Genomic DNA, 288,358 nt, shown 5'->3' on the forward strand with positions numbered 1-288,358 from the left:
CATGGACCCAGAGTAAGCGATCGGAGTGTACCTAAGCTCGCAGCCAATCAAATCGAGCAGTTTGTGTTGCTCAACATTTTTTGGGATGAGAGAGACATTTCATGAGGCCCCTATGTTATGCACAAACCAACTTGAGTTCGTGTTTCTTGAGTCAACCACTTGCAGATATCAAGAAATGGGAAGAGAGAGAGAGAGAGAGAGAGATGGAAACCTACAAGACCTTGCAGGTGCAGATTGTTGTTGTCATTTTTTGACATTTTCAAGTGGATGACTTGAAGAGAGAGAGAGAGAGAGAGAGAGAGAGAGAGAGAGAGAGAGAGAGAGAGAGAGAGAGAGAGAGAGAGAGAGAAGAGAGAGTCACACAGAGAGAGAGAGAGAAGAGAGAGTCAGCCACTTGAAGATGTCAAAAAATGGCAACAACAATCTTCACCTGCAAGGTCTTGTAGGTTTCCATCTCTCTCTCTCTCTCTCTCTCTCTCTCTCTCTCTCTCTCTCTCTCTCTCTCTCTCTCTCTCTCTCTCAATGAAGTTGGAAGGAAATGCAGTGTGCCACATAGTGTGTCCTTGAGGCTTTTTTTGAGCGGGAGCTGGCTTCGATTAAAGAGCCAATGAGGTGGGTATAGAGAATGTAAAATAAGAGAAAGGAATGAGAAGTTGTGCAATGAGGTTGAGGTTGGGATCTTTCTAGAGAACATGCAATTTTGTGACACATGTAAAGGGAAAACACTTTTACTATAGTATAGATATAGATTTATTTTTAACTATCAGGTCTCTTGGAAATGTTTCTACAACATTCAAGAGTCTCTACAAATCTCTCTCTCTCTCTCTCTCTCTCTCTCTCTCTCTCTCTCTCTCTCTCTCTCTCACACTCACACACACACACACACACACACACACACACACACACACACACACACCTTGGTGGATATAATCCGATGGTGGCTAATTTTGAATGGGGGAGGGGGGGGGGGGGGGGCACAATGTTTTGACCACATGCAGGAATTGAAAATAGTTAGGCTCCAAAGAGCTAGGAGACCAACTTTCATCAAAGATTGAAGGTGCATGGCTCGCACATGCGCACGTGCACACACACACACATAGAGAGAGAGAGAGAGAGTCCTTTTGTTACCTGCTTTGGCAACTCGAGGAAGGGAATATGGCATGAAGGAGCAAGGGGTCCTATAGAGAGTGCTAGAGTGTAGCAATGGTGTTGTCCATTTAACAATAGGCCGCTATCCATATAACAACACGCCGTTGGAGCACAAACCAAGAGCTGTGATTGCATGGCCCACAAAAAATGCAAACATTAGCAGTCCAAATGTAGCTTTTAATTTTCAATACCCTTACAAAAATAGAAAGCACAACGTGTAGGGGTAGTGGAAGTGCGTTGGTGATTGCAGTACTTCGTCAAAGCAATAGCCACTGCTGCACAAACTTGACGTATCATGGATCTAGATCATAGGTATGTTGTGTATTGATGCCAACACATGACTTGGAGCAGGTTGGAGAAGCCATGGTTGGAAGAGCACCATGCAGGATTATAGTGTGTGCCCTCAAGGAAACTACAAAGCGAATGTGCGCTTGTGCCCAAGCTGGAGTTGTGGGCTACAGTGAATGACTCAACGACCATTTTGTAGCAACATGTGTGCAAGGCTCATAATGCCAAGAGGAGTGCTACATATTATAAGGCAAGGCACTAGAATGGGTACTTGAAACGGGGGACTAGCTTCTCAAAGGGAGTGAGATGTGGACCCTAGCAGCACAGGAGTGAGAAAAGTACAGTAATTTGGAAGTGCCCATTGAAGGCATTCTTGAGTCATCCATTGATGAGAGAGAGAGAGAGAGAGAGAGAGAGAGAGAGAGAGAGAGAGAGAGCTACATGTAGATTTTAGATTGGACTCTCGAGTTGCATGGCACAAGAGAGAGAGAAAATCTTAGATATTGATACTTTTTCATCTACCTAAAAGGTGCCAGACCACGCATTTGTGGACACATGTAAAGGGCAAGCACTTTGCCATTATACTATAGTATAGAATGTATAGATGGATCACCCTTTACACCCTTCCCATAGGACCATGTTTTGTTACTTTGTACTTTTGTCCTTTCTCGATAGATGGAGGACATACACATTTATATGTGGTTTTTCTATAGGCCAAATTAGCCTATAGACATAAAAAGATCATTCTCTCTCTCTCTCTCTCTCTCTCTCTCTCTCTCTCTCTCTCTCTCTCTCTCTCTCTCTTTGTGTGTGTGTGTGTGTGTGTGTGTGTGTGTGTGTGTGTGTCTCAGTCTCTCTCTCTCAAGCACATGTGGACGTGGAAGTTAAGCACCCACCTTCACAAGTGCTTCACTAATAGATAGATAGATAGATGTTATTATCATCCTCGGAAGTCAAATATGACCTATGGGACCAAAGTTACATGTGATGTGGTATGTGTGTGGCTGATGAGTGACTCTCGATGCTCCGAATTTGTGGTGATAATAGTGGCAATGGAGAGCCCACCGTTGTGACTGGGAGAGGAAAGTGTGCAGGTCTAAGTCGTGATTAGTGTTGGTAATTCCGTAGAAATAAATGAATGCATGGAGTTCATTCTAACGCCGTAGACACTGAGAGTTTAATTGGTTGAGCCCTGAAGTGCCGAAGGGCAATCCCAACGCAAACCATAGACATTGATAGTTTCTCATACAAGCCTTGTTTCTAAATTAGCATGTTATCGCCATGACGGGTTTTGTAACCTCATCGTGTACTCGAAGGGACATTGAATTAAAATGTAAGGGAAGCAAGTTTAGATGTGATCAAAAGCGGAGCACTCTAGTAGTGTGTGGTACTCATACTCTCGAACTTGCAGTGAGCATAATGTGCATTATCGATTTAACTCTTCTCCATTTCCCCAACACCCTATTTTGCATCAAAGGGGCGCACGCATTGCTCTCTGTGCAAGCTAGCATCATCTATTTGATGGGCATTTTACCTTTCTTGAGGTTTGTATTTTCCCAAAAAAAAATCAAGAATTAATAAACGTAATGTTATGTATACCATAACATTTACAAGAGGCTTGAACAAGCATGAAGACACCATGTCGGAGTGTGGTTGTAAGTAGGTTTGGGATGCATCAATGAGTGTGTGTGCATCCAAATTCATGGGTAGTTGGTTAGGACAATGTGGGCAAGTAGCCACCAAATGAACATCTTACAGTGAAGAAGGTGTGTGAGATAGTTGGATCTTTGTCTCGCACGTGGGTGGTTTATTTGAAGTGATGGGCATTGTAGCACTAACATTGTGGTACACATGAGCATATACATGCCAATTGCCACAGTATGTACAATTCAAGTCATTAGAATGCATAGCAGAGTGAACCATTCATATTGTAGAGAGAAAACCATAACTTGCATTCTTGAGAGTACAAAGAGGCTATTTTATAGAGGAGAAAAGTTTTTTTTTAATGAATTTTTTAAAAAATGTATTGCCAATAACGAAAAAATTTTATAAAGTAAAATGTATAAGGTGGAAAAGAGGGGCAAAGTACTTAAACAATAAATTTCTTCACATTTGAAAAGCATGAAATGTAGAGATGAGTAGCTGCATGGAACAACAAATATATTGCAAAAATCAATCAGGAATTGATAGTTGAGAAGAATTCCACAGTTGTATATATCATGAACAAGATGCCTCCTATAGCCAAACATGATGTGACACTTAAGGAGAAGTATATATGTAAGAAACATGATTGTTATAATTAAACATCCTTAAACATGTAGTTTGTACACATGTGCATGATAAGTTTACACTAAGGTGAATGTACAGAAATGGATATCTATTTCTTACTTGCTTGAGCAAAAGGCACACGTGTCATATTCTTGCTATGAGCCAAGTGAGAGTAAGCAACAATGTTATAGATAGAGTGACCCAATTGCCATGACGCAAAATAAAAAGGTTGACTTGAATGAGAATGTGGTTTTTGAGGATGTATGCCTAGTGAGTGGTCAAGATCCGTCCTCATGTAAAAGTCCATGGAGAAACGATGAAATGTTTAATTGTGTGTGCATCTTCCAAACTTTTAAATGTGTGTGTGTATATATTTAGCGTTGGGTAAGGAAAGAAGGAAGTTTTTGATGAGCCCACATTTTTCAAGTGGCTCAAGGATGAGTCCTAAGGGTGAGCTTAGAATTATTCTATGAGAATGATTGGTTACACTAGTATGCCTTGATTGGTTAGGTTAGGAAGAGGAAACAAATTTAGTGAGCGTAGTGAATGGCGAGAAGAAGGTGAAGGAGGGAGGAACTCACTGTTGTGGAAATGTGGGGTGGAAGCAGAAGGTGGAAGGAAGTTGTTACTGTGGTAGTGCGAGTTGGAACTTAGAGTGGAAAAATTTACTGACGTTTACAAGAAATGGAAGGGATATGGATGGTAGACAAGACAGTGACTTAGCCTCGAACTCACGGGTTGGCAGTCCATTGTATTGAAAAGTGATTGTCCACTCACTCGGCTGAGAGGTAGACACATACAGTTACCAAATAATTATTGCCCTTGTCTTAGCAATCTGAAACCCTTGGAAGATTTCAAATGATACAACGATTACCCCTTGCTAGATGAGAAGATCTTTCCTTGAAAGTACAATTGTGAAGGTTCCAAGATTTGACCATCAACCTGTAGTGAGTGATTTAGTAATCATAAGCTGGGTCTTATCCCAAAATTATGCTCTCATAGACACTCACAGTGCTATAGACAAAGTAGGAGATCCATTGAAGTTGGAATCGTATTCACAACTAGATCTTTGGTAGACTGGAAAGTCCATAATCTTGGGTTTTTTATGGACATCCATGCTGTTTGAAATGTTGGATTCATGCACCTTGGTAGAGATAAGCCTTTACGAGTTTAAGACTTTCAAAAACTCAACTTGATCCTCACACTAAAAGTATATAGTGCTAAAATAACACCCAAAAAATCACTAATGGCAAGACTCTTGCTTGTCCATTAGAATTGATTGGTACTCCATTGGATAGAATTGTTCGATCTTGATAGCAGTCACTGATAGATTACAAGCAGATGGCTTTTAGCCCTTCTAAAACAGATGGCTCGTAGCCCTTCTAAAACAAATGTCTCTTAACCCTTCCTTATCATACCGACTTAGAAATGTTTTGATAAAATCATTCCTGATTTCACTATCCCTTCAGAGAATTAGTAAAGAGATAGAAAGAGAGAATGTTGGAAAGAGGAAAATCCCTTAATCTATATGTAAATAGTGGTCAGCCATGCTAAACACCCTTGCCACCTTCGTGAAGTAAAGGTAGGCGAGAAGAAATGTGCATGACAAGTCACAGGTTGTGTGCCTTGACTTGCCTTACTGCAATTGAATGACTTACCAACCAATGAGGCCTTGTCTTTGCATCATATTTTTTATGTCTCTAGTGTGAAGGAGTACGAGGGGAAGTGCGACGCGAGAGAGAGTGCGAGAAGAAGAGCACGACGTATGGTGAACTCGCTCTACTGTAATGTGTAGAGCAAAGTGAGTTCTTATAAGTTATTAGGTTTTACAAAAGAATATGTGTACATACCTGGCGACCCGCCCACTTACCTGGGCGACCACATTGGGCTTTATACCCCAACAACCTCCCACTTAAAGTCCAAGGTGGTACTTTAAGTGTGAGAGAAGCTACTATACAAGCTAATATACAAGAGATGTAGAGAAGTGATGTACTACCCTACACCTAACTGCTTGCGAAAATGCACAAAGCTCTATGAGGGAAGTCCTTTTGTAAGTAGATCAGCATGATTTTCTGTGGTGTGAACTTTGACAAGCTGAAGTTTCTTATCCTCGAGCATTTCCCTGATGAAATGATACTTCACATCCACATGCTTTGTCTTTGAGTGATAAACTGGATTGCGAGCCAATTGTATAGCACTTTGACTATCACAATATAACACAGGCATCTCTTCTTTGATTCCCAAATCTGTTACTAGTCGATTAAGCCAAATTGATTCTTTGCATGCCTCTGATGTTGCAACATATTCAGCCTCTGTAGTAGACTGAGTAACACAATCTTGTAATCTAGAACGCCATGATACTGCTCCACCAGCCAATGTAAAGACATACCCTGACGTAGACCTTCGGTTGTCTAAGTCACCTGCATAATCTGAGTCTGTAAAACCCTTTACACTTAGCTCCTGACTCCCATAGCATATACGCATACTCTTTGTAGCTTTCAGGTATCTCAATATTCCTTTCACTGCCTCCCAATGTTTCTTGCCTGGGTTTGACATGTATCGACTTACTACTCCCACTGCAAATGCAATGTCTGGGCGAGTAGCAATCATTGCATACATCAAACTACCCACTGCAGACGCATATGGAATCTTATCCATTTCAGCCTGTTCTTCCTCAGACACAGGACAATCTTGTTTGCTAAGTTTCACATATGGTGGCAATGGAACACTCAGTGCCTTTCCCTTCTCCATATTGAAACATTGCAAAACCTTCTCAATATACTCTGTTTGAGATAACCAAATCAACTTCTTTGATCTGTCTCTATCAATGCGCATACCAAGAATATGACTTGCCTCACCCATATCTTTCATGTCAAACGATTTTGCCATCTTTGACTTCAAAGCTGAAATTTCTTCCAAGTGCTTGCTAGCAATCAACATGTCATCCACATACAAAATAAGGATCAGCCAACTGCCATCCTTAGCCTTCTTTGTATATAGACAATGATCGAACTCACTACGTTTGTAGACTTGAGAAAGCATAAACTTGTGGAACTTATGGTACCATGCCCTCGGTGATTGTTTTAATCCATAAAGACTCTTTAACAACTGGCATACCAAATCTTCCTTGCCTTTCTCAACAAACCCTTCTGGCTGCTGCATGTAAATTTCCACATCTAAATCACCATGCAAGAACGTTGTCTTAACATCCATTTGGTGCAACACCAAATCTAATATGGCAACCAATGCAAGAAAGCATCTCAATGTAGTCATCTAGACCACCGGAGAGAAGACTTCATCAAAGTCAATGCCTTGTTCTTGCTTAAAGCCCTTGGCAACAAGCCTTGCTTTGTACTTTTGTACTTTGGCTGACTATCATGAGTGGTGATCTTATACTTGTAAACCCATTTACAAGGTAGAGCCTTTTTGCCCTATGGTAATTTAACTAGCTTCCATGTCTGGTTTTTATGCAGAGTTGTCATCTCTGACTGCATGGCCAATTGCCAATTCCCGGAGTCCTTCATTTGCACTGCTTCCTTGTAACATGAAGGCTCATTGCAATCAGTCAACATGACATAGTTCATAGATGGAACAAACCGATCAGGAGGTCGTGAGATACGTCCCGATTTACGCAAAATAGGTGGCTGAGGCTCACAACCACAACCTGTGGTTCCACTCTATCCTGTCCTTGCTCCTCTTGAGCCCTGACATTTTGTCTTGCACGTGCAGGTCCATCTTCTTGGAAGACAACTCTTCTAATCTCCTCAACCCTCTCTGGTTTAGAATGATATTTGGCTTCATTAAAGTGAACATCATTGCTGCGGATAACCTTTCTGGATTCGGGATCCCAAAGTCTGTACCCCATCTCACCAGAATTACCATAGCCTAGAAAGATGCACTTTCTACTCTTTGGCTCAAGTTTGTTCCTAAATGCCTTTGGAACATGAGTATATGCCTCATAGCCAAAGACTCTGAGATGCTTGTATGAGGGCATTTTGCCTGACCATACCATCTCTGCCCACTGAATCCTTCTGCAAAACCTTGCTAGGGGATCTATTTATAAGATGAACAGCTGTTGATACAGCTTCAGCCCAAAACCCATTTGGCAATTGTGCATTAGACAACATACTTCTGACCTTCTCTTGTATGGTCCTATTCATCCTCTCAGCAACACCATTTTGAGGAGGATTGTAAGGAGCAGTAAGTTCATGTTTTATACCTTTTGACTCACAAAAGTCCTGAAAGGCCTTTATAACATACTCTCCACCATTGTCAGTGTGTAAGCATTTAAGCTTCTTGCCACTCTGATTCTCCACAAGTGTCACAAACATTTTGAAAACAGTAAACGCTTCATCCTTGTGTTGGGGTATAGGCGCCTGTGCCTTGCCCGGCCGCCCAGAGTCTGGGCGCCCACTGACTTGTATACCTTATACATAGCATAAGTGTATAGGGGGCTGCTCACGCTTTTGTGTCTCCCCACCCATATCTGTGTTTCGTGTGTCTCCTTCTCTCTCTCACTCTCCATCTGTGGTAAAGAAATCTGTTGGATTTTATCCAGGTTCTCGCCATAGCTTCTACGTATCCGTAGGTTGCTCTTTGACAGTTTAGTGGTTGAGTTTACTCCCACTTTGACAGGTGATTTTCAGTCATCATTTGGTTGGAGTTTGGAGTCACTTGTGTATGCCCTTGTGTGCCGTATTTCGTATTGCGCATAGCGACAGATCTTGCAAGGTTTTGCGAAATGTTGCTATAGTTATCTGGCAGACATTTGCTCATCGATTGAAAGGTATTTTGGCAGCAATCATCACTCACATGTATGTCATTTGAGGTGCCGTTGAGTGGTACTCCGGCAAGAGCGAGTATGCTCATATGTATGACTTTGTGAGGTGATTCCGGTCGAGTTTATTCCCGGATTGGCCATTGTGGCATATATTATTGTCTCTTTGAGGTTTACTGTTGAGATTTTGCTCCAGTTACAAAGGAGACTCTGCCAAAATTTTGTCAAATATTTATGCGCGATTAAGTCATATTGACTTGTGATTTTTGGTGCAACTTTGCATCAGGTTTTGAGCCATATTTGCAGACTTTTGTTGATGCGATTCGAGCCAGTTTAGGGCTGATTTGGTTGACATTTGCTACTCATTGTTGGTTGCTCTTTTGCGAGCATTATGGCTGATTTTTCATTTGACTTCCAGCGTTATGGTCTGACACAGTTTGATAGTGTAGATTTTGTTGCTTGGAAGGAGCATATGCTTGTTGCATTGGCGGATTTGGGGCAAGATAAACCCTTGCGTGGTTTATCGGCGAAGCCCAAGTCTATGCGTGATGATGATTGGCAGGATCTTGATGAGTTAGCAATGTCTACGATTTGTTTGCATCTGATTGAGTCTGTTGACTGGCAGGTCTCGAGGGAGACTACAACTCATGCTTTATGGCAGAGTTTACATGCTATGTACGCAACATCCATGTCTACGGGGGAGTCTAGTCCCACTTCTATGTCCATGGGAGAGATTGGTCCCACACGCAAGTCTCGACGGCATAGAGACTTGACATGTTGGCATTGTGGACATAGAGGGCACATTAGGCGTCGATGTTTCAGGCATTTGAGACAACGGAGGCGACAGATGTGTGATGCAGATTTGGGCATGACAGATGCTAGTGAGATCAGTACGGTGGTTACTGAGTATGCTTGTGATGGCGATGTCACATTTACATCTAGCTTGTCTTCAGACGATCTTATGTCTATGGATTGCATATCGGATTGCACATTGTCTTCACATTGGTTACTAGATTCAAATGCTACTTTCCATGTCACGTCGCATCGTAGTGGTTTAGCACGTTTTCTAGTGGGAGACTTGGTTGTGTGCACATGGCTGATGGTGTTGTGTATGACATTGAGGGTGCAGGAGACGTATGTTTGTCCTTGCCCATTGGTATGAGATATTTACCCTGCGTCATGTGCGTTATGTGCCAGATGTGAGACGGGATTTGATCTCAGTCAGACAGTTACGGTACAGTGGATGTCGGGTATCGCTGCTTGAGCGATCTTTTGCGTTGCATTTGGGTTCGCTAGTGATTGCGAGAGGTGCCAGGAGTGGTACAGGTTACCCATTGCATGTGGATCTCCCGAGAGACGGTGTTGTCTCTGTGATCATGCAGCCAGGTAGACAGCGAGAGAGCAGGTGAGTCTCTTTTGCTTGTGGGTTGCAGGATATCCGCTTTGCATGGAGTGCAGAGTAGTGAGCTCGTTGTGCACACAGTTGGGGCACGACTTGAGCAGTCACACAGAGAGGTGACAGAGTCAGACATGCATGCTTTGCTAGTGACTGAGCAAAGCAGAGAGTCAGTTGTGCGAGATACTTCTATGCAGGATAGACAGGTAGAGCGGTCTTGCTCTAGTGAGTCACGACAGGAGGACGTTGTGCAAGAGTCTATGCATACGGAGTTAAAGCATGAGAGCTCTAGTGAGTCACAACAGATTAAGTGGTCATGTTTGCAGTGGATGATTGCAGAGGAGACTGAGATGTCAGTGATTATGCAATCATTCCTTTCTATGCTCGACAGTGAGCATGGGGATATAGTTGTGCAGGATATGTCTTCCAGCAGACACCTAGAGCAGCTGGTTTGCTCTGAGGTTGCACGACAGGTTGATGCGTCTTTTGCAGACACTCAGGAGATGCATGTGGCTGACACGCCTTGTCAGTCAGAGATGCCTATTGCCAGGGATATATATGTTGATGCATGCTCCGTAGAGCTAGCAGGGCCCACTAGCATTGCATCGGCATTCGGTGGTCTCATGTATGAGATGTTGATCTTGAGACCGGATATCACAGCTGCAGTGGGAGCATTTGCAGTTGGGGTTGTCAGTCGTTTGTTGACTGATGATGGCATAGTGCACGAGGGAGATATGCAGGTATTGCGTACATACTTGCAGTACGTGTGTGGTATGTCTGGTGGTGTATGGACTTACACGCGAGCAGGACAGCCGGATGCACACGATCGCAGCCAGCCAGTGGGCATCGGTTGAGAGCGGTTTTCTCTCGCCTTTTGTAGTCTTTAGACTAGGTTCTCTTGCTTAAAGGCACAGTCGCCTTTAAGTGGGAGGTTGTTGGGGTATAGGTGCCTGTGCCTTGCCCGGCCGCCCAGAGTCTGGGCGCCCACTGACTTGTATACCTTATACATAGCATAAGTGTATAGGGGGCTGCTCACTCTTTGAGTCTCCCCACCCATATCTGTGTGTCGTGTGTCTCCTTCTCTCTCTCACTCTCCGTCTGTGGTGCTCCCCGATCCCCTTCACCTTCTGCTTGAGAAAGTAAACCCATACTTTCCTCGAGTAATCATCTATAAATGTCATAAAGTAAGAAGCTCCCCCTAGAGATAGGTTAGGCATAGGTCCACACAAATCACTATGAACAAGTGCCAACTGTGTATCTCTTCTACTGCTTCTATGCTTATGTGGCTGTTGTGTTTGCTTACCATACAGACAATGTTCATAGAATTCAAAATCATTAAATGAAAAGCCAGGCAAATAACCAGAATGAGACAAGATTTCCATTCCCTTCTTGGACATATGTCCTAACCGGCTATGCCACAAAGAAACGTTCAGCTGCTCGGTTACATTGATTACATTTTTAGAGACATTTGATATATAAATCATGTAAAGTCCTCCAGACTTTACTCCATGTGCTACTGTCATAGAACCCTTGGATATCTTCCACATGTTCTGTCCAAAAGTGGTGACGTAGCCAGCATCATCAAGTAAACCTGTGCTAATCAAGCTCTTTGTAATTGCGGGAACATGTCTCACATTTTTCAGCGTGAAAGAAGAGCCATTCTGAAACTTCAATTGAACATCTCCACACCTAAGATCTCACATGTCTGCCCATTGCCTAGCCGAACATGATCTTTAGTGGTCACATAAGAGGTAAACCACTCCTTGTTTGGAGACACATGAAGTGATGCCCTTGAGTCTATAATCCAGTCACTCAGTGCATTTCCATCAGATGCTGTAAGAAGAGCTGAGTCCATTGTATTCTTCAAGAAGTAGATGTCTCATGACACTAGAGTGTCATCCTCTGCAACAGTGTTTGTCACATTTATTTCTTGAATCTTCACTGAGGACTTGTTCTTCTCACCATGGTCTTCAGATTTCTCTTTGCCTTTTTCTGCTTTCCATTCTCTGCAGTCTCTTTTCATGTGACCCTTCTTGCCACAATGGTAGCATTCTATGTCACTCTTGCCTTTAGCACTGCGGGACTTGCTACGAGACTGATTCCTCTTTCCAGCTTTGTCCTTTTCTTTGGTCCTTCCCCTGACAACTAAGGCTGTTCCTTTGCCTTTGTCCATTGTCTTTCTGTTGGTTTCTTCAGTAAGCAGACTACCTTCTACACCTGCTATGGTCAAACCATCTGGAGGTGCAAAATTACTCAAAGCTGTGCAAAAAGTGTCCCAACTTTCCGGCAATGTGATCAACAGAAACATAGCTCTAACAGGTTCATCAAACTTGACACCTTGAGCTGACAACTGACTGTAGATGGTGTTGAATTCATTCAGATGATTGGACATAGGTGTCCCTTCTTTCATCTTCAAGTCAACAAGCTTCTTAAGCCAGTATACCTGTGAAGCTGCACTCTACTTCTCATAAAGATCACTCAACTTTGTCCATGCTTCATAAGCCGACATCTCGTCTGCTACATTGAAGTAAACGCTTTCTGCCAAAGTCAGCATAATGGTAGAAAGTGCCAATTCATCCATTTCGCTCCATTCATCTTCGTCCATATCTTCTGGTTTTATCCCCTTGAGCTTTATAGGTTTTATCTGCTTCTTTTGTACCAACACGTGCCAAAACTGCTTCTTCCACAATGGAAAATTGGTTCCATCTAGCTTCTTGATATTGTAAAGAGGAGTGTCCTGTGATCCAGCCATAGCTACGCTTCACAGTAGTTTACTTTCCTGGGAAAAATTCGGCAGAGTTTCCCCTGTAAACTGACCTCTGAACCAATATCAACCTGTCAAATGAACCAAGAAAGCTTTAGATTCTGCAGAAATTTCGGCAGAGTCTCCTTTGTAAAATGGCTCTGGTGTACTAAAAAACAGACCAAAAACAGCTCAAAAAACATTGTCTCTCTAATGCTGTAAGCTATGGGTAAATCTGACAGTACATAGACTTCCCACAAAGTCATATATCCACAAATTTCCCATTGTATGCAGTAACCATTGCGGCGGTTGTTTGCTGCGTGACTCACAGCCAGCAAACCCTCAACAGACATACATAATCTTTGACAATACATCCCATGTGGAAGTACCTGCAATGTCAGGATGAGATCTAGATATCAAGCAGCAAACACAAGCTACCTGATGAACTCGTGGATGTCGCCTACAGTCTGTGTGTAGGTGCGCCCGTGTCATATGTGACACGCCTCCAAGAACTGTGAGCCATCCTTCGTTGTGCAGACAGCCACAAACCAGCACTCTAGAAGTGCAGATATCCTCAGCACTTGCAGTCGTAAGCCGAAACCCCAAATTTGCAGAGTCGGATCTGCACCCGCGAAGACCACGTAGTCGAAACTGGCCTGCGTAGAGCTTTGTCGAAGCCGAACGGTGGCCGAGATGACCTCAGAATGAAATTGAGAACATCAAGCCCTTTGGGTTCTCCCACAAGATTTGGGGCCGTGTCTTCGCCTGTCGAATCTCACTCCAATCTGAGCATGTGAATCTGGCTACCTGCAAATGCTGCGCCGAGCCTCGATCTGAGCTCTGATACTAGTTGAAGGAGTACGAGCGGAAGTGCGACGTGAGAGAGAGTGTGAGAAGAAGAGCACGACGATATGGTGAACTCGCTCTACTGTAATGTGTAGAGCATAGTGAGTTCTTATTAGGTTTTAACAAAAGAATGTGTGTACATACCCGACGGCCCGCCCACTTACCTGGGCGACCACATTGGGCTTTATACCCCAACATAGTGCAGTTTGTAGCCCCTTTTGCATCTGCTATTGTGCAATCTATGCCTGGATTATAACTTATCCCCACCTACCTTGTATGTGGTCGTGGCTGTATTAGATGGACGTACTTATGGCACTTTGCCCATTAATGAAGTTCGTTAGATTAAATCATTACAAGGATTTGGTAGCTTGTTATGTCCTTGATATAGTAGCTAGTGTTGTAGAAAAGGCATAAACAATGATGACATGGAATTGATTCCACCGTACCTGCACGTTATGTATGCAAAGCAGAAAGAAAATGAAAAGCCCTTGGCTAGAGTGATGGTCTCAACAGAGTGAGCCGATACATAAGTGTTGTGCACAATCTCGAATGGCATGGATACATCACAATTCAACGTTGCCAAACATAAAATGTGAGCTTATATCCCTATTTTGCAAAATCCCCGAACCAGTGTGCCAATGCCCTTGATCCCAACTCAATCAGTGTTAGGGGTTAGAAGCCTTGCTTCTCGTAAATTATGTCAAAGCATGTTGATCTAAGTGATAGGCAATCCTTTCCACATTAAAGGTTTAAACATAGAAAAACATTATATTTTTTGACCTTGTCACCTGGCCATGGACAGTTGTCTCCAAAATTTTTTGAGGAAAAATTCTTTTTGAGAGTGAATTTCAGCCTGATTTTGTTGTCTGTGATGGAATCTAGCTCATAGCCATATCCTCTGCTAGAGGGAGAGTTGTCATATATACCATGTATGCCCTCTTGGTTTGTGTCAGACTGACACCTAGTAAATTTGTAGACACATTGCAAAGTCCCCCAAGTTTGTATGCTGATAGCATATTCCAAATTTTGGAAGCCGCTATGCAATATGCCCCAACCGAAAATCCTTGCTTCACATACATGTTGTTGTGCTCATACCCAAAAGATGTTCCTACCGTGATACAACTATTATGGGAAATTTTATTTAACCTTGTCAAGCAGTTACAGCTAATCGATCGTGTCAAATAGTATGCCGTATTGAGAATCATAAAATATTGCACTCACAAAGCATGCCTTAGATTATCCAATGGTGCCTCAAAGCAAGTGTTCTTTTTCCACTTTGATGAGTGGTGATAAAGAGTCATCCATATTGAGCACCTTGGCACCACCATCAAGTCGAGCAACAAGTTGTGCCGATCTCCGTGATATTCTAAAACATTGCCAGTTGGCCTTACTGTTGTAGCAAAATTTAACCGTTGAGGAGATTACTTTGTCGAGGTACTTGTAGAACCATCATGCTTCTAATAATAAAAAATTCATAGGCAAGCCATACTTGACTGTGGTCTTCAAACCAACCTTTGGCCTTTGCTAATAATGTATTTATCAATATGTGATGCTCATGATAAATGCCTCAAGTTGTACTTGCACTTCGAGTGTGTAGAGTGCACACACACATTTCCGTTGCATGCCAGATTATCAACGAGAAATGAAGAAAATTAACTAGGTACCTTATGAAGCCCTTATGCCGACTTACCTTGCCATCGGAATAACACTTCTTTGGCTTGACACCCTCCGGGTGCATGGCTCTTGTTTGGAGACTTGAGTGCTGCTAATTTGTTTCAAGAAGCCCCTTGGCATATGGAGGCGATAATATTTTCCTTCCATGATCTTGATGGTATGCAAACAACCATCCTCAAGCTTCCATGCAGTGAGATCTGTCTACCTCACATGCCTTTGAATTATCATGCCTTCGAACCTTGCATGCCTTCAAACTCGTCTGATAATAATGATTGTCCACAACGATGTCCTTTCCATGCTTGGAATCCCCTAGTTGTAGCCAATCTCGATGAATTCCTGCCTCTTATTGATCTTGATGAGGGCTTTGCCTTAGGCCATCGAAATTAGGCCCATGTCCCTCCTTGTGGACTCTATTGTGGGTCTCGGCCCTTAAGAGGAGAGAATGCCCAAAATTGGGGCCCCTTTTTTTTCCAAAAAAAAACCATGAAATTTTTTATATCAATAGCACTGAAGGGGCTGCAACTCTGGGCTGGATTTTGCCTAGAGATGGCTCACAAGAGGTCGCCTGTCTCACTGCCGCGTAGAGACGTTTCTTCATCCTCATGTCGGCGCACATCTCCCAATCCAACTTGTGGGTGATTTTATGATGGTCGACCTCGGCTCTACCTTCCCTTGCATGCGATCGATCCGGTCAACGCTTCTCTACTTCCCATCAAGCCGACCTAAGGGTGCTTTCTCGTAGGCACGACATCGTGAGTACGAGAAAGAGAGAATCATTGCAAGATATTTACCCACGAGCCCTAGCTTGCCACACACACACACACACACACACACACACACACACACACACACACACACACACACACACATATATATATATATATATATATATATATATATATATATATATATATATATATATATATATATATATATATATATATATATATATATATAGAGAGAGAGAGAGAGAGAGAGAGAGAGAGAGAGAGAGAGAGAGAGAGATCATGCATAGCCATGCAAGGCCACCTTTCCCCCTCCTCCATAGCTCTCCTCTCCCCTGAACTTCGATACCAATCTAAGATCGAACAACAACTGGACCATGCAACTCTCCACCAAACCATGCCATATAGAGGCTTTTAGATGTCTAAATATAGCACCCCTTGACCACATGCCCATCCTAGCCCTTTGTACTTTTTATTGGCCTGATAGCTAGTCATGTTGCTTTGGGTAGAGGATCCCTTTTTATTCGTTGACATTATTCCACAATGGTGACTAGCTTGGAAGGCTTAGTTGTTGCAATCATGTCTTTACTTAACCCTAATCATCCTTCCTAGTAGATTGGCAAGGTATACTAGGTGCTTGAGAGACTAAGCTGCCGCCGCAAGCTTGATTCATGGTATGCATACACTTAAAACTTATAAACATTTAAAAGAAATCTTAGAGTCAAAACAAGACAAAATTCTTTATAAAATATACTTGTTCATACCCGATTCTTATACAGGAGTCATTGTAAGTGTTTACAAGCTTTACATGATCCTTTAGCTAGATGTTTTACATCTACCGTGCATCTTCAAAGTAATAGTTCTTAAATTTGACAAGATATCGTCAGATAGGCTTACTACTTCTTAAAACCTTGTCTTCATGTTGTCGGATGCTCTCCGACTGCAAAATCTCATCTTAACCCTCAAACTTAGGTGGTTCTTCAATTTCTGGTTCTTTGGGTGGCTCACCCTTAGAAGGTTTCAATAGGCTCACATGGAAGGCATTATAAATGAGCCAAGTACTTGGTGACCTTTTCATTGATAGGCTTAAGAATCTGAAAATGGGCCATAATATCTTTTTACTAACTTACCATAATATTTATGGTGACCCGTTGGGTGTCCTTGTGTTCCCTTGCCCATAGTGTGGCTTAGGCATGCTTTCGGAAACTTGAGCATTACCCAATCATTTTCTTTGAAGGTCAATGCTCATCTATGATTATTAGTAACAATATTTTTCTTATGTTGCATGATGAATATAGTTTCTTTGATCTTTTGAAAAGATTCTTCAAGATCTCTACTATACTCATTAATAGCAAATATGTTCCCAAGGGTCTTGGCTATCAATGTGAGATTGGGTCTTCCTTCAATTACCTTGAAGGGTGCCTTTCCTGTAGAAGTATAGATAGTTTTATCGTATGTATACTCTACTAAGGGTAAGTACTTTTTCCATTGATTTATTTGATCTACTTCCATCACATAGGCTTTAAGTAGATCAATGATAGTTGAATTTGCTATCTCACTTCAACTTAGTACCCATATTCTCAAAGAGATCCTTTCAAAAATTGATGGTCATTGTTGGATCTCTATCGGATACTATAGATGTTAGGAAGACATGGTACTTAAAGACCTGTGAGATAAAGAAGGTTGCCATGTGGTGTGGTTTAATAGTCTTTTTGATCAGTATAAAATGAACTTGCTTGTTAAACCCATCTATTATTGTCCATACTCCCGTATTTCCATGTATAGACTTGGGTAATCCAAAAATGAGATCGATGGTGTTTGCCCACCTCATTTGCTTATCACTTAATTTAGTTTGCATCAAAAATTATATATAAGACTTGATGATTCATGTGCAAAATAAATGGAGTGCCTATGAGATAATGCTTCCGTGAATCTAGGGCACATAAAATAGCTAACATCTCTTTTCGATTTATGCCTATATTCTTTTTTTGGTTATCCAATCTCTTCCTTTTGTATGCTATGCATAGCATGACCTTTTTGAAGCAAAACAACTCCAAGGCATTGTCCACAAGCATCACATTGGACTTCAAAAGGCTTTGAAAGTTCTGGCAATATTAGAATACGTTGAGAGGTAAGCTTTGCCTTTAAATTTCAAAAGCTTCATTCTCTTTTGCAGTCCATACAACTTAACATTATTTTTAGTCAAATCATACAATGTGCCTACTATGAATGATAATTTTTCTATGAAGCATCTATAGTATGCACACATTCCTATTAAGGTTCTTAATTCATGTAGGTTTGTTGGTATAGGCCATCTTCTTATTACTTCCAACTTTTCAGGGTCCATTCAAATCCTTGATTGAGAGATAAAATGACCTAAATACTGAATCTCTTTTAAGAAAAACTCTCTTTTCTTTCTATTAATGTAAAGCATATTGTCTCTCAAAACTTAAAATATTACGTGAAGATGTTGCTTATGTTCCTCAATAGACTTTGAGTAGATAATAGTGTCATCAAAAGACACTCCCGTGAAGCTTTGTGAGATCTAAAGAGCCTTTTCATCATTCAATTAAAGTTAGCTAACACATTGGTAAGTCCAAAAGGGAGTACCAAGAATTCATAGAGGCCAAAGGTTGTTCGAAAGGCCGTCTTATGAATACCTTCAGGCACTATCCTTATATGATGATAACCACTTTTAAGATCTGTTCTACTAAAGTAGGTAGACCCTTGTAGCTTATCAAATAGATCTTCTATAGAGGGAACATAAAATCTATTCTTTATGGTTATCAAATTAAGCACTTGATAGGCCACACACATTCTCTACGTACCATCTTTCTTTTGTACTAGTAGAACAGATGAGTAAAATGGAGATGAACCCCTGACCATCCCTTTTTCCACAAGATTTTTCACTTGCCTCATAATCTCCTCTTGTTGAGACGATGAGACTCGAGAGAGGATTATTAGGTGGTGAACTACCAGATACAAGCTCTATGAAATGACCATCTTGTCCCCCTTTGGGAGGTAATTCCCTGGGAATGTCATTTGTAAACACATCTTGAAACTAATTTAGGAAACTAGAGAACTCTAACTCCTCTTTTCATTTTTATCTTCATTAAGAACACATGCATCTTTGTTAGACTCCTTGAAAAAACCATGTAACAAGAAAGAGAGCTTCTCATTACTTTGTCTGAATTTTGAGTCTATAGAAGTGGTATAGTGTTGCCCACACTATTTACATCAAGTGCATCATCCTTGCCTCGATAGAAAAAGAGGACTTTTCTCTCAGGAAACTTCATAGTGGCATCCATGTGATCAAACCGTGGTGTTCCTAGGGCTGTCCTAGGGTAACATCTTCATGCTTGAGTGGAGAGATGAAGAAGTCTTTTCTATTGACATAGATTTGTACACGGAGCCGTAGCTTCCACTGGAGTGACTGATACCTCTTGCCCTTTGAAAGATCCATTGGCTTGTACCACTTCTCCCATCTCAAAGTCACAAATTCCTAGCTTGGTAGCTAGCTCATCAGAAATGAAGTTGTGGGTAGAGCTAGGGTCAAACAAAATGAAAGCATCATGCCGTCTTACTTTTCCCCAAGCATAAGGGAGTGATGCTCCTTTGCAATGGCCTTCCTCTTTTAGAGCTTCCACCATGGTGGCTCTAGCAGGTTCATTACATTCATTTCTCTTGGGACATGCCTAGGAAACATGGCCTTGGTCTCCACACTTGAAACACTTGTTATCTTTATGATAACGTTCGACCTCTCCAGGAGAAATTTTATTTTTACCTTTGTAGCCCTTTTCTTTTGCCTTTCCTTTGTTGTTGTTGTTGTTGTTGTTGTTGTTGTTAGCCGCCAGAGAATTCTGCATCGCATTGTCCCCCCCTTTGGTGTAGTTGATTTCTTGACTTTCATTGGCTTGGAGCCCATCTAAGTCCCTTGTTGGAAATGAATCTTTGAAGAGACCATAGTATGAGGTATTACCTTAGAAATAGTTTTAGGTCTTTGTGAGTTGACACACTCACTCACCTCCTCACATAGAACATCACAAAATTGTTGTTGTTGCTCACAAAGTCTATCTCTTTGTAGACAATGCCTTTGACATATAACTCAAAACTTATCCACATACTTTTGAACAAATCGTATGGGGCCATCTTCAAGCTTTTTTATTTTGAAGGAGGCTTTCCAGGTCTTTGAAGATTCACTTGACTGCATAGGCTTGCCCACCATTGATGGGTTGAGTTTTGGAAATGCACAAAAAAAATTCGAAGCTTTGAAGATTCCAAGAAATCTTCATCTCCAAAATCCATGTCAAATTGTTTGAGAAAGACCAATACTTTATCAGTTGCTCGGAAGGTTCCATCATAGGTAAGGAAACTGATGTTCTTTCCTTCTGCTTTGAATTTCTTCAACTTATGTGACCTCTTCCATGCTGCATAGTTCCTATGTTTACCCCTTCTCCTCTCTCTTGGGTGCAAGTTGGTGGATGGTGATGATGATGCAGAGGAAGAGGAGGAAGAAGGTGAGGATGGTGACCGCTTTCTTTGCTTCCTCTTGCTTGGATTTACTTTTCTCTTCTTTGGATTGGCATGGGAGAGAGTATTTGATGAACTTCTCTTTTTTTTGGAAGGATTACGTGTTCGTCATGCCCGTGTCTTCTCGGGGAAGCATCTCTTTCAGAGGTTGGAGGGGTGTGCTTTCATACCTCTCCCTTGAAAGTTCAGGACGCACTTCTTCTTCTCGAACAGATTTCCTTGGAGATTCCTCTTTTGGAGGTCTCACTAGGAGGTCTCGCAGGAATTCTCTCTTCTTGGACACTCGGGGGAACTTGGGTTTGAAGTGATTGACTTTGGCTTTGAACTTTCGTTTGCAAAATAGGGTTTTCCATTGCTTCTTGTAACTTCAACAAGGTAGTTGACGACTCTGTAACCATCATCAAGTGTTATACCATGAACCAAATTTAAGTTTTCAATATTACTTACGTTCTCTTGATTATGTTGGGCCATGATTGAATTTCCTTATATGTCTATGCTAGCTCTTTCCTTGGAATTTCCAAAACTTTTGCTACTACTCCTCTTATCCCTTGAAAATTAGCACTCGGTAACTACACCTGTGGTTTAGAATATTGTTACTTGCAAAGAGTAGTAAAGTGGGTTTAATATTGCGAAGTTGGTACCGATTCCTATCGGACGACTAATAGCTCAATAATGGTTAAGCCAAAGGCAAGTCCCAAAAGACTCCATTATTAAGACCATATATCCCGATGGTGTCCCCCACACCCTGGGAAACAAGCATACCAACAAAGACAATAAATCCCAATCCCACTTATTCTATTGCAATGAACAAATCCAACCTTTCATAGATTACTCAAGGACCTTTCTTCTTAGGCAAGAAAAGAGAAACCTCAACTCTAGCACCAATGTCAAAGAATCTAATGCTTACTTTTCGATTTGGAGGAATTTAAAAAATGCGAGAGTTTTCCTAAAGAGAAAGATAGCAAGGAGATTATAGGTTGTGGCGAGCTGATTTCTTTACACAATTACACACAAAAAACACGATGATCATGCACATAATTCCAAAAGAATACCCAATTAAGATTTACAACTCAATGAAGACCGGATTTTCTTAGAGCCGCAGTCTCCCCTCCAAAAGGACTTGTATTATTATCCTCTCAAATGAGAGCTTTGTTACAATACATGTTTGTGCTCTTGCAAAGCCTTTCTTGAATGAAGAAGATGGCGTTCTTCAAGATTCCATGGTATAACCCTTCTTTTTAGACCCTAAACACCCAAGTGGGGAGAAAGGAACTGCGGGGAAAGAGGAAGATGAGGATAAAAAGAAGTATTTTTCAAGCAAGCAAATTGATATTCCATATATCTCTTGCTCATAGGCAAGATCTCATATAGCTTAGTGATATAATAATAGAGATGGAGAAGAAGAGACTTTCATTGGCTTGGATTTGCATCCGTAGCCAAGAGCTTGAGCATAGAGTCCACCGTCTCTAGAGCTCCCATGAGAGAGAGAGAGAGAGAGAGAGAGAGAGAGAGAGAGAGAGAGAGAGAGAGAGAGAGAGAGAGATAGAGAGAGAGAGAGAGAGAGCACCTGCTTTGCTAACTTGGGCACTTGAGTGAGAGTGTGTCAGAGGAGCAAGAGAGAAAAAATCCCGACGAGACCCTCCTTATATGCTTGTGCAAGTGTGCAACTAGTCTTCAATTAGAATGCTTAACACTTGGCCAATGAGGTGGGAACACCCTATAATGCAACTCATGATTATCCTGCACTTGTCCTAGCTTGCCTTGCATAAAGACCCCCCCCCCCCTCTTAGCAAGTGGAGAACCACACACTTGTTAAGTTCACAGAAAGTAAGTGTGTGCTACTTTGGACATGTGGCCTAGCCAAGCTTAGTAAACAAAGACTAGAGTCAACTTACTAAATGAGGAAGGGATGATCTAACCTTAGTCTTTAGCTTTTCCCTTTCATTTAATATAAACAAACTTATCCTTTTATTTAATTAAGGACCTGCTAAATTAGGATAAAGTTTGGTAAAAAAAACTCTCACCCTTTGGAATTTAAAACTTTCACCTCTTATGAGAAACCTTAGCACAATGCCTCGGAGGTGCTGCCAAGTTGTTCCCAAAACTTGCTAAATTTAGATAATTTGTGACAAGTTAGAATTTCACCTTAAATCTTTCCATGCTTGGACTCTAAAGAGTTATTCTAATGACTTGACCTTAGCACAATCACTTTCTATTTTTAAACTATTATAATTACTCTCGATCATCTCCTTTGTCCTGTACATTTGATCAAGGTTGCTTGAGATACATTTATTCTTCCTTGACCTGTACTTATGACTGAGATAACTAGTTAGCCATTACCCTTGCTCTTTTCTGGACTTTTTTCCTTTTGGTCCCAAGCCTTGACCGGTTGGTCCATCAGCAAATCTATTTCACTTGTTCTCTTTTTATTTTCCTAAATTCTAAGTACCAATTAAGATGGAAAATACTTTGAGAAGGTTAGAAGTTAATATTCATGACAACTGGAAAGTACTCAAAATGGAAAGATTATACCACTTAAAATGCTACATGGGAGGATGAAGTCGCTCTTTGTAAAGACTTCTCTAACGTTAGTTAAGATAAGAATATCTCAAGTTTTTGAAGTTGGGATGAATGTAAGGTCTTCACCTCTACATAATAAGGATAATGTGGTATGTTCTTATTTAAAAATATCAGGTTCAAAATTGATAAATCCTTATCGTAAAAGTAGCGATTCTTTGTATTTTTAGAATCATAATCACAACATCACTTGTAGAAATTTTTGGGATCAAAATTGGACGTAAACCCAACCTTTGAATCACCTCCAAAAGTTTACACGATTATTGTAAATGAATAAATAATTGGAGACCTCGGTGATATTATACCATATGGCCAAAACAAGGTGTCACATGGCCCCGATAACATGGGTTGATATTTCTAGTTAAAGCAAGGAATGTTGCCATGGTAGCATGGCTTTGTTCTCAAGATGGCACGTACTGGGGGGGGAGGGGGGGTGATAACAAGCCATGTGCATGACAAAAATAGTAGTAGGGGGCGCCTGTGAAGCTTGGGGACTACTTAAACTCGATCGATAAAAAACTATAAAAGGCCCTCGACTCTCACAAATTCACTTGAATCAGGAGATCATATCAAAATCCTCTCTAACTTTAGAGAGTTTACTCAAACTCACTACAAGAGCAAGGTAGTTAACCTTAAATCGCTTAGATTATAGAAAGCAATGAATTTGAGATTATTTTCTATACATTCATATTCTACATTAAGAAGGAATAAGCCATTCAATTCGTAAATCATATTTATTCTATCTATTTAGAATGTTGAAATATAATTTTTGATTAAAATATTAATTACATGATTATTAGATTATATTATGTTAAAAATTTACATTTTTGATATAAAAATATAAGATTGTTAAATCAATGTAGAAAATAGTTATGAGAGCTATAATTATTATAGGAACTTTGGATTTTTAATTGGTTTTTTTATAATTTCATAAACTATTAGAATACCTTAAATTAAACAAGAAATATACTAAACCAATTTGGAAACTTATGAGAGTTGACCACGCACTGTTAGCAAATTATGGTAATTATATCAAAATTATACTTATAATCTTGATATTTATTAAAGCTAAAATTGTTTGATTTTAATTTAAAATTAAAGGGTGTATATTCTAAATCAACTTGAAAAAATATTATGAAGTAATTTTTCGGAGCTGAAACACACTATTAAAAGATGATATAAAGAAAATGAAAGCATTTCTTTATAGATGGAAGAACTTCTCCATGGTTTAGGTCATCCCCAATGCTTCTCACTAAGTAATAGTGTAACCTTTCTCAACATTAGAGAAGCATCTAGTGATGTATAGATTGGAAATCTTAGATCACCATCATGTTGCCCTACAACATTCTAAATCTAGGGAATTATAGTTTTATGAATCAAAACACGATAAAGGATTTATGATCAAATTTTGGAGTACATTGTCACAATTGAAAAGACCTAGATCAAACAATGAGCTTTTCTTATAGTGAGCAATGCTATTGAGCATGCTTATTGGAGAAGGATTGGCAAGTAATGAAAATATCACAATTATTGTTTTTGTTTAAACATTTATTAAAGCCAAAACTCTCTAACTTTAATAGTAAATTTAAAAAACCAAAATAGATTAAAAAATATGGGATAATTTAAAGAGTTAAATGAACCATTAAAAAGCTAAAATAAAAATATAATAATAAAAATTTTAGTTTAAAAATTTATTAAATCTAAAAATTCTTGATTTTGATAGTAAATTGAAAGGAAAAAATAAACAAAATAACCTAGAAAAATATGGGATAGTTTTCAAAGTTCAAACACATTTTTAAGAAGCTAGAATATAAATATCATAATTAAATTTTTATTTTAAATATTTTTAAAATTTAAAAAGGTAAAAACCAAAATAACTTAGAAAGATATGGGGTAATTTTGAGAGTTCAAACACACTATAGAAAGTTGAAATAAAAATTCAATGATCAAATTTTTAGTTCAAATATTTATTAAAGCTAAAATTCTCTGATTTTGTTAGTAAACTAAAAGAAAAGAATACCAAATTAACTTGAAAAGATATGAGGCAGTTTTAGAGTTCAAACACACTATTTGAAAGATGAGATAAAAATATCATAGTGAGATTCTTAGTTAAAATATTTATCAAGGTCAAAATTGTTTGATTTGAGTAGTGAATAAAAGAGAAAAAATTGTTAAATAGCTTAGAAAATTATAGCATAGATACTAGAGCTAAAATAAAGTATTGAGAAACCATGATAAATATATCATAGACTATATATAGAACTATAATCAAATAAAAAAAGTAGATTTTTGAATTTTTGAAAAAATAAAAGGTTATATGAACATGAAAACTTATTCACTTATCCTCCCATCATAATTTTTATAAATTTTTACATTTTACTTAATGATTAAGTAACTTTTTAAAAGAAGATAGTAGATATGGTTCCAAAAAAGACATGTTCGAGCTTCCATTTGGAGGAGGAGGTCGCTTCGAAGCCACACATGATCACAAGGCCGGTTCCAATAGTATCTGTCAATGAGAGCATTCTTGTATCAACGCCGCAACAAATTCCAACTCCAGATCAACCCCAAATTATTAGTCTTCATAAATTACATTTTTATTTTTCTTTTCAAGTGAAGAGTGACAATTGGCTAGAGGCCACTGTTAAGTCTATGTTTCTACATAAGTTAAGATACCAGTTTCTACATTGAGGAAGCTGCCCGATTGTATAGACAACTAGTTAGGATGTATGAATACCCGAACTTTTTGGGCGATATCTTATTCGAGCAAAATTTTTGAATAAAGGAATGGGTGCCGTTTTTCACCCATGTATAAGTGTCTTGAAACAGGTTAAGCACTGACCACAATTACTTTTATTGATAGTACTTTGTTTAAAGTTTAAAGATGCTTCAGAAAAATTGATTTGCAATGTTGTTTTCAATAGCTTCTTTAAAGAAACTCTGTTATGGAAATAAGAAACGTACCATTGTTTTACTTGTTAAAAGTGTGTGGTAGTAATTAGAAAATTAATGTTCATGTGTGAGTGTTGGAATTTGATTCGAATTGTCGATTATGGACAGGTGGATTCGATCAGTCAGGTAACTATCCATTCTCGTCGCATAAGCTTTCCCATTGGAAGGGGAGTCCACCAACCATTGTACTCTCACATACATAGAGAGAAAAAAAGCATTGGAAGATGATTCTTTGTCCCTTGTGCAAAGGTCATAGGGCCGAAAAAGTTTTAGTTTTTGCTCCATTTTCGCAAAGCAAAACCAAGCTAGGACTTTTTTTTTTGTAGGGTTTTAAACTCAAGACATTGTTAATAGAAAGAGCGTGTTCCATGGATTTTTTCTTTGAGACCCTGTTTTTCATTAGGCCTAAGAACGTGTCAAAGACTCCAACGCGGCTTTTGAGTCGGTGGGTTGGGAATCTCATAGTTATAAACAACAAGTGCAAAATTATCTAGTAGTGAAATTTGAACCTTTAAGACCATATATATCCAACCAGGACGCTTTCCAATAAGTATATTGAAAGGAATACATGCATAAAGAAAGGTAAAGTGAGTAATGTCAAAGTTGGTTTAATTGCATGACAAAGAGATTTAACTTGATATATGAGTAGTTGCTAACTTCGAAAATGTCTTAGAGGAGGCTTGTTGGATGAGTAGTCTTCATTTACATAGATTCTCTCGTGCTGATGCGGAAATCAACTTTTTTGAAACACCAGTGCCCGTCGAGTCGCTTCCAAAAAGCATTTGAACCCATTGTTTCAAAAAATGAGTAGTCTTCATTTACATAGATTCTCTCGTGCTGATGCGGAAATTTTTGAAACACCAGTGCCCGTCGAGTCGCTTCCAAAAAGCATTTGAACCCATTGTTTCAAGTGAGCCTTGTATTGCTTGGTAGTGAGAAATCCTTTCGTTCTCAACATGTTGCTTGCGAAAATGGGTTCACCCTACATTTAACTTTGGGAATGTGATCCTAGAATGACACAAAAGCAAAGTAACTCGCTCTTATTAGAGACTCAGAGTTGGGAAGCGTCGAAAATGTGCCACGACTTCTCGTGAGTGCGAGTCAAACTGTTAGGCCCGACCTTGTAAATACATCATCTGAGTGTGGAAGAAGAAAGACTTTCAACTCTACTTACGCCTAATTTTCTCGTGACCGGTTCTCTTCGTCGATCTCGTGCACCCACAAATTATTTGGGCTCGTTTTCTGCGTCTCTGTTTCAACTTGAAGATCTTAGTAGTTGATGGGCGATTTGACTACCCACTTGCGTTGCTGAGCTACATTCTATTGTGGGTCTTTTCCTCTGGGTTTTTTTTTTCCCGAACCACGCGCACAAGCTGTTTTAATTGGATTTGGAGGATTGCAACTCATCAAACGACAATCCTCAAGAAATCTGAGCATCTGTCGAGAGCTGAAAACGCATCAGAAACTCCATTCGTCAAGAGTGATCAAACTATCAACACGTTCCAGACGTTTAAGAAACAGATATCTCAGCATATAAGCAAGATTACGCAGAAGAAGTTGCCAGAAGAACCATGTTAGGTTGCCAGAGACTTGTTGATCAAGATATTTTAGCTTAGCTAATAAATATTTTCGGAAACTGGACCGGATTGTATGGGAGACAATGCTCCTACCGGCCTCTTGCCTGGAGGATCTGCATCTTTATGTCTTTACTCTGAACCACAATTTGATGAGAAATGGTCAAAGTGTGAGCTCATAACTGCAGGTCTCATTCAAGGCATCCAGCCTTCCAGGCAGTCAGAAGGGAAAAGGAGGGCTATCATTGACTATGTGGAACGCTTAATTCAAAGGCATTTTAATTGTCAGGTACATATCTACCCCTTACATTGTAAAAGGAAGCTAGCTTGCAGGTCAAGGATGTGTTATTTTACATTTGAGAAACTGGGCTGATTGCTGTTTCACAAAAACATTCAATATGATGCATTACCTGTTCATGTTATTGTCTGTGTGCTATGATCAAGTTCAGCTCCAAGGGAGGGTTTTGACCGTAATTTGCCAGATATGTTACCATTTGCATATAATCGCATCAATGAGCTTAGCGAGATGACAGTATTCACTGACATTGTTATAATACGATGTTTGGAGCTTGACTAAGTACATAGATTTTCTCGTAGAGCTCCTTGAGATGGTTCTTTTTGCTAATACCCCTGCAGTCCAATTACCTACTGGGGCTTATTGCCATTCTCCTACTTCTCGCATGTGCAGGTGTCAACTTATGGCTCTGTACCTCTCAAAACCTATCTTCCAGATGGGGACATAGATTTGTCAACTTTCAGTTGGCTACCACATTCAAGCGAAATTTGGGCCAATGAATTATGCCATCTACTCAAGCGTGAAGAGCATAACAAACATGCCAAGTTTTGCGTTAAAGAGGTTCAAATTATCAATGCAGAGGTGATTTTTTGGGTTTCCTGTCCTTTGTATTTCCACAGTCAAGTCAGAAATTTGTCAAGACTTTTAAGATTCGCTTAAAAAATACCGATGATTGGTTAAATTTACTATTCAGAAAGAGGTATCCACTGATCAGTGCTTTTGTTTTTTACTACTTGTTCTGTGTGATCTTCCTTTACACGATGTCATTTGAAAATGCTTGCTTTTAAGTGTTAGCTATGGTATTCCATCAGCAGTTTGAAAAGAGGAGGACTTTTGGGAAGAATTGGCATCATGAAGTGCTTGATAAAAAAAGTTTAGTTTGTGGGCAGGCATACAGCTCTTAAGCCCTATAAGTATCTTTTAAAATAGATTGTGTTACGTAATCTTTGTGTTAGTTTGGCAGATATATGAAAAAATTTGGCATCTTATGTCAGATGCATATAAATATGGGACCTTAAATGGAAACTTTTCTCAATTGTTACCTTGTCGAAGGACTGATAATCTACGTTCCAGAATTCTTCGTAAGAACCTAGAGCACTAGAGCAAAAGGGAGTAATATATATTCTTCTCCAAAAGCTCCTGATAATCTTCTTTGAAGGCTGAGGTTATTTGCATAGTCACAAGGGACGCATTCCGGGACGGGGAATGGGGGACGGGGCTCAAATGGAATTTTTAGTGTAAAAAAGAGGGCAGGATGGCAAGTGGGGACGAAGCCCGAAAATGGGCGTCCCCTGTTACTATGGTTATTTGAGCTTATTGGGACTTTATTTCCCTTGATTGCTCCCAAACCTGAAGGATACTAATTTTTGATTGCTCCTATTATCTTCTATAATATTTGGGACCGAGCCAAAGGATTTTGATGCCTTACTTTCCTTAAAGCATAGCAAACTTGCAGTCCTTCTTCTCTTGTTTCTTTAAAGCATAAGACATTCATGAGTCGTGTCCTCCTTGTGAAAGCTGATAGTGTACACTCAATGCCCTCCTTTCATCTTAGCTACCGTTGTTATGTGCTGCACACTTTGTAAGAGGAAGCCATTTGTGCATTTGGTGCCAAGACACATCTTAGGTCAGGAGGGTGATAAAGCTAAGGTGATGAGGATGATTTGGGTTTGTATAATTCAGGATGGCTTAGAAGGTAGACTTATCGCATTGCCAAATAGGATTTGGGTCATTGAAGGATAAGATGCAATTTTATCTTGCGGTCTGTGTTTGTGGGGGACATAGTTTTGGGTGGTTTTCTAATAGACTTGAACACCCCAAGCTGAAGATCTACAGCAACACACGTGAGAGAAACTGGAAACAAGTGAACAGAATTGAAAATAGAGGGAGAGAGAAGGAGACAACACGGCACAACGGAGTTGCGCACCCATATGCTCTAGCACTTGGTATTTCTTTATTATCATGCTTCTCAAAGTCCAATGTTTGAGGGTCCTTCTCTTAGCGCTCCCACACAAAACTGAGCAGAAGTGAGGCCTTGGGCACACTTATAAAGGCCCTTGGCCAAACTCAAAAGCAGTTACATGAAAAGCTGTAGTTCTAAACGTGTATGATGTCCAAAAGCAAGCGCCTCGTGGGCTGTTTGTAAAACGTGGAAATGTGTACACTGTCACGTCAGCAGTCAGTGTAAAATGCGGAGCATCCATACAAGAGTGCCACGTCCTCAACTCTACACAAATTTGGGTCCCTTGCTTTACTTTTAGAGGTTTTAGGTTCCTCAACCATGTTCCATAAGTTGGGATGGGTTAGGTCTTTAAATCTAGCCCGTTTTGGGCCACACGGCTATGATGTGCATGTTGGTAAAACCTGCCTCTTTCGTTAGGGCTTTGGTGTTACAGGCTTGGGCACTCTAAGCGATAAATCAATAGCAACACGACCAGAAACTGCCAAATCACTGAACTCGATGAGAGAGAGATAGAGAAGGAGAGTCGAGTCTCGACATGGCATGGTGGAGTTCCGAGCCAAGACGCACTGGCCCCAAAGATTGGCGCCCTTTTTGATATTTCTTTATTATTATGCTCGCAAAGTACAACTCCCGAGGGTTCAACTCTCTTCGAGACTCTGCGTCCAGACCCAAGGGCACTTATAAAGAGTACAAGGGATGCTTTTGTTATAAAGAGTCTAGGGATGCCCATAGGCAAAGCCCTAAAAGAAAAGAATTAGATAAAAAAGCAGAACCTCCAAAAGCCTCTGTTGCCAAAAGCTCTCGCGAAAAGCTGCCAACAGGTAGCAGCATAAAACGCGAAAATCCGTACAGCCGGCCACATCATCACAATAGTGCAAAAGGTGGAATTCTGTGCGACCTGTCACGTCAGCATATTAGTGCGATTTACGGAACCAACAACTAGAGTCCAAGCTTTTGATAAATTGGGTTTAGGCCCCTCGACAAGTGCTCTATAAGTTCTTTAAGTTGTAGGGGGTTAGGTTTTTAAAACCCTAACCCCATCGGCCCCATCGGCCATCTTTTGGGTTCAGTTTCTCTTGTCCACTCGGCCATTTCTCTTCAATTGGCCACGCCACATCATTGCTTTGTGACATTCTCCCCTCTTGAAAGAATTGTAATCGCCCTCGATTACGCCTGCAAAAGTAGTTGGGTAGAAACTTGCTTCAGTAGACACTGACTCTATGTACTAATGCACCAAACTCCACCAATCGAGCATTTTCACAAAGACATCAGTCATTGATCAATCATATTTCTGTCGAGGGTCTTAGATACAAGTCATGCTCATTATAACTATTTAGCAATCACATCCAGATCGCGCTGATCTTTTCACAGATGTCTTGATCTACTAAATTTTGTTACTATTAGATTCCTATCCTTTCTTTTCACATTTTAATCACACAAACCATGCCCATGACCATCCCCACAAGACAATACATCCACATAGCATGCGGTTCACAAAATCACACACTTAGTTCACATAGAACACTTGTGTTTCAATATTCAATTTAGCTTTCTCATTCCATCCAGAACTCTTGATGCACCTATTACACGGTGCAACCATCTCATCCTTCCGGAGCTCTTGATGCACTCACAACAATACCTAGTCATCTCATCCAGATGCTCTAGGATCTCTCATTCACTTAGCCATCACATATGGACTTGCTGATCTCTAATTGATGTCTAGCTGCACTAAGTTCAAATCATTCATCAAACAAAATGCTGCAGACATGTCATCTTTCTTTGCATGTCTCTAACGACACACATGAAAGAGCACATGTTTTCAGTTCAATTAAGGAAATTTCCAATTCAATGCACATCTGTTCATAAAGTCATTCCGCAAAATACTGTAAGTATCTCTAAAATCTCAAAGAGAAATTAGTGACTCTATTCAATCTAGGCAATTTGTGACAAAGGAGTGGATTGGCTCCCCCCATGTGCATTCCGCACCACACCAGATTCAACCTAGTGATTCATCGTTAACTTTTGGCATAGACATTGCTAATAATCCAAAAGCTTCAAGGTACAACTCTCTTTGAAGAAAATTTGCGAGGTTCCCCCCATCTACTTTGCATCGAGGGCCAAAAAGTACCATTGACCGAATTATTCGGTGGACCTAGCTTACCTTTGTGTCCTTTTTTTTGTGCCCTATGACCTGTTGGTAGCTGTGCTGGTCTCCCGTTTCCTTGGCACCTCGATTTGGATCTTTGGAATTCTTTGAACTACCAGTTGATTCCCTTTATGTTCTTTTCTTGTGCCCTGGGACCTGTTGGTAGCCTCGCTGGCCTCTCCTGTCTGCTTGCAATTCAATCTTAGTCGTTGGTAGCCTCTCCTGTCTGCTTGCAATTCAGTCTTAGTCCCGTAATTCTCTGATAAACTATCAACTGATTCCCCTGCTTCATTGAAACCCTCAGATGCACTATCACCTATTCCCTTTCTTCTTCGGAACCCTCGGATGAACCTGCATTTGGTTTCCTTAGTTCGTCGAAACCCTCGGATGCACATTCTGGTTCCCCTGGTTCATTCTCTTCACTGGAAAACTCTTGCCTTGTTGAGGTGGACACTAGCTTGCTGGTAGGATAAGTTAATAAGCCGTCATGCATTCCAAAACCTTGTTTGGCATGTCCCATAAGTCTCTGAATAGAATCGGGTTTCTGTTTTGCAGACAATCCTGTTGAATCTCTTTTGGCAAACCACAACCATAGTTACCCGGAACGGGAACGGGGAACGGGAAAGGGAGGGTCCGGAACGGGACGGGAACGGGGAGGAGGAGGGGATGTCGGAATGGGAATGGGGTTGGAACGGTCCACCTAAAGTAAGGATTGAATTACCTCCATTCAACTTAGTCTCAAATAAACTCCTAAACAACCCCAAAACTGCCCCCAAATCTGCTTCCTAACCTGCCCTCAAACTGCACCAAATATGTTCCCCGAACAACCCTAAATCTGCCCCCAAAAGCCCACTTTTTCCCCCCCAAATGCCTACTTTTGCCCGTTTCTCCCCGCGTTTCGCCGTTCCGCCTCATGTTTCGCCCATTCCGGAACACCGTTCCGGAACGGCATTCCGTTCCCATCTTTGTTTCGGGAACGGGACTTGTCCGGAACGCCGTTTCGGAACGTTTGGGCTGTGTTCCGCCCATTCCGTGTTATAGTGACCACAAAAAAACCGCTCAATGTGGTCTCTCAAAGTGACTCTCCAGAAAGAGGACATTGGCAAGAAGGAATCCCAAAACCTTTGGCAGTAGTCATCCAACGTGCCTTTCTTAGTCATTCTCAAATAATGCCAAGCCGTGATGACATCTTCTTTATATTCTTTAGACATCCAAGTTGACGTGAAAATTCTCTTGAATTTTACCCACGTCCTAGGTGCTTCCTGTGTAACAACAAAGTAGACCACTGGGTTTGTGCATTTTCTTTCAGGTAAGACGCTGCCCTTTGCACCTTGGAGCGTTCCGAAAACCGACTCCCGAGAAGGCGATGTCAAAGTGTTGTATAAACTCAAGGGCTCGATTGGTGTCCTGGTTGCTCGAAAATGTGTCAAACCTGACTGCTTGATCCTCCTTGGTCTTCTTGCCTATGTGTTCACCGTCAAAAGGACGAGCTCTCCTCCTCTGAACTCATGCCTTCTAGACTTTTTCAGATATGTTCTTTTCTTGCTTTTGTGGCTTTCTCTCCGCTTCTTCCGCCTTTTCTCATCCTTTTGGAACTAGAGAACGACGAGCTGTCGGAACTCTCTGAAGACGAAGAAAAATCTGGGTCATCCTCGAAACGAACACGCTTCTTGGATGTGCTTGCCATCGCGAAAGTCGACTTCCGGCCCAAATAGCTGGGGAAATCCACCGATTTCTTCTTTGTCCGAGAGTGCTTTAAGCTTTTCTTAACTTGTTCATCTTCTTTTCAAGAGCTTTGTCAAACTCTTTCCGTGAGTACAATTTCCGATTTTCTGCACTCGGCTTTTCTTTCAGCTTCCTCCTCTCGCCATCTCATCAATCGGGTAATCCTTCAAATGCTTTGCACATTTCGGGTTTCGGGATTACTTGATCAGTCTTTTTACACACATGTCAACCTGCAACTGACGTTTGTACTGTGCTCTAGCAAAATTCCCCGTCGAAACATAAATCTCCGTTGGTTTCTTCAGTTCCCAATCTGGAACTCAGCTTTTCTTTATCTCCCCGCAAAGGGATGTCGTGATTCTCCGCGAGAACCCATGTGTGCTGAGGAAAGGATCGGATTCTTCGTAGAAGAAGGATCGTTTTGTGCTCTGATACCATTGTTATAGGCTTGGACACTCCAAGCGAGAAATCAATAGCAACACACAAACAGAAAAAAAATCACTGAACTTGACGAGAGAGAGAGAGAGAGAGAGAGAGAGAGAGAGAGAGAGAGAGAGAGAGAGAGAGGGCATGGCGGAGTTCCGAGCCAAGACGCACCGGCCCCAAAAACTAGTGCCCCTTCCTGTATTTCTTTATTATTATGCTCGCAAAGTACAACTCTTGAGGGTCCAACTCTCTCTGAGACTTTGCGTCCAGACGCTCGCTAGAGAGTGACCCCAAGGGCACTTATAAAGAGTACAAGGGATGCCCAAAAGTAGAGCCCTAAAGCATCATACCAAAAAGCACAACCCCCAAAAACATATGCTGTCAAAAGCTCTCGCGAAAGCTGCCAACAGCCAATATCGTAAAATGCAACAGCCTGCCACGTCATCACAACAACGCAAAACGCGGAATTCCGCATGTCAATGCAAACGGAATTAGCAGTGTGTTCACTCGGCCATTTCAATTCCACCAGCTCGGCACGCCACGTCATCACTTGCTGACATTTGGCCCTTCTGTCTTGGCTCTGTCCTTTAGGCCATGCCACGTCATCTCTTTGTGACATACCCCCCTCTTGAAAGGACAAAAAGTAGTTCAATAGATACCGACTCTAAGTACTGACGTACCAGACCATACATCCAACACTTGCACAAAGACGACAGTCCCTGAACATTCACATCACTATCCCCGTCGAGACCTTAGATGAGCAATCGCATCTAGATCGCATTGATCTTTTCATAGATGTCTTGGTTTGCTAAATCTCGTTACTATCACATCCAATCACCTCTTAGGTGACCAAGACAAAATGCTGCAGTCATTTCGTCTTTCTGACACGCATTTGAAAACACACACATGAGACTCGAGAGAGCACATGTAACAGATAAATTCTCATTTAAAGTACTTCTTTACATAAAGTCATTCAACAGAATATTGTCAGCTTGTCAATATCCTTGGAATCTTAAAAGAAATCAGTGACTTTATTCCATCAAGGTAACCTGTGACAAAGGAGCAGAGTAACTCTCCTCTTGTGCAGTCCTTACCGGACCAGATTCAATCTGCTGATTCATCGGTAACTCTTGGAATAGTTGGTGTTAAACCAAAAGCTTCAATGTCATGGGGACGGGCACTATGCGCAACGGAAAAGAACAAATTGAACATACTTTTGGTTTGTGTGTGTGTTGATTCCATTTAGTTTAATCTCTCTAGGTCACTTGGGCCCCATCGGATGGGGTCCCATAAGTTGGTGGGAACTCTTCTTTGAAAATATGCCACTCGACAAGACTTTATAAGTTGGTAAAAACTTCTTCTGCTGCTTCTGCTTCTGCTTCTTCTACTACTTCTGCTTCTTCTACTCCTTCTAGGGTTTAGGCCCCTCAGTCGGGATGTGCATGTTGGCTCCGTTCAGTGGCTTGACACGTCAGTAGTTGTGACATTGGAGGCAATGCCACGTGGCAGCATAGACGCCAACGCATTTTGCAGCGCTTTTCACTGCGATGACGTGGCAGTGTTTTGCTTTTGGGCTACTGTTGTCTACGCAGGAGAAAGAAACCCACGCAAAAAGCTTTAATAGCTTTTGGGCATTGCTTTATTTTCCTACGTAGATTGCTGAGAGAGACAGAAACCTTATTGCTTTATTTTTAAAGCCTTTTGAGGCAGGTTGTTTTATGGGAAGCTTCATGACAGCTCTTAGTGTCACAAAGTGATGACGTGGCGGACAACAAAAACCCTAATTTCTGCCAGAAACCCTAAAATTCCTGCAAACCCTAATTTTTGCCAAAAACCCTAAATTCCGGAAATCGCGGAGGCGGATTATTAAAAAAAAAAATAAAAAAAAATAAATTTTTTTGGGAAAATGATGAGCGACGCGAATTTTGCTTTTGCTTTTAAAAAAAAAAAAAAAGAGAAAAGACTCTCTAAGAGAGAGAGAGAACTGATGCTTTTGATTTTAAAAGCTTTTGGGGCTCTGCTTTTGGGCATCCCTTGTAACCTTTAAATTAGTGGTGAGGGCCTCACTTCTCAGAGCATCTGGACGCAGAGTCTGAGAGTGAAACCCTAACCGCTCTCTTGTACTTTGATGATTGATTAATACAAAAAGAAATACCGAAAGGGGCGCCAGTCTTTGGGGCCAATATCTCTAGGTACGGAACTCCGCCGGGCCAGTGCAAATCTATTGTGATCTGTGAATTGTTTTGAAGTGGTTATTTGGTGCTGTCGCGGTTGATTCTTGACTTGGAGTGTCCAAGTTTGTTACAGTGGTATCAGAGCACGGCCGATTTCTCTTCTACGGGAAATGCGATCCCCGATTTTTTTTTTTTTCCGCGGCACCTATGGCTTCAGGCAATGATCAGTCGACTCCCTCTGCATCTGGAGATGCGGGCTGGGATCACAACGAAGATTCAGACAGAGAGTATGGCCCGCCTCGGCCTACTCAGGCGGAGCAAACAGAGATGGAGCGTCGTCAATTGATTGGCGATGCAACAAAGATGATGCTCTATTTTGCCAAGGACCCGAAGATGGTAAAATATATGAACCAGACCTCTTTGAAAGAGGTACAGATGGAGTGGCAGAGAACCACAACACCACTCCCGAAACCCGCTCTCAAGAAACCTTCTACCTCCAAGAAATATACGGAGAAGGAACTGGAGAACGTGGTTGATGCACGGATTGCTCAGCTTTTCGACGTGCAAAAGAAAGGCAAAAAGCACGGCAAAAAGCAGAACAAAGGTACTGACTTCCCGGGATATTTGGGTCGTCAGTCGACATTCGACAAAGCAAAGAAACGGAAGAAGCGTGTTCGATTTGAAGGAGTACCCAGTTCTTCTTCTTCTTCTTCTGACAGTTCTTCTAGCTCCTCGGATTAGAGCGAAGAAGACAGAAAAAAAGCAAAAAGCGAAGCAAGACACAAAGCTTCGGAACGGGCAAGAAAAAGGCAAAGAAGGCTACATCTCGCCCAGAGACTGACAGTTCTACTGAGGACTCGTCTACAGACAGCTCAGATTCCGATGACGGAAAGTTTTATGCGAACAAGAAGAATTTTTACAAAGCCAACCAGTATGACTTTCTCGAAGATAACAACAAGAAAGTCCGAGAGTTTAAGGAAGGTGGCCACTCGATCAAGTTTGATACTTTTCAGGATACTCAGATGCTTCGAAGGCTTTGTCTCTTATACAGCAGTTTGACATCGCTTTCGCGGGAGGACTCTATTCAGAGCACTCCAAGATTCGGAGAGCTGCCTCTTACTCTGAGGGGAATGCTCGTACTTGGTGGTCCACGCTTCTATTAAGCAAGACTGTGCCAGTTACATGGCTGAAATTCAAGAGGCTTTTTATTTCTTCTTGGTTGACTCAAGAGTTTGAGCGAGATATACGAGCTGCTTGGAACCATCTCCGGATGACCAAGAGCGATACAGTGAATTCTTATTGTGAAAGATTCTGGAGCTCTTTTCTACCCGCCTCTTCATTCAAGAAGATCTCGTTCAGAGAACAAATTGAGCGGTTTACCTTGGGTCTACCTACAGAGATCCGAGATCACTGCTTGGAACAGAAGTCAGCTTCTATTCAGGAGTTGATGAGTCATGCGAAGCGGGGCTTTGCCATTCACTCTGGCAGTCTGACCTACCCCACAGATGAGGCCATGACACAACGAGCCAAACAGACTTCTGGGAATGAAAGTAGAATGAAAAAGAGCAACCCAGAGGAAAAAAAAAAGGATGCACGACCCAAGCTTACTCCTTAGGAGAGAGCTCGCTTCATCAGAGAGGGGAAGTGCTTTGGATGCGGGAAACATGGACATATTTCCGCAACGTGCCCTGATAAGGCACAGAAAGAACAGAATGATAAAGACGACGACAGGTCTGAGAGTTCGAGAGCAGCTGAGGAATGTGGCAGAAAAGGCAGATAGAAAAGCAAAACTGGTACCACATGGCGTGGGACTTGCACCGAATCAAATGAATGAAAGTACAAACTTTGCCGTTTTTTTTTGGGGCAAAGTGAAGGATCAAGAAGCTCTTTTGAAGGAGCCAAGGCCAACTTCTTTTCACTTGGAATTGGCGGCTCGATTTGGAACTGCGCCCGACAGACTGACGCCACTGGCGGTGGTAGTTCGACTGGCACCCGGATGGGATGTTGCCATTACACTGAGCATTGGCAAACTTCGTTTGCAATGACAGGGGTGTTCAGGGCACGTGAGTGACGTTCTACTCGGGATCCCTTGGTACCACAAGAACTACGCCGTGGTTGACTACCGGGCCGAGAAAGCGACTTTGATAAATGAAGGGCTTAGAGATTGTACTTGATGAACTTCAGGTTTCTTACTCATTCTTTTGGGAGAACTGAACCATGGATAAAAGTTGAATATGTTTTGACCTGAAGAAAAGAACGCCAAGATTTTTTTCTCCACGCTCATGCCGATTGCTTTTGAGAGGGCCTGAAGATCATACCATTGATCTGATATCTGGAAGCACACCACCGAATCGGCCACCTTATTGTGTGAGCCGAGTACAGAATGAAAAGATTATGAACTCAGTGAAAGACCTCTTGGAAAAGGGTCTTGTCCAGCTTAGTACTTCACCGTATTGCTCTCCAGTGTTGTTGATTTTGAAGAAAGACAGATCTTGGAGAATGTGCATCGATTATAGTACTCTCAACGAAATCACCATCAAGAACAGATTTCCGATTCCTAGGATCGATGATATACTCGACAGGTTACAGGGATCCTCGTGCTTTAGCAGGATTGACTTGAAGAGTGGATATCATCAGATCAGGATAGCGCCAGGAGATGTCTACAAGACAGCTTTTCGGACGACTTTTGGGTTATTTGAGTTTTTGGTGATGCCTTTTGGTTTAACCAATGCTCCTGCGACATTTAACCGGATGATGGACAGGATTTTTCGAGAGTACAGGCTATTTGTTGGCACTTTCTTTGACGACATCATTGTTTTCTCGAAGAATGAGGCAGAACACAGAGATCATCTGCTTCAAGTCTTTTAGGCATTACGAGATCACACGCTAGTGATTAATGCAAAGAAAAGTGAATTTTTTCCTACCATGGATACACTTTTTGGGACACATTGTGTCAGCAACACAACAGGAGTGCAAATGGACCCGGCCAAGATAGAGACTATCCGTGATTGGCCCGATTTGAGGAATGTCCATGAAGTTAGAAGCTTCTTGGGACTATGTTCATACTACAGGCGGTTCATACGAAAGTTTGCAGAGGTTGCTTCCCCTTTGCATATCTTGACACAGAAAGGAGTACCTTTTTCGTGGGGACCCACCGAGGTGACTGCCTTTCAGACATTGAAAGAGAAATTGACTACGGGACCTATTTTGACTTTGCCGGACTTGCAGAAGTCATTCGAAGTATATTGTGATGCTTGTGGTCGTAGTCTGGGTGCGGTCTTGATGCAAGAAGGCCATGTCATAGCTTACGAGAGCCGTTTGTTCTCTAGGCCGGAGATGACAGCACAGATTTATGAGAAAGAGCTTTTGGCGGTTATCCATGCTCTTACTCAGTGGCGGCATTACCTACTCGGAGCGGATTTTATTGTCTTTACAGACCATCAGAGTTTGCGCTACTTCTTGTCACAGAAGCAGCTTTCGGAAAAGCAGATGCGGTGGGCGAACATCTTGTCACAGTTTCACTTCCAGATTGTCCATGTGCAGGGACAGAAGAATGTGGTGGCAGATGCTTTGTCTCGGAAACCGTTGGTTCTGGCTATTTCCGCGATACATCATAGGAGCTTCGAGGATATGGTCGATCAGTGTGCCACAGATACAGATTTTGCAGATATTTTCACACGGATACGGGATGGGGAGACAGTAGCTGGATACTCCCTTCGGGAAGGCTACTTGATGAAAAAGACTATGTTGTGCGTTACACAGCCGTTGAGGGAAAAGGTTATGACTGATTGCCACTGTCCACCTTTTACGGGTCACCGCAGCATTGCTACCACCATGAAAGGGGTAGAGAGAGATTTCTTTTGGCGGAGACTGAAGAAGGATGTGGAAGAGTTTGTGCGCAGTTGCTTGGTATGCTAGAAGGTCAAGTTTGACAGGCATAAGGCACAGGGATTGTTACAGCCTTTACCCATACCCACCCACCCGCCCCTGGGAAAATATTGAAATGGATTTCATTTTTTTTTATCTCCCGAGAATACAGAATGATCACGATGATTTTCCGATTACATGGCACGCCTGAGACGATTGTCTCCGACAGAGACCCCAGATTTATGAGTTTGTTTTGGAAGGCAATTTGGGAGAACATTGGGACGCGGTTGCAGTTCTCGTCATCGTTCCACTTGCAGACTGACGGGCAATTTGAGATTGCCAATTCAGTGATTTTAGATTTATTGAAGTCTTGTATCTCGCATCAGAAGACTCAATGGGAAAAGAACTTACCTTTGGTGGAATTTGCCTACAATAACACGATACACTCTTCGACGGGGAAGACGCCATGAGAGATTGTTGAAACTGCTGCGAAGGTTCCATCCTTCCTGAGCACGAAAGATTAGAAATTTGAAGCGGATGAATATTCGCGAGATTTGGATACGGCTTTTGCCAAGGTTCACGAGACTTTACAGAAGTCTCAAGAACGACAGAAAAAGGCAGCGGATCGCCATCGTCGCGACTGGAAACTGAAGGAGGATGATTGGGTGCTCTTACTTTTGAGAAGGCACGCCTAAGAAAAAAAAAAGGGAAAGGAGAGGCTTTTTCCAAAGCTTAGTATGTGATACTACGGACCTTTCCAGATTACTGACAAGATAAATGATGTCTCCTTCCGATTGGACCTGCCAGATACTTGGAGGATTCATAATGCATTGCATGTGAGTCTCTTGAACCCTGTTAAGGGTGATGTGCCTGATGATGGGGAGCCTGATGAGCAACCCGAAGTGGAAGAAAACGAGGAGATCCTTGTTCCTGAACAGATTTTGGCACATAATGATACGAAGAAAGGTAAAGTCCGAAGGCGGTTCTTGGTTAAGTTCAAGAACTTTCCTGCATTTGATGCGAAGTGGATGGAGGAGGAGGACCTAGCAGATACTCCTCGGATTGTGAAACTTTACCTCGATGTTTTGGTTTAGCATAGTCTACTCCAAACGGAACCCAGAAACTCAGCTTGGCCGAAGATCTGGTGCAGTGGGATGCACAAGAGGGGAGTCGCTCCACTCCTTTGTCAACAGATGCCTCGATTTTGATACTTAAGTCACTGATGTCTCTTTGAGCTTCAGGGATACTGAGAGCTGACAGTATTCTGCTGGATGACTTTATGAAATGGAATTCCTGATTATGATACTGATTTGTTCTTGACTTCTTGTGAGTACAGGAACTGATAGACGAAATGACTGCAGCATTTTGGTCTGATTGATCTCGAATAGACATGGTTGCAATAGGGGTTAGTCAATCGGACATCGATGAGGTCCCGATTGGACCTAGATGTGATTGCTAGCTACATTGCCGATAAATCATGGTCTAAGATCCGAATGAATGTTGAATGTCATGTGATGTCCTGTGATGTCTGGTGATGTCCTGTGATGTCGTGTGATGTGACTGTCGATTTTGTACATGTGCTAGATGTGTGTTCCTAGTACGTAGGTACTAACAGTCAGTGTCTGCTAAGACGGTTTATGGCTTTTGTCGGTTTTGCAGGCGTAATCGCGGTCGATTACAATGCTTTCAAGAGGGGGGTATGTCACGAAGTGATGACGTGGCGGACAACAGAAACCCTAATTTCTGCCAGAAACCCTAAAATTCCTGCAAACCCTAATTTTTGCCAAAAACCCTAAATTCCGGAAATCGCGGAGGCGGATTATTAATTTTTTTTTTTTTTTTTTTTTTTTTTTTTGGAAAATGATGAGCGACGCGAATTTTGCTTTTGCTTTTTTATAAAAAAAAAAGAGAAAAGACTCTCTAAGAGAGAGAGAGAACTGATGCTTTTGATTTTAAAAGCTTTTGGGGCTCTGCTTTTGGGCATCCCTTGTAACCTTTAAATTAGTGGTGAGGGCCTCACTTCTCAGAGCATCTGGACGCAGAGTCTGAGAGTGAAACCCTTACCGCTCTCTTGTACTTTGATGATTGATTAATACAAAAAGAAATACCGAAAGGGGCGCCAGTCTTTGGGGCCAATATCTCTAGGCACGGAACTCCGCCGGGCCAGTGCAAATCTATTGTGATCTGTGAATTGTTTTGAAGTGGTTATTTGGTGCTGTCGCGGTTGATTCTTGACTTGGAGTGTCCAAGTTTGTTACACTTAGGGCTCTGCTTTTGGCAACCCTTGTACTTTAAATAAGCGGGCTTCCCTCTCACAACTCAGAGCATCTGGACGTAGAGTCTGAGTGTGAGCGCTTGACTACACTCTTGTACTTTGAACTCAGATTAATACCAAAAAAAATACCGAAAGGGGCGCCACTCATTGGGGCCAATATCTCTAAGCACGGAACTCGGCCGGGCCTGTGTAAATCAATTGTGAACTGCGAACTGTTTTGAAGTGGTTATTTGGTGCTGTCGCGGTAGATTCTTGACTTGGAGTGTCCAAGTCTGTTACACGGTGTTAATGCAAGAGGGCCATGTTGTAGCTTACAAGAGTAGAATGTTCTTGCGACCAGAGAAGGTTGCACAGATCTACAAGAATAACTATTGGCAGACATACATGCTCTTACTCAGTGGCACCATTTTCTACTAGGAGCAAATTTTACAATGTTCACCGATCACTAGAGTTTGAGATACTTCTTGTCCCAAAAGCAGCTTTCAGATAAGCAGATGAGATCCGCAAACATTTTGTCGAAGTTTCATTTTTCTATCGTCCATGTCGAGGGAAAGAAGAACTTGGTGGCAGATGCATTGTCTCGAAAGCCACAATTATCGGCTATTTCGGCGATCCACCATCAGAACTTTGAGGTGATCAGTACGCCACAAATCTAGATTTTGCAAAATCTTTGGTCGGTTGCAAAATGGGGAGGCAGTTACAGGCTATGCTCTAAAGGAAGGTTTTTAATGCAAAGGACAATGTCGTGTGTTACTTAGGGGTTGAGAAACAAAGTTTTGACAAAGTGCCATAGTCCACCTTTTGCCGGGCATCGAAACCACATTGAAAGGTGTGGAGAAATATTTCTATTGGCCCAAGGCTCAAAAAGGATGGTGACGAATTTGTTCGTAGTTGTTTGGTGTGTCAGAAGGTCAAGTTTGATAGACACAAGGTACCTGGTCTTCTACAACCTTTACCCATTCCTAGCTGACCTTAGGAGAGTACAACAATGGACTTCATTTTTGCTCTTCCAAAGACTCGGTGTGAGCATGGTGGCATTTGGACAGTCATCGACCAATTTAGTTAACATGCTCACTTTATTCCGGCAAAAAAGATAGTGAAAGCCGACCATCTAATTAAGTTGTTTGTCTTGCAGATTTTCACATAACATCGTATGCCTGAATCTATAGTATCAAATAGAGATCATCGTTTCACGAGTTTGTTTGGTGTCACAAAGTGATGACGTGGCTGTCCCGACTGTTGAAACCCTAACCCTAATTTTCAGAAACCCTAACCCTGCAGGCTGAAAATGCTGACGTGGCATGGCTGTACGGCAGCCCCTGGAAAACGCGGAAAATCTGCTAGTTGTTTGGAAACCCGCTTTTTGCGGCGCTGCGCTGATTACGGCAAGGCAACAACGATGCTCTTTCCTACGCAAAGGATGGGAGAGAGAGAGAGAAGCTTTTGCTTTATTTTTGATTGGCTCAAGAGAGAGCTTGTAAGAGAAAGAGCCTTTGCTTTAGTTTTAGGCTTTTGATTTTTAGTTTTTGGGGCTCTGCTTTTGGCATCCCTTGTAAACAAATAAATACTCTGCAGGGCATCTGGACGCAGAGTCTGAGAGTGAGACCCAACCACTCTTGTACTTTGAACTCAGATTAATACAAAAAGAAATACCGGAAGGGGTGCCAGTCTTTGGGGCCAATATCTCTAGGCATGGAACTTCGCCGGGCCAGTATAAATCAATTGTGAATTGTGAACTGTTTTGAAGTGGTTATTTGGGCTGTCGCGGTCGATTCTTGACTTGGAACGTCCAAGTCTGTTACATTTGGAGAGCAATCTAAGAGAATATACGCAAACTGCTTACATTCTCGACCTCATTTCATTCACAGATAGATGGGCAGTCGAAGATAGCCAATACAAGGGTCTTAGACTTGTTAAAGTCTTAAATGATATATCTTTGATCAGAAGACTCAGTGGGAGAAGTTTTTGCCCTTGGTGGATTTTGCTTACGATAACGGCATGCGTCTACAAGGAAGGTACCATTTGAGATTATCAAGGGTTTCAAGAAGGTTCCACCCATTTTGAGCACCAAAGATAAGACGTGCAAGGGTTTATGACCGCCCAGGAAGTGTTCTGACACCCTTGTGAGCCTATACGTTGGACGTGCATGTCCAAGCACTCTAAAGTAGCTGCATACCCTCTAATTGCTTAAGAGCACAACCAGTGTTCGCTTGGTGTAGGCATTGGAGAGTGTTCCCATTAGTACCAAGCCTAGGTAACTACCACATACGAAGCACCTCTTATTAATGGGTCACTAACTTATTAATAAGTGCATTATTGGGTTAAAATCATGGGGTCATTCCTGGCACTACTCGACCTAGCCAATAATTTCTATATAAGTGACCTGGAGGGATCACCTCTCAAGCAAGTCAGGACCAAGAAGAAGTACCCACACAAGGACCAATTGAGACCAGCGATTTGTTGGAATTAGGGTTGCAGCGAAACACACACAACTTGGAGAAGGTGAAGGAAGCTCAAGGCACACAACAAAGTGTATTACTTAGCGTGCAATAGAAGATAAGTTAGCCCTAGAGTGATGGGCGTATATACAATGCACTGGGGGAAAACCTCCTAGTGAGGGAAAAAATGCCCCGATGGTCCTAAGTGTGTTTACACACATCACTACCACATGTATATGGTAACAAATCCCCCCTGATAGTGATGCGATGAACGAGAGCTCGCACATAGAGTATAGGGAAGTGCCATGCTCTGAGGATATGAGTAGTCCACAAAAGGGAGTAAGCCCAAAGCTTTGCGGAAAGCTTCGAACTTCTCATGAGAAATGCCTTTGTAAAAAGATCTGCAAGGTTGTCCTATGTTGGCACATAAGCCAAGCTGATCTCTCCTGCTGAGAGCCGCTCCCTAATATAGTGGTAATGCACCTCAATGTGCTATGTGCGAGCATGAAAAACTGAGTTCCTCGCAATTGCCAACACGCTCTGATTGTCAGTGTAGATAGTGCTGGCAGTGTCCTGTCCAACACCCAAATCAACCATAAGGTGTCTGAGCCATACACACTCAAGCGTAGTTGTGAAGACTGCCCTGTACTCAACCTCAACTAGAAGTGGCCACAATAGGTAGTAGAGCCTTATAGCGATCAATCTCACCATCCAGCTTGTGTTTCAACTTGTAAACCCACTTCGTACCAATGGCCTTTTTGCCTGGAGGCAAATCACATAATAAAGTCCATGTATCATTTTCTATAAGTGCATCATAATCTGATTGCATGGTAGCCATCCAATTTTCTGAATTTTGTGCTTTATCAAAAGACAGAGGTTCCTCAACATCACATAAGCTAGACACAGCCAAAGCAAAACAATCTGATGCATGGCGAGAACCTGAACGAGTACGACTAGACAAAGGTGCATCGAATTTACTATCACGCAAAGTATGCACCAGCCATTTTGGCATACCTCTCGCTTGCTCATTCTCAACCTTTTCCTCATCAAGTACATCATGTACATCTGCATCAGTAATAGTCCGCTCTGTAACATTTTCAGAAACTCCCATAGGCTATACATTTGCCTCATTGGAATTTACATTCGAACTTCCACCACTGAAAAGAGGCAACAAAGTGTCATAAATGTCCCGTGAGCTTACATTACTGTCTCTAGTACATGAGAGCTAGGGCTGAACATAATCTTCCACAAACACAACATCCCGTGAAACCAAGATACGCTTCGTTTGTGGATGATACAACCTATAACCTTTGCTTTCAGAACTATCACCAACAAAAATACCAATTTTTTGCGCTGCGTTTGTGGCACCAAAGCATATGCCAAACAACCAAAAACATGCATGTGCTCAATAGAAGGCTTTCTATCGTGCCATGCTTCGCATGGAGTCATAGATTGCAAACCTTTTTAGGACACCTATTAAGTACATAAGTGGCACACATGATGGCCTCAAGCCAAAACGAATGTGGCAAAGCTTGACTTTTGACCATAGATTGTGCCATTTCCGTAAGTGACTTGTTTTTCCTCTCAACAACGCCATTTTGTTGAGGTGTGTATACGGCACTGTACATTGGTGTTAGGTGCAGTGGAATGAATGTTGTTTTTTCTCAAGATTAGTGATCTTTATTGGTCAAGGTTCCTTTTAGTTCTTAGGGAAAGAGAGAGCTTTCCGTCTTGTAGAGTGCTATGATCACGAACAAAGTGAATGGATTGTGCGTGCAAGTGAATGAGACCGAGAGAAGGAGTGGGAAGAAATACGACACCCGAGAGGTTGTAAAACCCTCCTCCGAAGGCCCCACTCTCGTCGGCGAGAGTGGTCTATTCTTTGATTGCACAAAGGTATACAATGCGTATGCAATGGACTATGCAACTTGGTCTATGCCGCCGCCGCCGACGACAACAATGACGACGACGACGACGACGACGATGGCTGAAATCTGAGATCTTCTTATCGCTGAATTTTGGGACTGTTTCGGTGGTTGAAAATGACTGTTTTGGTTGCGTTTTCTTGGCTGAAAAATGAGGTTTCTTAGGGCTGAAAACTGATGGTCTTTACGGGCTGAATCTGCTACACTTTAGGTGAATAATGCCGGTCTTAATTTGCTGCTGAAATCCAAAAACGCCAGGGGCTGAAATTGGTCCTTTTGTCGCCGGGGTTCTGCAAATGCAAAAACGCTAGGCTGATCTGCTGTGTCGTGATGACGTTGGGGCTGATCTGCTGTGCACAAATCTCCAAGGCTGATCTGATACAAAAACGCTAGGTCTTCTGTGGAGAAAACGCCAGAGTAGTCGCGGGGGTTGGTCTTGCTGAGAAGTTGCTTGTTGAGCAAGGTGCTCCTGTTGCCTCTTCTGCCCTTTAGTGCTAACTTGGGTTTGCTTATATAGAAACTTAGCAAAATTGCCCTACCTACTTTTGTTGGTGTAGCTTGTCCACGGACACATAGGGTTGGGATGTGTCACGTGACATCCCCTCCTTTTCAAAGTGAGGTACTGGTACCGAACTGTATGGCGTCGAGGGAGATCGCCAACAGCATCCGGAATCCTGGAAGGGACTCTACGCCGGCCCACTCTGATGTGTGGGTCGTGCGGTACTTGAACTTCATAAAGGTCTGCAACGCTTGCTTCTTTGGGCCGCGCCGAAAGCGACACAAAGTCTTCTGAATCTCCTTTCTTGCTTCAACTTCGTCTAGAGTCCTGCTTTTTTCGTCTTCAAGAATCTCCATGGCTAAAAATTCCTGAAACCATCTCCAATACAAAACCATGAACATACCTATTCCATGTAAAGTGAAGGAAAAAAATCGTGTCTTCTCTAAAGATTGTGTATGCAATGTAGATGAACATAGAGACGGAGTCACAACCTGTTCATCAAACACATGCAAACAATGCGATCGAATCTTTTCTGTTTGATCGAAATCAATCAACTGTGGCAAAGCACAATGGCAATGCCTATGCTTGGTGTGCATACTATCATGTGATCTTTCGGAAACTGTGTCATGCCAAGGAAGAGACATGGAATGTGACTTCCTGACATGCAAACTTTTCAGCTTTTTATGAACAATCCGCATACATTCGTGCTCATCCATGAGAGAAACGTGCTCAACATACAATATGTCATGCCTAGGAAAAGGGATCACATAACGATGCTGACTAAAATACAGGAAACCTCACGAATGAAACACTCGAACAATGCGTGCATATCAATCATGCGAACACATAATACTTCCTGTGATGGTTCTTTGGACAAAGGCTCGAGAGCCAAGATCGCTTCTTCGGGTTCTATCGAATCTTCGTATGGGGGATCTGTGGACCTTGACTCGAAAGCCAAGATCCATTCTTCCTGAATAATCGAATCGTCCTGTGGGGGTTCTTTAGACCTCGACTCGAAAGCCAAGATCGGATCTTTGTGATTGATCGAATCTACAACGAGGTTAGCTTCGCTAGGAAAAGCATCCACTAACACATCATCCTTGTGAACAATTACATTATCTTCATGCAACTCATTATGCTTGTGAGAAATCACATCTTGATCATGTAAATCATCGGCATCCAAATCATCATGCTTATCATTGTCATTCAAAACATCATCATGCTTCACACAATCATGCAAATCCTGTGTATTCTGCTTTGGAGAAAGAGAGACTGAGAGAATCTCCTTATCCCAAATCCTTTCAATCTTGTCCTGCATATTAGCAATGAGAGATGGAGAAGGAGAAGTATCCACTCCATGAAAGACAGTAGGAGAATCACTTTTGGCATTGAGAGTTAAAGTGCTAGCCTCCCAATCAACAAGAGGGTTGATTTCACGAAACCATTTCATGCCTAAAATCATATCACATCATGAGAGAGGAGAAACAACAAATCTTCTAGTGAAGGCAGTCTGTTGAATTGCAAACAACACATCAAGGCACTCCTTCGTGATGAGAGCGTCCATACCAGGGCGAAAGAGAGAGACCTCGATAGGAGATCTCGGACTAACTTCAAGGCGGGCTCTCTCAACAAGAGAGGGGCTGATCACATCATGCATACTACCTGGGTCAAACAATATGACAAAACGATGCCCCGACGTACGACCATAACATTTAATGAGAGAATCATCAATGGGAGGGTCCTGAGAAACTTTGGGCACAATCGTGTTATCATTCATTGCATTGACAGATGTAGTGGGTTCTTTAGATTCACTCGATTCAAGCTTAGGACATGTTCTTTTTATGTGACCCTTAATGTGACAATGAAAACAACGACCTTCTTTAGAATACGTGCTTTGTTCTTCCGAAGTGATGTAACCTCCTACAATTCCTTGTGCTACCTTTTCATCTGGAGTAAGCTTAGGTTTAGCAATTTTGTTAGCCTTACCCTTAGATTCATTGGAAGAATTCTTTGATGAGAGACTGTTGGTAGAGTAGTTAGAAGAGTTATCATTCTTACCATTCTTACCGTTCTTACCGTTCTGAGGAGTCTGCGAGGTACTTGTGGAAGTCTTTTTCTCCTTAGGCTTTCCCTTGTTGTGCTTCATCTCCTGTGCGAGAGCAATCGCTACCGCCTTGTTGAGATCGATTGGATCGAATACCTCGACATCGTACTTGATATACTCGTCCAATCCAAAGAGAAAAGCCTCTTTGCGCTCATCATCCGACATGCGTAATTGGGTACCTAGCTGCAAAACACGATTAGAAAAAGACATAACCGGCATACCATTTTGCTTGAGAGCGCGCCAATCGTCTTTCAATCGTGCGAGGTACCGAGGTGGCATAAACCGCGCCTTGAGCTTGTCTTGGAAATCAGCCCAACTAAAAGAGGGGCGTGAAATCGTCGGCTGCCTCTAGGTGCGCGGCTAGCTGTGCCTCTTGCCATGCGTGGTACCTATTAATGGCATCACCGGCAAGGTACATAGCTGCCGTCAAAACTTTGCTATTGCTTGTCTTCTTAGTTGTCGCAAAATAAACATTAAATTGATGCAACCAAGAATGAATCACCGTAGTATCCATCTTACCATCATACTTACTAAAAGTTAACTTTTCTGTAACTGGATGGTTGGAATCCGTGTCGTGGCTTGCACCACTTGACGAACTTCCACGATCTTTGGGTGGTTCGGTCTTCGAGGCTAGGATGTGGGAAATAAACTCTTGATGTCGAATTTCCCTTTGAGCCTCGCGTTCATCACGCTCGCGTTCGAAAGCAAGTCGATTTTCTTCTTGTTTTGCGGCAAGAGCAATGCGCTCACGCTCCTGAGCAAGGCGCTTGTCGTCCTGTCGATCCATCATGGCCATCATTTGCTTCATCATTGCCTCCATAAGGTCTGGCGTAGATGGCGAAGGGGGAGGGTTGGAAAAACCTCCTGGTGGGGAGAATCCTTCGTCGCCTCTCTCATGCTCATCACCTGAAGGCAAAGTATCCATGCCGCTTCGGGTGACGACCATGCACTATGATCTTGGGGTCTTAAGCTCGCGAGGAAGTTGGTTCTTGAGGGTCTTGAGGTTCTTGAGGTCCTTGATTCGTGAGAATCTAGGGTTCTTGAGGTTCTTGAGTCTTGAGGGTCTTGGGGTTCTTGAGGTTTTCTTTCGCTTGCAAATCGCGTTGGAGAAGGATCTTCTCTTCACCCGAGTTCTACTCTTTTCTGCGGGCGCACCCCTTGGCGGCCTTGCGCTCACACCAAGGTTGCTTTTTCCCACCTCACGTCGATTGGCCGGCCGCTAAGTGCACGGTCCGCTCTCAATGAGTGAAAAGAGACACAAGGGGAGGCTGGACAAGCCCTTCTTTCTTGGGATTCTTGTCACTCTTCAACAAAACACGATTAGGAATCGCCACGCCCAAGTAAACTTGGGTTCGTGCGATCGCAACAAGCAAAAAAAAAATTCTTGTGGTTCTTTCCTTGAGTAATGCAGAACACGTCCAAAGCTCTGATACCAATGTTAGGTGCAGCGGAATGAATGTTGTTTTTTCTCAAGATTAGTGATCTTTATTGCTCAAGGTTCCTTTTAGTTCTTAGGGAAAGAGAGAGCTTTCCGTCTTGTAGAGTGCTATGATCACGAACAAAGTGAATGGATTGTGCGTGCAAGTGAATGAGACCGAGAGAAGGAGAGAGAAGAAATACGACACCCGAGAGGTTGTAAAACCCTCCTCCGAAGGCCCCACTCTCGTCGGCGAGAGTGGTCTATTCTTTGATTGCACAAAGGTATACAATGCGTATGCAATGGACTATGCAACTTGGTCTATGCCGATGACGACGACAACAATGACGACGACGACGACGACGACGATGGCTGAAATCTGAGATCTTCTAATCGCTGAATTTTGGGATTGTTTCGGTGGCTGAAAATGACTGTTTTGGCTGCGTTTTCTTGGCTGAAAAATGAGGTTTCTTAGGGCTGAAAACTGATGGTCTTTACAGGCTGAATCTGCTACACTTTAGGTGAATAATGCCTGTCTTAATTTGCTGCTGAAATCCAAAAACGCCAGGGGCTGAAATTGATCCTTCTGTCGCCGGGGTTCTGCAAATTCAAAAACGCTAGGCTGATCTGCTGTGTCGTGATGACGCCGGGGCTGATCTGCTGTGCACAAATCGCCAAGGCTGATCTGATGCAAAAACGCTAGGTCTTCTGTGGAGAAAACACCAGAGTAGTCGCGGGGGTTGGTCTTGTTGAGAAGTTGCCTGCTGAGCAAGGTGCTCCTGCTGCCTCTGCTGCCCTTTAGTGCTAACTTGGGTTTGCTTATATAGAAACTTAGCAAAATTGCCCTACCTACTTTTGTTGGAAAGTCACTTAAAAATAATAAGTGAAAATCCCAATAAATAGGATTTAGGCTAAATGCACTGGAAAATTCCCCTAACTGATGCGAATGGATTCTGATGGAAATTCCGATGATCATGTTGTGTGCAAGCGGAGGATATGCATCTATGCTAAGTGACTGGACTGACTGAACCCTGCTGTGGTGTAGCTTGTCCACGGACACATAGGGTTGGGATGTGTCACGTGACAATTGGTGTTTTATCCCACGACTATCCAAAATGCATTAAATTCATGAGACATATACTCCCCCCTTCGATCGGAAAGGAGGGTGCCCATAGTACATTTTGAGACATTTTCAACCATAGCCAGAAATTGTTTGAAGCACATAAACACTTTGAGCTTCGCTTTAAGCGGATACACCCATGCATGCCTGGAGTAATCATCAATGAAAGTCACGAAGTAAAGGTAATTGCCCAAGGACGGAGTTTGCATGGGCCCACAAACATCACTATGCACAAGCTGCAACCTGCATGTGGCCCTAACTGAACCATCCTTTGGAAACTTTGAACGCTGCATCTTACCCAAAATACAGCGTTCACAAACATGTTTGACAGGTGCTTCAAGAGGCTACAAAGAAGCAACTATATCAGATTTCAGCAAATGTAGCAAATTGGCAAAATTCAAATGTCCAAAACGTGCATGCCAAAGTTTTGCATCTGAAATAGCGTTAGAATCCACAACTGCATTCGCAAAATTCTGCCCACACTTGTCGTACAAAGTGAGCTTATACAGCCCACGTCATAAAATGCCAGATGCAACAACTTCATCACCAAAACTCAGATCATGTACGGTAGGTCTGTCATCCACAAATTTGACTACAAGACCAAGTCTAGCAAGTGTAGATATAGACAAAAGATTCTTCTTGAACCCAGGTACATACAATGCATCAACAAGTGTAAATGTAAGGTGCAACGGAAGTGAATGTTGAACTTTGCTCAAGATGAGTGCTTCGAATTGTGCTCAAGGGTTCCTTTTACTTACGGAAGGGAGAGCCTTCCGTTCCTTTAGTGAGAGTGTAATGGACACAAACAAAGTGGTGACACTGTGAATGAAGGTGCATGAGACTGAGAGATAGAGAGAGAAGAATACGACACCAAAATGTTGTCAAAACCCTCCTCCGAAGGCCCCACTCTCTATGGCGAGAGCGGTCTACTATTGATTGCACAACTCTCTACAATGCTGTGGACTTGCCGGCGATGTCGATGACAATGAGGACGATGTCGAGAAGGGCTGAAATCTGAAAACGCTAAGGGCTGAAATCAGCAAATCTTTATCTGCTGAATTATGAGTCTATGTCAATGACGACAGCGATGACGATGATGCAACGATGACACGCTGAAAACGCAGATGCTGAAATCTGCGTTTTCCGGGCTGAAACTGCAAACTACACTGGATCTGACCGTGCGGCGAGGATTTGCTGCAGGAAGGTGAGATCTGTGAGGTTCGGGACTTGCTCTGCGGTGTCTATGTGCTGAAAACTGAAAATGCTGGTCTAGATTTGAGTTTTGTCGTGGTGAATCTGCTAAACGCTAAGCTTGCTTGTTGATCCAGAAACGCTAGGGCTGGCTATGAGTTCTTGATGCAAAAACGCTAGGTCCTGCTGTGTTCTGTTGTCGCCAGGTGGATCTGCAATGCAAAAACGCTAGAGGCTCTGCAAGGCTGAAAACCAAAGTTACTTGGAACGGGAACGGGGGGCTTCGAAATGGTACCGGAACGTTAGGCGGGGACCGGAACGGGAACGCCGGAACGGTCCACCAAAAAACGCTGAAACTAGCCTCAAAACAGCCTATAAGTTAGGAAACAACTATAAGCCAAGCTTCTAACACCTACTTGGACAATTAGAATCATGTTCAAGCATGTTTTAAGTTTCAACACGTCGCTTGTGCGCGATGCGCGTTAGTGGTTGCGGATGTAAATTCAATTTACCGGGGTTGTAGACACCTCATAACATACTAAGTGCATCACAAATAACATTATCTAGGAAGTGCAAAGATTGAAGAGCTCAATAAAGTTGAATAGACAGAAAGACGGATTAAAAACTTAAAAGACTATGACTATATAGTATAAATTCAAGTGTGGCTTATAAGGCCAGCCAAGGCACTACAAAAAGGTAAGCACTGAGAAAAGATAAGAGTGGAGGCTCAAGAGTAAAGACTAGCCACTATGGACTCAAGAGCTCAATACATAGATGCCAAAATGCCATAATGGAAACATGTCAAGGGCCAAGGCTCAAGGACCAGTGGCAGAAGAGCCAGCCTGCCAATCTGTAGTGGTGTCATGGAGATCATGGATGTCATCCCAATCCTCATCCCCAACAGGCTCGTCCGCATCATCCACTTCATGTAAAACCTTTGTAGATCCACCCTCCCCAAGTATCTCTGCCTCTGCCTCCATCTCCCACTGTAGAAAGGGATCTGATACTTTGGATGCCGACTTGCAAAGCATGCGCAAGTTTGCACTCACAAATACAAGATCATTTGCTTTCTCCACTGCAAGTCGGTTTCTCTTCCTGGATGCAACGTGGCTATAAACACTCCACAATTGCTCCAAGCAAGAGGAGCTAACCGCTTGGTTGAGGATGCGGATAGCTAGTCTCTGAAGCTCTGGCCCATCTGAGCCATAGTCCTGCCACCACAAAACTGAGGAGATCTTGGTGCAATCAACTTGGGCATCGGCAAGCCCAAATGATCCTCGCATATCCCTGTACATAGCAAGTTGATCCTTGATTTTGCGGCGCTCTTCTCGATCAAGGTGAAACATGGTCAAGATCTCGTTCCATTGCTTGGTCACCTCCCCATCATGCTCCTGTCCTACACCTTGAAACTCTGGATCCAGCACAAAAGCCGCACCATGGAAAGGGGAAGCATAGGCGTCCCATCTGCTCTGACAAAGCAAGCTAATCTCCTCAAACCTATCTGCATTTGGCTCAAGTGTTTGGAGGGCCTCCACCATGCGATCCATGGCCTCATAAACCTTGCCAATGCAAGGTTGCATGCCATCAACTACTCGAAGCAAGTGGAGTACCGGCTGTACCATTTGGTCTATAGTCTTCAGTGACTCCCAAAACTGGGGATCCTCTGACTTGCTTGCACATAAGATCCCTGCGACTGAACCTGCGTAGGATGAGGAAGTATACTCCGTACTGATGAGGGTCTGCCGCACTGCACTCTGACATTCGCATAGGCGATGAACCATTAGGTAGTTGTAGGCAAAGCGGGTCTCGCAATACTTCAAGAGAACCTTACCCCCTGACCGCTTCAAGAATGCAGCACGAAGGAGATTGTGATTGTTGATGAAGGACACTATCTTGGACGCACTTGTAATGAGAGGCTCAATCCAAGGTAGGCGCCCTATATCCTTTAAAAGGTTATTGAGACAATGTGCCATACAAAATGACACTTCGATGCGGGGATACATGCCCTCCAAAATGGCGCCGGCTGCCCTGTTTGATGCCTCCCCATCCGTGACAAGCTGCAACACCATCTCTGGGCCAATGATCTCTATGGCAGATGCCCACTCTCCAGCAAGCACATCGGCGGATTTCCGTGTTTCTGTGGCGTCATGTGAGTGGGCAAAGTACATCTCTCCCTTGCAATAAGCCACAAGCCCATGAATGGATCTCCTCCTTGTGTCGCTCCATCCATCTGCAATGAGTGTCACTCCATACTTGGCCCATTGTCGCTTCATGTTTACGGCTGCCATCTCCACAACGGCCTTCTCTCTATCAAGAAGAGTAGTACGGAGGGCCTCTGAAGTGGGTGGCACATAGCGTGGCCCGTAATCCCCAATCCTTGTGCACATTGCCTTGAAGTAGTCCGACCTATACAATGTACATGTCACAAAGGTCAAAAGAGAAGACAATGTAGATTGAAAAACAAACATACTAGTTATGGTCATGATATGAAAGAGCATTGAGAACTTGGACCTTACCGAGCCTTTATGAAAGGGATATGATCGTGATAAAAAAAGCGGGCAACGGCGGCATCCACATCCTCCTTCTTTTTGGGATCCCATGACGAATCTAGAGTTTGTTGACGATGGGTGGGATGAGAGGGAGTGCTCGTTTGAAATGATGATTGAGACGCCGCACTACTACCTCCAACGGAAGCGTGCGAATGAGTGGTAGAAGAAGGAAAAACCAAGTGATTGGGGTCAATGGCTCTCCGCTTGGGTCGATCATTTGCTTTGGCTCTTATGATGGCATCCTTGATCTCAAGCTCCTTCTTCTTCTTGGCCGTCACATTAATGCAAAGTTTCACTTGCTCCCCCACTATGTGAAGGAGATGTGCTCGAACCTTGCTTGTCCCGGATTTGCGTTGAAATCCACATAGTTTGCACGTCCATGATCTTGCACCGCCTTCTTTGCCCAAGACTTCGGAGTGCACCTCATCCCACCATGAAGGCTCATTCTTCTTTCCTCTCTTACCAACCGAGGGACCTTCATTTGATGCGGAAGCTTGTGCCATGTTGATGGCGCTTGAGACTTGAGGCTTGAAACTCAAGAGAGAGATGGAGGGATGGAGCTTGAAAGTTGAGAGAGGGATGGAGCTTGAGAGAGGGATGCAATGAAGGAAATTGGAATGGAGCTTGCAAGTTGCGAGAGGGATGAAGCTTCAACCTTGAGAGCTTGTGGCTTCGAGCTTGAGAGAGAGGGTGAGAGAGTCTTGAAGCTTCAAGCTTGAGAGAGGGTGTGAGAGAGTGGCTTCAAGCTTCAAGCTTGAGAGGGAGGGTGAGAGGGAGAGAGTGGCGCTTCAAGACTCAAGTAGCAATGCGGGAGAGTGAGGGCTATGAAATTGTGAGGGGTGTGCATTAGCTTTTATAGGAGAAAATAGTGAAGACCCCCCCCCCCCCCCCCCCCCCCCCCCCCCCCCCCAAACACACACACACCTCTAGTGTGAACCATCCCATGAGTGGGCGCTCCAAAAACTGCCGCCTGTTTTTGAAATTTAAAAACTGCCACCCAAATTTGAATTTTAAAAACTGCCGCCAGACGTTCCGTTCGGCCGTTCCGGACCGTTCCGTCCCGTTCCGCCCGGCTGGAACGCCGTTCCGCTGTTACGTTCCGGAACCGGAACGTCCGCCCGTTCCCGTAGCCGTTTCTCCGGCTGGCCTTGCTCGGAACGCCGTTATGGAACGAAATGCCCCCGTTCCGCCCGTTTCGTGTTACTGTGCTGAAAACAATGGTTGTTCTTGTGGCTGAAAACGCTGATTGTTTTGCCCGGGGGGTTCTTGCTGAGAAGGTGCCTGATGAACCCAAGGTTCTTGCTGCCTCTTCTACCAGAAATGCTAGCGCTAGGTTTCTTTATATACTTGCTTGCTAAAATTGCCCTACCTAGTCACTTAAAAATAATAAGCGAAAAATTTCAAAAATAGGGAAAATAGGTCTATGCACTGTAAAAATGCTCTTGATGGGTTCTGATATGAAATCTAATGGTCATGTTGTGTGCAACCAGAGGATATGCATCTACTCTAAGTGCCTGGACATGCACGGTCTACGAACAGACTCACAAAAGTGCCAGATCACTTCCTAAGCTAGGCTAACTGATTGAACTGAACCCATGTCATGAAGTAGCTTGTCCACGTACACATAGGGTTAGATGTGCACGTGACAGTAAAAGAACTGCCATTTGCAGTAGTAAGCACAATCTTTCCAACTCCCTGAACCGGATAAGAGGCATTGTTGGCACAAGGGACTGAATTCCCATGAGGGACAGACTCAAGAAAGGTAAACAAATCACGACGTGAGGTAATGTGCTTTGTAGCACCACTGTCAGAATACTACACATGTGAATTTGCAGCAACTGGCATGTATGCATCATGGACAGAAGGATCATAAGTGCACTTTGTACTAAAAGCCCATTCTGCATCAACATCACCATCACTGTCTTCTTTCACAGAAGACTCAACAATAGCTGCACATAATGTTCATTTTGCTACCTTTAATCAGGTGTTCTCCTTATGCTATTCTCTTAAAGGAAATGCTCACCATTTCTATTTTAATTCCGTTACAATTAATGTTATAATTATATTTTGTTACACCAATGCTACTATAACAACAATGATGAAATTTGGGTACCTAAATGTAAGCTATGCTCCTTATCACCTGCAGAACCATGTAAGATTCAAACCAGGACGCACATCAATGCCCTGCACAATATTCCAGACACCCTTCGACACAAGGACATGTTGCATCATATAAGCCCACAAAGGGTAATTGTCCCCATCCAATCTATCCTCAGCAGCAAACATCTTGAACACATGTGTGTTGTTGTCAGCCATGGCGAATGTTGTACCTGATGTGAAAACTGCCCGAAAAGAGGAGAAACGAAGCGGGAACAACACGTGCTATACAACACAAACCGTACAAGGTTGTAAGGGACGTGCTATGCAAAAAACGACACTGACAAAAATTCTGCATAAAATGACGAAATAGCATGCACAGTACTGCCTGTAGTGGAAACGGAGGACGAAATGAGCCCATATCAGAAATCTGAGCAAACTTAGCTCTTTGAGGCTACCCAAAGTATTTTTCGACCTACTGACGCTCGCCAAAGCTCACAGAAATCGGAGAAAGTGAGCAGGCGTGTGTTGGAGCTGCTTCCTGCTCTGATACCAATTGTTGGAATTAGGGTTGCAGGGAAACACACACAGCTTGGAGAAGACGAAGGAAGCTCAAGACATACAATAGAGTGTGTTACATAGTGTGCAATAGAAAGATAATTTAGCCCTGGAGTGATGGGCGTATATACAATGCACGGGGGGAAAAACCTCCTAGTGAGGGAAAAAATGCCCCGGTGGTCCTAAGTGTGTTCACACACATCACTACCACAAGTATATGGTAACACGATTTCAGCCCAATGTAGACCAGCATTTTTCAGTCAAGCATCAGCCTAATTCAGCCAGCGTTTTCCAGATTCAGCATCGTTGCAGATCAAGACCAGTAGTAGCGTTTTTAGCCTCATCTTCGTCTAGTGTTTTCAAGCCTCAGTTCCAGCATTTTCAGCACACTAGCATTAGCAATTTTCAGCCAGCAGATCAGCGTTTTGAGCCATGAAGGTTTTAGCCTTATCGCCATCAAGTCTCAGATTTTAGTCTCGGAACCTTTAGCGTTTTCGATATCTAGTCCTTACAGTCACAGTACCAAGCATCTCTAACAAGTACCCATCAACATTAGCATCTAGGATCATTGTAACAACATTGTGCAAGTAATAAAGCACGTACTTGCTCTGGCAACAGAGCAAGGGGGTCCTTGAGGGTGGTTGGGACCCGACATGCAGTGTTGTCTCTCTTTTCTCTCTCTCTCTTTCTCTCTGTGGCTCTCTCTCCTTCATTGTGTTCGGTTCACTTTCTCTTTTCAAGTGAAGTAAAGTAACCTTGTGTTTGTGCCGACTAGATCCGAGCTAAATTGAAACGAACGAGGAGATAGGATCTCCCGGCCACACAGACCGCCTACAGACGCGCGTCGGACGAACCACCCGACCATAGCCACCATCCGGCAGCTCCCCCGTGCTGGGGCGGCGGTCCTTGACTTTCTCTAAGCCAATAGCAATCGGGGATTTAGGCTCAAATCCATACATCAGCATGAACGGGCTAAATCCAGTAGCAGAATGCTTGCTACTATTATAGGCAAACTCTAACTGTGGAAAAATACCTTTCCCAATCAGACTGCCTGTGAGAGACATAGGCTCTCAACATGTCTTCCAATGTCTGATTCATCCTCTCAGTTTGTCCGTCGGACTCAGGATGGTCAGACGACGACATACTCAACTTCGTCTGAAGATGAGCAAACACATCTTGCCAAAATCGGCCAGTGAACTTACTATCTCGATCACTGACGATATCGTCTGGGAGACCTTACAGCTTATAAAGCTGATCGACAAATAAAACCGCCAACTCATGGCTTTTTACTGTTGACTTCGTTGGTATAAACTTCGCCATTTTTGTGAGTCTATCGACCACAACCCAAATAGCGTCATTGCCCGACTAGTATTAGGCAAACCAACGATGAAATCCATGGAAATACTCTGCCACTTGGCATCTGGGATTTCCAATGGGTGTAGCAGGCCAGCTTTCCTAAGGCGCTCTGCCTTATTGACCTGACACTGAGCGCATCTCTTCACATAGCTCTCTATGTAAGAGCGCATTCTTGGCCAATAGAAATATCGCTTGACCAAAGTCAAAGTTCTTTGGATGCCTTGGTGCCCAGCGCTAGGAACATCGTGGCATTCGCACAAAATCCTTTGTCGAATCTCATCGATTTCCGGCACGCAGACTTTACCATTTTTGAACAATAGTCCACCTCTAATGGAATATTGTCGCTGTCTCCTCTCTCCAACACGACTCACTTGGGCCTCCGGACCACCCAAGCCTGTACGCGAGTCATGCCCCGCTTCGACCTCGTTCCATATCTTGCCAAAATGGCCATCGGAACGACATGGCCCTCGGAGAGAGAGATAGAAATCCGTTGAGATTTCAGCCATAGGCAAAGCATTGACCTCAGGAATCCTGCTGAGCGCATCGGCAACTCGATTGTTGGACCCTTTTCTATAACGGATCTCAAAGTCAAACTCTTGCATAAGCTCAACCCATCTAGCCTTCCGGCCTCTGAGATCACCTTGATCACAGATATAGCGCAAGGAATGATGATCTGTCCATGCAACAAACGTAGAGCCATACAAGTAGTGCCGCCATTCCCTCAGGGCGTGGACTACAGCGTAAAGCTCTTTCTCATACGTTGGGTAACGCATCTCGGCGTCAGAAAGTTTCTTACTTTCAAACGCAACAGGACATCCATCCTGATATAATGCCGCACCAATAGCATAATCACTAGCAACCGTCTCAACCACAAATGGTTTGCTAGGTCCACAATGTGCAATATTGGCGCAGTAGTCACCAAGTGCTTCAGTGTCCGAAAGCTCTCGTCGAGACGCTCATTCTAGACAACAGGGGGATTACGTTTACGACGAGGACCCGAAGTCTTCGGCCCTTTCCTTTTAAAAGTTGCGTAAGCGGAGCAGCAACTTTAGAGTAATCCTTGATAAACTTGCGAAAGAATCCAGTAAAGCCTAAAAAGGACTTTACTTGGCGTACATTCTTCAGAATGGCCAATTTCTCACTTTATCCAACTTTTCAGGGTTGACGCGAATTCCATCGCGAGTAATGATGTGACCCAAGTACAAAAGCTCTTTCTTAAAGAATTCACATTTAGAAGCCTTAGCGTAAAGCTTTTCAGTTCTCAGTACGTCGAGAACAGTGCGTATATGCACTAGGTGCTCAGATAAACTTCGGCTGTAGATCAAAATATCATCGAGAAATACAACAACGAAGTTGCCTAAAAATGGTCTTAGCAGATCATTCATCATCTGCTGGAACATAGTTGGAGCATTGGTCAAACCAAATGGCAAGACCAAAAACTCGAAGTGACCATAATGCGTATGGAAGCCTGTCTTAGGAACATCTTCGAGTTTGATCCGTATCTGATGATAGCTTGATCGCAGGTCTATCTTCGTAAAATACAACGCTCATGGAGCCGATCTATCAGATCGTCCATGCACGGGAGCGGATACTTGTTCTTGATAGTGAGTTTATTTAACCCCTTCTAATCCACGCAGAAGCGCATAGTGTTATCCTTCTTCGAGAAAGTAGCAATGGCGCTCCCCACGGGGATTTGCTAGGCTGAACAAAACCCTTGTCAAGATAATCCTTCAGCTGTCGCTGAATCTCGTCCTCCTCGGTTTTACTAAACCGATAGGGTTGCTTTGAAAAGGGCTGACTACCAGCCACCAACTCAATGCCATGATCTACTCCTCTCGAAGGCGGCAAGTCAAGAGGTAGATCATCAAGAAAAACATCCTTGAAATCAGTCATGATTTCTCGGATAACGTTGAATTCGTCGGAATCCCCAAGTTCAACAGAAGAACATGAAACATTTTTACGAAATTCAGTGACAGAAGTACCGAGTACTAATGAATCAAACCAAGCAGATGTACACATTGATAAAAGTCAACACAGAAGACTTTATTTCTTTATACATTTCCAAAGCAGTAACAACTGGTATTGCAAAACCATTATTTACAGATTTCTGATTACAAAGCGACACAGATACATGAGGCATGTTCTGCTTAACAAAAACAAGAGAGTGAAGTACATAGTCTATATACAATGAGTCTTGTTTATCATAAAACCATGGAATTCCTAAAATAACATCTGCTTTGTCCAGGCGCATGATGTGGAAGTCCAGGTTCTCTTTGTAATCAGCCAGCTCGAGCGACAAGTTTGGAACCATCCGATTCCATACATCCGTATCCACTCCACGAGCCATCTTCACGCGATACTCATGGTCACTGTCCTGCGTCCGCAGGTTCAGTTTCTGCACCAATTTTGCATCACAAAATTGTGTGAGCTTCCATTATCAAGGAGTACGGTCACGTCGTGACCATTGATCTTCCCGGGGAAACGGAGAAGATCGTGCTTACCAAACACTTTGGTGCTAAAAGTACAATTTGTGCATGAACTGTGCGCTAAATGACGGATTTCAATTTGAACAACATCAGAGTTACCTGAGATCTCGTAAATACACTGCTTTTCATCGAAAACCAGTAAATTCATCGGAAATCTTTCAATTTCCAGCACTCCCATCTGTCAATTTGCTGATTTTTGATTTTTATCAAAAATCAGCAGTTGAAGTTTATTATTTACCTGCAAACAAGCTTCCGAGAAGAAAAGTAAGCAATTTCAGCAATTTAATCACTAAAAAATTACGCGAACACGAGGTTTTCCGACCCTAACTGTTCCGTAGGTGTGCACACGGTCCTTCATGCAGCCAAGCCGGCTCTGATACCATGAAATGAACAAGGAGATAGGATCTCCCAGCCACACATGCCGCCTACAGACGCGCGTCGGACGAACCACTTGACCATAGCCACCATCCGGCAGCTCCCCCGTGCTGGGGCCAGCGTTCGAGGACGTAGGTGTGCACCTGTAAGACCGGGCGTCCCATACCACCCGGCCTCACCTCCTCGAGGTGACCTCGCGTACTCCTAGCCTCTGGGCTAACCATTAGCACTCTGCCAGTGGGGGTCGATAAGTGCAAATGAGGCCTTGGCCTCCCTTTTATAATAATGGCCGACCACACTGGCTGGGTTCACACTACGTCCGCCCGGACACTGGACACCCATCTCGACGGCATTTGGGCTAGATCCCCTCTTCTGTGAGCGGGACATAACATAAATCCTTAAACACTTCCGCTATACCTAACAAGATTAGTATATACAGGATGTGGACACTGCTTTTGCCAAGGTACAAGAGGCTTTGGATAAACAAGCAAGGCATAAGAAGGTAGCAGACAAGCATCGGTGTGACTTGGGGCTGAAGGAAGATGATTGGGTGCTACTCCGGTTTGAGAAGGCACGATTACAAAAATGGAAGGGTAAGGAGGGGCTTTTTCCAAAGCTAAGTATGTGATACTATGGACCTTTCCAGATACAACTTCAAACTGAAATTACCAAATACTTGGAAAATTCACAATGCATTTCATGTGAGTCTATTGAGACCTTTCAAAGGTGAAGTGCTAGTGGACAGGGAGCCAGACGAGCAACCCATAGTGGTAGAGACGGAAGAGATACTCATTCCCGAACATGTCTTGGCTCACAAGGAAAGGAAAGTGAAAGCTCAGCTCACACGACGGTATTTGGTCAAGTTTAGAATTATCCGGCTCTTGATACCAAGTGGATACACGAAGAGGACTTAGCAGATTCTCCTGAGATACTACAACTTTCGATTTCCGGAACTGGCAACCACGTCAGCATATTTCCTGTACAAGGTGTGGGCAGCCATGTCATCAATTTGTGACTTACCCCCCTCTTGAAAGCATTGTAATCGCCCTCGAATACGCCTGCAAAACAGATAGAGGCCATAAACCGTCTTAGCAGACACTGACCGTCAGAACCTACGTACTAGGAACACACATCTAGCACATGTAGCAATCGACATTCACATCACACGACATCACATGACATTCAACATTCATTCGGATCTTAGACCATGATTTATCGGCAATGTAGCTAGCAATCGCATCTAGATCTAGTTGGGACCTCATCGATGCCCGATTGACTAACCCCTATTGCAACCATGTCTATTCGAGATCAATTAGACCAAAATGCTGCAGTCATTTCGTCAGTTCCTGCACTGAAAAACAAGTCAAGAATCAGTTTCATATTCAGGAATTCCATTTCATAAAGTCGTACAACAGAATACTGTCAGCTCTTATTATTCCTCAAGCTCAAAGAGACATTGGTGACTCTAGTATCAAAATCGAGGCATCTGATTTGTTGACAAAGGAGCGGAGCAACTCTCCTCTTGTGCATCCCACTGCACCAGATCTCCGGCCAAGCTGAATTCTGGGTTTCATTTGGAGTAGACTATGCTAAACAAAAAGTTTTGAGGTAAAGTTTCACAATCTGAGGAGTATCTGCTAGGTCCTCCTCCTCCATCCACTTCGCATCCAATGCAGGATAGTTCTTGAATTTAACCAAGAACCACCTTCGGACTTTACCTTTATTCTTTGTGTCCTTATGTGCCAAAATCTGTTCAGAAACAAGGATCTCCTCGTTTTCTTCCACCTCGGGTTGCTCATCAGGCTCCCCATCATCAGGCACATCACCTTTAAAAGGTTTCAAGAGACTCACATGGAATGCATTGTGAATCCTCCAAGTGTCAGGCAGTTTCAATTGAAAGGAGACGTCATTGATCTTTTCAGAGATTTGGAAAGGTTCGTAGCATTGCATACTAAGCTTTGGAAAAAGCCTCTTCTTTCCCATCTTCTTTCTCAGGCGTGCCTTCTCAAAACGTAACAGCACCCAACCATCCTCGTTCAATTTCAAATCACGACGATATCGCTGCCTTTTTCTGTCGTTCTTGAGATTTCTGCAAAGCCTCACGGACCTTGGCAAAAGCCGTGTCTTAAGTCGCGCGTATACTCATCCGCTTCAAAAATCTTATCTTTCGTGCTTAGGAAGGGTGGAACCTTTGCAGCACCTTCAACAATCTCAAATGGCACCTTCCCCGTCGAAGAGTGTATCGTGTTATTGTAGGCAAATTCCACCAAAGGTAGATACTTTTCCCATTGAGTCTTCTGATTCGAGATATAAGACTTCAATAAATCTAAAACCATTGAATTGGCAATCTCAGATTGCCCGTCAATCTGTGGGTGGAAAGATGACGAGAAATGCAACCGCATGCCAATGTTCTCCCAAATTGCCTTCCAAAACAAACTCGTAAATCTGGAGTCCCTGTCGGAGACAATCGTCTCAGGCATGCCATGTAATCTGAAGATCTGGGCCACAAACAGTCTCGCTAAGTAATCCAGCTTGACTGTTTTCTTCACTGGAATGAAATGAGCCTGCTTGCTAAATCTGTCAATAACAGTCCAGATACCATCGTGACCACTCTGTGTTCTCGAGAGATCAAAAATGAAATCCATTGCAATACTTTCCTAGGGGCGGGTGGGTATGGGCAAAGGCTGTAACAATCCGTGTGCTTTATGCCTGTCAAACTTGACCTTCTGGCATACCAAGCAACTGCGCACAAACTCTTTCACAGGCTTAAAAAATAAAGCAATAAGTTTTCTCTCTCTCTCTCAGCAATCTACGTAGGAAAATAAAGCAATGCCCAAAAGCTATTAAAGCTTTTTGCGTGGGTTTCTTTCTCCCGCGTAGACAACAGCAGCCCAAAAGCAAAACACTGCCACGTCATCGCTGTGAAAAGCGTCGCAAAATGCGCTGGCGTGCGTACTGCCACGTGGCATTGCCTCCGCAATTTTCGGAACTGGCAGCCACGTCAGCATATTTCTGTACAAGGTGTGGGCAGCCACATTATCAATTTGTGACACACCGCCTCTAGATTGCCTCTACATGCATCACAATAAACCTCAAAGTGTTTCTGCAAATCTAGTAGAATCAACACTTGACCAATTGTCAACTTCTCCTTGAGAGTCTTGAATGGGGCAATTTTTGATGGTCCCAAGTAAAGGGTACTCCTTTCTGAGTCAAAATATGTAGGGGAGAAGCAATCTACACGAACTTTCGAATGAACCGCTTGTAGTACAAACATAAGCCCAAAAAGCTGCAAACTTCATGTACATTCTTCAAATCTGGCTAGTCTCTAATAGTTTAGACTTTGGCCTGGTCCATCTTTACATCCTTTGAAGAGACGTGTCCCAAAAAGTGTATCTCTAGCAAGAAAAACTCGCTCTTTTTCCCATTAGCCACCAATCTATATTGCCATAAAGCTTGGAAAACCTGTAGTAGATGGCGTCTGTGCTTTGCCTCACTCATGGAGAATACGATGATGTCGTCGAAAAAGGTGCCCACAAATGACCAGCACTCTCAAAAAATCTTGTCCATCATCCTATTGAACGTTGTAGGAGCATTTGTGAGACCAAAAGGCATCACCAAATACGTGTACAATCCAAAGATCTTCCTGAACGTGTTCTTGTATACATCTCAAAGAGCGATCCTGATTTGATAATAGCCACTTTTTAGGTTTATTCTGCTAAAGCATGTAGAACCCTGGAACCTGTCCAATATATCGTCAACCCAAGTTCCAATATATCGTCAACCTTGGGTATTGGAAAAATGTCCTTGATGGTGATTTTGTCGAGAGCTCTCTAGGCAATGCGCATTCTCCAAGATCCATCTTTCATTAATTCGAGCAACAATGGCAAACAATAAGGTGATGTACTGGGCTGAATTAGACCCTTCTCTAGAAGCTCTTTCACTTGGTTCATAATTTCCTCATTTTGGGCTGTGCTTACTCTGTAAGGTAGCCGGTGCCACCTATCGGGAATCAAATCAATTGTGTGATCTTCAGGTCGTTGAGGAGGTAACTCTCTAGGCAAACTATCAAAGAAACAATCGGCTTGAGCTTGCAGAAAGTCTTGTCGTTCCTTCTCTAGGTTGGACATATTTGTTTTAATGTCATTCAATTCATTCAAGTAGATCGAGTAAACAAAAAGAGTGGATTCCATTAATTTTAGACCAGCCAAGCCCATACAAGTGGGACGGACTCGCTCTTCAATTTTACATCAAGAATAATATCTCTACCCTTCTCATTCTTCAATGTCGCCTTCTTGGTCCTGTAGTCGACCACAACGCCATTCTTATGGTACGAGAGGATTCCCACCAGGTTGTCACACCCTTTCAAAGGCATGATGTAAAAGTCCTCGTGCCGTACATACCCTTGACAATGCTACCGAAGTTAGCCTATGACAGGTGTAATGGCAACATCTCGTCGTGGTGCCACTAGAATTACATCTGCCACCCATTCTCTCAGGCGTGATTCTAAGTCGAGCTGCCAATTCAGTCGAGATGAAGTTGGCCTTGGCTCCTCGATCAAAGAGGATAAGGGCTTCTTGATCTCGTACTTTGCCCCACGCTCTGCAGAGCTCCATACTTTCATCCATCTGTTCTGGGTCCGTCCCTACTGTCAAAGTCGACAATGCGGAAGTGTAGAGACCAAGGGGAGTGAGCACGAGAGAGAGAGAGAGAGAGAGAGAGAGAGAGAGAGAGAGAGAGAGAGAGAGAGAGAGAGAGAGAGAGAGTCTCTTGAACCAAGCAACCTTTGCAATGAATAACTGATGTGTATACAATGGAGGCAAGGGGTTGCTTATATAGCAATCCCAGTAAATTGCCCTACCCAAGACTCTGACAAATAAGTAAAATAAATACTTAAAAGCCAAACTTAATAATGGGATCACATTGGGCCATTCACTTGAGATGCCTAAACTTTAACACCCTCTTTGCAGCTCATAGTGGACATTAATAGTGAGACCAAGTCGATGAAGAAGCTACCATGGACACCCCAACACCGGCCGAGATATTGGATACACCTCGGTGTTGCTCTCCTCAACTTTGTACTTGAAAGTAATGTCATCTAGAGCATCGGTTGCCTTTGTAGAAACTTTGAATTGTAGATTATACTATGTCCAAATAATCCCCATTCGTGAACTGTGAACACATCACGTCCAAAATATAAAACTCCAAGATAATGAACCGTTGAACACATCCTGTCCATAATCTGACCAACAACAATGAATTGGCGCACTCATCCACAGTGTTTTAGACGTCTAATTGGTTCCCTGCTAGGTGCATCTGCATTGAACTTCGACCTATGGGTCCAAACACCAATCACTGGAACTCCAACACAAGGGTCCAAATTAAATATAGGGAGTGCCCCTCTCTGCCACTCACAAGCCTGTCTCTAGCTGAAGCTAGTGGTGACACCTGTCATTTGACTAGAAATCTGACGTCGAGGCCATTGTGGCCACCACCACGTGTGCCATGTCGATCTCCTCTGTCAAATCTTTATTACCGTAATCTCTGTCTAGCTTGCCTTTGACTTTGTCTTCAAGTGAATTCCTGCTTTTGCCTCTGGCTTCCAACTTTCGAGCCAAACAAAGCGTCGAATCACAATCATAACTGTGGTCGTACCTCTCGGGTACCGCGGCAGCTAACTGAGTACTCGTATTTCCATCCTTGTCCAACTGACCTTTGCTGCTGTCCTCTAGCAAACTCCTCCATTTGCTTTTGACTTCACAAACTCGAGCCAAACAATTTGTTGGGTTTCTTGAAAACTGTGCCGTTGCATAGGCCGTCAAATGGATGGTTGTCAATCCGTTATCCATAGCTTTTGGTTGTCTTTGGTTGATGTCGTCGATCGTGCTTGAGCAAGGGAAGACCATGATGAAGCTGCAAAGAACTGGTAATCTGGTACCTTTTTGCACTTCAAAGGTGGCCGCACGAATCCCAAGCCGCAAGAATAACCAAGCTGATGCCGATCCACTCCTTTGCACTAATCCCAAGATGCTCCGCACCCTTTGCAATCCCTCTCTTCAACTCCAATTTCCCCGCTCCGCAAGGCTTTGCTCCCAAGGCGCAAAATCTCCAACTCTTAACACCCTTGCTTAATTTTCTCGCTCAAGCCACGTGACCTCTCCCTCTTTGAGAGCTGCCCTCCAGTGTTGGTCCACTTGCATTTCAAAATGCCAGGTGCGTGGCTGTCGTTGCACAAGGGAAATGGGGGAGGCGCTGTCCCAAGACACACACATCGTTTCAACACGCTTTTCACAATGGGGGGTTGTCGCCGTCGCTCCAAAAGCCTCACACTTTGTGCGTTTTAAATGCAAGGGGAGGGGCCCTGTGTATTATCGATAGCAGGCTGCAGCGTCTCAAAATGCAGAGACAAACCGCTGCCCTTGCCCGTTGCCAAGGCGTTGCCAGTACAGCATTTTGAAACGCTAGTAGGCAAAATAGGGAGGGGTTTCGATGCCACTACACAGCAGCGTTTTAAAACGCTGGGAGCAGAAGAGGGGATTTTTGCCGGCGACGAGGTTCTCCTCTATGCTCAGAACCGCTCCTCCACCAAGGGCTTCGAGCGACAAGGAGCTCCACCAAGGGGCTCTGATACCATGTCAAAGTCGACTATGCGGAAGCGTAGAGACCAAGGGGAGAGAGAGAGAGAGAGAGAGAGAGAGAGAGAGAGAGAGAGAGAGTTCTGAACCAATCAACCTTGGCAATGAATAACTGAATGTGTATACAATGGAGGCAAGGGGTTGCTTATATAGCAATCCCAGTAAATTGCCCCACCCAAGACTTTGACAAATAAGTAAAATAAATAGCTAAAAGCGAAACTAAATAATGGGATCACATTGGCAGTTCACTTGAGATGTCTAAACTTTAACACCTACAACGTTCGGTACCAGTCTTGCCTTGGTCTTTCCTTTCTTTGCTCGCTCCTCCCCCGCTTTGGAACTCTCTTTTATCTGATTATTGGATGCTTTGTTAGGGCACTTGGCAAGAAGGTGGCCTTGCTCCCTGCATCCATAACATTTGCCCTCTTTGTAGTATTCAGCTCGTTGTACGGCGGACAATCTAGGGCCTGATGGTTTCTTCTTCTGTTGCTTCCCCTTCTTCTTGTTACCATTTGGATGGTTTGGCCCGTTTGTCGTTTGGGTACGTCAGTGTATCGGCATGCATTTCAAATCCTTGCTTCGTGTGACCTACGAGTCGCAGAATGGAGTCCTTCTTTTGCAAACAATATCACTGTATCTCCTTGTTCAAACCACAACGAAACCGCTCAACTTGCTGCTTAAAGGTAATTTACTTGAAGGATGAAGCTAGTAGAAAAGTATCACAAAATCTCTAGCAATAGTCATCAAGAGTATCTTCTTTGGGAATCCGAAGATGGTTCCATGCTGTGATAACATCCTCTTCGGTGAGCCATGCGAAAGGTGAAAACTCATTCGAACTTTAGCCATTGGTTGGTGCTTCCTTTTGCAAAAGCAAGGTAGACCACCACATTTGGGCGTTGCCTTTCAAATAGGAAGACGCTCATTTTACTTTAGACTGTTCGAAAAAGCGCCCTCATGAGAAAACAATGTCGAAGTCTTGAATAGAGGCAAGAGCTTCGTGGGTGTCTTTATAGCCCGAAAAAGTGTCAAATTTAAGTGCTTGCCCTCCCTCTTTAAAATCTTTGGTCTTCCCAGGCTTCTGCTCAAGACGGTCAAACTGGCTCAATCTGAAACCTCGTCTCCGCCTTGCTTTAAACATTGATTCGTCCAAATCAGAATTGTTCGAGGATGAGGTATCCTTGTCGGAACTGTTAAAATGCTTTCGATGTTTTTGAGATCCTTTCTGGGATGTGTTCATCTTGGATAGTTTGTGTAATGGGGAGGGGCACCATGTGCCGACGGAAAAGAACAGACCGAACAACTTTAAGCACTTCAAATGACAATTGAAGTGAAAGAGATGCATGACACAAGCGACGGGGAGTGGTAGAGTTTCACCCCGAGAGAGAGCACTGGCCCCAAACCTTGGCGCCCCTTTGGATATTTCTTTATATTTCTTGAACTCAGTACAATGCCGGTACTTGCGCTCTGCACCTTCACCCGGAAGAGTGCCAGAGACTAAGCCCTCTGCACATAATTCAAGGCCCTTGGCCTATGAAAAGCAGTTTACCCTTCAAACTCAAAAGCATTTGGTCCCAAATGCAACCAGCGCAAAAACATCAAATCCGTACGGCCTGCCATATCAACAGCTACCAGCGTGAAACGCGGAATCCCGTACACTTGCCACGGCAGCATGTCAACGCAAATTGCGGGTTGTCCGTAGAGCTGCTACCACTTCATGAGTTCTTCACGCAAGAGATTGAGAGTGTGTGTGTGCGGTCGTGCTTTATTTTAATGCCTTTAGGTCTCCTGGGCCCCATCGGACGGGGTCCCATAAGTTGGTGGGAGCTCTTCTTTAAAATTAGGACAATACTCGAAAGAAGTCCAACTCCGTGTAGATCCTCCGTTGGTTTTCTCACTCAAGTGAGTAGGAATAATGGTCTCCTCCTTGCCAGATTCACTATCGAAATCCATGTCTGTTGCGGGAAAAGGGATCGGATCCTTCGTAGAAGAAGAATCGTCTGAGCTTTGATATCAGTGTAATAGACTTGCTCACTCCAAGCTGAAGATCTACAACAACACCCGTGAGAGAAATTGGAAACAACTGCATAGAACTAAAGATAAGAGGAAGAGAGAAGAGGAGAGACAACACGACACAACGGAGTTGCACACCTGGCCCCAAAGACTGGCGCCCCTTCTCGGTATTTCTTTATTATCATGCTTCTCAAAGTACAATGCTCGAGGGTCCTCCTCTTAGCCGCTTGAGCCCACACAAAATTGAGTAGAAATGAGGCCTTGGGCACAATTATAAAGGCCCTTGGCCAAACTCAAAAGTAGTTACATGAATATAGTGCCATGCCAGCAGTTAGCGTAAAACGCGGAGTGTCCGTATAGCAGTGCCACATCATAAGCTCTGGGCAAATTTGGGTCCCTTGCTTTATTTTTAGAGGTTTACGGTCCCTCGGCAAGGTTTCATAAGTTGGGATGGGTTAGGTTTTTAAACCTAACCCCTTTTGGGCCACTCGGTCATGATCTGCAAGTTGGTAAACTTCTTCTGCCTCTTTCATTAGGGTTGTGGCCCCTTTTGTCCGGGCTCTGTGTTTTAGGCCTTGCCATGTCATCACTTTGTGACAAGTCTACTCAAGTTTGTCTTGAGTGATGGCATCTTCTTGCATAAACGACACGCTAAAATGTTCGAGACCTCTGTGATTTTGCATTCTTATGAGCTAATGGATGCAGTCAGCGGGCCAACAAGTGCAAAACCTAGAGTGGGAACTATCGATCTAACAGATGCTGAAAAGTATGGTATGGTGCTAGGGCCATAGAAACATGAAATGTGAGGGAATGGGAATGGTAAAAGGAACGCGGAACCGGGATGGGAATGGACAAAGGGGGAAGGGATATGGAGAATCAAAAGAGGAAAGAGGTCCGAGGGTAGGAGGGGTAGATAGTCTAGAGGGGATTGAAAAACAGGAGGTTCCATTGAAGAGCTAGGCTTTCTAGCATAAGCCCCCCAAAAATGCCCAAAAAGGGAAAGCAAGAGCTTTTATTTTTGCCTCCCCGTTCCCATTCCAACTTCTTGTTCCAAATCACCGTTCCGTGTTTCAAACGTGAGTATCCGTAATGGGGAATGGAATTCCTTCCCCGTCGTTGTTCCCCGTTCTCGGTAACTATGTGAATATTACTTATAGACCCTTATCTTAAAAGGGGGCTTCAACAATTGGAATGATTCTGGAATGGGGCTAGCCTACATTCCTTGTTTGAAACACATATTGAAGCCCACATGGCTAGAACGGCATTTTTGGAATGACACCGGAGGGGGCTTTTCCTATTTCTATGGCTAGGGCAAGTTTAGTGGATTTATGAGCTCTACAATTGTTTAAGTGGAAGAATGAGAGCACCATCTACCATGCAACGGGTCTTTACACATCAATAATAAGCGATGGTGGAGGGAGTGTCTCTAAGGGATTGCGTAACTTTGAAAGTAGTGGATTTATGAGCTCTACAATTGTCTAGGTGGAAGAATGAGAGCACCATCTACCATGCAACGGGTCTTTACACATCAATAATAAGTGATGGTGGAGGGAGTGTGTCTCTAAGGGATTGCTCAACTTTGAAAGTGAGACTAACTTATGAAAAGCACAACTTGACTGGTGACTTAATTCAAACATCTCATATTTATTGAATGCAGCTGAGTGAAACTGATGTATTACAATAATATATTGAATGAAGCTTGTGAAATTGATGTATCATAATAACAATACAACCAGAGATTTCTGAAAAATGTTATGCACAAGAATTTGAACAGACATTCAACTCTTTGCACGGTGAAGATCATCACTTACTCACATGTGTAAGGTTTACGCTCTCCCGCATCTTGTGGGAATGAGGAAAGAAGGTTTGATCATGTCAGATAGTGTTTCATATAGAGATTAGAGCTGAAAAATATAAGACTTCATTCTGTAAGATTTTTGATTTCTGCAGATGGTATGGCACTTGTCAGCTTATCATAAAATTGAGTATGTGCAGGTGCAGATTGTTAAATGCTTAGTGGACAATGTAATTGTGGACATCTCCTTCAATCAGCTTGGGGGCATCTGCACTCTCTGTTTTCTGGAGGAGGTATTTGTTGAAGTCACCTTGTTTTAAGGTTCACGTTGGCTTTTTTAACTTTTTTGGTTTCACTTTAAGGAGGAAAAAATAAAAGCTCTTTCTCAAAGTCTTTTACAAGGACCGAACTTCGGTTTTTATATCCGCACATCTTCCCAAAATAAAGTGGCTTTATTCAGCTTGCTTTATCTTCTCATAGGATTGGCTCAACTAGAAGTTTTAAAGTTACTTAATACTGCAAGATGTGCCGATGTGTTGCATTGCTGCTTCACATAGCCTCACTACCCTACTAGTTGTAACTTTGTTGGAGTGCTCGAGCACCTTTTAAGAGCTTCCACGACATGGATCTGCCTGCACTTTTAGAAGCATTGATATTGCCAGGAAAATGTTTTGAATCAAGGGGTAGGGTGCTTCACATGCAATGTTGAAACGGAATCTATTCCAGGAGTATCCCTTTCTAGGTATGTTGGTAGGTATTCACGTGATCCTGGGGCGCACATTTTGAGTGTCAATTGCCATACTGACTAGAAGCTGTTTATCTCAACTGTTACAAGCTTGGTGACTTGGCAATTTGTGAGAGAGAGAAAGTGGAGCAGCAGAAGGTGCATGTGAAAGAGCTAAACTAGGAGCAGATGGGGGCCGAATCAAAGGACCCAAATCTGACATTAGTAGCCTGTGAAATCCTCCACAAATCACAGCACATTTGCGCCGGGAAACATGAGACGGATGTTAACGTGACACTTTTTGACGCTAAGCTAATTTTTTGGCGCGGAACTTTTGGTTCAGTTCTTGAAAGCCGATGCTTTTTGGGCATTGTTTTAAGCTGTGATTTTAAAGTTGCTTTTGTGAGGGCCAAGTGACTAGAAATTCAAGGCTATGCCTCAGTTGTAAAACAGATCTTGAGTGTGTTGGGCTCAAGCCCGTGGGAATAGTGTCTTAAGTCAGAACACACAAACCACTCCTTTGTGTGGTAAATGCATGCAAGTTGTAGTAGTTTTTTCTGGTAAAAAATATATCATGTAAATGGCTTATCAAGGTAATAATATAGCGTTTAATTTTTTTTTGCTGTCAACATCTCTCTCTCTCTCTCTCTCTCTCTCTCTCTCTCTCTCTCTCTCTCTCTCTCTCTCTCGTCTCTTGGGATAGTTTCCTACGACGTTAAATTCTCTTCTTCTTCTTCTTCCTGTGTGTGTGTGCGCGCGCGCGCTGCTGCTCGCTGGCACCCTCTACCATGGAGTCCTTCGCTTGCACTGCCATAGCTGGTTGATCCTAACAAGTGGTATTAGAGCTCTAGGTGGTGGCTTATCGGCAAGGAGTTCTGCGCACAGTGCAGCATTTTAAAATGCTGTCCTTCTTAGGTGTAGTCACGGAGCAGCAGAGCCTTGGGCGGTGGCGAAGGAGGAGCACATGCAGGAACTGCGTCTCAAGACGCTGCAATTTCTCAAAGCATTGCTAATCGACAAGCCTCCCTGCGCGTAGCGTTTCAATGCGCTGTCCAACAGTGTGCTGCATGTGCTAAGCGGCAGTTGCTTTTCAAGACGTTGTCTAGGTGGTGCATCAAAGTCAGCAAGGTTTTGAAGTCCCAAGCGGTGGTGTTAGGCAAGCATCGACGAGTTGCAATTTAGGCTGTGGGCACAATGTTTTAAAACGCCCGTGTTCCCCCAATTGTGCAGAGTTTTGTGCTTGCATGATTGGTTGCCTTGTCATCGGATAGCTCATTTGGTGTTGGATATGTGAAGGATGCCATAGATGAGAAGTTTCAGGACTTGCTGACGTCTACCTACTCTGAGGCGGGGATAATAGCTGGTGTTATTGTTGGTTATCTCATTCTTGAACACTCAGGATACACACTTTTGACAATTCTATTCTTGGTCGCTTTGGGCGTGCTATTTATCCGGTCAAATGCTGCAGTTTTCTTGAACAGGTCTCTGCCTCCTTTGCCCGACCTTTATGTTTCCGAGGAGGTAGCAAAATCTCTTGCCCTTGCCTTGGGAGGGCAAGTGTAAAGGACATAGCTTTAGGGAAGGATTTGTCACAATTGCAGACTGCTGTTAAAGAAGGTTCACTTCGAGAACGTGGTACTTTAACATATGCAGATTTCAAAGATTGTTTTTCATAAGCACCTGTTCCATGTCAATAGTTTTGTTAGTTGTCAGTTGTTGTCGTGTCACAATTGTACAGGTGTGTACACACTGCCACATAGATAAGTGGTAAGACCTCCCTGTTTTGTCGGTTTGGTTGAGTTCTTGTTGTCCCATCTTGATTGTTGTCCGAGGGAAGTACACACACACCCCGATGTTGTTGTCAAGGGGGGGGCTTCTACTCATGTTTTAGGTGGTTTGTTAGACTCTTCCATATGTCTGTCATCACAAGCCCTTTGTCAGTGGTTTGGGCTTGAGGGGGGGATTGTTCGGTTCAAGCCTGTGGGAATAGTGTCACCACTCCTTTTTTTGGTACATGCATGCAAGCGTTAGTAGTCTTTTTTGATGTATATATATCATGTTAATGGCATATCAAGGTAATAATATAGTGTTGCTTTATGGTTGAAGCATATGCTTCTCCATGAGTAGGTCGAGTAATATTAGCATACTGCTAGAATGAGCATGAACTATTATGTTCGTGAGTGGATGATTTGCCAACCGTTACAAGAAGGAAAGAACTACCTTAATCACATATGGGAGAACATCTTTGAGATCCAAAGCGGGTTCGGTCTTATGTGAACCGAGCTCAAGCATACATTTAGAGGATGCTATGGCTAGAAGTTTCTCTACCTAATATTTTTCAAGACATCATTGATGCTTGCGACATGAAAGTTCTTGATGAGATTCAACCAATTTTGGTGAGATGGAAGACTTTGTTTGCCAAAGAACGACATGCTCACCCAAGATGTATACTCCATGATTTGGACATGCCCTATGCGGCTGGACACAAGAGGTTTTATATCCTCAAGAATGATAGAGCAAGATTACCAGCACCATAGATACTTGGATTGAGTTCTAGGAAGCTTATTTTTCTCGAGGTTGAGAAGGCGTAACTAAGTGAACAGATTTTCGGATAAGAAAACTTCCGATCTGTACAAACGGCTTGAATGACGAGTGGCCTATGCAACTCTCAGATTAATGACTTTCTTGGGACTTTAACATAGTCCGATTGCAAGTGACACGTTGCAATTCCTTCCTAATTGAAAGGCTCAAGGAGGACGTTAGCGGACTATTGGAAATTTCTCCTAATAGAGTCAAGTACCAAATCTTGTTTCGAACGAGTGAGATAAGTATTGAATTCATGTTGCTCGCAGGTGCGGCAGAAAGGTTTAAGGATTTTAACTCAAATCTAGTACTTTGCACAAACACAAGGTTACTTTACTTCACTTGGGAGAAATTGATTGAACAAAGAGAGAGAGAGAGAGAGAGAGAGAGAGAGAGAGAGAGAGAGAGAGAGAGAGAGAGAGAGAGAGAGAGAGAGAGAGAGAGAGAGAGAGAGAGAGAGAGAGAGAGAGAGAGAGAGAGAGAGAGAGAGAGAGAGAGAGAGAGAGAGAGAGAGAGAGAGGACACCGCATGTCGGGTGTAACAGACGAGGGCACCCCAAGTCGGGAATCTGACGTGACACAGGAGAGAATCACTTTAAAATACTACACACTTTAATCTCAGTTCAATTGAGTCGACACGGCTTGGCGTAGTTCCGTGCCTAGAGAGATTTGCCCCAAAGACTGGCACCCCTTTCGATATTTATTTTTATATTAATTCTTGAGCAAAAGTTACAATGCTCGCGGGTCCTCTCTGCTCTGAAGCTCGTCAGCAATCTGAGCCAGAAAGTGGCCCTGCGGTTCAATTGAAAGGCCGTGAGGGCTCTCAAAAGCAGTTACATGAAAAGCTTCAAACTCAAAAGCACTGTACAACGGTCTGACGTAAAACATGGAGCGTCCATACCACCTGGCATGTCAGCCAACTAGCGCAATTTGCGAAGGAACCCATTGGGCCCTAGCGGATGGGACCCTATAAGTTGAAGTTGGAACAACTTATAACTTTAGGTCCTGTCAATTGGTCATGCCACGTCATAATTTTGTGACATACTGTACGGATTCAGGATCCTATGTACTAATCCTTAATTAAGTACTTAAACTCATGATTAAGACTTACGAAACTTGAACTTCACTCTTAGATAAGACTTAGAAGACTTTGTGTTTGATTCATTCATTCATTAAAATGTGTTACAAAGTTCTTATATAGACACGATGAAGAGACACGACCATAGGTAAAGAAACATGACTCTAGGCCAATAGTCATGTCCTTTTGTTGTAGAGTCGTGTAACCCTTCGGCGTAAAAGTGCAGCCATTCACTGAAGAGGCATGGCTATTTGCCGAACAGGTGCAACTCTTGGGCGAAGAGACACATCCTTTCGAGAACAGGGGTCTCTGATCTGGTACGTCTTTGTATTTGCAAGACAATCAAGTGAAGAAGGTAATACAAAGATAAAGAATACGTCACAATTGTGACGTTCCCTCCCATTTATATAAAACCCAGGGGTAGTTGTAGAAACTCCGGGAGAAGGAAAATGTATTCTGCTTGCTTCTGCATCCAAAGCTCTAACTGTCAAGTCCCATGTCATGGCACTGTTATTGACCATAACTATTTGCCAAACTGAAAACTGATCATATCTGCAACTTGATTAGTGCCTTTGTCAAATTCATTTGTAACTTCGAGCTTTGTCCAAGAAAAGATTGAATCTGAATTATTGTCTGCTTCAAGTGAAACCATTGGTAAACTGGCTTGAGTTTTCTATTGAGTGATGATCATTGGTTGAAAATCTGCAAGGTATTCCATTGGTTTGTCTGGAAGAGTAAGATCCTTTTGAAGGGATGTCGTAGACTGAGACAGAGTAGTATTTGGAGGTACATCCATCTATAAAGGTTTATTAGTGGAACAAGTTATGTCCAAAGATTCAATTGCAGCGACTGAATTCGTGCTGCAAGAGTCTATATCTGTTTTATCCTTTGCACCGTTGAAGGTAAGGATTGGTATCTTCAAGTTTAAAATATTATCATTCACCATAGCATCTGGTATCTATTCAGAGAGAGAGACTTTATTCTGCAAGGGCGGCGACCAGGGGAGTTTTCTTGCCTGAATCATGACCAAAGAAGGGGTTATGGGTTATGTGCTTGTCCGTTGTCACAGAAGAACTGGAATTTTTTGAATCCTCAACTGTTTTAGTGGGTATTAAGGCTTGCAAATGAGAAGGGGGAAGTCAAGGAAGCTGTTGCCTCTTAGACCTTTGAAGGATCCTCTTGCACAAGGAAAGGATCAATAAATCTTCAACTTTACCACCATCGGATAAGAAAGACTTTAATGTAGGGCATGGCTCGTGAGGGGGAACTTGTCCAACGTCGCGGCATTCACGACCGAGTACTCGACTAGGGTTGGATATATGTGCCACTAAGTAAGCCCATCTTGATACTGTTGATGATCCTTTAGAAGCTTCATGTTGCTGCCTGAGAGAAGAAGCTTGTGTAGTCCGAGAAGCAGTTGGGTAACTTCGAGAAGAAGTTTGCATTTGCATCTGATCCAAGCGATTGTGAATCGATGCGAGGCTTGTTGAAATTGCTGCCATTTGCTCCTCGATAATAGCGGAGGCATCCTTTGATTGACCTTCTCCGTCTTGAGAATTCGGCATGGTTACGCCTCAAAGGGAAAAATGAACAGGTTTTGGAATGGGTACTGCAAGAGCAGGGATGGCTTTGAGAGCGCGTTCCAGCTCTGACAAATCGGGAATCTCAATAACTTCGGGTTTTGGAGTATCCAGAATAATTATGACTTTGGGTAGTAGAAATTTCTGAGAGAACATGTTTGGAATCTCCTCTTATGTATGAAAAATAAGGAATGGGCACCCAGAACTTGTCGTTTGCGTGCAAAAGGAGCCCATTGAGCCAGCGCTAACGGAAAAGGGGGGAGGGCCAGCGTGAGATTTTGACATCGCTGGGGGTTGTTTTTTTTTAATTTGTACGTTGTAGGTTATTAACCCATAAGGTCCAGGAGAGGTGATTATTTATGTTATTTTGGGCAGTGTAACAGGGAACGGGGGGAACACAACCCAAACGTTCCGAAACGGCGTTCCGTACGAGTCCCGTTCCCAAAACGGAGATTGGAATGGAACACCGTTCCGGAACGGGGTGTCACTGGAACGGTGTTTCGGAATGGGGGGAACGAGGCGGAACATGAGGCGGAACGGCGAAACGCGGGGCGGAACGGGCAAAAATTAGGCATTTGGGGGAAAAAAAGTGGGCTTTTGGAGGCAGATTTGGGACTGTTCGGGGAACATATTTGGTGCAGTTTGAGGGCAGGTTAGGGCGCAGATTTGGGGGCAGTTTTGGGGTTGTTTAGGAGTTTATCTGGGACTAAGCTGAATGGAGGTAATTCAAGCCTTACTTGAGGTGGACCATTCCGGCCCCGTTCTCATTCCGCCCCCCGCTCCTCCTCCCCGTTCCTATCCCGTTCCGGACCCTCCCGTTCCCGTTCCCCGTTCCCGTTTCGGGTAACTATTATTTTGGGGCAGGCCGGTCAAGTGTGGCCGGCCACTTAAAACATTAAGAGTGGGGTTTTCTTTTTAATAAGTTAAGTGACTTGCGTTGCTGGCCCTTTGACGTGAAACACTCCAGCGTTTCAGCCCAGCGATTGATTCAGCCAGCGCTTCAGTGTTTGTCAGGGTGTTGTGTCCACACTTTATGAAATTTGGGGCGGCTGGGCAATTTGGGGTTGGCCGGCCACTTAACTTAAAACCTTTGGCTGAGTTTAATAATGCTGCACTGCTTATTTGCTTACGTAAAAACAAAAGACCAACGAAGAGATAGTCCAGCACTTCAGCCAGCATGTAGCGTCTGGGGAAGGGGTGCGCAAAACAGCTAGCGCAAGCAAATTCAGCACCAGCGTGGAGAATTGTACTGCCAAGGGGTGTGTGGAAAGGGTGTGGGAAGGGGTACACTCTATGTTGCAACTCTTGGGGAAAGGGTGCCACCAAAGTGAAGGGATGCCGTCATGCCATGTCTCTTGGTGAAGGGGTGCCGCCACTGTGTAGGGTACCTACATGGTTGAACTACAGACCATTCGCGTGAAGGGGTGCGAGAGCGAGCACGAATACGTGGCACGCCGCACACACACATCTGCGTCTTTGTCTGTTATTTATGTAATTGAAATAGAAGGATTCATGTTACCTTATACGTGTATGCGTGTGTGCACCACCTTTCTTTTGCTTCCATGCAACTCCAAGAAGTGGGGAGAGAGGGTAGCGGCTAGGGTAAGAGGCTCACAACCTTCGGGTCCTGGGAAAACAATTTGCTCTGATACCAATATAAGGATTCTAGGTACTAATCCTTAATTAAGTACTTAAACTCATGATTAAGACTTAAGAAACTTGAACTTGACTCTAAGATAAGACTTACAAGACTCTGTGTTTGATTCATTCATTCATTGAAATGTGTTACAAAGGCGTTCTTATATAGAAACTAAAGAGACACGATAAAGAGACACGACCATAGGTCAAGAGACATGACTCTAGGCCAATAGTCATGTCCTCCTGCTGTAGAGTCATAATCCTTCAGCGTAAAGGTGCAGCCATTCACTAAAAAGGCATGGCTATTCGCTAAACAGGTGCGACTCTTGGGTGAAGAGACACATCCTTTCGAGAACAGGAGTTTGATCTAGTACGTCTTTGTATTTGTAAGAGAACCAAGCGAGGAAGGTAACACAAAGATAAAGAATACGTCACAATCGTGACACATACCCCCCTCATGAAAGAATTGTAATCGCCCTCGATTATGCCTGCAAAAATAGAAATACGCCATAAACCAGTTCAGTAGACACTGACTCTAAGCACCAACGCACTAGACGACACAAATGTAGTACTTGCACAAAGACGACTCATTCAGTGCACATTCCGATCATATTCAAATCAAATCTCTAAGACCATGATTCTTGGCAACGTATTTAACAATCACATCTAGATCCACACTGGACCTCACTGATGTGGGACTAACCAATTCTTATTGCGATCATGTCCATAAAATCTCAAGACCGAAATGCTGAAGTCATTTCGCCTTTCAATCCTGCACTCAAACAAAATCACATGAGAGAGATCGGTTTGATTCAATTTCAGGAATTCCCATTTCCATGTTCCTTATTCATAAAGTTATACATCAAAATACTGTCAGCACATCAATATCCCTGAAATCCAAAGGAAAATCAGTGACTTTATTCCATCTAGGTGATTTGTGACAAAGGAGCGGAGTAACTCCCCTCCTGTGCAGTCCCTTCTGCACCAGATTCAACCTTGCTGATCTGCAGGATATCTTGGAATAGACGCTGCTAGACTGAAAGCCTCAAGGTAAAGTTCCAATATTTGAGGAGTATCTCCTAGGTTCTCTTGCTCCATCCCCAATGCCGGATAGTTCTTGAATTTCACTAAGAATCGCCGAATCACTTTACCTTTCACTTTCCTTTCTTTGTGAATCACTATTTGTTTTGGAACGAGTATCTCCTCGCTCTCTTCCACTTCAGGTTGCTCATTAGGCTCCCAGTCATTGGCACCTCACCCTTAAAAGGTTTCAAGAGACTCACATGAAAAGCATTGTGAATCTTCCAAGTGTTTGGCAACTTGAGTGTGAAGGATACATCATTTATCTTTTCTTGAATCTAGAAAGGGCCATAATACCTCATGCTGAGCTTTGGAAAAAGCCATTCCTTTCCCTTTCGTTTCCTTAGGTGTGCCTTCTCAAAGCGTAAGAGCACCCAGTCATCTTCCTTCAACTTCAAGTCGCGTCTATGTTTATCTGTTGCTTTCTTATGCCGTTCTTGAGACTTATCTAGAGCCTTGCGAACCTTGGCAAAAGCAGTGTCCAAATCCCTCGTGTACTGATCTCCTTCAAAAATCTTGTCTTTGGTGCTTAGAAATGGATGGACCTTCTTAGCACCTTCGATTACCTCAAATGGCGCCTGCCACGTCGAAGAGTGAACGGTGTTGTTGTATGCGAATTCCACCAAAGGAAAATACTTTTCCCATTGATTCGTTTGACCCGAACTATAATGTCAGGTGTGCACTTCACTTGCGCCACATGGACACGCTTCTGCCATAGTCTAGCATCAGTCATAGCCTAGCTTAGACTGAGCTTGGCACTTTGTGAGCCTCTAGCAGGACATGCATGTCGAGGCCGGTTAGAGTTGCATACCCTCTCTTGCACAGTACGGTCATTTCAGCATAAGCATTTTCCAGAGCATAGAACCCTTTTTTCCAAAGTACACATTTTCACTTGTTTATTAATAAGTGACTTTTGTTGGCAAAGTAGGTAGGGAAAATTGCTAAATAAACTATAAAAGAAAACCATTGGGCACTCGGTAGAAGCAGAAGAAGCAGGACATAGAAGGTCAGGCACCCGCAGCAGCAGAGCAGGCAGGCACCCACAGGTCCTAGGGTTTTCTCAAGATCAGCCTAGCGTTTTCAGCCACTACCACTAGTGTTTTCAGTTCCCAGCCTTAGCCTCGCGAGAACCCGCATCCTCTGGTGGCAGATCCTCGCCAGATTCCCCATCTAGTACCAGATCAGCCTAGCGTTTTCAGATTTAGCAGACCTCAGCTAGCGTTTTGCAATTTCAGCCCAGATCAGTCACTACGTATTTGCATTTCAGCCCTAGTCCGGCGAAGCGGTTGCAGATCCAGGCCGTAGTGCCGCCACAGTAGCAGATCCCCAACAGAGCATCTAGCGTTTTCAATTTTCACCCTTGACGCCGCCGTCGTCGTCGACATGGCCATCGTCATCGTTGACATCGCCATCGTCATCGTTGACATCGCCATCGTCATCACAGATCCCTATCTTGACGACAACACCTTCGTCATCGTCATCGCAGTCCCGGACTTGACGACGACACCTAGACCAGCAGTACCGGTCATCAACTTCACCGTCTTTGACACAGAACCGTCGTCGACTTCACCGTCTTCGACACAGTACCGTCGTCGACTTCATCGTCATCGACTTCATCGTCATCGACAAAGACCCTTAGTACCTCGTTGTCGACTTCATTATCTTCGACATAGACCTCGTCGTCGACCTCCCCGTCTTCGACATAGAACCCGCAGTACCCGTTGTTGACATCATCGTCATCGACACAGACCCATCAGTTCCTCGTCGTTGACATCACCGTCGTCGGCATAGAACCTCTCAGTTTCTTAGTACCGAGTAGTTCCCAACACCGATAGCATTAGTTCAATACCTAGCATCTGTAGCGTTAGTACCCATTAGCATCAACATCTCCGCATTTAGTCATTGTAGTAGCATTTGTGCAAGAATAAAGAAAGTACTTACTCTGGCAACAGAGCAAGGGGGCCCGTGAGGGTTGGGACACGACATCCTTGTGTTGTCTCTTCTCTCTCTCTCTGTCTTGTGTCTCTCTCTTTCTTTCAGTTTGATTCAGTTCTTTCAAGTGAAGTAAAGCAACCCTTGTGTTTATGTGCGGAGTACTAGATTTGAGCTAAGTCCTAAACACTTCTGCTGCACCTGACATATAAGACTTCAATAAATCCAAAACTACTGAATTGGCTATCTGAGATTGCCCATTGTCTGTGATGAGCGCGCGGCGGTGTGTGCAAGTGAAAGAGCACGCGAGGAAGTGCAGTGTGTGCAGAGAGGGGAGGCGAAGAGCAGTAGGAGAGGAAGCGCTAGCAGAAGAAGAGGGAGAGAGAGAGAGCTCACGTTTTTGGGGAAAACTCAATAAGTGAGTTTTGGGTTTTCCCACTTTTATTATAAGTGACCTTTAAAAAATGTGTCCAGGTTCAATATGAACCTGGACAAAGTATAAAAATGTACAAAAAGGGGTTATTTAGGCCTTTAACCCAACAACCTCCCACTTAAAGGCATAAATGGCGTCTTTAAGCTACGTGACTCCCACCATCTCTATGCATAGATGATGATGTGCTTTGGGTAAGCACTTAGTGAGAGCATCGGTTGGATTTTGTGATTTATGGACCTTAACCAATCTAATAAGGCCATCCTTAGCACTTCTCGTATGAAGTGATACCGCACATCAATATGCTTTGTGCGTGCATGAAACATGGCGTTCTTTGCCAGACATATGGCACTCTGGCTATCACAACCAAGCATAGGTGCCTTGGCAGGCAAACCAAACTCACTGCATAGGCGTGCTAACCAAATAGCTTCTTTGGAAGCCTCAATGGCTGAAATATATTCATCCTTTGTCGTAGACAATGCAACAATCTTTTGCAATCTAGAACACCATGAAACAGCACCTCCCGCAAGAGTAAATACATAGCCACTTGTGGATTTCCGTGTATCCACATCACCAGCCATGTCAGAGTCACAAAATCCCTTTAACTCCATTGGTCCTTTACCATAGCAGAGGCATTTGTTTTTAGTCCCTTTCAAGTACCTCATAATGGACTTCACTGCATCCCAATGCAACCTGCGTGGATTAGCCATAAACCGGCTCACAACTCCCATTGCATGGGCTATGTCAGGCCTAGTAGCAACCATAGCATACATAAGTGAACCACAAGCTGAAGCATAAGGCACACTTTGCATGTCATTGGCTTCTTCCTTTGACTTGGGACAATCATCCTTGGAGATTTTAACATATGGCTGTAATGGCACACCAAGAGGCTTTGCTTCAGCCATGTTAAATCTGTCCAGCACCTTTTCAATGTACTTTTCTTGCGACAAATACAATAGGCGCTTGTCTCTTTGCCGTGTAACACGCACTCCAAGTATATGTTCAGCTGCCCCAAGGTCTTTCATTGAAAACGCAGATTTCAACTGACCTTTAAGAGCATCTACAGTGCTTCTTTTCTTTGCAGCTATCAACATATCGTCTACATAGAGCACAAGAATGATCGGGCTGCCATCCTCATCACGTTTGGTATACAAACAATGGTCTGCATGGCTTCTTTTGTAACCATGTTTAAGCATGAAGCGATCAAACTTCTTGTACCACTGTCTACATGATTGTTTCAGCCCATACAAGCTTCTATTGAGCATACATACCAAATGTTCCTTGCCAGGGATGACAAAACCCTCGGGTTGCTTCATGTAAAGCTCTTCTTTTTTTTTTTTCCGAGAAAAAGATCCTTCTATTATTTAATGAAAATTGCGCATAGGGCTACAACCACCTCTGCAAGAGAGGGCTACAACAAGCATGATGGGGAGACTCTCCCAATGAAAAAACAACATATATACAATGGGGCTAAATCAAGAGATGGGAGAAGGGAAAAGCCACACAGGTGGACAGTAGTGCCATCTGAGCACCCCCTGGACTATGGTGTAGAAAGGCCCAGGGCGCCAGAGTCGAAGGAAAGCCTCGTGGCATGCAGTCAGAGCTGCCCTGTAGTCCCTCAAGCTGTCCTCTGAGAGTATGGATAAGCTCTAGCCAAAAGTCACGAACAGTCTCTGCTGGTGGCACAGGGTGAGCCTCAAAGATGCGGAAACAGCGGGCCCGCCAAATGAACCAGAGTGTCAGGCCACTGATGAGCTCCCAACACTCCTCTCTCTCATTGCACCACTCCAGTGGAGTAAGCTCTGTAGCAGGCTGGAGTGTAGGTCGTCCCCCCTGTATCACTATCATCCTGCTGGTGGAAGATAGCTCAAACTGAAGTGCCGGGCCCGTGAGGGTGGACCAAGCCGCTGCCCCCCAAGTGTACTGGTGAGCCGTGGAGAGAGCAGGCATCAACCGAAGAACTCGTAGCCACACCTGCTGGGCCGAGGGACAGTCCCAAAGACAGTGACGCTGACTCTCCACCAAATGGTCACAAGCTGCACATGTGGCCGAGAGACCACTATGCACAAGCCAGCTCCCTATTGCTGTGGCTCTATGTGCGACCAGCCACTGAAACAAGGTGACTCGCCTCGGCTGTCTGGAGTCCCATAGCCTCTGCCAAAAAGCTGCCAAGAACTCGACTGTGAGGCCCTCCTCCTGCCAATGACGTGCTGCAGCGGGGGGGACCTCTCTCTGTGCTGCAAGTATATGACGTCCAAGCCGAAGAGTGTACTGAAAGAAGGGGACTCCTGGGAGGTCTGCAGAAGAGAAGGGGTCCCTCCATAGCCACTCACCAGGATCCCACTGTACTCGTGCTAGTGGACAGCACTCCCAAGCCCATAGCCTCCAGTGTCCTGTCTCAAGAGATGCTGGGTCAGGGTCTATGACGCAAGTCCTCCCACAGATGCCCACAACTCGGATCCTCTGGAAACAACACTCTGCTACCTGCGGGGCCTCTACTGCAACTCGTTGTAATCGTCCCCCACGCTGAAGCTCGAAGAACAGGGCTGGGACAGTCTCTGAGCAAGCCCTGACTGAAATGAGAACCTCCAGTCGTGTGAAGGCTCCCATCCACCGGGGTGCTACTGGCTCGAGAGGCGTGAGCCACTCAGCTGGAACTGACTCTGAGATGTCCTGACACATGCTCTGCACCCCTCTCATGCCCTGTAGCTGGACAGCCTGCACCTCCTCTGACAAACCTGTGAACTCTAGCCAGTCACCTAGAGAGCGCGCTGGACGAGGTGCCATGGGACCCAAGAAACATGAGGCCGACTCCCAACCAAGTGGCCTCTCTGAGTGCTAACCATGGGGTTCCAGACGAGGGGCTGCCGTAGGCGCTCCTCCGTGCACGTCGGCTGTCTCTGCTCTAGGCCACGCCGTAAGAGCTCCCAAGATCGAAGCAAACTCACAGCAAATCGGTCCTCCAGTCTCCTGCTCAAACCAACTCGGCGCAGCTTTGTAAAGATCCATCTGATCGAAGGTTGCCAAGGGCCTCATGAGTGAGGCACCTTGGCACAAAGCCTCTGCAGCAAGAACTCCTTCCAGGGCTCCTCGCCTGGAAGAAGTCCTCTGACGACGAACTTCCCAAGAAGGGCTCTGCTGTGCTGTGCTGGATCAATGATCCCAAGCCCTCCTTGAGAACAAGGAAGTGTGATGCCCGACCAAGCCACCTTGGCTCGGGCAATCTGAGTGTCGCGACCTGACCAAAGGAAGTTCCTGATCAGCCTCTCTACCTGGCTGATACAAGAACTCGAGAAGATCCAGCAAGAAGTGATGTACCACATAGTCGCCAACAACACGTGGTTGGCAACTACTACTCTACTAGCCAGCGAAAGTCGTGCTGAGCTCCAATGTAACAGCTTTCTCCTGGTGGACAGGAGAAGAGGAGCAATCTGCTGCTCGGGGGACAAGTCCAAACCAACCTGACAACCCAATTACCGAATTGCAGTCCCTGGAGGAATCCACCTGAAACCCTCTCCTGGCATCCAATCTGGCAGAGGAGCACTGCCAACCGAGAAAGCCACTGTCTTTCTCCAGTTGATCAGTGCGCTCGATGCACAGCAGAAGGTCTCCAAAGCCTGCTCACATCTGTGTAAATTGGCCTCCTGGCCCTCTAGGTACAAGGCCGAGTCGTCGGCAAACTCAGCGTTCAGAAGCTCATCTCACCGTATAGGGAGTGCTAAGCCCCTCAGACCAACGTGCTGTGACACCAAAAATCTGCTCATCGCCTCCGCATAGAACAGAAAGAGAAAGGGGGCAAGAGGACAACCCTGTCTGACCAATTGTGTGAGCATGAAGCGCTCACCTCTACCTCCTGCCAAAAGCACCTGACTGTGAGCCCGTCTGTACAAAGCTGACACCCCTCTGATCCAAGCCCTCTAGAAAGTCCCAGTCAACTCTGTCGAATGCCTTCTCACAATCGAGAAGAAGAATCACAAGGTCCTCCCCACGGAGTCGTGCCAGGGCAGAAGCCTCCCAGAAGGTGAAGATGTTGTCAAGGATACTGCGTTCCTTGACAAAACCTGTTTGAGTCCCATGTATAAGGCTCTCCAAAAGTGGCTGAATCCTCAAACTCAGAGCCTTGGCAAGAATTTTGTAGGCTGAGTTTAGGATGGTGATGGGGCGCCACTGTTGAATCTTATCCACTCCTTTGGAATGAGGTAAATCAGGCCCTCACTCATGCTATCCGGCATCACTCCTGTGTGCAGAATGTACTAAAAGGCACTACAAAGATCTGGGCCAAGCAGGTCCCAGTACTCCAAGAAAAAGCTGGGAGTCACATCCTCACCTGGACAGCTACCACGAGGGAGGGTCCTAAGAGCCGTGTGCAGCTCCTCAAGCTGAAGAGGTATCTCTAGCCTCTGGCGCATCTCCTCAGTCACAAGACAAGGCATCTGTGCCCAAACCTGCTCCCTGCATGCATCCTGTCTCTGTGAGTGGGGCTCAATCGACAGTAACTCACGGTAAAAGTCAGTAGCAACTGCACGCATATCCTCGGGCTCACAAACAATTGACCCATCGGGTCTCCTCTACTGATTGACCTTGGCATGCTAGTGTCGAGGTCCCACTGTCTCAAAAAAAGCACGTGTCACTCTGTCACCCACCTGAGTCCACGGAGATGCCTGTCGGTGAAAGGCAAACTCATGGCGCCTCTCCTCTGTGCAAGCAAGCTCCTGTCGAGCCTGTTGTAACTGCTCCTCCAACCATGGACTGTTTGGATGCGGCTCCTGCATCCTCTGTAGTGAAGCAATGCCTCGTCTGAGACGCTGCTCCTCTTCTCTTGCTGCAGCCCGTCGAGCCAGAGACTCCTGGAGAAAAAAGTGGCTAAGATGAGCTAGGCCTAAGGCCACTCTGTCTGCAGATAGAGCCTGGCTGTCCATGTCCTCTGTCCAGAGAGCCTCTACCCTCTCTCTGAGTGCTGAGTCCAACAAGACCCGCTCTGGGATGCGAAGCATCGTGCTCCCACTCCTTTGCCTGTTTGCCACTGTGAGGATCACTGGTGCATGGTCCGAGAAGGATGTCCCTGCCAGGATGCCCACCGAGCCCCCCAAGTCACTGAAGTGATCACTAGTGTAGAAGCGATCTATCCGCGATAGATTCACTCCTCCCACTCTGCGGTCCAATCTAGAGAAGGCAAGACTCTCTGGAGGCCTCAGAAAGCCAGAATGCTGCCATGTATCCGAGACCCTCAAAGTCATACACAACCTCTCCCAAGCTGCTAACTCGACTCCATGCACAGTAGCATGACTGCCTCCGATCCTATCAGAAGGGTCCTCCAACATGTTGAAGTCCCCTCCTACACACCAATGGTCAACCTGTGGCAAAGACTCAACAATTTGTGACCAAAACTCTGCACGAGCACTCGCCACATTGGGCGCATAGATGTTCAGGAAGCCCACAAGGCCACCCTGAAGCTGCATAGTAATCCACTAAGCTCTGCCTGACACAATAATCCCTCTGCCCACAATGGCCTGCTGCAATGAGTCCGCAATAGTCATACATACCCCACCCTGGATGCCTCCAGGTCCAAAAGCAACTGACCAAAAGGTATCATAACGTCCACGCAAAATCTGACCACATCGCCGAATGCGGCTCTCAGACAAATGGTGCTCCTGAAGCATAAGGAGATCAATCTCTCCTCCCACAAGGCAACGCTGAAGCTCGTGGCGCAATCGGCCCCGCTGTCGTTGAAATTGGGGCCCACCTAGTCCTTGCACGTTCCACGAGACGATCCTCATGGGGAGCGAGAGAGAACAGATGCTGCCGCAGCAGCAAGACGGGCTATCTTCGAGGCTGGCTTGGATGGGGAGTAATCCGCATCCGAGCGTCCTCTAGATAGGCGAGACTACAGTGAGTGCCTGGCCCAAGCCCAAGCAGAGCGAGCCGTGCGTAAAGCAACCTCCTCTGTCCAGGAGTCCTCATGAATGTATACATAGTAAGGCAAACACTGTGTATCAGCAAAAAAGTACACCACAATGTGTCTACATCCTGCTGAGTCTGGGGGTGTCACCGCAAACTTGGCTAGTGGCCACAAAGTCTGCAGCAAATCTGTAACTCCAAGTTCTCCCATGTGGTGAGAGAACTCGAGAACCTGTGTATGCAACCATCCCACCACTGAGTCGAGGGACCACTCTGTCTCGGTCCTACCACAGAGGGGGAAGGAGAAACCAACTGCTGAGTCCAAGGCCTCTGTTCCCCTAGCGACGAGGAACAAAGCGTGGACCCTGAAGCAGGCTGCCTCGTGGTCTGCTGCGGAATCGCCGAGGAAGCGAGTGAACCCGTAGTCGAAGAAATCCCAGCGGCGTCGGAGGTCAATGCTCGTCAGACCACGAGGGATAGCTGTGAGGGAAGATGTCTGAATCTGTAGAGGGGGCCGCAAGAAGGGTTGACCCTCTCTCGCTAGGCGACTCGTGGAAAAGGCGCTGCCAAGAGATCTCCTAGCCGCTGGCGAGGGACCAGTCTCCTGAGTCGACTGTGGTACTGGAACAGGAGGAGGGGGAGAAGGAGCTGGGGGGGGGGGGGGGGGGGGGAGGAGGAGAAGAGAAGTGGGGTGGGGCGACAGAGACAGGGGGGCGAGGAGGGGAGTAGGTGGGAGCAGAGGACGGGGGAGGGGATGAGGAGGAGGAGGGGAAATCTGAAGGTGGGGTGGATGGCGAAGGTGAAGCTGAGGTGGAGGCTGGCGTAGGGGGCTCCTCCTGCTCGAGAGGACAAAAGCGGTTCCCCGTGGGAACCCACTGCTGCTGAGTAGGCACCTGAGGGCCACTCTGAGTGCCAGGCTGTCGTTGTGGCCCCTGGCGTCGACGGCCACGGGCCTGCTGCCACCCCTCCTCCGTTGGAGCCCCAGGCTCAGAGGGTGGCTCTGAATCTATGCGCTGTGCGGTTGGTTGTGGTTGCGGCCCAGCCTTGGCAGGTTGGGGCTGAGGCTGAGGTGCAGGTCGTGGCCTCCTCCGTGGACAGGCCTTCGCTAGGTGGCCCATCTGTCTGCAAATGAAGCACTGGTTCTGGAGACCCGAGCACTCCACACTCTGTCTAAACCAACCCCCACTCACCCGAGGCAGAAGGATGACCTTCGGGAGCGTGTGGGTATCTCTGACCAAAACTCGAACTCAAGGGATGCCAGCCGCCTTGGCAGCTACTGATGTTGCCGTACGAGGTGTCTCCAAGACAGTCCTGATGGCGCAGCCAATCGTGGAGAGAAGTGGAAGGTACTCCCTCCGTAAACCCGGAAAGCAGACTGAGATGGGGATGTCTGCCTCCTCTACTAGCGCATCCGAGGTCGGGTCAAAACCATGTCGCCACTGACGAAAGTGGGCGCGTGATGCTCGGATGGCCAGTGGACTCATAGCTATGACCTTGGAGGCCATCTCGGAAGTCTCGAACTCAATTTGGTAGTACCCCCGTCCGAGAATCTGGACATCCAAGATCTTGCCCACCTCTGCGAGAAGGCGGGCCTGGAGAAGGCCTGGAGATGGCGCAACAGGGGCGGGGGGGGGGGGGGAGCGTGCAGCAACAGCGAGCACTATGTAAAGCTCTTCTTCCACATCACCATGCAAGAAAGCGGTATGTACATCCATTTGATCCATTTCCAAATCAAGAGCAGCCACAATGGCAAACAATACACGCAAAGTGGTCATCTTCACAACAGGAGAGAACACCTTCTGAAAGTCTATGCCCTTGGTTTGAACATATCCCTTTGCCACAAGCCTTGCCTTATACTTGGGTTTTGTATGAACAGTTTTGATTTTATACACCCATTTGTTAGGAATAGCCTTCCTTCCTTTGGGCAATTCAACCAAATCCCAAGTATGATTAGCATGCAAAGCTTTAATCTCTTCCTGCATAGCAAGCTCCCACTTGTCGCTGTGCTCACATGTCTTTGCCTCTTTATACGTAAGAGGCTCTTCCTCATCTGTCAACATAATGTAATGCAAAGAGGGGTCATATCGACTCACAGGCCGTCTTTGACGAGTAGACCGCCTCACCCAATGATCCACATTATCCGGCAATGGGTTTACATCAGGTGGCAGTACAAAATCATCAACAATGGGCTGCTGTACATCATTTTCAGTACCATTTTCAGCATTGTTTCTTGGCTGCAAATGCCCTTCAGGAGCCTCAATTTGCTGTCCAACATCATCTGGCTCAAACACCAGTGGATCATCCACATTTTCAGCCATTTGTGGTGCATCGTGAGGGTCAAAAATAGGCCTAAGAGGTGGTTGGTCATGCTGAAATTTCACCCTTTTATGGTCATGCTTTGAGGCACAATTGTTTTGAAGCAGCCTTGTCTCATTAAAAACAACATCCCGGCTGCGTATAACCCTTTTGAGCTGCGGTAACCAAATCTTGTAACCCATTCGCCTTCTTCACCATATCCCATGAAGAGGCCTTTAATGAACTTCGCATCTAGTTTACTCAACTCAGGTCTAACATGCACAAAAGATTCGCAACCAAAAATTCGTAAGTGATCATATGAAGCAGGCTTGCCAGACCAACCTCTTCAGGGATGTCACCTTTCAAAGACACGTGAGGGGATCGATTGCATATATGCACTGCAGTTTTCAAAGCTTCTCCTCAAAATCCATGAGAGAGATTAGCTGTGGACAGCATGCATCTCACCCTCTCACAAAGTGTCCTATTGAATCTTTCAGCCACACCATTAGAAGAGGGGTTGTATGGCACAATAAGCTCCCTCTTAATGTCCAAATTTTCACAAAACTTGTTAAATTCAGCACTTGTGTACTCCCCCCCATTGTCTGTACGCAAGCATTTTAGCTTTCTACCAGTTTGGGTCGTCACAAATGCATGAAATTTCTTAAACACAGCAAAGGCTTCATCCTTAGACTTAAGCAAATAAACCCAAATTTTCCTAGAATGATCATCAACAAAGGAGACAAAATAACATGCACCACCCATAGACTTAGTAGGCATGCTACATACATCGGACTGTACAAGATCAAGCACACAAGATTTACGAGAGACACCAGAGTAATAAGAACGCTTTACTTGCTTGCCATATTGACATTCATTACAAATGTCAAGCTTTGTGCCTTTAGCATCAAGCTTGTTCAAAGTACAAAGCTTAGAAAGACCCTTTTGGCTCATATGGCCAAGCCTCTTGTGCCACAACTCCATGTGAGAGTTAATTTCAGCCAATGCAATAAACTTGCCCAACACGGCCTTTCCATGCATGCAGTAAAGTGTCCCTTTCTTTGTGCCCTTTACAATCAGCCTTAGCCTTTAGTCATTTTCCATGACCCTCTCTTAAACAAGATGCTGTAACCATGCATATCCATCTGACCAACAGAAAGCAGACTCTTCTTGATTCCCGGCACATATCGAACATCATGCAAGACAAGCTCATTTGTGCCATCTATGGAGAGATGCACAGTGCCAATACCCTCAATGGAACATGCATGATTGTTTCCAAGGTATACATGGCCACGCTTGCCCGCATCAAAAGTAGAGAAACACTCCTTGATAGGAGTCGCATGAAATGAAGCACCGGAATCAACAATCCAAGTCTGGGACAAGGCATCATTGACAGTCAATAAAGAATCAATAAGATCACTAAGATCACTCTTGGTGATCTGCATGTCCTGTGAATGAACATTTAGAGAGGCATCAAAGTCATAAGCATCATCATCTGACAAAGTGGCACACAAGATGTCCTCTACATATGACAGCTCCTCAATCACGACACTAGAAGCCACATTGGCCTTCTCTTTGTCCTTTGAGCTATCCTTTGCATCTGCCTTGACTTCCTTCTTCTCTTTCTTTTTGTCTCCGCCATTCTTTTTTCTTTCTAACTCAGCTTTATAGTACCTGCAATCGGGTTTCTTGTGACCTTTCCTGCCACATTGATCGCAAGTCACATCACCCTTGCCTTTGCTTGCATTTCCCCTTTCTTTACTCTTACTCTTACTCCTTTGTGCATAAGTATTCTTCTTTTCTGTCCTGCCTCTAACCATGTTGGCAGAGCTGCCTTCCTCTCCACTTGCTTTCCTCCTGATTTCTTCATTCAAGATAGAACCCTTAACACCATCAAAGATCAAATTGGGGTTATTGGACAACGAAACCACCAAAGTTTCCCATGACTGAGGTAAGGTTATAAGCAAGAAGATAGCTTTTAGCTTATCATCAAAAGAGGGCAAGCCAGAATCCTGTAACTGTGACAAAGTACCTGCGAACAATGACAAGTGCTCTGCCGCGCTCTTGGACTCATCTAGTTGCATGCCAACAAGTTTTCACATCAAGTGCACCTGGTTGACAGGCGTTGTATTTTCATACATTCCCTTTAACTTCTCCCACACATCAAAAGCAGTCGTGAGACCTTTCACATCAATGACGGTCTCATCTGTCATGTCCATTTTAATGTATGTAACAGCTTTCCTGTTCATGCTAACCCTTGCTTCATCTGTCATATTTTGTGGCTTCACCTGTTCAAGTGCCCCTTCGCAATCCTTAAGAAATAGGAGAATCCTGTCTTTCCAAAGATCAAAACCTGTACCATCAAACCTCCTAATCTCGAAGAGGTTCTTCACATCCGAAGAAGATGAGGCCATAGTTGCACGAAATAAGAGGGATAATACGCTGAATTTTTGGGCAAAATGCGCAAAAATCGGAGTATAGCCTCCCAGAGATGCACACTACAGCTCCAAATGGTCACAGGAGCAATTTGGGGCAAAATAGGACGTTTTGGGCACAAAATTCAATTTCTGAAATTTGTGCGCAGGAAATTTCAGCGAGCGAATTTGTGCTCGAAAACAACGAACTTAGTTGTTTTTAGCCTCAGAAGACATACATAAGGCTAATACACAGCCTTTAGAAGCATGTAAACGCAAAAGCCCCAATTTGTAGCATCAAAATTGCATGAAATTGAGCCACAAATGGTCATACATCAACAAAATTTGTCAAATGTGCGTAGATTGCATCAATTTGCACTTTCCCGAATGTAATCGCACCATAAAACACTTGCAAAAACTGCGTAAATCTGAAATTTGCTTAAAACACCTGTTTTCGGGCTTGTTTTTCGGCAATTTCAGGGTTTTCGGGTAGCGGGGACTTAGCAAAAGTATTCCCACACCTTAATACATCATTTGCAAAACCTGTATTTTCGCTGTCATAACCTGTAATTTCCTGTTTTTGACTTAATTTCAACTTGTTTTAGGTCAATTTGGGTTGCTGGGAGCTCTCTAGTGTCCAGGGACGAGTCCTTTGGCGACATCTCGCGATAAAGTTGACCTTCTTGGCTGAAATTCAGCGTTTGCAGGTTTGGGGCAAACCCTAATCGGGCTCTGATACCAGTTGATGAGCGCGCGGCGGCGTGTGCAAGTGAAAGAGCACGCGAGGAAGTGCAGTGTGTGTACAGAGAGGGGAGGCGAAGAGCAGCAGGAGAGGAAGCGCTAGCAGAAGAAGAGGGAGAGAGAGAGAGCTCACGTTTTTGGGGAAAACTCAATAAGTGAGTTTTGGGTTTTCCCACTTTTATTATAAGTGACCTTTAAAAAATGTGTCCAGGTTCATATTGAACCTGGACAAAGTATAAAAATGTACAAAAAGGGGTTATTTAGGCCTTTAACCCAACATGTCTGTGGGTGGAATGAGGATGAGAACTGCAACCGTGTATCAATGTTTTCCGAGATTGCCCTCCAAAACAAACTTGTGAATCGGGGATCTTTGTCCAAGACTATCAATTTAGGCATGCCATGTAACCGAAAAATCTGTGAAACACCAAATGGTCAGGCTTGACCGTCTTCTTTACCAGAATAAAGTGAGCTTGCTTACTTAATTTGTCAATGACTATCCCAATGCCATTGTGCCCACTATGGGTCTTGGGAAGATAACAAATGAAATCCATAGCAATGATTTCCTAGGGGCGGGAGGGAATGGGTAAAGACTGTAGAAGTCCTGGTGTCTAATGCCTGTCAAACTTGACCTTTTGGCATACTAAGCAAGTGCGAACAAAGTCATCCACATCCTTTTGAGCCTCGGCCAATAGAAGTAACGCTCAACACCCTTGAGGGTGGTATCTATGCCGCGATGGCCTGAAAAGGGTGGATAGTGGCCCTCTGTCAAAACCTTTTCTCTCAACGGCTGTGTAACACACAACATCGTTTTACGCATCAAGTAGCCGTCCCGTTTAGAATAGCTTGTAATTGTCTCCCCGCTCTGTATCCGGCTAAAGATGTCTGCAAAGTCGGCATTTGTGGCGTACTGATCTACCATATTCTCAAAGCTCCGATGATGGATCACGGAACTAGCCAGAACCAAGGGCTTCCGAGTGGGCGCATCTGCCACTAAGTTCTTCTGTCCTTGTACATGGACTATCTGGAAATGAAACTGTGACAATATGTTAGCCCACCTCATCTACTTTTCTGAAAGTTGCTTCTGTGACAAGAAGTAGCGTAAACTCTGATGATCTCTAAAGACTGTAAAATCAGCTCCAAGTAAATAGTGTCACCACTGAGTAAGAGCATGGATAACTGCCATTAGCTCTTTCTCATAAATCTGTGCTACCATCTCTAGACATGAAAACATTTTGCTCTTGTAAGCAATGACATGGCCTTCTTGCATCAAAAGTGCTCCTAGAGTGCGGCCATAAGCATCACAATAATCTTCGAATGGCTTTTTGCAAGTTTGGCAAAGCCAACACTTGTCCCGTAGTCAATTTCTCTTTGAGAGTCTGAAAAACGGTAATCTCTGTCGGTCCCCACGTGAAAGGGACTCCTTTCTGAGTTAGTAAATGCAAAGGAGAAGCTATCTAGGCAAATTTTCGAATGAACCGCCTATAATAAGAGTACAAGCCCAAAAAGCTTTGAACTTCATGAACATTCTTTAAGTCAGGCCAATTGCGAATAGTCTCAATTTTGGCCGTGTCCATTTGCACTCCTTCTGCTGAGACGATGTGCCCCAAGAACTGTATCTCGGGCAAGAAAAATTCACACTTGTTCGCATTGATAACCAGTCCATGCTTCCTCAATGCTTGAAAGACCTGTAACAAATGATGTATGTGCTCTGCTTCATTCTTGGAGAAAACTATAATGTCATCAAAGAAAGTGCCCACAAAAGATATCTACTCTCTGAGAATTGTGTCCATCATTCGGTTGAATGTTGCTGGAGCATTCATAAGTCCCAAAGGCATGACCAAAGATTCGTGCAAACCAAAGGTTGTCCGAAAAGCTGTCTTGTAGACATCGGACATCCCCTGGAGCAATTCGGATATGATGATATCCACTCTTCAGATTAATTCTGCTAAAACAAGAGGATCTCTGTAGTCTGTCGAGTATATCATCGACCCTTGGAATATGGAATTTGTCTTAATGGTGATTTTATTGAGAGCTCTATAGTAAATGCACATCCTCCAAGATCCGTCTTTCTTTAATACTAGCAACACCAGAGAGCAGAAAAGGTGAAGTGCTAGGTTGGATGAGACGAAGTTCTTTTACTTGGTTGATTATTTCTTCATTTTGGGCTTGGCTAACTCGATCAGGTGGCCGGTTCGGTGGTGTAGTTCCGGGAATCAAATCAATCGTATGGTGCTCAGGAGGAGGTGGAGGTAACTTGCCTGGTAGGCCTTCAGAGAAACAATCAGCCCGTGTGTGCAGAAATTTTTATCGTTTCTTTTCCAATTCAGACATGTTTGATCGTTGTTCATCATTCAGTTCTTTCAAGAAGATCGAATAAACAAAAAGACTGGATTTCATTAATTTGAAAATGATTGAAGCTGATACAAGTGGGACGGACGCGTCCTTCAATTTCACATGAAGTACAATTTCTCTGCCCTTCTCATTCTTCAAAGTCGGTTTCCTGGCCCTATAATCGACCATTGTACTGTTCTTGTGGAACCAAGGGATTCCTTAGGAGGACGTCACACCCTTCCAAAGGTATGATATAAAAGTCCTCGTGCCCTAAATACCCCTGACAACACAAACAAAGTTTGCCAATGATAGGTGTAATGGCAACATCCTGTCCCACAGCTTCTGCCTGTGGCCCCAAGCTGTCGGGCGTGACTCCAAGTCGAGCCGCCAATTCGGGTGAAATGAAGTTGGCCTTGGCTTCTATGTCAAACAAGATGAGGGCTTCTTGATCTCATACTTTGCCCCATGTGCGGCAAAGTTTTGTGCTTTCATCCATCTAATCTGGGTCGGTCCCCACACAATCTGGTACTAGTCCTGCTTTCATCTTTCGTTTTCTGCCATGTTCTTCGGCTGCTCTGGAACTCTCTGGCCTATCTTCTGATGGTGCTCTGTGTGCCATCAGTTGTTGGATGGACTCGTATTTCTGTAGCAAACAGTAATCTCGAGTCTCCTAAGGGAGTCCACAACAAAACCGCTCGATTTGCTGCTTAAAACTGATCTTTTTGAAGGAAGAGGCAGGTAGAAAAGCATCCCAAAATCTTTCGCGGAATGAATCCAAAGTCATCCGAAATAGTTGCCACATCCTCGTGACATATACATACATTTCATTTTTCTCTTACCTCTATTTATTTAGGGCAAGAATAAGTGTGTGTATGGAAGCTCCTTTTGAAATAAATGCAAGAAGTTTGTGAGCACAAGGTGTGAAAGCATTCTTAGAAAACCTATTGTGTGTGGCAGGTGGGAAAGGCTTCTAAAAAAGAAGAAACTTTTAATTCTACATCGAGCTGTACATGACCATGTAAAGATGCTCTGTGCACAGTCGTGGACTTGCTGACCGCGAGTCCGAGATGGGGACGGGTTGGTTAATGGAGAGCTGTGCGACTTGAAAGTGTTCGAGCTCGGTGGAAACGAGCACTTGTGAAAAGTGATAATATCCAATTGATGCAAAACGAAAATAAAAAACTGAGAGCGTTTGGTTTGCAACAGACAAGGATGTCATGCTCCGAGTGTGTGTATAGACTATGTACGACAAGCTGCTGCAGCTTTTGTGCAATTTGTGGTCACTAGAGACCAGAGAGATGCCTGGGACGCGGGCTGCACTATCAAAATGCTCGTGATAGCTCGCAACTGCTAGTTGGAGGCGCTAAATGTTGCATCCACTCAAACAAATTGCTCCGCTAGCATTGCGATTTTTAGCTTTGTGGCCTTTTGCTGTGACAGTTGCAATGATCTGCAGAATTGAATTTGATGCCATGCTCTCTGAATTTGTACCGATAGCTGGCTTCAACTCATGCACTCAAATCTCGTTTGTTGGTTGCGCTATTGCAGGACTCTCTCAGCTGTGTATTGACGCACTGAAGATGTCAATTGCTAATTGCAAAGCTTGCTGCTAGGGATTGACACCAAATGGAGACAAATACTTTGTTGTCACTACAGTTGATTGTGTAGGGGGGTGTGTAGGCTCACAATACTCATGGGTGAGCAAGACATGGAGAACAGCGTTCGGAACATTGGGTGGTGCCGAATGCTCGGGTGGTTGACTACACCCTGTTGGACAATAGACCAATCACGTTAAGAGTTGAAACACGCTATGTGTGAAGCGGGGGGTTGAAGTGGCACAAGATTACTAATCGATGATGGCGTGGTAGTCTTTGTCACTTTCGTAATGGCTGCAACCAGTGGGACCTCCATGTGTGAAGGTGAGCAAAATTGTGTGCAGGTGTGTGATAGCTCGTCAAGCGAGCTTGATGACGTAGAGCCTACAAGGTGTGTTGGGTGTTGCGGATTTTCTGAGCGGTTGCCAAGAGAGAATCGCTTTCACTGCTGTCGTTCGAGTGTTGCTAGTTGATGGGGTTGTTGGCTGCTGTTGCAACTTCAAGCTCTCTAAAGGTGTTAATTGATATAGCCAATAGCTTGCTTGAGAGCCTTGAAGATTAAGTGTATTCCCTGCTGAATCGCTTCAGCTTTGATTAACTCAAAGAGATACTCATAAAACCCAAAAATCCAATCATAGGCAATGAGTATACGCTAAGATTCCGATACAGAGTTAATTGCAAAAATCAATTAAAAAAGAAGGCTTACTTGTGATGGCTAAATAGAAGGCGTATTTAGGGGATACACACACTATTCAAAAGACATTGAAATGCTCAATAAGAGAGCTTTATTAGAGAGATAAGACATACAAGTAAATCACTTGCTTGATACGTATCCACATAAGAAGAGTAATTAAGAATGAGATTAGTCTAGAGAGAAGTACAATTAGACAAAGACTGAGCCGAATAGCTCTTCAATCTTATAAGTTAATGCTGTGATGTACATATCCTATTCTATGCCAAAGGTATTATTTGTGCATTTTGTATATTGAGTCTATTATTGCAAGTGTGTACTTTTCCCTCTCCCTCTCTCTACTATGTAGCTATGGCTACCTTCAATTTCAAGCCCCCTTAAGATCAATTGCACCCACCACAATTTCTACAAGTGGTATGAGAGCGTAGGTTATTAGGGTGCAATTGAGTTTAACGACTCCTCTCTACTTAGCCCGCATCCTAATAATCATTGCTCCTTGATAGCAATCTAATTAGTCGTGAGCAAGCTCATGGGTTTGAATCCCATGGATCACTACTCTTCACTAATTAAGATTGATTATTAAGAGAGTGATCCCTAAGCTTAATTATATTTTGATTTCTTGTCTTGGTGTGAACATCTTTCATTAAGCACGTGTAGACCAATCACGTTGAAACACGCAATTTGTGAAGCGGGGGGTTGAAGTTGCACAAGATTATTAACCGATGATGGCGTGGTAGTCTTTGTCACTTACGTAATGGCTGCAACCAGAGGGACCTCTATAACCGGCCCGTACAACGTAGAGGGTGGTACTATTTCAATTACCTGTTAACTTTACACAGAGCACTGAGAAGGGAAGAGATCACAGTTGCGTCCAGCGACTAGAATGTCATTGCGCACACGAGACCGACACCCTGTAGGCCCCAAAGACTGGCGCCCCTTTCGGTATTTCTTTATTCAAATTAAGGTAGATGATCCGACCACTTAGCACAAGCTTTCACAAAGCTGTCCAAACCTGGTGAGGGCTGAAAACGCAGGTTTTCGACCGGATTTCGACAGCATAACGGCGCAAAAACCCCTGTAGGCCAAAAACACCTGTCTAGGACGGATTCCCTCGATATCTCGAAGCTTTCTGGTGAGCTGTCACAGAAATTCAGCGGGCTGTAATTCTCTGTTTTTCACTGCCGGGAGCCCAAAGGCCTGTACACGCATCCCAAGGCTCTCACGAGGCTCCCCCGATGTTCCCTTGCAGTTTAGGTGCGAAACCCTAAACCTGCAGAAAAACACAGCAGGCTGTAATTCCCTATTTCGGATCGTTTTTAGCGGAGCGAACACGCCTACGCGTGTCCCAAGGGCTCCCGCACGCAACGGGACAGTTCCCCTGTGAATGGGACGAGTTTTCACGCGAGAAAACTCTCCAAACTCGCAATCTTTCGGGATGGAACTGTGCGTACTTGTGGGGAATTAGCAATTAGCTAATCCGGTTCCTGTTCAGATTCAGAAGGCTCTTGCCTTGGCAAACGCGCATAAACCCCCAGAACTGTACATAGGTCAAATGAGAAGCCCACTAGTGGGGCATAACATACTGTACGTAGGGGAGAAAGAGAGCAGTATGTAGCATGCGGGGCATCACTCCCGTCACCATACTGTGCATAGAGGGCAAGGTAAGCATTCCATAGCTTTTGTACCTGTTACAATCCACCTGAGGTTGAAAATAGCGCCCCCTTTGTTGATATGCAGCTCGTTTTTGCCTCCCAGAGTGGCAGAATCGCTCACAGGCTGACACGTCACCCAGTTTCCGAGTTTGGGCTTTCCCTGCTAAAAATATCTCAACTGGTGCGTCAGTTGACTTGGCAGCAGAGCAATAAAATGTTCCCCTTGTCATTCTAGAGCTAATGACGCGAACACATTTTTCGGTCAAAAATAGCAGTTCCCTAAATTTTAGGAGATGCTTCCACGGCGTCCCTATCGGTCTCGCGACCATCATTGAAGACTACCATTTGACCAACATCTACAATGTGGGTTAATTTACTGGCCCCTTTCAACTTATAAAGTTGCAGTGACTTGACGAGTGGCCCAAATTCCAGTTTGGCGCACACGAGCTTCCATACTCATCAGAATTCAGTGCTAACTGGCCCGGGCAGTCCCTGTCTGACCGACCTAGATCCCCGATGTGAGAAACCCATTTGGCTGCAGCCGTTTCACACTGGCCATGCAATGTCCACTTGCACCTTTTCAAGGATTTTGGGACAAACAAGTAAAAATAAAATAAATATATGTAATACTTATTGACGGAAGGCAACAGGAAAAATACACCTCCTGGTCACACACCCCACCCTTGAAATACTGCAAGCGACCTCGCTTGCATGCCAATAATACATGCAGATATCTCCTGATATCACATATATTCTATGATGGGAATCCAAGATATACATGCTTCTGGAAATGTAGCGTTGGACGATTAAACAATCCCACCAACTTGGCTACGACACATATATCAAGCATAGAAGTCTTCTAGTGTACTCTTGAGCACAAACTTCTCTAGCTAAATTCTGTATGGAAAGAGTAGATACAATTGCTTAACTACTCTCTTGAGCATCATGAACCATGCTCCTTCCTTGCTGCAAAAAGACTGCATCAAGTCACTATGGGTTCCATGTGAAAGGCTTCAAGATACAATTGCAATAGCTGAGGTGAATCAACCAATTCAGACTCTTCCATCCATTTGGCATCTAATGATGGATAGTTCTTTAACTTCACCAAATAGCGTCTTGCAACTTTTCCTCTAACCTTTCTTTCTTTATGTGCCAATATCTGTTCAAGAACAAGGATTTCATCCAATTCTTCCACTTCGGGTTGTTCCTCATCAAGCATATTCTCTGGCACATCACCAACAAAGGGCCTTAGAAGGCTGACATGAAAAGCATGATGTATTTTCCAGCCTTCTGGTAGCTTTAACCTGTAAGCTACATCGTTGATCTTTTCTGAAATCTGAAAAGGACCATAATATCGCATACTGAGCTTAGGAAACAAGCGTTCCTTGCCTTTGCTTTTCCTTAACCTGGCCTTTTCAAAGCGCAAAAGTACCCAATCACCAAGTTAAAATACAAGTTCACGACGGTGACGATCAACAGCTTTCTTTTGCTTAGCCTGAGTCTTCTCAAGAGCAATCTTTATCTTCCTGTATGTTTCATCCATATCTTGCACATACTTGTCTGCCTCAAATATCTTGTCGTTAGTCTGCAAAATGGGCGGGACTTTCTTTCCTCTTTCCACTATCTCAAATGGTGCCTTACCTGTTGACGTATGCACAGTGTTATTGTAAGCATATTCAACCAATGGGAGATGGTGTTCCCAAGTTGCCTTGTGCTCTGAGACATAACATTTGAGTAGGTCCAAGACAGTAGAATTTGCCTCTTCTGACTGTCCATCAGTTTGCGGATGAAACGAAGAAGAGAACTTGAGCGTAGTGCCCATGTTCTCAAACAATGCCTTCTAGAACAGACTCGTCATACGTGGATCCCTGTCACTGACAATTGACTGAGGCATCCCATGATAGTTAAAGATATTGCTCATGAATATCTTGACCATGTGTTCTGGCTTTATCTTCTTCCTAACAGGAATGAAATGGGCCTGCTTACTGAACCTACAAATGATAGTCCAAATCCCATCATTTCCTGTTTGCGTCCTTGGAAGATCAAAGATAAAGGCCATTGCTATACTTTCCCATGGCCTATCAGGGATCGGCAATGGCTGCAACAATCCCGGTTGCTTTTGTCTGTCAAATTTGACTTTTTGGCATACTAAGCATGATCTTACAAATGTGTCAATATCTTGACGCAAAGCTGGCCAATAGAAGAATGCCTCAACCCCTTTCACTGTCCCATCAATTCCACGATGCCCAGCATAAGGTGGAGCATGACTTTCCATCAAAATCTTTGGCCGTAACTGTTTAGTAACGCATAACTTTCCATGCATCATGAGAAATTCATTCTTAAGCATATAGTGCTCATGATGTTGCCCATCAACAAGCTGGTCATAGATCCTTGCAAAATCTGAATCTTCAGCATATTGTGTCTTCATTTCGTCTAGTTCACAATGGTACGGAATTGACACTGCTGAAATTTGGGGCTTTCGTGACAACGCATCAGCCACCACGTTCTTTTTCCCTTGCACATGCACAATTTGAAAATGGAACATTGATAAGATGTTTGCCCATCGCATGTGCTTCTTAGACAACTTCGTCTGTGTAAGAAAATATCGCAAGGTTTGATGATCCGTTTGGACAACAATATCAGCCCCTAGCAAATAGTGTTTCCAACTAGTGAGAGCATGAATTACTGCCAGCAATTCTTTCTCATAGACTTGCAAGTTCCTTTCAGTCTTCAAAAGAATTCTGCTCTCATATGCGACTACTCGGCCATTCTGCATTAGAACTGCACCAAGACTATGGCCACACGCATCACATTGAACCACAAAAGGTTTAGAAAGATCTGGCAAAATAATTACCGGATCTGAAGTCAGCTTCTCTTTCAAGTGTTTGAACGCTAAAATTTCCTTGGCTGTCCACTTGAAAGTAACTCCTTTTCCTTACAGTGCATGGAGTGGAGAAGCAATCTCAGCAAAATTTCGGATGAACCTCTTGTAATAGGAACATAAGCCTAGAAAGCTTCGAATGTCATGTACGGACTTCAAGTCTGGCCATGACCTAATTGCTTCCACTTTAGCGGGATCCATGCGTACCCCATCCTTTGAAACAATGTGCCCAAGGAAGTGAATTTCTTGCAAAAAGAACTCACTTTTCTTCGCATTGATGAGTAGCCTATTCTTGCGTAGCTCATTGAAAATTGCGGTCAAGTGATCCCTATGCTCCTCTTCAGACTTTGAGTAGACAATCATGTCATCAAAGAAGGTACCCACGAAGTTTCTATGTGGTCTAAAAATTCTGTCCATCATTCTATTAAATGTGGCAGGAGCATTTGTGAGACCAAATGGCATGACAAGAAACTCATAGAGACCAAATGTTGTCCTGAACGCAGTCTTATGGACATCTTCTGGTCTAATGCGTATCTGATGATACCCGCTCTTTAGGTCTATTCTTGTAAACAATGACGCTCCCTCAAGCCGATCAAGAATGTCATCTATCCTCGGTATGGGGAACCTGTTCTTGATGGTATTCTTATTCAAGGCGCGATAGTCAATGCACATGCGCCATGAACCATCCTTCTTCTTCACTAAGAGTACAGGCGAACAAAAAGGGGATGAACTGGGCTGAATCAGCCGCTTCTCTAAAAGCTCGTTGACCTGACCCATAATCTCTTTCTGCTGGGCTGCACTAACCCTGTATGGTGGTCTATTCGGTGGACTAGAACCTGGCACAAGATCTAGAGTATGATCCTCAGGCCTATTCGGTGGACTAGAACCTGGCACAAGATCTAGAGTATGATCCTCAGGTCTCTCAAGAGGTAACTCCCCTAGCAAAGAGTCGGAAAAACAATCACTTAAACCACTCAAAAAAGTTGACCTGTCTTTATCTAAGGTAGACAAATTAGATACAACTTGAGGTACTTCTTTTGCAAAGATCAAGTACACAGAAAGATGATTCTTTATTACAAATGAAATAGCAGAAGCAGAAACAACTGGAACAGACTCGCCTTTAAGCTTTACGTCAAGGACATGAGTCTTTCCTCTATGTACAAGGGTAATCTTTTTGTTGTAAGTATCCACCATAGCATGCAACCTGTACACCATGGGATACCCAATAACACATCACAGCCCTCAAGCGGCATAATATGAAATTCTTCCGCATCCACATAGCTCTGAATGTGCAGACGAAGCTTTCCCAGAATGGGAGTAACAGGCTCTGAATGTCCTGGGCATGCCAAACCTGCTTCGCTTGTCATACCCATCTCCTCTGCACGAATGCCCAATTTTGGTGATATGAAATTTGCACGGGCTCCTGGATCAAAGAAAACCTGCACTGTCTGGTCTCTAACTTTGCCCCAAGCTCTGCACAGCTCCGTGGCATCTGTGTTTGGCTGATCTCCAACCAAATCTGGAAAAAGTCTTGCACTCGGCTTTGGCTTCTTCCCTTTATGGTCTGACTTGTCATCCTTATCCTGTGACTTCTTCTGTGGGCACTCATTTGCAAAGTGTCCTTCCTGTTCACAAATGTAGCATTTCTTGGCCTCCCTAAGAGCTTTCCTTTCTTGAAAAGTTTTGCCAGAAAAATGCCTTTTTTGTCCTTGTCCTCGTTCCGAAGAAGATTTAGACTGCTTCTTGGACGTATCAGCTTCTTGAGTGGAGGGCTTCTTTGCAGGAGACTCAGAAGGCTTTGCTGCAACATTGCCCTTGGCTGAAAACTGTTTGCCCTGGGCCCCTTTCTTGTGGCTATTAAATCGATCGGAATCTCCCTTCGACAGATTGTTGGCCACTCTTGCATTCTCTATCAATTGAAACATATTCATGACAGTAGTCTTTGTGCAGTAGTCCCTGATTTTCTTGGGCAATCCGCAACAGTACTTCTCAATTTGTTCTGACAAAGGCACAAACGTGTAAGAGGTGACTGGCAACAGTGCGGCCCAAAACTGTTTATTGTACTCCTCCAGATCCGCACACTGTTTAACATTCAACTCGTGCCATTCCGTCATTACATCCACTTCACAAGTGTTTGTCACCATGCAGGCGCAAAAAGTTGTTTGAATTGGACCCACGTTGTTGGGGCTTGACCCTCGTTCAACAATGCGGTCCACCATTGGAGCGCATTCCCTTTCAAGAAAGTGGCAGCCTTGCGTATCTTTGAAGATTCCGTGAAGTTGCCTCTAGCATAAGCTGCATCGAACTGCTGTATAAAGGTCAAAGCCTTTAATTGGTCCTCAGTTCCTCTGAAAGTTTCAAACTTCACTCCCTGCCACCTTCCTTGTAATCCTTAGGCTGACTCAAAGGAGCCACATTATCATAAACAGGTGCCTGTAGCAGTGGTGCTCCATGAGTGTTCATTCCAGCACTCGCATCAACTGTTTTCCCTGTCATATCTGCATTTTGTACGTATGGCTGCGAAAAACCAGCCATACCAAATTGTGTTCCAGGCACTCGAAACTGGCCATAGGCACCCTGAAAACCTGGTTGGACACCCATGTTCGAGTACATAGGGTTACACATGCCTGTTTGCATTGTCCCGAACACATTCCCTGGCATATAACCTGTGGAAGGTCCAGCCGTAGCTTGAAACACTGAACCACCTCCAAAATAACCAGGATAAGTATTAGGTAATGGAAGGGTCTGACGCATAGCCTGTTCATTGCTCCCTTGACGATTCACAAACGGTTCCTGTCCAGCTAAAGCAAGTTGCTTTGGATCATTGGACACCGCTAGTTGCTCAACCACATGGGCTTTCCCTCGAGCATCATGAGTCCTCTCCGCATTGGAAATCTCCTTTTCCTGCAATGGCTCAGTCATGCCCTGTGTAGGAGGCTGAAAACCGTGTGTCGGAGCCTGTAAGAATTCCTGCATTCTTGGGTTGTTAGCCAACTGCTGAAACATGTCCATGCAACAACGCAGTTGAGTTCTAAACAACCTGTCCTCTTCTTGAAGAGTTGAAGGAATTTTCTCTGTGCCATGTGAGGAAGATCCCTCTTCAGGTACTTGGTCTCTCTTCTCTGCCATATCGACAAGCTCCGTGTTGCTTTCACCCACAACAATCCACGCTGCACTTTTTGAAGAAAAAGTGACTATCCCGTCGATGGAACCATATAACCGGCCCGTACAACGTAGAGGGTGGTACTATTTCAATTACTTGTTAACTTTACACAGAGCACTGAGAAGGGAAGAGAACACAGTTGCGTCCAGCGACTAGAATGTCACTGCGCACACGAGACCGACACCCTGTAGGCCCCAAAGACCGCCCCTTTCGGTATTTCTTTATTCAAATTAAGGTAGACGATCCGACCACTTAGCACAAGCTTCCACAAAGCTGTCCAAACCTGGCGAGGGCTGAAAACGCAGGTTTTCGACCGGATTTCGACAGCATAACGGCGCAAAAACCCCTGTAGGTCAAAAACACCTGTCTAGGACGGATTCCCTCGATATCTGGAAGCTTTCTGGTGAGCTGTCACAGAAATTCAGCGGGCTGTAATTCTCTGGTTTTCACTGCCGGGAGCCCAAAAGCCTGTACACGCATCCCAAGGCTCTCACGAGGCTCCCCCGATGTTCCCTTGCAGTTTAGGTGCGAAACCCTAAACCTGCAGAAAAACACAGCAGGCTGTAATTCCCTATTTCGGATCGTTTTTAGCGGAGCGAACACGCCTACGCGTGTCCCAAGGGCTCCCGCACGCAATGGGACAGTTCCCCTGTGAATGGGACGAGTTTTCACGCGAGAAAACTCTCCAAACTCGCAATCTTTCGTGATGGAACTGTGCGTACCTATGGGGAATTAGCAATTAGCTAATCCGGTTCCTGTTCAGAAGGCTCTTGCCTTGGCAAACGCGCATAAACCCCCAGAACTGTACATAGGTCAAATGAGAAGCCCAGTAGTGGGGCATAACATACTGTACGTAGGGGAGAAAGAGAGCAGTATGTAGCCTGCGGGGCATCACTCCCGTCACCATACTGTGCATAGAGGGCAAGGTAAGCATTCCATAGCTTCTGTACCTGTTACAATCCACCTGAGGCTGAAAATGGCGCCCCCTTTGTTGATATGCAGCTCGTTTTTGCCTCCCAGAGTGGCAGAATCGCTCACAGGCTGACACGTCGCCCAGTTTCCGAGTTTGGGCTTTCCCTGCTAAAAATATCTCAACTGGTGCGTCAGTTGACTTGGCAGCAGAGCAATAAAATGTTCCCCTTGTCATTCCAGAGCTAAGGACGCGAACATATTTTCCGGTCAAAAATAGCAGTTCCCTAAATTTTAGGAGATGCTTCCATGGCGTCCCTATCGGTCTCGTGACCATCATTGAAGACTACCATTTGACCAACATCTACAATGTGGGTTAATTTACTGGCCCCTTTCAACTTGTAAAGTTGCAGTGACTTGACGAGTGGCCCAAATTCCAGTTTGGCGCACACGAGCTTCCATACTCATTAGAATTCAGTGCTAACTGGCCCGGGCAGTCCCTGTCTGACCGACCTAGATCCCCGATGTGAGAAACCCATTTGGCTGCAGCCGTTTCACACTGGCCATGCAATGTCCACTTGCACCTTTTCAAGGGTTTTGGGACAAACAAGTAAAAATAAAATAAATATATCTAATACTTATTTACGAAAGGCAACAGGAAAAATACACCTCCTGGTCACAACCTCCACGTTTGAAGGTGAGCAAAATTTTGTGCAGGTGTGCAATAGCTTGTGAAGCGAGCTTGATGACGTAGAGCCTAACAAGGTGTTTTGGGTTCTACGGATTTTTTGAGCGGCTGCCAAAGACAATCACTTCATTGCTGCCGATCGAGTGCTGCTAGTTGATGGGGTTGTTGGCTGCTGTTGCGACCTCAAGCTCTCTGAGGTGTAAATTGATATGGCCAATAGCTTGCTTGAGGATTTTACAAAGCCTTGAAGATTAAGTGAATTCTCTGCTGAATCGCTTGAATTTCCTATCTTTGATAAACTCAAGGAGATACTCATAAAACCCAAAAATCCAATCACAGGCAATGAGTTTACGCTAAGATTCCACACACACAGAGTTAATTGCAAAAATCAATAAAAAAAGAAGGCTTACTTATGATGGCTAAATAGAAGCTGTATTAAGGGGATACACACACTCATCAAAAGACATTGAAATGCTTAATAGAGCTTTATTAGAGGTAAGACATACAAGTAAATCACTTGCTTGATACGTATCCACATAAGAAGAGTAATTAAGAATGAGGTTACTCTAGAGAGAAATATAATTAGACAAAGACTGAGCCGGATAGCTCTTCAATCTTATAAGCTAACGCTTTCGTGTGTATATCCTATTCTATGCCAAAGGTATTATTTGTGCTTTTTGCATATTGAGTCTATTATTGCAAGTGTGTACTTTTCCCTCTCCCTCTCTCTCTACTGTGTAGCTATGACTACCTTCAACTTCAAGCACCCTTAAGATCAATAGCACCCACCACAATTCCTACAAGTGGTATGAAAGTGTAGGTTATTAGGGTGCAATTGAGTTTAACGACTCCTTCTACTTAGCCCGCATCCTAAGAATCATTGCTCCTTGATATCAATCTAATTAGTCGTGAGCAAGCTCATGGGTTTGAGTCCCACAGACCACTACTCTCACTAATTAAGATCGATAATTAAGAGAGTGATCCCTAAGCTGAATTATATTTTAATTTCTTGTCTTGGTGTGAATATTTTTCAATAAGCAAGTGTGTTTTCGTGTGTGTTGAAACGTCTCTTCAAGGGTTTTCCACAAGCTCTCGAACATTGCAATCTTAGATCTCAAGCATCTTGCTTCTTGATGTTCGATTTTTTTCATATCCTTCGGCATGTATGTGTGTATTTCTGTGTGTGTAGCCCAACCGAAGAGACATCGAAGTTTTCTACACTAGCCAATTTGATTTTTCTCTTACTATAATGTGGGTGTAACCCAGCTTGACACAAATATTAATAGAATTTGCAATATTAGTGTGTGTGTGTGTGTGTGTGTGTGTGATCTAGTGGGGGCCACCTCTGAATTTAAAAAATAAAAGTACAAATAAAAATAAAAATATATGTAGTGTGTGTGCGTGTGCGTGTGTATACATACATATATATACCACATCATCACATTCGTCGTCTGCCCTGCATGGCTGCAACTATGCATCGCCATTCACTTGTCGGCCCCGCAACACACTGGCCGTAGCTCTCTTATCAGCTTGAAGCTCGTGCCGATCAAGCTTCCCGGATGCAAGTATGAGACCAAGGCGACCCTCCTAGCACTCTCATATCAAGCAGCTTCAGTAAAACTTCGTCTTGCCTCCTTGGACAGCTCCTGCTGGCCTTCGACAATGATAAAAAATTTGCCTGTTTATTTTTGGTTTATTTTCGTCAGCTTGCAAGACATCGATCGGTGAAAGAATTCGCTGTAAGGGCAAGCTTATGCCACAAGTCAAGCTCACACCATAAACCAATCACACCACAAGCAAAGCCCACTTTCACTTGGTAGTTAAGTTGAGTCTCCAAGCTGATTCAAAGGCCTTAAGTTCTCCGGTAGATGTTCACACCATAGACAAATCCCTCAATTTTAAGTAAATAAAGCCTCACACCCAAGGTGACGAAGTAGCCACATCGTCAAGCACTTCCGATCGGCTTTATTCGACGGTCCTTCACTTCAAAAGGCCAAGCTTCCGGGTTCTTTCTATTTCAAGGCTTCAAAGGCTTTTCGAGCATTCGCGGAGCTTCATACCTTACCGTCCCAAACACCAAGCAAGACGAATGCTCTCTCAAAGCTAAAGCAAGTTCATCAAGCGGCCAAGCTTTGGAGCTTCTCGACTTCAAGGTGGGGCGATTTAAGCTCTGAAGTGGCTTTATTTATTCAAATTACTTCAACCTCCTAATTCTCGCAGGTGAGATAATTATTAATTATTAGTTGCTTTTATGTGAAGACAAATTCTGTTTGTGAAGAGTGACTTCACGATTGGGCATCATTTACCTAATTCCGGTCTTGTGGCATTTTTTGTAAAGAGGCAAACACTGGCATTGACACACCGACAATCACTAAGACCCCTCTATCGGCACTGTGGGAGAAAAAGGGATTGAAAAATTTAATGGGGAAGGGTTTCATACCTTGCAGACTTATCTGCGAGGGTATCTCATGCGTAAGCAACTATTGTCTGTTGTCAAGCCATGCACAGCTGAACCATTCACAACTGAAAGCACACTCATCAGAGCACAGATTGCACAAATTCAAGTAAAAGATGAACAAGCTCTAGGAATAATTATCACATCATTACATGATAATACATGCGCTTCATTGATAACTGCACCACAACAATTCAAGCATGGATAATCCTAGAGGAAAATTTCGGTGCAAAGCAAAAAATGAGCAAAATAAGGCTTAAAAAGAACCTTTTCAACTTAAGGATGAATCAAAGGGAGGATATTTCAAACCTCGTAAACAGTTTTTTTCCCCCCCCGAGAAAAAGATCCTTCTATTAGTTACTGAAACTGCCCATAGGGCGACAACCAACTCTGGGAGAGTCTCCCCTTATGATTGTTGTAGACCTCTCTAGTTATGTACAATGAGGCTAAATCAAGAGATGGGAGGAGAGAAAAGCCACACAGGTGGACGGTAGTGTCATCTGAGCCCACCCTAGACCATGGTGAAGAGCCCACCCTGGACCACGGCAGTGTCATCTGAGCCCACCCTGGACCCTCTCTATGGCTCCTGCATGTGGTCGGAGCTGCCCTGGAGTCTCTCAAACTGTCCCCTGAGAGTATGGATCAGCTCTAGCCAAAGATCTGGAACTCTCTGCCGGTGGTACAGGGCGAGTCTCGAAGATGTGGAAGCAGCGGGCCCGCCAGATAAACTAGAGTGTCAGGCCGCAGATGAGCTCCCAACACTCCTCTCTCATTGCACCACTCTTCTAGAGTAAGCTCTGTAGCAGGCTGGAGTGTAGGTCAACCCCTCTAGATCACTATCATCCTACTGGTGGAGGATAGCTCAAACTGTAGTGTTGGGCCCGTGAGAGTGGACCAAGCAGCTGCCCCCCAAATGTACTGTCGTGTTGTGGAAAAAGCTGGCATCAGCCAAAGGACACGAAGCCAAACCTGCTGTGCCATAGGACTATCCCAAAGACAATGACGCTGACTCTCCACAGGATAGCCGCAAGCTGCGCATGCTGTTGAGAGACCACTATGTACAAGCCAGTGCCCCACTGCTGTAGCTCTATGTGCAACCAGCCACTGGAACAAAGTGACCCGTTGCGGCTATCTGGCGTCCCACAACCTCGGCCAAAAAGCTGACAAGAACTCAGTTGTGAGACCCTCCTCCTGCCAATGAGGTGCCGCAGCAGGATGAGCCTCTCTCCGTGCTGTCAGTATGTGACGTCCCAGTCGAACAGTGTACTGAAAGAAAGGGACGCGTGGATGGTCGGCTGAGGCGAAAGGGTCCCGCCAAAACCACTCTCCAGGATCCCACTGCACTCGTGCCAGTGGGTTGCTCTCCCAAGCCCACAGCCTCCAGTGGCCAGTCTCAAGAGTTGCTGGGTCAGGATCTATGACACAAGTCCTCCCACAGACGCCCACAACTCGGATCCTCTGAAAGCAGCACTTTGTAACCTGTGGGGCCTCAACTGAAACTTGGTGTAAACGACCCTCACCTTGTAGCTCGAAAAACAGGGAAGGTACTGTCTCTGAACAAGCCCGAATTGCGATGAGGACCTCCAGTCGCGTGAAGCATCCATTTGGGCGTTGCTGACTCGAGAGATGTGAGCCACTTAGCTGGTACTGCCTCTGTGATGTTCTAACACATGCTCCCCCTCTCATGCCCTGTAGCTGGATGCTGTGATGCTCCTTTGACAAGCCTGAGAACTGTAACCAATCACCCAAGGTGCGTGCTGGACCCTCTGCCATGGGACCCCAAGAAACATGAGGCCTACTACCAACCAAGTGGCCTCTCTGAGTGCTAACCATGGGGCTCCAAACAAGGGGCTGTCGCAAACACTCCTCCGTGCAAGTAGGCTGGTGCTGCTCCAGGCCTCTCCTCAAATGCTCCCAGGAGTGGAGCAGACTCACAGCAAAACGGTCCTCCAGCCTCCTGCTCAGGACAACTCTGTGCATCTCTGTGAAAATCCATCTGGTTGAAGGTCTCCAAGGGCCTCCTGCCTGAGGCACTCTAGCACTAAGCCGCTGAAGCAAAAACTCCTTCCAGGGCTCCTCTCTTGGAAGCAATCCTCTGACAACAAACTTTCCAAGAAGGGCTTTACTCTGCTCTGCTGGGTCTATGATTCCCAACCCCCCTGAGAACAAGGAAGAGTGATGACCGGCCAGGCCACTTTGGCCTGGGCTATCTGAGTGTCGCGCCCTGACCAAAGGAAATTCCTGATCAGCCTCTCTACCTGGCTGATGCAGGAACTCGAAAAGATCCAACAAGATGTGATGTACGACATAGTAGCCAACAACACCTGGTTGGCCACTACAACTCTGCCTGCCAGAGAAAGTCATGCGGAGCTCCAATGTAACAGCTTCCTCTTGATGGACAAGAGGAGGGGAGTAATCTGCTGCTGAGGAGACAAGTTTAAACCAACTTGACGGCCCAAGTATCGAATTGCAGTCCCTAGGGGAATCCATCTGAAACCCTCACCTGGCAGCCAATCAATCAGGCGTAGGAGCACTACCAACCGAGAAAGCCACTGTCTTTCTCCAGTTCCCTCAAACAAATAAGGCGGAAGACCATCCATATCTATAGTACATTAATATATTCACAAAGGAGAGTAGGGCGGTATAGACATGTAGAGAGTTGTCTTCTTTGTCATCTTCGTCTTCGTCGTCGTCTTTTGCAAGGTTGATTTTGCCGTTTCCTTTGCTGTTGCTGCTGCTACTGTTACTTGAGCATTTTGATGGTGGATATCCATGTTTTTGTAGCAATCTTTCAAGAAATTCCTTGTGCCGCGTTCACAACACCTTTTATTTTTGGTCCTAGGTGATGAAGATGCATTCCTAGATGATGATGCAATGCAAACTCCTCCATTTGTTGACACCTTCTTTGCTTGCTTCTTTTCTTCTTCAATTAAGGCATTTATGACTTGTTGCAACGTGGGTGTTGGTTCCTTCTGTTCTACCATTGTGACTATGTTGTCAAACTTTTCTAGGACACCGCTTAAGAGCACAACAACCTTATCTTCTTCGGGGATCTGACACTCGATATAAGTTAATTGAGTGATGATACTCATTAAACTGTTGACCAGGCTTGAAATATCCTTCCTTGATTCATGATGAATTTGTAAAGGTTCTTTTTAAGGCTAATTTTACTCATCTTTTGCCTTGCACCAAAATTTTCTTCTAGGCTTACCATGCTTGAATTGTTGTGGTACAATTATCAGTAAAGTGCACGTAATTATCATGTAATGATGTGATCATTATTCCTAGAGCTTGTTCATCTTTTACTTGAATTTGTGCAATGTTTGTTCTGGTGAGTGTGCTCTGAGTTGTGGATGGTTCAACTGTGCGTGGCTTGAGAACGGACCATAGTTGCTTACGCATGAGATACCTCGCAGTTTAGTCTACTAGGTATGAAACCCTTTCTCATTATAATTTTCAATCCCTTTTTCTCCCTCTTCCATACTGCCAATAGAGGGGTCTCAACGATTGACGGTGTGTCAATCAATGCCAGTGTCTGCCGCTTTACCAAAAAAAAAAAACCGGGATTAGATAAATCATGCCCAATCGTGAAGTCACTCTTCACAAATAGAATTTGCAAAGTACCTCGTCAGACTAATAATTTAAGAATTATCTCGTATGGGAGAATTTGGATATTGAAGTTTGAATAACCAAAGCCACTTTAGAATTTAAATCATTGCGCTTTGAACTTGAGAAGTTTGAAAGCTTGGCCGCTCGATGAACTTGCTTTATCTTCGAGAGAGCAGCCATCTGAAGCCGAAACTCCTTGAAGTTCGAGCGGAGACTTCTCAAGAAAATTTTGGAGCTTTGAAAGAGAAGTTTTTTTTTTTTTGATTGCTCGAAAAAACCTTTGAAAAATCCTCTTGAGCAAATCTTTTCGAGCTTTTGCAAATGGTGCTCGAAATTGCAGAACCTACCTTTGAAATGCTGCTCTCTTTTTTTTTTTCTCGATGTAGGAATAGGTACTTTGCCGAGACAGGGGCACCTTAGTGCTTTGCTCGAGGCCGTGGGAATGCCCGCTTTCCGGTTTATGAGCCAAGGGACGCCTTAGTGCTTTGCTTGAGGCTGTGGGAATGCCCGCTTTCGGGTGTGTGAGCCAAGGAGTGTGGCCGTGGTATGGCTCCTTGGGGCTTTGAAGAATTTTCTGACAGTGTGGGAGTGGCTGCTTGCGGAGCTGAAAAGAGCCCCAAGCTATATTTGATCTGGGGATGCGTTGCATCACTCGCTTGTGGGACCTCACCCCTATGGACCCGCTAGGGGCTAAAAGTTGAATTTGATCGCCACAATGAAGTCCGCCTGTGGTCCCTTCGGACTTTGAACTTGTGACGAAGGACCCCACCCAAATGATAGGGAGACCAAGTATCCAAGAGGCCATCGTGTCTTGATGTGATAAAGGCTCCAAAAAATAGAACTTTAAAGCTTGCTTTGTAGTAGTGCACACACACAAACTCACACACACAGACACACCTAAATATAGTAAAATTTGGGAGCTTAATTAGTGGAGTTAGGGGAGCCCGATTGAGGTGTTTAGGAAATGAGTGAGTAATAATTGGCGATTGCGAAGTCCGAAAGATTAATTAAAGATGCAAATTTACTAGAAAATCAACACAAGAAACAATCTAGATGCAAGTGCAAAATACAAATAAAGCTTAAACCACGCTCACTTAAGCAGCTTATTAGAGACGTGAGTACAAAAATTCAAACACTAATTAACCTCTAATTAACTAGGAAATTAGTGGCTCAAGAGATAAACTCAAGAACATTAATTAGGTATTGAAAAGAGTTAACTCAATTGCACAGCATTAACCAAGCACTCTGATAACACTTGTAGGGATCGATGGTGCAGGAACTCATGGGGGTTTGAAGTTGAAATCTTCATAGCTATACAGTAGAGAGAGAGGAAAAGAGAGAAGTACACACGTGCAATACTCAATATATAAAATGCAAATAGAATACCTTCAGCATAGAATAGGATATGTACATAAAAAAGCGCAAAGTGCCAAGGCTTCGTACAGTGTCAGCAAGGTCACGGCAATCTTTGAAAACCAGTAGTAGGGTTTGGCTGGTGCTCTTCAAGTTGGTAGGGATTAGGTTTTTAAACCTTAACCTCTTAGGCCTCATCTTCTGGGTGAGAGTTTTTGAACTCTAACCCCTTGTCCTCTTGGCGAATTCCTCAGGTTGGGCATGCCACGTCACCAACTCGTGACATTGGGGGTTATTTCCACAGGAGAGTGGGCAAGGTATGTACAAGGCCAATTAGCTGGCAAGGTATGAACAGGGCCAAGTAGCTTTCAAAAGGGGGATTAATTGTATGGATGGCGAGTATAACTTATGCCATTGAGTTCTTTTTAGAATTTGACTAGCGTAGGCTTCTCTAGAAAAATCTTACGTTTTCTTCTAACTGAGCGAGCGTTGGTCAATTGGGAGAGGTAGAGCGAGTGAGAGAAGAGGTGAGCAAACACAACAAAGAGCATCTCACAAATGGGAAAAAGGGAAGACATCTCATGCTTGTAAATGGGGCTGAAATAGAAAACCGGGAGTCGAAGATCCACATGGGACGACAAGAATCTGCCTAAAAACATTGATGCACCACTCCGAAGAAGACAATGATCTGCGAAATTCCTCACTAACCAGTGGCAAAATCATTGGCGCAGCATAAAGCTGGATTCTCCAACCACAGAGCCAACTAGAAGAAGTGATTGTGGATTTTTGTGACAACTGATTTTGGTCATGTTCATTATCCGCTGCGCATGTGTGTGACGGAGTTAATGTGTTCATGGTAGCACCTCTTTGCATGAAATTATCCCTCATGTTGAGGATACCAACATCCCAGTTTGATGGAGAATTCTTGCCAGATTTCTACAAGAATTTACTTTACAGAAGAGGTAGAGGGGAGGCTTCATAATTGCTAGTACTTATCTAATTTATCAATTTTGAAGCTTAAGACAGAAGTAATGAGGAAAGCATTCTAAGGAGAGTCTCATTGTTTTCCTGCAGGGGGGGTGTGTTATGCAAGTTTTGGGTGCAAAACACAACCAATGCTTTGTCCACAAGTAGTTTCTTTATGAATGTTTAAAAGGCAGATTCGAGGCTTGTTTAGTTTGTCTTTATGTATGCCAATCTCCATGTAATATATGGTCTTGTTGCAGGTGGATCGATTTGTAGGTAAAGATCATTTGTTTAAGCGAAGTGTCATACTCGTGAAGGCTTGGTGTTACTATGAAAGCCGAATTCTAGGTGCTCATTATGGGCTCATTTCCACCTATGCTTTGGAAACACTGGTTCTTTACATTTTCAACATCTTTCATGCTTCAATTCGGGGCCCATTTGAGGTATTTGATTAATGTTCCTACTTTTGTTTTATTGACGATCGTATCCAATAATTTTAATATTTTGAAATGAACAGGTCTTATGTAAATTTCTTCAGTTCTTTAGTCAATTTGACTGGAAGCTCTACTGTGTGAGTCTTCGGGGGCCAATTCCTCTTACAGCACTACATGAAATGAATGGTAGGCTATTGTTGTGCATGTGACACACCTTCTAGCACTTTCAAATTGTTTATTCTGACATTTGATTTTAAGCAGTCTACACACAACTCATGGATTTTTTGCCACTTGTTAACATATTCTTGGTATTTGGTCAGCGGAGCCGCCGAATGAGGAATGTAATGACCTCCTTTTCAGCCATGATTTTCTGTCCACATGCAGCCATGTTTATGGATTTTCGATTATAGGAGCCCAAGAACTTCAAGCAAGAAATTTCAGCTCCAAAAACATGAATGTTGTGGATCCATTGAGATTTGACAACAACTTGGGAAGGAGTGTAAATAGAGGTAACTTTCTATCATGCAGGACAACTTTCTTGATGATCTTCACTACGGCTTCCTCTTTTTCCATGTCCTTTCAGTTTCTTCTATTCTTTCTCTTTCTTTCTTTTCCCCAATAAAAGAGGAACTAAAGAGGGCAGTCACATTCTCTACACTGATCTACACCATGCTACAACCATTAATTCCTCAGGATTGCCTTCATTTCACTTGTAAATTGTGACGTTACTAGCAATAGAATGCTTAGGTACAGGTCAGAGAATGACTATATATAATGGGCCTGTACACCATAGAGGGTGGTACTAATTCAATTACCTGTTAACTTTACGCAGAGCACTGAGAAGAAAAGAGAACATGGATGCATCCAACGAGATTCACTGCGCACACGAAGATAGACACCCTGTAGGCCCCAAAGATTGGCACGCCTTTGAGTATTTCTTTATTCAATTCAGAACAGACAAGTAGATCAAAGTCTCATAAAGCTGTCCAAACCTGGCGATAGCTGAAATTGCAGGTTTTTGACCCAATTTCGGTAGCATAACGACGACAAAACTCCTGTAGGTCAAAAGCACATGTCTAGGACGGATTCCCTCGCAATTTAGAAGCTTTCTGGTGAGCTGTAACAGAATTTCAGCTTGCTATAATTCCCTGTTTTGTCACTGCCAGGTGCGCAAAGCCCTCTCTAAGCATGCCAAGGCCTTCCCGAGGCTCCCCGTGTTCTCTCGGAGTTTAGGTGCGAAAACCTAAACCTGCAGAAAAACACAGCAGGTTGTAATTCTCTATTTTGGATCGTTTTTAGCTGAGCGAACACATCTATGCGCGTCCCAAGGGCTCCCGCACGTAATGGGACAGTCCCCCTGTCCCACGAGGACGTGGCAACTGCTAACCTTAGTTGTTGGTTTCTTTCTAATGATTTTTATTCAATTTTTGGGACCCTCTTTTTGAAGTTGCAAATGAGCGGACGTTGTATGGCCAGTGTGAAACGATCGACGACCGAGAGTTTCACCCGCAGACGGAAAGGCCTTGTCGCCACAAGTTGGTCGGGCTGACTGGCACTGGAATCCGAACAGTAAAAGGGTGTCTAGGCTCAGTTCAAAGTCATTTAGGCCCCCTCGCTACACTTATAAGTCGGTGGGTACTAGGAGAATTAACTCAAAGAGGCATTGTGGACACTTGGCAGCACCAGAGCTTGCAGAAAGTCAAATACTGCCACCTTAGCTGGGAATTTGCTGAAAATCTATTGGAGGCTGCCTCTCTCTCTCTCTCTCTCTCTCTCTCTCTCTCACTGTGACTTACATTGTGTGTGTGAGTAGTTGGTGCAGGTGTTGAAGCTTTAATGGAAAGGTTGCCTTCTCCCTTGCACTATGTAGCGCGATGATTCTGCTCTTGCCACCTTTCTTCCCTTTTGAATACAGAAACGTGATGCCCCCATAGTTATTGGAAGGGAATGGGAGGGTCCGGAAGGGGAGGGGAACGGGGAGGAGGCGGCGGCCTCGGAACGGGAACAGGGCCGGAACGATCGACCTAAAGTAAGGCTTCAATTACCTTTATTCAGCTTAGTCTCAAATCAACTTCTAAACAACCCCATAATTGGCAAACTGCCCCCAAAACTGCCCTCAAACTTCCCCAAATATGTCTCCCAAACAGCCCCAAATCTGCCTCCAAATGCCTACATTTTTGCCCCCAAATGCCTACTTTTGCCTGTTCCGTGCCTTGTTCCTCCTTGTTTCCCCCGGTTCTGGAACGCTGTTCCGGTTACACCCCCTTTCCGAACGGTGTTTCGTTCTCGACTCCGTTTCGGGAACGGGACTTGTCCGGAACGTCGTTTCGGAACGTTTAGTTGCGTTCCGCCCATTCCCTGTTACATTGGATGCCCCGCTTGAGGGATTTTCATCTGTATGTATAGTTGTGTGGGTTCATGCGTGATTGCCGAGGCAAGAGCCTCTTGCACAGGTACTGGATTAGCTAGTTGCCAATCCCCCACAGGTACAGGTGAAGTTGGAGAGATTTCACGCTAGAAATCTCGTCCGATTCAAAGGGCAAGTAGCCCTACAAGTGTGAGAGCTCGAGGACTTACTACGGATGCGACTGGCTTGCGAAACGGAGCCCAAAACAGGGAAATACAGCCTGCTGTGTATTTTTGCAGGTTTGGGGTTTCAGCCCTAAACGGTCCCTAATATCCCTAGGAGGTCCAGTGACGTGAGGGGACTGCTGTGCAAGCGATCTGGTGCATTTTCAGGGCAGAAAACAGAGAATTCAGCGTGCTGTAGATTCTCGCCAGGTTTTGCAAAGTGTCCGTATGCGTCAGGAGAGTAACTTATTGCGTGGGAAGCATCCTAGTATAGTTATGTTGCGAAAATCGGGCTAGAACAAGTCATTTTCAGCCCGAGTTATGCAAGTTAACTCGTAGGAGATCACAAGTTTATTCCCTCTTTGAACACAATAAAGAAATATTGAAAGGGGCGCTAGTTTTTGGGGCCAACAGGTGTCGGCGTCTGCTTGGTTGTGCTCTAGCTTCCAAGCCGTGTGTGTTTGAAGTGTCAACTCCCATTGCAGGTTTTTATTTGTAAGGCTTCTCTGTGTTCTAAAGTTTAAAGTAAAGTTTCGGCTGAAAGCTTAAGTCTACCGCCCTACGGGCCGGTTTCACCCCTTGTGATTTGGACGAGTTTTCACGCTAGAAAACTCTTCAAATTCACAATCTTTTGGGATGGAACTGTGTGCACCTATTGGGGATTAGCAATTAGCTAATCCGGTTCTTGTTCCGAACTTTCTTGCCTAAGCAAACACGCATAAAACCCCCAGAACTATACATAGTCAACTGAGAAGCCCAACTAGTGCGGCATTACCATATGTGCAAAGGAGAGAGAGAGAGACACGAGAGCAAATCATCGCGCTACATGAGACAAAGGAGAAGACAAGCTTTCCATTAAAGCTGTGAACCTGCACCCACTACTCTCACACACTCTGTAAATGCACTTAAGCTCAAAAATCAGCCGCCACTCTCATTTGGGCGTCCCCTCTTGCTGAGGTGTCGTGGAGGTTGCTCTCCAACTGCCAAGTGTCCTTGCCTCTTTGGTTTAATTCCCTAGTTCCCACCAACTTATAAAGTTGTAAGTGACTTGCTGAGTGGCCCAATTCCCTTATGGTGCACACAGGGTTCCATACTCATCAAAATTTAGTGCAAACTGGCTTCACTTGCACCTTTTCTCAGGTTCCGCGGAAAACAAGTAAAAATAATATAAAACTAAAAGTATGTAGTACATATTTAAAGAAGGCAACATGAAAAATACACCTCTTGGTGACACACCCCTCTCTTGAAATATTGCAAGCGACCTAGATTGCATGCCAATAATACATGCTCATATCTCGATATCAAATATATTCTATGATGGGAATCAAGGATCTACATGCTTCCGGAAATGTAGCGTTGGACGATTTGACAATCCCACCAACCTGGCTACCACACATATATCAAGCCTAGAAGTCTTCCGGTGTACTCTGAAGCACAGACTTCTCTAGCCAAATTCTGTATGGAAGGAGTAGATACAATTGCTGAATTACTCCTTTGAGCGTCATGAACCATGCTCTCATCGTGCTCCATAGGGCTACATCAAGTCACTGTGGGCCCCATCTCAAAGGCTTCAAGATATAGTTGCAATAGCTGAGGTGAATCAACTAATTCAGACTCTTCCATCCATTTAGCATCCAAAGATGGATAGTTTTTTAACTTCACCACATAGCGTCTTGCAACCTTTTCTCTAACCTTCCTTTCCTTATGTGCCAAATATTTGTTCAGGAACAAGAATCTCATCCAATTCTTTTACTTTGGGCTGTTCCTCATGAAGCATATTCTGTGGCACATCATCAACAAAGGGCCTTAGAAGGCTGACATGAAAAGCAATATGTATTTTCTAGCCTTTTGGTAGCTTCAACCTGTGACACTGATCTTTTCTGAAATCTGGAAAGGACCATAATACCGCATATTGAGCTTAGGAAACATACAATTTTTGCCTTAATTCTTCCTTAACCTCGCCTTTTCATAGCGCAAAAGTATCCAATCACCAAGTGAAAATATAAGTTTACGACGGTGACGATCAACAACTTTCTTTTGCTTAGCTTGAGTCTTCTCAAGAGCAATCTTTATCTTCTTGTATGTTTTTTCCATATCTTGCTTAGCCGGAGTCTTCTCAAGAGAAATCTTTATCTCCCTGTATGTTTTACCCATAGCTTGCACATATTTGTCTGCTTCAAATATCTTGTCCTTAGTTTGCAAAATGGGTGGGACTTTCGAATGATGCCTTACCTATTGATGTATGCACAGTGTTATTGTAAGCATATTACACCAATTGGAGATGGTGTTCCCAAGTTGCCTTGTGCTTTGAGCAGATGTAGGACAATAGAATTTGCCTCTTCTGACTATCCATGAGTTTGTGGATGAAACAAAGATGAGAACTTTAGCGTAGTGCCCATGTTCTCAAACAATGCCTTCCAGAAAAGACTCATGATACGTGGATCCTTGTCACTGAAATCGACTAAGGCATCCCGTGATATTAAAAGATATTGCTCATGAATATCTTGACCATGTGTTCTGGCTCTGTCTTCTTCCTAACAGGAATGAAATGGGCCTGCTTACTGAACCTACAAATGATAGTCCAAATCCCATCATTGCCTGTTTGCGTTCTTGGAAGATCAAAGATAAAGTCCATCGCTATGCTTTCCCATTGCCTATCAGGGATCGGCAATGGTTGCAACAATCCTGGTTGCTTTTGGCGTACTAAGCATGATCTCACAAATGTGTCAACATCTTGAAGTCTGGCCAATAGAAAAATGCTTCAACGCCTTTCACTGTCGCATCAATTGCACGATGCCCAGCATATGGTGGAGCGTGACTTTCCATCAAAATCTTTGGCCGTAACTGTTTAGTAATGCATAACTTTCCATCATCATGAGAAAGTCATTCCATGCATCATGAGAAAGTCATTCTTAAGCATATAGTGCTCATGATGTTGTCCATCAACAAGCTGATCATAGATCCTTGCAAATTTTGAATCTTCAGCATATTGTGTCTTCATTTCGTCTAGTTCACAATGGTACGGAATTGACACTGCTGAAATTTGGGGCTTCCGTGACAAAGCATCAACCTCTACGTGATTTTTCCCTTGCACATGCACAATCTGAAAATGGAACATTGACAAGATGTTTGCCCATCGCATGTGTTTAGCTAACTGAAAGAATACCAAGATATCTTTGCTTGGTCTTACAAGGATCTCAAGATTGTTGATCCAGAAATCTGTCAACATACCATACCCATGAGAGATGATGCAAAACGAGGTAGACAAAGGCCATACACATACAATGAAACATTTGCTAGGAAGATCAAGGAAGAGATTGAAAAGCCAAGGGAGGCTGAATTCATTTATGAAATTGAACACACAGATTGGGTGTCTCCAATTGTGGTAGTACCCAAGAAAAATGGAAAATTACGAGTGTGTTCAACCTCAAGAAAGTGAATGCAGCTACCATTAGAGACAACTTCGTTTGTGTGAGAAAATATCGCAAGGTTGATGATTTGTTTGAACACGAAAATCAGCCCCTAGCAAATAGTATGTGAGAGCATGAATTACTAGTAGCCTACAATTCTTTCTCATAAACTTGCAAGTTCCTTTCGGTCTTCAAAAGAATTCTGCTCTCATATGCGACTACTTGGCCATTCTGCATTAGAACTGCACCAAGACTGTGGCCACATGCTTCACATTGAACCACAAAAGGTTTTTGAAAGATCTTGCAAAATGATTACCGGATCTGAAGTCAGCTTCTGTTTCAAGTGTTTGAAGGCTAGAATTTCCTTGGCTGTCCACTTGAAATTAACTCCTTTCCCTTGCAGGGCATGAGTGGAGAAGCAATCTCAACAAAATTTCGGATGAACCTCCTGTAATGTGAACATATGCCTAGAAAGCTTCAAATGTCATGTACGCACTTCAAGTCTGGCCATGACCTAATTGCTTCCACTTTGGCATGATCCATGTGTACCCCATCCTTTGAAACAATGTGTCCAAGGAAGTGAATCTCTTCCAAAAGGAATTTCACTCTTCTTCGCATTAATTAGTAGCATGTTCTTGCGTAACTCATTGAAAACTGCAGTCAAGTGATCCCTATGCTCCTCTTGAGACTTTGAGTAGACAATCATGTGATCAAAGAAGGTACCCACAAAGTTTCTATGTGGTCTAAATATTTTGTTTGTCATTCTATTGAACGTGCAGGAGCATTTGTGAGACCGAATGGCATAACAAGAAACTCATAGATACCAAATGTTGTCTTGAACGCAGTCTTATGAAAATCTTCTAGCCTAATGCGTATCTGATGGTACCCACTCTTTAGGTCTATCCTTGTAAACAGTGACGGTCCCTCAAGGCGATCAAGGATGTCATCTATCCTCGGTATGGGGAACGTGTAACAGGCTTGGACACTCCAAGCGAGAAATCAATAGCAAACACGAACAGAAACTTCAAAATCACCGAACTTTAATAAAAGAGAGAGAGAGAGAGTCGACACGGCCCGTCGTAGTTCCGTGCCCAGAGGTATTGCCCCAGAGTCTGGCACCCCTTTCGGTATTTCTTTATCATTAATCATTGCAAAGTACAACTCCTGAGGGACCTCTGCTCTCAGATTCTGCATCTAGATGCTCTCCGGAGTGAGGCCCCAAGGGCTCTTATAAAGAGTACATGGGATGCCCAAGAGCAGAGCCCCAAAAGCAATCAGTTCAAAACCACTTTCACCCAAAATCTATGGTCCCCAAAAGCTAGCGCTGGAGATTCCCAAAAGGAGCAAGCATAATTTGCAAAAATCTGTACAGCTTGCCATGTGGCACCTGCAATGCAAATCGTGGAAATTCCATATAGCCCTGCCATGTCAACATCCGTACGATCTGCCACGTTAGCAGAGCTCATTTTATGGCAATCCCTTTTAGGGTTCAAGCTTCTGTCTTTTAGGGTTTCGGGCCCCACGGCCGGTGCTTCATAAGTTCTTCAAGTTGCTAATCCCCCGCAGGTACATGTGAAGTCGGAGAGATTTCATGCGAGAAATTTTGTCCGATTCAAAGGGCAAGTAGCCCTACAGGTGCGGGAGCTCGAGGACTTGCTACGGATGCGACCGGCTCGTGAAATGGAGCCAAAAACAGGGAAATACAGCCTGCTGTGTATTTTTGCAGGTTTAGGGTTTCGGCCCTAAAAGGTCCCTAATACCCCCAGGAGATCCGGGGACACAAGGGGATTGTTGTGCGGGCGATCTGGCGCATTTTCAGGGCAGAAAACAGAGAATTCAGCGTGCTGCAGATTCTCGCCGGGTTTTGCAAAGTGTCCGTGTGCGTCGGGAAAGTCACTTATTGCGTGGGCAGCGTCCTAGTATGGTTATGTTGCCAGAATCGCGCTAGAACAGGTCATTTTCAGCCCGAATTATGCGGGACAGCTCGTAGGAGATCACATGTTTTATTCCCTCTTTGAATACAATAAAGAAATACCGAGAGGGGCGCTAGTGTTTCGGGCCAACAGGTGTCGGCGTCTACTTGGTTGCGCTCTACCTTCCAAGCCGTGTGTGTTTGAATTGTCAACTCCCGTTATAGGTTTTTATTTACAAAGTTTCTCTGTGTCCTAAAGTATAAAGTAAAGTTTCGGGTGAAAGCCTAAGTCTACCGCCCTACGGGCCGGTTTCATGGTTCCGTCATCGGGACAAAATCACTTTTTCTTCAAGAAGTGAGGCTTGGCTGGTTTTTGGTGAAGACACAGAGTATAGGAACGCGGGATTGCACAATGGCCGACAAAGGGAAAAGCATCATGGAAGAGGGTTCCTCTCCATAGGACAGGCAGGCAATTCCTACAGTGTTTAAGGTTGGCGAGAGTTCACGGCCACGTGTGTCTGTACCTCTTGTTGATGTGAATGCTCCACCAGTGCAGGGCTTTATGACTGGGCAACTTGAAGATGATGCATTTAGGACTTAGTTAGTTGCTGTTGTGAATGTGTTTTCTCGATTGGTGCAGAACCCAAGGTTTATGGAGTTTTTATAAGCGTCAACAGTGCAACATCAGACAAGGCAACACAAAGCCAGTAGAGCCTGATGAAGCTCAAGCCCAGGTACTTCATGCATCCCAGCAGGATACGGAGCACTCGCACGTTGTGAATCAAGGGCTCCAAGACAAGTTCCTTCTGTCCATGAACATGTGGTTAGGACTGTAACCGGCCTGTTCAATCCAAAAAGGGCGGTAGACTTTACTTTAAACCTTGATTTAGCTTTCACCCATTTAATTTGTCGTCCACTTTACCTGTACTTTCAAGACACAACAAAGGGAAGAGGGATACATGCTGCTAGATTGCACCTGTATGAGTAGACCTACACCAGATTGGCCCCTAACTTAGGCGCCCCTTTCGGTATTTCTTTATTGTTCAAAAGAGGGAATAAACGCTGTGGATCCCTACAAGCTGCCCCGCACACACTTGGCTGAATTTCAACTGTTCCGGCCCGATTTCGGCAGCATAACTGTACTAGGACCCTTCACAGTCAGTATCCCCACGCATTAATTGACTTTCCCGACGCATACGGGCACTTTGCAAAACCTGGCGAGAATCTGCATCACGCTGAATTCTCTGTTTTCAGCCCTGAAAATGCGCCAGATCACCTGTACAGCGGTCCCCTCGCGTCCCCGAACCTCCTGGAGGTATTAGGGACCGTTTAGGGCCAAAACCCTAAACCTGCAAAAATACACAGCAGGCTGTAATTTACTGTTTCGGGCTCCGTTTCGCGTGCTAGTCGCATCCGTAGCAAGTCCTCGAGCTCCCGCACCTGTAGGGCTACTTGCCCTTTGAATCGGACGAGATTTTTGGCGTGAAACCTCTCCGAATTCACCTGTACCTGCGGGGGATTAGCCGCTAGCTAATCCAGTACCTGTGCAAGAGGCTCTTGCCTCGGCAATCACACATGAACCCACACAACTGTACATTGGTCAAATGAAGAGCCCACGAGAGGGGCATAACATACAGCCATAGAGGAGAGAGAGTGCAGTGCATAGCGTGCAGGGCATCACTCCTGGCACCGCACTGTACATAGGAGGGAAAGCAAGCACTCCATAGCTCTTAACCTGTGACAAAATCTGAAAATGAGCCTCCTCTCTCATTTTAGGCGCCCCCTCCTCTAGCCAGAAGTAGCAGAAGGCTCACAGAGTGACACCTCGCCCAGTTTCTGTTTTTGGCCAACTGGGCTAAAAATATCTCAATTGGTGCGTCAGTTGACTTGACAGTAGAGCAATAAAATGTTCCTCTTGTCATTCCGGAGCTAATGACGCAAACACATTTTCGGGTCCCAAAATAGCAGTTCCCTAAATTTTAGGAGATACTGCCATTGTATCTTTCTAGGTCATCCGACCCCCTTTGTACACTGCAGCCACACCCAGAACTGAAATGTAGCCTCTGTAGAAAAGGATTCCACTTTGGCTAGTCAATGACCCCACTTTGGCTAACCATAGTCCTTGTCCAACCTTAGTGCTCTGTTGCCCGAGGGAGGCCTGGACTCCCTCTGGACAGTTCCACACTAGCTATGCAATGCAGGGTAGTTAGATTTCCCGAGGGGTGGTTCCAAAAAGTGAAAGTAAATAGATAATAAGAAAGAAATCAACAAAAAGGATAGATAGTAGTCACACGTTGGTGACAAGGACACCAAATCTTGCATTGAGAGTCCACATGTTGCATTGAACGGACAGGGAACTAGTTTCGAGGCAATGCATTAGGTTTTTCCATCACCCACGGTACATCTTGGGTATTTCAGGTGTGGATCCGTGTTCCAAAACATGGCTGGTTATGCGTGTGGAAACCAGCAATATATGCCAAGAATAGCGTTTGGGGGTATATTTGGTGGATTCCAGCTTTGCACGCTGATGAGATCTCTATTTGTGATCGTGGATGGTATGGAATATTCCTTTCGCCGGAATATCTTGGCCGGCCGGCGGCCAGAAGACAATGGGAAAATGGCTGTCCAGTGGGCCGGTGGCCGATTGTCCGAGGTCCTTGGCCAGTGGCAGAGTTCTACGAGGACTTGTCTACCCAAAAGCGGCTACACATGGACGCATGGGAGAGTCCTACTTGGACTTGGTTACAGAAAGGAGGCCACACACATGGACACATGGTCAAGTTCTACTTGGACTTGGCTATCTAAGGGCGGCTACACATGGGCGTTTAGAGTCTCCGTTACATCTATATAAGGAGGCCTTCTCATAAGGCATGATGCCAAACCCCGTGTATGGTAATAGCGGCATGCAGCAAGGCTTTCAGAGCAATCACGGCCATTTTGGGGTGCCACAGGGCAATTTTGGCATGGCTGGTTTTTCTGGACAGCAGCCAGATTATCATAGAAAAGCCGATTTCCACATTATGAAGTTGGGCAATTGTGACATTTTATTAGGCATGCCATGGCATAACAAGAATGATGCGACTCTCCAAGTTCGGAACCGAACCATCACCGTGATGCAGAAGGGCAAGCCAGTCGTCCTTAAAGTTCGGTTGTCCGAACAAAACCCTGAATGAACTCTCTAGTCGTTCTATAGTTAGATACTTTTGAACTTTGTTTGAGAAAGTATTGTTTGAAGCTTTGTCTGAAATTTGTTTGAAATGGATGGTACCTATCTTGGTGCCGATTTGAAATGTTTGACTTTGGTTTTTATACCGGTTTCAACGATTGGTGATTATACTCGCGGGTGGAGGGTGAGAAAAGACGTTTGAGAATGCTTCTTCATACTCATGGCCCGGACCCTTGTGGTTATTTGCAGGGGGAGTATTGAATGTGAAAAGTGTTATTTTTGTACTCATGGCCCGGACCTAGATGGCTAGGCGGGAGGAGTATTAAGAAGTCTGAGCCGTGGTTACTCTCAGCACCTCCAAACGACGCAGATTGCGGTCTGGGGGCGTTTGGTTGTAAAGGGCCTATATCTCATGGCCCGGACCTTTTTAGGTTATTTGCAGGAGGAGTGACGAGGGAGTCGTTGAACAGCTCATGGCCCGGACCTGGATGGTTATTTGCGGGGGGTGTTCATCGGCGGCTTTATGTTTCTATGTCTTGTAACATGCATATGTAAGCATTTGTGTTGCATTGTGATGTGCCAACCATTGAATATTCCTAATTGGATGAGATTGCCTGTGTATGTAATTTTGGCGCATCAAGACACCCGTGGAAGATCAGTATGGTCTGGGTGTGATGGCTAATTTTACTACACCGGAATATCAAGAGTTCCGATCTGGACGAAGGAGAAGCTAACTCCTTGATCAAAACAGTCGAAAGGAGAAGCTAACTTCTTGATCAAAAGAGCAGAAAGGAGAAGCTAACTCCTTAAGAAAAGAGCAAACTGATTGTCCCTCGGAATGTCCCTCAAAATTTTTTGAGCTAACTTGCGTTGTTTTGCAGATATGCTGTAATTGCGGACGATTACTCTCTTTCAAGAAGGGGGGATGTCACAAACTGCTGACATGTCAAAGCCTAAAGAATGGAGCCAACTTACAGATGCCGGCCGAGGGGCCTAAACCCTAAGAAGAACAAGTAACAGAAGAAGTCTTCCCAGCTTATGGGGACCTCGTCCGATGGGGCCCCAAGTGACATAAAGGATTAAAATAAAGCAAGACCCGCACACACACAAAAATTGATGACGTGGCAAATTTTCAAAAATTTCGTTGGCATGATGACGTGGCAGGTTGTATGGATTTTTGCGTTTTGCGCTGGCTGATGACGTGGCAGATTTGTACGGATTTTCGTGATTTACGCTGGCAGCTTTTTGGCTTAGCTTTTGGACCAGATGCTTTTGAGTTTGAAGGCTTTTTATTGTAAACTGCTTTTGGGACCTGAGGCCTTTAAATATGAGGTTAGGGCTCATTCTCTGGCATGCTTCCTGGAGAAGGTGCAGAGTCTGGAGTACCGGCTTGTACTGTGTTGATGCAATATAAAGAAATACCGAAAGGGGCGCCAAGGTTTGGGGCCAATACTCTCTAGGGTGGAATTCCGCCACTCTGTGTCGCGTGTCGTCTCTCTCTCTCTCTCTCTCTCTCTCTCTCAATTCAGTTGTTATTAAAGTGTTAAAAGTATGTTCAATCTGTTCTTTTCTACGGGCACGTGGTGCCCGTCTTGTGACAGAGCACACATACATCAGATTCATTTTCAAGAATTCCCATGTCGAAGTACTTATTTCATAAGGTCATCCAGCATAATACTATCAGCCCATTAGTATCCGTGAAATCCAAAGGAAAATCAGTGACTTTATTCCATGTGGGTAACCTATGACAAAGGAGCAGAGTGACTCCCGTCTTGTGCAGTCCCGTCTGCACCATATTGAACCCTGCTGATCTCCAGAATCTCTCGGAAATAGTCAAAGCTAGACCGAAAGCCTCAAGGTAAAGTTCCAATATCTAAGGAGTACCTGCTAGGTCCTCCTCCATCCACTGTTCACTTTACCTTTCTCTTTCCTTTCCTTGTGAGCCAGAATGCTTCGGAACGAGAATCTTCTCGCTCTCTTCTACTTCAGGTTGCTCCTCTGGCTCCTTGCCGACTGGTACCTGACCCTTGCAAGGTTTCAAGAGACTCACATGAAAAGCATTGTGAATCTTCTGAGTATTTGACAACTTCAGTCTGAAGGATACATCATTTATCTTCTCTTAAATCTGGAAAGGGCCATACTATCGCATTCTTAGCTTCGGAAAAAGCCGCTTCTTTCCCTTTCATTTCCTAAGGGCCATACTACCGCATTCTTAGCTTCGGAAAAAGCCGCTTCTTTCCCTTTCATTTCCTTAGGCGTGCCTTCTCAAGCCGTAAGAGCACCCAATTATCTTCCTTCAATTGCAAGTCGCGTCAATGTCTATCAGCTGCCTTCTTATGTTGTGCTTGAGACTTCTCCAGAGCCTTGCAAACCTTGGCAAAAGTAGTGTTCAAATCTCTCGTATACTGATCCGCTTCAAAAATCTTATCTTGGGTCTGGGGAATTCTTTGGTCTACCAGCTGATTTCCTTTTTCTTTCTTTCGTTGTGCCCTGGGGCGTTTGGGTAGCTTCGCTAGCTTCCCCTGCCCATTGGCACATCAGTTTCAATCATCGGAACCCTGAGACGTACTATCATCTGATCCCCTTTCTCTGGAACTCCTCATGAACTTGCATCTGGTTCCCTTAGCTCGTCGGAACTTTCAGATGTGCTACCATTCGATTTTTTCCTGAATCTTGTGATGAGCTGTACTCCGGTTCCCTTGATTCGTTCTTTTCACCAGCAGACTCTTGCCCTATTGAGTTGGATACTATGCTGTCCATAGGATAAGTCAATGAGCGGGCACGTGTTCCAAATCATTGCTTATCATGTTCCATGAGTCTGTTAATGGAGTCAGATTTTTGGTTCAAACAATAGTCTCGAGCATAGAAAGAGGGGACCCGAGGACATGGCTCTTTTTAGTAGGGACGAAACGGGGGACGCGGGATGTGACGGGGGGATGCGACGCAGAGGGGTCTCTCACATGGCAGGCGGGGGGGACGCGTCCGGAAACGCGGGTCCCCGGTGACACATGGAGGGGGGACGCGAGCAGTGGACCCCACACCTTTTTTCTAGGGCTTTTAGAGTCTTGAGCTATATGTCAATGTTGCCCACTACACTCTACTCTTCACTTGTACATCATTAATTTCTTTCCTTTGAGTATGATGATTGATCATCACGTCAACATGTGTGGCGCATGCTCGCAGCGTTCTTACCGCATGTCATATTTTGGTATTTATGAGTGCAAAACCCACTTTTTCTTTGCAATCTTGTGCTCTTAGTGTTGTCTAGTATCGAGCAAGTTTTTTAACACGCTCCCCTGGCCCGCCCTGCCTTGTCCCCTGCTTTGCCAGGTCCCCGTCCCCGGGACCCATCACATCCCCGAGAGCCGTCCTCGTCCCCATGTGACTATGGTCTTGAGTCTCTTTTGGCAAACTACAACAAAACTGCTCAATCTGGTTTCTCTGGCAAATAAGTATCCCAAAACCTCTGGCAGTAGTCATCCAATGTATCTTTCTTAGTCATTCTCAAGTGATGCCAAGCCATGATGACATCTCTTTCATATTTAGTTGATATCCAAGTTGGCGTGAAAATTTTTCTTGAATTTTAACCACGTCGCCGGTGCTTCTGTGCATAACAACAGAGTAGACCCCCATATATATGCAGCTCTCTTCAAGTAAGATGCCACCCTTCGCACCTTGGAGTGTTCTGTGAACCGACATCCAGAGAAGGCGACGTCAAATTGTTGTACAAACTCAAGGGCTCGATGGGTGTCTTGGTAGCTTGAAAACGTCTCAAACCTGACAGCTTGACTTCCGTTCTTGAACTCCTTGGTCTTCTTACTCATTTGGTCACTGTCAAAAAAGGACAAGCTCTCCTCCTCTAAACTACTAGGTGGCCTTCCGTGGCGTCTAGATTTTCTAAAAAATCTGCTTTTCTTGCGTTTTCTCCTCTTCAAAAATCTTGTCTCTGGTGCTCAGAAATGATGGGACCTTCTTAGCACCTTAACTACCTCAAATGGCACCTTCCTCGTTGATGAATGAACTGTGTTGTTGTAGGCAAACTCCACCAAGGGCAAATACTTTTCCCATTGAGTCTTTTGATCCGAACTATAAGACTTCAACAAATCCAAAACCATTGAAATGGCTATCTCAACAACCGTGTGGCAATGTTCTCCCAGATTGCCCTTCAAAACAAACTTGTAAACCGGGGATTTCCATCCGAAGCAATGGACTCAGGCACGCCATGTAATCGGAAAATCTGTGAGACAAACAGTTTCGCCATATGATCGGGCTTAAATTTCTTCTTTAGCGGAATAAATTGGGCCTGCTTGCTAAATCTGTCAATGACTATCCAAATCCCATCATGCTCACTTTGGGTCTTGGGAGGATAAAAATGAAATCCATAGCAATGGTTTTCCAAGTGCAGGAGGGTATGGGTAAAGGTTGTAGAAGTCTTGGTGCCCTATGCCTGTCAAACTTGACCTTTTGGCATACCAAGCAAATGCGAACAAACTTGTCCGCATCCTTTCTGAGCCTCGGTCAGTAAAAGTAACACTCACCCTTCAAGGTGGTATCTATGCCGCGGTGGCCCCAAAAAAGTGGACAATGGCACTCTGTCGAAACCTTTCGCTCAAAGGCTGTGTGACACACATCATTTTCCACATCAAATAGCCGTCCAATATGGAATAGCCTGCAACTAGCTTCCCACATTGTATCCAGTGAACGATATGTTCTACAAAATCAGGATCGGTGGCGTACTGACCAATCATATCTTCGAAGCTTCGATAATGTATGGCAGAAATAGCGAGAACCAAGGGCTTTCCAGACATGCATGTGCCACTAGATTCTTCTGTCCCTAAACATGGACTGTCTGGAAATGAAATTGTGATAAGATGTTAGCCCACCGCATCTACTTTTCCGAAAATTGCTTTTGCGACAAGAAGTAGTGTAAACTTTGATGATCTGTGAAGACCAAAAAGTCAGCTCCGAGTAGATAGTGTCGCCAGTGCGTAAGAGTATTTTCCATAAATTTGTGCAACCCGTTTAGGACATGAAAACATCCTGCTCTCGTAAGCTATGTCATTGCCTTCAAGACTACTCCTAGATTGCGTCCACAAGCATCACAGTAAACTTCGAATGGCTTTTGCAAGTTTGGCAAGGCCAACACTGGCTCCCTAGTCAACTTTTCCTTGAGAGTCTGAAAGGTTGCAATCTTTGTCAGGCCCCAAGTAAAAGGAACCCCTTTCTGAGTGAGTACATGCAAAGGAGAAGCTATCTCTGCAAATTTTTGAATGAATCGCCGATAATATGAGCGCAACCCCATAAATCTTTGAACTTCATGAACATTCTTCAAATCAGGCCAATCACAGATAGTCTCAATTTTGGCCGCGTCCATCTTTCCCCCTTTTGCTAAGACGATGTGTCCCAAGAAATTTATCTTAGACAAGAAAAGGAACTCGCTCTTTTTCGCATTTATGACCAATTTATGCTTCCACAGTGTTTGGAAAACCTACAAGAGGTGGTGTCTGTGTTTTGTTGTCACGTGCACATCTAACCCAATGTGCATGTGGACATGCTACTTAAGGTCTAGGATTCAGGTCAACTTAGGAAGTGTTATGGCACCTTTGTGAGCCTGTGAGTAGGCCGTGCATGTCCAGGCACTTAGAGTAGTTGCATATCCTCTGGTTGCACACAACATGATCATCAGCATGACATTTAGTACCCATCATGAGCGTTTTACAATGCATAGAACACATTTTATCAATTTACTCATTTTTCACTTATTATTTAATAAGTGACTCTGTTGGAAAAGTGAGTAAGGCAAATTTGCTAAGTCACTATATAAGAAACCTAGCGCAAGCACTTTCTGGTTGAAGAGGCAGAAGAAGTTCCAGCAACTTGCAGTGCACCTTCTCAGCAAGACCAGCAGGAGGCCCTAGCGTCTTGGCTGCAGATAGCATTTCCAGTTTGCAGATCCTCTAGCGTTTTGCTATAGATCAGCTTGGCGTTTTTGCTACAGATCAACCTAGCGTTTTTCAGTTGCAGACCTAGCCTAGCGTTTGCAATTTCCGGTGTCAGATCAGCCCCAGCACATCAGCGTTTTCAATTTTCAGCACTTAGCCACAACAGATCCAGCCCCTAGCCTCGCAGGTCTCACCTACCCGCAGCAGATCCTCGCCATACCATCAAGTCAGCCAACGTTTTCAGATTCAGCCCATTGTCCGTAGATTTCAACGTATTGTCATCGCGTCGTCACCATCGCCGTCCTCGCCGACCCAGTGTCAGAGATCGGTATGCTTTTAGAAAAGCACAAGCTTGATGCTCTAATACCCCAAGTAGCCCCCTTCTTGCTTTGGTCGACCCCCTATGTCCGGGACAATGTTTTTTAGTCCACCCTTCATTGTCGTCGACATTGTCGACAAGTCCATTGCATCTAGACCATTGTGCCAGATTTGTGCAATCAATAGCATAGACCTCTCTCGCCATAGAGAGGGGGGCCCTTGGAGGAGGGTTTGAGAACCGTTTAATGTCGTATTCTCCCTCTCTCTCTCTCTCTCTCTCTCTCTCTCTCTCTCTCTCTCTCTCTCTCTCTCTCTCTCAGCACCTTCATTCACAGTAGCATTCACTTTGTTTGTGATCATTGTACTCTCTCACTAAAGGAACGGAAGGCTCTCCCTTAGTAAAAGGAACCCTTGAGCACAGTTCGGAGCATTCATCTTGAGCAAAATCAACATTCACTTCCGTTGCTCCTTACGTTGGTATCAAAACTTGAGCTTTGGTAGTGTTCTGTATCGCTCAAGGAAAGAACCACAAGAAATTTTGCTTGTTGCAGTCGTAGGTAACCCAAGTCCACTTGGGCGTGTTGATTCTTAATCGTGTTTTTGAAGAGTGACAAGTAACCCAAGAAAGAAGGTCTTGTCTAGCCTCCCCTTGTTCCTCTTTTCACTCATTGAGAGCGGACCGTGCACTTAGCGGCTGGCCAATCAACGTGAGGTGGGAAAAAGTAACACCAAGAAAAAGTAACTTTGGTGTGAGTGCAAGGCCGCCAAAGGGTGCGTCCGCAGGGAAGAGTCGAGCTCGGATAAGAGAAAAGCCTTCTCAAACATCGATTGCAAGCTAAAGAACTCAAGAACCCAAGTTCCTCGAGAACTGAAGTTCCCAAGATCTGAGTGTACGGTCATCACCCGAAGCGGAATGGATACTTTGCGTGAAGGTGATGAGCATGGAGGTGGTGACAAAGAATTTCCCCCACCAAGAGGATTTTTTTGGGCCCTTCCCCTTCCCCATCTACGCCGTGGGTTGTACCAAATCCTATGGAGGCTTTGATCAAGTCGATGATGGACATGATGCTACAACAAGAGGCGCAACGCGCCGCCTCAAATCGCGACCGCGAAGAAAGAAAGGCAGCCTTGAAGCATGAGCGTGAGCAAGCGCGCTTGGTGGCTGAGCAAGCTCGCGAAGCTCTACGCATCGGAGCCGAAGAAAAGCGAGCGGCTATGGAATTAGAACGTGAGGCGTAGAGAGACCAACGCATGCAAGAGTTGGTCTTACAGATACTCACCTCGAAATTTGAGCCACTCATAGATGTGGGCAGTTAATCAGGTAGCACAAGCAGAGATTCGGACTCCAACAATCTAGTCACTGAGAAGTTGACGTTCAGTAAGTATGACGGTAAGATGGATGCTAATGTTATTGTTGGTTGCATCAATTTAATCCTTATATTGCGACAACTAAGAAAACAGGAAATAGCAAAGTTTTGACGGCAGCCATATATCTTGCCGGTGATGCCATTAATTGGTATCAAGCGTGGCAAGAGGCACAGTTGGCCGCGCACCTAGAGGAACCCGAGGAAGGCTTGCCCCTTTCTTTCAACTGGGCCGACAACAAGCTCAAGGTGTGGTTGATACCACCTCAGTACCTAGCATGGTTAAAGGAAGGTTGGCGCAATCTCAAGCAAAATGGTACCCTAGTCATGTTCTTTTCTACCTGTGTTTTGCAGCTTGGTACCCAATTACGCAAATCGGATGCGAAGCGCAAAGAGGCTTTTATTTTCGGGTTCGATGTCGAAGTCTTTGACCCCGTAGATCTCAACAAGGCGGTAGCGATTGCTCTCGCATAGGAGATGAAGCACAACAAAGGAAAGCCTTAGGAAGTCTTCTCACAGTACTTCTCAGACTCCTCAGAACCCTAAGAACGGTAAGAATGATAACTTTGCTAGCCATTCTTCCCCTAATCCTTCAGAAAAGAACTCTCATAGGAGGATACATAACGGCAGAAAAACAAGTCATTTATGCTAAGGAAGGGCGATGTTATCAATGTCACGTCAAGGGTCATATAAAGAAGGCATGTCCTAAGAATGAATCCAACGAACCTAAAAGAACCCACAAAACCCACATTCTTTGTTAATACGATAAATGAGAACACTAGTGTGTCCCAAGTTTCTCATGATCCTCTAGTTGATGAGTCTCTCATGAAGTGTTATGGTCATGTGAATGGTCAACACATGGTGATCTTGTTTGATTCAGGTAGTATGCATGATGTGATTGGTGCTTCTCTTGTCGAAAGAGCCGGCTTGGAGGTTAGCCAGACAACTCCTCTCGAGGTGTCGGGCTTCGCTCCCGTTATGGACTCTCTCATTACACGAGAGTGCCTTAATGTGTTATTCACTGTTGAGCAAGCTTTCTTCTGTAGAAAATTTGTAGTGTCTCCTCTTTCAGGGTGATATGATTTTGGGTATTAGATGGTTTTGTGAGAGTCACAAACGGGAGCGCATAGCAATATAAAATACATTTGGATAAATAGGATTTATCACTTATTACTGAAGCCATAGGATATATATATATATATATATATATATATATATATATATATATATATATATATATATAGAGAGAGAGAGAGAGAGAGAGAGAGAGAGAGAGAGAGAGAGAGAGAGAAGATCAACAAGGTACTAGGGACCAGAAGATGGGCTGGCCCCCCCCTTCCCCATAATAGTATCTTTATTATTGAGGAGAAGTCTATACAAGCACTTGAACCGAACGTATTACCACGTTCTTTCTAGAATAAGACACTATATAAGAAACCTAGTGCTAGCACTTTCTGGCAGAAGAAGTTCCAGCAACTTGCAGTGCACCTTCTCAGCAAGACCGACAAGAGGCCCTAGCGTTTTCAACTTTTCAGCCAACAAAAGCAGATAGCATTTCCAATTTGCAGATCCTCTAGCGTTGGCTCCAGATCAGCATGTCGTTTTTGCTACAGATCAACCTGGCGTTTTTCAGTTGCAGACCTAGCCTAGCGTTTGTGGTTTCCGGTGTCAGATCAGCCCAGCATATCAGCGTTCCGAGTTTTCAGCACTTAGCCACAGCAGATCCAACCCATAGCCTCGCAGATCTCACCTACCCGCAGCAAATCCTCGGCGTACCGTCGAGTCAGCCAGCGTTTTCAGATTCAGCCCGCTGTCCCAAGATTTCAGCATCTGCGTTTTCAGCGCATCGTTGTCGCGACGTCACCATTGCCGTCCTCGTCGACACAGTGTCAGAGATCAGCAGAAAATCAGCGTTTCGCAGATTTCAGCATTTCAGCCCTAGAGATTTCAGTTTTCAGTCCGTCCTCCTCGTCGTCGTCATTGTCGTCGACATCGTCGGCAAGTCCATTGCATCTAGACCATTGTGCCAGATTTGTGCAATCAATAGCATAAACCTCTCGCCATAGAGAGGGGGGCCCTTGGAAGAGGGTTTGAGAACCGTCTGGTGTCGTATTCTTCTCTCTCTCTCTCAGTCTCAGCACCTTTATTCATAGTAGCATTCACTTTGTTTGTGATCATTGCACTCTCTCACTAAAGGAACGGAAGGCTCTCCCTTCTGTAAGTAAAAGGAACCCTCGAGCACAGTTTGGAGCACTCATCTTGAGCAAGATTAACATTCACTTCCGTTGCACCTTACATTTGCTTCATTCTTGGAGAAGACGATATTGTCGTCAAAGAAAGTGCCATCATGCGGTTGAATGTAGTCGGAGCATTCGTATGGCCAAAATGGCACCACCAAATATTCATACAAACTCAAAAGTCGTCCTGAAAGCTGTCTTGTAGATGTCTCTGGGAGCAATTTGGATCTGATGATAACCATCAATTTGGCTAAAGCAAGTAGAATCTTAAGTTTGTTGAGTTTATCATCGACCTTGGAATGGGTAATCTGTTCTGGTTCATTATTTCTTCATTTTGGGCTCGGCTAACTGTGTAAGGTGGCTGGTTCGGTGATTTACTACCAAGAATCAAATCAATCGTGTGATCTTCAGGACATGAAGGAGGTAACTCACGTTGGTAAGCCCTCATAGAAACAATCAGCCTGAGCTTGCAGAAAATCTTATCGTTTTTTTTTCAAGGTTCGACATATTCCACCTTCAATCATTATTCAGTTCTTTCAAGAAAATCAAATAAACAAAAAAACGTCAATGTCATCAAGTGGGACGGACTTACCTTTCAGTTATACATCAAGTATAATCTCTTTGCCCTTCCTCATGCTTCAAGATGTCCTTCCTTGCCCTATAATTGACCACAGTACTGTTCTTGGGAAACGAAGGGATTCCTCGGGGAATGTCACACCCTTCCAAAGGCATGATGTAAAAGTCCTCATGCCCTAAATACCCTTGACAATGCAAACGTAGTTTGCCGATGACAGGTGTAGTGGCAACATCCCGTCTGGGTACCTCTAGAACAACCTCGGCTGGTGGTCCCATTTCCCTGGGCGTAATTCCAAGTCAAGATTCTAAGTCAAGCCGCCAATTTGATTGAAATGAAGTTGGCCTTGGCTTCTCCATCAAAGAAGATAAAGGCTTCTTGGTCTAGAACTTCGCCCCATGCTTTGCAAAGTTCGGTACTTTCGTTCAGCTAGTTAGGATTGGCGATCCCCACAAAATTTAGATACCAGTCTTACTTTTGTCTTTCCTTGTCTTCCGTGCTCGGCTGCTGCTCTGTAACTCTCTGGTCTATCTTTTGGTGGTCCTGTGATTCATCTTCTTTTCAAGAGTTCTATCCAGCTCTTTTTGCGAGTACAGGTTCGCTTTTTTTTTTTGCACTCGTTTGTTCTTGCAGCTGGCCATCTCGAGTAAATCTCATCAATCGGGTGATTCTTCAATTATTTCACAAATCTTAGGTCTCTGGAGTACTTGATCAATCTTTTTACAGATGTATCAACCTGCAGTTGACGTTCGTACTCCGCTCTGACAAACTTTTCCGCCAAGAACTTGTCCAAATCTTCATTCTTTTCTTGAGTTCCAACGCCGGATTTCAACTTCAACTTTTCTTTGCCTTCCCACCGAGAGGTGTTATCTCTATCAGATTCTATGCAAAAACCCATGTATAATCTAGGGTTCTTTATGGCTTATGCCTTGTAAGACAGAGCGGCTAATAAGCCCGGGGTCGGACAAATAAGGATCGGTTCCTCCATAGAAGAAGAATCTTTCTGAGATCTGATACCACTGTAAGAGGCTTGGATACTTCAAGTGACAAATCAATAGTAGCACACGAATAAAAACTTCAAAATCATTGAACTTTAATAGAGAGATAAAGAGAGGGAGAGAGAGAGAGAGAGAGAGAGAGAGAGAGAGTCGATATAGCCCGACGTAGCTCCGTGCCTAGAGGTATTGGCCCCAAAGTCTGGCGCCCTTTTCGGTATTTCTTTATTATTTATCATTGCAAAGTACAATTCTTGAGGGACCTCTGCTCTCAGACTCTGTGTCTAGATGCTCTCCACAGTGAGGCCCCAAGGGCTCTTATGAAGAGTACATGGGATGCCCAAAAGCAAAGCCCCAAAAGCAATTAGTTCAGAACCACTTTCACCCAAAAGCTAGCGCTAGAGATTCCCAAAAGCAGCCAACATAATTTGTGAAAATCCGTACAGCCTACCACGTGGCACCTGCAATGCAAATCGCGGAAATTTCGTACGATCCTGCCACGTTAGCATGCGTACGATCTGCCACGTCAGCATGTCAGTGCATTTTATGGAAATCCCTTTCAAGGTTCAAGCTTCTGTCTTTTAGGGTTTGGGGCCCCATGACCGGTGCTTCGTAAGTTCTTCAAGTTAGTCTGTTCAGTTTCTGTTGTCCGCTTGGCCATTTCTCTGCCAGATGGTCATGCCATGTCATCACTTCGTGACAGAACATGTTCTTGATGGTAGTTTTATTCAAGGCGCGATAGTCAATGCACATGCGCCATTCTTATTCTGCACTAGAAATACAAGCGAACATAAAGGGGATGAACTGGGCTGAATGAGCCCCTTCTCTAAAAGCCCGTTGACCTGACTCATAATCTCTTTCTGTTGGGCTTTCCTAACGTTGTACGGTGGTCTATTCGGTGGACTGGAACCTGGCACAAGATCTCATGGTATGATCTTGAGGTCTCTTAGGAAGCAACTCCCTTGGCAAAGAGTCCAAAACATAATCATTGAAACCACTCAAAAAAGTTGACCTATCTTTATCTAAGGTAGACAAATTAGATACAACTTCAAGTACTTCTTTTGCAAAGATCAAGTACGCAGAAAGGTGATTCTTTATTACAAATGAAATAGCAAAAGCAGAAACAACTGGAACAAACTTGCCTTTAAGCTTTACATCAAGGACATGAGTCTTTCCTCTATGTACAAGGGTAATCTTTTTGTTGTAAGTATCCACCATAGCATGCAACCTGTAACACCATGGGATACCCAATAACACATCACAACCCTCAAGTGGCATAATATGAAATTCTTCTGCATCCACATAACTCTGAATGTGCAGACGAAGCTTCCCCAATATGGGAGTAACAGGCTCTGAATGACCTGGGCATGCCAAACCTGCTTCGCCTGCCCTAACCATCTCCTCTGCACAAATGCCCAACTTTGATGCCAATTCTGCTAATATGAAATTTGCACGGGCTCCTGGATCAAAGAAAACAAATACTATGTGATCTCTAACTTTGCCCCAAGCTCTGCACAATTCCGTGGCATCTATGTTTGGCCGGTCACCAACCAAATCTGGGACAAGTCCTGCACTGTGCTTTGGCTTCTTCCCTTTATGCTCTGACTTGTCATCCTTATCCTTCGACTTCTTTTGTGGGCATTCATTAGCAAAATGTCCCTCCTCTTCAGAAAGGTAGCATTTCTTGGCGTCTCAGAGCTTTCCTTTCTTCAAAAGATTTGCTAAAAAAAGGCCTTTTTTGTCGTTGTCCTCGCCCAAAAGAAGATTTAGACTGCTTCTTGGACGTGTCAGCTTCATCAATGGAGGGTTTCTTTGTGGGAGGCACAGAAGACTTTGTTACAGCATTGCTTTGGCTGTAAATTGTTTGCCTTGGACCCTCTCTTGTTGCTATTAAATCCATCAGAATCTCCCGTCGACAACATTATCAATCAACTATGCCATATTCATGACAATACTCTTTGTGCAGTAGTCCCAATTTTCTTGGGCAATCCGCAACAATTGTTCTCAATCTGTTCTGACAATGGCACAAACCTATAAGAGTTTAGTGGCAACATTGCGGCCCATAAGTGTTTATTGTACTCCTCAAGATTTGCACACTGTTTAGCATTCAACTCGTGCCATTATGTCATCACATCCATTTCAAAAGTGTTTGTCAGCCATGTAGGTGCAAAAAGCTGTTTGAATTGGATCCACGTTGTAGGGGCTTGACCTTAATTGAACAATGTTGTCCACCATTGAAGCTCTTTCCCTTTCAAGAAAGTGGCAACCTTGCATGTCTTCGAAGACACTGTGAAGTTTCCTCCAGCATAAGCTGCATCAAACTGCTCTATGAAGGTCAAAGCCTTCAGTTGATTTTCAGTTTCTCTGAAAGTTTCAAACTTCGCTTCCTACCACCTTCCTTGTAATCCTTAGGCTGACTCAAAGGAGTCACGTTGTCATAAACAGTTGCTCGTAAAAGTGGTGCTCCAAAATTGATCATTCTAGTATTCGCATCACCTATTTTATCTATCATATTTGCATTTTGGGCATATGGCTGCAAAAAACCAGCCATACCAAATTGTGTTCTAGGCATTCGAAATTGACCATAGGCACCCTGAAAACCTAGTTGGACACCCATGTTCCTAACATAGGGTTAACCATGCCTTTTTTCATTGTCCCAAACAGATTCCCTAGCATATAACTTGTGGAAGGTCCAGCCATAGCTTGAAACACTGAACCACCTCCAAAATAACTAGGGTATGAAGTAGGTAACGGAAGGGTCTGACGCATAGCCTGCTCATTTCTCCCTTGACCATTCACAAACGGTGCCTGCAAATTGCTTGGTATTAATGGAGACCACTGGTTGCTCAATCACATGGGCTCTTTCTCGAGCATCACGAAACCTCTGTGCATTGGAAATCTCCTTTTCCTGCAACAACGGCTCAGTCATGCCTTGCGTTGGAGCTTGAAAACCTTGTGTAGGAGCCTGAAATTCCTGTGTAGGAGCCTGTAAAAACTTCTACATCCTTGGATTGTTGGCCAACTGTTGAAACATTTCCATGAAGCTACGTAGTTGAGCTCTGAACATCCTTTCTTCTTCTTGAAGAGTTGAAGGAACTTTCTCTGTGCCATGTGAGGAAGATCCCACTTCAAGTACTTGGTCTCTCTTCTCTGCCATAACAACAAGCTCTGTGTTTCTTTCACCCACAACAATCCACGTTGCACTTTTTGAAGAAAAAGTGACTATCCCGTCAATGGAACCATATAACGGGCCTGTACACCGTAGAGGGCGGTACTAATTCAATTACCTGTTAACTTTACACAAAGCACCGAGAAGAAAAGAGAACACTGATGCGTCTAGCGACTAGAATGTCACTATGCAAAAGAAGATCGACACCCTATAGGCCCCAAAGACTGGCATCCCTTTCGGTATTTCTTTATTCAATTAAGAACAGGCGATCTGGACATGTAGATCAAAGTCTCACAAAGCTGTTCAAAACTGGCAAGGGCTGAAATTGCAGGTTTTTGACCCAATTTTGGCAGCATAATGATGCCAAAAACCCTGTAGGGCAAAAGCACATGTCTAGGATGGACTCCCTCACAATTTAGAAGCTTTTTGGTGAGCTGTAACAGAATTTTAGCGTGCTGTAATTCCTTGTTTTGTCACTGCTAGGTGTCCAAAGCCTTGTCTAAGCATGCCAAGGCCTTCACGAGGCTCCCCTGGTGTTCTCTCGCAGTTTAGGTGCGAAACCCTAAACCTGCAGAAAAACACAGCAGGCTGTAATTCTCTGTTTTGGATCGTTTTTAGTGGAGCGAACACGTCTACGTGTCTCCCAAGGGCTCCCGCAAGCAATGGGACAGTCCCCCTGTGATTTGGATGAGTTTTCACGTGAGAAAACTCTCCAAATTCACAATCTTTCGCAATGGAACTGTGTGTACCTGTGAGGGATTAGCAAGTAGCTAATCTGGTTTCTGTTCAGAAGGCTCTTGCCTTGGCAAGCGCGCATAAAACCCTCAGAACTGTACATAGTCAACTGAGAAGATATGCTCAAAGGGGAGAGAGAGATACACGAGAGGAAATCATCACGCTACATGAGACAAAGGAGAAGTCAAGCTTTCCATTTTCTAGCCTTAGTAAGCTCTCCCGAGAGTACGGACACCCTCTCCAAGAGCATATCAAGATTTCCCTTTTATCTCTTCTCATGAAACCTTTATTTTGGACGTTCATTTCTTCTATCCTTGATACCCATTGTCACCATAAAAGCCTCAACTCCTACAATTATATACCGTGGTAGTCTTGGCATCCTACACACCAAAAGATTGCTTTCATCCTGTCAGAGCTTAGGAGGTACGTTATTAGAGAAAGCTCCCTTTCGGGATTTATCTCTATACGTAACCTCTTCTTTGCTAGGCTAAGAGCAAAAGGTTATCCCTCCTCTCTTTTGGTAGCATGCTTTCACTACCTCTCCTATGATTTGAGGCCTTCCCTCCTCCAAAAGCTATCTAAAACCAAACCTTCACCAACCATTTGTCGAAATTCCTATCTCACCTTCAATCCGTAATCTCAACTTTTTCCGTTCTATTAACAAACCGTTCACTAAGCTTCTTAAATCCCATCCTGACCTGGCACACTTGCCTAGACCTATTGTTTGTTGGTTGAATGCACCCAATCTTGGCACCCATCTCTCTAAAAAACTCTTCCCACCTCACCTTAATATTTTTGGTTTAATATCGTCTTCTGTTGGTATACCTTTCCTTAACAATCTTCGGCATTCTTTGTATATACGACCCCTCTAAATTCCACTCACTCCTTACTCTTGGTCAAACTTCATAATTTTTTGGCTAGTCACTGTTTTTGTACCCTCTTCAAACTCTTTAAAACCACACTAACTCTCTTCCTTGCCCTCCCTTTGTAAGTACCCTATTGAGTTTTTGGGTCTTGATCCATCTTAATAAAGGGCCTCTTTCCCATAAATGTAGTACCTTGTATAGTTCATTGGAGCTACACCTCCCTATTTATACCCCCTCCATCTTTCCATTTGTTTACACCACTGATGAGCTAATTAAGCAAAACGCGTTTGGTGCAGACATGTGTTGGCTCTTTCCCCCTCCCCCCTCCCTCTTTTTCTTTGCCTTTTTCCTCTCTTTTACTTTTATTCAAAACAAGCTTCGCTCGCTAAGAATTGTTTATGAAAATGTGCCATGTGAGGAAGATCCCTCTTGAGGTACTGGTCTCTCTTTGCCATAACAACAAGCTCTATGTTGCTTTCACCCACAACAATCCACGCTCCACTTTTTGAAGAAAAAGTGACTATCCTGTTGATGGATTTATATAACCGGCCTGTACATCGTAGAGGGTGAAACTGGCCCGTGGGGCGGTAGGCTTTGGCTTTCACTCGAAATTCTTTACTTTACTTTAGACACACACACACACAGAGAGAGAGAGAGAGAGAGAGAGAGAGAGAGAGAGAGAGAGAGAGAGAGAGAGAGAGAGAGAGAGAGAGAGAGAGAGAGAGAGAGAGAGAATGAAATGAAATGAAATGTTATATTAACGTCTTCAAAAGGCCACAATGACCTATGAGACCCGAAAGTTACAAAGTGGTGGATCTGATACAAAGTCAGAGTAACAAAATAACCTAACAACAGTACAAAACAAACATATATACTATGGGGTCCTAAGTTGGTCGATGTGAGTCGGGCAAAAAACTAAGCAGAATAATGGGCGGCTTGTTGGGATATCTGAATCACAAGAGATCTAGCATCGGTCGTTGGCGAATCTCATCAATTTCCTCCATGGTTAGTAGTCTGATCGGGCGTCGTGTATGCCTAGCCAGCGTGCTCCGAATTTTCTGTCGTAGCCTTCGTCGATGCTGTGTAGTTCTTCACAGTCGCGGGCACCTGGATTTCCCTAGTTCAATTGCTCGATCAATCAGTGTGCCTCTGGTGTGAGACGGGGGGGAGCTCTGCTGTGGGAGTGGCTCTTGCGGCTGTCCCGTGTCTGCTCTGAAGAAGTCTGTGATCCGTCTTTGAGACTGGCTAGCCTCGCCATTCATCAGGCTATCTCTGTGTCTGCGCAGCTCGAGCAAGAACAAACCCAGGCATCTCTGATCTTCGTATCCCATGACTCTTGAGAGTGGTCCAAAACCCTCTCTGAACAAGCAATGGAAGCGGCCTCGTATCTCGTAGTAGACGGGGCAACGGCATGTATAGTGTAGCTCTGTCTCAGGTTCCATGTTACACAAGGGGCATGTCCTGTCCTCTGCTGGTACTCCGCTGTATCTCCTAGTCTCAATCCGCAACTGGTGAGAAGATGTGCGTAACTGGCCAATAGCACATCGTATCCCATGAGACAAGTGGGTATCCATGTATCTGGGTCTCGCCACAAAACCATCTTCTGTAAGTTGGAGGAGGTGGTCTCTGTAGAAAGCCATCTTCGTGCCCAATTCCTGTGCTGGTTGTATCCATGTCCTCCTGGTGTCTACCTGGGTCAGGTCTTGGCAGATGAGCTTGGTGATCTCTGACTGTGTAAGGGTGAGAGATGGTGCATCCAATGAGTACTGGAATGGTGGCAGCCTGTCTATGCTGAACCCATGTGCCTGAAACCATGATGTCATCTCCCCATACCAGCATGTTGTATCTCCTTGTATGGCTAGCTGTCGAGAGGATTCAAGTGCTATGCAAGCATATCTGTCTCTAGGAAGTGCCCATGTGCGGTTTATGAAGGAGACTGATCTGGTGAGCGCCTCCACCACAAGTGGGGGGGCCGCTAGCTCTGCTCGGATAATGGCCCGTGGTACTGATGCCTTGGCTCTAATGAGCCGCGGGATCATAGAGACGAGATGTTTCTCCATGTTCCCCCATCCGTCTGAGCGACCCGGCCTCACGTGGTGATCCAGCGAAGGTCCCCATATCTCGGTTCCATAGAGCAATGCTGAAGCCACCAAGGTGTCAAAGAGCCAGAGCTTCGTCCGGGGCTCCTGAAATTGAAGCTGCAAACACATCCTCTCCAATCTACCCAATGCTGCGTGGGCTCTAGTAAGTCTGGTCTCTGTTGCTCTTCTGAGTGAGAATGCAGGTCCGCTAAAAACCACTCCAAGGTAAGTGTAAGCGTTTGTGTACTCCACAGTCTCCTGGCCGTGTGTGAATGTAGGTGCTGACCTCCTGATCCACTGTGGGGTGGTATTAAACACCATAACCTTGGTTTTACCCAGGTTGACAGACAAACCACTTTCGTGGGCAAACGTATGCAAAGCATCCAATTGACGTTGCATTCCTTCTGGGGATTCGGAGATCAACACTATGTCATCAGCATATAACAAAAGTGGAATCCATGTCCCTGCCAACTGAGCACCTTTATCCCCATCGCTGTCAATGTAGTCAGAAACCTCATCCACATACATCCGAAAAGAGTAGGAGAGAGCGGGCAGCCCTGTTTCACCCCAATAGTGGAGTAAACCGGTGTAGAAAGTCCCTCCGGGGTGCGTACATGCCCTACTACTGATCTGTACAATGCCATGATCCCCCAAATGAGTTTTGTGGGTACTCCCATTTCTTGTACTCTGCGCATCAGTCTAGCTCTGGGTACCTTGTCGAAAGCTTTGCGGAAGTCCACAAAGCTACAATAGATCCGTCTCCCATGAGATCTGCCTTCTTCGATGATGGCCCTGAGTGTTAGGATATGGTCAAGAGTAGAGAAGCCTCTCTTGAATCCTGCGTGCCCAGTTGCACGTATCCCTTCCCTCTCTGCCCATCTACTCAGTTGTTGCTCCAAAATGGATGCATACAACCGTGCCAATGTGTGCCCAATCATAATAGTGCGGTAATTCCCAGGCTCCATGGGGTCTCCTGATTTGAAGATAGGTACGATCGTAGATAGGCTCCAAGAGTCTGGTAGGCCCTCACACATGGCCCGGTTAAACATAACTGCTAGTAGGTCTTTGGCATGCATGAAATGCTCAGAGAGAGAGAGTACTTTGCAAAAGGAATGTGGGACGGGAATTAACACTTAAGCACACACACGGCTCGGAAGCTAGAATGCTCCGAGGAAACGCCGACAATCTGTAGGCCCCAAAATTGGTGCCCCTTTCGGTAAATAAAACCTGTGATTTCCTACGAGCTGTCCGCATAATCCGGGCTGAAATCCACCTGTTCTGGCCCGATTTCGGCAACACAATTGTACTAGGACGCTTCACAGACAGTATCCCCACGCAATAGATGACTTTCCCGACACATACGGACACTTTGCAAAACCTGTCGAGAATCTGCAGCACGCTGAATTCTCTGTTTTCTGCCCCGAAAATGTGCCAAATCACCTCTACAGCGGTCCCCTCGCGTCCCCAGACCTTCTGGGGGTATTAGGGACCGTTTAGGGCCGAAACCCTAAACCTGCAAAAATAAAGCAGGCTGTAATTCCCTGTTTTGGGCTCAGTTTCGCGAGCCTGTTGCATCTATAGCAAGTCCTCGAGCTCCGGCACGTGTAGGGCTACTTGCCCTTTGAATCGGACGAGATTTCTCACGTGAAACCTCTCCAAATTCACGTGTACCTGCGGGGGATTAGCAACAAGCTAATTCAGTACTTGTGCAAGCGGCTATTGCCTGGGCAATCGCACATGAACCCACACAAATGTATATTAGTCAAATGAAGAGCCTCAGCACCACACTGTACATAGAGTGGAAAGAAAGCACTCCATAGCTCTTAACTTGTGAGACAGAACTCCCAAAATGAGCCTCCCAGCTATAAATTCAGCGCTACCTTCTCTTGCATGAGGAAAGTGCATTAAAATGCTCCACTTGGCATGATTATACGCATTTTTCCGTTTCAGGGTTGCCGCCTAAAAATCTCTTAACCGGTTGCCCAGTTGACTTCGCGGCAGAGTTGTAAAATGTTTCCCTCGTCGTTACCTTCGTTTCCCTTGTCATTCCGAAGGTAATGACGCGAACACATCTCACGGCCCAAAATAGCAGCTCCCTAATTTTTAGGAGATGCTTCCGTTGGGCTCCCACTGGTCTTTTGACCATCTATTCTCATTGGGACCGCATCCAAAAGTGCAATGTGGCCCAACTGTCGGATACTTTCTATTAGTGATCCCACCTTGACTTTATGCCTTTATTGAGTTCACTTCCTAGTATCCACCAACTTGCTAAGTGCGACGGGGGGGACCTACATGATCTTGAACTGAGCCTAGACATCCTCTTACTATACGAATTCCAGTGTTGACCCACTTCTCGTGTGCGGGTGAAACTATCGTTCACATTGGCCATACAATATCCGACCATTTGCAACTTCAATAAGAGGGTTTCAAAAATAAAACAAAAATCATTGGAAAGAAACCAACAACTAAGGTTAGCAGTTGCCTTGTCCTCGTGACAGAGGGCGGTACTAATTCAATTACCTGTTATCTTTACACAGAGCACAAATGCGGCCAGCGACTAGAATGTCACTGCGCACACGAAGATCGACACCATGTAGGCCCCAAAGATTGGTGCCCCTTTTGGTATTTATAAGAACAGACGATCCGGACACGTAGATCAAAGTCTCACAAAGCTGTCCAAACTTGGCGAGGGCTGAAATTGCAGGTTTTTGACCCAATTTCGGCAGCATAACGACGCCAAAACCCTTGTAGGTTTTAAGCACATGGCTAGGACGGATTCCCTCGCATGAGCTGTAACAGATATTCAGCGTGTCGCAGTTTAGGTGTGAAACCCTAAACCTATTGAAAACCACAGCAGGTTGTAATTCTTTTGGATCGTTTTTAGCGGAGCGAACACGTCTACGTGTGTCTAAAGGGCTTCCGTACGCAATGGGACAGTCCCCCTGTGATTTGGACGAGTTTCCACGCAAGAAAACTCTCGAAATTCACAATCTTTCACGATGGAACTGTGCGTAGCTGTGGGGATTAGCAATTAGCTAATCCGGTTCCTGTTCAGAAGGCTCTTGCCTTGGCAAACACGCATAAAACCCCCAAAAATGTACATAGTCAACTGAGAAGCCCAACTAGTGGGGCATTACCATATGTGCAAAGGGGGGAGAGAGATACACAAGAGCAAATAATCGCTCTACATGAGACAAAGGAGAAGGCAAGCTTTTTCTTAAAGCTGTGAATCCGCACCCACTACTCACACACACTCTGTAAATGCACTTCAGCTCAAAAATCAGCCTCCACCCTTATTTGGGCGCCCCCTCTTCTTGAGGTGTCTTGCAGGTTTCTCTTTAACTGCCAAGTGTCCAGTTTGCCCCTTTGGTTTAATTCCCTAGTTCCCACCAACTTATAAAGTTGTAAGTGACTTGCCGAGTGGGCCAAATTCCCTTATGGGACACACAGGCTTCCATACTCATCAGAATTCAGTGCTAATTGGCCCATCCAGTCCCAGACCGACCGACTACCTAGATTCCTGATGTGAGAAACCCGTTTGGCCGCAGCTGTTTCACACTGGCCATGCAATGTCCACTTGCGCCTTTTCAAGGGTTAGAGGGAAAACAAGTAAAAATAAAATAAAACGGAATCCATGTTCTTGCTAGCTGAGCCCCTCTGTCTCCTTGACGTTCTACATAGTCTGAAAACTCATCTACATACATCCCAAAAAGAGTCGGAGATGGACACTATGACATGTTGTGTGTGTTGCTATGTACGAACATAGGGAGTCGAACATTTTACTACTGATTTTTTTGGGATTCACCTTGCTTTCACCAAACATTGTTATGAGTTTTCTGAGCATGACGGGTGTATTATTTGCTGGCGATTTTATTGCCATGCACATGCAGGGTGCAATCGGTTCTACGATACAGATGGGCCAATGTAAAGTGAATATGCAGCCAAGGACAGGAATTCATAGGGCACTTTATGATATAGGGGTTATTAGAGAGTATGGGACACATCTTCTTGCATTAGGGGCAGCTTATGATCTGGTCATATGCTTGAAAATCGTGTGTTTCGAGATGCGCCACCTTTCCCTCTATGCTTCCTTGCCACATGGCCTATGGATAAAAGGACCTGCTGCAAAATATTGCCCCAAAGTGATTCTAGGCAATTGCACTCACAGACATGCAAGGATGGGATGGTCGAAGATGGGACACCACCTAGCTTGTATATCACCTTTCTCTGGGGCAAGACGAAAAGAGGTTGTGGAAGCTACCCTTTGAGTGGCAGTCTGACCTCAGTTGGCTGGAGAAATGACATTAAGCAAACACTCTACACGATGTAGGAGCTTCCTTACCTTACCCATTTGCACTATTGCACTGTGATCACCCTTTGTACAGTATTTGCTGCCATTGACAAGGTACAGAGCGGGTGAGCATGTGATCTTGAGGATCTGACGATGGAGTATATTTCACAAGCATATGATATCTTGATTCTTGATTCCACGTTTGTCCCAATTTTCATTAGGGCTATTTGCACAGTGTACTTGGCATATCCGTGACCATCTATCTAATATTTGGTTCAGTCTAGGTTTTAAGGTATTTGGAACCAAAACTTCTGCTGCTTATGATCTCTTTGACATTGTTGTTGCTATTAAAGTTCTATGCTTGCAGATAAGAGGTTCCATGGTTTATGATTAATTCTCAAAGATGTGTCGTGCAGGTAATTTTTTTAGGATCTGTAGTGCTTTGGCTTATGGAGCGAAACAGATTGAAAGAATTTTTCATGGGCCCCCAGAGAATGTCTTAGAAACTTTGGACGAGTTCTTCAGAAACACCAAAAAGCATTGTAACGCGTATCGCCCAGACGCCTTTGCTCCAAGGTTTACTGATATGCCAAGTTCTGCCACATCAGGGTGGTCCGAGAACTCGGAAGATTCTGGGGAGGAGGTTGCTGATAAGCTCAGTGAAAATCTGCATGGGGCATCTCAAAACGGAAACAGGGAACTTGCGAGGATAAAGCTATCAAATGAGACAACAAAATTCACACTGGCAATAGATAAGATGACTCCAACAAGCAAGCTGAAACTAGAAAATAATTCTAGTGTATCATCTGCTGGGAATGAACGTCCTCCAGCCAGGCCTTCCAGGCTTGAAGCTTTGGAAACAGCCACTAGGAAAAAGAAGAGCAGTTATAACAATGCCAATGGAGTTCTCAAGCAAGCTGACAACTCTACTGCGGCTGACATGATTTCTTGCTACAGGGAAAATGCAGAAAATGCAAGAGACTTATCCAGTACCAGTGAAGAGTGCAATGGTAATTCTCATGAAGCTGATTGTTCTTCAGCTGTAGCCAGTCATTGCCCAGCTGCGAGCATGCCAGTTAAAAGTAGTAAGGCAGATGATTTCTCTGCCATGCTTATGATCAATTCACCAGATTCCAACATTCTAACAGGAAATTTTGGGGCTTATTTGATGAACTTGCATTATTGTCGATGGATGGTTGCATCCCAGTTTTATGCACCGATGACCTTCACACCTCCATTTATGTATACAGGAAGGCAGATGTTTGAGCCTTTTGCTTGTGAAGGTCCTGGTAGACCTACCAATGGAAGCATAAATGTACTAACCCAAGCTTTCCCGTACAATTATGAACAGTACATGAGCCCGCCCTTTCAAGGGCTGAGCTTACAGAATGCATCTGCAATGCCTTCCAACAGAATGTTTCAAGGAGAACTGCAGAAATCCCATCGAGGAACAGGAACTTATTTACCCAATTTTGTAAGCATTTTCTCTCTCGCATGCCTACAAGATAATTCAAGACGTGCGTGTACACGTGTATGTGGGAGAGTTGAGTGCTTGTTGTCTGAGGAAACTCTCTACTTTTTGCAGAGACCTGGCAAGTATAGGGACACACGGCCCACTCGTAATGGCAGAGTTAGTTCCAATGCATCCAAAGTACCTGATTGGAATGGCGCTGCAGGCCATGATGAAACTAATGGTTTTCTTCCAAGATTTTTACACGGGGGTGGGAAGCTTGAAAGGTGCTTCAGTGTAAATTCACAACCAGATAAAAGAAGTGCTCTAGAACAAAGTAGGCAAGAAAATGGGCACCTGATGCCAGTTGTAAATCCACCAAAATTCCTGGCTACTAATAGTGCAAATGCTGGGGGGAACAACATGAAGTTTACATCACAAGCTGCAGATTATTTCACGGCAGCAGTTTCAAACCACAGAGAGAAAGAGCCACTTATTGGAGATATGTTGACTCCAAGTTTGCAAACTCCACTGCTTGGGTCTTTTTCCAACAACAATGAAGGTTGCCTTCTTACAGAGAGTCTAGAGTTCGGTTCCCTTGGTCCAGGGTTTCTGGGAAATTCTAAAAAGGTACTTGTCTATGATGGTGGGAGGAGAGACCAAGATGGATGGAGATCTCAAAGTTCTCAATCCTTAAAGGGTGGGGACACGACAGATAACGGAGAAGTAACAGCGAAGAAGATGCTTTTCAGTGATAATCAGCAAAGGTATGATTTTCTGTTTTTGCAGGCTTTGTGGTATTTGTTTTCTTGGGATCTGCAATAGAGAATATTGCTTACATTTTGTTCCTTCACGTACAATCTCCCTTATTTTAGCCTTAGGTTTTGGTTGTGGCATTCTATAGATTCAATTGAGTAGTATCTAAAATTGGTCAGCTGTATGCTTGTAAAAATGTTCCATTTGTTCAAAGATATTATAAAAAGAAGTGAATCAAGATCTTTGTTCGTTACAGTCTGGAGCAAAGCAAGTATTTTGGGATCTTGCTATTTTAATGTTGCATTTCAAGGAATGCTACTAGTTTGTTCTATGGAGGAACTAATAACTATTATCAAAATTAATTTTCAATAGCTGAGGGGTGGTTCAATGTTCTGATGCAGCAAAGTGATCTTTGTTCGTCTACAGAATTCATAGAACTTTGGGCTTTGAAATTGCTCAACATCAACTTATGCATCTTTGTGGAACTGTGTGACTGAATCAGTCAATTGTATATATGTTTGAATTTTCACCATTTCAGTATACACAAAGATGGGTAATCTTTAACACCGTGTCCCCATTGACGTGGGTTTTCTTTGTGATGACCATTTTTGGCAGTGAGATGGATCCCCCTTTATAAGGCAAGGGAGGTTGTTGTGGGTAAGCCGTTGTCTGCAAACGTTGACGTTGTGACTTATCGCACCATTGGAACTGTCAAGAAGAGGTTAAGGCACTTTGATAATTCCTGTTAATCACAAGCATGGAGAAAGCACAAACACCCATGATGCCAAAAGACACAGAAGGGGTTGTCTTTCTTCTTACTCAGGGCTGGAAGCAAAATTGATTTTGCACTTGTCTACCTGAGGATTCAGGCTAGACACTTGCTCGGGGGATTATTTGTGCAGATACCTGGCTCTCCATAGGTGTGGCTGCCTTATACGTGCTTAGGGAGTTGTTAGTGTAGATACTTGGTTTTCCATGGTGGGGCTGGCCTACATGTTTGCAACTTGTTAAACTCGTGTTGTGTTCTTGATCTATTGGTGCTTTGCAACGTTGTTTTTCGCTTATTGCACAGATATGAGATGGTAGTACATTTGTATCATGAGTGCTCTCTTGCAGGAAGGAAAAAGGAAATTTCTGAACTTGCTCTACTTGCTCATGCTGAGTTGAACCCTAGGGTTAATTTGTTTGAACTTTGGCGACATTTGTAATTCTGCTCCCTTCTATGCTTGTGCTGATTGGCTTCATTGTTGCAGCTCGTTGAAGCGCTGTTATGAGTTGAAGGAAGAAGATTTTCCACCTCTGTCTACCAGCAGCCAGATTGGCAAATCTACTACTCCTTTGAGTGCTCAAAAAGATTCAATCACAGAATGGCCTCATTTGCAAGCTTGTGTTACTGATAGCTCAATTTGGAACTCACCTAACCTTCAGGAGAGTGTAGATAGGTAGCTGTTAAGAGTCTGCACACAGAAGAACATTATGGATATTGGCTGTTCCATGGCAACAATTTTGACGCCAAGAGGGCTTGGCACGGGATTTTGTAAAAGTGCACTGGTAGAGCAATAACACATGTATTTGTATTTCCTTCAGGAGTCCTATGCAGTTGATTTGTGGTGGCTGGTTTACAAAAAGGATCAAAAGAGATCTCTGTTGTAAATTGATGCTTTGTTTCACTGCGGACCGTTAATCAATAGGTTCTTATGTGTTTACCATCACAAATGAGCAGGAACCAAAGCTCATTTGGTGATATCCATACTGGGAGCTTCTGTGCAACTGTGGGATGTTTTATTTTGGCTCACACCAACAAGTTGTAGTTGTTGCTGCCAAAGGTTGTAGATGTTGTTTGACAATGTTATCTTTTGCAGTATGTTGAGAATGGCGGATAGCGTGGTTCATTATTTAGAAAAAAGTGGGGTTTTCTTTCTTCTGGGTTTGTAAGCATCTCCCTCCCTTGAATCATTGTCTTTCTATGTTGCCTCTTTTAGTAGCATTGGTTCTTTCTTTTTTGTTATGTTTGTGTATTTGCCTCTTTCTTTCCTGTATTAAGGGATTGTTGGGCTTAGGTGGGACTAGTTTGACTCGATTGCCATGTGCCGTTATAGGGTAACTAAGTTACAAGCTTAATTTCTTTTTACAAGTGTTTGCGTACTTGATTGAATGAAGCTTAAATAATTGAGATTCATGGGTGTCACTCATAGTGAGCAACGAAACATAAATATTACACTTGTGATACCAGCAATCTCAATGTAGAAATCACATTGAACCGATTGATGCCATGCATGTTTTTTTTTTATAAATGTCCACATGTAACCAGACTTTTAAAAATGATGTTGAAAGTCATTGCTGCACTCCCAAGGCATGGGATGTCCAAAAACGAAAAGAACAATTTTTCCTAACATGAATATGATAATGATGCAATCTCCAAAGTCAAGAGAATACCCCAAAAGCTAATTCATTTCTCGTATAATTTGCGAAATGTCTCATGACCAAAACATTGAATTGGAAGGGGGGAAGTAAACCATTCATGTTGAAGGGAGAACATTGTTGTTTTAATATGAAAGGACACATACATGAGGTGCCTACCTATCGTATAAGCATGTTGAAAGTATCTTGAATGGCATATATGGTGAGCTCACCAAGGTAAAAAGAGGGTGGGTTATCCATGTGTAAGGGTGACTTGGACTTAAATTGGCCTCTAAGTTTAAGTATTGTTACCTTATGAGAGGGTTCCATAAGGTGGCTTGCTTACCAACCCTTCCCTCGAGGCCTAAGTTTATGGTGCCCTCCTTAGAGAGGGGAGGTGGATCCTTTTCATGAGGAAAAAAGAAGAGGAGCATGAAAAAATTAGACCTAGTGAATTTATTTTGTGAATATCTTAAAAAAGGAGCTCATTCTTCACAAACGCCATGGAAACATCAAAACAAACAACTTGCGTGTTCAGATTTGTTCATTGAGAGATTGTAGGAATGATTTTTTGCTAAAATAATGATGTGAAGTAGAATTTTGCACTACAAAGTAGGATTTTATAGAGTAGGGCTTCCTCTTGGTACACAAGGGCTCTTCTTCTCTATCCAGGTAATGTTAAGCATTGTGTAGACATTTTTTCTTGGTCTACAATCAAGAAGTACCAAGGATTTTTAGTTTCTATAGGAAAGAGTTATCGTCACATTACATATGTAAGTTTCATAGAAAACCTTCTCTTCAGTTCTTTGGTTGGGCTTAAGGCTTGAGCATCTTGTCTTTGAGAAAGAAAATGGCTAATACTTTTTGTAGCTTGAGATGCTAGATTGAGAGATTTTGATTGAGCCTTCCCAATCTCAAATAATAAAACAGAAGCTAGGCCAATTATAAATATATTTTTGAATAAGAAATATGAAAGTTCCTTCTACTAGGGAGGTCTAGACTAAGAGAAATCGACTCTCTCTCCACTAGTCATGTGTCCATTTTTCCATTCCTTGTTTGTCAGTGAGTCTAAATTTGCATGATTAATCTTAGATATTGTCATCCTATATTAAGAATTGTTTAGTTTCATTCCATCCTCCTCGTATTTGAAACTACTTCTAGGTGAGACATTATATTATGTAGCCTTTGCATCAAGATGATTTGTGTATGTTGTCTTTCTAGGAAGGAAATCCACAAGTATATGAGTTGGAAACACAAGGGGTGCAAAGGCCTCCTATTGTGTTGATTAATGAAAACCGAGGAGCATCTTGTATAATAGAGTTGATGAGTATATTGTCTTGTGGTTGACTACTCTTAATAAGGCGCTTGGTGGGAGCTTTCCCTTGAAACTTGTATTGTTAATTTGTATTGAAATTTGGAAGGATGTTAATGCCAACCTTACTTGTTGAGCTACCCCGCCCGATTGCTCCCCTCTGCTTCAAGCTTTGTCTCCCCTAGAGTGCGAAACTTTTAATATGGATTCATGGAAATCATGTCCCCCCTTCTCAAGCACTCACCTATCTTATTTAATCCCTTGGAAAGCAATGTGGGGTTTGTATGGCGATAGCGCACCGATGGAGTTTCTCCGGCACACTTGTATCCTATGAGCATGACAACAAGCTCTCTTCATACAGTGATTCCATTGGTACTGAGTTTATTTTCCCCTATTTTGTTCTTGCTTCAAAGCTACACACACACACACATATGTCACTTTTATATGTGGCTTACTGTTTTAAGAATGGATATTTGCTCATATTTAACACTACATGGATGGTAGGTATAAGTTAAAGAGGTTTTAAGTAGGACATGAATAACAATTGACAGGTTTGTTAACCCCTATAATACGTATTCAAAGCGAATGAGTCTATTGTCTTATTTATATGGATGCAGGTGAGGACTCTATCTTTACTTAGGATCTTTTTTACTAAGCTACTATCAATCACTATCGAGAACCTAACCTCTTTCACTTCATAACAAGTTTCTCTTGATTATATTATGTACAAAACACTAGAATATACCTCATTCTCACTATGATGTACAAAAATGAATCAAAGACCAAGTTGTTTTTGAGGAATTGGTGTTTGTAATTTTGAGAAAACGAGAATAATTATGGGAAATATCTTTGGAGATGGGTGACTTGATAGTGCTGATTCGCTTTGATAGTGATGAGGGTTGTTGGTTATTCACAGGTTACCTATTGAAAAATTTTGAATTTATCTTGAGTAAAGTAATCTCATAATTTAGAAGTCACTTGGCGCATCTTCACCTTGGAATTTCTCTTTGGAATACTGGCTCTATGTAGGAACTTGCTAATCTACTTTTATTTTAAGAGAATACTTGGTCTCCTTGGAATACTGACCCTGCTTATGAACTTGTTGTCTCCTTCATGAAATTTCATGGCAGCATTATTTTTTCATATTTTTTGGATGGAACTCAGGCAACTTGTCCCTGTTTTTGAAGTGGAATACTGACCATGTTTAGGAACTTGTTGGTTTACTTTATGAAACTTCCTGGCAGCATGATTTTTTCAAAAGAATTGGATGGAATTGAGGCAACGGATCCCTGTTTTTGAAGTGGAATACTAGCCTGATTGAATATTAAACCTTCATACTAATGAGGTGGTCTTGTGAGGTGTTAGTTGGCTCATAAACTACCATACTAATGTGGTGGTCATTGAAGGTTTTTCTAGCTATTAGTTTTTTGGTTTGCTTTACCCTAACCTCACCAACTGGTTCTAATCTCTAAATTTTTATAGTAGTAGCCTTTGACTGGGTTTCTGAGATGATGCTTTAAATTGTTTGTTGGTGGAGTTCCTAACCACGTTGACTTATATAGAAAGGATAGTTGGGGCTTAAACTAATGGTTATCGGGATGTTTGATCATTGTGGCTACAATGAAGTAGGAATGACGTATGGATATGCTACTTGGTGACCTTCTGACCTTTCTGACTTTGATCTGGACTAATGATATGTAAAGATTCTTGGTATTATACTATGCTTTCTTAGGACTTTTTGTCAATGACTACTATATTTTATTATTTCTTACTCTCACATTGATGGATTATATGATCTAAAATGGGTCTACAAATGGTAATGCTCATCTGGAATGATGTGACTGTGATAAGCATTTCCATCGTGATTGCGAGGGCATTGGCGTGTAGACTAATATATTGTGGTTAATCCTTGATTTTGTATTGCTTATGGTTTGAGCCCAGATAAGGGTATGACTTTAGTAATTTAGTTTGATGCTTTAGATTGATGATAAGGATAGCTTTACCTACAATAGTCCATGTTTTTTATTGGTGGCTCATATGGATAATAATTCCAAAATATGGTTCACTAACAAGGGATTTTTTAAAACTTTGAATTAGAATGGAAGCTTCCTTTGGTATTTGATGCTTCTTCTCTTACTTTAACAAGCCATAAAAACAAATTGTACTTTTGTTCTTGGGATCGATATTCCTGATAAAGAGGGAATGCTTTGCTTATATGTTCTATCATTGGCTGTGATAATGACTTTCTTATCTTTGTGGCATGCTCTGATCTACTTCTACTATTGTTTAAAAGCTTTTAATGTTGAGCTTTGTAATTGACTTTAAGATATTAGTAAGCTTTTCTACATTATGATGGTCTCTAACTCTAGCATCATTTCTCTTGGAATAGGTGTGGCACCTAGCTACACTTTTGGATGAAGTAGGAATGCCTTGCTTATAGTATTTTTCTACTTGCTGGAATAATGACCTCGTTATATCTTTGTTTGGATCTGATCTGCTTACTGATCTTAAAATTTTATGATACTATGCCTCTTTCTCTGGCTTGTGCATTTGTTGGGAAAGGGTTTGCCTAAGGTAGTTCTCATCTGGGATGGTCAACATTGACATTCAAGGGTTCATGAATTTACACAAGTTGGCTTTACCAACAACTTACTCATTTTGGCACCTCAAAGGGAATATGAGTCTGCTGATGCTAGGAAGTTTTGGAAATCACTTGGCTCTTTCTTGGAACTATTGATGGCATAAGAAAAGCTATCTTATCATGACACTTCTTACTTTTTACTTGACCTCAACTTATGAAGCCTCATCTAAAAAGCTACTATTGATGTTTTGATCCCAGCCTTTGAATCCTATGGCTTGTCTGAATCTATAGAAGCTTGGATAATTCATAATGTATTGAATTTTTAGCGCTTGTGGATATGATGAATACTACCTTGGGAAATTCCTTAGCTCATAACTTTTGTTTGACTATTTTTGGTGATAATCAATGGTCTTCAAGGCTTGAAATAGTGGTGACCTTTGCTACTAGCTTTGAATAAATAGTTTGCTGACATGGTTTCTATTCTTGTTATACAATTTAGTTGCTACTCTAATGTACAATCTGGTTGTTACTCTATTTTTACAAACTGGTTCTAATTGTGATGTATGCTTTGGTTGTATTATTTTTACAAGATTTTGTTGCCTAACTAATCGTTCTTCCTACTAGGATATCTTTTTGCAATGGACTTTTCTAGTTACTTGAAATCAAAATCGATGCTCACTTTTTGATAAGTTGGGTTGCTCTAACTTTTAGGGTTAGGGTAAACCAAGTGTAGAGCATAGAGAGAGAATATAGACACAATGATGATAGCTCAAAGTGCAATTGATTGATTAGATAATATCCTCTTAAGTAGGCTTAGTGCTTTACAATCGTTGGCTAGAGAGGTTGCATCCTCTTGCTATTGGACCATCTCATTATTTATCTTTTCCTGGGTGGCTAGAGGTCTTTTCCATATGGTGCCACAAGTTGGGCTTACCCTATCAAAATGCAAATGGATTATGCAAAGATTTATTTGAGGTTGTAGATTCCAAGAAAGAAGGTGTGTGAGGTGCTAGGGTTTTGGCTTTATACTATGCTTATGTGTAACACCTCTTGTCTATTGGGATGCATAGGTGGCATAGAATCATGTGGTAACATGTGGAAAGGGCACCAAGTGGGTGTGGGTACCCATGGGAGTCATTACTAGAAGGTGTGGACTCACCTAGAGATAGTTAAGTGGCTCCTATAGTGCCTTAAAAGGTCACCACGAGTTTGCAATTTTAGTTGGGCTGATTTGGGGCCTCTATGTGATGTCATACATGGTGACATATGAGATGCTACACTAGCTCTATATAATAAGACTCTTTACACACACTTTAGCTTACTCAATCAAGCAAGTCTATGTCTACATTCTGCTCTACTTTCATTTGTGTACTCAAGTGTTATTTACCATGCCAATGCCCTCCCAATGCCTTGAATGGTTCTCTAAACTACCTTCCCTAAACTTATCATATGGTATTTGATCTTGCACAAGGTTAGCATCCCTTAATCTCTTAGGCCCTAGGCATTTCTCTATGCTAGATTACAATGGCATCCTTCTCTCATCGTTGTGATTGAACCAACTTCATTTGCATCACATTTAGGTTGCATTTTTCATTTACTCTCACTAATCACCCATTGTGTGATGAGATCTGTACACACGTGTGTACCACTACTCACATTGATTATTAGTGAAAAGGTTTTTGTAAAATTCCTTTTTGTTTTTGGATGGATTAAATGCATGAGCTTAAACCATCTATTGTAAGCTTCTAAACTAGCACCCCCTAACCTCCCAAATTGAAAGCCATTTGAATGTTACAAGAGCATTTCTTTGCTTTCTCGATTGTATACAGTCTAGAGAGCAAAGAAATGCATACAATCAAATAATACCCTATAGATGAGAAACTCTGACAGGGAAACAAAGTTGGTGGCTTGGTTTACACGATTGACCACTTTTTTGAAGAGGGTTGTTTGTTCAAGGGGAACCGCACATACTATTTTTGGTGTGGGCTCATGAGTGGACTTCAGACAAAGCACCAAGTTGTGTTGTACGGACTTTTGTGTCTACTATGGGAGTTACTCATGGTGTGGCCTTTTTTTCAACTGCACTGGCAGACATGACATGTGTGCCAAAGCTCAAATATGTTATTTTTTAAGTTTGCACCCTTCTTTTGACATGTGTCCCTTGGCCAACTCCCTTCTTTTGAATTCATCAAAAGCCCAAAGTCCCCTAGTCTCTCAAGCCCAAGAGGCCTTTCCCACAGATTTATTCCCAAAGGCTTGAATCTCTTTCCATGCATTGGTTTACAAGAAAATTTTGCAGAGCTCCTATTAGGAGTAGATTCCTATAGTAGTAGCACGATCTCCTCAACTTTGAAGCAAGAGAATATTTATACAAAGCAAAGAGGGTGGTTGTATTCCCTGTGAAGAATGACTTCACCCTAGGTGAAGAGCTGCTTCAAACCAAAAAGGGATACTCTCTCTCTCTCTCTCTCTCTCTCTCTCTCTCTCTCTCTCTCTCTCTCTCTCTCTCTCTCTCTCTCTCTCTCTCTCTCTCTCTCTCGTCAAAGTAATGCATCCCCGCACAACATAAAATTACAACATATCACTTTGAGAGCTATTGTGCTCTTGTAAAAGATGCAGACACTAGTGCTTGGAGAGTCCCTAAACACTAATACCCCTCTAGCTTTGCAAAATGGAAGAGGAAGGGCTTAGAACATTTATTGGAGAGGGCTTTCATACAAGCTATGTGGGAGAATAAACTTTTCATTAACCAAAAGAAGAGTGATTTTTTCCTCCAAGAGATTCGATACTTAGGTCATATTATCTCTCGAGATGGTATCCATATGGATCCAACCTAGCTTGAGGTAATAAAAGGATGGCCTAACCCAGGGAATCTACATGAGCTATGAACATTTACTGGTATATGTGCATATTATAGACGCTTCACATCTAAATTCTCTCAAATAGCAGGACCACTACATGACTTGACCAAGAAAAATGTTAAGTACATATGGACTGCTAAAGACAAAAGTGCTTTTGAAAAGCTTACTTCTCAACCAGTACTTACACTATCAGATCTCTCAAAACCATTCGAGGTCCAATGTGATGCTTGTGGAGATTGCCTTGGAGCAATTTTGCTTCAAGAAGGGCATGTCATAGCATATGAGAGTCAAAGACTCAATTCCAACAAGCGAGCATTGGGCATCTACGAGGAGGAGCTACTAGCTTTCCTACATGCCCTCAACACTTGGAAGCACTATCTATTGAGGACTCCATTCAACCTACGAATGGACCACCAAAGTCTTAAGTACTTCATGATGCAAACCAAACGCTCTGCAAACAAATGAGGTGGGCAAATTTTCTTTTGAAATTCAATTTTCATATTGCTAGTAGGCATAATCAAGTGGCCGATGCACTATCACAATGACTGATGGCAAATGCGGTGTCTATAGTAACTCACAATGATCTATCTTCCATGATAGATGAGAACGGTACTGACCCTAATTTTAAAGACATAATGTCATCCCTTGCCTTAGGGAAGAAAGAGGAAGCATTCACCTTGCAGGATGGTTATCTTCTCCATGGCAACAGGCTATGTGTTACTCACTCCCTTCGTGAGAAAGTGATGTATGAATCCCATGCTCCTCCCTATGCGGGGCATAGAGGGATTCAACCTACTCTTTGAGGAGTAGAGACATATTTTTATTGGCCCACCATGAAGGTGAACATACGAGAGTATGTTTCCAAATGTGTGGTATGCCAAAAGACCAAGTATGATAGAGAGAAACAACCTAGATTACTCCAACCATTATCAAGCCCTAATTCACCATGGGAGAGTATATCCATGGATTTTATCTTTGAATTGTCCAAGTCTATCCATGGGAATACGGGAATCTGGACAGTAGTCGACAGGTTTAGCAAGCAAGGACACTTTATCCCTGTCAAAAAGACTATTAAGGCACACCAAATGGCAATCCTCTTCATATCCCAGATTTTCAAACACTGTAGAATTCCATCGTGTCAGATAGAGATCCTAGAATAACCAATAATTTTTGGAAAGGTCTCTATGAAAATCTAGGTACAAGGTTGAATTTCTCTTTGGCCTATCATCCACAAATGGATGGCCAAAGTGAGATAGTTAACCTTATGATTCTCGATCTACTAAAGACTTATGTTACAGAAGTAGATCAACGCTCACAATGGGAGAAGTATCTACCACTTGTAGAGTATGCATACAATAACACTATCCATACTACTATGGGGAAGGCACCTTTCAAAATCATTGAAGGAAGACCTAAAAGTCCCTTACTACTTAAAGTACATGGGAAGATCGTTGCCGATGAGTATAGCCGAGACCTACAAGAATCTTTCCAAAATATTAAGGACGCTACATCCATCTTGCAAAGGAAAAAGGATGCTACTAACAAGCATAGAAGGGCCTTAGCTTTTAAAGAAAATGATTGGGTCCTACTCAAATTTCCCAAGGCTCAATTGAGGTAGACTATGAGCAAATATCCTACAGGCCACCAAAAGTATTATTCTAAATTAGCAAAAAGATACTATGGTCCTTTTCAAATTCTAAAACCAATCAATGAGATGGCCTATCAACTGAAGTTGCCCAACCATTGGCTCACTTTCCATGTGAGCCTACTTAGGCCTTACAAAGGAGATTGAGGACCTGTCCGAGATCAAAGACCAAGAGGAGGTGCTTCAGTCCGAATCGATTCTTCGACATGAAGACAAGGTACTAAGACATGGTAGGATTATCTGATGGTATCTTATTAAGTTCAAAAATTATCCTTTTAAAGATGCTAGATGGATGCAAGGAACATAGCTTAAGGATAGTATGAACCTTGTCAATGCTACATTAGAGTAAGCAAATGTAAATGTTTCTTTTAAATGATCAATGTTTTTATCTTATAGTACTAGTTCTCTTTATTGTGCACAAATTTAAGTAGTATGTATGCTTAGAATAATGTTTGTGATGACAATGTCTCTCAAACACCAAGTAGAATTTGTCACTCTACATGCTTGCAGCAGCTAAGTCTCCCAAGCCACAAATGGATTAGTCATCTATCTTGGAATGATGTCGTAGGGTAAAAAGGGATCCTCTACCCGCTAAGAAACATAGACTAAGGCTTTATCTCCTCTACCTCATGGTCAAGGACGACTATGATTTCAAGAGAGAGGTAATGTCATAAAATCTAATATCTAACTAGCACAAATGATTTCCTCATATTAAACTGATCGTTTTAATGATGGGAGAATAAATGGCAACAAGAGTTAAAATATAGACATGTGCTTGTATATCTATCTCAGCACGAGACCAAAGTCAATGGGTCCAAATGAGAGATGGTTTGTCAAAGAGCAATGCTAGATAATGGAGCTTGAAAGACCTTAGGGTTAGCTTCATTAAAGACCTCCAAAGGTTAGTTTAAAAGTCCTTAGACCTAGGACCTTAGGCAGGTTGAGCTAGAGGTGGGAACCCTGCCCAAGCTTGAGGTGCTTGTCGTACTTGATGACTAAGGTGCTTGAGGTGCTTGTCATGCTTTATGACTAAGTTTCTTGAGGTGCTTCATGACTAAGGTTCTTGAGCGGCTTGTGGTGTTCCAAAGTCAACATGATCCCTACAAAGTAGGGGGCAAGCCCTAAAACTAGGGACATGAGAGAGAACACACACACACACACACACACACACACTCTCAAGGCAAGCCCAAGACTCAAGAGGTAATTAGGACACATGTCAAGCACCTACACATGCTTCCCTCATGTAGTACCTCTAGCCTATTGGTTCACCTCTAAAGGGGTCCAATGAGAATTTAGTCGGAGACACATTGAACTTTTGGGCCTTGGATTGTTGTTGGTGTTGCCTCTCTCTTTCTTGAAGCGCTTGGAAGGAAGATGTAATGGAAATGGACTATGAACATTGAGAATAACGGAATTGGACTAGGAGGTAATCAAATCTGGGGGTTGATAAGAGGGTTATGTGCACAAGGAATGAGTTGAAACCTTTGTGTATGAGTTCAAAAGTGGAGGAACACTAAATTGGTGACAAATGGCAGTGAAAGGTGTGTCATTTCTGAAGCAAGTCATCATAGAGAAGGCAAAAGGGGGTCGATGGCACCTTATGCGCAAAAGAGTGGACATCATAGTTAGACTGCATTGCAACCAACCAATTTTTTGAATTTTTACTTCATCAAATGACAAGGGTTCGTCGTACATAAAGATACAACCAAAGCATAACACACTGATGCATAAGAGTATACTGAGAACTTGAGTGTGGCATCAAAATTAATCCTCTTTGTTGTAAAGAGCTTGAAGAGCATGAGTAACGAAGAGCCTTTTGAGAGGGGGGTCGACCTTATTAACTCCGTGGAGCCCTTAGTCTTGTGCCCTCTCATAATAATAATCTTCTCCTTTATTTTGGTTATGAGCATGCTAGTTTGAATATGTATGTGGAAATGATGCTTGCTTATGCACTTAAAAAGGTAACCTATGCTGCGATTAGTTTATGCATAAAGCAAGCTAAAGCTAATTAAGGTTTCATTGGTATTGGTATTAGAACATTAAGGTTTTTCTCTCTTACACAAGGTAGAGAACAATCCTAACATATACTCTTTGGTAGTAGTACTCTTTCTTATAGCTTTTTGTGCTACTTGATCACAGAAAAGAGAGAGAAAGAAAATACATAAGGTATTTAAAGATAACCATGTAGAATAATCCACCTAATGAGATTAATTGGTATGAAATCAATTTTAAGAAAAATGAATATTTGACACAAGCATGCAACAAAGTATTTAGTAGAAAGGTTGCATGAGGCACAACATAATCCCAATCAAGACCCATGGTGCAAGAGTTGATGTTTGCACATGACATGGTTCTTATCACAAGGACTCCTCCTTGAGGACAAGGTTTTCAACAAGGGAGTGAGCATGTTGAGTGGCTTGTTGAATGAGAGAGACCAACATCTCAAGAATGACATACTAATCGCTCTCATAGCCGAACCACATAGAGGCAAAGGTCTCCCTCAAGCAAAGGTTCTTCTTCAAAGAGTGAGAGACTGAAAGAGGTCACTTCCATCAAAGGAGGAGAACATCTCCCTCACAATCAACAAGTCCTCTTTCTTTCCACTCCTAAGAAGCTAGCTCTCATGAAGCTAGTATGTCAAATGCGATGAAACATCCTTCACGATGATGCAAAATAACATATCATGCAAGCAAGCACACAAACTTCAAAAGTTCAAAGAAGGGTGCAAGAGCATTACCTTTCTTCTTTTGATGCTCAACGTCATCCAATAGTTTGATGCCACCTTTGGAGACGAGATATTTACTGAGGAATCCAAGCTACACCATCTAGCCATGTACCTCCAAAAGTTCGATCATCAATGGTGAGCTAGGATGCAAACTCCAGGGACCAAGCCAAAGACTTGAAAAGAATGTAGAATTTCTATTTTATGGAAATTCTACATTCTTAACCGACAAATCCAAAAATGATGTAGTTACGGCTTGGCACGGTCTTAAGCTCGAGAAGGAACCAAGCCAAACATTTAAAAGGAATGTAGAATTGCTATTTTATGGCAATTCTTAATCGATAAAGCCAAAAATGATGCAGTTACGGCTTGGCACAGTGCTCGAGAAGGGAGAGTCAATTCAAAAGTATGTAGACAAGTTTTGGAATTGCCATCTCAAAACCATTGTCTTCAAAAGATTAGACTTCTCACATCAAAAGAAAAAAATATTGTGCAAGGATTTGTGAGGATATACTTACATATATTAATGCACAAGAGCCAAATACAATCTCAAAAGTCATCCACTCCATGGTGCTACCAAGATATTCTCTTCCCTTAAAAAATAAGACATGTGAGAAGAGTAAGAAGGCTCCCTACAATGAGTGTATTTCTCAAGATCTCAAGGTCAACAAAATGGCAAAAGAGAAGGGTGTATATAAGGGAAAAGCAATCTCTCACCCAAAGAGCTTGAGAAACATAAGAAGGAGAATCGATGTTTTAATTGTGGATACTAAGAGCAAACCTATCATGCATGTCCCACAAAGAATGCCAAGAAGGACTCTCCTTATGCTACCCATGTCTATTGTCCCATAGAGGTCAATCAAGAACCTATGTTAGGCATGGGGTAGGGTTAGGGATCAAAGTGCCCCTATTCTCTTTTATCCTAGCTCTACTCATAACTTGATTTCAATTTAGTTAGCTCAAAAGTTGGACATAAGCAATACTGAAGAATTGGGACCGGTGCTCAATGCATTTTGAGAGTTTAAAGGGTAACAAGTTTTAGTTACACCATTAATTGGAAAGCTAAGGCTTCATGTGCACGGCTAAAAATACCTAAAAGAATTCTTGGCATCTCCTTGAGGATATAACTTTAAGACCACCATGGCTTCATCACATGGCTATTCAATTGAAGTATCCTAATGGAGTCATAAGTTTTTATCGTAGAGTTAGAGCTTTGAATCTTAATACAAAGGGGAAGGTAAGTATAATTCCACTTGCATCCCATGTATCTATACAAAAATCATTAAAGTCTTATTTTTTATTGTATATAGTTTTTGTCAAAGACTCCTCTCCCAATATCATGGAATGCAATAGCAACTCATGCTATAACGATTAAATGTATCATGCGTCTTTCCTTCAATCACATAGTGATTGCTTTCTTTACTCTATCCAAAGTGAACTACCTTCCTCAAGAAGGAATGATGACCATTGGATTGAGCTAGTGCTTGATACTACTCCTCCTAATAGACCTCCTTATCGTGTTTCTCATGCACAACATGAGGAGATTATCTTCCAAGTTAATGAGCTTATAGAAAAGAACGGTACGCCCAAGTTCATCTTATTTTTGCTCATCTACGCTTTAGTGCAAAAGAAAGATGGGTCCTATCATATGTGTATGGACCATCGTGCACCAAAGAAGAGCACAATAAAGGATTGATTTCCAATTCCTCGTACAGAGGACATATTTGAAAATCTACAAGGTTCTTCCCACTTTAGAAGAATTGACCTTCAAAAGTGGCTATTAGTGACGTGTGCAAGACCACGTTTTGTACACAATTTGGGTTGTATGCATATATGGTAAAGCCTTTTGGTTTTATCAATGCTCTTAAAACCTTTAATGGTATGATGAAAAGCATATTTCAAGAGTATAGAGCATACATGGTAGTATTCTTTGACGATAATAATAATTTATTCCAAGACTTTGGAACAACACGAAGAGCACCCAAAGATGGTCTTTGATGAACTGTGTGCTAACAAGCTCTATGTAAATGGAAAGAAAAGCGAACTCTTTCTCAACAATGTAATAAGATACTTGGCATATATTATCTCTAAAGAAGGAATCCATATGGATCCTGAAAAGCTAGAGTAATAAATGATTGCCCCCAACCAAATAACTATATGAGCTAAGGAGCCTTACAGGCATGTGCCTCCTACATAGACCATTCATAGAGAAATTTTCTATAATAGCTAGGCCACTCCATGATTTAATTAAGAACAAGAGAATCAAACCTTTGATGCGGTCAAACAAGAGCTTATGACAAAGCCATTTTTTATTTTACTAGATTTTACTAAGCTTTTTGAGGTCCATGGTGTTGCATGTGGTGATACCATTGAAGAAATCCTTTCCCAAAAAGGACATCCCATTGCTTATAAAATTCACCAACTACACTCACAAGAGCAAGTACTTGGGATCTATGAAAAGGAACCACTTGCAGTTATTCATGCATTTGATTCATGGAAGCATTACTTGCTAGGCACACCTTTCATCATATGAACATACCATCAAAGTATCAAGTACTTTCTTACACAAACCGAGCTTTTCAACAAACAAATGAGATGGGCTAATTTTCTTTTGCAATTTCATTTTCACATAGCTCATATTCCACTCTCACATTGGCCTAGGGTCAATGTTGTCTCTATTGCATATAGTCATGACATTACAAGCATCATTGGAAAGTCTACAATAGAAGATGGACCTATGTAACTATTATGGCTGACCTAGAGAATGACAAAACCCGTTTCACTAAAGGAAAAATTTATATTGCATGGCTCACGACTATGCATAACAAAGAATCTGTGTGAGAAGGTTATGTACAAATCCTATGCACCTCCTTATACAAGGCACCATTGAATTCAAACCACAACTCAAGCAATAGAAACTTATTTCTATTGGCCCAATATGTGACATGGAATTCAAGACTATGTAGAGAAACTTATAGTATGTCAAAAGTTCAAGTATGGCAGATAGAGGCCCCTAGATTGGTGCAACCTTTTCCAATCCCAGAAGCTCCATGGGAGAGTATTTCTATGGACTTTATCTTTGACTTTTCAAACTCCATACACGAAAATACATTGGATAACGGTTGAGTGATTTAGTAGATATGCTCCTTTTATTTATGTTAAAAAGACTATTAAATTGTATCACATGGCTACTTTGTTCCTTTTTCAAATTTCTAAGTACCATGGTATATTAATGTGTTCAATAGTCTTTGATAGAGATCCATGATGACAAGTCTCTTTTGGAGGGGGCTGTTTGAAAACATGGGTACACTTCTTGATTCTTTTTATCATATCATCCTCAAATAGATAGCCAAAGTGAAATTGTAAATTTGACTTTTCTTGATCTTGTTAAAAACTATGATGGTGAGAAGGACCAAGGTAATCTATGGAAGACATACTTACCTTTGGTAGAGTGTGCATACAATAATAATTTAAAAAATATACCCAAAGTTATTTGTAGTTGATGAGAATGTGCATGACATTACGATATTTTTTTAAAAGATCAAAGAAGCTATTCAAGCATCCCACCAAAAACAAAAAAGAGATTTTGATAAGCATAGAATACCTTTAGAGTTTAAGAAATAAGGTTTGCTTAAAGTTTTTAATCTCAAAAGAATATCAAGAGCTGGCAAGGCAAACCCACCGGACATCAAAAGCTCTATGTTAAACTTGTTATGGTGCATTCCATATTCTAGAAAGTGTCAATGATACAAAAGCTTATCGACTCGAGCTACCTAAACTTTGACATATACATAATGCATTTCATGTGAGTCTACTTAAACCGTTCAAGGGTACACCTCCAATGGATTCCATTGAAGAGGATAAAACATATTTTGATTGGAACAAGAAGAGATCCTAAAACCTGAGGCTATCCTTTAACATGAAGACAAAATTTGCAAAGTGGAAAGGTAATACGTAAGTATTCAATTAAATTTAGGAATGATCCACTTGAAGATGCTAAATGGTTGCATACCCCTCCTTAGAAATTACAGTCGTCCCTTGACTATGCAAGGATCAAGTGACCTTAGCCCATTTTCACTTGGGATCCACATGTAAGTGAATACTTTCCTTAGGTTGGATGGCAAGTTTAGAAGGAATTTTAGTGATGTAATCATTGTAAAACTAATTCCTTGAAAACATTATATACTCAAAGAATATTAGTGATGTAATCACTGCAAAACTAATTCCTCAAAAACATTAGTTTGCACAAAACGGATTGACAAAAGGAGAATTTAAAAACTTAGCTTCTTTTTTCATCTGATGTTAAAGGATAATTTTGAAATTACAGAGGTCATCTGATGGGATACTGTCAAAAATTTCATGATCCCCTACTACTATGCAATAGAGCTTCTTCTTTTCAAGCTCATGAGACCAAAGCCCTAAGGATTCCACTCCTTTTCTATTTCATATTCTTATATTAAGCATTCATGAAGAAGAGGATAACATCAGATGATGATCAAGGAAGCCACTAAGTTGCTCGAGTCATGGAAATCTTAGCTTCCACGATCCTATGTATGTTGAGTGTTTTGAAGAACAGGGTGAACATTGTATGATGATCAAGAAAGCCACTAAGTTGCTTGAGTCATGGAAATCTTTGCTTCCATGGTCCTATGTATGCTTAGCTTCTCTTTAACGTAAAGAGGAGGTAAAGATCTCCTAGAGCATGAGTAATGAAAAACCTTTTGAAGGGAGGTTTTTTTTTTTTTTTTTTTTGGGGGGGGGGGGGGTCATCCTTATGAAATCCGGCCCTCAATCTTGTGTCGTCTCATGTTAATAATATTCTCCCTAATTTTTATTAAAAGCATGCTAGTTTAATTTGGTGCCTACTCATTTTCATCCCTATTCTCATCAATTACATTGATCTACACTAAAAAGTGGCTGCTTTGTGGCGTCATTTAAAACCAGTATGGATGTACACATGCCTCATTAGGAATTGATCCTACCATTAAAGAGAGGCAACAATGCACATACCTCTATGAGGTGATACACCATTAAAGAGAGGCAACAACGTATCATATAGTTCTATGAGCTCATATCTATCTCCTTGATAGCGTGCTAACAAAGGCTAAATTGATATTCCACAAATACAACAAGTTACAATGTGTTTGCTGATGGTAAAATCTATAATTTTTACTCTTTAGACTATAAACAAGAAAAATATGTATCACGATCATTTCATTAAATTTTTTCGTCTTATTGCTCACACACTAGGATAAGCTAAGCAGCCACAGACAAATATGACCAATAGATGTCTTCTTGCCATGTCAAGATTCATAAGGAGTATTGGGTGTCATGCTTTTGTGGGACGTTAGCACAAATGAAACTTGCAAAATAGCTTCAAGAAAAAACGCATGCTGCAAAGCTTGGCTTTCGATCATAGATTGTGCCATCTTCATAAGTGACATGTTTCTTCTCTTAGCAACACCATTTTGGTGAGTCTATGACACTATACGTTAATTTTGTTATCCATGACTCACCAAAAATGCATTGAGCTCTTTAGGCATTTACTCTCCATCCCCTCCCCCAAAAGAAAAAAAAATCAAAACGGAGAGTGGCCACGGTAAAACCATATACATTTTCAATCATAAGCAAAAATTTCTTGATGCACGTAAAGTCTTCAAACTTTTCCTTCAGTGGATATACCCATGCATGCATGGATCATCAATAGAGGTCATAAAGTAAAAATCATTCCCAAAAGATGGACTACACATTGAACCACAAGTACTACTATGGAAAAGCTATAATTTGGGAATAGCCTGCACAAAATCATCCTTAGAAAACTTAGAACTTTTCATTTTTTTCCAAAATATAGCTTCCACATACATGCTTTAATGGGGCCTCAAGAAGGGGGACTAAAACAACGTATAAAATTCTAGAATTACAACTAATTAGCAAAATTTAGATGACCAAAATTTGTGTGCCAAATTTTTGCATACAAAACAACCTTCAAATAAAAAAACGTCATGTTAAATCTTCCATGCTTTTCACATAAGCATTGAGCATGTACAATTGATCAAACAAAGTGCCAAATGTCACAATAGTATCCCCAAAAGTGAGATTATTTATAAAGCATATGTCATCCACATAGAAAACCAACTTTCGTAAGTGCTTATATAGACAAAATATTCTTCTTGATCCTAAGTACACACAAAGCTGTGAAAGAACTGCTACCTACAGAAGTAAGAGTAATATTTCCAAATCTCTTAATGGGCAATGCGCGAGAATATTACAGTTACGAATAATCTCAATAGAATTGAACAAATCACCATGAAAAATATAATCTGCTTAGTTACATTGCTATCAAAGTATCACACATGATCCAAAGAATCTACAATACATGCATCATGAATAGAAGGGTTACATTGACATTGCGCACTAAAAATCCCAGTCTACATCCTTCACATCATTTTGCCAAATTTGCATTTGAAGAAGCACCTACAATGGTTGGTTGTAACATTTAATAGTCTAATAACTTGTGTGTAACGGAAAATAGCATGAACACAGTGAGCATTTCATTAGAATAGCTTCCTAATGAGAATAACAAGAGTGCTTGGGTGGAGAGAGCAACAAAATGTATAAACACCTAGTTAGATAGCATGAACAATACTTCAAAAGAGAGAGAAATTAAGCAATTGACAATATTTGAGGATCGGATTTGCATGGAGCCGACCCCCCCTCCAAAAGGCTTTGTATTATGGTTTCTCCCATCAAGAGAAACATTTTACAATACAATTCTTTGTGTTCCTTCAATACTAGCTAGTGCAATGAAGATGGAAACTTCATGCACTAAGCAAAACACTTATCAAACACAACATCAATTCCCTCACTGTTTCATACCCAAGACCTCACACACCTTTGAAGATGGTGAGAGCTAGCAGGGTCAGAGCGTAGATTGAGAGGAAGAAGGAGTATTCTTACGAGAAAGATGTACATCTCCTCACATAATCACTCATACTAGCATAGCTTAGCTTAGTAATTATCATGGTAGAGGAGATGAGCATGCATTGAAGCTTGGCTCTTGGTTGGATTTGCATCACAAAGCCAAGAGTTGTTGGTGTAGGCCTCCCTTCTCACAAGCTTGGAGTAGGTGGTCAGCTTTCCATTAAAGCTTGAGAAGGAGAGAGAGTATTCTTTGCTTCACACATCAGATTGTGTGAGAGTGTGTGTGATAATGACTTCCAAAAATCATCCCCCTCTCTCTCTTGGTCGACCCCTCTTGCTATTTGCTCATCCTCACACCTCATTGGACCTCCCCAGGCCTAGCCAATGGAAATTAAATAGCATAAGTGATAGTCTTTGACATGTGTCCCCCTTTCCCCTTTTGTGAGAGCTTTAGGTAATTACTTAATTCAACTAAATTCTTATTGGACCCCTTTGCCTCCTGGCCAATAGGAATCGGGCAAGCCATTGGGCTGCTGAATGCTCATTGGACCCCTTGAGAGACTGTCCAATAGTCTTCTAGAGAGTTTAATTCTTATTGGTTCTTTTATTAAGTGTTTTTAATTAATTAAACTAGATTTACTCCAGCTTAATTCTCATTGGTCCACCTCCAAGTCCATCCAATAGGAACTGAGTACAACTTGTGGGCATCTAGGCTAGGGAGCTGACATGTGTCCCTCCTTCCCTTTGTGTAAAGGGAGCTTGTGTGTGTGTGTGTGTGTGAGTTTCTCTCTCATCTCCTACTTCTAGGGCTCGCCCCCTCCTATGTAGGGATGGTTGAAGACTTTGGGACACACACAAAGCATCCAATTTCCCTAGGCTTTTGACCTTTGGAAAGAACCTTTGAGTTTTGGAACCTTAGCATTTTGGAAGTCATAATGGGCTGAACCTTAGGGTCTTTTAAGCCCATTGGTGCACATTGCTCTTTTGCAGATGGCCCCCCTTTTGGATCCCTATTTTCCCTCCTCTAGATCCCTACTATGGTCGGTCTGCTAGCTTAACCACTATTCTAGCTTTTTCTCCCATGGCTCTTCCCCATATTAAATGATCAGTTTAACATGAGAAAATCATTTAGGAGAATTAGAAATTGATTATTATGACATTGGTGAATTCTCACAAGCCTCTTTAGCCTCAAGGTGGAGTGCTTAGCAAAAAGCACAATCAATGCATAAGCATGTAAATCTTTAAGCATCATAATGTGCTTGTTGCAAGCATAATCAAACCTGGAAGAACAATCAAAATTGTCAAAATAGTAAGATTAAAAAGTATACAAATTGGTAAGAACGACAAAACTTAAAAGGTTGAGAAAACTTTAAAATGAGAAAATCAAATAAGTTGAAGGTCAGGAATACCAACAAAAATGCTTAACACTTAATCCAATGCTCAAAACAAATCATGGAGAAGTTTGAATTTATCGATCAGTCAACCTCCTTCATTGTCAAGTATGTCTACCTCTAAATAATTTAATTGTTTTATGGAGTATGCTTGTGACAAACATATTATTGCTATGAACTGGATTTTGTTTTGTTTTGATGATGTGGATGCCTATCTCATGATGGAGAAAATAACCAAGCCAATATGAAGCGCACATTCCTTCGGGAATGTGCGCACATTCCTTCGGGAAGAAATTGCTACAACCTTCTAAAAGCAACAACTGTAGATCCAAAAGTTAAAAAAAGAATGTAATTTAGGTTTAAAAATTTTTGGATGTGTGCAAGTAACTATGGAAGTTGTTAAATTTGAAGGTGTTGTGAGGTATCTAGATTAACAAAAAATAAGCACCCATACCAATATATTTCTTCAAAGAATGTGACACGGAGTCCAAAAGCTGATGAGGGAAAAGGAGAAAGTAGAGCTTGTAGCTCAAGGACTGAAGAATGTTTTTTAAAATATATCTAATCCTTCGATCTCACATCAAAAATCTACATACTTTAGATCAAAAACTTAAAAATGTAGATGATCAAAATCCATGATTACATGTTATAGATCTAAAGAATCGCTTTTTTTAAAAATCACATTTCTTAATTTTTTTCAAAAATTGAAAAAAAAATTGTATATTGAATAACATGTTGTAGCTATTCATGTGCATCATGACTGAATTTCACAAAGTTTAAGGAATTTTTAAATGTTTTAATGTTTCAATGGAGCAACATTGAAGAAGAAAAATTCTTTAGCATATGGTTTAAATACTGCATGCCCAAATCCTTGTTTCCCCCGACCAAGAAGTGGAGTGCAGCTTTTGGGGTGGATGCAAAAACTTTAAAGCTAAATGAATAAACCTTGCCATGTACTTCACCTTTTGCATAAATGATGTGGCCTCCACTTGTGTCGTTCGAGCCACCAAGAGGCCATCAAGGCCCCCATCATCCTCACCATCGCTCTCTCCACCAAAATTGTCATCCACTGCACTCTCATCCCCTTCTTCATCATTTTTGTTTGTCTAAAGCACATAAAGCAGTTTTTTGCAATTTACATGCAATCGTCAGGAAGTGAAAGACTTCAAACCTACATCCTCACTTTTTGAACTTTCGGATACCTAAACAATAGATAGACACAACCACAATAGATCTAGTACCATTATAAGGGTTTCATTCCAGTAGTAATCTTATAGGCTGTTATGTATGCCCATAGCACAGTTTAAAACTTTTCATTCCAATTGTGAGGCTCCTTCTGAACAATTTTGGTTAGAATATTCTTCATAGTGTTGTTACTACTCCTAGCCTACTATCCATTGCATCAAGGATAATAAGGTGTTGATTTTTTATGCTTCATGGAGAATATCTTAGTCAAGATCATAAAAGTGACTTCCTTGGTTTGAAACTATTTCCAAAGGGCAACCATAACGACATAAGATACGTTGATAAATAAACTAAGTTGTAGACTTGGCTGTGTTGTTTGGGAGTGCCTTGGCTTCAACCCATTTCCTCACATAGCATGTTGCCATGACTATGCACTTTTTCTTCCTAGGTGTGACCTTCTTAAAAGGGCCCATGAAATCTAGTCCCCACTTCGTGAATAGTTATAAAGGCTGAATGGTGGTAAATGGCATCATATCTACTACAGTGTGTCTACCCATTCTTTGGAAAATATCACGTCTTACAAAAGGTTTTAACATCCGACGTCATACTTTGCCACCATAGACCAACCTATAAAAGCTTCTTGTGAGTGATAATAGTGGAGACATTTGCTCTAGAACTCCCATTATGAGTCTCAATAATGACCTACATTCTTGCTTGAATGGATACACACCTCCTTAAGACCCCATCAAAGCCCAATTTATAAAGACATCCTACAATTATTGTAAATTTCAAACTTCTGAGTATAAGGGCTTTCTTAATGGACTACGATCAATTGTTGCATAAAATCCCATGTTGTGAGAAGTCATAAACTTCTTGCGATTCTCGATCTAGCTGATATGTAGTCATAGTCTTTAAAATAACTCAGCATCTACTAGTTCATCTCTCAATAATGTAGATGAAATCCCTTCATTGCTTTTGGATAGAAAACCCATGCCACAATGGATCTTGCAAGGATTTGAAGTACCTCAAACTCAAATTTGAGAAGAAAAATCATCAATCTGATCAATCTTCCCTAGATAATGACTTTTTTATCAACTACAAAAGATCCTGATGATCTACATAAAAGTGGAGTAATTTTTTTAGCAAATAATGTCTGAATTTAGTAACACTAAAGACCATGCCCAATGCTTCCCTCTCTATAGTTGAATATCCTTGTTATGCCTTGTTGTTGGCAAAGTACATTGGATATTCAATCCACCGTTCAGGTTGAGCTAATATAGCACCCATTGCTTTCCTAGAGGCATCAACATGCACATGGAAAATTGCATCTCAGTTTGGTTGCAGAAGTATTGTTTTAGTGCTATAAGATGCTTTCGAAGATTGAAATGCTGCTTCACATTTGAGGGACCAAATCAACTTAAATCCTTCTAGGTCAATTCATATAAGGATAAGGTGTTTGCTACAAATACATAATTGAATATTCTATAAAAGTTATATATCCCAAAAAAATTCTTCATTGAAACATGTTTGTAGGTACTCTAGCTTGTTGGACACTTTAGATCTTGTCTTCAGCCATTTCAATGTCGTTTTTGGACACTGTGTGGCCTAATAGGTGTCACTTCCATACCATAAATATAGATTTGAAGGGGTTCAAAAAAATTATCACCTCTCTCTATCTCTCAAAGATTGTCTCCTCAAAATAACAAATGCATATCTTCATATGAGAATATGATGAAGTGGTCCATAAAGATGGCTAACTTATAGCTTCATATGTTTGTTAATCTTTATGATTTTCAAATCAGCTTATATGTTCAAGTTCCACTCTTCCACTTTTGCAGCATAGCATGAGTGTCAATATGGCAATGGAGGCCGCTTGAGGAAGCTAATAGAGGTTAACACACACACACACACACACTCTCTCTTGAAGCTCCTCCACACCCCTCTCACGATCCTCGGATAAATGTCACACCCTACATGGGCAATCCCGCTTGTCGATTGACACTTGACTTTTTATCTTTTAAGCCCCATTATTTTACTCCACAAGAGGTCGTTCATCCGGCCATGCCCCTAGCTTCGAGTGTAGGCATCCATGTCCGCTCAACTATGGGATATATCACATTCCTTCCCCCTTATAAGAATTTTCATCCTCAAAATTTTCGTTAGAAGGAGTAATCCTAAAGTTGGGGGACATTTTTTGAAGTTCTTTTTTCTCTAGTGTTTAGTATTCTTTCTGGTTCATGTGGAAGAGATTGAGTATCTATGAGTTCCACTATCTGATCATCTTGAACAAAATCTACTTACATTGACCCAATTTCTTTTTTAGTGTGCTAACATGGAATATTGGATGTATGCCACTTGTCACTTGTAATTGGAGTTTGTAAGCCATATCTCTAACTCTCTTTAGTATTGTGAAAGGTCCACAATACCGTGGTGATAATTTTGGATATGGTCCCATATTCGCGGTTTCAGACTTTTCAAGCACTTTCAAATAGACTTGCTCCCCTTCCTCAAAGGCAAGAGGCCTTCTATGTAAATCATTATATGTCCTTGCTCTATTTTTAGCCCTTTTATTAATATTGTCTTTAGCAACTTTAAGCATTTTATTCATATCTTCTAAAAAGTCTTTAGCTGCCTAAACCTTTTTCTTTTGCAATCCTACAGCATAAGGAGCTCTAGTTTGAAACCCATACACTAACATAAATGGACTATATCCAGTGGAAGAGTGCTTAGCACTATTATATGAAAACTCTACTATAGGTAAGTACTCTTCCCAATTAGTTTGGTATTTACTTACATATTCTCATACCATATATTCTACGAATTGATTAACCCTTTCAGTTTGAGCATCCATTTGAGGATGCTCAATTGTACGCATGCTTAGTTTAGTTTCCGACATCTTAACACAACTCTCAAAAAATAACTATTAAAATTTTTGTCTCTATTTGACACAATGTCTACTGGTAAACCATATAATCAATAGAGATTTTCTACAAATAATCTAGATAATTCAGGAGTTTAACATCAAATTTAGTTGAAATGAACCTATCCATTTTGGTTAATCTATCTGCTATTATCGAGATAGAGTCGTGCTCCCTCTATGTTCTAGGTAAACCAATTATAAAATCCATGAAGATACTCTCTCATTTCCCTGAAGGAGTGTCTAATGGATGGAGTAATCCTCCTATATTAAGTCTTTTAATCTTATTGATCTACATTTTCTACATTTAACAATATGTTCTAGGACGTCCTTATATATTCTAGACCAATAAAACTGCCTCTTAACAAGACTACAAGTCTTGTTTACACTTGAGTGTCCCACACTTGGACTATCATGACACTTAGATTATCTGGTACCTAATCTCTTCATCTTTTGGGACATATACCCTATCTTTGTAGAGTAAATAGCCATCATCTATGACAAAAAAAAATCCACTTGAATCCTTCTAAAGCACACCTGTCAATGCTTCATGCTCATTGGAAACCTCTTGTTCTCGATCCCCTATCTGGATGGTTTCCCATATCTTGGAATATGCAGGGTCAGCATGGCATTTAAGAAGATCACCATTGAATTGAGTAAAACTCAATTTACTTATCATAGGCATCCTACTAAGGGAATCTGCTACCACATTATATTTCCCTTTATGATACCTAAGTTCATAATCAAACTCTTGTAAGAGTTCAGTCCATCTGGCCTTACGACCTTTCAATTATAGATTTGATTGGAAATCCACTTAATGCTTTCTTGATCAAACACTATCATAACCTTGGCACCATATAAATAGTGATTCCATTTCTTCAATACATGGACAATAGCACGATCTAACTTTTTGCTTTCAAATGCTATTGGTTGACCATGTTGAGTTAGGATTGCACCTACAACAAAATTACTAGCATCTATCTCAACCACAAAAGTTTTATTAGGATCCACTATATATGAAATCAAAGCTCTAGTGCTACTATTGCTACCTTTAATATACTTTTTTTTTTCTCCCACTCAAAGGCTTTTTCCTTTCCTTTCATTTGGTTAGTCATGAAATGCTATCTTGGTATAATCTTTAATGAATCCACGATAAAATCCAGACATTTCTATGAAGATTTTCAACTTCTCTAGGTTCTTAGGTTTAGGTCATTGTAAAATGGATTGGACCTTTTCTGGAACCATCCCGATTCCATCTTCAGAAATCATATGATCAAGATATTTTACTTCTTCTACAAAGAATTCACATTTGGACTCATTTTCTCTTCAGCTCTTATTCTAACCTGATGATATCTAGATCGTAAGTCAATATTTGTAAAAATATTGGGCTCTCTCTAACTGATCAAAAAGATCTTCCATTCTAGACATAGGGAACCTATTCTCGATTGTGAGATTGTTTAGTGCTTTATAGTCGACACAAAGTCACATAAAACGATATTTTTTCTTCACCAATAAGATTGATGAAGCCAATGGAGAATTGTTGGGTTCAATAAAGCCTTTATCTACATAGTCTTACAATTGTTTTTCTACTTCTAAGTGTTATGTTTGGCCTAATCTATAAGGTGGTTTACAGACAGGCTTTGCATCTTTAACTTAATCAATAGCATGATCTACATCACCTCTTTCAGGAGGTAAACCCTTTGGTTAATCAATAACAAAACATCTTTAAATTCTTCTAGCAAGAGTTTCGAGTCATTTTCACAATCACTACGAAAAGAAAAAGATGCGTAGGAAATGTGATCTTTCATTTCCACATCAAAGTCTTTATTTACAATGGACCGACACCAAAGCATATATACAACATAAGACCTTTTATTTACAAGCTTTTTCAACTCAAGAGAACATATCAAAGGACTATTATGTACATCATGCTCACCTTGTATAACAACCTTTTTACCTTCTTTATCAAATTCTGGTGAGTTTTGCTAGTAACTTTGTTTCAAAGAAGGTCATAGTCCCCATAACCATTCCCTTCCCAAAACCAAGTCCATACAATCCATATTTATGATTTGGAAGGTAAGCACTTCTTTATACCCTTCTATCTCAACTTCCAAGTTGGATCCTTGTGTATCCCATATCTTCTTGTCTTCACCATGCATCATGGAGACGACATATTGAGTGAGCACTTGGTTATTGAGAAAGTTTTAATTTCTTGATAAGAGCATTTTTCACAAAGTAATGCGTGGCAGAGTCATCTATCATAACTCTAACCCTTTTCCGGTTTACAAACCCATGCATTTTTACTAGTTTATTTGGACCAAAACTTGATTTCCACATGCTGATTAACAAACAGTATTGATGCTCTTTGTCCTCATGTAATACTCTAAAAATTTATACTTTTCATTACTAGTTATTGAAAGTATTTGGACCACATGGATTTGCCTATCTTAATGATTCTCATCAAGAACTTTACCCTTTTCATCGTCCTTTTTTCTTTTTTTCTTTGGAAAATTCCATTGGGAATGGATGGGTGACAAACTAGTGAAGCACACGTTTTCTTTTTTAGCCTTTGCAAAGTCCTCTTGGTTCAACCTAGGTCATGTTACCACCCTATTTTTAAGCTGTGGTTTATCCTCCTTATTAAATAGAAATTTCCTTTTTCCTTTTAAAGAAGCCCATGGTACCCCTATATCTATGGACTTGGGCTCAGTCTGAGTGGGATTAGAAGCCGTCAAGTGGGTATTATCTTCATAAATTTGTGCAAATTTAATTTCTTCCTCCAAAGTCTCGCTTGCACTTCTTTTCACCTCTCACTTGAACTGTCTATCTAATCCACATATAAATCCTCTAGTTTTGTGAAAGTCATCTATTCCATGAAGCCTGAGGATTATTTATCCATACCCTACAACGTAAGTAAGCAAAGGCCTACCCCATTGCATAGCTTTATCCCAATCTTCATAGTTTCTTTCTGATTCATTTTCACATGAAGAAATTCTCTCACAAAAAAGTCTCAAATTGATCCCAATCCCCTGGAATCTTGCCTAATGCCTTGAGACTCATCCACCACATGTAGGCTTTTGGCCCCAATGACTAAATAGCCTCAAGTGTTTGATATTTAGGTGGGGTATTTTTAACCTATGAAGTTCTTGCCTTTTGTTAGGAAAGTATAGGTAGCATCTTTATTTATATCCTTTTCTTCACCATTAAATTGAGAAGGTTTCACCTCTTTGAGTATAGGGTTTTTTCTAGGTCTTGATTGGGTTTAAAGAAAAGGTATAGCAGTCTCTCTAGATATGATTCCACCATCCCTAGATGTGGAAGGCATAATTGGATCACATAGCACAAAGACTGTGTCATCCATTGCTTTCCTTTTTGCACATACTCAGTCAATTTAGTCATTTGATCTTTTGAGACATCTAGAGCAGCAGGGAAAGTCTGTAGTTGTAGTTCAATGTTTTCTACCATATGTACCATCATCTCATGTTACTCATTTTCACCTATGTCCTCAATCCCATACATATTTTGATCTTGATTGGTGTCGGTCTCAGATTGCTTTTGATTTTGGTCCCTTTCCATTGTCTAATTTTGAAGCAAAGCTCATTTAAAGCTTTGAAAAAGATTTAAAAGCTATGCTAAGAAAACTTTGCACAAATATACCAAATACTCCCTGAAGTGTGCCAAAAATGGCTCTGATTGATTGATGGAGTGTGTCGATGTTACGGCCAAGATCTCCGAACAAACACCCTAGATGCTTAAGTGTTGCCGATCTCGTACATGTGTAAGGTTTGCTCTATCAATGCTTTGGTCTTATTTGATTGCTGTGAAAACTCAATCTTGAACCAATTGCCCTCTATCCAAATATCAAACATGTTTGTCAAACACTTTCTTCCCTCCTCGTACCTTTTTTCTTGCGATACGGATTGCCTTCGACCATCAAAAGATGTGCAATTTCCCTTGAGCTTTAAACTTGAGGTGTTTGAATGCCAATGTTACCAAATTACTGACTTCTTGTTTGGTTGAGAAGATTCAAGCTCGAGGTCATAAAAAGAGTACCCTTCAAAGGGTTGGACATCTACCTGCATCGTGTTGAGAGAGAGAGAGAGAGAGAGAGAGAGAGAGAGAGAGAGAGAGATTGGTGGTACGTTTATGTGCTTAGGCGAACTTGGAGTGTGTGAGTATGAGTAGCTTGGTAGCTATGGCATGGTGGAAAGTGACCATGCAGTCCCCTGCTACTATAGAGAGAGAGAGAGAGAGAGAGAGAGAGAGGTAGCGGGGAGGTAGCGGACCTAGAGGTGGTCAGTGTATCAAGTTGTTGGTTGTGCTACAGTATAACAAGCAGCTAATAGAGGCTAACGTGCACACACTCTCTCAGAGCTCCTCCACACCCCTCTCATAATCCTCGATGGATGAACGTCCCCCCCTGCATGTTTTTTATATTTTAAGCCACATTATTTTACTCTACAAGAGTTCATTCATCCGACCATGCCCCTAGCTCTGAGTGTAGGCTTGCATGTTCGCCCAACTATAGGATATATCACAATTCTTGATCATCTGGGAACAAATAGTTGGGTGTCATCCACCCTTCCTTCTAGCCAAGAATTGACCCTCCTCCGTCCTTATCCCAATTTCATAATCGTTGTAAGCTAGTTGGGATCGAAACTTCTTTAGATATTGACTGACCACTACCTTCTGGTTCTTGCACATTTTATTCTTGAACTTTGTTTCAACACTATCTAGTACGTCCATATGTGGTGGGGCGTTGTCTCAAGCTATGACACCTCTAAATTGGCCGTCCTAGGTTTGTGGTTTGCTACTTCCTTTGAGGCTCAAACATTCAGACTTAGTGGTCTTTTCCCTTGGTTTAATTTGGTAAAGATTCCAAGATACTACTCTTGTTATTCTTGCACCCTTTTTTTATCTAACATGACTGCATGCAAATCAATCTCAGCTATGGAGAATATATTCATAGAGGCTAGCATCCTTTTGATCTTCTTCATGCCATACTTCTTGTATAGCTCTTCAAGTTGAATTGCTTTCTTCCATGTTCTAGTATTGTTTGTCTAGGCTTGAATTCTTATGTTTGCCCCCTATCCACTCTTTAGCTACAATCTCCCCAACAACATACTAGAAGCACCTTCTATATCCATCACCAAAATACTTGTTTTGAATTTTTCAGAACCAACCTTAATCTGGAGATTCTCCCACTAGGCCACTAGCTTGCATAATTTGTTGATTTGCCATTTTGATTCTGAATGGTGTAAGCTTCATCTCAGTAATCCCCCCTTTTGTATGCAATGTTCACCTAGTATGTTCACACAAGCATCTCTATGCAAGATTACTCCAGACATCGATTCCCACTGCTTTCAAACTTTGTAATCTATCTAGATGATCGGTACTTCATTATCCTTGATATTCGGCTTGTCTACTACCATGGTTTCATACTCTTTCTACTTTTGCTTCGTGATGAACTTGAGTGCCTCAGGTAGCATCTTTCAGATGTCATCCAGATCTATCATGAGCCTTGGGATTCTTTCACATACCTTAAAATAAATTTCATCATCCTTTTTTTTAGAACTTGAATATGAATTGGACGAACTTCCTGCTGAGTAATTGTCCTCATAGTGTCATGCTTGTGATGTTCTTCTATACTTGCTGACGAATCCTTTGGTAGAAAATCTTATTGTTCTTACTAAACATTTTCTCTTTCAAGACCCCTTTTTATCAACATTCTCCAAGTCAGCTTTGACTTGTAAACTTCCTTCTCAGGATTCTTCATATAAGAACCAATCGCTCAAATCCTTTGGTAGAAAATCAAATTTTTCTTTCTAAATATTTTCTCTTTCCAGACCCTTTTTATCAGCATTCTCCAAGTCAACTTTGACTTGTAAAACTTCCTTCTCAGGATTCTTCATCTAAGAACCAGTCGCTAAAATTTTAGTTGTGTCCTTAGGACTGTGCACACTAAAATCGATTGTTAAGATTCTTATTGTCTAGGCCGCTGAAGCTATTGGCCAAAGATTCTAAATGGATCGAACCTTTGAGCACTATGGTTTCTTTGGCTTCCTTCACTCCAAATCTTGATTAAGATGAGCAGTCAAAGCCCTTTGCTCTTTCCATTTGTCCCCTTTCTTGGCTTTCCCTTTAGCTTTAAACACTGCCCTTTGCTTCTCCCACTTCTAGCTCTCTTTGCTTTGCTTGGATTGATTGATTGGCTCCTCTTGGATTTCTTTGATGACAAGAGTAGATCTCCTAGTGATCACGCGCACTGGTACTGGCTCTACCATCTTTCCTAAGTCACTTTAGCCTTCACATTTTTGGGGCATTGCCCTAAAAAGTGCTCATACTTTCCACAAGTGTAACAATTGAAATTCCAGCTAGTAGAATCTCTTCTTCCTCTATCTCTAATAAAGAAATTCTAATATCTTCCTCTCTCAACCATTCCATTGGTATTGACTCCATTGTTCGGGTCCTCGGCAACTTGCTTTTGCTTAACATGTTCAGGGTTGGTTAGTGTAATTGGTGATACGTCTTTCCTTTCTTTAAAGTGGTGTATCCTAATTTTGTAGTATTTCCATACATAACCATAGTCTTTACAATACGTACACTGAATATATTTTTCAGTACAATGCTGGTTTGATTTGCATTTAACAATCTAGGTTTCTAGCTTCTGAAGTGAAGGTCTAGTTTTGAAATCTCAAATATTTGTCCTTACAATTTTCTTTGTCGAGGCTCCTTTCTTCCTAGTTTTGAGTGGTTCTTCAAAGTGCTTTTTGTCAAATTTTGATGACGTATCTTCTCAAGAGGATTCACTGGAACTTGAGCTAGTTCTAGCTCTTCGCGAAGCCTTTCTCCTTCTTGGCCTGCTGTTCCAATTTAAGGACTCTCTGAACCCAGTCTTCTTCAGCTTATGATAACTTCTTCAGCCTTTCTCCTTCTTGGCCTGCTTTTTCCAGTTTAAGGAATCTCTTAATCAAAACTTCTTAAGCTTACTATAACTTTTTAGCTTACATGATTGATAGTGATACTCCCACTTTTTAATGGCATCTTTCAACGTATGAGGAAAGTATTTTTCCCAATCTTCTTTGTCGATATGCTTGAGGTTAGCATATTGCTCAAAGGCTTGGATATGGACATCAAGTTGAATGTTGGAAAAGAAACAGGTCATTGCTCTTCTCCCATTGTCTAGTTTTGACTTGATAATCATCCTATGTCTTTGTCATTATTTGTGGTTGAAAGGGTGGTGGTAATGCGTGTGCTAGTCTCTACCCAACCATGCTATCTTATAGCCTCCCCCTAGCGTACACACTGCCCAGCCGTGCCGGTGGCCTTGCCCATAGGACCCATGTCCTTACATTACCCCCCCCCCCCCCTTGGAGAATCATTTTCGTCCTCGAAAATGAACGTAGGAAAACGTTTCTTAAGTGCGAAGACATTCTCCCATGTAGAACCTTTTTCAGGTCTATCTAACCATTTACCAACACCTGTAGTCTACATGATGTCTCATACGAAGCTCATGGGAATCCAAAATCTTTTCAGGCTCATGAGGAATGCTTGGCGGTTAGATAAGGTCAACTAACACACCTATGTCAATGAAATTATCATTCTGTCCTAGCTATTTTTGTAAACGGCTAACATGAAATATCGGATGAACTCATGAGTGCTCTGGGAGATCTAACTTATAGGCCACTTGACCTATACGTTTGAGAATGGTAAACGGTCCATAATCGCGTGATGAAAGTTTAGCAACTTTTCCTGTCTTCAGACTTTCTGAATGCTCCAGAAATTTGAGGAAAACCTTGTCTCCTTCTTCGAAAGTAGCCGCACGATGATGCTCATCTACGTACTTCTTATATCGATCTTGAGCTTGCTTAACATTCTGTCGAGCAACTCGAAGCATGTCAAAATGGTCTTGGAGAAAATCCTTCGCTTGTTGTATCTTCTCCTCAGCCAACCCCACCGTAACGGGTGATCTAGGTTGAAATCCATATAAAAGGATAAATGGACTAAACCCTGTAGTCACAGGCTTTGAACTATTATAAGAAAATTCCAATATAGATAAGTAGTCTTCCCAATTGGTTTGCTTCTTGCTAACGTACACTCGTAACATATCCTCTAGCACTTGATTAACTCTTTCGGTTTGACCATCCATTTCTGGATGATCAGCCGTACTTAGATTAAGTTTAGTTTCCAACTTTTGAAACTCAGCTCTCTAGAAGTGATTATCAAACTTTCGATCTCTGTCACTAATGATACTAGCTGGAAGACTGTAGAGTTTATATATATGCTCTATAAATAACCGTGCTAATTTAGCTGTCTTAACCGTAGTCTTAATGGGAATGAATCAACCCATCTTTGTGAGACGGTCTACAATTACCCAAATGGCATCATGGCCACAATTTGTAGTAGGTAGTCCTACTACAAAATCCATAGAGATACTCTCCCACTTACCGTGTGGAATCTCTAAAGGATGTAAAATGCCACCTACCTTGAGGCACTCTGCCTTATCAACTTGGCACTGTTGATAGTTTAGTATGTACTCTTGAACATCATGATGTAAGCCCGGCCAATAAATTTGCCATTGAACTAAGACATACGTCTTACGAATACCTGGATGACCAACACTTGGACTATCGTGACACTCAAATAAGATTTGGCGCCTAGTGTCTGAGTCCTTTGGCACACATACTCTACCCTTTTCAACCGTGTAGGATGTGGTCATTGAAGAATGGTAGCAACCTTGTTAGTGTCCATTTTGATGCCACAATAAGAGATCACATGACCAAGGTAATGTATCTCTGTTTTAAAGAAATTGCACTTGCTTTGCGTAGCATACATCACATGAAATGAGAATGTCATCAAGGAAAACCACAACAAATTTTCCAAGATAGGGACGTAAGACACTCTCCATGAGTGTCATAAGTGTAGCTGGAGCATTGGTTAGACCAAAAGGCATAACCAAAAATTCAAAATACCCGAATCGTGTTCTAAAGGCAATTTTGGAGATATCTTGTAAAAGGATACGCACTTGGTGGTATCCTGAACGAAGATCTATCTTTGTATAGTATCTTGCCTCATGGAGTTGATCAAACAACTCATCAACTCTTGGCAGAGGATACTTGTTCTTGATGGTTATGGGGTTTAATCCATGATAATCTACGCACGTGCGCATAGTACCATCTTTCTTTTTTACCAAAAGAATTGGTGATGCCCGAGGCGAAGTGCTAGGTCTAATGAAACCACGAGCGAGATAGTCAGCCAACTGACTCTCAACCTCCTTGGCTTCTTTATCACTCATACAATAAGGTGGTTTACTCACCGGTTTAGTGTCTGGCAAGACATCTATGCCATGCTGCACATCACGTGTAGGGGGTAAACCTGGTGGCAAATCACTTGAGAACACATCACTATACTCCGTGAGTAAGTGAGTTAGCTTTTGCCGTGCAAAAGGAGAAAGTAAACTAGAGTTATGATGGGATGAAGAATATTGTAATTCCTGTATTTTACAATAGTTGCACGTTGCTCTATAGAATTAAAATTGAGAGCACTTTGCTCGTTAAATTTCTTAACACTTTGTTTACCATTAGAATTCATTGCACTTTGCATACCATTACTAGAATTCACCGCACTTTGCTCTTGAGAATTCACAAGACTTGGAGACAAGCAGTAACACAAAAAGACTTCATCTATTAAATATGCTTTCTGCAAAATAGAAATCTCGGTTGTACATATAAGAGGTACAGATGGTATTTTTTTTCTCACCAAGCAAAAGCACGTTTACCATTGGCCATAAAGGATAAGGATTTGTGTTCATAACTAGTGTGCAATGTGTTTCCTAAACCATGCAGCCACTCCCGTCCTACATACGGTCCATGTTCATAACTTGGAAGTCAAGGGTCATCGTATGATCTTGAACAATAAGCTCAACCCGTTGAACTACCGTGTCCCATACTTCTTTATAATTCCCAGACATCTGCTCCACCACATACTTGTGAGAGCAGGGAGTCTGTGTAAGCTTCAATTTCCTGACTAGCTTATAGTTCAAGAAGTTATGAGTTGCACCATCATCCACTAAAATACGAACACGTTGTCCGTTAATAGTGCCATGTATGCGAATCAAATCATTGAGGCCAAAGGTGGGCTGCCACATTGAAGCACGTACACAATACTTGTGCTTTTCTTCCATATGAAGAACCTCTACATCACAATATTTAGGAGATGAATCTAATATGAGGTGTTGCACCGTGTGCATGGCCTTTTCTTTGCCTTGCAAAAGAGGACAATCTTTCTTGTTATGTTGGTCCGAAAGACATTTAAAACACAAATTGTGTTTCTTCGCACGCTCAAAATCGGCAGTGCTAAGAGACCCACGTGGAGTATCTCGTGATTGCTTAGGCTTCTTAGCCTCTTGTGGGCATGGAGAGGTAGATTGTCTCTTATTCCTCTTAGAACATGTGGGAGATCTAACTCGCCATTTGCTCTTAGCCACATTGCTCTTAGCAAAATTATTCTTAGAGTACGGAACATTTCCTTTCCTCTCTTGGTCATCATCATATCTTTAGGCATGACTGATGGCTTCTTCCAAAGTTTTTGAATGTTGGGTCTTGACATGAAGACGATAGTCTTTGTGATCAAGACCCCTATTAAAACTCTGTATCTTTTGGAATTCATCTAGACCTTCTAGTTTTAATATGATTCCCGATACTTTGAAGGGTACTGTGTGAGAGAGAGGCCAGACATGCGGCCTACATCCCATGCTGACCAATTCTTATCTTCTTCATTGGAGTCCAAAAACTCTTTGGAGAAAGAAGCTTGAAACGCAGCCCAAGACGGAGGACGAGCATCCATTGGAAATGTCATCCACCACTTATAGGCCTTGCCTTTAAGAGATAGACTTGTTTCCATAGCCGTCTTTATATCCGGGGTGTGTCTCAATCTCTGAATATCACTCCGTTTGTGTAAGAACGCATTGACCGCATCCTTGTTGCGATCACCCTCTTCCCCGTGAAACTCAGGAATGGTGATATTCTTAAGTAATGCGTTGCTACCTTCTGCATCTTCTACAGCACTTGTCTCTTGGACTCCTTGAGTCGTGCGAGGTTGGTTTCCTTGAACCGTGCCACTTGTGGCTCCTTGAGTCGTCTGTGAATTCATAAATTTCACAAGTAACTCCGTAAGATTTGTAACATTTGCATTGAGTGCAGAGAGGTTGCTTTCAAGTACTCTTTGGCGATGTTCCAAAGTCTTGAAAGATGCCATATCTACAAGCCCATGATCTCCTATATCATCATCATGCATATTAGTGTCAACAGCACCCGTGGTGCCCTGATTTTGATCTACGTGCTCAAAATCAAAAGTGTGTGTAGGGGGGATATTCTCACTGGCCATGGTAAACAAACACTAATGTAAAGAGAGAAAAAATATCAACTTGTACCTTGTGAAATTGAAGTCTTTGTGTTTTGTATGCTCCACAATTTGTGTTGCATGCGAACCTCGCCTTGCAAGATATGGAGCGCTTCACTCATTGTTCGTCGTAAGAACACCTTTGTTGATTCTTCACAAACACTCGTCGTTTTTGTGAAGGCTTTTGTTCACTTTGAAGTTACCTCCTTGAGGAAAAAAGAATTTTTGGAGGAAAACTTGCCTTCCTCAAAGAAGTGAAAAGGAAGGGTGAAGCTACTTCTTTGAAGTTAGAAGCTTTCCCTTTCCTTCTAGTTTTTCTTTCAACACAAGTATGCTATCTTTCCTTGTTATACACAACAAAGCTCAATAGCTTGATGCTAAAGTGTTGGCCTCTTACCCTCATGGGGTGGGTTCAACCCTCCTTCATGCAAGGGTTAAGTGGTCCTTCCTATGCACACAGCCAACGGCATCAACGGAAGCCTTTGGAGTCGCGGTGCCATCGAGTTGCCAGTCGAGTTTGCCTTGGTCGCCCGTTGTGGAGGGTGTAGGTAGGGCAGTCGTGGTCGGTTGTCGTTGTCTGCCTACGCACAAGAAAACGTGTCTGCCTTCTTTTTGCTGCAAAGCGGAGACATCGCTGTATGCGGGACGTGGGAGATAAGCAGCATGTCGCATGCACGTGAAACCCTCTTTTTCCCTTCTCCAAAAATAGCTCAGTGATGAGTGAAAGGGTGGTGGTAATGTGTGTGCTAGTCTCCGTCTCCACCCAACCGTGCTATCTTATAGCCTCCCCCTAGCGTACACACTATCCCCGGCCATGCCAGTGGCCTTGCCCATAGGATCCATGTCCTTACACTAGTGCTTTTTCCTTGTGAGGTTTTTCTTTGATTTCAAATTTCCATGTTTATGCCTCGCTACATTGTTGACATTAGTGATGACTTTAGCTTTGCCTTTCCCAAAAGAGTGTCGAGCACTATGTGAATGAGAGTGTCTCTCAGACCTGTCTGAATGCCCTCTCCTTGAATACTCAAACTTCCATAAAGCTTGGTGTGCTTCAGCTTCTCTGATGCCTGGTTCTACTTATGTGACTTGACCTTGAGAGCATGGTTGAAGACCATACGAGTCTTGTTCTGATGCTTCAACAGTAGTACTCATGTGGTTATCCCCTTCAATGAATGCTTTGGCGGTTCTCCTTCCTCGTGTTGGACGATGTATAGGCATTGTGAATGGTTGACTCTCTCTAAGTTCAAAATTGGGAGACTTGTTCTATCAAGAGCTTTAGCTCACCACTGTGATCACCAAAATGGAATGAGTTGGATCTAGATAGCTAGGGTTGGACTCAACGTGACTGGGCAAGAAATCTAAATATCATATGGGTTGGTCAAGTCTGGTTACTGGTTGAGATCTTTAGATGTCATATGAAAAGATGACATAGAATCAAACAAAGTGTACACCCAATGATTGGACAGACAGATTTAGATGAGCCTAGCACCATACTTGAGATGAACGGATGAACAAGTTCAGAGACTAGAAGAGGATATTTGAAATGAACTGAATGAATGAACAAGATCAGATAAAGAGACATTGAATGAGACATGACTCATAATATAGTTCAAATTATAGTTGGATATAAATGATTTAGATTTAGTGATACAATGGTAGAAGACTCTGGAAATGCTTGACTAGCAACATGTAATTAGGTTCTAACTTAAGAAGTACAAATGATACAAATGGTTAGCACTGGCTCCTCATAAGATCTCTTAAGATCTTGTCAGAGTAAGAGTTAATGCAAGAGTCATAAGGTCTCAAAATGAGATTGACGGGTCCTATTTCTATAGGCGTAGCCACTAGGGTTATGGCTAACTGTTCCACCAACGTACAATACGGAACTACTGCCACGTCTTCATATGAGATTATTCCCACCATCTACATGCTTTCCCTTCTTCAACAACTCCTTATTGCGATCTCATTGTCAATGTGTGTGTAGCTATTTTATCATAGATGATAAGACATAATTGAACTTTTTACATTCAAAAGACAGCTGGCTTTAGAAAAAGGAAATGATAAGAACAAAAACAATTCAGTATTAGAATTATTTTTGTACAATGATTGTAAGAATGAAGCCCCATTCTGGTAAACAAATAACAAAAGAACTTCCCAAGCAGTAGGTGAATGTGTAACCAGTCTACAGCAAAAAATAACCTTCCAACACAAGATAGAGTCCTTACCTGCATCCATCCAAAAAAGACAATAGATATGTTAGCCTTGGATGTGTTTTACAGGTATCAATGGACTATACCGGTTGTTATCTATGTCCATCTTACAAACTTTTTTTCAAACTTTACAAACTAAGTTCATAGTAATTATGAAAAGATGTTTTCTTTTTTTTTATCCCAAAATTTCTAGTAAAAGAGTATCGTTTCGATTAGAAGTCCATCACCCCTTCTAATCCAAGTGTTTGAATCTCCCTTTCATTTTTTTTACCAGCTTTATCAGTTTATGACAGCTCCACCAAATGAAGTTTATACAAGAAGGTTTTCTTAAAAAAGTTCCATTTACAGTTCTTATAAAGTATCAAGTTCGTTTCAGTTTGTTTTTAGATTAGGTATCCATCATGGTAAATGGACTCCAGATCATCCCACAATCTGTATATGACTTATCATATACTTCTCCTAAGCAATCCAAGTAGCAAGGAGTCCTGATACAAGCCAGGCTTTGAGCTGAGTCCATGAAGTTAAAGGGAAAATATGCCATGCTTAAAGTGCTAGTACCACATCAATACCCGAAGCTACAAAAGGAGCAACATCCGCCCAAGTGCATGCAAAAAATGTAATGCATAACCTAACCTAATTCATAAAATAAAGACCGAGTACAACAACAGTGTGCAATTGGGCCCAACACCCCTAATAACCCGTTTGTGCTCTTAAATAACAGTGTGCAATAGGACAGAAAAACACCACCACCTATGTATGTACCCATATAGCCAACCAATATCAGTGCGCAGTAGGACAGAAAAACACCATTACCCATGTATGTATCCATAGCCAACCAATATACAAGGTCTATCAAGGCTTCTTATGATAGTGCTACAAAACCTATGTAAAAGCGATAATATCAAGTAAATCATAAGGCATTTTGATGCTAAGTAAGCCCCCAAAGTATGTCCGGTTACTGTTGACAGAGTACTTGCCGCGCTACGTAGAGTAGCAGCACAATCCCCTAAAAAAGCCAATGTTGACATAGAGTAGCACCCCAAAAAAACCAGTTTTATCAGAGATTTTAAATGACACAGCTGGTACCTCATATCCCAAAACCTCCTCGAACAGTAACTACAAAGTATAATAGTAACTCGAAAACCCAGTGGAAGGGTAAAAAGCCATATACCATCACCATATATACTTACCGCCCAATAAGGGCCTTAGCCAGGTTCCGTTTATACAGAGTGAAAACCTCATACATAACCACATTATCAAAACTAGCTACAACATCATTATCATAGGAAAATTGCCCCTTAAAAAAGTAGGTGATCTGCAAAGAAATATGCATGGGCAGAGTGGAAAACCTGAGTAACTTGTGTTGCGAGCTCCATACTTCAGTGTAAAAAATACACACAAATCTACTTACAGCAAGCATAACAACAACCAAAGCTAAGTGAGGGGCAGAGTTGCACCCTCACCTCTTTAAATAGAGGAAGGAGGAAGACCGCCAGTCCTGTGTGATGAGCAGCGTGCCATGAATGAAGAGACCCCCTCCTGCGAGACAGCGAGGCCGCCTACAAAGCAGTATGAGAGTACCACTCTAGCGCCTTCATGGCCAGTATTACAAGGCATTAAACCGCCGCCCCTTTTCTTTATTCAAAACCTACTTGTGTCTTACAAGGGCAAGGTCCCATGGTGGAGACCTAATAGAGTGAATTTTATGTGTCCAATATGCTATGGGTTCTTAAATGATACAATGTGTGTGTGTGTGTGTGTGTGTGTGTGTGTGTGTGTGTGTGTGTGTGTGTGTGTGTGTGTGTGTGTGTACCCGCCATGTCCCAGGCACCAAACACAATGAGTCAATAATAGGCCCATTGTGAATGGGCCTACTACCTTATTAGAGAAATGAGATTTTCACAGTTAAAGTGTAACCCAGGCCAGTCATGCTGAGTAAGGGATTGTATAATTTTATTGACTATTTGGCTTGTATTGAAATTGTTATGGCAATATTTTCTTATTAGTAATCTTATATCCTCCCAGGCAAGGAGATAATTGGAGGAAGATAGATGATCAAATATAGTAGGCTGATACAAGTGCTAAGCGCTGCTTTGTGAGGCCTATTACTATTCTCCTTAATGAACTCCAAAGGTGGCAGTTTAAGGAGATCCCTTTTCCACACAAATCTTAGGTCGTATCCTCCAACAGAAGGAATATGAAGGGAGATAGAAAAGTTAAGGAATTATACCGAAGTACAGAAATCCCCATTGGGTATTGTGAACTCGTGTAAATAATTAGGTTCAATCTTTAGGCAGTGAGGATATATAAGGCAAATTTCCTCAAGGAAGGCTTTATTGTTGATGCTTAGTATGTCATCCATGTATCTGTACGTATGTCCGAACAGTGAAAGATTATTATTCCCACATTCCATGGCTTTGAGAAACCATTTTTATTCAAAGAAGGCCAGGTAAATATTACACATAAGGGGAGAGCAGGAGAACCCCATGGGATGCACAGGCATTGGTTAAAACAATGTCCTCCCAAAAGGATAGTACAGTTATCAAGCAACCATGAGATGTAAAGACAAAGCATCTCTTCATTGGACTGTAAGGGGTGTACGGAGTAAGTCTTCTTTAACCACCTTGGTTTTTTGGAAAGTGATATGTAGAAAAAAATCCTCCTTCTTGCATTGGAGAAAGCCATTTTAATAACCTTCGCTAGAACATTCTTAAGGCCAAGATCCCCATCAAGGGGAATGTTTTCATAACATTTTGTGGTATCTGCTAAAAAAATACGGAAGATTTGTTTAGGGAGGTTAAGAGAGACCTCAGTAGAGTTTTTTGTTATCCAGAAGAGGTTTTACTGTATTTGTAGAAAGTCATGGCAGATTTTTTTGTTTAGAGGCACAAATAAGTTCAAACTCAGCTAATATTAGGTCAAGGCATAGAGTAATATCCTTGGTGATATCAATAAAGATACAATTAGAAGCGTCAGATATCCATGTGAATTTGTGTTTATGTATCTTATAAGTGGGAAAAAGTAATGATAGTTTAGTGTCTTGTAAAATATATCTCAAATTCCCCAAGTGTCTTGAGATGCTACTGGTGACTATTTGTAAAGAAGAGTTAATTGTAATGAATTCCTCCCCAGAAACCCGATCACGGGCAGCATTCCAAGCAAGGTTTTTGCAAATAAGAGTGGGACAATTAGAGCTTTTATCCATCCCGACTATGAACCACTTATTAGCTATTCTTTGGAAATCAAGAGCAAGTTGTGGTGTTAACCAAGAGTTATCAGTGGATAACCATTTTCTCGGAATTTGTGATAATTTTTGAAGGAAGCATACCTCCACAACTTTATTTAAGTCCAGTAGGACTATCTTCTCCAATTGGAGAGAATTGACAAGGTCAGTTAGGCAGCTAAGTACAACTGATAGAGCGAGGTAGGGGTTTTTGGGAGAGTTAGGTATGTGATTGAGCTCATTGGCCAAGATCCTTCAATTTTTTATATTTTCAATGATGCTAAGATCACAAGTACAAACGTGCATACCATATGTATCAAAGTTTTTGTGAAATGTGGTAAATTGACTGGATGAACATTTGGGAACAGTTTCATGTTGAAGAAAATCATTACTGTAACCAAGTTTTTCAGGGGTTGTTGATACGTCCAACCAATGAGTACATTATCAAGTAGTTTGTGATTGCCAAAAAGTAGGTCAAAGCACTCACAAAAAAGAGGTTTAGGTTGTATCCAATCAAGAAGTACATTGTGGAAGAGACAGTGTACATAGAAATAGCCTTGGTTTGAAGCTACTTTGTTGAGAAACCTTCATCCGCAAAGGGTTCGCAGAAATCTGCAATTCCACCAAGGATTACTTTCAAGAAAATTCTTGATGGGGGAGTTTCTGCCTCTTCCCCTAGTGTAGCTACGAGACTTCCCACGGTTAGAGGAAGAGCTAGGTGTTAAAAAAGAAGTGAAAGAGTTGGGGGTAGTAGGAGAATTGGGTCTTTTCAGAGCAAGGGAATCATCCTCATCAATACATGGTTTGAGTAAGCTAGTGATGATCTTTACACCTTTGTAGCTAGCATAAGTGGTTAGGTAGATTCCATGTTCATCAGATTTCAGTTCCTTTAAGATATCCAACATTAATCCACAAAGGATGTTAATGGCAATCTGAGCAATTACTATCTATTTAGCTTGGCCGCCCAACCAAGAGCAAATAAGGGAGAGGTGAAAATCTATTGGTTTTTCTAGGAACAGTAGGTCAAGATGGTTGAGAATAAACCAAATAGCATTATCAAACCATATGATGTTGGATTCGCAAGAGGCTTTAGGGTCAAGAAATCTGCAAGCACATTTAACATAGGGCCGAAAAACATTCCAAATGGATTATGTGTAGAAGTTCGGGTTGCTTTTATCAAACTCCATGTTCCCTTTTGTACGGATGTAGAGGCCAGTATTGGAAGGGCATTTAGAATGGTCAATGAGATTGAGGTTGAAGGGTGCTTTGATGAGCTCTCCTTTCTCAAGAAATTATCCACCTTTTAAGATCTTGAGTTTGCAGTCTTCGACAATAGAGGCAGGGAGGTTGGCCAGGTATTAAACCCAGGTTTCACTTGAACAGGTGTTGAGTAAGCTTTGTTGGGCAAGACCCAAAGCTGATGGTCCACCCCAAAAGACTCGATTTCAATCTGTCTAACAGGTAAAAAAGGAAAAACTTTAAGATTTTTGGCACCATTTCAACATGTTAGAGTCATTAAGGGAACAAAGATTACTCTGAAATTATTTGACAGCTTCAAGAGTTGCACTATCCCTACCAAAGATACTGCCAGTTTGAGGGACAGTAGGGGTAGCCGGGGTACTAACAAAAGATGGATTGAGACTGCACAGCTTCCTCAAAAAGTTAGACAGATCAGACCCAGAAGAAGTAAATAGGGTCAGCTCTTGTTGGTATTGTAAAGAGAGTATGTGAAGTTGGGCTATGTACTGGGAAATCAAATTCACCCCTTCCTTGGAGTCCTTGTCTAAGGTAGCCAAAACTTTAACCCAATCATTAAAAGATAACTTGTGCAAGATAGACATTTTCTTGTCTGAGGTAAGAGCCGAGTCATATACTAATTGAGATGCATCCAAGCTATTAATGCATCTGGACAAGAGACATGGCCATAGAGAGGGGCTCATAGGTCAATTCCAAACCTTGTGAGAGAGCAAGGGTCTGCAATATATCAAAAAACTTTGGTGAGGTTATGATTACTTACAATAATAAGTAATACGATCTTTGGCCTTTCTAGCAAGGAAGGGTCTGGTTCTAAATGCCAAAGTATTTTTTGGTTTATGGTCTTTAAGGTACAACTTAATCTGCTCAAGAATCTTTGTATGATTCTCAAGGCTGTGTTTTACACTCATGCGGGCTGTCATTCTAAAAGGTTTGTGGTCCTGAAAGGAAATACATAAGATCAGTTACAGTAGATTGGGCCTGTAAACCTTAAACCGGCAAAGTCAAAGACTATAATAGCCGTGAGCAGGAGACCAAAAAAATAGTCCACCTAACACCAGTCAACCAATTAAGGGATTACAGACTGTGGGTCCATCTTAGAGCTAAGTTTCAGAATTAGTTTCCAAAGCCAGTATCCCGGTTTTTCCATAAAAGAAAAAACCTTATGTTGAGGGTGTGTGTGTAGCTGTTTTATCATAGATAATAAGACATAATTGAACTTTTTACATTCAAAAGACATCTAGCTTTAGAAAATGGAAATGATAAGTACAAAAACAATTCAATAATAGAATTATTTTTGTACATGATTGTAAGAATGAAGCCCCATTCCAGTATACAAATAACAAAAGAACTTCCCAAGCAGTAGGTGCATGTGTAATCCAGTGTTGGACAGCACGCTACAGCAAAAGAAAAACCTTCCAAGACAAGATAGAGTCCTTACCTGCAGCCATCCAAACAAGACAACAGATATGTTAGCCTTGGATGTGTTTTACAGGTATCAATGGACTATACCAGTTGTTATCCATGTCCATCTTACAAACGTTTTTTAAAACTTTACAAGCTAAGTCCATAGTAATTATGAAAAAATGTCTTTTTTTTTAAATTCCCAAAGTTTCTAGTAAAAGAGTATCATTTTGATTAGAAGGCCATCACCCCTTCTAATCCAAGTGTGTGAATCCCCCTTTCATTTTTTTACGAGTTTTATCAGTTTATGACACCTCCACCAAATGAAGTTTATACAAGAAGTTTTTCTTTAAAAAGTTCCATTTACAGTTCTTATAATAAAGTATCAAGTTCGTTTAAGTTTGTTTTTAGTTCAAGTATCCATCATGGTAAATGGACTCCAAATCATCCCATAATCTGTATATCACTTATCATATACTTCTCCTAAGCAATCCAAGTAGCAAGGAGTCCTGATACAAGCGAGGCTTCGAGCCGAGTCCATGAAGTTAAAGGGAAAATATACCATGCTTAAAGTGCTAGTACCACATCAATACCCGAAGCTACAAAAGGAGCAACATTTGCCCAACTGCATGCAGAAATTGTAATGCATAACCTAACCTAATTCATAAAATAAAGACCGAGTACAGCAACAGTGTGCAATCGGGCCCAACACCCCTAAGAACCCGTTTGTGTTCTTAAATAGCAGTGTGCAGTAGGACAGAAAAACACCATCACCTATGTATGTACCCATAGCCAACCAATATCAGTGCACAGTAGGACAGAAAAAAACCATTACCCATGTATGTATCCATAGCCAACCAATATACAAGGGCTATCAAGTTATGATAGTGCTACAAAACCTATGTAAAAGCGACAATATCAAGTAAATCACAAGGCATTTTGATGCTCAATAAGGCCCCAAAGTATGTCCGGTTACTGCTGACAGAGTACTTGCCATGCTACGTAGAGTGGTAGCACAATCCCCTAAAAAAGCCAATGTTGACGTAAAGTAGCCCCCCCAAAAAACTAGTTTTATCAGAGATTTTAAACGGCAATAGCTTGTACCTCATATCCCGAAACCTCCTCGAACAGTATCTACAAAGTATAATAGTAACTCGAGATTTCATGCTTGTTGAGTGCTTGACACCCCCTATAATTGTAATTCCAAGGATGTCCAGCCAAAGAGATACCAACACCTGGCTGAAAAAATCCACCGTCTAATTCTGAAAATTCTTGGAAAAATCCACCGTCTGATTCTGATAACGGCTAGAAAATTCCTCCATCGAATTTTGAGATGGAACTACCCAGTATCCTTCCATTGAGCCCGCTTCCTTTGCCCTTAGGTCTTGATGGTGTCTCAGAAGTCCCAGTGCCAGCATTGTCCTTCTGAATGAGTCTGTAAATGGCCTCTTGCTCAAGTTGATCCCGCCTCTCTGTGGTCATTTCGACTTCATAAGGCATGAGGGGATGATAAGTTTTGGTGTCAACATCATAGAGCGTGTGTCTACCTTTTGTTAGACGAGTCCTGGCCAATTTGTGACAATGCGAAGCTGTATGGATCCATCCTTCTGGAAGAGGTTGATTTGTTTTGATCTTAGCTTCAAAGAGAATCTCATTCATCTCTCTGTACTGGGGTCCTAGGCCTGGTTTAGCCGTAATGACCTTTTCAGAAACTTTAGAGGACTCAACAGTGAGTTGCAGCAGCTGGTTTGAAAAGTGGTCGGTGCATTGCAAAGGCCAAATGCCATTACCCAGATACATAAATGCTCCCCACTCTATAAATAAAAGTGTTCGGTGCATTGCAAAGGCCAAATGCCATTACCCAGATACATAAATGCTCCCCACTCTATAAATAAAAGTGTTCTTTCCCTGATCCTCAGGAGCAATTTTTAACTGGTTGTAACCATTATACCCATCCATAAAGCTATACATCTCATATCCTGCAATTTCATCAAGTAACATATTTGTGAAGGGTAATGGAAATGGGTCTTTGATGGTTTGAGCATTCAGTTTCCTATAATCTACACATACTCTCAGCTTCCCATTCTTCTTAGGCACAACACAATAGGAAACAACCAATCACTACTGGCTACTTCAGCAATGAACCCAGCTGTGGGATGCATGTCTAACCTCACCATCCTATCTTATTGCAGTATTAGCGAGAACCACAATTAATTTGTCAAACCATGGGATGAAGTTGACTCAGCTAGTGCATAGAGGCTACAAGAGTTTGTCAATCTCTTGGAAAACAACTAACAACTCGCATCTAACTCAAGCTACACTCAAGTGACTGAAATCACCAAAAGCCAATCGCTCATCGGCAAACAATTCATATTCGTTACGACATCAAATGACATCCAAACGTAACGAAACTTCTAGGACAAGTTTATAAGACCTAAGCACACATGCCTATGGTCTCAAACCCCACTTTAGATCAAGTTCCAAAGTCGTGATTATTAACAACAGTGGATTTTTTACCTAGTTGTTTTCGACCCAGAATGCATCTAAATGCTTAGCAATGATGCCCCAATACCCCGCCTATGCTTAGTTTTTTATTTAAAAGTGTACATTCCTAGTTATGATGAAATTAGGCCGCGGGTTGGTGACACCAAAAGCTACGAAATATTGTGAACTGCTTACTCTCTTACCTGCGGTTGCAATGCAACAAACGCAATCGCAATGTGACAAGCGGGGAGGGAGTAGGAAGCGTGAGAAAGAGAGGAATGAGCGTCATTAGATCATGCTATGTATTTCTTATCCAAAAACTTGATAAAATCTTTACAAAGTTGGCTTTTATACCTTAGCCAAGGTCTAAAATGTGTAATGTCCAGCACCCAAGACCTTTGAGGCTCCACACTTATTGTATCTACAACTTAGGTACGCTAACTGGCCTATGCTTTACACCTTGGAACTCTTATTGAGCCTGTAACACGTTACAATTATCACAATGGCTAAACAAATTGGGAACTTACAATACATGGCCATTTTGGAAAAATGCGAAAAGTGTGTAACTCCAATCTTCACTGCTTCTTTGTATTCATCCTTGATGTGCATTTGTACATCTTCCGTCTTCGGTCTTTAGCATCTTCTGTTAAATGACGTTGACTCAGTTAACATTCCCCCCTTCCGATTTTCGTGCCTGTCCTTGGACACTACTGAAAAGTGTACGTGGAGACTGTGGAAGGTTTTTGATTGGTTGTTGATGGGCTGATTTCTTCATTTGTCATTGAATTTATTGATGAGGTCAATTTTTTGCAGTATCTTCATTGGTCCAAATATGTCTGATTTGAGAGATGATGTTGTATTTGTCCGTTGTAATAGCATAATGATGAGGCTGATATTTATTTATGAAAAGTATGTACGAGGAAAGTAGAATGATGGGGTTCTAAATTAGGATCTAATACTTGGATGACCAAAGGGAAAAACCTAGTGGAAAAAAAGTGTCTTTGGGATAAGTGCATTATTGGAGTACTTATTAGCACGAGAAATATTAATAAAGTACTCAAGGGATTATTTTGCTGATAAATATGGAATTAAAAAGGCAGCAAATATGAGAGGGTAACATGATGGAACATTGGTTTGCCTGTTGTAGTCCACTCGAGGTGCATAGGTGGAAGCAAAAAAGAGTGTCTAATGCATATTTCCAATGGTGGGACATCCTATTTATGCATACACAGAAATGCATGGAAAACAATATGCCGTGCAAGAAATATTTTGAGGGGTTATTCAAAAAGATGGTGTATCTATAAAAGCATATGACATGGCTTTGCAAGCTAGCACCCCTTTAAGAATGGTTTTCGTTGACGAGGATATGTGCTCTCATCTTACTATGCATTGTACGTGAGTGTTGGACTGTACGACACTCCACCAATTGTAAGTTAATAGACTTCGACTCTTATGCTCATCTCATCCAGCATGAGCAACATGACTTTAGATATGCTCAACTCTTCCAGCTTGAGCGTAAGCCTAATAACTACGACTCTTAGTACAGACTTTAATATGACTTGAAGCTTTGGGTCTAATGCTTTGCTCATTTTATGGCTCAGCAACCCGACTTTGACTATGCCAAAGAGTGTTTTTTGCACCTTGGCGACTTGACTTTTACATTCTTGAGCTTACTACAAACATTTCTTCAGGTAAAAGTAAGCTCGAATCTCAAAAAGAGGATTACTGAAGGACCAAGTTGGCATTAAAGGTTTCTTTTGCCATACCTGTTTTATCATCTTTGAATTCGCATTCACGTTGGTTGGGTTGTCCTTCTTTGACTGTGAAGACTCCATTATTTGTTTGATTTTCCAAATAGGGTGGTTGATAGGAGTCTTTGATGTTGTTGCAGGCCTTTGTTCACTGTCGGCATCTGGCTTGAATAGAAGCATTGAAAGACTTAGGAATCCAAACCTTTTGAGGACCTTTGTATCTCCATTGTTGATTTTGCTTAGCTATAGGTCTTGTTGAGTTCTTGAGATCTTCATGCAAGTCTGGTGTAGTTGTAGTTGGCTTGTGGTTGACTAGTAGCCAAATCTTTGTATACCCTGTGTAGAATCCTTGTCCAAAAATAACATTCTTTGAGATCCATCTTTGTTCTGTAGCCTTTTGTGAGTTGTGGTAGACTTTAGCATCTTTCAATGTTGTTCTGTTGTATACCTACTTCTTAGGTATCCTAGGATATTGTCGAGGTTGATACCTTGTGGGCCTTCTTTCTTGGAGTGACTTAAAGTTACTTCATATCTGTCTGTTACCTCCATAGTACTCATGTTCCTTTAAGCTCCAGTGTGATGCTATCCATCCCATGTGTTTGTCTTTTTTAGTTGATTTCACTTCTTTAACCCAAATCGGATCATTGACTTTGACTAAACTACTCGGAACGAACACTTGATTAACTTTTCTTTGCTTTTTTGAGTACTTTGGCTGATATGCCTTTGATTTTCTGGGTGTCTCCATTGAGGTTTCAGTTGGGTTAGCAATTGACTTGAAGTTTTGAAAGCCTAACTTGCTTGAAGAAGCTAATCCATGAGGGTTCTTTGATGTAGAGGCATATGCTTTCACACCTTCTTTGCTAATCGGTGGAAGTTACACTTTAGCTTTACCTTTGTCTGCACGATTTGTCTTTGATTCTAGTGATTCCTACAACTCTGAATCTAGCATTAACGGTACCTGTAAAAGTTGCTTGCTACCTCTTGAAAGAGAGTGTATTAGCATTGTATCTTCTTTGTAGGCCTTGTATTTATCTAACCACTGATGTCCAAGGATGACATCTGCAAGCATTTCCTTTGAAGGCTTTACCTGAAACTTCACCTGCTCTTCATGATTTTGGATGCTAAGGGTAGCAACCATTTCCTTTTGACCTGTATGAAAACCTAGCATTGTTTTGCTATCATGTTTGCATGGAGTAATCTCTAGAATGCTTTGAATGTTGTCTGCAACCATATTGTAATTTGCTTCTTTATCTAGTAGAGCATTGCATTTGACACTTGCTCCTTTTGTACTGCTGAGAACTACAGCTATTCTCATTGTTGGTTCTATTGAATATTTCTGACCTACTTTTTCCATGGTCTCATCTTGATCTAATTGTGTCTCCATGGAGGGTGGTTTAAGACTTTGTTTTCCAATTTGACTTACATCAGCTGATTTAGCTGGCAATGAGTGATTGATCTTTATACTTTCTATTGCTTCTTGGTTGTCTATAACATCGTTCTTCTTAAATTCTGGCTTTGATGGCATTCTCTGCTCAATAGCTTCCGTGGTTGCTCTTTGCTTTGTTTGATCTGCACTTGATATTGCCTAATTTTCTTTAAGCTCTTTTGAAGTTATGATTGATGGAGATGAATCATCTTCAATAATATCTACTTTGATATAAGTCTCCATTTTAACTGTGCTTGAGGACCTTGTGCTGTCGTCTGCGGGTGACCAGTCTTGGTCTTCATTCCTTGATGTCTATGATGACTCCGTCATGTTTGAATTATGTATCTCTAATATCTTCTTGGCCATTGGCATTCCCATTATGATGTCTTCTAGCATAACTTTTGTTGTGATCACGTGGAATTGAGTTGTGATGATCTGTGAACTTACTTCAATGGTGGTGGAGATGATTCCCCAGCATTCTGCTCATTTGTTTCCTGATATGCTCACAAATTCAAGAGCATCTTCCAACTGTGATTGTCCACATCTTTTCCAAGTGCGACATGAGGTTTTTGTCTAGTTGAAAATCTAGCTTTACTTCTCTTGACAGCTTTTCTTCGTTTTCACGAACAATGTTGCACTTGATCTTCTCAGAATTTCTTTTTGTATTGAGTGCTTTTGTGGTGGCGGTGTCCGTGGGTTGAACTTTTTCTACATTGGCTTTGCTTTGATCACCTGCTTTTGTTGATGTTGACTCGTATGACTGTGATACTGCACTTTTTTGCAATTGTTGAGCATTGTCCTCCTGCATTTGAGTAACCTTTGACCTTAAAAGGTCCATTGTACTGTCTGGCAAAATCTGTTTCTTCAGAGGAGATTTTGGTGGTGATCGTTGTGTAGCCTTTTGGACTTTAACTCTCATTAATTTTGACTTTTCTGTCACCTATTCTGGCAGCTTGAGGCTTTGCATCATCTTCAGATAGTCCTTGACTTCTGGTTTAGCATTCCGTAGGGGCTTGTACAAGGTCATGAACCTGTTGATATTTGTTACCATGTGTATCTTGATATGCATATGTGAGCTTGTCTCATGCAACTGTTTGAACACTATGGAATTTCTCGGCTTTTGACTTTGACTTGTGGAGATCAACTGAAACTTTTGTCCCCGATGATCTTCATAGAAGAATTTTTCTGCAGATTTTGATGGTTTCTGGGTCAATGGAAAACTTCCAACAACCATATGATCTTTCAATGGTTTCTACTTTGAAGGGGTCTGTTGGCTAGAAGTTCTTGGGCTTCTAACTGGTGTAGCATTTTCTGGTACTAGAGTTGAGCTTGATGAATTTGCAGCTCCCCCCTTCCTAGGGTGATAACTATAGCCTGCTTCATCGTGAGAGCTCAAAACTGTTTGGCTCTTGTTGAGTCTCTCCTTTTGGGATTGTGAAGGTACACTTCGGGTAGCACTGTTGATGCTTGACATCTGTGAACCTTCTGCATAGTTTCCTATGTATCTCCTTGAAACATGACAAATTATTTCCCAAGTTAAGTTGTAGATAGCAATATCTTTGCCCTGATATTGTCTATCCCATGGGTCTCCTATGATATGAGTTTCTGTGGTTTCACGACCCAATGCATCATAGATGCTAGACTCTCATCTATATCTACAACAGTTTTGGTCAAAGTATATGTTTGTTTGGTCACAACATCGAAGCTTGATTTTCGATGGAGGAGAGTTTGGCTCTGAACAAATTTCTAGGTTCACTCCGTTAATATCCTTCAGCTCTAGAGAGGATGGACTATAATAGATTCTTTCCTCTGAAATGAACCATCCTTCTTGATCTATCACTAGACGCACTTCTGAAACCTTGAGTAAATTCATGCAAGAATTTGTTGTTAAAAGACTCAATTTTAAGCTTTTGTGGTGTCTGTGCATCTTTACGCTCATTTTGAACTTGCAGTGCTTTTACTAGTGTTTCTAATGGTAATGCAGAATCATCTGATTGCATCAAAAGTGACGAGTTAAATGCACTTACATCGAGATTCGCATTTTCAATTTTCTATGTACCTTGCTTGGCGGTTGATATGTCCTTGTTGTCAGGATTTCTTGGACAATCTTCAAAAAAATGTCCACCTTTTGGTCCACAATCTGGGCAATACGCCATGACTGGTGGTATTTTATTTGGTTCTATCATGTCAAGCTCTAGTTGAGAAGTTTCTACTTCTATGTTGGCCAAGTTGTCGGCATCTTCTTTTAAAACACTAAGCATCAAGTTGTAGAATGCTCCATCTTGACCTTTGTACCGTCTTTGGTTCGGTTCTCCAATTAGATTGGCTCCTATTGGTTGATCTGTTGGATCTTGCAATTTTGGTTCTCGATTATAGATCTTACCACTGTAATCCATGTACAATGACTCTGATTGCATATACACTAAATGTATATTTTGCGAACTTGTGCAGATTTTTGGATAAACACTTGGGTTGATTTTTTGCACCTCTATCTGCACTTCATCTTTGAGCTTGCAATATCTGGCTCCACTGAAGTCTGTGAGCATCTGGGAGTTCTCCGAATCTAGTTTTACTCTGATCAATAGGATCTTGGCTCCTGTGCTGCTTTTGATGGTCATTAGATATCTATGGCCTTCTGAATCTGCATATAATACTTTGTCTCCATTGTAGCCATATAGTTGTAAAATCTGCTCTGTTGCACTTGTACCTGTGTTACCACTACTACTGGCTTGCTCTGCTGTACTTGAACTCTCAGCTCAAGATGAGTCCATGTCAAATGGTTCTGTAAAAACTGTCTCCTAGCAGATTTTGATATTGATTAGCAAAAAAATTTATGCTCGGGTTTGATAAGACTACTTTTGCCAAAGTGCTTTTGGCACTTGATTTCTCTTAGACTCACAAGAGTTGACTAACTCTAGCTCGAAAGTGTCAAAATTGATTGCAGCCTTTGAAATGATGAAAATCTAGGCTTTGAATAACCTAACCTGCAGATTAGATTGTTATCCGTTTTTTTTCACTTGACTTGAATTCAGCTCTTGTCAAGCGCCCAATTCTTTGCATGCAACCTGATTCTACAATCTGAGTTAAGTGAGTCAGCAAATGAGATTTCCAAATTCTATCCTTGCAAGAAGCTAACGGACTAATCTGCAACTTGAAACTGAGTTAACAGGTACCAATTTGGATCCGATGGAATCCAAAATTGACCAGTGGCCTTGTATTATGTTGTTTTAGCAATGTACAAGCTCGAAAGTCCAAAATCTTGTTTCTGGGGCTCAAAAGTAAGTAATCCCGATTATTTACTTTTTTCAATTTCTACACGTTTTAGGCTTTTTTTACCAAGTAATTACCTTGTTGTGGTCTTTGGACGAGTTTGGTTGAGTTTGATCAAGATTTGTCCAAGTTATCAACTGTTTAGTGTCCACAGACTCTGATTCCAAGAATTTGGCTTAAGTCTCAATTTTGTGATCCAAATTTCACCAAATTTTATTTGTGGAGTCTACTTGATGTGCTTGACCATGTGGTATATTCAGTTATGCAAAATTTCTCAATTTTGGAGCAAATATAAATAATCACGATTATTTACTTCAAGTTTTTTTCTTTGTTCCTTTCTTTTTCTTTTTTTTGAGATTTTTTTCCCAAAAGTAAATAATCACGATCATTTAATTTTGGTAATTTTTTGCATGTCTTTGGTCATCTGAGCATGGACACTTGTTTAACACATCAATATAAGCCTATGAGTCAAGTTTCACTGAATTTGAACAAGGTTTACCAAGTCACACTCAAGTTCTTGACATTCAATACAGATTTCAATTTTTATCAAGGTTTGGTTTGTTTTGTAATTCAAACTTCATGAGACTTCACAAAAGATGTTTGCAATCATGCTTAGAGTCTATGTTATCAACCCTGATCGTTTTTGAGCCAAAAGTTAATAATCGTGATTATTAACTTTTGACCTAAAATGAACAATGTTTTCAACTTTTTTCCTAAACAGTCTTTTTATGATCTATTTTGAGCCTATGAATCAAGTTAAAACTTAATTTGAACAAGATTCATCAAGTCAGACTCAATTTCTCGACAATCAGTACAGATTTCAGTGTTTACCAAGTTTTTAGCCTGTTTTGTGATCCAAACTCTATGAGCCTTCACAAAAGATGTTTGCAATCATGCATAGGTTGATACTTTGGTATCAACCTTGATTACTTCTGAGCCAAAAGTTAATAATCATGATTATTAACTTTTGACCTAAAATGAACAATTTTTTCAACTTTTTTTCCTAGACAGTCTTTTTATGATCTATTTTGAGTCTCTGAGTCAAGTTAAAACTTAAATTGGACAAGATTCATCAAGTTTATCAACTGTTTTGTGTCCGCAGACTCTGATTTCAAGAATTTGGCTTAAATCTCACTTTTGTGATCCAAATTTCACCAAATTTGATTTGTGGAGTCTACTTGATGTACCTAACCTTGTGGTATGTCCAAATATGCAAGATGCGATTATTTACTTTTGCTAAATTTTTGTCAATTTTTGTTCCAATCTTGACACAGATCTATTAAGTACCTCAAGTTAAGGTCTCTAGCCAAGTTTCATCAAGTTTGGACAACTTTTGGTCAAATGGTCATCAATTTTCTGTCCGTAGACTGACTTTGCAAAATTGGTCACAATTTTCAATCCAATTATCTAAATCTTACCAAATTTGGTTTGTGGGCTTATTACAACATGGTAAAACTAGTGGTATGCTGACTTGGTCAAAAAAGTTGAAAAAATGGGGCAGATGTAAATAATCGCGATTATTTATATCTGGCAACTTTTTGCATCTTTTTGGTTAAGTGATCATGTACACATGTTTATCACATCAATATAACTGAATCAAATTTCGACAAGTTTGGACAATTTTTTCTCCAATTTACACTCAAGTTTCAAAAATTCAGTACAAACTTTAGTTTTTACCCAGTTTTTTGTCAGTTTGGTGATCCAAATCTTTTGTGCCTTTACAAAAGTTGTTTGTACACATATAATGAGTCAATGGTATGAACCTTGGTCAAATCTGAGCTGAAAGTTAATAATCACAATTATTAACTTTAGGCCCAAAACTGACACTTTTTGAACTTTTTTATTGAACAACCTTTTTATGATCTATTTTGAGCCTATAAATCAAGTCAAAACTTAAATTGGCCTAAAATGTCAAGAAAAAGTAAATAATCAGAGTTTTTGGCCAACTCTTGAAAATTTTACCTCAAAGTGTCCTTGAGCTTAACCATTGGTTCACAACTTTTAAGCTTACTCTATAGTCAGATTGAGTGGTTTGAAGTCTTTTCGCACTATTTCTAGCCATAGACCTGAAATTCTGCAACTTCTAATAATAACTCACACTTGATTCTTTTAGAGAGAGCAATGTTTTGAAATCCACCTCGGATCCTACTTACCCTACTCCTAGATTCTCATGCAAAGGGATTGTGGAAGTGTCCACAAACACTAGTTTTCTTCTTTTTTATGGTTTCCTGAGCATTGAATCTACAATCCTACAATCCTAAAGGCACTCAGCAAGTACGATTACTTCCAAGCTACCTCTACACTGCAAAAGACGAAAATCTTAAGCTATGTGGTTTCTAAAAAGAAAGTTCTACTCTAGGTGAATCTAGAGGAAGTTAATGGACGACTACACAAGATGCTCGTGTTTTCCCTAGTTTAGGTCTATTCGTCCCCGGCAACGGCGCCAAATGTGGGACGCATGTCTAACCTCACTATCCTATCTTATTGCAGTATTAGCGAGAACCACGATTAATTTGTCAAACCATGAGACGAAGCTGACTCGACTAGTGCATAGAGGCTATAAGAGGTTGTCAATCTCTTGGAAAACAACTAACAACTGGCATCTAACTAAAGCTACACTCAAGTGACTGAAATCACCAAAAGCCAATCGCGGCAAACAATTCACATCCGTTACAGCATCAAATGACATCCAAACGTAACGAAACCTCTAGGACAAGTTTATAAGACCTAAGCACACGTGCCTATGGTCTCAAACTCCACTTTAGGTCAAGTTCCAAAATCACGATTATTAACAGCAGTGTATTTTTGACCTAGTCGTTTTTGACCCAGAATGCATCTAAATGCTTAGCAATACCCCTATGCTTAGTTTTCGATTTAAAAGTATAAATTCCTAGTTATGATGAAATTATCGGCGACGCCAAAAGCTACGAAATACTTGAACTGCTTATGTCAATGCGTAGAGCTCTTACCTGCGGTTGCAATGCAACAAACACAATCGCAATGTGACAATCGGGGAGGGAGTAGGAAGCGCGAGAAGGAGAGGAGTGAGCGCACTTAGCTCACATTGTGTATTTCTTATCCAAAAACTTAATAAAATCTTTATAAAGTTGGCTTTTATACCTTAGCCAAGGTCTAAAATGTGTAATGTCCAGCGCCCAAGACCTTTGAGGCTCCACACTTATTATATCTGCAACCTAGGTACACTAACTGGCCTATGCTTTACACCTTGGAACTCTTATTGAGCCTGTAACACGTTACAATTATAACAATGGCTAAACAAATCGGGAAATTACAATACATGGCTATTTTGAAAAAATGTGAAAAGTGTGTAACTCCAATCTTCACTGCTTCTTTGTATTCATCCTCGATATGCATTTGTACGTCTTCGGTTTTCGATCTTTAGCAGCGTCTGTTAACTGACGTTGACTCGGTTAACACCAGCTTTTAGAAGCTTGTCAATCTTTTCCTTGATCTTCTTAGCATAATTTGGATTCATTCGATAGCGCTGCAGTCGTACTGGCCTGGCATCATCGGGTTTCAGTGGTATTCAATGTTGACAGACCTCTGGATCCACTCCTTTGAGATCAGTATGTTCCCATGCGAACACATATTTATAGTGTTGGAACATATATCGTGCCTTCTCTTTCATCATAGGATTCAGATGTTTATTAACCTTGATCATTCTAGGGTTTTCCTGATCATCTGGAAGCAACCAGTTAGGTCCACCACCCTTTCTCTTGGTTGACTCCTCCGCATAATCCTAGGACGATCCTCTGAGCTCTAAATTACTATTTTAATTTTCAGTAACTCCTCCAGAGTGTGCTTGTTCTATTGGTGTGCTGAAATCAACTGGTTCTTCTGGCCTTCCAGTTAGCCGAACTGGACGTTCTCCTGAATTCAGTTCAGTGAACTGGTCTGGAAATTGTTTCTTTTGTTTTTCGGCTTCATCTTTGTTTAGTAAAACTGCATTGAGATCTATCTCTGTTAATGGAAAAATATTCATAGCCGCTAACATTCTCTCAATTTTCTTAGTCTTGTACTTCCGGCAAAGCTCTTTGGGTCTCAGTTCTTTTTTCCAACTTCTAGTGTTATTCGTCTGAATCTGGATTCTGCCAGTGGCCCCTAGTTGTATTGTCAAAGTCTAATTAGCATAGTCATGAACAGCCTGTGCTGTTCGCAGCCATGGCCGTCCCAGTAGCATCCCATACACTCCTTGCACATCCAGTACTAGGAAACTAGCTTTGAACTTTTCTTTGCCCATATTCTCTATCATTCCAGTTGCATGCACCACTCGATGATCTGCCATTCGATCTTTGAAAGGTGTTGGTTTCAGGTTAGTAATTCCCATCCTTTGCTGAAGATGTGCTCCCAAAATGTTTACCCCTGCTCCTCCATATAGTATGATGCTTGATAGTGGTTTCACTGTTTTCGAACTTCGTAATCCACGTGAATCACCGGCACTTCATCATCTCTGACAGTTGTCAAGTCGACTGATCTGGCCTCCGCCTCAGCCTTCATTCGTTGTCTGATGAATTTTGTTGCTTCACGCAAAGTTCTTCTAATGTACTCTAACTCCACAGTGAGTTTCTGAATTCTGTCACAAATCTTGACATGAATTTCCTCTTTCTCATGATCAGAGTTGTTGTTAGAACTTGAAGAACTGGTAGTATCTTCACAATACCATTCCTTTATTTCAGTGCTTTCAACTCCTTTAGCAGTTCCCAACTCTTCCATCAACCCTTGTACTGCAGCCAACATGGTCTCAGGCATCCCAGGCTTTGACTGATTTGGTTGTGATGTCTTAGAAAACTAGGTAGGTATCTTATGAATGACCCGAGCATCAGAACTCTTTGGCTACTCTGGCAGCTTCTTGGCTAAATCCTCTGTGATTTTTGCCACTAGTTCTCTCTGCTCCTGCCATTCATCAACCACCTTTTCTTTACCCTTGGCCTTCCATACCTCTCTTTACTGATTCCATTTGCTACTTTCAAGAGTGACTGGTTTTGGTGGATTTTCTAGAATTTTCTCAATCACCACTCCTTTACTTCGTGTAACTGCTCGTACAGGAACTAGTTCTAGAACCTTCGCCTCAGTATCTGCAGCCCCAGGTGTTTTTGGACACTAAGCCGCGGAATGCCCATACTTACCACATGTATAGCAATTCAGGCTTCGATTCTGAAAATTACCACGACCTCGACCCCGGCTAGTACCCGCTTGGTATCTACCGCACTCTGCACCAGTACCAGTGACACCTGGTTTCTCTTCTTGAGACGCACTGGTAGTTTTCACTCTTACTGGTTCAGCATTGGTGAATGCCACCACTGACAAATCTTTTCCCTTCTTAAAATGATGAATTCGAATACCACAGTTGTTCCATAGATGGCCATAGGCTTTGCAATAAGTGCATTGTGGGCATTCGTTTGAAACATGGTCTTTAGATTTACACTTTGAACACCAGGTTTCCATTCTTCTTATCGGCTGTCTGGTCTAGCTAATTTCAGCAACTTTTCGGGCTATCTCTTCAATCTTCCTAGACCAAGATCCCTTCTTAATCTTGTCTTTGGTCCTTTCATCTAAGCTACTTTCAGAACTGTTGGAGGCTCTACTGGACTTAGAATCTTCAGTAGAAGTACTGCTACTACTGGACCTCCTCTTCTTATGACTTTTTTCCTTCTTAGCTTGTTGTTCTAGCTTCAGGGCTCGCTACTCCAAACCATTGAATTTCTTGGTTGGTGTTGGCACCTCCTATTCCCTAAGCTTCTTACTGCGAAAATTATTCAAAAACCATGCTCGCACCCGCTTTTCGGATGGTGGTTTCTAATGTTGTCTAGTTAGTTCCTTGATTTTCTCAACATAACTTATGACTGACAATTTCTCTGCTTTATCTTATCCAGCTCACAAAGTATATCCTCATCCCCTCTGTTGTCTGAATATTCCAGTCGGAAAGCTTTAAGCAGTTTATTATATGATCTGAGTTGACAAGCCGGGTAATGGTAGTACCATTTCCTTGCTGCCTCCTTTAATGTTTACGGAAAGTATTCACCCAAGTCATCTTCATCAATATTTTTTAACTCAGCATACTGCTCAAAGGCTTGGATATGAACATCCGGGTCATCCTTCTTTCCCCCTTTGAACACGGGAAAAGAAATTTTCAATGAAGATATGTAATCATGTCTATCAGCATCATTTATTCCTCTTCTCACCTTAGAATCCAGACCCCTTTTTGAAGCTTTCTTATAATGGTCTGTGTCTGTATCCCAATTAATTTCTGCCTCCGTCTCAATTGTTGTTTCCTCCCTGACCTTTCTACTGGAACTATGATGACTTCCTTTCTATTGCCTTTGGCTCCTTCGTCCCCTTGCGTGGTCCGAGAACTCTTGACCTTGTGTTCTTCCCTTTTAGCCCTTCGTCTTCTGGACTGACTAGAATGCTGAGAGTCCTTTACTTCATCGGCATGATTGTGCTCCTCCTGAGCCTCAGTGTCAGTTACTTGTTCATCCTTGGGATCAGAATCTCTTTCTGACTCCTCAGGGATAGGGTCAACGCGGTAGGATGGTTTCCGGCCACGACTGGGTTTAGGTGCCATTACTGCAGCTGAAAACTCAAACTGGGAGAGGAGTTTGATGGTCAACGAGCAATAGCTCTAGCCACCGTGATCGCCAAAATGGAATTGGAGCTGATCTCTTTAGATAGCTGATTTCCAGTGTTAGAATTTATAGCTACTGGTGATTCATTAGTTCAATCAGTAGAACTGGAGGAAAATATAGAAACTGAACTGGAACAGTTACATGAACTGAAATACATTCGCTGAGAGAGAGACGGACTGAATGATTGGAATTAGTGTTCAGATTCAGGTTCAGATTCAGAAGGAATGGATACAAAGTATATCTGGCTGAATTACACTCAAGTACTGTATTAGGGATTACAAAGTAAGAGTACAAGTGAGGATAATGTAGCTCGGGAACATCTTCAGGACTACAAACACACAATTAAGAGTAAGAAGTCAAAAGATAAAACAACCCAAAGTACAGCGAACCCGATTACAATGTAATGGGTCCTATTTATAGCCTCTTGGAGTTACTGTGGTAACCGCCATGGTCATTACTGACTGGTCCGCTGCTCGGCTTTCAGGAGTTGGTTCCCACCTAGTGAGATTGCCTCAGCCAGTGAAACCGCCTCCGCCATCTACAACCACATTATCAAAACTAGCTACAGCATCATTATCATAGTAAAATTGCCCCTTAAAAAAGTAGGTGATCTGCAAAGAAATATGCATGGCCAGAGTAGCAAACCTGAGTAACTTGTTTTGCGAGCTCCATACTTCAATGTAAAAAAGACACACAAATCTACTTACTGCAAGCATAACAACAACCAAAGCTAAGTGAGGGGCAGAGTTGCGCTCTCACCTCTTTAAATTGAGGAAGGAGGAAGGCCGCCAGTCCTGTGTGATAAGCAACGTGCCATGAGTGGAGAGACCCCCTCCTGCGAGACAGCGAGGCCACCTACAAAGCAGTATGAGAGTACTACTCTAGCGCCTTCACGGTCAGTATTACAAGGCAGTGGACCGCCCCCCCTTTTCTTTAATCACAACCTACTTGTGTCTTAGAAGGGCTAGGTCCCATGGGGGAGACCTAATAGAGTGAATTTTATGTGTCCAATATGATATGGGTTCTTAAGTGATACAATGTGTGTGTGTGTGTGTGTGTGTGTGTGTGTGTGTGTGTGTGTGTGTGTGTGTGTGTGTGTGTGAGAGAGAGAGAGAGAGAGAGAGAGAGAAAGAGAGAGAGAGAGAGAGAGAGAGAGAGAGAAAGGAAACGAAATGAAATGTTATATTAACGTCTTCAAGAGGCCAAAATGATCTATGAGAGCAAAAACTTACAACTAGTGAATCTGATACCATGTCAAAGTACGGAAATTACAAAGTTACAAAGAACTTACACTCAGACAAGAGAGAGATGTGCCCTCCCTTGAGCCCTACCTCACGTGCAGACAAGAATTTTTCATGAGGGCCTTTGCCTATAGAAGTCGCAAGAGAGAGAGAGAGAGAGAGAGTCCTCCGTGCCCGCCATTGAGAGAGGAGGGAACCTGTCAAAGATGCGTGCTATTTTATCTTTTTGTGGTGTTGGGACACACATATTAGAGCCCCATCCCACCTAGGGGCTAAAGCGGCTACAACACTTCATTGCTATGTAACTGTGTTGTCACACACAAAAGTAAGCATGCGTACGACAAAATTTGGAATAATGGTGGCAAATATTTGTAGTACTTCACCTCGCAAAGTTTAATCGTGTTGATTCTAATTGGCGGTTGCAGGTCAAGATCCTTATTTTGGAATTTCTGCTACACCCGCAAATTTCTCCACAACCAGCTACCGGTAGCAGAGATTAAAAAAGCATGCAGTTAGCCCCTGGGAGACGGGGCTCTTAGAAGGCACTTCCTCATGATCATCATCACGATCATGAAAAAACTGAAAGGCGAAGGGAGTTGCCACGTGGCGGGATAGAGGGCTGTCATTTGATCGAGTCTGCGAGAGTCGAATTTGACGAGTGCGCATGTGCCACTCTCTGCATCACCCAAGAGCTTCTTGTAGATGATGATGAGGATGGCTCTATTCTGCAACGAGCCGGGAGTTACGTCGAGGCCTTCGCTCGTTTGAGCTCTTCATCTTCCATCGCCCATATTGCTGTTGTGATACAGCTCCCCTTCTTGTTTCCTTCATTCTCCTCCAATAAATATGGCGCTTGCATCATGCAAACATATCGCCAAGTCGCCCTCTGCGTCCTTGCCTGATCGTTTCAGTGATGAGGGTCGGATCACATTCTTGGAAAGAGATTATTTTGAGAGGAGGAGAAAGAGTAAAGGCTCTCGTGTGGCTCCTGATCATGCTGTCAAAGCACCTTTGTCCCATTCTTCTGCTTACCTTCAAGCGGTCTCTGTTGGCGAATCGATATCATCAGAGAGAGCGCAGATTCGGAGTGATATAGAATGCGTGGAAGCAGAGGACAGTCATGTGAACTTTTTGACGGAGCTAAACAGGTCACAATTGGAGAGCCAATGGGCCTGTGCAGAGGAAGCCCATCACAAGAAAAAGAGTCATGAGCAGGGAAGTTTTAATGTTCGACTTTCAGCAAGGCAGCGCCGCATCCTCTCTAGAAGGCGAGAGAATGGTAACTGGAGTGCAGTACAATGTTTGCCGTTTGATCGACATGTGGAGTCATTCTCACCTCCGTCCGTAATTGGGATGGAACCTCAGTGTAATATGGATGCTGTGTCCACTTGCCCACCTCCTTTGGACTTGGATACTGGAAAGATAAGGTTGCCAAGGTCTCTTGGGACTGTTAGCACTATTGGTTTCATGCGAGGAAGGGCGAACAAGGAGCTCCTTACCAAGGATGAGGAAGCTCAGCTTTCCAAGAAGATGAAAATGGGTCAGAATCTGAGAGCTGTAAAAAAAAGGTAGGTTCATTTTCTTTTTGGTTTTTGTTTTTGAGACAGGAGCTTGAGGTGGTGCACTGATGCCCAGTTTTTACGCCTCCTTTGCTGAGTACATAGTACTTTCTTCAAGGTTATCCTCAGAAACAGAATTTTTTTATGCTTTCATTTGGGGCATTCAGATGGATAAGTGTTGTTAGCACTAGGACCAGAAATACTCATTTGGACCTTAAGCAAAGCAGAGAGTGGCCTTTGTTCACAGACTGTTTACCTTCAAGATGAGCTAAAATGACTTTCAATTCTGAGCCCAGAATGTCTATTGGGCATAGTACCTCTCAGAAGACCTACCTTTGGCACTGCTCGAGAGGAGAGGAGCAAGAAAGCAAAACGAAGCTTGTGGGTAATCATGTCAGTACTTACATAGACCTATTTTCCATACAAATATAGCAAAAAGAAAGAGCCCAAAAACTACATGCAAGCATGCGAGAGAAGTGGATGACTTATTCAACTTCTTGACCGCTAGAACTTTTAAAGCTTTGTGATTATGGGGTTGTATACCTATCAATGAAGACTAAAGCTTTGCGGGATGTCTCATCAATGTGTAAGCATAGCATACCAAATGAATTATCATTACAGAGAGTACCTGTCTGTTAAGGTGGCCAAATTGCCTTGACCTTTTAATTTTGGCCTCCTTCAGAACCAAGCATTTGTAGAAATCAAGATTTAACGTGGGCATCCCCTCATCTCTTCTTGAAACACATTTTGAGTAACAAGTCTGTGCTGGTCTTTTTCTTGGAATGTTGTAGATTTGCTGTGTTAACGCCCATTTGTTTTCAGAGAGAGAATATGTGGCACTTGTTGTTGGCCATTAGACCATGTCTGTTTAAAAATGCTGATTGTTGCAGGCTGGCAAAGTCATTGGGCTATGAACCATCAGAGGAGTCAGTGGCTCTTTGTGTCAAACTTTCTTGTAGAGAGCTGCAGGCAAGGCTTCTTGAAGCAGATCAAGCAAGAGATTATATGTTTCTTGCAAATTTGCGGCTTGTTGTGTCAGTTGCCAAAAGATATTCCAGCCTTGGTATCAATCTGGCAGACCTTACTCAGGTATGTATTCAAGCACCTGATGGCTATCATGGGCTAATGGTTTGCGTCAGTCATACACACTCATTGTGAGAAACTTTTGTCTTAAGATAGGAAGGTGCTGCGGGTCTTCTTCGAGGACTAGAAAAATTTGACTACACGAAAGGTTTCAAGTTGTCGACCTATGTTCATTGGTGGATTCGTCAGGTAGTTTTTTAGCTCAACAAGCAGATACCAGAATTTCCAAGCTTGGCTTTTAGCCTAGAGTGATCGTTAATTTAAAATTTTTTCAGGGTGTCACTCAGGCTCTTGGTCAGCACTCTAAAACTGTGAGGATACCACCATATATGTATGCCAAGTTAACACTTATCATCCGGACCATGGCGAAGTTTAGAGAGGATGGCGTACCTATCTCTGTCAGGGTATGTTTAGTCTAATCATGACATTCCAATTGCTTGTAACTGAGGGTAATTATGTGCCGTACTCCCGCGCAATTTAATAGCAAGTGGAATGTTAGGTCAACAGGTGTATGACAGAAAGGGTCTCTTGTACAAGTTGGAACTAGCCCATTGGGAGTATTCTTTGTTGTAAGAAACATGGCCGTAGTGGCTAGGTCATCGGTTGGTTTCTTCACATCTTATGTATGGGCAGATTTAGTATAGACAATGCTGTGCACAATTTAGTACATATGCTAAAATGTTTGGTTTAAGATCTGTGTAATGGCTATGTTTGTTTGATGAGACATGTACGGTTTGTGATATGAGGATCAGCAATTTAGTTGTTGCTTCTGGTTCACGATTCCAACTTCTCAAAGACTCACTGCATCTTGGAAATTTATGGGATGATGCAGCATAATTAGCTTGTCTAGGTCCATGCTATTGTCATACACAATTTGATTATTTTAATTTTAACAGTATGCCTATATATGTTTGAATCTTGTTTGATGGTTGTCTTGTTTCTGATGCCATGACATTGTTTTGTTCTTGTAGTCTCTCTCCACAGCACTAAATATGCCAGAGGAGATCGTTTCTGTGGCACTGAAGGTATGACTTTAAAGTGTACTGGTTTTTCTATATTATGCGATCTGAGTCTTGTACAAGTTATTGTGATACGTTTTCTCAGGCTACGAAGAAGATTGTTTCACTCGACAAGCCCAAGTATTGGCATGATCTGAGTCCAGATGGAGATTCTATGCATAATGTGAGGACTTTTGTAATGGAAGATGGTAGTTGTGAGTAGAATTCTCCTTTTCAAAGCACTCACACACTCGTATGGACCTCGTTGCAGTATGTTGCTGATCCTTGTTTTGAAAACAATCCTTGGAGTATCATCGACAACATGTTTTTGCGGGTAAGCCAGCTTTAGCTTTTTTATCTGAAAGCTTCATTAAATGCTAGAGACTATCTTGTGACCATCTTGAGTGTGCCAGGAACATTTAGACGTTCTTATAACCTCTACACTTTGCAAGCGAGAGCAGGATATTGTCCGATTATATTATGGATTTGAAGGGCAAGGGATTTCCTACCACAGGATTGGCCTAAGGTCAGGATTTTTACTCAATAGTCTTTGTTGATAAGTGCCCAAGTAGATCAAGTACGCTATCTGCAGCCGCTAGTGTGTGTTTGCTTTTGTGTCTGTGTGCGCGCATGGGTTCACGCTCAAATCATGTGCATCCATACCCACTGCACACCCATTTGATTAATCATCCATAATGGCATCCATACCCCCTAGTCTTCTTGTTTCTTCTCTATCAGGTTGGGACTTTCAAGAGAAAGGGTAAGGCAATTGGAGAATCGTGCGTTGCGAAAGCTTGTTGTAGCTGGAAGAAAGATGGATCTGGGTGTCTCCTTGGCATGTTGAGCACAAAATAAAGTAATGGAGTGTTGGGGTGAATAATCACAACACAGAACAAAGCTTGTTCTAGCTGGTAACTAGGGTTAGGGTGTCTTCATGGCATGAGGAGTAAATGCTGAAGGAGTACTTTCTTCTTGTACCTATCAAGCATCGGTAACACCTAAACAGATAGTGTCATTCCACTACATTCTAATGGGCACAGGCTTTGCCCATGTGATGTCTCTTTGACTACATTAGGATACATGTAGTGTTTTGTGGAAATTGAGATATGAAGCGCTTTAACTGTTCCAGGCATCGCTGTTGAATTCTTGTACAAAAACATGTCAGGGTCATTTTAAACTACTACTACTTTATAAAGAAGGTTTGAGATGAACCTGTTAGTAGGGGATTTGTTGCTGCTTTTAAAGGAGCAAATGGAAAAAGCTACCACTAAATTAAATTTCTCCAGCGAAAACACCAAGTTTGGGTGCTTCCTGTAGTTTCTCTCTATTACCCACCTCTCCCTAAAAGTGCGAAAAAATCTCACAGGCCATGGTTGATGTTTCTCTTTACCACCATTCAGGCTCCTCTACCTCTGCCTTGTCGGAATCCAGCCATAGCAAATACATAACAATGAAATGTGGGCTACAAAGTAATGAGTGGTAATGGTTAAGACAATGGCTAACGCAACAAGTAAACAGAGGATCCTCCATGCTACCCAGGAATAGCTCAAACCTTTGATAGCCATTCCTCTCTGTCATGATCATGTAGCTTGCTCGTAAAAGTGATCGAATCACGCTCTTTCTTGCCTTTCATATTAAGCTCTTAGGCTCACATAAATGGCAAGTATGTAGGTTAAATTCATCAATCTGTAAAATTTCTCTCTCTCTCTCTCTCCCTCTCTCCGCGCCCCCCCAATCTACAAAAAAAACAGTCTCTACACATTGCCTGTGGGCCTCCTCCCCGGGTGTAGTGAGTACCTGGGCCAATCATGGAGCAGTTTGTTCACTCTTCAACTGACGGTGGTTTACTGCTGCTTTGCACGCATGTAGGGCTTTCACCGCCGATCAATCATGTATAAATTCTTGAATTTTTCCTGTCACGACTCTCTAGGTGACAGCTTTTGCCGACATGGGGTCTCAGACTATTAGAACGCCTCGGGGATGTACTTAACACTAGGTTGTAATCTAGCGGGACTCCTTTCAGAAGGTGAGGAGGCATGAAGGCTTGCTAGGATAAGATATATGGAGAGTACATTAACATGAATTTTTTGTTGTGTTTTAGTATAAAATTACATTATTCATTTATAAATACATAGTTTATAATATTAAGAAAGACTCCACTTAAATAACAAGGTGAAAAGTGTATAATTGTACATTATCGTTTTAAAACAAAAGAAAATAAAAAGAAAATAAAATTACATCATGAAGGATCACGATGGTCTGTTAAAGAAATGGAATGCAAAAGCACATGAGGGATGTGTTTGTAAAATTTATTTTTGTCACAACAAATATTTTGAAAGGTTGTAGAGGCTATATTATAAAAGGTGTAATAGATATATGACAAAAAGTGACTACTAGGTCAATCATTTAAGTGGAAATTTAGTTTGTTGCTTTTTAAGATAAATGTTTTAATAAACTATGCAAAGAAATCGATGGGAGTATTTCAATAGGGGTTGGGATTTTAGAGAATATCGACGTGTAAATGACATTGATATGTGATCAAATGACATGGATCATTCTATTATAGAGACATTTCTAAGGAACAATGCACTTAAGTAATTTTATATGAAAATCTAAATTAATAATAATTATAATTCGTGAAGATGAGACTAATCAATGGCATTCTTCTTGTGAGTAGTACCTATCACATGTATATATGAGCTTTTCTTTCGAAATGTATTTTATTAATTATTTGGGAATGTTTAAACATAATCTCTAATAATAATACTTGTACTACTAAAGTAACAAGGTGACAGTTGCATCTTAAAACCAAAAGTTGAAAAAAAAATAGTTGTAAAGAAATTTTTCTTTTTTAAGGACAATTTACAAAAAAATTGATATAAATTGTCTGTAAACGAGAGAAAATTTTATAACTTGAAAAATTACGTTTTAAATCAAAAATTTGAAAAGAAAGTCATTATATCCTTAATTGAAGAGACCTATTTACAAACTAAACAAGGATTTTGAATTTAAAAATAGTCACGTGAACATTTAAGGAAGGGACCAAGTTGCAATGATGGAAAAACCCATTTGCATTATAAAAGAAAGATATAATCTTTATATAAATCAAAATATTAAAAAATTCTCATCATGGATCAGTCTCATATGGATACACTCTTTAATCCTTTGTTCTCTAAAGCTTTTTTATGTCAAAAACATGAATGTAGCTTTGAAACATAGCATTTAAAAAGATATGATTTCTTTCTCTTCAAGACTTTTAAGGCTCTCTTGAGGAACATATGTCTGACAATTAGAATTGAAAGATCTCTACCTAAATACTAAGGCCTTTAGCAAGCCAAAAACTCCCATTCGGTTAGGAGATTTGTTCTTTTTACAAAGTACTTTTTTTATCTTAAAGCTAAGAGACCACTACTTATGAAAAAAATGAGTAACCTTCAAAGTTTCTCACCGTTTGGTAATAATAAGCTTCAAAATGTATTGTAGTGTCTCATTTTATTCAAAATAAGTATTTCTTGGGATCAATCACATAGTGAGAATGCTAGAGATTTTTCAAGATGATGAACTTATTTTTCCCATAAACTTCAATGGGTTGTTGATCACATGGTATGATTATCTCAGCCCCACATTTTGTTTCCTAAACATAGAATCATGTTCAAAAAAATACATTTTTCTCATTCTACTGAGCCATCATGAACTTTTATATAGCCATGCACATTACCATCATTAATTATATATTCTATTAGTTCACTTTGGGCTTATAGATAAATAGGTAGGCATTGAACTTGTCATAAGCATGAAAAATCTCATACTTATAAGAATATTTGGCACAATAAAGCAATACGAAAATATAAGACATGGAAAAATTGGGTTCCACATTGAGTCATTTACAATCCCTTGGAGCATCATCCATATAGAAAATTTGGAATGTACGATTAAGTATCGATATATGTTACAAAGCTAACATATTTATCATATCAAATTAGCAAGGTTGAGGGGATTATACTTGCTAACTCAAAATGAATCTAATTCAAGTTGACTCAAAAAACTTTCCCATTGCTGTATTGTTAGATATATGGGATGTTAGGTGCTCAAATCTCAAGGAAGAAGAGTTGTATGTTATTGAGTCCACTTGTAGAATAAAAAATGCCTAAAGCTTTCATTAAAGCTACCAAAAGAAATCATGAAAGTTGAATTCTAGTTTTTAAAAAAGCATTGGAAAATTTTCATGAATAAGCCATAATGTTCAATATGAACATTTTCCCCTCCTTAGAAGCATGCAATCATGTTGAGAACTACTTATGGCACAATTTAGGTTGAAAAATCATTTGCATGAAGAAAGTTAAACGTAGAACTAATATCCCAAAAAAATGCCAAGTGTTTTTTACCTCATAAACCAACTTTGTGGATATAGAACACATTAAAGTGGTTTTTGAAACTTTTTAAATCATTCAAAGAAATTGCTTACTTAACATGACATAAAAGTATCTCATGACACATAAGTGTTACATAACCAACCTAGTGTTAAGTGCTTGAGGCTCATTCTACATTCATTATTGAGTTTATTTAAATCTCCACTCACAATTGTAAGTTGAGTAAAATCTCCACTCACAATAGTGAGTATGGAAAAAAGAGAAAAAAAAAGGGGAACCTCCATTAAGATACGATTGTGTCCTATTCAATTTTTTTTGAAGATTGAGGCAAGGGAGGTCTTACTAATCTGACATCCACTTTTTGGTCGAATGTTCTATTGAACAACGCCCTCTGTACAACATGAGAGAGAGAGAGAGAGAGAGAGAGAGATAGAGAGAGAGACTTTTCACAATTTTCTCAAAATCATGCATGCATACTACTCGTCCTAGTGGCTTCTCTTTCAAGTTATTTGGAAGAATCATCTGGAGATTCCTCCTCAGTAATGTCATCATCTAAGGCTCCCTAGGGCCCTTTCAACAAAACAAGTGCCAAATTTGAACCCACATGGAGGAGAGTTCTGCCTTATTTGTGATGGGACTACACCACGTGGCCAACCACGCGAACATGTTCAAAGTCCTTAACATTAGTTATTAAAAAAACTTGCGCCTCTCATCTCCCCTATTCGTAATCCTGACATGTGCAATAATGCTTCCACCTCCAACATGCCCTTCCTTTGCCGCCTCCACCCTTAGGATCTTTGTACGACCAAGCATACACATCTCTATAGTGCTTGAGAGTAGCTATCAAAAGTTGCTCTTCCTCTTCTGTGACATCCATGGCTATGTAAGATGGTCTCAGATCTTCCCCTGGTTCAGCAAGGTCAATTCTCTTTGTGTTCTCAGGTCCATCATACGATGTTCCCGATTCTTTTGGTTCCCTCATTGGTTGCTCAATCACAATACATCGGTCTTGAATGGTGTGCTTTTTATAGTGAGAGGGTGCGTCAAATTTTTTCGTGTCGGAATTCTCTTTGCTTTTCATCTCAGTCATCCATTTTAGCTTTTGGTATTCAATTTTGCGTTCAGTTTTGGACATTTTGGTAGATATTTCGATCGTGTTCTTGGTTTTTTCTTTGCTTTGTTTCTTTGGATTTGCTCGAAAAGTTATCGATTTCAATGGTTGTCTGGTGATTTTGTCTCGAACACAGTCATCTGCTCCATGAGCATGTTTTGGTCATCAACTTTGGCATTGGCTTATCGAATTTGTTTTGTTGTTAATTGGTATCTTTTTCTCTTCTCACCTTTTGGTTAGGAAACTTGTAGAATTTTGGCTCTTCTTGTTTTGTTGTATTTTCGTTTTCAGAGCCACCAGAGAGCTCGTCTTCAGCCTTGTTTCCAAAGTCATCACTCCATGAATCATGGAACTCATCTTCGTCGTTGTTACTAAGATCTCGAATAGAAACTTTGTCCACTATTCATTTCAATCAATTGTTTCCTCTTTTGGTTCCAAGATAGCATTGACCATCTGGAAGGGCATATGTTGTAACCATCCTTATCGCAAAATGTCATGGATGTTACCTCATTAATGCAGACATCTAGAGTCGTTAGTATTTGCTCACATCAAAGAGTTTAAATAATTCCTCTGGAAAATGGATCTTTCACATAGTGACTTTCCTCTACCGGGCGCTCTAGTATACACTCTTCCTTTCTCTGGCTTCCAGACTGTGATGCTCCGTACATCCCAATATGCACGTCCTTCATCAACCACGCAGGCATTTGTCTTTTGAAATCCGTAGTTAAACCAAAGTCTTCTATTGGGGTTCAATTTACATCTCTGTAACAATGGTACTTCGTGCTGACTTTGGTTGTGATACCCTTATGCCGTAAGTAGAGATGGTCGTAGTCCCAATCTTGAACCATTTTGAGTTGACGCATGAATGGTTGTCTTAAAATAACTTCAAAGTTGTTATCTTTTCCAAATTCAACTATAGCAAAAAAGTTCTCGTACTCTATTCCGCATGAGGACACAATAACTTGTAATAGCAATCCAAAGGGTCTCTCCACATATCTGTCTGCTAGCTACAATTTCATGCATGTTTTTCTTAGAACTAGTCTTCTCCATTTCTCCTAGATTCCTTTTGTAGCAATGGATACTTCGGCTCCACTACCAAGTATTGCTATTGTCTTTACTCCCTTGTACTCTAGCAGTAAGGTCATGTTCCCTTCTTCACCTTCGCAATAGTCATCCATGTTATTCACTAGTACAGGCTCCGCTTTTGATCTCTCTGGTTGATTTTTTTCTATGATTTCATCTACAAGTTTATATTATGAATAGATTTTCAGTCCCATTTTTTTCAGATTTTTGCTCATTTGTCCCACATATGTGGTCTAATTTTCAAAATTTCGACAAGAATAATGGTGCATCTTATAGGGGACGACATTAGATCGTGCAAGCTTTTTGTGTCCATCATCTGTGGAATCGAATTCCATTGAGATGGCACAATTCTCACTTTGGATTTTGTCTCGTGCTCCTCTACAAAGGAAGGTAAAGTCCTTATGGTTATTGGTTTACTATCCACGGATACTTCCGTACCTACATCTCCGTATAATGGTTGTATATCCCCAAGATAGATCTTGTGATCCATGTTAATCTCTGGATTAGTGTGGACATCAATGTGGCGCTTTCATCTTTTTAGTTTTTGATTGACTCCAATAATGATTGTGGCAACGGTTCATCCACTTCAGGAATTGGCGGCATCTCATGAGATTTGGTCTTATCCGTCTTGTTCGCAATAACCCTCATATCCAATGGTTCTCCTCTTTCTACTATGGTTGTTTTTTTAATATTATTTTCCTTGAGTGAACTTGCGTTTTTTTTCTAGTTGCATGTACTACTTACTTGCTCACGGATTTTCAATGTTTCCGGCTGCATCGCTTGAGCAGTCTCTATGAGCTTTTTGCACATTTTCATTCGTTTGGTTTCTATTTCAGGATGCAGATAGGTCAATAGTCTTTGTTCCAATGTTTGATTCCTCTTCAACTTCACTCATAGGGTTGCAACATGGCATCTAATTGCTCATTCACCTTTTCAACCAAGAAAGATTCGCCTAATATAGTCTTTGACTCTTTCGCTCCCTTGGCGTTTTCCTTATTCTCTTGTTTACGTATGAGTTGTTGGTTCGTTTGGACTAGTTCCATCTCTAAGGCCATATTCTCCTTTAGCCTCTTTGCTTTCATTCTGTCTTGTTTTGCTTTCCATAATTTTCGTTGAGTCCTCACTGACCCGATTTCAAACTCGTTTTGTTCTGGAAGTTTTAACTCATTCATCGCAAGCTTGGTTTTGGCTGCTTTTTGAGCTTGAGCTCTTATCACCACTTTGACAGGAACTGTTGGCTTTGACTCCAATCTATTGCTTGAGCAAGGTAAAACTCCAATGACATTCAAAGTTGATTTTTCAATGTTGTTTGGATTTTTAGCACAGTGCTGGAGTAGGTGATCCTTTCCACAACCCTCACAGAATCCAAAGATTTTTGTTTGTTGACCCTTGTGTGGACAACTTCATACCCAATGGTCACCTCCACATTCATACCATGGATCTTCTCGCTAGGCAATTGTTGGTGCTCCCATCGTTTTCTTGTCCTAGGAGGGTATCCTCTAGGTTTATAAATTTGATTTACTATGAACATGAACATATTTTCATCCATCATGAATTGGTTTCTAACTATTTGAGCTACATATGAAGGTTCCATAGCTTTATTTGCACTTGCCCAAAATGGACTATCATCGATAGCATATGCTACACCCTCGGGTTCTCTCACATGGGTTTCTACAAGCTCCTCGTAATAAACTCTTGGTGGCATCATTGGTTGACTTATGAGTGCTTCTGTGGGCTGTGTGTATCAAACAATAGCTCAATTGTCATGGGGAAAATGAGGTTGTTGGCCCAATATAGGTTGTGGTTTATCTCCTCCTTGTGTTGCCTTATTGGGTCCAATCTGGTATCTCGGAAGCGATGGCAATTATTGCATTGTTGGAAGTCCGTATGGCCTTTCCCTCACATAATTTCAGTCGTAGAAGCACTCATTCATATCAGCATTGGTGTATTTATGCTCAATGGCACACCACGTCAACACTCTTGGAGCATTTGCTGCTTTGTGGTGGCTGCGGTATCAAATTGGGATTCTATCTATAAGTTTGGTTCATTCTACGGATCACGAATTTGATCCATGTTTTGTGTGATTAAAGCAGGAGCACTTTCCTTTGTAGCTGATTTGATGGTTGTAGAAGAGGCACTACTGGTGTTTGTGTCTACGTCCTCTATTACCTATCCATATGTCTTGCAATTGTTGACTAGATACAACGCTGCTCAAGTGACTTGTTCGAATGTGGTGCATGCCTTCAAGTGCAGGTCCTTCTTGAGAGTTTTGTTTCTTAGGCCCTCTATGAAGAGAACTGACAGTCGAATATCTTGCGATAATTCTCCTAATGGACATCTCTCAATATATTGTTTGAAGCGAAGTGAAGCTTCCTTCACTTTTTGTGCTCCTTTTGCTTAAAGGTATACATTTGGGAAACTATGTCGTGCTTGATTCCTCATTTGGAGAATTCTTTGACAAACTCTTGTAAGAGTTGATCGATGTTTAGAAAATCTTGAATATTCAATGGTTGAAACCAAGTCAACGTCGTTCCTTCCAATGTCAAACGAAATCCTTCGTACTGCGTATGAAAATCTGCTACTTGTTCCACCCTTAAGACTTGTTGAAATATGGAAACATGCGCGTATGGATCTCCCAATCCGTTGTACTTTTTGGGCACACAAGTTGCTACTTGATAAGGTCTCATTCTCCCCATTTCTGCTACCATTCTCATAATTTTAGGCTCTCCTACCATAAGAGTAGGGGAATGAAGGGTGCTTTGGGAGGAAGCTTTTTATTGAAAATGGACCATTGGGAAAACTCATTGAAAAAGCTCTCTTTATTAACTTTGTGCTGGATTTCCTAATCTTATGCAAAACGCTCCCTTTGTCAAATGCTAGCGAATGTCGCAGCTTGTCTGTCATAAAATATAATATCTAACTTTATCAAATGATAAAAGGAGAACAAGAGTTAGGATATAGATATGTGCTTCTATACCTATATCAACAGGGGACCAAAAGGTTGCATCTCAATAGGGGTCCAAAAGGAGACGGTCTACCAAAGAGCAATGTGCAATAAGTGCTTCTAGATTTACCTCAGCAAGGGACCAAGAGGAGAGATGGTTACATCTCAATAGAGGTCCAAAACAAAATAGTCTATCAAAGAGCAACGTGCATCTAATGGAGCTTAAAAGACCTTAGGGTTAGCTTCATTAAAGACCTCCAAAAGTTAGTGTTAAAAAATTCTTTGACCTTAGGCAAGCTAGGGCTGACCTTGAGATGGGACTCCTACCCAAGCATGAGGTGTTTGTCGGCTTGCTAACTAAAGTGCTTAAAGTGTTTGTTGGAGCTTTCCCGAGCTTGAGGTGATTCTCATGCTTAAAACTAAGATTCTTGAAGTATTTAATTCAAACATAAACTCTCAAGAGGCATAAACGGTTTACATGCTTAAATGACTAAGTGCTTGAAGTGTTCAATTCAAACCAAATGACTTAAGAAGCATAAAAGACACATGTCAAGATCCTCCCCATGTGGCCCTCATGATGTGCTTGAATCCTATTGGATAGGCTTTAAAGGGGGTCCAATGAGAATTTAGATGCATAAAAATAAATAATTAAGCTAAACTTTCTGTCAAAGAGGAAAAGAGGACACATGTCCAAATGATATAAATCAAATAATACAAGAGAGAGAGAGAGAGAGAGAGAGAGAGGTGGACCAAGCATGAGAGGGAGTATACTCTCACAAACACACACACACTCACTCTCTCTCATTGTGTAGAGTGCAAAGTGCAAGAGCTCTATCTCCTTCTCCAAGCTTGTTGATAAGTGGAGAGCCTACACCAACACTCTTGGCTATGGGATGCAAATCCAACAAGAGCCATGCTTCAATGCTTAAGCTTTCCATCTTCTTTATCTTCATTACTATGCTATTATGCTATGTTAAGCAAGAAGAGTGATGATAAGTGAGGAACTATGTCTTTCTCTTATGAATGATTCTTCTTCCTCTTCCCTACCCTCATTCCCCACTAGCTCTCTCCACCTTCGAAGGTGTTTGAGGCCTTGGGACTAAGGCTTGGGATAGTTAATGCTTTTTGAAAATTTTATGTTATGTTCGTGATGCATGAAGATTTCCATATTGATTGCATCACCTAGGTCACAAAGGAACACAAAGATTGTATTGTACCAAGTCTCTCTTGATGGGAGAATCTATAATACAAACGCCTTTGGAGGGGGGACCATGAAGGGGGGACCGGCTCCAAGTAAATCCGGTCCTCAACTATTGTCATGTTCTCTAATACTCTCTCTCTTGCAAAAGTATTGTTCATGCCAAGTTAACTAAGTACTATGTTTATGTTGCTACCATCAATTAAGTTCACCCTCTATTCTCTCAAAGTGATCTCACAAAAATGCTCACTCTAATTCTCTTAATTCCGCTTCCTCAAAGTTCATAGGCCATTTCCATTACATTGGTATCAGAGCATTTGGTTTCTCTTTTATTGCTTAAGAAGAGAGGTCCTTAAGTAGCCTATTAATGGTTGATTTTGCTAATTATATTAGGGTAAGTGGGATTGTGATCTATTATCTGGTTTGTTGACCCAACTATGTGGGATATGGTGCACATCTTGGGAAGTTTGGTCTTAATAATGGGGTCTTTTTAGACTTGCCTACAGCTTTACCATTATTGATCCATAAGAAGTCCGAAAGGAGCGATCCCTTGACAATTTTGCTATGTTAGACCCACTCCACTACTCTCTTTAATTAACCAATTTGAGTCGTGGGTGTAGATACTTAGTGCTGATTTTCAAAGGCTAAGAGGAGTAGCAACTAAATTGCCAAAGAATACATTAAGTAAACACATAAGTATAATTAGCATGCATGACAATAGCCAAGAGAGTAGAATGGACATTGATAGTAGAATGAACTTTAATTTTTCACATGAAGGTGCTAATGACGATGCCCCCATGTTTATCAATTATCTTGTTACTAGGTTGCCCATAGCTACTAGGTTGCAGCAAGCTATGGGCAACCCTACTTTGCAAACCAAAGTTACTCGACAACTTCGTGCTTATGGGATTTCCCTTCCTCTCCAAGAGGAGAGAGAGCTTAGGAGGTCTCTTAATGAGACTCCCGAAAGAAGACTCTCTCCCATAAGAGAGGAGGAATCCAAACAACGAGAAAGAAGCGAATCCTCAGTTCCTCTGAAGATGTGGCTCCATGAAGACGACGGTCTAGACGGTCGCCAACTCCTCCCAAGAGGAAATGGTCAACCCATAGGCCTTCTTCTCATCACTCCAAAAGGGAAGAGAGGAAACAAAGGAAGGAAAAAGCAAGAAAGAGGTCACCCTCTTCCCCTTCTTCTTCACCTTTCTCCTCTTCCGACAAAAGCAATAGTTATTCTCCTAAAGAATACAAGAGAAGAGGACATCGCAATACTTACCCTGCATGGTGAAAGTCCCAAAAGCTCAAGAAATTCAAAGAGGGAGGAAAGAGTATCTCTTTTCTCACTATGATGATGACACCTTTGGTGCCACCGACAAAGTTGGCCTTCATCCAACAATTTGATGTGGCCTTTGGAGGCGAGGGCTTCACGAAGTCCTCCAAGATACGCCATGTAGCTATGCACTTCCAGAAGTCTGCTTGTCAATGGTGGGCTAGTCTTCATGGCAACAGCGAGGCCCCAAATACATGGAAAAATCTACGAGTTTTCATCATGAAGTAATTCCTTGCAAGCGATGCCAAGGACAAAGTGCACACCGAATGGCAAAATTGGAAGCTACTCTTCAACGAGTTTATACTCAAATATATAGACAAGTTTTAGGATTTACATCTCAAAGCTAGAGTCTTTCAAAGGATAGACTTCGCCGAACAAAAGCAACAATTTTGTGAGGGATTGCCTAAAGAAATGGTCAAGTATGTCAGCTGACAACGGCCTAGAACTATCACCAAAGTCATCCACCACACTATGGTTGTTTCAAGGATCAATTTCCAACAAGGGGCAAGAAGAAATTTCAAGCCCATGGAAAACAAAGATCAAAATGAAGCTAAAGGGAAGAGCAATGCTCAAAACTCTTCCCAAGGCAACACCAACACCAACAACAATAAGGCCAAGGAGAAAGGAGCTTACAAAGGTGAAAATAAGCCCTCTCCCGAAGAATTAGAGGCCTTTCGTAAAGACCATAAATGCTTTAACTGTGGGAAGCAAGGACATTGTTATCGTTCTTGCTCCAAAAGAAATGTATGCAATGACACTCCTAGAGCTTCCATGGTTGAATCTCCAAAAGAGGATGCTCATTGCAAAGGATCACCTCTCTCCTATGCTTGGGGAAAAGTAAGGAATGCCTTCATCTTGTGTGACCCTGGCTCTACTCACAACTTTATATCAATGGAGTTGGCCACTAAGTTGGTATTCAAGCTTTCGAGATGGGAGATACTGTAACTGCTGACACAGCTTTCAAGGAACAGCAAGCCTCCGTTACTCCCTTGATTGGGAAGTTGAGGCTTCATGTCCAAAGCACATCGACAAAGAAAACTTTTTTATCTCTCCTCTCCAACATGAGGATGTTATCCTAGGGGCACCATGGTTCAATGGCATGGCTGCCAACATGAAGTTCCCTAAAAGGAGAATCTATTTCACCTACAGGGAAAAGAGCATGTAGATAGATGCTAATGAGTGGGGAAACACCATATCCCTGGTAAATGCGCTTGCTTTTGATAAGGCAATGAAAAGATCTATAGAGAATCTGTAAATGATTCTAGTGTTTTCACAAGTAGCAATAAAGGAAATAAAGAGGAATTATAGTTTTCTAATTCCCTAAATGGATTTCAAGATATTTTATTGATGACATCCCTAGTGAGCTACCTCCAAAATGATGGGATGATGACCATGCAATAGAGCTTCTACTAGGAAGCTCACCGTCTAATAAACTTCATTATTGAGTTTCACAAGCTCAACAAGAGGATATCATGAGGCAAGTGCATGAATTGGTGGAAAAAGGGATGGTGAGGCCTAGATCCTCTCCATTATGTTCACCATTACTTTTAGTGCAAAAGAAAGATGGCACATATCACATGTATGTCAACTACAGGGCACTAATTAGGATCACTATAAAAGAAAAGATATTCCCTACCGCGGGTAGAAGATCTATTTGATAAGTTATAGGTTTTGGCCTGACAAATGCTCCAGCCGCATTCAAACTCACGATGTTCAAAAATCTTTAGGCCACTCAAATTCTCTTGAGGAGTACAAGTGACACCTCCAGGTAATCTTTCAAGTTGTGAGAGAGAATAAGCTTTTCATTAATCAAAAGAAAAGTGAATTTTTTTCTAGAAGAGATTCAATATTCATATCTCTCAAGATGGTATCTGTATGGATCCATTAAAGTTGGAGGTAATAAAAGCATTGCTTAATCCAAGGAATCGACATGAGCTAAGAAGATTTATTGGTAAGTGTGCATATGTTAGACGCTTCATGGCAAAATTCTCTCAAATAGCAGGACCATTGCATGACTTAACAAAGAAGGACGTTAAGTATGCATGGACCGCTAAAGAACAAAATGCTTTTGACAAGCTCAAAGAGAAGATTACCTCCCAACCAGTCCTTATGCTTACGGATCTCTCAAAGTCATTTGAGGTCCAATGAGATGCTTGTGGTGATTGCCTTGGAGAAATTTTGCTTCAAGAAGGGCGTGCCATAGCATATGAGAGCCGAAGGCTCAATGCGGATGAACGGGTCTTGGGCATATACGAAAAATATCTTTTAGCTGTTCTACATGCCCTAGACACATGGAAGCACTATCTCTTGGAGGCTCCATTCATCCTACGAATGGATCACAAAGCCTCGAGAACTTCATGACACAAACCAACCTCTCCGACAAGCAAATGAGGTGGAAAATTTTTCTTTCGCAATTTAAATTTCATATTGCTCACATTGCTAGCAAAGCACAATCAAGTGGTTGATGCACTTTCACGACGGCCAAGGGTAAATGTGGTGTCTATAGCAACTCACAATGATCTATCTTTTATGATAGATGAGTATACTATTGTTCGAAATTTTAAGTACGTAACTACAGCCTTTGCATTAGGGAAGAAAAAAAAAAGAAACATTCACCTTGGAGGATGGCTATCTTCCAAACGGCAATAGGCTATGTGTTACTCATCCACAATAAGAAAGTCATGTACAAGGGGCAAAGAAGGATTCCATAATCTACTCTTCGAGGAGTAAAAATGTATTTTTGTTGTCCTATCATGAAAAGTAAACATATCATGAAGAGTATGTTTCAAAATGCATGGTATGCCAAGTCAAAATTTGACCGAGGGAAGCAACTTGGATTGTTTCAGTCGACAGGCTTAGCAAGAAACACACTCTATGCCCATCAAAAAGACTATTAAGGCACATCAAACGGCAACCCTCTTCAGGTCTCAAATTTTCAAGTATCATGGCTTTCCAACATCCATAGTGTCGGACAAAGATCCTAGAATGACCAGTAATTTTTGGAAGGGTCTCTTTGAGAATCTAGGAAGTAGATTAAATTTCTCTTTTGGCCTATCATCCACAAATGGATGACCAAAGTAAAATAACTAATCTAACGATTCTTGAATCTACTAAAAGCCTATGTCATGGAAGTAGATCAATGTTCTCAATGAGAGAAGTACCTACCTCTTTTAGAGTATGCATACAATGACATTGTACATACTTCTATGGGGAAAGCACCTTTCGGGGTTAAAGAGGGAAGATCCAAACCTAGCTTACTATTTAAAGTACATGGGAAGATCTTTAAAGTACATGGGAAGATCTTCACTGCTGATGAATATAGCCGAGACTCACAAGAATCTTTTCCAAAGATTAAAGAGGTTTTATCCATCTCAAATCAAAGGCAAAAAGGGCTACTGCTAATAAGCACAGAAGAGCCTTAGCCTTTAAGAAAAATGATTGGATCTTGCTAAAGTTTCTCAAGGCTCGGCAAGAATCCTACAAGCCACAAAGAGTATTATGCTAAACTAGCAAAAAGATACTATGGTCTGTTCTTTTAAAGTTCTTAAGCCAATCAATGAGATGGCTTATTAGTTAAAGTTGCCCAATCATTGGCTCATTGACAATGCTAACCATGTGAGCCTACTCAAGCCTTACAAAGGAGATCCACCAAAAGAACCAATAATGGAGGATCCGCCAGAGATCAAAGATCAAGAAGAAGTACTTCAATCTAAATCCATCCTATGACATGAAAACAAGGTATTAAGAAACGGTAAGATTATCCGGCAGATATCTTATTAAATTTAAGGATTATCCTTTTAAAGATGCTAGAGGAATGCAAGGAATCTAGCTTAAGGATAATATGAACCTTGTCAATGCTTACAATGCTACACTAGAGTAAGCAAATGAAAATGCATTTTAAATGAACAATGTTTTTGTCTTAAAAGACTCGTTCTCTTTCTTTTACTGTGCAGAAAATTTAAGAAGTATGCATGCTTAGGATCATGTTTGTACTGACGACGTCTCCCAAACACCACGTAGAACTTGTCACTCTACTTTGGAAGTATGATATGGACTAAAGAGCAGACATGCTTGTGGCAACTAAGTCTCCCGAGCACCAAATCGATTAGTCATCCATTCTGGAATGATGCGTAGGGTAAAAAGGGCTCCTCTATCCGCTAAGAAACATGGACTAATGACTAGGCTTTATCTTCTCTACCTCATAGTCAAGGATGACTATGATTTCAAGAGAGAGGTAATGTCATAAAATATAATATCTAACTTTACCAAATGATTTTCTCATATTTAACTGATCATTTAATATGAGAAGATAAAAGGAGAACAAGAGTTAGGATATAGATATGTGCTTCTAGGCCTATCTCAACAGGGGACCAAAAGGAGAAATGGTTGCATCTCAATAGGGGTTCAAATAGAGACGGCCTACCAAAGAGCAATGTGCAATAAGTGCTTTTAGATTTACCTCAACAAGGGACCAAGAGGAGAGATGGTTACATCTCAATAGAGTTCCAAAAGAAGATAGTCTATGAAAGAGCAACGTGCATCTAATGGAGCTTAAAAGACCTTAGGGTTAGCTTCATTAAAGAGCTCCAAAAGTTAGTGTTAAAAAGTCATTTAACCTTAGGCAAGCTAGGGCTGACCTTGAGGTGGAAATCCTACCCAAGCATAAGGTGCTTGTTGGCTTGCTAACTGAAGTGCTTAAAGTGTTTGTGGGAACTTTTCCCAAGCTTGAGGTGCTTCTCATGCTTAAATGACTAAGGTTCCTGAAGTATTTAATTCAAACATAAACTCTCAAGAGGCATAAACGGTTTCCATGCTTAAATGATTAAGTGCTTGAAGTGTTCAATTCAAACGGAATGACTTAAGAAGCATAAAAGACACATATGAAGATCCTCTCCATGTGGCCCTCATGATGTGCTTGAATCCTATTGGATAGGCTTTAAAGGGGGTCCAATAAGAATTTAGATGCATAAAAATAAATAATTAAGCTACACTTTCTCTCAAAGAGGAAAAGGAGGACACATGTCCAAATGATATAAATTAAATAATACGAGAGAGAGAGAGAGAGAGGGAGGTGGACCAAGCATGAGAGGGAGTATACTCTCACAAACACACACACACTCTCTCTCTCATTGTGTAGAGTGCAAAGTGCAAGAGCTCTATCTCCTTCTCCAAGCTTGTTGAGAAGTGGAGAGCCTACACCAACACTCTTGGCTATGGAATGCAAATCCAAGCAAGATCCATGCTTCAATGCTTAAGCTTGCCATCTTCTTCATCTTCATTACTATGCTATCATGCTATGATGTTGGGGCTAAGGCCTATGTGCCTTGAGCGGTCGCCCAGGTCATGGGCGTCCGCCCACTGTTACCCTATACTTGTAGTGAGTATATTGTATAGGGGGAGCTGCCACTTCACAGTCTCCCCACCCATATCTGCGTTGTGTGTCTCCTTCTCTCTCTCTCTCTCTCTCTCTCTCTCTCTCTCTCTCTCTCTCTCTCTCTCTCTCTCTCTCTCCGTCTGTGGTGCTCCCCGATCCCCTTCAATTGGTATCAGAGCTATGGTGACCGCGGAGAGCACGACGGCTTTGAGAGCTTCGAGGGATAGCTCGCTCGCTCTCGACGGTAGAGAGATTAAGAAAGCTTGGAAGCTTTGTGAGAATGCAATGGGAGCTTGTGAGCTCAGTTGAGAGTGATGTATGCTCTTGTGGAAGCTCAGAAAGGAGTGTGGAAGATTGTGTGTAAGTGAAGGTGTTGTCCTAAAACTGTGTGCACAGCAGCACTGTTTTCAGATTCGTTTTTCTCCTTGTAGAATGCAGATCTGAGAATTCTGTTTGAAGAGCCCATCCGTTTCGACGTGGTCTACAACTTTGCAGAAGAAACTTTTTGCAAATTCCTCACCGTTTTGCTGATATTCAGCTCAGACTGACTGTATACAGAAATTCCAGATTTTCTGTTGTCGCATTGTGTGCGAGTTTGATGCACTTTTGGAAGCACGGGAGATGCTTGAAGTTGAGTGCATAAATTCTGAGCTGAAGATGCAATTGCAGCTTGTGTTAAGCTTGTGGTTTGAGGGGTTTTTGGTAGACTTGGGCAACGAAGTACGGAGGCGTTTACACACCACCGAAGCGGTCTCTTGAGAGACGCAGGTTTTTGGAGCACACAGGTGGAGCTTCTTTCACTGGTTTTCACAAAATACTTTGGCAGTGATTTTGTGTTTGGATTCATGGTCTTTGCGGATGGTTTGCATATGGTTATGGCACATGGTTGATGCCCATTATATATGCATTTTGGCGAGCACTTTCAAGTGCCGGTAAGCTCTCTTGAGAGCATTGTTTTCGCATTGATCAAGTTTTCGGATTGCAAATCTTTTGGCGTTTACTTATGCGCAGTCACTCCGTTGATGTACGTTGAGTGTGGATTGCCATTGTATGTGAAAATGTGGAGCCATTTTAGCATTTCTACTCATTGGCATTGAGTAGTGTTATGGTTTATGGTAGAGATTGTACTTGAGTTTTTTGCTCAGTTTTCAGGGGAAATTCTGTCGGATTTTTCCCAGATTCTCGCCATAGTTTGTGATCGAGTGTTTACTCTCACTTTGACAGGTTTTGTCAGTTTGGACACAGTTTTGTGTTTTTGTATCCACTCTCGCAAGAGTGAGGAGTTGTGTATCTTTCTTTGCTTGAGACAGTGGTTTGCTCTCGGGTGGGAGAGTCTTGTGATCTCGAGCATTGTTTGCCATAGTTTTGCAGAGCTTATGCATGTATGTTGAGTGTAGTTTGATGCGCATTGATTGCTCATTGTATTGAGCTTGCAGGACAATGGTTATTTTGTGTTGATAGCCATTGTGCGTCGAAACTCTGACGAAATTTTCCAAGGAGTTTTATGCGCATCATTTATGCGATCTAGGTAGAGATTGCGGGTTGCACTCAACATTTGCGTGCGGTGTTCTCTGCAGGTGGGAGATTTGTGCATGTGTATGCATCGATACCGCACAGTGTGGGCTTGGTGATTAGCTCACGGTTTGACAGGCGTATAGTTATCTTGGCACACTCACAGGAGTGAATGTTGTGATGTATGCTTGTGTGGCTACGAGCTAGGTAGTCGGATTCGAGCACTAATGGCTTGAGGTTTTTCAGCAGGTTTCAGCTACAGGTTTACAAGTTTACAGGCAGGTTTGAGGGCTTATTTGGGCGCTGAATTTTCAGCCATTGTTTCCTCTTTGCAGGTGTCCATGTATGGCTCAGTTTTAGGCTGATCTGGGACACGTTTGTGACTTGTTTATGCAGCCGTTTAAGAGCTGAATTTTGGGACTGTTTTGGGGCTGATTTGCAGCCATATTTGCAGACTTTTGTTGATGCGATTCGAGCCAATTTAGGGCTGATTTGGTTGACATTTGCTACTCATTGTTGGTTGCTCTTTTGTGAGCATTATGGCTGATTTTTCATTTGACTTCCAACGTTATGGTCTGACACAGTTTGATGGTGCAGATTTTGTTGCTTGGAAGGAGCATATGCTTGTTGCATTGGTGGATTTGGGGCAGGATAAACCCTTGCGTGGTTTATCGGCGAAGCCCAAGTCTATGTGTGATGATGATTGGCAGGATCTTGATGAGTTAGCAATGTCTACGATTCGTTTGCATGTGGTTGAGTCTGTTGACTGGCAAGTCTCGAGGGAGACTACAACTCATGCTTTATGGCAGAGTTTACATGCTATGTACGCGACATCCATGTCTACAGGGGAGTCTAGTCCCACTTCTATGTCCATGGGAGAGATTGGTCCCACACGCAAGTCTCGACGGCATAGAGACTTGACATGTTGGCATTGTGGACATAGAGGATACATTAGGCGTCGATGTTTCAGGCGTTTGAGACAACGGAGGCGACAGATGCGTGATGCAGATTTGGGCATGACAGATGCTAGTGAGATCAGTACGGTGGTTACTGAGTATGCTTGTGACGACGATGTCACATTTACATCTAGCTTGTCTTCAGACGATCTTATGTCTACGGATTGCATATCGGATTGCACATTGTCTTCACAGTGGTTACTAGATTCAGATGCTACTTTCCATGTCACGTCGCATCGTGAGTGGTTTAGCACGTTTTCTAGTGGGAGACTTGGTTGTGTGCACATGGCTGATGGTGTTGTGTATGACATTGAGGGTACAGGAGACATATGTTTGTCCTTGCCCAGTGGTATGAGATTTACCCTGCGTCATGTGCGTTATGTGCCAGATCTGAGACGGGATTTGATCTCAGTCAGACAGCTACGGGATATTGGATGTCAGATTTCGCTACGAGAGCGAGATTTTGTGATGCATTTGGGTTCGCTAGTGATTGCGAGAGGTACCGGGAGTGGTACAGGTTACCCATTGCATGTGGATCACGAGAGAGACGGTGTTGTCTCTGTGATCACACAGCCAGGTAGAGAGCAAGAGAGCAGGCGAGTCTCTTTTGCTTATGGGTTGCAGGATGCTTTGCATGGAGTGCAGAGTAGTGAGCTCGTTGTGCACACAGTTGGGGCACGACTTGAGCAGTCACATAGAGAGGTGACAAAGTCAGACATGCATGCTTTGCTAGTGACTGAGCAAAGCAGAGAGTCAGTTGTGCGAGATTCTTCTATGCAGGATAGACAGGTAGAGCGGTCTTTCTCTATTGAGTCACGACAGGAGGACGTTGTGCAAAAGTCTATGCATACGGAGTTAGAGCATGAAAGCTCTAGTGAGTCACAGCAGATTGAGTGGTCATGTTTGCAGTGGATGATTGCAGAGGAGACTGAGATGTCAGCGATTATGCAGTCATTCCTTTCTATGCTCGACAATGAGCATGGGGATATAGTTGTGCAGGATATGTCTTCCAGCAAACATTTAGAGCAGCTGGTTTGCTCTGAGGTTGCACGACAGGTTGATGCGTCTTTTGCGGACAGTCAAGAGATGCATGTGGCTGACACGCCTTGTCAGTCAGAGATGCCTATTGCCAGGGATATATATGTTGATGCATGCTCCGTAGAGCTAGCAGGGCCCGCTAGCATTGCATGGGCATTCGGTGGTCTCATGTATGAGATGTTGATCTTGAGACCGGATATCATAGCTACAGTGGGAGCATTTGCAGTTGGGGTTGTCAGTCGTTTGTTGACTGATGATGGCATAGTGCACGAGGGAGATATGCAGGTATTGCGTACATACTTGCAGTACGTGTGCGGTATGTCTGGTGGTGTATGGACTTACACGGAAGCAGGACAGCCGGATGCACACGATCACAGCCAGCCAGTGGGCATCGATTGAAAGCGGTTTTCTCTCACCTTTTGTAGTCTTTAGACTAGGTTCCCTTGCTTAAAGGCACAGTCGCATTTAAGTGGGAGGTTGTTGGGGCCGCCCAGAGTCTGGGCGCCCACTGACTTGTGTACCTTATACATAGCATAAGTGTATAGGGGGCTGCTCACTCTTTGAGTCTCCCCACCCACATCGTCTGTGGTGCTCCCCGATCCCCTTCAATGGGCGCCCACTGTTACCCTATACTTATAGTGAGTATACTGTATAGGGGGAGCTGCCACTTCACAGTCTCCCCACCCATATCTGCGTTGTGTGTCTCCTTCTCTCTCTCTCTCTCTCTCTCTCTCTCACTCTCCGTCTGTGGTGCTCCCCGATCCCCTTCATATGCTAAGCAAGAAGAGTGATGATAAGTGAGGAACTATGTCATTCTCCTATGAATGATTCTTCTTCCTCTTCCCTATCCTCATTCCCCGCTAGCTCTCTCCACCTTCAAAGGTGTTTGAGGCCTTGGGATTGAGGCTTGGGATAGTTAATGCTTTTTGCAAAGTTTATGTTATGTCGTGATGCATGAAGGTTTCCATCTTCATTGCATCACCTAGGTCACAAGGAACACAAAGATTGTATTGGACCAAGTCTCTCTTGATGAGAGAATCTATAATACAAACGCCTTTTGGAGGCGGGACCGGCTCCAAGTAAATCCGGTCCTCAACTATTGCCATGTTCTCTAATACTCTCTCTCTTGAAAAAGTATTGTTTATGCCAAGTTAATTAAGTACTATGTTTATGCTACTACCATCAATTAAGTTCACCCTCTATGTTCTCAAAGTGATCTCACAAAAATGCTCACTCTAGTGCTCTTAATTTCGCTATTCTCAAAGTTCATAGGCCATTTTAATTCCTTGTCACCCAAAATTGTGTCACCACATCAAATGATAGTACTATAGAGTGGCAGCTAGATTGTTGGAGTTCTTATGTGAACTTCTAACAATGTGCTTGCACACATGCTACAGTACATATGAAGACAAGTGTATAAGTTTCACACGGAAGAGCATTATATGATTCCTGATTCCACAAAACAATCAATAGATTCTTCACCTTGGAATACAATAGAATTAAAAAACAAGCATCTAAGTAAATGGTGCTAGATAAAAATTCTCTGATACAGAAGTTGATCCATTGTAGAGGTTAGCCGACGACAATTCATTTATTCAAGGATGCAATGCACGTGGTCTGGGGGAGGGAGAATTGTACTTAACAATTCAAGAGAGAAAAACGCACCTCAATTGGCATGTTGGAGTAGGTGAGTGTCAGTAAGACCCTTCATGCTCCATCTACAATGGGTTATTTTAGTAATTTCTCTAATATCTATTCTCCACAATGACTCAGGGGAAGGTCATATAACCCAACTTTAGTGCATTGAAAGAGCAACAATCTAATGGTGTGTAGCATGTAAAGCAAGGTTGTTGCTTTATGTTTAGATAAATGAAAAGCAGTGCACTTCTTTTCATGGCATTTGGGTGAATGTCGTAGCCCATCACCCAAAATTATGATGTCACATCAACAGACATCACTATAGAGTGGCGGTTGGGTGATTGAGGTCTCATGTTTCCAATGCATAAGATCAAAGAAGAGCATAAGAACATACGACATTCACTAAAAGCACCCTAAACATCCGACACGAGTGCTCAAACTCCATTCAAAGCAATCCACAAACACAAAATGCTAATCACCGAAAAGAAGAGCAAGTATTATGTCCTCGGCGAGAGAAAGAGAGAGAGAGAGAGAGAGAGAGAGAGAGAGAGAGATTAGAGGAGGGAGGACAAATCACGATGTTAGAGATGGGAACTTGTGAGTGGTAAGCTCAACTACCAAGAAAGGACAACCACATTGACTGCAAGTTCATGCAACTCTCTCTCTCTCTCTCTCTCTCTCTCTCTCTCTCTCTCTCTCTCTCTCTCTCTCTCTCTCTCTCTCTCTCCGTTTTGCTCTCTTTGGCACACATCAAGTCTATATATCTTTCTCACATTTCACACAAAGGGTTACAAGAACAAAAAACATCCACTGAATTACAAGATCAGACCACTTGAGTATAAGTATATCTCTATTCAACACCATCCAAGAAGCGATTGTTCATATCAGTTTACAAAAAATCGCATTGTAGACTAAATGCGAGGTGTAGATTGAAATATCCTCTCTAAGTCATGGGTTGGTGGATCTAACAGAGATGTTGCCTTCAGGGTACAATCCACCTCATCTGCATACCTCCTGTCTTGCTTTCGCATATCTCTAAGTTGATAGGCTTTCATTTCCAAAACGGCACGTAGCTTGGCAAAGAACTCTTTGTTGTTCTAGCAAGGAATATTTTGGAGAATATTTTCAACGAATCCCCAAAGTTGGGGTCCTGAATTTGCTCCATACCATCTACGATCACAATAAAGATCTCATATGTGTGCAAGCTAGAATCCACCAAATACATGTGCACTATTGGCTTCTCCTCATATGGGGGGGCTTACAAGTTGTGCAACACAGATTGTGGTGGGCAAAACTGACTGTAGGCATTGTAAGTGTACTAACACCCCCTCTCAATGAACATCCAAAGATAATTTATGTTGGCCGTGAGACAACTCCTAGTTGATGAAGGTGTCAAAGTAGTTGATCTTTCCCAAGAGCTTTGATGAAGATATCTGCATAATTATCTTCACTAGGACAATACTCTAGCTCCACAGTCTCATCCTCAATATTCTCTCAAACATAATGATATTGAACCTCAATATGCTATGTGTGTGTATGGAAGACGGGATTCTTTGCAATCGGCATGCAACTATGGTTGTCACATTGAAGTATTGTTGTTGAATCAACACGGACACCTAAGTCCATGAGAACTCTCCTAAGCCAAAGTGCTTCACAAGCTGCAAAACAAGCAGCTTTATACTCTGCTTCTATTGAAGAAAGAGCGACGGTTGGCTGCTTCTTGCTAATCCAAGTAAACATTACAAAACCAAGAAAGAAACAATATCGAGAAATTGACTTTCTAGAATCACAATCTCCTGCCCAATCAGAGTCATAATACCCACTTAGAGTATTTATGCCAATTCCATAGACAATGCCATGGCTCAAATTACCTATAATATAATTTAGAATACACATGTACGCCTTTTAATGAGATTCCCTTGGTTGGTTGGAAAACCTACTCAAAACATCAATTGCAAAACAAGTGTCTGGTTTAGTATTACGCAAGAAAATCAAACTTCCCACAAGCTTCATGTACTTCTTGATGTTGACTAAGGGAGAAGAATCTTTTATGGAAAGTTTCACATTCACCTCCATTGGAGTACTCAAAGGTGTACACTCCATCATCCCAAATGCTTTTAGGATTTCCATTGCATACTTTTGATTAGAGATGAAGATGCCCTTTGTGGATTGCCAAACCTCAATCCCCAAACAATAATGTAGAAGACCCAAGTCTATCATTTCAAACTCGAAGCTCAAATTATTTTGAGTTTGTTGAATGAGCTCTTCATGGTCACCTGTGATAATTAAGTCATCTACATACAAAATAACAATGACTTGCTTTTTGTTTTCTCTAAGTAAATACGAATTTGCATCAAAAGCATTTATTTTAAAGCGAAGCTTTTTGAAAAACCTATCTATCATGACATACAATGCTCTAGGTGATTGCTTTAGGCCATAGAAAGAATTTTCAAACCTGAAAACCTTCCCTTTTGAATGCACTGACTCAAATCCTGGTGGTTGCTCTACATAACTTCCTTCTTTAGAAGTCCATTCAAAAACTTTTAGAAGAAGATTGTGAAATCCTTGTACTTTAGGCCATCATAGACCATCAAGACACTTTGACATGCAATGGTATTTGCATTGAAAGTATTTGCTTAAGTACAAGAATCATGGCCTTGAAAGCACCAAATGGATGCCAAGGAGGTTTTTCCGCTCTCATCCTAGTATCTTGGAAGCATATCAAACTTTTGAAAGCTGAAAGTTTTTATTCTTTACGTGAGGTTCACCCTTTGGCTGATGATTTTGGTATTTACCTGAGATTTACTCTTTAATAGTTCATTCAGTGGTGATTTGATGTTGAGGATCGCTCTTTGAATAACGTCTATGGTATTTGATACTTGAGGTTGTCCTTTGACAACAATTTAGTGTAGCATTTGGAGCAATACTTGATTGAGGTTCTATCCTTTGAAGAATGGTAAAAGTGATTGTTTTTCACTATTGTCATGCTCTTCTTGTCTTTGATAAAGGGCATGCTAACAAAGATCTCTTTCAATTTCATAGATATTTGGAAATGTGAATTGCACTTACCTTTTGGTTTCCTCTTTCTGGATATTTTGATGAGCAGTGAGAAGTTCCCTACAAGTAATTTACTTGATCCAACCTATATCGTATGGAAATCTACCTTGTCTCCACACAAATTTTGAAGATTCCTAGTTTTTTTTATTTTCTGCAACTAAGGGCAGTTGCTTTTCTATCGGGTAGGATTGTTATCCTACTACTACTTTTGGACATTTTATCAATTTAGCTTATGTTTTACTCTAAAAAATATTTCAAAAGAAGCAATGTAAATAGAACTCTCCATTACTTGCAATTCTTAGAGTTTCAATTTAAATCAATCACTTCTATTTTTGGGTGCATGCATGAAGCGAGAAAGAGAATCCCATAATCGCGTCTTTGCGCACACCGCACTTTTTTAGCAGGAATCAGCTTCTTGACTCTTCATGAGGAAGATGAGAACTCTAAGATCATCCTTACTAAGTGACTTGATGTTTTACCCCCTTTCAAATCCAACAGAGCCATCAAGGGTAAATGCTTTTCTATCTATCAACTATTTCCACTTTTATCAATTTTGCTTATGTTTTGTTCTCAAAAACCTTTCAAAAGAATAAATATAAATAGAACTCTCCTTTTAGTAAAAGCAACCGCGCTCCAAGAGCATTTTTAATAGGTAACCTGATGTTTTATCCCCTTTCAAAGCCAACGGAGCCATCAAAATCTCCATTAGAGCAACGCTCCAAAAGATACACTTTTGTCCTCCTTTATGCTAAGTTTCTTTCTTAATCATGGCATACACTCTCTTGATTGCGTAGCTTGTGCTCTCTTATCTCTCATATATTTATCTTATTGTAATTCATGCTCCATGAGATGAATAAAGAGGCGAAAGGCAAATACCCAATCATATTAATTGAGGGGGATGGTTGGTACCGAGTATGGTGTCTTGTGTTTTGATTATGATTTATGTTACTCTTTTTGTGTGTTGTGATCATTCAATCAATCGTTTTGCTAAATTTTATTTTATTTAATGAATCAATGTTGTGTTGAAAGTGTTGGGAATGTTACCATATGCATGTGGTAGTGATGTGTGTGAACACACTTAGGACCGCCGGACCATTTTTTCCCTCACTAGGAGGTTTTTCCCCTGTGCATTGTATGTACGCCCGTCATTGTAGGGCTATTGATCTTTCCATTGCACACTACGTAATACCTCTCTATTGTGCACCTTGAGATTCCTTTGTCTTTTCCAAGTTGTGTGTGTTTTCCTGCAACCCTAATTCCAACAATTGGTATCATAGCAGGTTGCATCCTCCAGAGCTTAGTCGCTAGCAGTTCCAGCACACGCCTCTTCACTTTCTCCAATTTTTGTGATCTCTGTGAGTGTTCGTAGGTCAACAAATATTTTGGGTAAGCTCATAGAGCTAAGCCTGCTCAAATTTCTAATTCGGGCTCATTTTGGTCTCCGTTTCCACTACAAGCAGTATTGTGCAAGCTATTATGTCATCTTGTGTAGAAATTTTGTCAGTGTCGTTTTTTGCATAACATGTCCCTTATAGTCTTCTACGGTTTGTGCTATATAGCACGTGTTGTTCCCGCTTTATTTCTCCTCTTTTCGATCAGGTTTCACATCAGGTGCAGCATTTCTCATGGCTGACAACAACACAGATGTGTTCAAGATGTTTGCTGTTGAGAACAGATTGGATGGGGACAATTACCCTATGTGGGCTTATATGATGCAACATATTCTTATGTCAAAGGGCATTTGGAACATTGTGTAGGGCATTGATGTACGTTCTGGTTCTGAGGATACAGGAGATGTTGAGGATGTTGCAGGTCTTGCTGCATTGAATTGCTACTGTTAGAGTTGTTTTGCCTACAGCTTAGCAAGCTTGTTGGGATGTAAAAGATGCGCAAGATCATACATTTATTGCATTGTCTGTGATATTCTGGTTGGTCTTTACGCAAGTCGTAATGAGGCAAAAGTTGCATTGTTGTGTAAAGAGCTGGAGTCCAAGATTATGCATGAGAAAGATGACATGGACACTTTCCTTGCTGGTGTCAAGGATATCAATGAGCAATTTATTTCTGCAGGTGAATTCCCTTGTGTAGAGTGTTCTTGATGCCTTGCCAGATTCTTACGAGACTTTTGCTAGTACTTGGAGACTTATGACCCAAGGAAATCCTAAAGTTGTCAAGTTTGATGCATTTTGCACATTGCTGTTGCAAGAGTCACTTTCCAGAAAAAACAAAACTAGACAACGTGCAGTTGAACAGGCCTTTATTGCTGCTCAAAGAAAAGGTGGTAACGTCAATGTATCCACTTCTCATGGTTCTTCTACGAGTGGTAAATCACCTATTTCTAATGCTTCTATAGGAAGCAATTCATCTGGGAATTCTAGTGAGAAGGGGAAAAAAAGATGCGTTGCCATTATTGTAAAGTTAATGATCACTTGATCAAGCACTGTCCTAGGTTGAAGGCCAAAGAGGCTGAGAAGAAAGAGGTTGGTTCCACTACTTATGTTGGTTCCACTACAAATGTAGCTATTGTTGAGTCTTCTATGAAAGGAGACTGTGATGTTGATGTTGATGCAGAATGGGCTTTTAGTGTAGAATTCACTTATAATCATGTTGTCCATGATGCATGCATGTCAGTTGCTGCAGATTTACATGTGTGGTATTTTGATAGTGGTGCTACAAAGCACATTACCTCACATCATGATTCCCTCATGGGAATTTATTTACTTGTGCCAACAATACCTCTTATCCGGTTCAGGGAGTTGGAAAGATTGTGCTTACTTGCAAATGGCAGTTCTTTGACACTTGTTGATGCACTGTGTGTACCTAGGATCAAGAAGAACTTTTGTCTGTATCTGCACTTGCTAGACTTGGTCTTGTTGTGAAATTTGTGGATGACAGATGTACAATACACGATCTCAGTTTTGATGATGAAATTGTTGCATCTGGTATTTTATGTCGTGGGTTTGATAAGCTCACTTTGTATGACAAGTGTGGTCAAAATTTTGCAAATGCTGTTGTGGATTCTAAGGCTATTTCAGATGCAAAACTTTGGCATGCATGTTTTGGACATATGAATTTTGCCAGTTTGCTGTGTTGCAAAAATTTGATATGGTTGCTTCTTTTTCGCCTCTTGAAGCACCTGTAAAACATGTTTGTGAAGGCTATATTTTGGGTAAGACGCAACATTCAACGTTTCTAGAGGATGGCTCAGTTAGGGCCACATGCAGATTGCAGCTTGTACATAGTGATGTTTGTGGGCCCATGCAAACTTCATCCTTGGGCAATTGCCTATACTTTGTGACTTTCATTGATCCAGGCATGCATGAGTTTATCCTCTTAAAGCAAAGTCCGAAGTTTTTATGTGCTTCAAACAATTTTTGGCTATGGCTGAAAATGTCTCAAAATGTACTGTGGGCACCCTCCGTTCTGATCGAGGGGGGAAGTATATGTCTCATGAATTTAATGCATTTATGGCTAGTCGTGGGATAAAACACCAATGTACAGTGCCTTATACGCCTCAACAAAATGGTATTGTTGAGAGGAAAACAGGTCACTTATGGAAATGGCACGGTGTATATGGTCCAAAGTCAAGCTTTGTCGCATTCGTTTTGGCTTGAGGCTATCATTTGTACCACTTATGTACTAAACAGGTGTCCTACGAAAGCTTTACAGTTTATTACTCCATATGAAGCATGGCATGATAGAAAGCCTTCTATTTGAGCACATGCGTGTTTTTGGTTGTTTGGCGTATGCTTCGGTGCCACAAACATAGCGCACGAAATTGGATGATAAGGTCGTCAAATGTAATTTTGTTGGTTATAGTACTGAAATCAAAGGTTATAGGTTGTATCATCTGCAAACAAAGCATATCTTGGTCTCACAAGATGTTGTGTTTGTGTAAGATTCTGTTGAGCCCTTGTGACATGTCATGTACTAGACGACATTTGTGACACTTTGTTGCCTCTTTTTAGTGGTTGAAGTTCGAATGTAAATTCCAATGAGACAAATGTACAGCCTATGGGGGTTTCTGAAATTTTACAGATCAGCGTATTACTGATGGAGATGTACATGATGTACTTGATGAGGAAAGGACTGAGAATGAGCAGGATAGAAGTATGCCTAAATTGTTGGTGCATACTTTGCGAGACAGTAAATTGGATGCACCTTTGTCTAGTCATACTCATTCAGGTTCTTGCCATGCATCTTATGAATTAGATTGTTATGCTTTGGCTGTGTCTAGCTTACATAATGTTGAAGAACCTTTGATGAAGCAAATAATTCAAAAAATTGGATGGATGCCATGCAATCAAAATATGATGCACTTATGGAAAATGACACATGGACTTTATGAGATTTGCCTCCTCGTAAAAAGGCCATTGGTATGAAGTGGGTTTACAAGTTGAAACGCAAGCCCGATGGTGAGATTGATCGCTATGAGGCTCAACTTCTTGCAAAAGGTTATGCACAGCAAAAAGGCATAGATTATGAAGAGACTTTTGCTCCCACTTGTTGTATGACTACTATGCGTTTTCTATGTGCATTGGCAGCTAATTTTGGTTGGGATGTACATCAATCAGACATTGTTATTGCTTTCTTGAATGGTGACATATTTGAGGAAGTTTATGTAACGTAGCCTCGTGGTTTTGCCAAGAAAGGACAAGAGGACAAAGTGTGCAAATGCAAGAAAGCTTTGTATGGGTTGAAGCAATATCCTTGTGCTTGGTATGAGAAGGCTGGTACTCATTTGGTCAAATGAGGCTTTTGTAACAGTCCAACAGAAAGCACACTGTATGTAAAGCGTGAGGTTTATGTACTTCTTATTGTTGTTCTCTATGTGGATGATTTGTTGATCACTGGACCAAATGAGAGACATACTATTGAATTTAAGGTTGATTTGAATGCTATTTTCATGATGAAAGATTGGGGATTGTTGCATCATTACTTGGGTATATAATTTAAGCAGTGTGATGGTGTTATTTCCTTGTGTCATACATAGAGACATTGCTATGTAAGTTCGGACTTGAGGATTGCAAACCTATTGCCACTCCCAGGGAAACAATTTTAAAATTGAGTCTTTATGATGCTGGTGATCTTGCCGATGTCACTCTATACCAAACTATTGTTGGCTACCTCATTTATGTAAGCAACACAAGGCCGGATATTCAGTTTGTAGTCTCACATGTCAGCAAATTTATGCATAGCCCAGGGTCTAAGCATTGGCAGGCTGTCAAGAGGATTTTTCGCTACTTGAGTGGCACTTTACATCTTAGCTTGTTTTATCCCAAGGGGGGATCATTGCTGCCAAACTTACATGCTTTTTCCGACTCAGATTGGACTGGTTGTTTTGACACACGAGTGTCCACAAGTGGTTTTTGTTTTATGCTTGGCAGTTCATGTATATCATGGTTAGGCAAGAAGAAACCTAATATGGCCACTTCTAGTTGTGAGGGTGAGTACATGGAACTCTTCACAACTACGGTTGAGTGTGTATGGCTCAGACGCCTTATGGCTGATTTGGGTGTTGGACAGGACGCTCCTAACACTATCTACACTAGCAGTCAGAGAGCATTGGTAGTTGTGAGGAACCCAGTTTTTCATGCTCGCACAAAGCACATTGAGGTGCATTACCACTATGTCAGGAAGAGGCTCTCAGCAAGAGAGATCAACCTTGCAGATCTTTTCACAAAGGCATTGTCTTTGAGAAGTTCAAATCTTTCCTCAAAGCTTCGGGCTTACTTCCCTTTGTGGATTGATCGTGTCCTCAGGCATGGCACTTCCCTTTACTCTATGTGCCAAGCTCTGTTCAGCGCATCACTCATAGGGGGATTTGTTACCATATACCTGTGGTAGTGATGTGTGTGAATACACTTAGGACCACCAAGGCATTTTTTCCCTCACTAGGAGTTATTTTCCTCCGTGCATTGTATATACGTCCATCATTCTAGGGCTATTGATCTTTCCATTGCACACTAAGTAATACACTCTTTGTTGTGTGTCTTGAGCTTCCTTCAAGCTGTGTGTGTTTTCCGGTCCTAATTCCAACAGGGAAGATTTTAGGAAGCTAACAAAGCTAAAGTACAGCTCCATGGAGGACTATCTATTGAAGATCATCAAAATCCTATTCAAAGTTACAGCTGCACACTTGGCTTTGGATCAACTATGGAGGCATTTCTCCAACCATTGAATCAACAAGACCTGGTGGATCACGCATGGGCTATGTGGGATGTCTTCAACAAGGGCACTCCATTTCTAAGAAAGAGATGCAAGTCCTCTGGATCGAGGCTAACACACACACCTTCTATATGCAATGGTGCCTAAACTGAGGCATTGCCCACATTCTACCCTGTCCTTCACCCACACATGCTAGAACCTTGGGATGCTAGGGTTTATATCTAGTTGGTGGAGAAATTGAAGGCGTGGTTGCCACATATGAAGGAGAATGAAAAGGTCGTCACTAATTTGTGAGAGAATAAGGAGCCTTGGGTCCAAGCAGACAACATTCAAGTGGTGTGAGAGATGGCATACACTTTGTCCCAGAGCTTCATGAACTAATGAGACCACCAAAAGAGTGGGGATGGATATGGAGTGAGCTTTGGAGAAAACTTCTTATTTCCACCATTGCCACCCACAACCACCAATTGCCACCCATTGCCGTCACCCCCACCGATGGTAAGTGGCCTTTCTTTTGAGCCGGTGTAACCCCTCTTGCTCCTCCACATTGCACCATTAACCCCCCTCCTCTCTTAGCCTCAAATTGGTCTCTCTCTCTCTCTCTCTCTCTCTCTCTCTAATAACATCACACAGACTAGAGATAAAGGTGAAGTGAGCTCATGACATTTCGAGGGAGGAGAGAGTCTCTAGAGTATGCAGAGAGGAGGTGGAGAGTGAGGAGAATTTATTTTTTTGTAGATGCAAAGCATATGATGATAGTAGAGACAAATGCAAGTCATTATTCAGAGGACAACCTACCTTCTTTAGGAGATCATGCACTCTCGAGATCAAAGACAGTTGGGGTGCTACCTACTGGAGATACACTTTTGCAGCCACATATAGAGACACAACTGTGGGGGAGACAGTCACAGCTTACAGATTTTTTCTAGAGGACCACACATCCTCCACTCCCAGATCCATCGAGGGGAGTGATTCTCTAGCAGGCTGAGATGAGCCAAGCCAAACAACGTGCGTGTGTTATCAGATGTCGAACCCCACGACTCCACCACAAACAGATTGAGGAGATCCAAACTCGAGTGTCGAGGTGATGAGGAGAGACGAACCCAGATAATGGCTCACCCCAGCTGCGTTCATTCGAGCATCCCTTGCTCCCAATCCTCCCATGTACCACATTCTACACCACCCTATTAGCACAGGATGGAGCTAGCTAGCTTGATGCATTTGCATGGTTGGCTACCCTATGCATATAGACATGCACACATCCCTAGTACTAGAGCCTCCCCCCCCCCCCCCCCCCGAGCCCACCATACACCAAGGTTTTCTTTTTATTTTGTACTAGTCTTTTCCGATAGATGGAAGACGTACACACATGTATACTTGATTTGTCTCATAGGCCGACTTCGGCATCACATAGATGTTAAAAACATCTCTCTCTCTCTCTCTCTCTCTCTCTCTCTCACACACACACACACACACACACACACACACACACACACACACGCATTCACTCAATATGTAGAAATTGGATTCAAATGTATAAAACCTTCAAAACAAACTCAAGTCTTGATAAAAAATTAGTAGTAGAAACTAAAATGCAAAAATTACTTTCACAAGCTAGTGCATGGAGAGAACGGTGGAAGAGGGAGGAAGACAGAGGGAGAATGGTGGGAGAGGAAAGTAGAGAGAGAGAGAGAGAGAGAGAGAGAGAGAGAGAGAGAGAGAGAGAGAGAGAGAGAGAGAGAGAGAGAGAGAGAGTAGGAGAGGGCTCAGTGAGAAGAGATAAGAGAGAGGGGTTATCCCCCCCCCCCCCCCCAAAAAAAATACCACCAACGAGCTCCCAATGCGCAAAAAAGTAAATATAAAAAAAATGCCTGAGCTCACTCGCTAGTGGTTTTCTTTTTTTGGAAGGGGGGGGGGGGGGGGGGGGGGGTTGGTTAAAGTATCTTCCCTTACCCTTCTCCCTCCCTCCCTCCCCCTGTCTGTTCTCCCTTCCTCCCTCCCTCTCACTATCCCTTTCCCCTTAATAAATGCCCTCCCCCCCCCCCCCCCCCCCCCCAATCTCCCTTTTCCCTCCCTCTCCATTCATACTTCCCATTCCTCCCTTTCCCTCTCTGTATCCCTTCTCCCTCCCTCTATGTAAATTAAAAGAAAATAAAATATGTTTCTTTTGGAAGTGATAATCCTGAAGGCATCGAAATTATTGCATCATGCAATAACACACACACACACACACACACACAGAGGTGTGCAAGTGAAGAGGCAGGGGGAGAGAGGAAGAAGTAAGTGCAAAAGACATGTGGCAGAAAGGGGAGCAAGAGAGTGAGAGAGGTATGTAATAGGCAGAGGATAGGGAGGTCAGATCAAGGGGGATGTGGAGAGAGAGAGAGAGAGAGAGAGAGAGAGAGAGAGAGAGAGAGAGAGAGAGAGAGAGAGAGAGAGAGAGAGAGAGGTGTGCAAGTGAAGAGGCAGGGGGAGAGAGGAAGAAGTAATTGCAAAAGACATGTGGCAGAAAGGGGAGCAAGAGAGTGAGAGAGGTATGTAATAGGCAGAGGATAGGGAGGTCAGATCGAGAGAGAGAGAGAGAGAGAGAGAGAGAGAGAGAGAGAGAGAGAGAGAGGCATGTAGCGGGTGGAGGAGATGGGTTAGGTGGAGGTAGTGGAGGAGAAGATAAAGTGTCTTTGGTGGCCAAGGAGGGTGTCACTAGTGATGCATGGGTGCCCTGCCCCCAAAAAAGGGCTCGCTCCATAGCTCGCACCTCAAGCTTGTTTCATATCTTAACTCACATAAGATCATAATTCTATTGTGCAATGATCTCATGGAGCAAATGGTGTTAACCCAAAGGATGCATGCATAAACAAATAAAAAAGTCACCATATACTTTGTAGTTCTCTAGGAAGATGAAATTAAAGGATTGCATTTGCCACAATCGGTGACTAGAAAAAGGATCAATAGCCATGGCATATTGGTGCACCCAACACACTAGGATTAGGGCCAATGCGGTTCAAAGGGATCTTAAGCTATTGGATCTAGAGGGTATGGACCTAAAAAAGAGATTGAATATTATGGAGAAACTATAGTCCCTTACCTTGGGAGCCCTAAGGCCAGCTAGTTGTGCTAATATCCAGCTAGTTCATGAAATGCTACTTGCAAAGGGGAGCCTCTTCATGAAGAACTAGCGGCTAGGATACAACAGGAGCACATGGTAGAGTTTCTGCAGCAAGTGCGGATGGAGAATGACAAGAGAAAACTCCACTAATTATTATCAGACAAATGCAAAAGGTGGAGCATCCACATTTCCAAGAACGACACTTAAGTCATTAGTGATAGGAAGTGGTGGTAGAGAATTTTTGAAAGGACGAAGAAGGCTTATGTGAAATGTGTTGTGAATTGTTCAAGAGTCAAGGAGAGCTAATCAAAAGGAACTAACATTAATAATATGGTTAGTGATTTTAAACGGACCATAATACTGTGGTGCTACCTTGACAACAAAACTTGTCTCTACGCTCTTAAGATGTCTCTTTTCAATGCAAAGCACTACAAAATCTCCCTCTTTGAATTCCATGGGTTGTCTCCTTTTATTTTCTTTTTTGATGTATGCATGATGTGTTGGGGTATAAAGCCCAATGTGGTCGCCCAGGTAAGTGGGCGGGCCGCTAGGTATGTACACATATTCTTTTGTAAAAACCTAATAAGAACTCACTATGCTCTACACATTATAGTAGAGCGAGTTCACCATATCGTCGTGCTCTTCTTCTCGCACTCTCTCTCGCGTCACACTTCCGCTCGTACTCCTTCAACTGGTATCAGAGCTCAGATCGAGGCTCGGGGTAGCACTGCAGGAGGCTAGAGTCACCAGCTCATATTGGAGTGAAATTCGAGAGGCAAAGACATGGCCCCAAATCTTGTGGGAGAATCCGAAGAGCTTGGTGTTCTTAGAATTTCATTCTGAGGTCATCTCGGCCATCGTTCGGCTTCGACAAAGTTCTATGCAGGCCATATTCGACTACGTGGTCTCGGCGGGTGCAGATCCGACTTTGCAAATTTGGGGTTTCGGCCTACGACTGCAGGTGCTGAGGATATCGGCACTCCCAGAGTGCTGATTTGTGGTTGTCTACACATCGAAGGACGGCTCACAGTTCTTGGAGGCGTGTCACATACGACACGGGCGCATCTACACATAGACTGTAGGCGACATCCACTAGTTCATCAGGTAGCTTGTGTTTGCTGCTTGATATTCTAGATTTCTTCCTGACATTGCAGGTACTTCCACATGGGATGTATTGTCAGAGATGATGATGTATGTCTGTTGAGGGTTTGCTGGCTGTGAGTCACGCAGCAAACAACCGTCGCAGCGGTTACAGCATATAGTGGAAAATTTGTGGATGTATGATTTTGTGAGAAGTCTATGTACTGTCAGATTTACTGCAGCCTTTGTTGAGGTTCGAGTGAGGTTTTATTGAGCTAGGGGATTCTCGAATGTTGAGACCTTTCGGTGATACAGGTCTTGGAGCGATCCCTCGAGCACCCTTAGATAGGCAGCTAGGATGTATTGATTGTGAGTTCGACAGTTGGGATTGCATCTTTGCTTTACTGCCGTTGAGGCATTGTCGCAGTCTATGCTTACAGGACAGTGACAGGACAGTACAGTGCAGGACAGGTTTACCCACAGCTTACAGTGTTAGAGAGACAATGGTTTTTTTAACTATTTTTTGGTTTGTTTTTTGAGTACACCAGAGCCATTTTACAAAGGAGACATTGCCGAAATTTATGCAGAATGTGAAGCTTCCTTGGTTCATTTGACAGGTTGATATTGGTTCAGAGGTCAGTTTACAGGGGAAACTTTGCCGAATTTTTCCCAGGAAAGTAAACTATTGTGAAGCGTAGCTATGGCTGGATCATAAGACACTGCTCTTTACAATATCAAGAAGCTGGATGGAACCAATTTCCCATTGTGGAAGAAGCAAATTTGGCACGTGTTGGTACAAAAGAAGCAGATAAAACCTATAAATCTCAAGGGGATAAAACCAAAAGATATGGACGAAGATGAATGGAGCGAAATGGATGAATTGGCACTTTCTACCATTATGCTTACTTTGGCAGAAAGCGTTTACTTCAATGTAGCAGACGAGATGTCGGCTTATCAAGCATGGACAAAGCTGAGTGATCTTTATAAGAAGCAGAGTGCAGCTTCACAGGTATACTGGCTTAAGAAGCTTGTTGACTTGAAGATGAAAGAAGGGACCCCTATGTCCAATCATCTAAATGAATTCAACACCATCTACAGTCAGTTGTCAGCTCAAGGTGTCAAGTTTGATGAACCTATTAGAGCTATGTTCCTGCTAATCACATTGCCAGAAAGTTGGGACACTTTTCGCACAGCTTTGAGTAATTCTGCACCTCCAGATGGTTTGAACATAGCAGGTGTAGAAGGAAGTCTGCTTACTGAAGAAACCAATAGAAAGACAATGGACAAAGGCAAAGGAACAGCCTTAGTTGTCAGGGGAAGGACCAAAGAAAAGTACAAAGGTGGAAAGAGGAATCAGTCTCGTAGCAAGTCCCGCAGTGCTAAAGGCAAGAGTGACATAGAATGCTACCATTGTGGCAAGAAGGGTCACATGAAAAGAGACCGCAGAGAATGGAAAGCAGAAAAAGGCAAAGAGAAAGCTGAAGACCATGGTGAGAAGAACAAGTCCTCAGTGAAGATTCAAGAAATAAATGTGACAAACACAGTTGCAGAGGATGACAATCTAGTGTCAGGAGACATCTACTTCTTGAAGAATACAATGGACTCAGCTCTTCTTACAGCATCTGATGGAAATGCACTGAGTGACTGGATTATAGACTCAGGGGCATCACTTCATGTGTCTCCAAACAAGGAGTGGTTTACCTCTTATGTGACCACTAAAGATCATGTTCGGCTAGGCAATGGGCAGACATGTGAGATCTTAGGTGTTGGAGATGTTCAATTGAAGTTTCAGAATGGCTCTTCTTTCACGCTGAAGAATGTGAGACATGTTCCCGCAATTACAAAGAGCTTGATCAGCACAGGTTTACTTGATGATGCTGGCTACGTCACCACTTTTGGACATAACATGTAAAAGATATCCAAGGGTTCTATGACAGTAGCACATGGAGTAAAGTCTGGAGGACTTTACATGATTTATGTATCAAATGTCTCTAAAAATGTAATCAATGTAACTGAGCACCCGAACGTTTCTTTGTGGCATAGCCGGTTAGGACATATGTCCAAGAAGGGAATGGAAATCTTGTCTTGTTCTGGTTGTTTGCCTGGCTTTTCATTTAATGATTTTGAATTCTATGAACATTGTCTGTATGGTTAGCAAACACAGCAGCCACATAAGCATAGAAGCAGTAGAAGAGATACACAGTTGGCACTTGTTCATAGTGATTTGTGTGGACCTATGCCTAACCTATCTCTAGGGGGAGCTTCTTACTTTATGAAATTTATAGATGATTACTCGAGGAAAGTATGGGTTTACTTTCTCAAGCACAAGGATGAAGCGTTTAGTGTTTTCAAAACGTTTGTGACACTTGTGGAGAATCAGAGTGGCAAGAAGCTTAAATGCTTACGCACTGACAATGGTGGAGAGTATGTTTCAAAGGCCTTTCAGGACTTTTGTGAGTCAAAAGGTATAAAACATGAACTTACTGCTCCTTACAATCCTCCTCAAAATGGTGTTGTTGAGAGGATGAATAGGACCATACAAGAGAAGGTCAGAAGTATGTTGTCTAATGCACAACTGCCAAATGGGTTTTGGGCTGAAGGTGTATCAACAGATGTTCATCTTGTAAATAGATCTCCTAGCAAGGTTTTGCAGAAGGATTCAGTGCCAGAGATGGTATGGTCAGGCAAAATGCCCTCATACAAGCATCTCAGAGTCTTTGGCTGTGAGGCATATACTCACGTTCCAAAGGAATTTAGGAACAAACTTGAGCCAAAGAGTAGAAAGTGCATCTTTCTAGGCTATGGTAATTCTGGTGAGATGGGGTACAGACTTTGGGATCCCAAATCCAGAAAGGTTATCCGCAGCAATGATGTTCACTTTAATGAATCCAAATATCATTCTAAACCTGAGAGGGTTGAGGAGATTAGAAGAGTTGTCTTCCAAGAAGATGGACCTGCACGTGCAAGACAAAATGTGAAGGCTCAAGAGGAGCAAGGACAGGATAGATTGGAACCACAGGTTCTGGCTGAGCCTGAGCCACCTATTGTGCGTAGATTTGGACGTATCACGTGACCTCCTAATAGGTTTGTTCCATCGATGAACTATGTCATGTTGACTGATTGCAATGAGCCTTCATGTTACAAGGAAGCAGTGCAAATGAAGGACTCCGGGAATTGGCAATTGGCCATGCAGTCAGAGATGACAACTCTGCATAAAAACCAAACATGGAAGCTAGTTAAATTACCACAGGGCAAAAAGGCTCTACCTTGTAAATGGGTTTACAGGTATAAGATCACCACTCATGATAGTCAGCCAAAGTACAAAAGTACAAAGCAAGGCTTGTTGCCAAGGGCTTTAAGCAAGAACAAGGCATTGACTTTGATGAAGTCTTCTCTCCGGTGGTCAAGATGACTACATCGAGATGCTTTCTTGCATTGGTTGCCATATTAGATTTGGTGTTGCACCAAATGGATGTCAAGACAGCGTTCTTGCATGGTGATTTAGATGTGGAAATTTACATGCAGCAGCCAAAAGGGTTTGTTGAGAAAGGCAAGGAAGATTTGGTATGCCAGTTGTTAAAGAGTCTTTATGGCTTAAAACAATCACCGAGTGCATGGTACCATAAGTTCCATAAGTTTATGCTTTCTCAAGGCTACAAACGTAGTGAGTTCGATCAGTGTCTATATACAAAGAAGGCTAAGGATGGCAGTTGGCTGATCCTTATTTTGTATGTGGATGACATGTTGATTGCTGGCAAGCACTTGGAAGAAATTTTAGCTTTGAAGTCAAAGATGGCAAAATCGTTTGACATGAAAGACATGGGTGAGGCAAGTCATATACTTGGTATACGCATTGAGAGAGACCGATCATAGAAGTTGATTTGGTTATCTCAAACAAAATATATTGACAAGGTTTTGCAACGTTTCAATATGGAGAAGGGAAAGGCATTGAGTGTTCCATTGCCACCATATGTGAAACTTAGCAAACAAGATTGTCCTGTGTCTGAGGAAGAACAGGCTGAAATGGATAAGATTCCATATGTGTCTGCAGTGGGTAGTTTAATGTATGCAATGATTGCTACTTGCCCAGACATTGCATTTGCAGTGGGAGTAGTAAGTCAATACATGTCAAACCCAGGCAAGAAACATTGGGAGGTAGTGAAAGGAATATTGAGATACCTGAAAGCTACAAAGAGTATGCGTATATGCTATGGGAGTCAGGAGCTAAGTGTAAAAGGGTTTTACAGACTTAGATTATGTAGGTGACTTAGACAACCGAAGGTCTACGTCAGGGTATGTCTTTACATTGGCTGGTGGAGCAGTATCATGGCGTTCTAGATTACAAGATTGTGTTACTCAGTCTACTACAGAAGCTGAATATGTTGCAGCATCAGAGGCATGCAAAGAATCAATTTGTCTTAATCGACTAGTAACGGATTTGGGAATGAAAGAAGAGATGCCTGTGTTATATTGTGATAATCGAAGTGCTTTACAATTGGCTCGCAATCCAGTTTATCACTCAAAGACAAAGCATGTGGATGTGAAGTATCATTTCATCAGGGAAATGCTCGAGGATAAGCAACTTCAGCTTATCAAATTTCACACCACAGAAAATCCTGTTGATCTACTTACAAAAGGACTTCCCTCAGAGAGCTTTGCGCATTTTCGCAAGCAGTTAGGTGTAGGGTAGTACATCACTTCTCTACATCTCTTGTATATTAGCTTGTATAGTAGCTTCTCTCACACTTAAAGTACAACATTGGACTTTAAGTGGGAGGTTGTTGGGGTATAAAGCCCAATGTGGTTGCCCAGGTAAGTGGACGGGCCACCAGGTATGCACACATATTCTTTTGTAAAAACCTAATAAGAACTCACTATGCTCTACGCATTACAGTAGAGCGAGTTCACCATATCATCGTGCTCTTCTTCTCGCACTCTCTCTCGCGTCACGCTTTCGCTCGTACTCCTTCATGATGTGCTTTGTAAATTTTTTGTTTTCCTTGTGTGTTGTTGAGCGATTTCATCAGCATGTGGTACTTCATAGAAAATGCTAGACAAAGAAGTAGGCAGTGAGTACCCATACATAATTTGAAATGGTGATTTTCTCATGTTGAATGAGGAGCGTTGTTGTATGCAAATCGAAACAAGTGAATGTATGTGTCCCAAGTTCGTGGTCTCTCATGAGTGTATGTTTGTAAAAGATCTAGAATGGTGTTATTGGTCGCTTCGGTTTGTCCATTAGGTTCTAAATGAAATGCAAAAGTGAAGTCTATTTGAGTACCTAAATTTAAGAATAGTGTCACCCAAAAATCGTTGCAAAAGCATCTATCTCAATAAGATATGATCAATTCAAGCATTCTCAACTAACCAAAAATATGCTTAAGAAACGATAGAGTTGCTTACTTAGTTGAAAGGGTCTTCTTACTAGGTAGAAAGTAAGCTTACTTGCTAAATTTATATACGATGATCCAAATCATACCCTTTTGTGCACTGCACGAGTGAGTAATAAAATCCATAGAAATGTATTGCCAATTAGGAAAGTCAAAATAAGTAAAGGCATCAACAAACCATATTGCTTACCATGATGACACTTGATTTGTTGACAAGTAAAACATAGTGTAACTTATATAACAATCTCTTTTCAAAGGGAGAGCCAATAAAGTTGAGATTCTAATGTGTGAATAGTTATGGAAATCCCACAACGGTCTATATAAGGTGATTCATGGAACTCTTTAAGGAAAACTTGATGAAATGCAATGCCCCATCATGAAAAGAGTATTATGCATGAACAAAAGATGTATAGTTTCAAAAATATGCGATTCATCATGTGTGAAAATATAGAAGGTGCATTTGTTAGACAAAAAGACATTAGAAAGAATTCATAATGACTAGAAATGCACTTTTAGGAACATCACTTTTTATCATACGTACTTGATGATATCCAGATTTACGATTTATCTTACTAAAATGGATACATCACTTAATTTATCAAGTAAATCATCAACACAAAGAATAAAAAAATGATTTTTTATTGTGATTTTATTAAGTGCTCTATAGTCAATGCACAAACAATGAGTACCATTTTTCTTTTTGATTTACAAAGGTGAACTACACTTGGCTTAATTAAACCACGATTTAATAATTCTTCAATTTGATGTTGAATTTCTCTTTGTTCAATTTTATTTTGATAATATGGTTCTCGATAAGGTGGTGCATTCCTTGGAATCAATTCTATTGTGTATACGTAAAAGACTATGTAGATGAGAAGTAGGAGTACATGAGTGATCTTGGTAGTCCGAGTTACCTTGCGGTTCTTAATTGCTATCTTCAAAAGTGTTGGCAATGTTGGCATCCATCTCTGTGTTGTGATCTTGATGGTGGTCATTATCTTCTTCGATCCCCTCAATAAAGTGTGAGGAAGGTATTGACTTGCTTTCTGAACACTTGTTAGCTGTATGTCACATCTTGTGATAAGTGTAGCAGACAATAATCTTCACATTCACTTTTTCATCACTTTTGTTGCCATTATTATTATTGTTGTGACTATATGTGGAGCTTTGTTCTCTGACTTCAAGAAAAGAAAAGACGGAGGTTCAAAAGCATTACTCGAACCATTGTTATTTACCTTCCTTTGTCCAAAACCATTTTGATTGGTACTACTTGATCTTGCTATAATCACGGAGTGATTGCCATGTGAGCTAGGCATATGGCGTGATCCAAATATGATCCCTATGTTATCCGGATGTGATCCACAGAAACGTCAAAATTTGAGCTTTCCTTTATGTATTCTATAAGTTATACACCTCCTTTCAAGTCGCGACAAATAGGTTAGTGGTAAGGCATTGGGTCACGAAGCCTGAGGTGGTGAGTTCGAACTCTGTCGTTCTACCCACGTGGTGTTTTTGTCTTTCCAAGGTCCAAAAGATTCCGTAGAACCTTAAATTGTTCCCTTTGTCCATGCGCATCTTCTATGCCAGAAGATTCCACGTCTTCGACAATCTCCCATACACTTTCCTTAAGTGACTCTGGGTGTTCACAAGTTTTCGGGACCATAAAGCTAAAGTTTAGTCTTCCACCCTTGATGCAACCCTAGATACATCTTACATGCCTACCCTTGATCCCCACTGAGAAAAGGATGTCAATTAGTCTCGTGGCCGTCCCACTCACGTGACATTTTTGTCTTTCTAAGGCCCAAAAGATTTCGTAGAATCTTAGATTATTTCTCTTGTCCATCGAATGGTCCCACCCATCCTTGATCTCTACTCAAAAAAGGGTCAATTAGTCTCGTGGCCATCCCACCTGCGTGGCATTTTTGTCTTTCCAAGGCCCGAAAGATTTCAAAAAATCTTAATTATTCCCCTTGTCCATCCGGATGGAGCTTACATGTCCACCCTTGATCCCAAGTGGGAAAAGGGTGTCAATTAGGCTCGTGGTCCTACTAGCACAACGGTACTTGCAAGTTGCAATAACACTCCGAACAAACGGTCAAAGGAGGGGCAACATGTGCGCACGACATCAGTAATGAGTGGATGATCCAATGTTGTCGAACTGGAATCTGGATGTCACACTAATAATTCTTTTTTGTTTTCTAAAAGAAACCTTAGTGTTGTGTTGCGTTAGGAAAACTTTCATTGCTTTTAGTGCATGAGTGGAGACTTACTTTAAATGTTTATTTCACTTTCATTTCATATCCTGACATGTCTTGACTTTTTTGGAATTCTATTGTTTTAGAATGTTAAAGTGAAAGTTCACTTGTATAATTCTAGTAAATTCTATGGACACACACACACACATATATATTAATGAGTTTTTTTAATTTCACATTTTATTTCACAACCTCACATGGCTTGACTTTTTTTACATTTTATAACTTAATTCTAATCAATATCCAAGAAAGTCTCTTTTATTAAGCGATCGTCGACTAAGTTTCCTCCCCACAAAAAAGTGAACCGAAAATACTATCGTAAATTAAACATTTGTAAAATTTTTGAACTATTTTTTCACATATTTCACAAGTTTTTCTTCTCTTTACCATGGTTTGCAACCAAGTAGTCTCCATTTTCAACCGACTCAAAGCTAAGCTGAGGCAATCCTTTCTTTAAGAGTGAAATTTTTACTTAAACTCAACCTAACGATTTATCACGTTCTAATTATTTTAGAAAGCCATCGTCATTCTTCCACTTGTTCTATCTGCTCCCTTCAAAGCTCGGCAGTCTCATTTCTGCGATCACTTTCGACTGCGGACCTTCATGTTAAGCTTTTTCAAAGGTATTTCTCTGTTGTGGCTTTTGTATGTGGGGGGAGAGAGAGAGAGAAGACTATGCAGATCTATCCGGGGGGGGGGAGAGAGAGAGAGAGAGAGAGAGAGAGAGAGAGAGAGAGAGTGTGTGAGTTAGTTTGGATTCTAAATAAGAATCTAACAGTGAATCTAAAGTAGAGAGATCCCTTTAATTATCTTTTAGGTGCTTTCCCGTCTCTATGCTAGACAAAGTTTTGCTGAAAAAAATGCTGTTAATGTAGGGAGACTTGTTCAATCTAGTTCATTTTTTCTTTGGGCTTGTCCAAAGAAACAGAGCTCGTACATGTTTTACTCGCAAGATTTTGGGTCATTTCTGTTTTGACAAAAGCCTAGCATAATTCCAGTTTTTCTTGGTTCATAGCTGGTTGTGGTTGCTTTGCTCATTGGGTGACATCCTGGAAAGGAGTGATAATTGATGGTCTTTGAACAACCGTTTCATCAAGTCCTGTGCCTTCTCATGTGCTAGAGTTATGACAAAAAACCAGTACACAGATCTTTGTATTGATGTATGCTTGTGTGTGTGTGTGTGTGTGGGAGCATATTGGTATTTGTCTTGTGCATTGATTAAGGCAGACATTTGTGCAAGTGGCAGCTATGTAGCTTATCCAAGGTTTTGCCATTGGAAATATTGGTCTTAGAATAACTAAGCCTAAACATGCATTTCCCACTATGAAGGACTTGCCCAAGCATCCTAGAACTAGACTCATCTATGATGTCATCAATATCTCTCTTTGCAAGGCCGATAAAGGCTCCACTCTTTTGTACTCTCTGAATTCAAGCTATTAGAGCTCCCATTTTTTTACACTACTCTCTTGTGTCAAGTGTCTTGACACAAGAGAGTTGTGTTCACTCTAGTCTATTTGCAATGATTGCTAGTATGCTATTTCCTACACTGCCCAATCATCAGGAGGAGAAGGTGGGATGACTTCAAGCAAGTACTTGTTTCTAATCCTACATGGCTAAACTACCCGGCCTTCCCCAAATCAAGAGAGGCACCTTCACTCGCTAATATGAGGAAGGCTATCAAGCAAATGATCAGCCTAGTTCGAGGAAAGCCAGATATAGCATGCAAGATGATGTTGAAGATTTGCTACATGCTCTCTGCATGTATCAATACATTCAGAAATACAGAAGCCACCAAAGTAAAGTGGAATTCATTCTTGGAGGGATACAAAGGATTTTATTCAACTTGAATGATACCCCCAAGATGAAGGGAATCTATGGCCTATTCTCTAGAATTATGTTCCTTCCAAACCACTACATGCAGACCTTCGAGGAGGCTTTCTTTATGGGCTATTTTCAAATGGATTCCACTATCTTTATGCCAATTTGCAAAGATCTCTGACTCAGATTTGTGGCCTACACCCTCCACAAACGAGACAACCCTTTGACAAGAATTTACAAGCCACAGGAGGAAGATTAGGTACAGCAAATGATGGTGGCATTTCAACAATATGTCGACGAATAGAAACAAAGAAAGCCCCTGCTCAAAGAATGAAGTCTTGTCAGGGACGACAAGAAGCCGGGAGGGGAGTGTTGAAGCAAAGAATTCAATCATGCCAATTTGGACAGGTCTACAAAATTTCTTTCACTTACTCATTTATTTTTTGCCTTAGTCGGCATTATAAATTCTGAACTCGGAAGAGTCTGATTGTTTCCAAACAATTTGTACCTAATGAAGAGACTAGATACCGTAGTCCATCACATTTTTGAAGTAAATAACTCTTTCCAGCTATATACTCAATTTTTAACCTGGATATATAAGCCAAAATTTGTAATTATTAGAGATATATTAACTTTGAAGCTCACGTAGAGAAGAGTACGCCTACACTTGCGCTCACTACTCTTTGTACGGGTAAGCATTGCTAATGAAATCTCATGTGTTGCTTTCTCACACTCTTGGCATCGTGTACATGCTCAAATTCCCTTTCAAGTGGTATGAGAGCATGGTCCGTTGGGTCACATTCACGTAGTAATTGGTAACTCTTTTAGATAGGTTCTTCAAACTCTACGAGATTCTCACTTTGTGTCTTGTTAGAATATGTCATTTTGGTAAGTAGGTTTGCTTATAGCCTTTTCAAGTAAAGTAAAACAAAAAGCTTAAATACCTTTTTCCAAAGAATAGGAACTTGAATTTCTTAAATCCCAGCTACCCTCATGAGTCTTGCTAGGGCTATCCCCTTCGACCATCAACTAAGAAGTTGTACGACATAGCTGTAGCTCCAATTGTCAAAAGTCATTCAATCAACATCATTTGGATCCATGGCCTCTTCTAAGAACATCACATGGTCATGTGGCTCATGCTATGGAATTTGTGGATTGTCTTTCGTTTTCTAAAGATCAATCTTGCTTCTTTTCCATTGGCACGTGGTGCCCGTCCGTGTGACAGTCTCTACACAATATTGGTGTTTCGGTTAGTCTTTCAGTGAGACCTCTTCCGAGGGTGAAACATTTCGGAGTGAAACATCATTTTTTGATGATGAAACGTTTTGCGGTTAACTTACTAAAATTCTAAAAAGTGGATGGTAATGTTGCATTTGTGCACGTTAGAACTGTTAAGTTAGAAATGTAGATTTACGAGATTGAATTAGCCATCAAGAAGGGACATCTCTAATGCGTCATTTGATGGGTGACATAGAGCATTGCTAAAGAGTTGTTCTGTAAATTCGGTTGATGAGAGAATGACTAGTGGAAATTCCCGATGCGTCACATGACGAGTGATAGGAGCATTAGCTACGGAATGTTCCATGGTCTGAGTAGGAAATCCAGATTGAGGATGAGTTACGTGTAAGATGCAAGTACTCCAATGAAGATGGGTTTCGAGCAACTTTGAAGAAATGGAGCTGCTTTTTGAAAAAGCAAGTTGCTTTTTGATGTGCTTTTCCCGCAAAGGAGTCTGTCAGCATTGCATCTGTAAGGTGCAGCGGAATGAATGTTTGAACTTTGCTCAAGATGAGTGCTCCGAACTGTGCTCAAGGTTCCTTTTTATTCTTATGGAAGGAAGAGCCTTCCGTTCTTAATGAGAGAGTGCAATGGATACGAACAAAGTAAATGGACACTCTGCGTGAAAGTGTATGAGACTGAGAGAGAGAGAAGAGAAGAGAATACAACACCAGAGACGTTGTAAAACCCTCCTCCGAAGGCCCCACTCTTGTTGGCGAGAGTGGTCTACGATTGATTGCACAAATTGGTACAAAGTGAATGCATGTGACTGATGCAAGTCTAGGCTAGATCGATGTCGACGACGGGGATGATGAGACCGACGCTATGGCTGAAATCTGATGCTCTTTATCTGCTGTCCAAAAAACGCTAATGGCTGAATTCTGTTGGGACAAAAAACGCTGGTTTGGCTGAATTCTGCTGGCTGAAAAACCGCTGTTTTGGGGCGGTCAAAACGCTGAAAATCTGCTGCTATGCACTGCTGAAAACGTCGGGGATGTGGGCAATCAAGGTATGCTGAAAAACACCAGCAAAGGGGTGGTCCTATGGCGATGAAGTCTTGCTAAAGAAAACGCTAGAGGATGGGAGGTCTTGATGATGAAGTTATGGCTGAAAACGCCAAGTACTGGGATCTGATGGCGAGGATGACTTGCTGATGAAAAACGCTAGGTGAAGGGGTGTCTTGCTTGGAGGAAAACGCCACCAAGGGGGGATCTTGCTGAGAAGTTGCAAGTGCTCCTGCTGCCTCTTCTGCCAATTAATGCTAGCCTAGGTTTGCTTATATACAAACTTACTCAATTTGCCCTACCTACTTTCCAACAAAAGTCACTTAAATTAATAAGTGAAAAATGTCAAAAATAGGGAAAATAGGGTAAATGCACTGGAAAATTCCCTTAAAGGATTCGGATAGATTCTGATGGGAATGCTTATGATCATGCTGTGTGCAACCAAAGGATATGTATCTAAGTGTTTGGACATGCACAGTCTGCGAACAGACTCACGAAAGTGCTAGATCACTTCCTATTCTAGACTGACTTGACTGAACTGAACCCTGGTCATGCTGTAGCTTGTCCAAGGACACATAGGGTTGGATTTGTCACGTGACATCCCCTCCTTTTCAAAGTGAGGTACTGGTACCGAACTGTATGGCGTCGAGGGAGATCGCCAATAGGATGCTGGAAGGGACTCTTCGCCGGCCCACTCGGATGTGTGGACCGTGCGGTACTTGAACTTCATAAAGGTCTGCAACGCTTGCTTCTTTGGGCCGCGCCGAAAGCGACAAAGTCTTCTGTGGCTCCTTCAATGCTTCAACTTCGTCGAGAGTCGTGCTTCTTTCTTCTTCAAGAATCTCCATGGCTGAAAATTCCTGAAACCATTTCCAACACAAAACCATGAACATACCTATTCCATATAAAGTGAGTGGAACAAATCTTGTCGTCCTAATAGACTGTGCATGCAATGTAGATGAAAAAAGAGATGGAGTGTCAAACCATTCACCACACACACGCAAACAATGAGATCGAATCTCTCTCTTTTGATCTAAAGCAATCTACTGTGGCAATTCACAATGGAAGTGCCCATGCTTGGTGCTCATACTTTCATGTGCTCCTTCTACAACTGTGTTGTGCCAAGGAAGAGACATGGACTGTGACTTCCTTGAATGCATACTTTTCAGCTTTTCATGAACAATCCACATACATTCGTGCTCAGTCATGAGTGAAACGTGTTCAACGTACAATATGTCATGCCTAGGAAAAGGGATCACATAAAGACGTTGACGAAAATACAGGAAACGATCACGAATGACACACTCCAACAATGCGTGCGTATGAGTCATGCGAACACATAATACTTCCTGTGAGTGTTCTTTGGACCGAGGCTCGAGAGCCAAGATCGGTTCTTCCTAAAGGGGTGCTTTGGACCTAGGCTCGAGAGCCAAGATCGGTTCTTCCTGATTGATCGAATCTGCAACGAGGTTAGTTCGCTAGAAAAAGCATCCACTAACTCATCATCCTTGTGAACAATCACGTATCTTCATGCAAATTATCATGCTTGTGAGAAATCACATCTTGATCATGCAAATCATCATGCTTGTCAGTGTCATCCAAATAATCATGCTCATCATTATCATTCAAATCATCATGCGTATCATCATGCAAATTCTGTGTCATGCTTTGGAGAAGAAGAGATTGAGAGAGTCCCTTCTCCTGAATCTGTTCAATCTTCGCCTGCACATTAGCAATGAGAGAGGGAGAATGAACAACTTGCTCTCCACGAATGACAATGGGAGAGTCACTTTTGGCATTGAAAGTGAACGTATTTTCCGCCCAATCAGTGAGAGGTTATGCTCACGAAACCATCGAATGCCCATGCCCAAAATCATATCACATCTTGAGAGAGGAGAGACAAAATTTTTTCTACGGAAGGCAGCTTCTTGAAGTGTAAACAACACATCAAGGCACTCTTTCGTGATGAGAGAGTCCATACCGGGAACGAAGCCAAAGACCTCGAGAGGAGATTTCTGACTAATCTCTAGGCGGGCTTTCTCAACAAGAGGGACTAATTACATCATGCATACTGCTTGGGTCAAACAATATGACAAAACGCTGTCCCGTCAGATGACCATAACATTTAATGAGAGACTCATCAATGGGAGGGTCGGGAGAAACTTGGGGCACACTCGTGTTGTCATTGATTGCATTGACAGAGGAAGTGGGTTCTGTGGATTCTTTAGATTCATTAGAGTCAAGCTTAGGACATGTTCTTTTTATGTGACTCTTAATGTGACAATGAAAACAACGACCTTCCTTAGAATAAGTGCTTTGCTCTTCCGATGTGATGTATCCTCCTAAAATTCCTTATGCTACCTTTTCATCTGGAGTGAGCTTAGGTTTAGCAATTGTGTTAGCCTTACCCTTAGGTTCATTGGAAGAGTTCTTTTTTGAGAGACTATTGGAAGATTGGTTAGAAGAGTTACCGTTCTTACCATTCTTACCGTTCTTACCGTTCTGAGGGTTCTGAGAAGTCTGAGAGGTACTTGTGGAAGTCTTGTTCTCCTTAGGCTTTCCCTTGTTGTGCTTCATCTCCTGGGCGAGCGCAATCGCTACCGCCTTGTTGAGATCGATTGGATCGAGCACCTCGACATTGTACTTGATATACTCGTCCAATCCATAAAGGAATACCTCTTTGCGCTCATCATCTGACTTGCGTAATTGGGTACATAGCTGCAAAACACGATCAGAGAAAGACATAACTGGCATACCATTTTGCTTGAGAGCGCGCCAATCATCCTTCAATCGTGCTAGGTACTGAGGTGGCATAAACCGCGCCTTGAGCTTGTCTTGGAAATCAGCCCAACTAAAGGAAAGGGGCATGAATTCGTAGGCTTCCTCTAGGTGCGCGGCTAACTGTGCCTCTTGCCATGCGTGGTACCAATTGATGGCATCACCGGCAAGGTACATAGCTGCCATTAAAACCTTGCTATTCCCTGTCTTCTCAGTTGTCGCAAAATAAGCATTAAATTGATGCAACCAAGAATGAATAACCTTAGCATCCATCTTACCATCATACTTATTAAAAGTTAACTTCTCTGTGACTGGGATGTTGGAGTCCGCATCCCGGCTTGCGTCGCTTGAGGAACTACCAACATCTTTGGCTGGTTCGGACTTCGAAGCGAGAACATGTAGTACCAACTCTTGCATGCGTTGTTCACTCTGTACCCCACGCTCGGCCTGTCGTTCTTCAGCCGCCAAGCGCGCTTGATCACGCTCACGCTCCAAGGCGTCCTGTCGTTTTTCTTTTCTTTCTAGTCGTGCCATCGAACGCGAGTCGTTTCTTGTTGTTGTGCCATCATCTCCATCATCGACTTGACCATTGCCTCCATAGGATTTGGTACAACTCGTGGCGTAGATGGGGAAGGGGGAGGGTCGGGAAAACCTCTTGGTGGGGAAAACTCTTCTTCGCTACTCCCATGCTCACCACCTGTATGCGAAGTATCCATTCCGCTTCGGGTGATGACCATGCACTATGATCTTTGGTTCTTAAGTTCACGAGGAACTTGGGTTCTTGGGTTTTGAGGGTCTTGTTTTGCTTGCAATTTGTGTTATAGAAGGATCTTCTCTTCACCCGAGTTCTGCTCTTTTCCCCGGACGCACCCCTTGGCGGCCTTGCGCTCACACCAAGGTTGCTTTTTCCCACCTCACGTCGATTGGCCGGCCACTAAGTGCACAATCCGCTCTCAATGAGTGAAAAGAGGCACAAGGGGAGGCTGGACAAGCCCTTCTTTCTTGGGATTCTGTCATCTTCAAAAACACGATTAGCAATCGACACGCCCAAATAAACTTGGGTTTGTGTGATCGCAACAAGCAAAAAAAATTTCTTGTGGTTCTTTTGGTTCTTTCCTTGAGTGATACAAAACACTGCCAAAGCTCTGATACCAATGTAAGGTGCAACGGAATGAATGTTTGAACTTGCTCAAGATGAGTGCTCCGAACTGTGCTCAAGGTTCCTTTTTATTCTTACGGAAGGGAAAGCCTTCCGTTCTTAATGAGAGAGTGCAATGGATACGAACAAAGCGAATGGACACTGTGCGTGAAAGTGTATGAGACTGAGAGATAGAGAGAGAAGAGAATACGACACCAGAGACGTAAACCCTCCTCCGAAGGCCCCACTCTCGTTGGCGAGAGTGGTCTATGATTGATTGCACAAACTGGTACAAAGTGAATGCATGTGATTGATGCAAGTCTAGGCTAGATCGATGTCGACGACAGGGATGACGAGACCGACGCTATGGCTGAAATCTGATGCTCTTTTATCTGCTTGTCCAAAAAAGGCTAATGGCTGAATTCTGCTGGGACCAAAAACACTGGTTTGGCTGAATTCTGCTGGCTGAAAAACCGTTGTTTTGGGGCGGTCAAAACACTGAAAATCTGCTGCTATGCACTGCTGAAAACGCCGGGGATGTAGGCGATCAAGATATGTTGAAAAACGCCAGCAAAGGGGTGGTCCTATGGCGATGAAGTCTTGCTGAAGAAAACGCTAGAGGATGGGAGGTCTTGGCGATGAAGCTATGGCTGAAAATGCCAAGTATTGGGATTTGATGGCGAGGATGACTTGCTGATGAAAAACGCTAGGTGAAGGGGTGTCTTGCTTGGAGGAAAACGCCACCAAGGGGGGATCTTGCTGAGAAGTTGCAAGTGCTCCTGCTGCCTCTTCTGCCAATTAATGCTAGCCTAGGTTTGCTTATATACAAACTTACTCAATTTGCCCTACCTACTTTCCAACAAAAGTCACTTAAATTAATAAGTGAAAAATGTCAAAAATAGGGAAAATAGGATAAATGCACTTGAAAATTCCCCTGAAGGATTTTGATGGATTCTGATGGGAATGCTTATGATCATGCTGTGTGCAACCAGAGGATATGCATCTACTCTTAAGTGTCTGGACATGCACGGTCTGCGAACAGACTCACAAAAGTGCCATATCACTTCCTATTCTAGATTGACTTGACTGAACTGAACCCTGGTCATGCTGTAGCTTGTCCACGGACACGGGGTTGGATGTGTCACGTGACAGCATCTATGTCCATTTGAGGACGCTTGGATTGTGTGTGTGCACGGGTCTTAACTTTAAATTTCAGATTTTAGTGAGTTTTGTAGGTTTAGATCAGTTTTTAAAAGTGTCCGGCTGTCGACATAATAAGTGGGCAGCCACTTATCAAAATATTGGCCAAAAGTTGGGCGCCTCCTATGTGTTGCTATTTTTGTTGAGAAATTGACCCTCCTCCTTGTGTATAGTTGCCTCTTGCAGGCAATCCCTATTTCAGCCACCACAAAATCTAGGCACACCTAGATCAGCTCTCTATTCCTATTGGCCACTGGTGCTTATAAAAGCAACACTTGGCACCCCAGATCTAGATGAGTTTTGCAAGGCGCCCCTGTCACAAACTGATGACGTGGCATGACCACCCGGGCCGGCATCGACAAGGGGGCAGAATCAGATGACGTGGCAGGCTGTGCGGCAGACCCGCTATTTGTGCTGACAGGTGCCACGTGGCAAACAATACGGATTTCTGCGTTATGCGCTGATAGCTGCTGACGTGGCAGACTACAGATTTCCGCCAATTTGTGCTGACTGCTTGTTAGGCAGTTTTTTTGGACGAGATGCTTGTGGGATAAATTGCTTTTGAGTTTACTGCTTTTGGGGCATCCCTTGTAACAATAAATAGACCCCTAGGGCCTCACTCTGCAGAGCACGTGGATGCAGAGTCTGAGAGCCGAGGTCCCGCGGGTGTTGCACTTTGCTCAAGCATAAGGGGCGCCAGAGTTTGGGGCCAATACCTTTGGGCACGGAACTACGCCGGGCTGTGTCTACTCAAATTTTAAAGTTGCTGTACATCTTGGGTTGTTTAGCCCAAGGGGAGATCAAGGTCGTGGTTGAGCAAGAAGCTGCTTATTGTGGCCACTGCTGGTTGTGAAGTCGAGTACAAGGTAGCTTTTGTAGCTATGATTCAGTGCATTTGGCTCAGATGCCTTGTTGCAATACTATTGACCTTGCAAAACTGTGCTCATACTAAGATATCCATTGGAAAATCTGTTAAAATTGTCAGTACTTGCTACATGTTTACACAACTGGAGATTGGGTTACTATTTTAGGTGAAATGTATTGTGTCAGTTGCAAGTCCTCTGCATTATGCATGTGTCTTATCATGCCCTCTCCATGCTACTTTTGTTACGCATATTTAATTGCTGTTTAATTGTGGGGGACTATCGAGTAATGTTTTTTAATTTCAGATCTATGGAATCATGTATTGCAGGCCTTTCATAAGCTGCTGGCAAAACGGTGGTCAGAGGGGAATTTTTGCGATTGCTGCTTGTCCCAGCAAGGTCAATAGAGGAGACATGGCTTGATCCATCACTTCATCGAGGGTTTCTGTCTCCGCACAAATCGTTGATGCCAGGGGAAGAGGAAAAGGTGAAATTCCCTTTGGGTCTTGTGTGCTGACCTCGCCAGCTTGAGCAGGAGAAATATGGCAGTTTGTATGTTATAGTGCAATCAAATCAAAATTGGCATGATGATGTATCTAGGACAGACAAGCAATATTTTCAAGAGCATAGCAGTGCGCAAAAAATAGCAGAGGCAAATTTCTATAATAAGGCTAGGGAGCATGCTACTCCTATTGAAAAGGATGAAAGTTCAATGCCAGACTTTGTTTTACTGAAGACTTTCTGCGAGTCTTCACCAGGAAAAATTGGAACGATTGTGCAAAATGTACCTAGTGGCAAGATCGTGAACATGGAACAAGATGCTCCTGGAATTTCCAGGAGCAGTACACTTGCAAAGCAGGTGAATACAAGCTTCGCAATGGACTTCACAGAAGTTGTCGGACCCTCGAATAAGAAAGGGTCTTTAAAGACTAGCAAGAAAATATCTGAGTTATTTGATGGAACACCACTAGTTTTAAGAAAGACCTCTGTGCTGAGTCCTCATTCCAAGGATTCTGAGAGTATAATACGGCAGTCTTTGGAAGGTTCTCCGTCTGGTTTATCTACTCAAGAAAGTGCGACTGCAACAGGGGACAGGGTAGGTTTACTGCTTTCTACTCACGAGGAGAATAGTCTCTCTAGCAAAGAATCAAGTGCATTTGTTTCATCCAAGCTGAATGCTAGGAACAGATGGAGAAGAGCTACTCACAGTATTACATTCATGAACCGGCTTGCTGTGAGCATAAGATCGGCAGCAACGGATTTGATTGAAGATATGGCTGTGGAGGAAATGTTACAACAGCAGGTTTCTGAAGATGACGCAGGTGGTGTCGGAGCAGCTACTTTTGAAGGTGCGACGACCGTAGCTCGGTCTAGATCAAGGGGAAGGAAAGGCATGGAGGGTTTGCTTGTTCGACAAAACAGGGGTTTCATTACATTCTTACAAGACTTTTATGTCGCTTGCTTAAAGGTTTCTCCAAACAAAACACTTGCAATCGTGTGAGCAGCATAGAATGTTAGTGTCTGAAGGAATCAGAGTTTTTCATATTTAATTTTTCCTACTGCATATAAGCTTGATTTTTTTATATCTATCTTCTGTGTGCATATAAAATTGATATTTTTATGCATAAGCGGCTTTGAAGCATGAAGAGTGCAACTACGTTCACTAATTGATAACACGTTTACTTCAATACATGACCCAGACCGTGGCTAGTAATGTAGCGCCCTGTCTTCTTTGTGTGCTTATTTCATCCAGCCCCACTTTCAAAACACAAAAAATATATTTTATTTATCGCTTTTTGCAGAGGAATCAAGAAGGATTATTATGCAATGTGTGAGCTATACCACTATTTCTCTTACTTCAGGGTTACCCTATACGTTGATACACTCCTTGCAAAGATCTATTTATTTTTGTGATGCTTTTGGGATAACTTTCCTGTTGGGTTGTGCTTGATACTCATACAGCATTTATTGGTTTTGGCTTGACTTTCCTAAGTAATTAATCTGCTCTTTATTTGTATCGGTTATCATTGTGGATTTCTATTGTCCTGAACAGATGCCAATTAGCCTCTTCTTGGTTGGAGTATTCTTTGCTCCGCTGATCCTAGGATTGCTCTTCACACCATTGTACTTACTAGATGTAGACGGGCTCAGTTTTAATGGGATAGTCCCTGAGGATGCAACAACAAACCCTCTGGTTTCAGCCAAACAGCGATTCTTGGCTTTTTTGAATGTCTTCTTGTATGCGTAAGTGGAACTGAGTGCAAGTCTTCACACACTAAGCAACCTTTCGACTTCTACAATGAGGATGACAAAAGTGGTTTTTGCAGGCTTTCACTCTCAACAACCTTTGGAGGAGCACCAGTTGCTGCAGAGTCACCTTTTTGCCTCCTTGTGGCGAATGTGAATACACTGCTAGCACAGTTTTTGTTTGTTTTCCTTAGTGGTGCAGGTATGCAATGTTTCGGTCAAATCTATAAAGCATTGTTATTTTATCACAAGATGAAGAATTGATGTTAGTATTTATCAGATTGCTTCCTAAGTGACTGAAAGTCTAATGGTCAGATCATGATTTCTTAAAAGCTGCTGTGATGAATGGCTTGTGGCACAGTTCATGAGGCACGGTTTGAACCAATTTTCTCTTAGTGGCATTTCATGTGGGCAGCGCTCTTTGTGTGTGTGTGTGTGAGAGAGAGAGAGAGAGAGAGAGAGAGAGAGAGAGAGAGAGAGAGATGGAATGCTGTATTAACGTAAGGCCAAATGACCTATGAGACCAAACTGATACAATCTTGGTGGATCTAATACAATGTCTGGGCACCAAAAACAAAAAGAAAATGTGCTGAAATGAAACTGTGTAGGATATGAGCGGGGGGGGGGGGGGGTGTTGTGTGTTGAATGAGGGCTAATATAACCAATGTGGGTATGTGTGTGGTACAAGATGAGCAGGGTGTACAATCTCAAAAGAGCTAAATCGCAGGAGACCCATCATTGGTTGCTGTGGATCTCATCAATCTCCTCCATGGTCAGTAGTTTAATTGGGTTGCGTGCTTGTCGGGCCAAAGTGACCTGAATCCTTTGATGCAGTCTCCGGTGGTGCTGTGTAGTCCTCCGTAGTCGTGGGCGTGTGGATCTCCCACTCGGTGGCTTGATCGATCAATGTGCCTCTGGTATAAGGAGAATGTGAGCTCTGTTGTGGTAGCTGCTCCTCCGGCTGCCCAGTGTGCGTTCTAAAGAAGTGTGTGATCCGTCTCTTAGACTGGCTAGCCTCTCCTCTCACCATGCTCTCTCTATGTGTGCGCAACTCAAGCAAAAACAGTCCCAGACATCTTTGATCCTCATACCCCATGACTCTAGCGAATGGTCCAAAGCCCTCTTTGAACATGCAGTGAAAGCGGCCTCATATCTCATAGTAAACTGGGCAGTGGCATGTGTAGTGCAGCTCTGTCTCCGGCTCCATAAGACATAGGGGACATGTCCTTGCCTCTGCTGGTACTCCACCATATCTACCAGTCTCGACCCGAAGCTGGTGTGAAGATGTGCGCATCTGGCCAATAGCGCATTATATCCCATGAGATAAGTGGGTGTCCATGTATCTGGGCCTTGTCACAAAACCATCCTCAGTAAGCTGGAGAATATGCTCTCTATAGAAAGCCATCTTCGTGCCCAGTTCCTGTGCCGACTGTATTTTTGATTAGACCACTCTCGCCGACAAGAGTGGAGCCTTCGGAGGAGGGTTTTACAACCTCTCGGTGTCGTATCTCTCTCTCCTTCTCTCAGTCTCATTCACGTGCACGCACAATATCTACTCACTTTGTTCGTGATCATAGCATTATCCATAAGATGGAAAGCTCTCTCTTTCCCTAAGAACTAAAAGGAACCTTGAGCAATAAAGATCACTAATCTTGAGAAAATACAACATTCATTCCGCTGCACCTTACACCCCCACTAGTGGTTGAGGGCCGAGGCGTTCACCAGATCAGTCTCCTTTACACACCACTTATGAGACCTCCCCAGAGATAGATATGCCCGCCTAGCACTGTAATCCTCTCGAGAGTTAGCTATGCAAGGAGATACAGAATGCTGGTATGGGGAGATGACATAATGGTTTCAAGGACATGGGTTCAGCATGGACAGATTGCCCCCTTTCCAGTACTCATTGGATGCACCCTCTCCGACTCTTACACAGTCCAAGATCACCAGGCTCATCTGCTAGGACTTAACTCAGCTAGATACCAGGAGCTAAGTGACTGGGCATGTACGGTCTACGAATAGACTCACAAAAGAGCCAGATCACTGCTAATCTAGACTTGACTGAACTGACCGAACCCTGCTGTGGTGTAGCTTGTCCACGGACACGTAGGGTTGGGATGTGTCACATGACATCCCCTCCTTTTCAAAGTGAGGTACTGGTACCGAACTGTATGGCGTCGAGGGAGATCGCCAACAGCATCCGGAATCCTGGAAGGGACTCTTCGCTGGCCCACTCTGCTGTGTGGGTCGTGTGGTACTTGAACTTCATAAAGGTCTGCAAGGCTTGCTTCTTTGGGGACGCCGAAAGCGACACAAAGTCGTTTGAATCTCCTTTCTTGCTTCAACTTCGTTTCGAGCCTGCTTCTTTCGTCTTCAAGAATCTCCATGGCTGAAAATTCCTGAAACCATCTCCAACACAAAACCATGAACATACCCATTCCATGTAAAGTGAAGGAAAAAAATCTTGTCTTCTCTAAAGACTGTGTATGCAATGTAGATGAACATAGAGAAGGAGTGACAACCCGTTCATCAAACACATACAAACAATGAGGTCGAATATTTTCTGTTTGATCGAAATCAATCAACTGTGGCAAATCACAATGGAAATGCCCATGCTTGATACTCATACTTTCATGTGCTCTGTCTACAACTGTGTCATGCCAAGGAAGAGACAAGGAATGTGACTTCCTGACATACAAACTTTTCAACTTTTCATGAACAATCCGCATACATTCGTGCTTATCCATGAGAGAAACGTGCTCAACATACAATATGTCATGCCTAGGAAAAGGGATCACATAACGATGCTGACTAAAATACAGGAAACCTTCACGAATGAAACACTCGAACAATGCGTGTGTATCAATCATGCGAACACATAATACTTCCTGTGAGGGTACTTTTGACCAAGGTTCGAGAGCCAAGATCGGTTCTTCGGGATCTATCGAATCTTCTTGTGGGGGATCTGTGGACCTCGACTTGAAAGCCAAGATCGATTCTTGGTGATTGATCGAATCTACAACGAGGTTAGTTTCGCTAGAAAAAGCATCCACTAACATATCATCCTGGTGAACAATCACATCATCTTCATGCAGCTCATCATGCTTGTGAGAAATCACGTCTTGATCATGTAAATGTCATCCAAATCATTATGCAAATCATTGTCCTTCAAATCATCATGCTTCTCATAATCATGCAAGTTCTGTGTGTCATGCTGTGGAGAAAAAGAGACGGAGAGAGTCTCCTTCTCTTGAATCCTTTCAACCTTGTCCTGCATATTAGCAATGAGAGATGGAGGAGCAGTGTCCACTCCATGAAAGACAGTAGGAGAATCACTTTTGGCATTGAGAGTTAAAAGTGTTAGCCTCCCAATCAACGAGAGGGTTTATTTCACGAAACCATTTCATGCCTAAAATCCTGAGAGAGGAGAAACAACAAATCTTCTAGTGAAGGCAGTCTGTTGAATTGCAAACAACACATCAAGGCACTCCTCGGTGATGAGAGTGTCCATACCGGAACGAAAGCCAGAGACCTCGATAGGAGATCTCGGACTAACTTCGAGGCGGGCTCTCTCAACAAGAGAGGAATTGATCACATCATGCATACTACCTGGGTCAAACAATATGACAAAACGGTGCCCCGACGTACGACGATAACATTTAATGAGAGAATCATCAATGGGAGGGTCCTGAGAAACTTTGGGCACAATCTTGTTATCATTCATTGCATTGACAGATATAGTGGGTGTTGTGGGTTCTTTAGATTCATTCGATTCAAGCTTAGGACATGTTCTTTTTATGTGACCCTTAATGTGACAATGAAAACGACGACCTTCCTTAGAATGAGTGCTTTGTTCTTCCGACGTGATGTATCCTCCTACAATTCCTTGTGCTACCTTTTCATATGGAGCAAGCTTAGGTTTAGCAGTTGTGTTAGCCTTACCCTTAGATTCATTGGAAGAATTCTTTGAGGAGAGACTGTTGGAAGATTGGTTAGAAGAGTTATCATTCTTACCAATCTTACCGTTCTTACCGTTCTGCGGGTTCTGAGAAGTCTGCGAGGTACTGGTGGAAGTCTTGTTCTCCTTAGGCTGTCCCTTGTTGTGCTTCATCTCCTGAGCGAGAGCAATCGCTACCGCCTTGTTGAGATCGATTGGATCGAATACCTCGACATCGTACTTGATATACTCGTCCAATCCAAAGAGAAAAGCCTCTTTGCGCTCATCATCCGATATGCGTAATTGGGTACCTAGCTGTGGAAGAATTCTTTGATGAGAGACTGTTGGAAGATTGGTTAGAAGAGTTATCATTCTTACCAATCTTACCGTTCTTACCGTTCTGCGGGTTCTGAGAATTCTGCGAGGTACTGGTGGAAGTCTTGTTCTCCTTAGGCTTTCCCTTGTTGTGCTTCATCTCCTGTGCGAGAGCAATCGCTACCGCCTTGTTGAGATCGATTGGATCGAATACCTCGACATCGTACTTGATATACTCGTCCAATCCAAAGAGAAAAGCCTCTTTGCGCTCATCATCCGATATGCGTAATTGGGTACCTAGCTGCAAAACACAAATAGAAAAAGACATAACCGGCATACCATTTTGCTTGAGAGCACGCCAATCGTCTTTCAATCGTGCGAGGTACTCAGGTGGCATAAACCGCGCCTTGAGCTTGTCTTGGAAATCAGCCCGACTTAGAGAGAGGGGCGTGAAATCGTCGGCTGCCTCTAGGTGCGCGGCTAGCTGTGCCTCTTGCCATGCGTGGTACCAATTGATGGCATCACTGGCTACATAGCTGCCGTCAAAACTTTGCTATTTCGTGTCTTCTTAGTTGTCGCAAAATAAACATTAAATTGATGCAACCAAGAATGAATAACTGTAGCATACATCTTACCGTCATACTTATTGAAAGTCAACTTTTTTGTGACTGGATGATTGGAATCCGCGTCGTGGCTTGCGCCACTTGACGACCTCCTGCGATCTTTGGGTGGTTCGGTCTTCGAGGCTAGGATGTGGGAAATATATTCTTGATGACGAATCTCCCTTTGAGCCTCTCGTTCATTGCGCTCGCGTTCGAAAGCAAGTCGATTTTCTTCTTGTTTTGCGGCAAGAGCAAGGCGATTTGCTTCTTGTCTATCCATCATGGCCATCATCTGCTTGACCACTTCCTCCATAGGGTTTGATGGCGTAGATGGCAAAGGGGGAGGGTTGAAGAAATCATCTCCGGGTGGGGACGAGTCTCCGTCGCCTCTTCATGCTCATCGCTTGTATGCGAAGTATCCATTCCGCTGCGGGTGACGACCTTGCACTATGATCTTGGGGTCTTAAGCTCCCGAGGAACTTGGGTTCTTGAGAGTCTTGAGGTTCTTGAGGTCCTTGATTCGTGAGAATCTTGGGTTCTTGAGGTTCTTGAGTCTTGAGAGACTTGGGTTCTTGGGGTTCTTGAGGTTTTCTTTCGCTTGCAAATCGCGTTGGAGAAGAATCTTCTCTTCACCCGAGTTCTACCCTTTTCTGCGGGCGCACCCCGTGGCGACCTTGCGCTTACACCAAGGTTGCTTTTTCCCACCTCATGTCGATTGGCCGGCTGCGAAGTGCACGGTCTGCTCTCAATGAGTGAAAAGAGACACAAGGGGAGGTTGGACAAGCCCTTCTTTCTTGGGATTCTTGTCACTCTTCAACAAAACACGATTAGGAATCGCCACGCCCAAGTAAACTTGGGTTCGTGCGATCGCAACAAGCAAAAAAAATTCTTGTGGTTCTTGTGGTTCTTTCCTTGAGTAATGCAGAACACTTCCAAAGCTCTGATACCAATGTAAGGTGCAACAGAATGAATGTTGTATTTTCTCAAGATTAGTGATCTTTATTGCTCAAGGTTCCTTTTAGTTCTTAGGGAAAGAGAGAGCTTTCCGTCTTATGGATAATGCTATGATCACGAACAAAGTGAGTGGATATTGTGCGTGCACGTGAATGAGATTGAGAGAAGGAGAGAGAAGAGATACGACACCGAGAGGTTGTAAAACCCTCCTCCGAAGGCCCCACTCTCGTCGGCGAGAGTGGTCTAATCTTTGATTGCACAAAGGTGTACAATGCGTATGCAATGGACTGATGCAATGGGATTATGCCGATGACGACAACGGTGATGACGACGGCGACTTAGGCGGAAAACTGTGATCTTCTAGATGCTGAATTTCTTGGACTGTTTCATGGTTGAAAATGGACTGTTTACTGCTGTCTAGAGGCTGAAAATAAATGGTCCTTGTTGGGGGTCATGCTGCAGATGAAAATGCTGATGTTGCTGACACCATAGGTGTCACGGGGACGTCGCAACTGTTAACTATGTCACGAGGACGTGGCAACTGCTAACTTTAGTTGTTGGTTTCTTTCCAAGGGGTTTTGTTTTATTTTTGAGACCCTCTTCTTGAAGTAGCAAACGATCGGACATTGCATGGCCAATGTGAACGGTAGTTTCACCGACAGATGGGTAGTGGTCGGCACTGAAATTCGTATGGTAAGAGGATGTCTAGGCTCAGAGCAAGATCATATAGGTCCCCCCGTCGCACTTAGCAAGTTGGTGGATACTAGGAAGTGAACTCAATTAAGGCGTAAAGTCAAGGTGGGTCTACCAACAAAAAGTATCCGACAGTTGGGCCGCATTGCACTTTTGGATGCGGTCCCAATGAGGATAGATGGTCAGATGACCAGTGGGAGCCCAACGGAAGCATCTCCTAAAATTTAGGGAACTGCTATTTTGGGCCGTGAAATGTGTTCGCGTCATTACCTCCGGTATGACTAGGGGAACATTTTACAACTCTGCCGCAAAGTCAACTGGGCAACCGGTCAGGATATTTTTAAGCGGCGAACCCGAAATGGGTAAATGCTTGTAAATGCGCCAAGTGTCGATTTTTCATGAACTTTCCCCTTGCAGAAAAATGGGCGCTGATTTTTAAGTTGGGAGAGGCCTCATTTCAGCTTTTGTCACAGGTTAAGAGCTATGGAGTGCTTCCTTTCCCTCTCATGTACAGTGTGGTGCTAGGAGTGATGCTCTGCACACTACACACTGCTCTCTCTCCCCCCTACGTGCAGTTATGTGATGCCCCACAAGAGGGCTCCTCATTTGACTGATGTACAGCTGTGTGGGTTCATGCTTTTGTGCTGAGGCAAGAGCCTCTGTCACGAGGACGTGGCAGTTATTAACCATGTCACAGAGATGTGGCAACTGCTAACCTTGGTTGTTGGTTTCTTTCCAATGGGGTTTATTTTATTTGTTTAAGACCCTCTTTTTGAAGTAGCAAATGGTCGGACATTGTATGGCCAATGTGAACGGTAGATTCACCCGCAGATGGGAAGTGGTCGGCACTGGAATTCGTATGGTAAGAGGATGTCTAGGCTCAGAGCAAGATCATATAGGTCCCCCCGTCGCACTTAGCAAGTTGGTGGATACTAGGAAGTGAACTCAATTAAGGCGTGAAGTCAAGGTGGGACTACCAACAAAAAGTATCCGACAGTTGGGCCACATTGCACTTTTGGATGCGGTCCCAATGAGGATAGATGGTCAGAAGACCAGTGGGAGCCCAACGGAAGCATCTCCTAAAATTTAGGGAACTGCTATTTTGGGCCGTGAAATGTGTTCGCGTCATTACCTCCGGTATGACTAGGGGAACATTTTATAACTGCCGTGAAGTCAACTGGGTAACCGGTCAGGATATTTTTAAGCGGCGAACCCGAAACGGGCAAATGCTTGTAAATGCGCCAAGTGTCGAATTTTCATGCACTTTCCTCTTGCAGAAGAAGTGGCGCTGAATTTTATGCTGGGAGAGGCCTCATTTCAGCTTTTGTCACAGGTTAAGAGCTATGGAGTGCTTCCATTCCCTCTCATGTACAGTGTGGTGCTAGGAGTGATGCCCTGCACACTACACACTGCTCTCCCCCCCCTACGTGCAGTTATGTGATGCCCCACAAGAGGGCTACTCATTTGACTGATGTACAGTTGTGTGGGTTCATACTTTTGCGCTGAGGCAAGAGCCTCCTTGAGCAGGAACAGGGGTAGCTAGCTGCTGCTCCAAAGCAGGCACTGGTGAGGGTTATAACCTCACCATACAGGTGCAAAATCAGCGCTGTGTATGCGCTGTATATTTACTGTTTTTCAGCCATACGGGCCAGGATCATTGGGAATCGTGCCCCACTGGCAAAGGACAGTTAGGGGACTGTTTGGGGCTGAAAACAGGGCAAAAACCAGTAAATACAGCGTGCTGAATTTACCGTTTTTGGACAAGAATGAGAGGGTATACGACAGTGCAAGCGAGTTCCAGCAGGGGAATTGGTTTCGCGCAAGTTTTGGGGCTGTTATGTTGCCGAAATTTGGCCAAATCAAATGGTATCTAGGTGGATACACGTGAAGGATTCCCAGGACCTTACCTTGTAATTTACCCTCCTAAAGAATAAAGAAATACCGAAAGGGGCGCCAATTTTGGGGCCTACAGGTTGTCGGCGTCTGCTCGGAGCATTCTAGCTTCCGAGCCGTGTGTGTGTTTAAGTGTTAACTCCCGTTACAGGTCTCCTTTGCAAAGTGCTCTGTGTGTGTGTATAAAGTAAAGAATTTCGGGTGAAAGCCAACGCCTACCGCCCTACGGGCCGGTTTCATGGTTCCATTGCCGGGATATCAATCACATTTTCCTCAAAGAGTGAGCCTGGATTGTTCAGGGTAAAGACACACAGTGCAAGAACGCGGGGATTACACTATGGCCGACAAGGGGAAGGGAATTATGGAAGAGGGTTCCTCTCCAAAGGACAGGCAGGAGATTCCTATGGTTTTTGAGATTGGCGAGAGCTCACGGCCACGTCAGTCTGTACCTCCTGTCAACATGAATGTCCCTCCAGTAGTACAGGGCTTTATGACAGGGCAACTTGAGGATGATGCGTTTAAGACTCAGTTAGTTGCCGCGGTGAATGTCTTTTCGCAGCTAGTGCAGAATCCGAGGTTTATGGAATTCTTGCAAGCGCCACCAGTGCAACAGCAAAATAGGCAACCTACGCCGCGTACGGAGCTTGTTGAAGCTAAGCCCAGGTACTTCATGAGGCGCAGGAGGAAAGGGAACACTCGCATGTTGCGGAGTCGGGGGCTCCAAAGCAGGTTCCTCATGTGCTTGAACAGGTGGCTAGAACGCCTATTCCACAAGTTATGCCAGTTCAGCCCGCCACCTTTCAGAGCCAGCATGCTGTCTTGAATGGACAGGGAGCTGGATACCAAGCTATGCACTCAGTTTTTCCACCACCCACGGTACATCCTGGGTATTTCGGGGGTGGATCAGTGTTCCAAAGTATGGCTGGTTATGCGTCTGGAAATCAGCCGTACATGCCAGGAACAGTGTTCGGGGGTATGCAAGGCATCATGCCAAACCCCATGTATGGTAGTATCGGCATGTAGCAAGGTTTCCACTGCAACCAGGGCTAATTTGGGGTGCCACAGGGTCATTTTGGCATGGCTGGTTTTTCTGGACAGCAGCCAGATATCGCACCTCTGACGCAAAATGTGAATGACCAAGACGTGCCGATCATGCCTCTACAATGCCCATGTTGCAGACCATCCCTTATGACAACTTGGGGGCACTAGAGAAGCCGAAGGCTTACAAAGAAGGTGGTGCAGCGGTTAAGTTCAGTACCTTCAGTGGTTTCGAGGATAAAACAAAGGCACTCACTTTCCTCCAGCAGTTTGATACAGCTTATGCTGGAGGGAATTTTACAGAGGCCTCGAAGGTTAGGAAAGCTGCCACTTTCTTAAAGGACAATGCGCTTACATGGTGGACGACATTGTTAATGCAAGGATAGGCACCCGCCAATTGGGTTTACTTCAAGCAAATGTTTCATCTGCTTGGCTGTCAAATGAATTTGAAGCCGACGTCATGACAGATTGGCACCAACTTACTTCAGCTTCGTGTAAGAGCTTGCTGAAGTATAGTAGGAGGTTTTGTAAAGCATTACTCTCAGAGACCTCCTACAGATTTGTGCCATTGACAGAGCAGATAGAGAAGTACTGTTGTGGGCTGCCTAAAGGGCTTCGCGATTACTGTACAAAGAACAGAGTGGCTACCCTTACTCAGCTTATGGAAGTTGCGAACACTGGTCTTGCCTTGTTGAAAGGAGAGGACAATGGATTTCCGAGCAGTGACAAAGGAGGGCAGCAAAAGAAAAATTCAGCGAAGAAGCCCTTTGTGAAAACGGCTCCTGATGCGTCACAGGGGTCAGAATAGGTCACCAAAGACAAGGATTCAGCCGGGACTTCTGGAGCGCAGGCAAAGAAACAGAAAAGCAAGCCTTTTGTGCGCAAGTCGCTCGAGGAAAAGAAGGTCCTAATGGCTAAGAACAAATGCTTTACATGCGAGCAGCCTCGTCACTTCTCTATCAATTGTCCACAAAGGAAAAGGCCAGTTGACTCCGAGGATAAAGAAGACGAGAAAGGCAAGAAGCGAAAACCCACGGCAGGTTTAGTGCCAGACATGGTGGGTGACAGGCCCAGCACAGATGCTAGTGAGTAATGCAGGGCATGGGGTAAAGTTAGGGATCAGACGGCACTCATCTTCTTTGATCCAGGTGCCAAAGCCAACTTTATCTCACCAGAGTTAGCTATGAAGCTGGGCATCAGAGCTGAAGAGATGGGGTACACAGCAGAGGCAGGGTTGGCATGTCCTGGCCACTCAGAGTGTGTTACTCCCATCATTGAAAAACTGCGTCTGCATATTCAGTCGTATGTGGACACTGAAGAGTTTTACATCATGCCGTTGGAAGGTTGTGAGGCCTTGTTGGGGATCCCGTGGATGTTCCGAGTGCATGGAGTCTTGGATGCCTACAACAAAAAGATCACTGTAAAGCATAGGGGCAAAACTCACATCTTGGATGTAACGCTTAAAGGAGAGTCAATCCCTATTGTATCTGCTTCTGCTATCACTTCTGTAATAAAGAATCATCTTTCTGTGTACTTGATTTTTGCACGTGATGTCTCAGATAAGGATCAGTCAAATTTATCTGTGTTAGATAAAGAAAGGTCAGCATTTTTTCAAAAGTTTAGTACTGTTTTTCTGATTCATTACCGTCGCAATTGCCGCCAGAGGGACCTGAGGACCATCGGATAGATTTGGTGCCAGGGTGTAGCCCACCAAATAGACCTCCCCACAGGGTTAGTGCGGCGCAGCAGAAAGAGATTATGGGCCAGGTTGAGGAGTTATTAGAGAAGGGGCTGATTCAGCCTAGTTCTTCACCCTTTTGCTCCCTAGTGCTCCTAGTGCAGAAGAAGGATGGCTCATGGCGCATGTGTATTGATTACCGTGCGTTGAATAAGAATACCATCAAGAATAGGTTCCCTATTCCTAGAATTGATGATATTCTCGATCGTTTAGAGGGTGCTGCAATTTTCAGCAGGATAGACCTTAAGAGTCGGTACCATCAGATTCGTATAAGGCCAGAGGATGTGCACAAGACTGTGTTCAGAATGACATTTGGTCTTTATGAGTTTCTAGTGATGCCGTTTGGGCTAACAAATGCTCCTGCCACGTTCAACAGAATGATGGACCGGATTTTCCGCTCGCATCAACAGTTTGTTGGAACATTCTTTGATGACATGATTGTGTATTCGAAGAATGAAGAGGAGCATAGGCGTCACTTGACCATTGTGTTCGAAGAGCTGCGCAGTCACAGGTTACTTGTCAATCCTAAGAAAAGTGAATTCTTCCTCGAAGAGATCCACTTTCTGGGCCACATAGTCTCAAAGGATGGTGTTAGAATGGATCCCGCAAAGGTCGAAGCTATCAAGACATGGCCAGACTTGAAGACTGTGCACGATGTCAGAAGCTTCTTGGGATTGTGTTCCTACTATAGAAGGTATCAGAAATTTTGCAGAGAGAGCATCGCCTCTTCACGCATTGCAAAAGAAAGAGGTCACTTTCAGATGGACCCAAAAAGAGATTTCAGCTTTTAGTCTCTTAAAGGAAAAGTTGACTTCAGATCCAGTTATTGTTTTGCCAGATCTCAGGAAGTCATTTGTGGTCCAGTGTGACGTGTGTGGCAATAGCATCGGAGCAGTGCTAATGCAAGATGGACGGGTAGTAGCCTATGAAAGCCGAATTTTGCAAGGGCCAGAGAGGACTATGGAAGTCTATGAGAAAGAGCTCTTGGCCGTTATTCATGTGCTTTCTAGCTGGAAGCACTACCGCTTAGGTGCTGATTTTGTTGTCCAAACAGATCATCAGACGTTGCGATACTTCTTGACACAGTCAAAGTCATCCGAAAAACATATGCGATGGGCAAACATTCTTTCCATGTTTCCACTTCTAGATTATGCATGTGGAAGGCAAGAAGAATGTTGTGGCTGATGCGTTATCAAGAAAGCCACAAATTTCAGCTGTGTCAATTCCTTATCATCATGAGCTAGATGACATGAAGGAACAGTATACTGCTGATGAAGATTTTGCAAGGATCTTTGAACAGTTACAAGAGGGGCAACATCAGGAGCACTACCTCCTCAGAGATGGTTTTATGATGATGCATGGCAGACTTTGTGTCACTAGGGCATTGCGACATAAGGTCATGGAAGAGAGTCATGTCCCACCGTATGCAGGGCATTGTGGCATTGATGCAGCAGTCAAAAGCGGTAGAGACGTTCTTCTATTGGCCTACCTTGAGGAG

The 288,358-nt window shown here is 42.5% G+C and overlaps 3 protein-coding genes across 4 annotated transcripts in view; all 3 read left to right on the forward strand.

The window, feature by feature from the left end:
* The first annotated feature begins 26,986 nt into the window (after positions 1-26,986).
* Positions 26,987-155,736, forward strand: LOC147440255 (uncharacterized). Of its 2 annotated transcripts, none has more exons than XM_086530042.1 (9): positions 26,987-27,788; positions 28,188-28,376; positions 73,120-73,212; positions 117,862-118,044; positions 118,119-118,221; positions 118,356-118,544; positions 152,083-153,140; positions 153,252-153,883; positions 155,126-155,736. In XM_086530042.1, the coding sequence occupies exons 1-9, from the start codon at positions 27,576-27,578 to the stop codon at positions 155,316-155,318; spliced, it is 2,853 nt and encodes a 950-aa protein (XP_086386168.1). In that variant the 5' UTR covers positions 26,987-27,575; the 3' UTR covers positions 155,319-155,736. The 2 variants fall into 2 exon arrangements, with proteins under 2 accessions (XP_086386168.1, XP_086386169.1); XM_086530043.1 differs by lacking the exon at positions 26,987-27,788 and adding an exon at positions 117,710-117,765 and having other exon boundaries at positions 28,238-28,376.
* Positions 155,737-216,740: 61,004 nt separating this feature from the next.
* On the forward strand, positions 216,741-220,889 carry LOC147440256 (RNA polymerase sigma factor sigA-like). The gene is made up of 9 exons (XM_086530044.1): positions 216,741-217,685; positions 218,567-218,765; positions 218,856-218,948; positions 219,035-219,163; positions 219,731-219,784; positions 219,864-219,941; positions 220,029-220,091; positions 220,171-220,283; positions 220,496-220,889. Exons 1-9 carry the CDS (start codon positions 216,964-216,966, stop codon positions 220,599-220,601), a joined length of 1,557 nt encoding a protein of 518 aa, XP_086386170.1. The 5' UTR covers positions 216,741-216,963; the 3' UTR covers positions 220,602-220,889.
* A 42,944-nt stretch (positions 220,890-263,833) lies between these two features.
* LOC147440257 (uncharacterized) overlaps positions 263,834-288,358 on the forward strand; it is a 93,804-nt gene continuing 69,279 nt past the window's right edge. The window contains exons 1-4 of the mRNA XM_086483279.1: positions 263,834-263,987; positions 273,773-274,911; positions 275,497-275,687; positions 275,771-275,892. Of these exons, the coding sequence (XP_086339405.1) occupies positions 274,156-274,911; positions 275,497-275,687; positions 275,771-275,892 (1,069 nt within the window). The 5' untranslated portion in view covers positions 263,834-263,987; positions 273,773-274,155. The remainder of the gene's footprint in view (positions 263,988-273,772; positions 274,912-275,496; positions 275,688-275,770; positions 275,893-288,358) is intronic.

Source organism: Adiantum capillus-veneris, chromosome 15, assembly GCF_014529385.1.
Source record: "Adiantum capillus-veneris isolate H3 chromosome 15, ASM1452938v2, whole genome shotgun sequence".
Taxonomy (NCBI): domain Eukaryota; kingdom Viridiplantae; phylum Streptophyta; class Polypodiopsida; order Polypodiales; family Pteridaceae; genus Adiantum; species Adiantum capillus-veneris.

What these genes read in the sequence shown, in the direction of transcription:
- LOC147440255 (XM_086530042.1), top strand. Translation starts at nt 27,576, where the DNA reads ATGGGAGACAATGCTCCTACCGGCCTCTTGCCTGGAGGATCTGCATCT. An exon ending in CTCTCTGTTTTCTGGAGGAG is followed by an intron (nt 73,213 to 117,861) that starts GTATTTGTTGAA and finishes GTCTTGTTGCAG; the next exon opens with GTGGATCGATTTGTAGGTAA. An exon ending in TTCAGTGATAATCAGCAAAG is followed by an intron (nt 153,884 to 155,125) that starts GTATGATTTTCT and finishes TCATTGTTGCAG; the next exon opens with CTCGTTGAAGCGCTGTTATG.
- LOC147440256 (XM_086530044.1), top strand. Translation starts at nt 216,964, where the DNA reads ATGGCGCTTGCATCATGCAAACATATCGCCAAGTCGCCCTCTGCGTCC. An exon ending in CTGAGAGCTGTAAAAAAAAG is followed by an intron (nt 217,686 to 218,566) that starts GTAGGTTCATTT and finishes TGATTGTTGCAG; the next exon opens with GCTGGCAAAGTCATTGGGCT. An exon ending in TCGACAACATGTTTTTGCGG is followed by an intron (nt 220,092 to 220,170) that starts GTAAGCCAGCTT and finishes TGAGTGTGCCAG; the next exon opens with GAACATTTAGACGTTCTTAT.